This window comes from Cervus canadensis, chromosome 12 (assembly GCF_019320065.1).
Source record: "Cervus canadensis isolate Bull #8, Minnesota chromosome 12, ASM1932006v1, whole genome shotgun sequence".
NCBI classification, from domain to species: Eukaryota; Metazoa; Chordata; class Mammalia; order Artiodactyla; family Cervidae; genus Cervus; species Cervus canadensis.
The window spans coordinates 63960682-64249039 of record NC_057397.1 but is presented as its reverse complement, the minus strand read 5'-3'; the positions used below and the strand labels follow the sequence as shown (position 1 = coordinate 64249039).

General features: G+C 42.0%; 2 protein-coding genes and 2 long non-coding RNA genes across 7 annotated transcripts in view; 3 read left to right on the top strand and 1 right to left on the bottom strand.

Moving 5' to 3' along the window:
- Positions 1-53590: 53590 nt before the first annotated feature.
- On the bottom strand, positions 53591-68767 carry LOC122451252. Its single transcript, XR_006272351.1, has 3 exons — positions 68711-68767; positions 65305-65378; positions 53591-54082 (listed from the first exon to the last, which is right to left on the bottom strand). It is a non-coding gene; the product is annotated as an uncharacterized LOC122451252 (long non-coding RNA).
- A 29833-nt stretch (positions 68768-98600) lies between these two features.
- SDC2 (syndecan 2) lies at positions 98601-220322 on the top strand. The gene is made up of 5 exons (XM_043484177.1): positions 98601-99273; positions 201362-201473; positions 209527-209663; positions 216649-216784; positions 217909-220322. The coding sequence occupies exons 1-5, from the start codon at positions 99214-99216 to the stop codon at positions 218070-218072; spliced, it is 609 nt and encodes a 202-aa protein (XP_043340112.1). The 5' UTR covers positions 98601-99213; the 3' UTR covers positions 218073-220322.
- On the top strand, positions 99284-111063 carry LOC122451388. The gene is made up of 2 exons (XR_006272399.1): positions 99284-105064; positions 105308-111063. It is a non-coding gene; the product is annotated as an uncharacterized LOC122451388 (long non-coding RNA).
- A 32382-nt stretch (positions 220323-252704) lies between the features above and the next one.
- The window catches only part of CPQ (carboxypeptidase Q), a 515377-nt gene continuing 479723 nt past the window's right edge, over positions 252705-288358 (top strand). The window contains exon 1 of one of the 4 annotated variants that reach the window (XM_043483097.1): positions 252705-252925. The gene's annotated coding sequence lies outside the window, so the exon portion shown is untranslated. Of the gene's footprint in view, positions 252926-253023; positions 253234-288358 lie in introns of those variants that run through there. The other 3 variants (XM_043483098.1, XM_043483096.1, XM_043483094.1) reach the window with 3 other exon arrangements.

The following is a 288358-nucleotide window of genomic DNA, read 5'->3' as shown; positions in this document are numbered from 1 at the left end:
AAATGCTTTCAGCTTTTCATCATTATCTTGTTAGCAGTAGGTCTGTCATATATGGCCTTTATTATGTTGAGGTATGTTTTCTCCGTGTTGCTTTCTAGAGAGACTTTTTTTTTTTATCATACATGGATGTTGAATTTTATCAAAAGCTTTTTCTGCATCTATTCAGAGGACCATATGGTTTTTATTCTTTAGTTTGTTAATGTGGTATATCACTTTGATTGATTTGTGGGTTTTGAAAACTCCTTGCCCCACCAGGATAAACCCCACTAGATCATAGAGTGTGATCCTTTTAATATATTGCTGGACTCCATTTGCTAGTATTTTGTTGAGGATTTTTGCATCTATGTTCATTAGTGGTATTGGCCTGTAATCTTTTTTTGTGATATCTTTGTCTGGTTTTGATATCAGGGTGATGGTGGCCTCACAGAATGAGTTCAGAGGGGTTCATTCCCCTGAAATGTTTTAGAACAGTTTCAGAAAGACAGGTGTTAACTCTTCTCTAAATGTTTAATAGAATTCACTTGTGAAGTCATCTGGTCCTGGCTTTAAAAGCCCAATAGTTTATATGCTCAATTTTCTTTAAATCTTGTAAGAATGGGTAGCAAGCCTCCTTTTGGGGAAGGCAGGAGGAAGTCATGTGAAAATGAGTTGGTTCCTCAATACATGTCAGAGCCCTCTGCCAGTCTGGCAGTGTGTGACCTTGACATTGCAAGGGAAGGAGTGGAAAGTGGGGACTAAGGAGGAGCCGGATCCACCATACTTAGGGTTTGTCAGACAGCAACAGGGGTCTTGTGTTCAGCTCTGAAGGCCACATTTTAATCCAAGCACTTCAAAACCAGAGAGCCTCCAGAGAGACCCAAGGGCAGATTCCTGAGGTGCTGAGGCGTAAGAACTATTCATCTGATGTCCAGTGTGAAGCTGATGTCCAGTGTGAAGAGATTCCCCAGCAAGGGCAGAGGGGCTGCCTCAGTGCTTGAAGCTCTGTCACTGGTGAGGGGTAGCAAGGTCAGGTTTAGCATCCAACAGCAGCTCCATCAGAGTGGAAGATACAGAAAGGTGGTCTCAGATGGCTGGAGGAGGTCATGGAGAGGATGTGACCACTGGCTGATCCCCAAGCTGCACCCAGGAAGCAGAGGCTCCTCACTCCCTCACCTGTACTTGGGATGTACGTTCCCACAGTGGGAGCTCTTCCAAGGACCGGGCTTTGAGAGAGTACGGTGTTGCTGAGGCCATCTGGATGGGATATGTGACTGAGCCTGGTAAGTGCTCCGTATAAACTTTAAGATTCTAGCGGGCAAGTGCTGAGATCTATTCATCTTATAGCCGCCCTAGTACGTAGATGCCAACAAGCTTCCTTAGTAAGTTCCCTTGTTTATTAAACCAGCTACCTAGCTGTCTGAAGTAATCTGCTCGGTTTTTCCTCTCTCCCTGTATGTATGCGGGGGCCAGATTGTGAACTAACACACATCAAAATGAAGAAACCTGTTCTGACATGGAGAACTGCCCCAAAATGAGAGGACTGGTCTCATCTGAGGGTCTGGAGGTCATCCTAATAATGACTGATGGCTGTAAATCTCTTCAAAATCTACAACAAACTCTCATATGTATCATTTCAGTTGAGAGGTACAATCCTTGTTTACTAAGGAGAAAACAGAGATGCTGAGAAACAAAATGACTTTTAAAAAGTCATAGAATCATCTTAGAGCCTTCAAGTTAGGAGAGACAAAGAATGTTATTCAGACAGAAAAGGTATTTATTTGAGATGCAAAGACAGATTTGAGACTCAAATCAGTTCTCCTAGCCTCCTGGTCCATGCCTGTAGATTACATCCCATTTCCTTTCAGCTTGTTTTTTGTTTGTTTGTTTTCTGGGAATTTTCAAATTCTGTCTGGAGGGCTTGCTGTGTCATTCTTCACCCCTCTTTTCTCCACCCTCATCCACAGCTTAACAAGATGCTTAAACCTGAGTGAGTTTCTTAAGCTCTCCAAGTTTCATTGTTTACCCACCGGGGATGATGGTGGGATTCATCTCATAGGTCTCATGCTATGAGTTAAATGAGACAACACATGTACATCTCTGGACACAGAATTAACACCCAGTGGGCTGTCAGCTTGATTTTTACCTTTGCCACACCTAGTCCCTGGAGAAGGAAATGGAAACCCACTCCAGTATTCTTGCCTGGAAATCCCCATGGACAGAGGAGCCTCGAGAGCTACGGTCCATGGGGGTGGCGAAGAGTCTGACACAAAGATACAGAATTAACACCCGGGGGTTTTCAACTTGATTTTACCTCACCTCAGGGCCTAGAATGTTCTTCCACACCTTCAGGAAGCCCGATAGCCTCATGCCACCCTACATACTCTCAGAGCCCCATTTCCACCCCCTTGGTGGTGCTATGCCCACCACAGCTGTGTATTTGTGAATATTTCACTACAGTCTGTCACAGGGTGCCTTGAGGGTCTTGCTCAGCAGTGCTTCTCAACATCTAGTATGGGGCCTGTCATTTAGGAGATGCTCAAAGAACATTGAGCATGTAAGGTTGTGAGAGCTGGACCACAAAGGAGGCAGACTTCCAAAGAATTGATGCCTTCGAACCGTGATGCTGGAGAAGACTCTTGAAAGTCCCTTGGACGGCAAGGACATCAGACCAGTTAATCTTAAAGGAAATCAACCCTGAATACTCATTGGAAGGACTGATGCTGAAGCTGAAGCTCCAATGTTTTGGTCATCTGATGCAAACTGCTGACTCATTGGAAAAAACCTGATGCTGGGAAAGACTGAGGGTGGAAGAGGATGAGATGGCTGGATGGCATCACTGATGCAAAGGACATGAACTTGGGCAAACTCTGGAAGATGGTGAGGGAGAGGGAGACTGGCGTGCCACAGTCCATGGGGTTGCGAAGAATGGGACATGACTGGGTGACTGAACAGCAACACAAAGAACATGAATTGACTGAAGAAAGGCTTTGTAGGGGGCCCTTCCATATAGATTTCTGTGAGGCTTAAGCTAGAAGGTAGGACTCGATTTACTCCAAGAGCCCTTCCTTCTCTGGAATTGGATTATTCCATGCTACCTTGTACGTTTCCCTCCCTCCCCTCTCCAGACATTGTCACCTTTAGATGAGCTCACAGGAGTCTGTCAATAAATCCTTGCAAACTTATAAACAAATGACTCAGAGTAGTAGAAAACAAGCCTTGAACTGTACTCTGTGCAAATTCTCATCTTGACATTATTTTTACTCCCCCACAGAATGTGAAAAATGCCAACTCTTGTCATTGTTGGTGGGAGTGCCCATTGGTACCAACCATTTTTACAGTCCCTCTGGCAGTATCTTATGAAACTCAAGATGGTCAAACTCTATGACTCAGAAATTCTATTCCTTAGTAGACATCTGAGAAACTCTTGCACTTCTGCCCAGCACAAAGCCATGACTGGTATAGCAAACAAACAAGCATAATCACCTAATTTCCATCAACAGAAAGATGAACAAATAAATTGTAATATAGTCATACAGTGGGATACACTAGACCAATAAAAGAAATAAGTAAACCAGAACTTCATATGTTAGCATGGTATCTTTTTAAAAAAAAGTTTAATAATGAAAGCAAATCTCAGAAGGATATACATCAAATAATTCCATTTAAGGAAATTTAAATTTAAATAAGTGAAGCCACAAAATGTGTTGTGTAGGGATTCTTAATGATGTAATAAAAATATAAGGACCTCAGACAGAATGGTAAACAGTAGAGCCCACTGCCTCCAGAATGGAGAGAGTTGAAGGTGATCTGAACACGGATACCCAGGGGCTTCAACCAGCCTGCTACTATATTATATCTTAAGAGGGATAGTTGGTAAACTGCTCGTCATTATAATAGTATCTCTGCCATTTTGTATATCTGAACTATTTTATAATAAAAAACACTTTAATATATTTGAAGTTACTGATTCAACTTAAAACAAGAGCAGCCACTCTGGGTTTTATTGGGCTCCTATGCATGTGTCTGGCTGGTGGTAAAGGGTTCCTTCTTCCCTTCCTGGGATGAGAGATGCCAGGTGAATTCTAAGCTTTCTTGCTGTGACCCAGGACCCTCTCTCCCTGAGCATATTCTCAAAGGACCCTAGTGAGTATTCGGGCCAAAAATTTGAAAGATGTTTGCCTTTAGCCTGGGGACCAGGTACAAGATCCTTTCTGCCCCTTTCAGGACCTAGCAAGAGAAAGGGCTGAAAAGAAAGAAGGGCAAATAGAGCAGAATTTAGCTCTAAACTAGGTATTATTATGGACTTTCCCAGTGACTCAGTGTTAAACAATCCGCCTGCAATGGAGGAGATGCAGAAGACGTGGGTTCGATCCCTGGGTCGGGAATATACCCTGGAGGAGGGCATGGCAACCCACTCCAGTGATCTTGCACGGAGAATCCCAAGGACAGAGGAGCCTGGTGGGCTACAGTCCATAGGGTCGCAAAGAGCGGGACACGACTGAAGAGACTGAGCACAGATATTGTTATAGATGAATCTTTACTCTTCTGGCCAGAAGGAAGGCCAAGCCTTTTGGTATTTACATCAGCTGTGCAGATAAAAACAGTTTATTCCACCCAAGAAAGCCCATGCAAAAGCTGCATGGCCTCCTGTTCCCCTCCACACCACGTACTACACACCCATCTTTTAACTTTGCTCAGAGGTAGGGGGAAGGGGGATGTTATCCTACATTAACAGGGCATTTTATTTGTCTCCTGCTGATAAACTGTATAAAATGATGTCAACACAATATCTGCTTCTGAATCTACCATCTCACTGGCTCTTTGCTCCTTCTATGAAAGAGCGTAGGGAGATTATAGAGTCAACAGGGAAAGCCAGTTAGGGCCAATGATGAGAGCAGAAGGACTCTGAGCTATGACACTGGCCCTGGAAGGGTGCTTCTGTCCTCTTGAACTCCAGATCAAACCAACATTTCTTACCAAAAAGACCTTAGACACAGCCCTCTGTTTTCCCTACTGTCCTAACTCAACACCTAAAACAGGTCAAATCCACTACATTTTGGGCAAATGCGTCATAATTAACTGAGCCCAAGGCTTGGGAAAGACGCTGTTAGCGTGTCTGGTTTATCCTCCTGGCTAAGACTGCAGGAACCCCTTCTTTGACCTGCCTTCCTGCCTTGGATGACCTTGGTGGTTGTGGGATCCGCTTCACAGGCTTGCCTTCCACCCCGAGGTTACTGTAGCCTCTGAAAAATAGTACCTCACAGTGAAAACCGCTGCAAGTTTGTGTTGCTGTAAGCTTTCATCTTACTTTCTGTCTCAGAGCAGCCCTAAATCAAAGGCAGGTGGGTAGCAAAGGGTGAAGACTGGAAAGGGGATAGAGAAAGAATTGGGGGGTTGCAGGGGAGCAGGGAGGGAGTTGGGGGCTGCAGGACAGAGGGGCCGGGCCCAGCATTCAAAGTCACCCTGCCCCGCCACTCACTGTGTGAGGTGCCCCTGTGACTGGCTTGTAACCTGCCTCTCCTCTCCTTCTCTCCTGCTCTCTCTGTCACACACACACACACACACACACACACACACACACAGCTGATAAGGGCAGGCTCTGAGGCCACACTGCCTGGATTCAGATCCTGGCTATGCCACTCAGGAGCTTGATGACCTGGGCCACGTTATCAAGCCATCGGAGACCTCAGTTTCCTCCTTCTTTCCCAAAGAACATTAGTAGAAATAGTCTCTGCCTTGAACACATCGCCGGGGGGATGAAATGAGTTGATGTGAGTCACGTACTCAGTACTGGCACAGAGTAAGTCTGACACTGGTGTTTGGTCAATCAAACTAGAGGGTAAGGTAATGGCAAGGGAAGGGGTAAACTGAGAGACTGGGACTGCCACATACACGCTACTATAAATAAAACAGATAACTAATAAGGACCTGGTGTATAGCATAGTGAACCATACCCAGTACTCTGTAATGATCTATATGGGAAAAGAACCTAAAAAAAAGTGACTATTTATGTGTGTATAACTGATTCACTTTGCTGTATACCCGAAATTAACACAACATTGTAAATCAGCTATGTTGCGATACAAATGAAAAGAAAAAACAGCTGTGAAATGTCCCATTCCTCATCCTGTCCCCACTTGTCCAGCCTGAACTCGGCCCCTGTAAAACTCCTGAAGAGCCAGGCGCCTTCAGACTGCTGTCCCCAGCTCTCCCCTAAGCAGTGAGCAAGGTCGGGAGGCCAGGGACTCAACCACAAGGGTTCAGAATAACCGCTACTGTGCCAGAGGACAGCCCAAGGCCCCTCTTGCCTCAGCCCTGATTCAAAGGCAGGTGGGTAGCAAAGGGTGAAGACTGGCCAGGGGACAGAGAAAGAGTTTGGGGGTTGCAGGGAGTTTGGGGGTCACGTTTTCTGCGTCTTGCTCAGGCCCGCTGTGGAGGAGGGGACATATGGCAGCCTTTGGTTGGTGGTGGTGCCTCTGGTCCATCAGCCTGCCTTTGAGTGAGGCTGGTTAGACACTGTCCTGTTCTCCCTCTCTGCTGTTAGGTGGGGATTAGAGAAATGGCAGCGTCTCACACTCTTCCTTTCTCTGCCCTGCAGCCCTGATCGGGGCTCTTGCCACATGTGCCTGGAAATACTGCTAATGTTTGTGAAATGATTAACATGTGCCTGGTTGTGGGCTAAATAGGGCTTTTCAGGTGGCGCTAGTGGTAAAGAACCCACTTGCCAATGCAGGAGACATAAGAGAGGCAGGTTCAATCCCTGGGTCTGAAAGATCCCCTGGAGGGGGGCATGGAAATCCGCTTCGGCATTCTCTCCTGGAGAATCCCATGGACAGGGGAGTCTGGAGGGCTACAGTCCGTGGGGTCGCACTGAGTCAGACATGACTGAATCGATTTAGCATGCACACACGTGGGCTAAAGGCTAAACTTTAATCCTCCCAAGAAACCCTCAAGGCGGGTACTACTACCAAACTCATTTTCCAAGGAAGGTCAAACACGGGTCAGGGAGTTTAAGTGATTGACCAGGTCTTACCTTCCCTTAGACACTTCATATTCAGCCCGGAACTGGCTTGACCCTTGTACCTTATCTGTTCAGGGGCCTCTTAGATGTTGAGGGAGGGTGTGGCTCTGGTCCTCTTCTCTTCCGTCTGGGTTTCCTGAAAGCACATAAAGCGTCTAACTCAGGGCTGAGTATTGAGTAAGCTGTTAACAAAAGGTAGCTATTATTATTACATAATATTTATTGAATTCGCTGTATTAGGCCCAGGAAGTGGGCCAAGAAAATAGGACACAATTCCTGTCCTCCAGGTGTTTACGTTCTAGCGTGGGGTGGGTGAGTTGGGGAAAAGACACTGGCACCAGCGTAAACTGCAGATGCTTTCGGTAACTGCTGAAAGGCAGCCGAAGGAGAGATACGCCTGGACTGAGATCATTCAGGAGATGTCTTGGAGGAGGAGGAGGGATGGAGAAGATTTCAGAAAGAACAGAAGTTGTCTAGGTCAGGATGGAGAGCCTCCATTCTCAGAACCTCGGCAAGACAAGGGTCAGCGTGGGGAGGGTCTCACAGGTTAGGAACTCACCCCTGTGATCAGCATCACTGGGTGTCCGGGCCTGGCGATGACAGGACGCAACGTGTGACTGTGCCAGGAGCAGGACTGGAAGTCTGCCTGCGCAGTGGGGTCTAGTGACTGCATTTCATCATGCAGAGGTCTCAGATTTTTTTAACCATTCATTTTTTGTTAGGCTTTTATGTTGTTTCTCAATTTCCCACTATTATAAATAAGGCAGAGAGGCAAGATGGTAATAGACACGGAACTGATCATCAAAGAGGCCTGTGTTTGAATTCTTTCTCTGCTGCTTATAAGCAATGTGACCACAGGCAAGTTACCTAATAATCTCTTGAAGCCTCAGTGTCATTATCTATAATGTTAAAATGATAATGCTACCTAACTCACTGTGTTGCTATGAATCCAGGGAAACCACATTTAAGTGACAGATACTATCTCTATATATTTGGCTGCTTATCATGTGATTATTAGCTGCCTGACTCTGTTCTTAATAAGACAGTTGTGAGGATCCTTTGCCTTTTTAAGAAGGCCTTGTCACTAACATCCTGGTGCTCGATATAAGCGAAACCAACAGGGACTTGTCCAAGGTCACAAGGCAGAAGGAGGACAGTACTCAATGTTGATAATCATGTGCCAGGCGCTTTCCAGGGGCCACTGGTGGTAAAGAACCTTCCTGCCATTTCAGGAGACACAAGAGATGCAGGTTCGATCCTTGGCTCGGGAAGATCCCCTGGAGGAGGGCATGGCAACCCACTCCAATATTCTTGCCCGGTGGGCTCCTCTCCGTGGGGTTGCAAAGAGTCGGACACAACTGAAGCGACTTAGCATGCACGCACACACGCAATCATGTGGCAGAGCCCACTTCTTCACCACCCCTCTGCTCTCCTGCTCCGTAAGTGCTAGCTGGTACTGCGTTTATCATTGCCAGGCTGCTATTGGCATCGTGGCAGATTTGGGGGAGGCTGAGGGAGGCTCTCAGTCACTTTCAGGTTTTCAAGCTCCTGGTGGAAATGAGAAAATGCCCAAACAGGGCTTTTTAACATGTGGTATATTTTAGGTGTTTATGTTTCACACATTCACAGTAGTAAGTGTTTATTAAAAAAATGTAAAAATGCAACGTCTTCATAACAATAGACACAAGTGATAAGCCCTCGACTGAGTTTCCCCCCAAGGATGTTCCGAAGCTTCGGCATCCCTGACACCCACCCCAGAATTTCCCCCAGAGGAGCAGTGTTGGGGTCAGGAGCTGGGAGGACGGGGGTGCTTACCTTAGAGCTATGGGAGATGACCCTGCCATCGCTGCCACTGAACAGTCTTCTGCAAGGCTGGTTTGTGGCGAAGATGAACAGCAAAGTGACTGGCGGGGACTTGGCATGCAAAGTAAATGCTAAACGTTCGTTGTATAAATGTTAACATTTTAGGATCCTGGAAATAATGCCATCCATTTATTTACAAATACACACTTTTGTAGCTGGCAGTTATGTTAGATTCCAAGCAGGTTTTCTAAATTTTTTTAAGCAGTTGCCATCCTGTTTGTTCCTAGGGACCAATGCTGAAACCACTAACACCATCCCCCTCCTTCTTTCCAAATGAGAGTATAGACTAAAACTCAGTATTTATTAAACAAATGCTATTTGCAAAGTCCTGTGTTTGGAGTTGTAACAACAGCAGTGACATTAACCGCGGCATTTACTGAGCACATAGTCAGCTAGGGACCAGGCTCAGTGCTTCCCACACATGGTTTTTACTTAATCCTCAGGACAGCCTTATGAGGTCAGTGTGTTATTATCATCATTATTTTTCAGATGAGGAAAAGGAGCCTCAAAGAGGAGGTCTATCAGATTCTAAGTCTGTTGGCTTATTGTTGGGACTCTGCTCTTACTGAAAGGCCCAAGTGACAGGTCAGACTGTCCCTTTGCAATTAAGTTTTGACATCTGTAAAATTGGACTAGATTATTGCTAAGATCACTTCAAAATTCTAGCTTTCTGTCAGATAGTAGACATTTCATATAATCTGGACATTTTTCTTTCAAATTGTACTTTCCTGTGGATTTTTTCTTATTTTTCTAAGTTTTTTTTTAAAGCTTATAAGCTACAGAAAGAAAAATGTATACATCTTGATGAATGAAGAGAATGGACACCCACTTGTAACCAGCACCTAGAAAAGAATCATAGGCTTCTATTTCAGTTTCAGAGATCTTATGTCATTAATTCACTCATCTAGTTAATAGTCACTGAGCATCTACACTGTGCTAAAAAGGTGATGCAGAGTCAAGAGAATGAGAAGACATGCCACAAACTGGGAGAAAATATTTGCAAAAGACGCATCTGATCAAGCACTGGTGTCCAAAATATAAAAAGAACTCTTAAAACGCAATAAGAAAACAAACAACTTGACTAAAAGATGAGTCAAAGGACTTAAGAGCTACCTCATCAAAGAATAAATAAATATGTATAGCAAGTGAGCATGTGAAAAGATGCCCCACATCCTATGTCATCAGGGAAATAGAAACTAACACAACGAGTTATCACTACACACCTATTAGAATGGAGAAGATCCAGAACCCTATCAGTACCAGATGCTTGTGGGGATGTGGAATAATAGGAATTCTCACCCACTGCTGGTGGAAATGCAAAAAGGTACAGTCACTGTGTAAGACAATTTGGCAGTTTTAAAACTAAGTATATGCTCTTACCATATAAGCCAGCACCGCATTCCTAGATATTTACCCAAAGGAGCTGAAAACTTAGGTCTACATGAAAGCTTCCACACAGATATTTATAGCAGCTTTATTCATCATTTCCAAAATGGAAGAAACCAAGTTGTCCTTCAGTAGGTGAATGGATAAACTGAATTCAGACAATTCAGTGCTAAAAAGAAAGGAACAATAAAGCCATGAATAGACATGGAGGAACTTTAAATGCATAGTACTAAGTGAAAGAAGCCCATCTGAAAAGCTACATACTGTTTGATTTCAATTATGTGACATTCTGAAAAAAGGCAAAACTATGGAGACAGTAAAAAGAAATCTGTGGTTGTCAGGGAAGTGGATAAACAGGTGGAACACAAAGGTTTTGGGGGCAGTGAAACTATTCAGTATGATGCTGTAATGGAGAATGCATGTCACTATATTTTCCTTACAACACACAGAATAAACATAACCAAGATCGAATCTGAATACAAACTGTGGACTTTGGCTCCTAGTGATGTGTCAGGGTGGGCTCACGGATGGTAACGAATGTACCACTCTGCTGCTGGATGTTGGTAATGACGGGGGACTGGGGCCAGGGCATGTGGAACTCTCTCCACTCCTGGCTCTGTTTTGCTGTGAACCTGAAACTGCTCTACAAAATAAAGTCTAGTTTTAAAAACGATGCAGAGTGGAAGTTGTCATGAGGTGCCCCTAGTTTTAGCCTTGCCACTATAAAACCTGGGACAGACTACTCAATCCTTTCTGGAAAATAAAGAAACAAGACTTGATAAGATCAATGCCCCCCTTTAACTCTAGATCTTGTATCAGAAAAATTATATTCAGGAACTTAAATCATCCCACAAAGCATTTCTGTTTTGCTTGAGCTGAATCCCTCTTCATATTTAATTTTCTCCTGTGACTCTATCAAGAACAATTAATCAGAGTATGCTGTGTGCTGTGCTTAGTCGCTTGGTCATGTCTGACTCTTTGTGACCCCATGGACAATAGTCCTCCAGGCTCCTCCGTCCATGGGGATTCTCTGGGCAAGAATACTGGAGTGGGTTGCCATGCCCTTCTCCAGGGGATCTTCCCAACCCAGGGATCGAACCCAGGTCTCCCACATTGTGGGTGGATTCTTTGCCAGCTGAGCCACCAGGGAAACCCAAGAATACTGGAGCGGGTAGTCTATCCCTTCTCCAGGGGATCTTCCCGAGCCAGGAATCGAAAGATGGCCTCCTGCATTGCAGGCAGATTCTTTACCAGCTGAGCTACCAGGGAAGGTAATCATATCTAAAACCTTCCTACATTTGTTAATAGTACACAGAGCACAGATTCCAAAGAGATCTGTGAAGAAAGCAAGCCTCCTGTTGCTGCCCCCCACTCCCCTTCCCCTCTCTTCCATCTCCCTGGAGCCTAGGTTCCTTGGGCTCTTCTTCCCACCTTAAAGATACCTGCTGTCAGGAAGGGCCCTGTGCAGTTCTGTAGTTCTCCCTGACATGCTGGTTTCTCCTGGTCCATGAGGAATCACCGTGGCTCCTTCAGGTGTGCCCTGAGGCCTCAGGCCCAGCTCTGTGATGGTGTCAGAGGTGTGGGCCTCTGTTTCCATGCCCAGCTCCCTGACTGGACTCTAAACCTCATGACAATAAGAACCATCTCTTTCTTGGAGCACAGGCTCAGTTTATACATGTGAATAAAATCCCTTCCCATCAAACTTCACATTGCTGAGAAAGTCTGCTTTGTCCCCCTACTATGGGGATACATTTTCTCCTCATGATTCACGGATCCTGTGTTTTCAAATTTTCCCACTCACTGGAATGTGTTTGTAACCTCACTTGTGTTTCTGCAGTCATTTGAGGACAGGTGCAGAACAAAGACGCACACCTGTGTTGGATGGTCTTCATTCAGGAGTGAGTTTTAGTACTGTTGGCTGTGAGTTCAATGTTAATGAAGCAACACTATATGCTCAGTAAGGTGTCAACAGTTTATATCTATAAGGTTATGTATAGTCAGCTGACAAAAAGTGACCAGAGCCCACAGGAACCTAACCCTCCATTTCCCCTAGGAGCTCATATCAGTATTTGCTAATTCAGCACTTATGGTGACTTTATAGAATTACTTTATAGAACGACTATGGATAATGGCAATCAAATGTATTTGCTGTTTTTTACAGGAAGAAAAGTATTGACTCTCTTTATAGGAATCCCCTGACCATCACAAACAAGTGAGTTTATTTGGCCAACAAACAAGGTGGAGGGCATGACCAGTCTCCAGGTCCCTGAACTCATGGTCCTCCTCTGAGTACACACAGTTTACAACATTCTGTCCAGTTGTCCCTAGAACATTTTCCAGAAAAGTAAAAAGAACAACCAAACATCTTGCTGCTCCCTTTCCAGCACATGATTTCACTGTGGGAAATCTAGACTTTGCAGTAAAGGAAAAGCCAATTGTTTCCAACACTTAACTCTATTAGAAACATCATTAATAAATAATCAGCTTTTTAAACAACTTACCATGAGAAAAACAAAATATAAATTCTTACCCAGTCCTCAGATCTGCAACACTCTAAATTCAGATTCTTTATTAAAGATTAAAAGACAATTTAAGTATTAAAATATGAATTGTACTGAAGCTCTGCACTGAAGATTAATATTGAGCAAAACAACTTTTTACTGCTCAGTAAATGTGAAGAAAAAAGTATCAAAATTTGCCACTTAGAACTTGAATCTTGGGTCCACTAATTTCAAAAACTTTTTTTCCCCTCAAAAGACATAGTGAATGAAAGCAGTAACCTTAAAAACAAATAGGAAAAATAAAAATTATAAACACAGATATTGTAATAATTCAACCAAATAGTTAAGTTTCCAGGGGCCACTGTAAACACAACTTGGTGGCTTAAAATAACTTGGTAGAGAGAGACTTATTCTCTCCCAGTCCTAGAAGCCAGAAATCCAAACCAGACTCACTGGGCTGAAATCAGAGTGTCAGCAGGACCATGCTCCCTCTAGAGGAGAAATTGTTCTTTGTCTTTTCCAGCTTCTGATGACCAATGCATTCCTTGGCTTTCGACCTCATCACTCTGTGATCACCTTGTTTTCTTCTTTTATGTGTGTGTCAAATCTCATCCTATCTCTTTCTTATCAGGATTTATTGCATATTGGTCCACCCAGATAATCCAAGATTTTATCCCCATCTCAAATTCTTTAACTTAATCAAAACTACAAAGTTGTTTATTTTTTTTTTCTGTATAAAATGACATCTACACTTTCCAGGGATTAGGGGATTAGGACATACGTATCTTTTGGGGTGGGGCATTACTTAGGTTGCTGCAAGAGGTAAACCTAATAATTCTATCTATGTACTTGTAACATAACCTAATGAGAAAGAGACGTGCCCGTGAGAACACCTCCTCTGTTCCTGAGACCCCCATACTTCATAGTCAGTTGAGATTTTTTTTATGATAACAATGATGATAACTTTATCAAGCACCAGCCATGTGCCTACTCCTGTTTTAGGTACCCGAGCCTTGCCCCACAGAATCCTCACAATGACCCTACATGGTAGAACTGCCATGTTTTCACATTTTACAGGTGTGGAAATGGAGGAGGCTGTATCCATCAAAACAAGACCCAGTTTCCCCCTCAGTCAGTCTCTCCCATCAGGAAGCTTCCATAAGCCTCTTATTCTTATCAGTCAGAGGACAGACAGAATGAAAACCACAGTCACAGAAAACTAATAAAACTGATCACATGGACCACAGCCTTGTCTAACTCAACAGGGTGTTGTTTTTGCTTTGGCTCCATCTCCTTGTTCTTTCTAGAGTTTCTTCTCCACTGATCTCTAGTAGCATATTGGGCACCTACCGACCTGTGGAATTAATCTTTCAGTGTCCTATCTTTTTGCCTTTTCATATTGTTCATGGGATTCTCAAAGCAAGAACACTGAAGTGGTTTGCCATTCCCTTCTCCAGTGGACCATGTTTTGTCAGAGCTCTACACCATGACCCGTCCGTCTTGGGTGGCACTATACCTGTGTAGCAAAAACAACACCAAGTTGTGGATATGACTGGTGATAGAAGCAAGGTCTGATGCTGTAAAGGGCAATATTGCATAGGAACCTGGAATATTAGGTCCATGAATCAGGGCAAATTGGCAGTGGTCAAATAAGAGATGGCAAGAGTGAACATCGACATTTTAGGAATCAGCGAACTAAAATGGACTGGAATGGGTGAATTTAACTCAAATGACCATTATATCTACTACTGTGGGCAGGAATCTCTTAGAAGAAATGGAGTAGCCATCATAGGTAACAAAAACAAATTTGAATTTAACTCAAATGACCATTATATCTACTACTGTGGGCAGGAATCTCTTAGAAGAAATGGAGTAGCCATCATAGGTAACTTGTACTGAAATGCAGTACTTGAATGCAATCTCAAAAACGACAGAAAGATCTCTGTTCATTTCCAAGGCAAACCATTCAACATCACAGTAATCCAAGTCTGTGCCCCAACCAGTAATGCTGATGAAGCTGAAGTTGAATGGTTCTATGAAGACCTACAAGACCTTTTAGAATTAACACCCGAAAAAGATGTCCTTTTCATTATAGGGGATTGGAATGCAAAAGTAGGAAGTCAAGAAACACCTGGAGTAACAGGCAAATTTGGCCTTGGAGTACAGAATAAAGCAGGGCAAAGGCTAATGGAATTTTGAAAAAAGAATGCATTGGTCATAGCAAACACCCTCTTCCAACAACACAAGAGAAGACTCTACACATGGACATCACCAGATGGTCAACACTGAAATCAGATTGATTATATTCTTTGCAGCCAAAGATGGAGAAGCTCTATAAAGTCAGCAAAAAGAAGACCAGCAGCTGATTGTGGCTCAGATCATGAACTCCTTATTACCAAATTCAGACTTAAACTGGAGAAAGTAGGGAAAACCACTAGACCACTCAGGTATGACCTAAATCAAATCCCTTTTGATTATACAGTGTAAGTAGAAATAGATTTAAGGGACTAGATCTGATAGACAGAGTGCCTGATAAACTATGGATGGAGGTTCATGACATTGTATAGGAGACAGGGATCAAGACCATCCCCAATAAAAAGAAATGCAAAAAAGCAAAATGGCTGTCTGAAGAGGCCTTACAAATAGCTGTGAAAAGACAAGAAGTGAAAAGCAAAGAAGAAAAGGAAAGATATTGAATGCAGAGTTTGAATGCAGAGTTCCACAGAATAGCAAGGCAAGATAAGAAAGCCTTCCTCAGTGATCACTGCAAAGAAATAGAGGAAAACAACAGACTAGGAAAGACTAGAGATCTCTTCAAGAAAATTAGAGATACTGAGGGAAAATTTCATGCAAAGATGGGCTTAGTAAAGGACCGAAGTGGTACGAACCTAACAGAAGCAGAAGATATTAAGAAGAGGTGGCAAGAAAACACAGAAGAACTGTACAAAAAAGATCTTCACGACCCAGATAATCATGATGGTGTGATCACTCACCTAGAGCCAGACAACCTGGAATGTGAAGTCAAGTGGGTCTTAGAAAGCATCACTAAAAATAAAGCTAGTGGAGGTGATAGAATTCCAGTTGAGCTACTTCAAATCCTAAAAGATGATGCTGTGAAAATGCTACACTCAATATGCCAGCAAATTTGGCAAACTCAGCAGTGGCCACAGGACTGGAAAAGGTCAGTTTTCATTCCAATCCCTAAGAAGGGCAATGCCAAAGAATGTTCAAACTACCTCACAATTGCACTCATCTTACTTCCCCTCATAGCTCAGTTGGTAAACCATCTACCTGCAATGCAGCAGACCCAGGTTCAATCCCTGGGTCGGGAAGATCCCCTGGAGAAGGAAATGGCAATCCACTCCAGTATTCTTGCCTGGAGAATCCCATGGACAGAGAAGCCTGACAGGCTACAGTCCACGGGATCTCAAGAGTTGGACACAACTTAGCCACTAAACCACCACCGCCGCCACACGCTATTAAAGTAATGCTCAAAATTCTTCAAGCCAGGCTTTAACAATATATGAACCGTGAACTTCCAGATGTTCAAGCTGGTTTTAGAAAAGGCAGAGGAACCAGAGATCAAATAGCCAACATTCACTGGATCATCGAAAAAGCAAGAGAGTTCCAGAAAAGCATCTATTTCTGCTTTATTGACTATGCCAAAGCCTTTGACTATGTGGACACAATAAACTGTGGAAAATTCTTCAAGAAATGGGAATACCAGACCACCTGACCATCCACGTAAGAAATCTGTATGCAGGTCAGGAAGCAACAGTTAGAACTGGATGTGGAACAACAGACTGGTTCCAAACAGGAAAAGGAGTATGTCAAGGCTGTATATGGTCACCCAGCTTATTTAACTTCTATGCAGAGTACATCACGAGAAATGCGGGACTGGATGAAGCACAAGCTGAAATCAAGATTGCTGGGAGAAATATCAATAACCTCAGATATGCAGATGATGACACCCTTATGGCAGAAAACAAAGAAGAACTAAAGAATCTCTTGATGAAAGTGAAAGAGGAGAGTGAAAAAGTCGGCTTAAAGCCCAACATTCTGAAAATTAAGATCATGGCATCTGGTCCTATCACTTTATGGCAAATAAATGGGAAAATAGTGGAAACAGTGGCAGACTTTATTTCTTTGGGCTCTAGAATCACTGCAGATGGTGACTGCAGCCATGAAATTAAAAGACGCTTACTCCTTGGAAGGAAAGTTATGACTAACCTAGTCAGCATATTTAAAAGCAGAGACATTACTTTGCCAACAAATGTCCATCTAGTCAAAGCTATTGTTTTTCCAGTAATCATGTATGGATGTGAGAGTTGGACTATAAAGAAAGCTGAGCACCAAAGAATTGATGTTTTTGAATTGTGGTGTTGAAGAAGGCTCTTGGGAGTCCCTTGGACTGCAAGGAGATCCAACCAGTCCATCCTAAAGGAGATCAGTCCTGAATATTCATTGGAAGGACTGATGCTGAAGCTGAAACTCCAATACTTTGGCCACCTGATGCAAAGATTTGACTCATTTGAAAAGACCCTGATGCTGGGAAAGATTGAAGGCGGGAGGATAAGGTGATGACAGAGGATGAGATGGTTGGATGGCATCACCGACTCAATGGACATGAGTTTGAGTAAACTCTGGGAGTTGGTGATGGACAGGGAGGCCTGGCATACTGCAGTCCATGGGGTCGCAAAGAGTCGGACACGACTGAGTGACTGGACTGAACTGAACTGAAATCCATGTTAACTGAGAGGCACAACCAGACTTCAAAATTGAGACTGTCCACCTCCCTCACCGGTGTTGCTGGTTGATTGGGAGTGCACCACACCTGACTCCCTGAAGAAGAACGTCCCATGGGCAGGAGCCTGAGCTGCTGCTGCAGGTGTTCCAAGACTGCTCGGTGTTAGAAAACTGGCCTGTGGACTCCGGCTCCGTGAACTCCACAGTACCCTAAAATAAAACACTGTACTTGGAGAAGAAGAATATCCCTTTGTGTCATAATGATAGCGTAGCTATTCAGATCATTTTAAGTTTACAACAGCACGCAGGCAAATCTTCCTTTCCTGAAGGTGGGGCAGATCTCACACACTCACTCCCTTTGATTTTGGATCCTGTGCTGTGCTGAGTCGCTCAGTCATGTCTGACTCTTTGCGTCGCCATGGACTGTAGCCTGCCAGGCTCCTTTGTCCGTGGGGATTCTCCAGCAAAAATAGTGGAGTGGGTTGCCATGCCCTCCTCCAGGGGATCTTCCCCACCCAGGCATTGAACCCAGGTCTCCCGCACTGCAGGCAGATTCTTTGCTGTCCGAGCCGCTTGTCCTGGAGCACGCTGTCTCCTAGCTTGTGTTCATGCTGCTCTTCTCCTCTCAGTTCCCATGTCCTTTCTGGTCATCTGGCATCACATAGTGAGCACCTAGTATATGCAGGGTATTGGGCTAGGTGCTGCCCATATAAAGGCAATTAAACAGGAATCCTCCCAACAGCGGAATCTATAGTCAGTTTATTCCAACACTCTTAAAACTGGCTAGAGCTAGTCACTGGCTTATTCATTCCATTCAACAAATATTTATTGGGCATCAAAGAATTGTGCTGGGTGTGAAGGGAGTAAAAAATAAAAAAGGTATCTAACCAGCCTGAGAGAGGGTAACTAGTGCTTCCAGGAGGAACTACAAAGCTTAAAGATGGATAGGAATTGTCTAGATTCAGTTTGAAGAGGGTTTTCCATGGAGTAGGGTAACTCAGCAAGGCTGGGTGTGAGAGGACCAAGGAAAAAGTGGCAACGGATAAGGGTGAGGGGTTAGGGTCAGAACTTGGAGGGGCTTGAAGGCTATGTCAAGATTTCTAGACTTTATCCCAAGGGGGAAAATGAGCTCTTGAAGATGTTTTATTTTTTAATAAATAAAAAACTTATTTACATTACAAGAAGCACACAGACTCTGTACAATACATACCAACAGGAGTAAAAAGAGTACATTGTGTATCTTCCACTACAAGTTCCTGACACAAGAGTTAGTGCCCTTAAGTATATAATGCATATAAACAGAAGGAAAACAATAAAGACTTTTAAAAAATTGGCACAGATTATATCAATGTCAATCTCTTGGTTGTGATTCTATACAAAAATCATGTAAAATATTACCATTGGAAGACATTAAGTGAAGGGTATTATTATCACTATTATTTCTCACAACAGTATGTGAATCTACAAAGATCTCAGAACAAAAGTTTTTTTAAAGGCACACACATTTGAAAATAAAGTCAAAGAGATCTTCTTGGGAAGTAAAATACTGATACAGTAGAACAGCACAATGGAATCGCGGGTAGTTTCTGAACACCAATGAGAGCAACCCATTCAGTGGAGCTTTGGACGTGACTAAAGGTTCAGCTGCGGGTCTGTAACCCACATTTTCACTGCAAAAAACAAAAAAACCCTGAGAATGCTTAGAGCCTTGATACACAAAGGAGAAAATGGAATGACTCAGATGGCAATGAAAGTCTAAGAAAAGGAAGATTGTGTGGTCAGGGAAAGAGGTGGCTGCAGGACTATGATTCATAAGTGGGTTTAGATGTCCCTAACACCCAGCTGACCAGCAGATAAATTTATGTTCTTTCATTGGCTATTGTAGGATACAGAGCTCCCCAGTGGCTTCCTTGCCTGCAAGAGTTTCCGGTGATGTTTCTAGCAATGTTCCTTGGATTCTAATGAATACGTGATATACACTGCATAGCGAAATTAAACCCAAATATGGAGTAGGACATGCTCAGGTCCTGATACTCAACTCATAAGACGAAACATCCCATCACAAACAAGTTAGAACTTACCAGCCTCTTGAAAGGTTTTTAACAATAGGAGTAATGTAATCAAATGTGTCATCTAGAAGATCTCTTTGGCAGCAGGATAGACAATTTATTTGGGAGGGGGGTGAAAGTTCAAAGGAGAAACAGTAAGCACTTCCACTAAAGGGACAGTGGCAATAGAGAGGAGATAGATTCTAGAATTATTTAGGAAGCAAACACTAGCTATCTTAGTCATAAGAAATTCCCATTAGAAGTTGGCTCTTGAATCTGCTGGGATCAAATTTGGCTGTAAAACAGAATGTTGGATAGTAGTGGTTTTAACAAGATAGATGTTTATTTCTCTCATAAAAAGAAGTCCGGAGCCTTCAGTTCAGATGCTATCTGGTGGCTCCAGAGTCATCAGGGTGTCAAGTTCCTCCTGTTCTGATCTACATTGCTGGTACATAGCTTCTGTCTTTAAAGATACAGTTCCGTCCAAGATGGCTGCCAGAGCCCATCTAACTGGTCCACATCACTGCTGGTGGAAAGGAGAGGGGGAGAAAACTGAGCCATCAAAACTTCCACAGAGCCTTCCCAGGACTTCCACATACATCGATGTTTACATCTCATCGGCCAAAACCAATTACTATACCTGCAAAAGAGGATGATAGGGGAAATAATATATTCTAGCCCTGATATCATTACCGGAATATCTGGAATGGATATTTGATGAATACTTAGCAATCTGTCACAGCCATCAACTAACTGAGACACAGAGAAGGCAAGAATATCCTAGTCCTCCAGGGGATGAGTCACAGAGTTTGGTGGACACTGTGGTATGTCTCCCAGGTCTCCTTCCAAGAAGGACTTTTTGCCTCAACTGCAGGGAGCGTTGTTGACAGAGAGCATTCATCTGTCAGATCCTTCTGAGAGCCTTTGCACCCAAGGAGCCTAGCCAGCCTACATGTAATGACCATTGATACCGGAATATAAAGGCACGTCCACCTTCATCCAACTGAGGACAACTCAGAAGGACTATGCTAGCTCCACATCTTTCCTTGGAGTTGGCCAAGGCCATCGTTGAGTTACATGGTAACATGAATTTTCAAGCTAGAATCTAAACTCCCCAAAGAAATGACAAAGTTCCCTTTCCTTGCCACAAATTTCTCTCTTTTTTTCCCCCCAGCAGTGACTCCTACTTTCTTGCCCTCCCTTTCACAGCATGGAGGCCATGTTCACTCTTTAATAAACATCCTGGGTGCCAAACTTGATATCAGAGTCTGCTTCCCAGGCAAGTCAATGTGGCAAGGAGGGAGGGTATATCTACCCAAGGTGTCAGAAACTCTAGAAGGAGGTGAAACGTTCACATAAGAAAGCAGAATGGAAAAAAAAAAAAAGAAAGCAGAATGGGCTGGAAAGATGGAGATATGCTGCTGTGCACACACCCCTTTGTTCTGTATTCTGCTTGCCTCTCATGGCTGTCAACGCGCACGTCCTTAGCATCTTCTACATCCTTTCCAATGTGTAGCTATCCATCTAGGTTTGGATAAGCAGATTCTCAAACTTGTTAAAACTGTGCGTGAAGAAAGGAAAATGGCCATTGGGTGAGAGCTGAGTCTCCCTGGAAAGGAAATGTCTGAGTGTGCATGTGGTGGCACTTCCACCATCATTACTTACACTTAGAGCCTTCCCCCCGCTCCCCCCCCACCCGACCCCAACCCTTGGATCCTGGCTAGGCTCCAGAAAAGTGAGATGGGACTCAAAATGCAATAAATAAGAGAGGGAAAAATTACTCTAATTTTGAGGCATTTTCCTCTCTAACTCAGAAGCCCACTTTCCTTGCTCCATCTGGGGGTTTACAGAATCTGGCCTAAAACAGTCTGTCATTACAGACATCCTTTCCTCTGGGCTTCCCTGGTGGCTGAGATGGTAAAGAATCCACTTGCAAAGCAGGAGACCTGGGTTCGATCCCTGGGTTGGGAAGATCCCCTGTAGAAGGGAAAGGCTTACCCACTCTAGTATGCTTGCCTGGAGAATTCCATGGACAGAGGAGCCTGGTCATGGGGTCGCAGAGTTGGACACAACTGAGTGACTAACAGGTTCACTTTCCTCACTTCCTCTGGGGTTCCATCTGCCCATTTGTGAAAGCTGGTCTGCACAAATGTTCACTTAGGATAGGAAGAGGCCACCTGAGCACCCAGTCGTGTGTGAGGGGTGCTCATGACGCATAGAGAAAAATGTCACAGAAGGGCCAGAACCACGTCATCGCCCAGCTCTCAGGCAGGTGGTCCTTCCCGCAAAGCCCCGCCTCCTCACCGGTGAGTATGAGGACCTGCAAGCATTACATATGCACCTAAAACTCCGCGGTTAGAAATGCTTTTCCATTTTCATGACTCGGAGCAAACATTATTCACATCGTGCCTCTGAATACACCCACTTCTGGAAAAAAAGAGAAACTTGCGACAAGAAAAAGAAACTTTGCCAAGGTTTCTTCCTGAAGTTTAGATTCTGGGTTAGGAAGTAGCAGCTGCTAGCAACACAAGCCTGCGTACTATGTGGTTTGTGAGGTTTGCATACTCACAGATCTCTCTGTCTCTTCCCATTTGTCTCTGTCAACAACTGACACTGAAGTCTTTATTCAAAAATTGAATTTGAGATAGCACCTTTTCTCACAAAAGCCCTTCTCAGGACAGGGTGAGCAAGCAGTCCACAGCAGTTTTCTCCTGGTTTTTTATTTTATTTTAACATTTTTTTAAAAACACTGGGCTTTTTTGTTGTATTAATTTATTTATGGCTGCATTGGGTCTTAGTTGTGGCATGCAGACTTACTCGCCCCACGTCATAAGGAATCTTTGTTCCCAGACCAGGAATCGAACCCACATCCCCTGCATCGGAAGGCAGATTTTTAACCACTGGACCACCAGGGAAGTCCCTCTCGGGGTTTATTTTAGGGAAAAGTGCAAGGAAAAGATCCTCTCTGTTTGAAAAACCCTAACTAAGCTCACACAAATCTGTAAATAAAATTTCTTAGAAACTTTTATTCATTTTAAAATCTTCCAGGGCCTGCCACTTGGAGTATGGTAGATATTAATGTCTGTTGCATGAATACATGAAAGAGTGAATGAAAGAAGTGAGGAAATGAATGTCAATCACTGAGTGAATAAATGGACGTGAGCTCGGGTGAGATCCGTGATGCTCAGACTGGCTGTATCTGGCAGAGTCGCCAGGAGGGTTCACAAATCCCAGAGCCTAACCTGTTAAATCAGAGTCTTTGGGGGTGGACTCAGGCATTGTTGTTTTTAAAAGCTCCTAAGGAGACACCAATGTTCAGCCAGAATTGAGAACGCGGGGACAGGAGGACCAGAAAGGGATTCATCAAGGAAATGTTTCTGAAAACAACCTTTAAGGATGGATAGTTTTTTTTTTTAGCTTTTTATTTTATAGTGGGGTATAGCCAATGAGCAATGTTGTGATAGCTTCAGGTGAACGCCAAAAGGACCCAGCCATATATATGTATCCACAAGACCCCAACCCCAGCCATGCCTGTATCCGTTCTCCCCCAAACAGCCCTCCCATCCAGGCTGCCACATTGCATTGAGCAGAGTTCCATGTGCTATACGTTAGGTCCTTGTCGGTCATCCACTTTAAATACAGCAGTGTTTACATGTCCATCTCAAACTCCCTAGCTATCACTTCCCCAAGGATGGATGGAGTTTTGACTTGTAAAAGTGAGCAGGAACTGGGGAAGATGTTCTGACCTCCTTTCCCTCCCAACTGCAGTTTCAGACAGTCTAATTGAATTGTCTAATCCAGACAGATGTTGGCAACTGGTAAGGGTGCACCTGGGCAGTGAAATGGCTTTCTCCCCTCTGGACTATCTAAGAGCCTGATCACTAGGGTCTGAGGGACTCAGGGGAGGGTCTGAACACTGAGTATCCTGGCCTGAGGGATTGCCCACCCCAGGGAATGTCTGTATCCACTGGTATATCCCAACTCAAGAGCTGTATAGGGAGGTTGAGGCATTTCATCCTTGAGGTTTGTGTCTCATGAAAAGATAGGAAATGTAAAGTCTTCCTTCTTGAGGTGCCTTCACAGGGATGGGACAACCCACCATTGGTTCCACTGCCAGCTCCTGTGGCAGGGACCCAGAATGCCTGCCATCATTCTCAAAAGTGATGCTACAGAAGGTTCTTAGCAGCTACACCCAAGCCCCAAGGGGTAAACAAAGAAAAATGATACATTAATGCTAACAGCTAGGGAGAGAGAAAGAATAAACAAAGCAATCAGAACATAAAAAATAAAGACATAAAATGTTAGAGCTACTGGAGGAGATAGTGTACAAACTATACACAAATATAATAATAAGAGAAGTTGCAAAGACTTAAGAAAAACCTTCAGAAGACGGCCTGGCATGCAAACAGACAAATGTGATTTTTCAGATTAAAACAAACTGGAGGAAACAGCAGTTGAGATTCACCTCAGGGCCTGGAGGATCAAGTAGAAGAAAGAACCCAAACCACAGAAATGATGGCTTCTGTCAGGGAAAACAGCAACTCCAGCTGGAGAAGGAGGAACAGCTGGAGAAGAGGCAACAATTAAACAATGATGCAAGACAATTTCCTACAGACGAAGAAAGATCCATACCTGTCTTGCAAGTTTTCACCAGATTCTACACCCACATATATCTTGGTCAATTTTCAAATTCCAAAGGTAAAGCAATCAATCTTTCAGTTCACAGGGGAAAAGAATAAGAAAGGAGAATCACATTGGCGCTCAACTCTGCTGCACTAAAAACTAGGAGAAGAACATTTATAGACTTTGGATAAAAAAAGGATTGCAACCTAGGATTCCTATGCTGGCCAAGTTAGTCTTTATCAATCATCAAAAAAGAAAGATATTTGGGGTGTACAAGAATTCAGAGAACATATTATTCCCATAGCCTTTCTGGAGGAAATACTGAAGAAAGGGCTCTAATTAAAAAACAAATGAATCATAACAGAGAACTCGAGATCAGGAAAAAAGAATGAGTAAAAGGAAAGAGTAGTGAGCTATGATGCTTGCTATTTATATAAATATATGTAATATATCAATCTATCACTGTAGGTTGCCTGAGGATGTGTAATATAAATTCCAAATAAGGATTCTTGAAATAGGCAATGAATGTTCCAAGGAAATTCTAATAATAATAATAATCTGGAATGAAGAGTTCTTCTGTATCTTATCAAAACCTAGAAATGGGAGAAGCAGCAAAGCAAAAGCACTTATTATATCTCCTTTGGAGAGGGAAGGGGAGGGAGAGAGGAAGACTAAAGCCTTCTAAAGGAGAACCAGTAAACATGAAAGATGAGTGAACTAAATAGGAAAGAAAATCATATAAGATACTATTGATTATGGGGGAGGGGGAAGCTTCAGAGGCTTGGGATATATGTAGACATGTCTGATATATGTTGTACAGCCGAACTTAACATTGTAAAGCAATTATACTCCAATAAAAAAAATACTTTTAAAAAATTAAAAAAAAAAAAAAGATACTATTGATTAAATCCAAAGGCTTGTTCATACAAAGTTCAGTGGAACTGATAAACCCTTCCCTAGTCTCTTTAAAGAAAGACAGAACAAAGAAATAAACAAGAACACCTGAAACTCACATAATGGAATGTCAATTATACCTCAATAAAAAAACAGACAAAAATTGAGAGTCAAAAACAGTCATCATCACAGATACAGAAAAGATTAAAATAATTTTAAGAATGCATTATATGCTATTCTATAATAATAAATTGGAAGATCTAGAACAAATTACCAAAATTAATCCAAGTAAAAACTTGAATAACAATTTTGGTGGGAGAGAAGAGAAAGGTTGTTAAAGATCAGCCATTAGCGAGGGTGTCAGGACAGAAGGTTTAACAGCTCAGTTTTCTAATCTTCAAAGAATAGATAATATCAGTATTAATTAATTTATTCTAGACCATGGAAAAATTGAAAGCTTCTCTATTTTATGAAGCAAACATGATTTTAATGCTAAAATCTGATAAAGATAGTTCAAAAAAGGAAACTGTAGGCCAATCTTATTTCTAAAGAAATATTAACAAATAGAATTTTGCAATCTGGCAAAAAAAAGCACACTGTAACCAAGCAGATTTAGATTTACAAAGCACAACATCAAGAAATCTATCAACACGATTATTTTCATCAATGAATTAAAAATGAAAAACCATATCCTATCAATAGTTCCTGAAAAGGCATTTGATAAAACTGAGCAGCAATCCTTATTAAAACTTTAAGGAAAATAAGAATGAAATGGTAGTTGTTGGATATAATTGTCTCTTTATCAAAAATCAGTGGTCCATATCATTCTTATTGGCCAAATACAAAAGCGTTTCAAAAAATCAAAACCAGACAGAAATGCCCACTGTTGCCAATGGTAACTCAACATTTTCTTTGAGACTCAGAGATTCAAACAAAGTGTGATAAGGTAAGAAAATGAAGGACTGACGCTGAAGCTCCAATATTTTGACTACCTGATGCAAAGATCCAACTCATTGGAAAAGACTCTGATGCTGGGAAAGATTGAGGGCAGTAGGAGAAGGGCACAACAAAGGCTGAGATGGTTGGATGGCATCACCAATTCAATGGACATGAGTTGAGCAAACTCTGGGAGCTGGTGAAGGAATGGGAAACCTGGCAAGCTGCAGTTCTCAGGGTCATAAAGAGTCGGACATGACTTAGCGACTGAACAACAACAAAGAAAATGAAGAGGTTAGCCCAAGCATGTAAAAGAGGAAGTAAAGTATTGGAATCTTTCTTTTTGCTCACAATTCTATCTCTGCGTTTCAGATTTATGCCTGCTATTAGTGTTCCTGGAGAAGGAAATGGCAATCCACTCCAGTACTCTTGCCTGGAAAATTCCATGGATGGAGGAGCCTGGTAGGCTATAGTCCATGGGGTCGAAAAGAGTTGGACACAACTGAGCGACTTCACTTTCTTTCTTTGTATAGTTTCTTTTCTAGAAGGAAATGGCAACCCACTCCAGTATTCTTGCCTGGAGTATCCCATGGATGGAGGGGCCTGGTGGGCTGTGGTCTATGGGGCTGCAAAGAGTCGGACACGACTAAGCAACTAACACACACACACATTAGTGTTCCTGTTTAACACTGCCTTGAAGTTTTTTTAAAAATAAAACAAGAATATAAAATAATCATAACAACCAGCACCCCACAAGCCTCCCATCCTCCCCTCTCCTAATCTCCCCCAACACAAAGGTGAGGCCATCTATTATCTTGGCTAATACCATACTTTGCCTTCAACAGGTTTGGTTATTAGTTGAATAAAACATGCTTAGAACTTCCAAGGACAATAAATATTCAGAAGATAATAAAAATAGGGAAAAAACTAACAATAAGAGATGCCTAACCTTATGGGAAATCAGAGTACTCCAAAAAGCCATTATAATCAAACCATTGTGTACAGGAAGAGACCAACAATGAGAGGGACAGACTTTGGATGAAAAAATCAATCCTGGTACATATGAGCATCTAATACATGACAAAGTTGATAAGTCAGCAGGGAAAGAATAGATTATTTAATACATGATACTATTTAATACATGATATTAGTCCAGCTTGCTAGAACAAGTTAAATCCCATCTTATGCCATATCCATAAACAAATTTTATACATACACAGAACTTACTATATTTCTATGAAATAAAACAATAAATAGCTTAGAAGAAAATCTAGGTAAATACATGGGATGGGAAATCTTATCAGGACAGGAAACTCAGAACCTCTGAAAGAAAGACATATTTTACTTATTTAAATTGAAAACGCCGCTAAAATAATAGATTTGGAGGGGAAAAGTTTTACAGATAACTTGATAAATGATAAATAATGACACTATAAAAAGAGCTCCTACAAATTGCCCGATTTAAAAAATGGGCAAAGAGTATGAAAGATAATTCACAGAAAAGCAAATCCAAATTCTCAATAAACTTGAAAAGATTCTCAAGCTCACCAGTAGTCCACAGACTGCAAATTAAGTTTACAGTGAAATATCACTTTACAACGATCTGAATGGAAAACATTAAAACAAGAGTGATAGAGACTGTGGCTAGTAGGGGTGTGGGTATTCTCCATACTTTACTGTTGAAAATATGATGGGCCTTTTTGAAAGCAATCTGGAAATACATGATAAATTTTAAAATACACATGCTTTTCAAACCTGGAATCTATCTTGTAGAAGCAAGAACATCAGAACATAAAGATACCTGCATAATAATATTTATTGCTTCACTATTTGTAGGGACAGAAACTTAAAACAAAAATATCTTATCAAGAAAAAGATAAATAATGGATAAATTATGAAAGAGTATCATCAAGGATTATTACGTAGCCAATACAAAAAATGAATTAGAACCAGAGGACAGAGGGATGTCCACAAGGTATTTTTGAATGAGAATTGGAATATGTACAAAATCCTTGACCTGATTTTTCCAGAGAAAACAATGAACTACCCAAAACCCTACATAGAGATTCTATTCATTTATCATCCATCTATCTATCCATGTATTGTGTATATATGATCTTATATCACTATACAACAATGTAGAAAGTTAAAAGGTTATTAGCACCTGGTCATCTGGGGTTAGGGGATTGGGGCACAGAGTTGGTGGGGTGAATACTTGAGAGGACTAAGAGGTGGGACATTTCAGGGAATCCATGGATGGGAGTGAATAGTTGCACTCATCTCTCGAGGGGATTTCGAGGGTTCTGGGTATACCCAAAGCTCAAACTCCAAGGATGCTGGTGGGGGCTCTCTTGGGGGATACTACGGCCAGCCTCTCCTCGGAGCATGTGGGTGCAGGACGTATCCCAGAGCAGGTCCCCTATCCCTCCCAACACCTGACCTGGTGAGATCACAGCATGATGACCACCAGGCATGCCCCGGGGCACACCTGGTCTGGGGTGTGCGAGACCTCACGCTGTGTGTGGGGTGAATACGCCTGCAGGTCTCCTGCCCAGGGGCCCCCTGGTAACCACGGCATCACCGTGTGTGTGCACAGAGCCCAACAACCCCGGGGCCCTTAGGACCCAGTCTGGTTAGGTCAAAATCCTATCGAAGTCCACAACTACTTATTAAAAATAGACCCTAATTTTCACTTACATCTCATAAAAAAAAATTTGGGGATCCTATTCCATATCAACCATCTCAAACTATCCTATCTCCGGGTTTTACTTTGAGATGATAAAAATATTGCAAAGCTAGGTAAGGTGGTGGTTCCACAGCAGGGTGAATGTAACTAAATGCCACTTAATTTTTCACCTTAAAATCCTTAATTTTATCTTATGCAAATTTCACCTCAATAAATCATTTAAGGGGGAAAAATGCCCTTTCTCCCCCAGCTGAAAATTGCTTCTGTTATCTTACTCTCAGCTCTACCAAAAACATTCCTCAAAACCCAGTCCACAAACCCCTCCAATTTAGACCCTTCTCTCCTTCCCTCCTGTTTCGAGTTCTGTCTGCATTCATCCCCCACCCCCTACCTTAAAATCCCAGGAGACAAGCTGGAGAGCATGGACTTCTGCAGGCAGCTGAGAAAAGAGGGGAGCTGAGAGGGGAAAAGACACATTTTCTTTTAACAGGTGGTGGGAACAGCGAGGCGAGGGCTGGTATTCCTCATTAGCAAGTGTGCCTCTTTCCCATGTGGGAGCTTAAGGTAATTCGGGTAGCAGCCGCCCTCAGCAGTGTGTCTTCCCCACAACCTGAGTCACTGCCCCTGCCTGTCATGACAGTTGTTCTCAGCCCCCTCTGTAACTGGGTGCCCCCATCTAAAAGTTACTTTTGGAAGGGGATAGGGAACCTTCCTCCTTCCGTGGGAGGGAGTCAGGCTGGGAGAGCTCTGCTGAGTAGCACGCAGTCTTGCAAAACAGGTAGCTTTGTTTACTTTTCTCCATTTCATTTGCAAAATTGTACCCTTTACTAAAACAGCCCTGGGACTCAAGCACAACAGGGACAGGTGCAGTGAGACGGCATTTCATTAAAATACAGAAATATAAGCAGTCAACATCATGATGGAGTGGCAGAAATCGCCGCAAAACAAACATCCAAGCAGCCACTGCCATTTGGTTGCTCAGCCGCTGGGAGGAGAGGAGACGGGCGTGGCCGGCTCAGCCCTTCACCCTGCTCATCCGGGGCATGGTGGAAGGCAGTCACCCTGCTCATCCCGGGCAGGGTGGGGTAAAGGCAGGAACAGGCCAGTCTGCAGGGTCTGGGCCTCCAAGGCTCCAAAAGGAACCCCACCAGCCCGTGCCTCAAATGAAGGTGGGTTTCCTGTGCTTTTATGGGTTAACTGTGGTTTTAGGGAATCAATCTCTTCATATTACTAAATACCAAAAAACATTTTGAAAGTCATTACGGTACAGCAGAAAGAGCTTTCTACTCCCACCCCACCCTCCCCCACAGTATTTTATTTTTTTTAAGTCAAATCAAGTGTGAAGTGAAAGTCACTCTGTCATGTCCGACCCCACCGATCCCATGGTGTATATAGTCCATGGAATTCTCCAGGCCAGAATACTGGAGTGGGTAACCATTCCTTTCTCTGGGGGATCTTCCCAACCCAGGGATTTCAAATCCTGGCTCTGTCCCTTACCAGCTGTGTTGAACTTGTACAAATCACGTCAGTTCTGGAGGCTTCTGTTTGCTCATCTCTGGGGCAAGGTCAGAGTGATATCACTGGTCTACTAGGAGTCTCAGTTCAGTGGGGACATAAACATGAAACGGTTTGTTTTTCCTGAAATTGCTTCCAAACTCTCCACGCCAGCCCCACCACCCCTCCCGCCGCCATTTCTCAGTGGGTAGCAGCTCCTCTGAATGACGAGTCAGCCCAGTTCCGTGTGTTTCAGTCGCTTTTATTATTAAGTGGTTATATTCAGTCCTTAAGACTCTGCCTTGTTTGTTTTAAAATTTCAGTCTTCTATCCATTTCAAATACTTTCCTTTCTCTCTTAAAATTGCCAGATGAAATGCAGAATGCCCATGAAATTAAGAGTTTTAGATAAATAAGTTTTTAATATAAGTACTTCTCATTTTGCTTGTTAAATCTGGGAGCCCTCCCCCAAGCACAAACTTTAGGGAGGTGGTTCCCAACCCAGGCCATTCATTAAAAATTTCAATGCCTGTGTTCCATTCCAGATCAGTTAAGTCGGGCATACCAAGAGGGTTGTTTTTTTGTTTTTTGTTTTTAAATTTCCCTAGGGTTGAGACTATTTCAGGGTTTTGCAGGGTGGTCTGGCTTCCTCTGGCTCTACCAATATCTCCCACTTCCCAGTATGCTTTGCTTTGGTTTTTGGGTGTAGAGAAAGGTGAGGCCAGTCTCATTTTATTAGACTACCGATTGTAAACTAGCAACCCTTTCCACTGGTCACCACGGCGCTTCCATTTGACACCAGCAGGCTATTTGTTCCCAGTGCGTGGTGGGAGTCCAAATACGGGCTCTCCTGTGAAGTGCATTTTGTTGGTTCTCTGGAGGGCCTGTGTGTGTGTGGCGGGGGCCGCCTTCTGTGTGCCCCCTGGTGCAGTGGTGGAGGTGGTTTAGTGTCATCGTGCCAACTCTCTGGGAGCCCATGGACAGTAGCCCACAAGGCTCCTCTGTCCATGGGGTTTCCCAGGGAAGAATACTGGAGTGGGTCGCCATTTCCTTCTCCGCTTCCTGGTGTAGAGATCAGGCTTTATTTGCCTGTCCGATTCAGCTCTCTGCCGGAAGTAACTTCCACCCTCAACAATTTCTTGCTGCTCGCTGCCCTCCTCCTGGTAGGCACCTTTCTGAGGGGGGGATACTGGCAACATAGCTTAAGCCGCAGCACCTCTGGGGGGCCCAGACCACCCACAGGGCTCCTCTCAGCAAGCCTGCACTGGACTTTTGTGACTGACACGGGGCCGTAGGCACCTGCTGTTCTCAGCTGAGGGTCCTAGTTCCCAGCTCCAGCACTCCCTCCACACCCACCACCATGTTACACTCACAATAACTCAGGCTTGTTCAGGTTTTCTATGTGTCCATCCCTGCGCTCAGCTATTTCGAACGTTATCTTGCTTTAATCCTAGAAACAGGGTGGATTCCCCACTTTCCAGATAAGTCAATATTGACTAGGAGAGGTTAAGTAATTTGCTGAAGGTCATACAGCTAAGAAAAATCAGAGTTCAAACTTGGCTCCAAAATCTTGCCTTTACCACTATAATTTATAAATACTCCTAGTGTAATGTGATTTGTTAAACTTATCTTGCTGTCTAGGACACAGCAGGCCCTCAGTAGATATTAGTTCTCTTCCTAGATAACCTCATACTGGAAATCTATCATCATCGAGGACAATTTTATATCTTTCAGTCCAAGTTACTTGGAAACAATTTAAAGTTTTGTTTCATCATCCCCATATAGTAATCTATTAACTAATTTACCCTTTTAAAACATATAGTGTATGTCAGGTTCTGTGCTAGCACCAAGATAGAGAATTAGAAAACCTCAGTATTCGTTTCTTGTGGCTGCTGCTACAAATTACTGCAAACTTGATCACTTAAAAAAATTTATTCCCTTACAGTTCTGGAAGCTGGGAGACTGAAATCAAGGTGTCAGCAGGACCACACTCCCTCTGAAGATGCTAGGGGACCATCTCCTTGCCTCTTGCAGTTTATGCTGGCTCAGGGTATTCCTTGGATTGTGGCTTCTTCACCTAATCTCTACCTTGGTCTTCACTTGACCTTTTCCCTGTGTTTATGTCTACACTTGTCATTGATTCTGGGACCTACCCACATAATCCAGGATGATTTCACACACCCTATTGGCAGAAAGTGAAGAGGAATTAAAGTCCCTCTTAATTAAGGTGAAAGAGGACAGTTTAAAAAGCTGGCTTAAGACTCAGTGTTCAAAAAACTAAGATTCATGGCATCTGGTCCTATCCCCTAATGGCAAACAGATGGGGAAAAAATGGAAACAGTGGCAGATTTTATTTTCTTGTGCTCCAAAATCACTGTAGATGGTGACTGCAGCTATGAAATTAAAAGACTCTTGCTCCTTGGAAGAAAAGCTATGATAAACCTACACAGCATATTAAAAAGCAGAGACATCACTTTGCCAACAAAAGTCCATATAGTCAAAGCTATGGTTTTTCCAGTAGTCATGTACTGATGTGAGAGTTGGGCCATAAAGAAGGCTGTGTGCTAAAGAATTGATGCTTTTGAACTGTGGTGTTGGAGAAGACTCTTGAGAGTCCCTTGGACTGCAAAGAGATCAAACCAGTCCATCCTAAAGGAGATCAGTCCTGAATATTCACTGGAAGGACTGATGCTGAAGCTGAAACTCTGATACTTTGGCCACCTGATGACAAGAGCAGACTCCTTGGAAAAGTCCCTGATGCTGAGAAAGATTGAGGGCAGGAAGAGAAGGGTATGACAGAGAATGAGATGGTTGGATGGCATCACCGGCTCAATAAACATGAGTTCAAGCAAACTCTGGGAGATGGCGAAGGGCAGGGAAACCTGTTGTGCTGCAGAGGTTGTAAAGAGTCAGACAAGATTTAATGACTGACCAGCAACAACTCATCTCAAGGTCCTTAATTTAATTACATCTGCAAAGACTCTTTTTACAAAAAAGGTCACATTCACAGCTTCCATGAATTAGGATGTAGCCATATTTTTGGGCGGTACAAAATTATAATGGAGCTTCCTAAGTGATGCTAGTGATAAAGAACCTGCCTGCCAATGCAGGAGACTTAAGAGATTTGGGTTTGATCCCTGGTTCAGGAAGATCCCCTGGAGGAGGGCATGGCAATCCACACCAGTATTCTTGCCTGGAGAATCCCACAGACAGAGAAACCTGGAGGGCTACAGTCCACAGGGTTACAAAGAGTCGGACACAACTAAAGTGACTTAGCACACACAGCAGAAAATTATAATGTGGTGTGTTGGAAAGAACTTGAGTTTGGTCTTTGGAGTGAAAAATACATATTTCAAATTCCACACAAGGCATTAACTCAGGCAAATTATTCATATTTTCTAACATGCCAGTTCAGGTCTTCTGAGAAACAGTTGGAATTAGATGTGCAAGAGGCTTATTGGAGGACAACCCTACGGGATTCCTCAGGGATCCTTACTTGTAGTTTCACCAGATAGACTGTTCTGCATGATTATATCTAGCTGCAAGGGAGTCTAGGAAAAATATATTAACTTTCCCATCTTTATTGTACAGATAGGCAAGAGGGAAAGGGGATTTTGAGTATCTGATAAATAATAGCTAGATAATACAATGCCTGAATAATACAATATTGGTGTCCACAGTGCCTATGTCATGACATTTGGAAGCTTCAGTTCCCATCATGGAAGCAAAAGTGCCTAAATTGGCCTAAATCTTTGTTTGAGGAGGAGGGACGGGTCATCATGGTGATGTTTGGAAGTGTACTGGTTTGCCAGATGAATGAGGACATTTCAGGCAGAAGATGTGCATATGCAAAGATGCAGATCTGTGGGTCAGAAAGGCCTGCTGAAGAAACAGCCAGCTGTTTGGGAAAGTTAGACCATAGATAATGAGGTAGAAAGTGTTGAAAACTGATGAAAAGCACATGTCACATCAAGGCATTTGGATTTTATCCTGTAAAACAGGATCTCCAACATCTTTATTGTGTCATTTTTAGTCATTAAAAATCTTTTTGGAGTGTACATCCTTCATGCACTTTTATTTATTTACCTATAATTGCTATATACCCATACTATGCTAATATGCCAGGTGGGTTATAAGCTGTATACTAGAGTATAATCTCCCTGAGGGTGGGGATTTATTTTATTCACCACCTATCCCCAGAGCCTAGCTGGCCCCTAGCATGGAAAGATACTTAATAAATCCTTGTTAATGATGGAATGAAAATGTAAAAGAAGTGTAAGTGTAATTCTAGGTTTCTTCTTGCACCCCACAGATCATCTTGCTACACTTGGTATCGTGCAATCCTTCCCTGGATTTCACCAGCGTGGGTAATAAGAGTTTCTGAAGCGTTTGAAACAGTAAAGATAAGATGGTAAAGTAATGATAAGATCTCAGAAATACCACTCTGAGTGTATGGAGGAGACAGAGAGCAAGTCAGCAGGTAGACTAGAACAGTAGTTCTTGAGCTTGTAGGATTTCATGGACCAAAACAAAATTTACTGTCTTAACCATTTTTAAGTTTACAGTTCTGTGGCCTTAAGTATATTCACATTGTTCTGTGATATCAGCACCATCCACCTCCAGACCTTTGTCACCTTCCCCAACAGAAAAATCTATACTTTAAACACTGACTCTCCACTCTCCCAACCCTTTAGCTCCTGGCGACAGCCACTCTATTTTCTGTCTCTATGTTTGACTTTCCCAAGTACCCCATCCAAATGGAATCATATAACATTTGTCCTGTAGAGACTGGCTTACTTCATTCAGCACATAGTATCCTCAAAGTTCATCTATGTTGTAGCATGTATCAGAATTTCCTATCTTTTGTAAAGCTGGATAATATTTCATTTGTGCATATTCCACATTTTATTTATCCATTTTTCTGCCAATGGACAGGTCTTTCCCACTTTTGACTATTGTTAATAATGCTGCTATGAACATGAATTTACCAATATCTGTTTGAATCCTTGCTTTCAGTTCTTTGTGGTAGATACTTAGAAGTGAAATTGCTGGATCATATGATAGTTATATGTTTAGTTTGCTGAGGAACTGCTATACGTTCTCCACAGTGGCTGCACAGTTTCACATTCCTACTAACTGTGAACAAGGATACTTTTCTCATACCAGCATTTGATATTTTCTGGTTTTTTTTTTTATATATAATTGCCATTTGAATGAGTATGAAGTGATATCTCATTGTGGTTTTAATTTGAATTTCTCTCATGATTAGTGATGCTGAGAATCTTTTTATGCATTTATTGGCCACTTGTACATTTTCTTTGGAAAAATGTCTGTTCAAGTCCTTGCCCATTTTTTAATCTAGTTGTTTTGTTGTTGGATTGTAAGACTTCTTTATATATTCTGGATATTGATCTCTTATCAGATTGATAATTTGCAAATATTTTTTTTCCCATTCCATGGGTTGTCTTTTACTCTGCTGACACTGTCTTTTGATGCAAAAAAGTTTTATATTTTGATGAAGTCCAATTTTTCATTGCTTTTTCCCCTTGTTGCCTATGTGCTTAGCATCATACCCAAGAAATCATCACTAAATCTAATGTCATGAGATCTAAATCCCTATGTTTTCTTCAAAGAATTTTCTAGTTTTAGTTCTTATACTTAGGACCTTGATCCATTTTAAATTAATTTTTATATATGTTGTAAGATAAGAGCCCAACTTCATATTTTAAGACTGGGCTATCAAGTTTTGAGCACTTGATTTTAAATAAATTTAGATATATGGAGAAATTCACTGCAATGTCTTTAATTTACCTTTTCCCTGAAGATTGGTGCAAACTTCATCAGAGTCTGTGGGATGACATTTGGAAACTGTAGTCTAAAGGAGAGACAGTGATGGCCTGAACCGGAGCTGCAGAGTGGTGTTGATGGAGGGGCCCAGTGTGGGAGATGCAGAAACAACAAAGTATCATGCTCTTTGTTGATAATGTTTGGGCATTTTTCAAGCATCCTAATTTCCACATGTAAACTTCAATATATTCGTGGAAACAAGGTATAGTTGTTGTTCAAATTCCAGCTCTGCCCTTACTATATGACTCCTGATCCATAAAATGACATTAACAGTAATACCTCCTTATAAAATTGGCAGGAGGATTAAGTCACTGAATATTTGTAAAGCCCTTAGAAGAGTGCCTGATACATGGTAAGTGCTGCTTAAATAAAAAACTACAAACTAGAAGTTTCTGGGGTCCCTGATGGACCACTAAATTTTATCCCCTTTCCAGACACACATCTGCCTCCTTCCTCTCCCGACCCATGGCAGAGTCTACTGGGAAGGCAGTCAGTTGACTCTCCCTAACTTCTACAACATAGTTTCATTTCTGGGGACCAAGAATAAATCGTTGGCCTGTTATTGATTAGATCTTGAGGTCACTCTTTCCAGTGACTATTGATCTATTTAGAATGCTATGCAGTCACTGATTTACAGAACAGCGTCCTGAGCACGCAGAGGAAGACACCCTGCCTAGAATGGCAAAGTTAATGGAACATTGCTCTGGCTGGGCAGACTCCTTCAGGAGATGCCAGCATTTAAAATCACATGAGGATCTATCCTAAATGCTCAGTCATCATCTTCTTCTTAATCAGACATTCAGACAATGATTCAATGTACCATGATGTTTATTACATTGTAATTTATAGCAACGAAAAATTGGAAATGGCTTATATATCCAACATGAGGGGACTGGTAAATAAATTAAAGGCAGCCACACGACAAATCTCAACAGATAAGATCCACGTTCTCCAGTAGGATCCCTGAACTACCCTGGATTCTGTACACTCTGCATCCTGGTTGTCAAACTCTCCTTCAATTTTGTGTGATTACCTTGTCTCTATCCAGTAATTTCCCCCTTTTGCTTAAGAAGGAAGTTAGTTTCCATTACTTGTAAATAAAAGAACTTTAATTAATACCATGCCCTAACTGCTTTAGGGACATACATCTTATATCCTCAACTAAACATTAAGCTCTTCGATGCTAAGGACTGTCTTTGCTTTCTCTGGACCGCTCAGAGTTCTAGGAATAACAGGAATGCAAACACTGTGGATTTATTTCCCTCAAGCAGATGGGAGGCCTGAGGGTGAACCTAACAAACCATTCCTGGATGGTCAGCCCGGTCACCGGGAGACTTAAGGTGTGGGAAGATGACAGAAAATAAAGGGCACCTCCTGTCTAATCAGCATCGGACGAGGGCACTGCTAGTCCTTAACCCGCAGGCCCGGCTCACAGAGAGGGTGATCAGCCCCTGGGGCCCTGAGCTGAATTCCACACCATCTAATTAGAAAGGGTCCCGGGGACATTTCAAGGGGCCTTTCTGAAGTCAGGCTTAAATCTGCTTCCAAACTGAACCCTCCCAATCAGGTTTTCCTTCTCTCTTTTTTTAAATTTTTTGATGTGGACCATTTTAAAATACTTTACTGAATTTGTTATGATATTGTTTCTGTTTTATGTTTTGGTTTTTTGGCCTTGAGGCATGTAGGATCTTAGCTCCCCAACCAGGGATCCTCAACCACAGGCCCTGCATTGGAAGGCGAAGTCTTAACCATTGGACCACCAGGGAAGTCCCTTTTATCCTTCTTTTTTAGGAAGAAAACAATTTCATAGATGATGTCTACTGTGCAATGAAGTTTTTGTACAGTATCCATCCCTCCTCAAAAGAAGTACACTTAGACAGGGGTAAACCTCATAGCCGCTGGCCTGAGCTAGGAGGCCTGCCCCTCCTGTGTGCGTGTCTCTGTCTTTTTTGGTCCCTGATTTCCTCTCAGGTCTCGACTGTTTCCTTTGGCAGGAATGACAGTGCTCAAATTCCTTCCTGGCATCACTGGCCTAACACTCACGTGTTCTTCTGCTTAGATGCACGTCCCCCAGAAAGCCTTCCCGGATCCCACTCCAACCCCCACCTGCCTTCTCCCCTCCCCCATCTCTAAGCCCACCCCCCCACTCACTGGGTAACACACTGCCCCTGTTCACACTCTTCCCAGCACTCTCATACTGAAGAGCAGCAGTCTGCTTGTCTGTCTCCCCACTAAACTTCATGAAAAGTGCATGAGGCCAGGGACTGGGTCTTACCCCACGGCAGTCACCGCATTGGCGCTTGGTGTAGAGTTCACTCACTCGCTCAGCGGTGAAGACTGCATCCTGTGTGCCAAGCACTGGGAGCACAGGAGGAACAGAAACACCACGCCTGTGCTTAGGGAACTGACCTTCTAGCTCAGAAGACAGGCGAATCAAAGAGACGCAAGTAAATATGAAACATTTCTGAGGTGCTAAGCTCTGTGCTAGATACCGGGACACAACTCTGCACTGCGATAAGAGTGGAAAAATACATTTGTGGTACAATGGAGAAAGGCACAGTGCCATGGGGCTCATGACAGGGGACTTGGCCTTGTCCAGGTGGGCGGTCAGGAGGGCTCTCCTGAGGAAATGACCCTCTTAACTTCTTAGGCCTGTGCTTGGGACACAGTAAGAGGGATGTGTGTGTGCGTGTCTAGATCTACATGTCAATCTAGATATAAAACTAGAGCTAGAACTGGAGATGATAGAGAGATACCCTGAAATGGGAGGGTGAGCAGCAGGTAGCTCGGCAAAGAGGAAGGAGGCTTTGTGGAGTGTGAACAGCAGGTTCAAAGGCTCCGAGGTGGAAGGGATTGCGGGGTGTCTGAGGCCCTGGCCGGCATGTAGCCCACAATACAGACGTGGAGGCAGACGGGCCTCAGAGACCGGAAGTCAGTATGTCTGCATCGGACGACCAGAGCAGGAGCAGCGCTTACTGCTGGAGTGTGGCCTCCATGGACACCTGCCACACTGCTTGGGGTGGTTCCTCTCTCAAGCAGGTGTACACCTCCCTGCTCTCAGCCTTTGCTTCCCCTTCCAGCTTGCTGATTAGCTGCTGATTTATTCCAGTTGGTTCTTGGATGTGGCCTCTCAGGGTCCAGGCGCACCCACACGGTCTCATTGGTACTTCCTAGGCACACAGCTCTCCCCTCACACCCTGCTTTCGACTGCCTCCTGAATCCCCTTGTCACACAATCCGCTATGCAGAGTGACATCAGGCAGCCAGGCTCTGTTATAAAGCTGCTGTGAAAAGGCACGCAGGTGGCTTAAGCACACTCCTTAAGCAGCACACACAAAAAAAGAGGCTGAATCATCTTCTAATTTTGCTCTTAAAACTTCCTCACCTACCTGATGTAAAGCTGAAGAAATCTTTAGGATGATAAATTGAATTTCCTTGAAGGAGTTAATGTGAGGCTTCTAAACCTATCTGTGCTGTTGGAACAAATCAGGGAGATTCTCTTTAGTTTGCTTTTCTCTTTTCACATGTCTCTTTGACAGACCAAATAATATCCAGATGTTGGAGCGTGCTAAGTTGCTTCAGTTGTGTTTGACTCTTTGTGACTATATGGACCATAGCCCGCCAGGCTCCTCTGTCCATGGGGAATCTCCAGGCAAGAATACTGGAATGGGATGCCGTGCCCTCCTCCAGGGGATCTTCCCAACCCAAAGACGGAATCCATGTCTCTCATGTCTCCTGCATTGGCAGGCAGATTCTTTCCCGCTAGCACCACCTAATTGGCTCTAAATACTTCTTGCATTTCCTTTGCAACTCATGGTGCAACTCATGGGCTCCTGGGACAATTCATTAAGATTTTGTGTACGAGCCCACTCCCCACCCCTCATCACATAGGAAGCTCAGGAAGCGGCAGCACATGACAGGAAAGAACGAAAACAAAGGGTGAGAGACCTCCATGACCGAAGTTGTTCGTCAAAGGAATCTGGACAGTGAGAAAAGTGCCTGGGCCACTAGCCTCCGGGTGTGGGAAGGCTCACTTCCGCTCTAGGGCCCCCCACTGGGGGACAGTGACCAAGTGATGGCTGGCCAAAGATGAGATGGCTTCAGTCTAGGATGAGTTTGCAAGCAGAGAGAGGGGAACCATGGCCATCTTCAATCGAGGAATGAAGACACGGATGATGACAGGAGACAATGGGACTTCTCCAAGCTGGAGGCATAACTAAGCAGTTGGCCACCTAAGGATTTCTTGTAAGGTATCTTGGATCTTTAAGAAGATATTTTGTAATTAGAGGCCAGGCTAAATTGACGCCACAGAACAAACTGGTATCTTCAGTTTTCTTGGAGATGCATTTTTCTGTCATAAAAAGTGGCATATACAGAGGAAAAGCATAGACACAAATAATGTAATCCCATGACTCAGAGCCTATGGATCTTTCCCTAAAGTCTGTATTAATCTGTGCATGTAAAAGTACCCCCAAACTTTCCCCCCAAATTAGGAAATCTCATGGCATATTCTATGTTCTAACTTGCTTTTCCTTGCTTAAAAATGTATAATGATGTTGTCCCATATCAATACATTTGTATGATTTTTTATGACAAAATAGTACTCAATTATATAAATTTTGAGCAATTTAATTCCCTCCGGCTTAGAAATTTGTCTTTTTGTGTTTTTTAATCATTATAAGCAATGTTACAATGAAGTCTTTGCCAATGAAACTCAGTACATAGCCATGATGATTATCTCAGGGTAAATTCCTACAAGTAGAATTGCTGGAACAAATGGCATATTTTTAAAGAATTTGAATAGGATTACAGAGTACCCTTATAAAGATCATGCCAATTTATATTCCTGGGTCCTACTGGCAATGTAAAAGCATTCCCATTTTCTCCCATTCTCAGTAAAGTGTATCTTACAAGATGTTAATTCAGGAGAACGCTGGCAATACTAATTAGGCAGACTCGAAGAGAAGTAAGCATCAAAACTTTTTCATCCCAGTCTCTTTCCATCGTGAGCTTCCCTACACTCCTCTATTCTGTCTCCTTGTTTTCTCCTTGGCTTGATTTGGGTACCCATCTCTCTCCTGCATTAATTCTCAACAGGTTTTAAGGTAAGGAACATGACTGATTCAATTTATATTTTTCTGTACTCTTAGGGCCTAGCACAGATTTGTGCTAGGTAATAGATTTGTTAAATATTTGTTTAATAAGGTAGGTTAATTGAATTAAAATGTATGATTTCAATCCAAAATAGCTCAAGAGACCAAGTGACACAGTGTAGAAAAATAGCATTCGGTAAAATTATGAAAAGAGTGAAAATGAGTGTTTTATCTTGACATCCGAAAGCTGCTTAGCAAGAATCTGTACTCTTGGGTTCCTAAAAGAATCACTGCCAATGTCGCCCACAGTCAACAGGCTCATTTAGTTATTCATTCATTTATTCAGACAGTTACTAGGGGCCTGTCAAGCACCAAGTACATCAGTGAGATGAACCCAGTGGCTGCACCCAGGGATTTTGCTATGGAGCTGCAGAGGTGAAACATACACGCTGATTCCACAAGAGATGCTAAGTATCCGTGATGTGCCGGGCCCCAGGGATACAGGAATAAATAATATCTCAACCATGACCTCTAAGAGCTTATGATCCCGTAGAGCAGAGAAACTGTAGAGAAATAATTTCACCATGGTGTGATGAGGGATCTGCGTGTCGTAGCACTGCACCAGCAGAAGGCACTAGGATGTGGAAGGAAAAGAATGCGCTTCAGGATCAGGCAGGCCCACGTTTAAATTTATGATCTGCTTTCCAGTTCTGGGACCCTGGGCAAGCCACTTCCAGCTTCAGTTTCCTTATACCAGTTTACTAGGAAATAATGTGTGTGAAAGGCCTTCAGTATCTGCAGCTGGTAAGTGATTGGGTTAGCAGGATGAGGGGAGAGATTCACAGAGGAGCAGGTGCTGGGATTGGACCAGGGTAGGAGGGAAAAAGGGACATTACTGGGCACAAAACATGGAGGAGAACATGTCAAGGAAAGGGAACATCATGTGCAAAGTGGAAGCATAAAAACCACTTGTCAAAAAAAAAAAACAAAAAAAACCACTTGTCCATTTGGAAAATCATGGTTGTTTAGCGATGCTGTACCAAACAATACAGAACATGGAAGGGTAGGAAGTAAGGAGCAGTAACTGAGCAAAAGACAGATCATTGCATGGCTCTGTATGTCATGGTGAGAAGCATGGATGGTGTCTTCTATAGTTGATATGTCCAGTACGGCAGCCACTAGCCCATGTGACCGTGTAATGTACGTGAATGACAGACGTAGAAAGCAGACTTACGGTTACCAGAGGGAAAAGTGGGGGAGGGATAAATGAGCAGTTTGGGATTAGCAGATACAAACTACCACATATAAAATAGATAACCAACGGGGACATACTGTATAGCACAGGGAACTATACTAACTAACTTGTAGAACCTTATATGAAAGTATACGTAGTACCTTATCTGAAAAAGAATATAGTTTGTTCCAGAATACACACTGAAGCTCCCAGCTGGAGGTCTGAAACAAGCTAGGCAGCCACTGCAAGTGGGCTGGTGTTGGCAGACAGGATCACAGCAGCCCTGCCATAGCACGCGGGGTGGAGACTGGCACCAGCAGCTGCAGGGGAAAAAAAAAATAACAGCCTGGAAGAATATACGATCCACCCTGTGCAAGGACTCAAGATCCCAGAAGTTCTGTTCCTGAAAGTGTTTTCTGCACAGAATGGGCAAATTGCAATCACTGTTGATGAATAATTGAAGAAATAAAGCTTTTGACAGAGGATGAGATGGTTGGATGGTCGATGGACGTGAGTCTGTGCAAACTCCGGGAGATGGTGAAGGACAGGGAAGCCTGGGATGCTGCAGTCCATAGGGTCGCAAAGAGTCAGACATGACTGAGCGACTGAACAATAACAAAGTGTTTGACATTCAGAGTTTTTACAAAATTGCCAATATCTGACATGCAGAATTCTATATCTTTAAAGTTAGCAATACAGACAAAATAGAACTCTATATTTTTTTGTCTGTATTTTGTCAGGCAATATAGACAAAAAAAAAAAAGAAGAAGAAGAAGAACTCTAATCTTCCAATTAAAAAAAATTTCACATTGGGCTTCCCTGGTGGCTGAGTGATTAAAAAATTTTTTGCCTGCCAATGCAGGAGACATGGGTTTGGTCCCTGATCTAGGAAGATCCCACATGCTGCAGAGCATCTGAGCCTGTGAGCTGCAGTGACTGAACCTATGCTCTAGTGCCCAGGAGCCTCAACCACTGGGCCCATGTGCCACAATACTGAGGCCCGCATGCCCCAGAGCCCATACTCCACAACTAGAGAAGCCACCGAAATAAGCTTGTGCACCACAGCTAGAGAGTAGCCCCGCTCTGCAGCTAGAGAAAGCCCGCACGGCAACAAAGACTTAGCATGGCCAAAAATAAATAAAAAATTATTAAAAAAGAATATACATATATTTTATATATATGTATAACTGAATTCCTTTGCTGTGTACCCTAAACTAATACAACACTGTAAATCAACTATACTTCAGTTAGACTGTGAATCAACTATTCAGTTCGGTTTAGTTCAGTCGCTCAGTCGTGTCCGACTATTTGCGACCCCATGGACTGCAGCACGCCAGGCCTCCCTGTCCATCACCAACTCCTGGAGCTTACTCAAACTCATGTCCATTGAGTCAGTGATGCCATCCAACCATCTCATCCTCTGTTGTCCCCTTCTCCTCCCACCCTCAAAATTTCCCAGCATCAGGGTCTTTTCCAATGAGTTAGTTCTTCACAGCAGGTGGCCAAAGTATTGGCGTTTCAGCTTCAGCATGTCCTTCCAATCAATATTCAGGACTGATTTCCTTTAGGATGGACTGGGGTTGGATCCCCTTGCAGTCCAAGGGACTCGCAAGAGTCTTCTCTAACACCACAGTTCAAAAGCATCAATTCTTTGGCACTCAGCTTTCTTTATAGTCCAACTGTCACATCCATAAATTCAAAAAATGAACTGAAATAAATAAATGTAAGTGATTAAGAATGAAATAAAATGTAAAATTCAGTTCCTCAGTCACACAAATTACCTTTCAATATTCACACTTCACCCCAACATTCACAAGAAGCTAGTGGCTACTAGCTAGTTCAGTTAGAGAACAGATAGTTCAGTTAGAGAACATTTCCATCATCATAGACATTCACATTGGACAGTGCTTCTCTAGAACCCAAGTGGTCAGCAGACCAGAAGCATTGGTCTCATCTGGGAGCTTTTTAGAAATTCAGAGTCTCAGATCCCCACACCAAGTGAAGTGGAATCTGCATTTGACAAGATGCACCCCATCCCCCACCCCATCCCAGGTGATTCATATTGCACGTAGAAGTTTAAGACACACTTCTCTCTAAAACACAGAGCCACTGAATGGGTTAGGAAGAAACAACATGATCAAACTCACATTGCTTTTCTTTATACTTTCTACTCAACATCCCCCCATTTCCCCCACCCCCTACCCCTCTAGCAATCTCCATTCTACTCTCTACCTCTATGAGTAGAGACAGAATTCTCCTTCTGTGCCCGTCACATAGCAGGCTCATCCATGTTGTGGCAAATGGCAGGATCTTCTTCTTTTTAAAGGATTTTTAAAATGTATTTTCTTCTGGCTGTCTTCTTTTTTCTTCGTATATCTCTCTCACTTTTTCTTTATCCATTTACCCATCGAGGGACGCTTGGGTTGTTTCCATTCTTGTCTATTGTGAACAATGATATAGTGAATGTGGAAATGCAGGAACCTCTTTGAGATACTAATTTTATTCCCTTTGGATATATGATACTTAGAAGGGAGTTTCTGGATCATACAATAGCTATATTTTTAATTCTTTGAGGAAGGTGAATCAATGTACATTCCCACACATTGTACAAATGTTCCTGTTTCTCCACATCCTTTCCAGTATTTGTCTTTGGTGTTTTGATAACAATCATTCTAACAGGTCTGAGATGATATGTCATTGTGGTCTGAATTTGCATTTCCTTGATGACTAGTGATGTTGAGCATCTTTTCATATATCTGCTGGCCATTGGTATGTCATCTCTGGGAAATGTCTAGTCAGGTCCTTTGCTCATTTTTTTAATTGGGTATGTGTTTTCTTGCTATTGGTTATTCCTTGTATATTTTGGATATTAACCTTTTATCAGATATATGGTTGGCAAATATTTTTCCTATTTCCATAGGTTGTCTCTTCACTCTATTCATTGTTCCCTTTGCTATGCTGAAGCTTTTTTGTTTGATGAAATCCCATTTGTCTATTTTTGCTTTTGTTTTCTGTGCTTTTGGGGTCATCTTAAAAAAAAAAATTATTGTCCAGACCAATGTCAAGAAGTTTTCCCTCTGTTTTCTTCTAGCAGTTTTACAGTTTCAGGTCTTAATTTAAGTTTTTAACTCATTCTTGAGTTGACTTTTGTATATGGAGAGAGAGGAGAGTCCAATTTCATTTTTCTACATATTGATATCCGGTTTCCCCAGGACCATTTACTGAAGAGACTGTCCTTTCCACATTGTGTATTCTTGGCACCATCATTGAAGATTGTCTGGTCATACATATGAGGGTTTAATTTCCAGGTTCTCTTTTCCTGTTCCATTGGTCTATATGTCTTTTTTTATGTCAGAAACTATACTGTTTTGATTACTGTAGGTTTGTAATACAGTTTTAAACCAGGAGGTGTGATGCCTCCAGCTTTGTTCTACTTTCTCAAAATTGCTTCAGCTATTCAGGGTCTTTTGTGATTCTCTGAATTTTAGAATTGCTTTTTTTCTATTTCTGTGAAAAATAACACTGCAGTTTTGATAGGAATGCACTGAATCTGTAGATTACTTTGGGTAGTATGGGCAGTTTAACAATATTAATTCTTCCATTCATGAACACAGAATATCTTTCCAGTGATTTGTGTCTTCAGTTACTTTCATCAATGTTTTCAAACCTCCATTTTAGAAGTTTATTCTTGAATGAAGATAATGAAAAGAAGCCAAGACCAGCAGAAGAGAGACTGGTTAGGAGACACTAGCAGCAGAGCTGCTGTTGCCACTTTTGAGTAAATTTTTAAAAGGCAATTTTTCTTCATAGAAGCAGCCTAGACAGGCCTGTTGAGCAGAGTGCAGGCTACATTTAAGCCTTGCTTCAGCCCAGGCATCCTTGTGCAATGAGCCAAGTGCAGGATCATATGAGGAAGCAGCTTGGCAGTTTTCTGGGTGAGTGATGAGGGAGGCTGCAACTACATCGCTTTAGGATATTGATCAACAGCAACAAGCACCACTATATGTAGCATTGCTTTGTAACAAGCCGTGTGTATTTTGCACATACAAAAGCAAAAGCAGTGGCAGTCGTGAGAAAGTAAGAATCTGCACTACAAGGACCAGTGAGGAGGGCTGGCCTCTTCACATCATGTGCTAATGGGCAGTCCTGCCCCGTAGAGTGCCTCTTTCATTTCACATCAGGAAAGTGATTAAACTAATTTCCTTAGACCAATGCTGGTATTTCATGTGTATAATACCCATAATTTGAGGTTTGAACACAATTGTAGTAAATTATACTAATCACAGAAAAACTTCATTAAACTCATATAGGTTTATTCAAAAGAGTGTCGTTTTAAGCAATCAGTATCCTCAAGTTGAAATGTGCTTGCTTGTTTTATAATAAAGGAGATCATATACTTCAACACTTTGTTCATTGGAAGCCTGGCTTTTCTAAAATAATAGGAGTTTTTTTAGAAAATGTTAACTCATTTGGAGAATGGTCACCTTTTAAATTGTGGGACATAATGCTGAAAAAGATTTAAAAAAAAACAAACAAATCTACAAGTAGCCTTAAGTGGAAAAAATCTTTAAAACTCAGTTCTCTCTAGCCTGAATACTTCTGGATTTCTCAGACGAGGCAAAGTTTTCTTTGTGCACTTTTCAATGGCTTTATATAACATGAGTTGAGGCAGAGAAAATGCCTACCATTTGCGACAGAGTGTTGTACACACACGCAAATACACATAATTATATTGGTCAGAGTTCCTGCAGGCGTTTGATTGGCATACTCAGCCAGGTTATTGGAGGATTGTTGAATAAAAGGATCATTCACAGCTGTGTAGGTGGGCTGAAGGGAATCAGTGGGGACTGCAGCAGCGTGCTGGGTCTAGCAACAGCTGAGAGCTGTTACCAACCTAGGCTGGAAGGGGAAAAGGGAGAAGGTATTTTTTTTAACTCTGCCAGTGAAGGCTGACCATAAGGAGCCCTGGCCTTTGATAGAAAGATGCAACTAACTTACCCAACCTGGCAGGAAGGAAAATGAGGGAATAAATGTCCCAGCCTCACACTACTCCATCCCTCCCTTCTCCAGGCACTTCCTGTTGGCCAAACCTAAGAGGAAGCCAAATGGTAAAAGAGACTAATGCTGCAGTCCCTTCAAGAAAGCCTCCCCAAACAAAAAGCGATGTGGAGAAGGGTGAAGAGTGAACAATACCCAGCACTCACTTCAAAAACACAGACACAGTTAAACACTTATTTTACATGTTCATAATACCTTATGGTTAGCAAGGAATTTCAAATATCCTTCAAATATGCACCTCACAGCAAATACTTCATATGTATTTATTAAGTCAATGAGATATATTATTTTCAATTGATCTAATTTTTTTCTTATTCCCAATCATTAGGTTTTTTATATATTTTTATTATGGAAAAATATTAATAATTTAACATTTTAGCTATTTTAAGTGGCCCTATGTACATTCATGATGTTGTATAACCACCATTATTATCCAGTGCCAAAAGTTTTTCATTATCCCAAATGGAAACCCCACGCTACAAGTTTATTTTTAAAGTGACAGACTTCTGTGCAAAAATTTGTGGAAGATAATTTGTATATAAGAGCTATTAAATGCTGTGACAATTTTCCTGTTAGGAAAGGAAAAAGGATAAAAAAATAACCCAAATTTCAATATAACTCTGTTTATAGATATGTAGTGAAATACATGGAGTTATTACATTGGTACAGACATAACTACAGCTTTGGACCATGAATTTTAAATCATTATAACTCGACTCAAATATATCTTTATTAATCAAAATAGTAACCATTACAATAACACATTTTTGCCGATGAGAAATAAGTTTATTCCTGTAGCATGAAAATCCATGCTTTGGGATTCAACAACTCTTAGAAAGCATTTTCTGCCTCCTGCTGATTGTGGAAGCGTTTTCCCTACAGAAAGGTATCAAGATGCTTGAGGAAGTGGTAGTTGGTCGGTGAGAGGTCAGGTGAGTTTGTTGGATGAGGCAAAACTTCGTAGCCTGATTCCTTCAACTTTCAAAGTGTTGGTTGTGTGACGTGCAGTAGGGCGTTGTCGTGGAGAAGAATTGGGCCCTTTCTGTTGACCAAGGCTGGCTGTAGGCATTGAAGTTTACAGTGCATATCATTGATTTGCTGAGCATACTTTTCAGATGGAATAGTTTCACCGGAATTCAGAAAGCTGTAGTGGATCAGACCGGAAGCAGACCAATGACTGCTGACCTTTTCTTGGTGCAAGATTGGCTTTGCGAAGTGCTTTGGAGCTTTTTCTCAGTCCAACAACAGCTGGTCATTGCCGGTTATTGTATCAAATCCACTTTTTGTTGCATATCACAACCCGATCGAGAAATGGTTCATTGTTGTTGAACAGAGAGAAGAGGACTCGCCAAAATGATGTTTTTTTCTGATTTTGTCAGCTCATAAGGCACCCACTTATCAAGCTTGTTTCACCTTTCCAACCTGCTTCAAATGCCGAATGACCATAGAAAGGTTAAGGTTGAGTTCTTCGGTAACCTCTCGTGTAGTTGTAAGAGGATCTGTCTCGATGAGCCTCTCAATTGGTTGTTGTCAACTTCTGATGGCTGGCCACTGTGCTCCTCATCTTCAAGGCTCTCATCTCCTTTGCAAAACTTCTTGAACCACCACTGCACTGTACGTTCTTTAGCAGCTTCTGAGCCAAATGTGTTGTTGATGTTGCAAGTTGTCTCCACTGTTTCACAACCCATTTTGAACTCAAATAAGAAAATCACTCAAATTTGCTTTTTGTCTAACATTTCCCTCGTCTAAAATAAATACAAAATTAATAGCAAGTAATAAGTCATTAGCAAAAAAATTAAGTGAGAAACACACATTAAAATAATGTATAACATAACCACATTTATTTAAAAAACGTATTCAATGTCAAAGGCAAATTAAAACAATACAAAAACTGCAATTACTTTTGCACCAACCTAATACACAGAAATATTGGGCTTCTCTCATAGTTCAGCTGGTAAAGAATCTGCCTGTAACGCAGGAGACCTGAGTTTGATTCCTGGGTTGGGGAGATCCCCTGGAGAAGGACATGGCAACCCACTCCAGTATTCTTGCCTGGAGAATCCATGGACAGAGGAACCTGGCAGGCTATAGTCAAGGGGTCGCAAGAGTCGAACACAACTTAGTGACTAAACCACGACTGATACACAAAATTGACACATCAACTGTAGTTAATTCAAATAGAGGACCTGGATATTTAAGGAAATAACTTCCTGTTGACCAACTTTATGACCAAATTGATCAGAAAGTCGATCAGTGTGACTGTTCAGATGTTAATGGCCTGAGAGCGCAGCCTTCTTCCTTTTCCAATGAGGAAATAGCCATTTTCAATTCTCAGAACTTGCCAATGGAGCCAAAACAAATTCCCGAAGGAGTTATGAGCAAGCGTAATTTCACAGTCACAGCTGGCCTGTTACTGACAGGTGGGAGGTCCAGTCCTGCGTCGGCCGTGGACTAGCTGCGCGTTGCAGAGCTCGCCCACCTCGCCTCCCTCATCTGTAAAACAGCGGGGCTGGACTTTGAGCCCGAAAGCACTTTGTGACTCTAGCCTCTGTCCAAAAACTTCTGAAGCTTTCCCTGAAAAAGTCTCACAGTCAGAAGACAGCAAATATCTAAACACGCGGTATTTACCCTTGTGATGAAATAGCCGATGTGGAGTTTGACCCTCTGACAAATCATGGAGGTGAAAGTCAACATTCTGTGTGTGTAAAGCCAGTGGAGAAACAAGTAAGCCAGATTCACTGACTAACGTACTTTTTAATGGGTATTTTAATGACAAGGAGAAGCTAGTTCTGACCTTTTATCTGCAGCACAGTTCTCCCGATAGTGCTGGCAGACTGGCACTGATCCATCCCCACCTGGTCTCCTTGGTAACCAAGGGCCTAGATCTGTGAGATGCTTGCAGGACATCTGGCCAGGATTAAGGTGCAGACAACCATGATAAGAGATCAAGCCCGTAGCCCCGGCCTTTGAAGACCCCTTGCTAATTAGGGCTGGGATGTGGAGCAATGAACACTGCCGGCAGTCAGGTTGGTACATTGGTTGAGAAGGTAGGAATCAGAGTGCTCAGGACTAAGTACCAGCCTGTCTCTCACTAATGGTGGAACCTTGGGCTGGTTTTAATTTGCCTCTCTGGGCCTCCATTTTCTCACTTGTAAAAGGAGTTTACTCAAAGTACCTTCTTCACGTGGTTGTCAATATTAAATGCACTTAAATACTGAAAGTTCCTACAGCCGGGGCTCAACATGAATTAGCCAGCAGTAGTAACAGTGAGGAGCTTCCCTGGCGGCTCAGGCGGTAAAGAATCTGCCTGTAGTGCGAGAGGTCTGTGTTTGATCCTGGGTTGGGAAGAGCCCTTGGAGATGGTAACCCACTCCATTATTCATGCCTGGAGAATACCATGGACACAGGGGCCTGGCAAGCTACAGTCCGTGGGGTTGCAAAGAGTCAGACATGACTGAGAAACTAACACACTTAACAATGAGATGATTACATAACACCAATAAGAAAAACAGAGCTTTTTTGAGATGACCACATCCAGTATTGTTTCAGGGAGATCCTAGCAAAGGTGGTGAGGCTATAAAAAGACAGCTGGAAAAGCCTCTGGTCTGTTCCTTAACAAATATGCAAAGTTAGATTGGGCTTCCCAGGTGGTTCAGTGGTAAAGAATCCAGCTACCAAAGCAGGAGACATGAGTTCGATCTCTGGGTTGGGAAGATTCCCTGAAGGAGGAAATGACAACCCATTCTAGTATTCTTGTCTGGGAAATCCTCTGGACAGAGGAACCTGGTGGGCTACAGTTCATGGGGTCTCAAAGAATCAGATACGACTGAGCACACGCACATACACACACATACACACACACACACATGCACGCAAGGTTAGACTATCAGGGCAGGGTTATTTGAACAGCAGGAGAAGATTGCAAAAGTTGAACTCAATGGTTTTGGCAACAGACAGATCTGAGTTAGGATCCTAGCTCTGCAGATCACTAGCTGTGTAAATTTAACTTACTCTTACCCTTACTCTCCTCAAACATACAATGGGCAGAACCTACCTCAGAGGGTGTGTTGATGATGAAATGGATAAAGCATGAAAAGTGCTCAGCACCCTTCCTGGGACATAGCAAGTGGTCAATAAATATTAATGACTGTTATTACTAGGTCCCATCCTGCTCCATCTGGTCCAGTGGTCTTCCATATCCCTAAGGTCATACACTTATTCATTTCATCTGTCAAACATTTCCTAAGACTAGCTTTGTGTCTATTACCAAACCTGACCCAGGAATTCAAACATGATTCTGAGATGAGGTTCATGCTTCTGAATATCTAAACAGCATAAATATCCTCCTAAATATCCGAATGTCCCAATCTAGTCTGGAAATGAGTCACAGATCCGCCCAGTCACAGGAGAGCCACCTCAGAGCACCCCGTGATCTGGTGTGAGATTATAGAGGAGGAGCAGTCAGGTGAGGGGTGAGGGGGTCAGGACTAAAGGAGGCGTCTGGAAAGTCTTGAAGGCTGAGGAGAGGTAGTGTAGTCTTGGGGTGAGCGGTGCAGGCCCATTTCAGAGGCTGCCTTCAGCATCCCAGATGTCCTCCCATGAGCTCATACAACATAGGTTAAGCTGCTTCATCCCTCCCTGGTTCAGCTTCCTGGGCTGTAAAATGGTGGAATGAAGCTTCCTCAGCTGTAAAATGGTGAAGTGATAATACTTAAGAAAAGTGGCTCAGAGGGTAAAGAATCTGCCTGCAATGCAGGAGACCCAGGTTCAATCCCTGGGTCGGGAAGATCCCTTGGAGAAGAAAATGGCTACCCACTCCAGCATTCTTGTCTGGAGAATTCCTTGGACAGAAGAACCTGTGAGCTACAGTCTATGGGGTCTCCAAGAGTCAGACTAACACTTTCACTTTCAAGAATTAAATGAGTTGAAGCCTGATGAAGCATGCAGCTTGTATTAAAAATTATTGTTATGGTGTGGGTGACAGAAAGGGAGAATTTTTCAGGCAAATAAGGTATCAGAAGCTTTTCTTTGTTTGTTTTTTAAAACTAGACATTGTCCACATAATGCTGCCACCGCACTCCTTGAAGCTGAGAAAGGTGGATCCTCTTAGTTTATCCCCAAAGAACCCAGTCTTACTTGTGGCTTATCAGAAACAATGGGGCTCCTAAAGGCCTGGGTGCGTGTGTGAATGTAAGTTGCTTCAGTCGTGTCCAACTCTGTGCGGCCCTATAGACTGTATAGTCTGCCAGGCTCCTCTGTCCATGGAATTTTCCAGGCAGGTTGTCATGCCCTCCTCTAGGGGATCTTCCAGACCCAGGGATCAAACCTGCATCTCCCGCAGTTCCTGCATTGGCAGGTGAGTTCTTTACCACTAGCGCCACCTGGGAAGCCCAAAGGCCTGGGGTAGATACTTATTTACCTGCACTTGGGGCCACTTTGCAGTAAGAGCTGGCTCATTATTATGTGGGAACCTGGAAACCCCTTGTCTTTGGTCACCTACCCTCCCACAACCACTTTCATCTCCCTAGGGTCCCAGCTCCATCCTGTCATTGGCCCTGAGTGGCAGCTGCTGCTAAGTCACTTCAGTCGTGTCCGACTCTGTGCGACCCCATAGATGGCAGCCCACCAGTCTCCCCCTTCCCTGGGATTCTCCAGGCAAGAATACTGGAGTGGGTTGCCATTTCCTTCTCCAATGCATGAAAGTGAACAGCGAAAGTGAAGTCGCTCAGTCGTGTCCGACTCTTAGTGACCCCATGGACTGCAGCCCACCAGGCTCCTCCGTCCATGGGATTTTCCAGGCAAGAGTACTGGAGTGGGGTGCCATTGCCTTCTCTGAGTGGGAGCTAGTGAATGTCATCTCTCAGGGCTCCCCTCAGGTCCATGACTGAGGTCCTGTTTGCCCATGTTTTAAAATTCTTCAGGGAGGGCACCCACTACATAAGTCAGACTTTTTCTTTTTAAAAACTATATATTTTTATTATTTTTTTGGCTGTACCAAGTCTCAGTGGCAGCACACAGCATCTTCGATCTTCATTGCGGCATGCAGGGTCTTTAGCTGTGGCAGGCAGGATCTAGTTCCCTGACCAGGGACTGAACCCCAGACCCCCTGCACTGGGAGCATGGAGTCTTAGGCAAAGAACTGCCAGGGATGTACAAGTCAGACTCTTTCAAGCTAAAACCAATCTCTTCCCATAGGATAATTTATATTTTATACTAAAGACCCCTTCCCTGCTAAGGAGAACAGGGAGGGACAATGGGAGTGAAAGCATCGACCCGACATAAAATATTAAAGTCCCTACTTGATCCTCCACACTAAAGTCTGGCAGAGAGACTGTTTCGTGGCTTGGTTTAATTATAGGTTCACCCAATGCCAAGCTTAAGCCCCCAAGGTCTAATTTAGGAGGGTTAAGGGTTTAGTAGAGGCTTTGCATTGCTGAAGAGCAGCTGGAGAGGAGCATTGCCTTGTGCCCCAGCTAGGATTCTGATTTCCAGCAGCATCCGAAGACAGTCCCGTCGTCCCAGAGACTCAGTGGGCAGTGTGGGCTCGTGTGTCACCATGAAGATCATCAGCAGATGCGTTTGGCTTCTCCAGCCAAGTCTGGAAGAGCTCTCTTATCGTTTGATGGTCTGGAAACAACTAAGGCTGTCTTCACCTTCTGTGCTGCTGTCTCATTTCTGTTTGGGAAGAGCAGACACTGCTAGGGCTTCCCTTGCCCTTGACAGTGGTGAAGGAGCCCTGTGGACTGATCCTTCCCATCACAGACAGGTAAGGACCAGTAGTTTAGAAGCATTTAAACAGCAAGCAGCATTTCTTGAACAACTAACGCACACACTACAAATGGCTTGGTCCAGTGGGGGAGAGAGATGAGGAGAACGCCAATCACAGTAAAAGGAGAAAAGACCGGAGGGAAAAGGTATGTGGGAGGCCCTGGAGCTGAGAGACCCAGAAACAGCTTCCCCAAAACAGGCGCAAGTCGTCTCAGAAGTAAGGTATAATTCATAGAGCATCTGTTCTGGATATTGCACCTATTTCAATTAATTCTCTCACCAGAGTCGCAGAGCTAATAAGTACCGAAACTGGGGTTTGAATCTAGGTTGGTTTGAACTCAAACCCATTTCGCTGCATCCTGCTGTCAAGGAACCAGGGAGGCTTGGGCAGGTTGGCCTGGGCGATGGGACCTCAGGCCAAGAGAATCACCTCCCCAGCAGAGGGAAATCTCTGTGGGGTCGAAGTCAGACTGAAAAGGCCTGCATAGAAATCCCTTCCTAGGTCTGAGGCAGGCACAGGGCATTGCTTGTTGCTGGGCCCTGAAGGGGCCTTAGAATTTGTTCTCAGCAGCACAGAGCAGGACCACTGTGGATCAGATCTGAAACATGTTTGCCACATAGAATGGATCTGGAGGAGACAGAGAAGTTCTAAAGGAAGCTCACAGAGCCAGAGGCTCAGGAAGGATGACTTGAATTTTCTCCAGTTTCCAGTTGCCTTAGGGGGGAAAAGTTAATAAAATTCCACTGCTAAAAAGTTGAGGCTATTGCTTACCCAAGGAAAGGAACCAAGGTCAGGATGACTTCTTTTTTCTTTTTTTTTTTTCCTAGTCTCATGCTGAAATTTCACCAATACTGCTGATAAACACTTGTTGACTACCCCAAATTCAGACTCCAGAATGGTGCTGAAAGCTTAGGAAGGAGTGCCCCAAATTAGGCCCGGGCATAGAAAACTTAACAGCAGAACAGATTCATACCAGCTGCTTGTTTTGCCTTCTCTAATTAAAGCGCTCTCCAGTTAAGGAGAAACGTTAAAGGCTACCCAGCTTTGGTTGAAACATGTATGTTGGACTGAACTAAGTTGAGACATTACTCTGACTCAGCCAGATTTTGATTAAAAACCTGCATCATTTTCTGCCTCAAGTTTTTGAGCACTAGGTTGATGTCTGATACCCAAAAAAGGTTAATCTCCACACTCTATTAAGAGGAACAACGATTTCTCAGGTAGGTTGCTTTTCTTTTTTTTTTTTCTGCCTGCAATATCTTTGTAATATTCTTCCAAGGGCTCCTGTGGGCTTAATATATACGACATTCAAAAAATAATAGTAAATGAATTTCTATCCATTTCACCGAGGGAGTTTTCCCCTCCATTTGTAATCTATTTTTTATGATTGTCTTTGCCTTGCAGGAGACAGAAGTAGAGGTGGTTTGGGGCCATCTGTGTAACTCTGGGATCAGCTCTCTGTGATCAAAATGGAAACAAATCCCAGATGAGAGCCCCAACTGTTTCAGAAGAATATGGCAAAGCCCAGTGTTCCTGACCAAGTTGTCACACACAGAGCAGAACTATGGATGAGAGCCGTACAACATCTGTTGCCTGGGTAACCATCCATCCACTGAGCCAGCCCTGAGTCATAAGTGGTGTGGGGAGGAGGTCTGTGAGGACAGAGAGCAGTGCGAACCCTTCTCTTCCTTCCCCACCTCCATACGTGGCCTAAGGGCGCCTTACAAGGTTAATAGGAGCCTGTGTGTGTGTATGCTCAGCTGCTACGTCGTGTCTGACTCTGTGATCCCATGGACTGTAGCCTGCCAAGCTCCTCTGTCCATGGGATTTCCCATGGCAAGAATACTGGAGTGGGTTGCCATTCCCTTCTCCAGGGGGTCTTCCTGATGTATCTCCAGCATTTCCTGCATTGGCAGGCAGGTTCTTTACCACTGAGACATCTGGGAAGCCCCAATAGAAACGTACTAGATCTATATCCCTGAAGACCTAAAGACCTATCTTTCCCTAACCCTCATTCAAAGATTCATGGACCTCCATTAGTCTCATCACAAAAGCTCTCCAGATTCTTTTTTTAAGAATATATATATTTAAAATTTTATTTTTAACAGCAAAATATTTTGTATTGGGGTATAGTCAATCATCAATGTTGTGATAGTGTCAGGTGAGCAGTAAAGGGACTCAGCCATGCGTACACATGTATCCTTTTTCCCCCAGCCCCTCTTCCATCCAGGCTGGCATATAGCATTGAAAAGCTCCCCAGATTCTTACCAGTGCTAGTGCATTATCAATGCTGAGCAACATTGCTCAAAATGCCAGTCCTTGACTGGTGCTCCATCGATCACACACCAGCGTGTGGCTCCGGGCTGCATTCTGAGTAGCACTAGAGCCCTGACGTCTTAGGACCACTACGGCAGCCCACCAGAGCTCACACACTTACCTGCAGGGATGGGAAAACCTACCATGTGGTTTTCTTCTCATGTATTTCATCATATCCTTGATACTGCACACAAACTTAGAGGGGAAAATTAATAAATATGCCTTTGCTGAGTAATTAGTTCCACTTCTCTAAAAACACCCTTAAGTATATTCCCCAAAGAATTGAAAATAGGTATTCAAACAAAAACTTGTACACAAATGTTCATAGCAACACTATTCACCATAGCCAAAAGTTGGAAACAACTTAAATATCCATTGATAGATGAATGGATAAACAAATTGTGGTATATCCATATGATGGAATATTATTCATCCATAAAAGGAATGAAGTACTGATATATATTATGACATGGATGAACCGTGAAAGGGTTTCCCAGGTGGCTCAGTGGCAGAGAATCCACCAGCCAACGCAGGAGCTGGAGGAGACATGGGTTTGATCCCTGGGTCAAGAAGATCCCCTTGAGGAGGAAACGGCAACCCACTCCAGTATTCTTGCTGAGAAAATCCAAAGGACAGAGGAACCAGGCGGACTCCATGGGGTTGCAAAGAGTCATACATGACTTAACGACTGACCACACATGTACATACCTTGAAAACATTATACTGAGTGAAAACCTAGGTGCAGAAGGTCTTGTATTGTATGATTTCACTTAAATGAAATATCCAGAAAGGTAAATACATAGAGATAGAAAGTAGGTTAGTGGTTGCCAGAGACTGAGATGTCATGTGAATTTTACCTCAATTAAAAAAGAATATGCATAAAAGAAAGGCAGAAAGAAAATGTATTTAAAAAAAACACAGAAAGAAAAAGTATTCCCCAGAGTTGCACCACCCAAAATCAAATACTCTTCTCACTTTGTTCCAGTTTATGTTCCACAGTAATAATCCATATTGCATTTATAATTTACATTTTGTTTTCAAATTTAATGTTATTTTCAAAGTATTGCTTATGGTCTATATAAGCAATATAGAGCTTAAATACTGGGTAAAGCTCTTTGATACTTATTTTTAAATTGCTTCTTAATACTGTTGTATTAATTTACATATAGATATCTGCAGTATATGAAAATATATATTCATATACACCATTGCCAGCACTGACTAGTCTCCTAAAAGATAAAAAAAAGGGAATAGTGTATGGTTGTTTTAATACTATTTCATTTGCTTGTTAGTAAGGTTGTCATCTTACATTTTTCTTTTTCAAGTAATAAATGTTTAGTAGAGACTTCTTTGCTTTGTCAGAGTAGAGAACAACGAATTATTATTGTTTGGGGGAGAAGTTAATAGTAAAGACTTTAAAAGACTGGAGTAGACTAAACTAGACACAGTTGTCCCTAAAGAAGGAACTAAAGAATTAGAAGATTGATATGATCAGATAACCTGGAATGCAAGACTGAACAGAGAGAGAATATATGCAAGGTAAGAACATAGAAGATAAAAGTTTACAATCTTGGTGAAAATCAAGTAGGTTAGACCTGTGAAGGATCTGACCTTGCATGATTGAGGAAGCTGGTTAAACACTCTGTGAGACTATTGTCTTCCAGAATGATGCTGGAACAGCTATGTTCCAGCCCTAAGAGATGCTGACAGAGAGTCGCAGAAAGAACACAGATGAGCATCGGGACAGATCCTGAGATGCAGGCTGTTCAGTCTTACACGTCTTACCTGATTATACCTCAAGGTATGGAGTGGGGGACAGTGCCAACAAGAGCTGTGACTGTGGAAGTCACTCAGTCTGTCTTTTCCAGGAATTAATAGATACTAAATTTCCAGGTTTGAAACTAAGAAATAGCAGCAATATAAAAATTTTAATTTAATCTAGAGCTTTATAGTATTGAGATGCTGCTGCTACTGCTGCTAAGTCGCTTCAGTCGTGTCCGACTCTGTGTGACCCCATAGACGGCAGCCCACCAGGCTCCCCCGTCCCTGGGATTCTCCAGGCAAGAATACTGGAGTGGGTTGCCATTTCCTTCTCCAATGCATGAAAGTGAAAAGGGAAAGTGAAGTCACTCAGTCGTGTCTGACTCTTCACGACCTCATGGACTGCAGCCCACCAGGCTCCTCCATCTGTGGGATTTTCCAGGCAAGAGTACTGGACTCACATGGCAATGTGGCCAAAAGCCACCAGGGTCACACTAAATTACTGAGCCTTGTTAATGAGTAGTTGAGGATGGGACATAGGCCCACCATGTCACTAACTGGCTTTGGACCCTGGCCCAGAGCCTTGCTGATTCTCAGCTTGGTCTCCTTGCTAAGCATCCCTTTTCAGGAATGCAAAGAATAGCTGAAAAGAACAGAAATTTTAGCATTACAATGAACACTGCCCAACATTAGTCTTGTCTCTGCTATTCTTTAGTAAATCCAGGGGAGAATCTCACAAATTAAGGACTACTGAGGGTGGTGGTCTGTCAAGATGCAGAAAAAAATGACCCTCTCTTTTCCATTTTTGAGTAAAAACAACAGGAAAAATGGGTTCAACTTTAGTGTGCCCAAGGAGAAACTGTGATTGAACTTGACAAAATTTGTTGAAATAATGAATGCATGACAGAGGAACTTCACCTTTGGTGAGAAGAAGCTATATTCTCAGCGGTCATGTCTCAGTCCTTTGAGGCTGAATTGTGATACACAGCAGTAGTTTCTCACCTTCTGTCACTCAGAGCATGATATTCTGCAAGCCAACCCCGCGTTTCAACCAGAGCAGCTCTGCTCACAATCATTTATATATTGGAGTTGTATTAAGATACTGCTTGAAAACACAGTCCTACTTAAACTCAAAATCTTTTGCACAGCAAAGGAAATGACAAACAAAATGAAAAGACAATCCACAGATTGGGAGAAAATATGTGCAAATTATGTGACCAATAAGGGATTAGTCTCCAAAATTTACAAACAGCTTAGGACAATAACAGCATCAAACAGCCCACTCAAAAAGTGGGCAGAAGACCTGAACAGACATTTTTCCAAAGAGGACATACATATGGCCAACAGGCACATGAAAAGATGTTCAAAATCAGTAGTTATTAGAGAAGTACAAATCAAATCTACAATGAGATATCACCTCACACCAGTCAGAATGGCTATCATCAAAAAATCCACAAACAACAAATACTGCAGAGTGTGAGGAGAGAGGGGAATCACACTGTTGGAGGGAATGGAAATTGGTACAGCCACTGTGGAGAATGCTATGGAAGTTCCTTAAAAAACTAAAAATAGAGCTACCATATGACCCTGCAATCCTACTCCTGGGCATTTATCCGTAGAAAAACATGATCTGAAAGGATACATGCATCCCTGTGTTCACTGCAGGACCGTTTATAATAGCCAAGACATGGAAGTCACCTAAATGTCTATCAACAGAGGCATGGATAAAGAAGACATGGTATACATAGACAATGGCATATTACTCAACCGTTAAAAAGAATGAAATAATGCCATTTGCAGCAACATGGATGGGCCTAGAGAGGGTCATACGGAGTGAAGCAAGTCAGATAGAGGAGAAATATATGACATTCGTTATAGATGGAATCTAAAAAGAAATGACACAAATGAACTTACTTACAAAACAGAAAGAGACTAACAGACTTAGAAAACAAATTTATGGTTACTGGGCGGAGGGGAAGGGATAGTTGGGGAGTTTGGGAAGATCATGGACACACTGCTATGTTTAAAATGGATAACCAACAAAGACCTACTGTATAGCACATGGAACTCTACTCAATGTTATGTGCCAGCCTCATGGGAGGGAGATTTGGGGGAGGATGGATACATGTATATGTATGGCTGAGACCCTTTGTTGTTCATCTGAAACTACCATAACATTGTTAATTGGCTATACCCCAATACAAAATAAAAAGTTTAAGGTTTGGGAAAAAAATGATTCAGTCAGAAAAGTTAGTTAAGTAAATCTTGGGAAAGAAATAAATACAATGGTATAGGTAAGTTAAAAAAGATGGACAAGGTAGACCATACAAACACTAATGCAAAGAGAGCTAGAATGGCTACATTAATAACAGACAAAGTAAGTTTCGGAGCAATGAAAGTTACTAGGGATAAAGATAGACACCACACCACAATAAAAGTGTCAATTCACAAGGCAGACCCAAGCCTATGCATGCAACTAGCAACAGTTTCAAAACACATGAAAAAAAAAGCATATAGTACTAAAAGGAGAATTGGAAAAACCCACAGTTACAGCTTTAAGATTCCTCTCTCAGGAGTTGATAGAATAAATAGACAGAAAATCCACAAGGATATATGAATTGAACATACAATCAACCAACTACATCAAACTGATGTTACATCAATTTGATGTAGTTGGCTACCAACCACAAAAGCATGCAAATAGCTTTCAAGTAATTGAATATTCATCAAAACAGACCATATTTTGGGTTCTAATGCAAACCTTAACACATTTAAAAGAATTGAAATCATGTAAGTTCTCTGGCCACAATGGAATTAAATTAGATATTAATAACAAAAATATAACTGAAAATATTCATATAGTTGGAAATTCAAGAATATTCTACTAAATAATCCATGGATCAAAGAGCAAGTCTCAAGAGAAATTAGAAAATATTCTGAACTGAATGAAAATAAATCTACATTTCAAAATTTGTGAGATAAAAATACTAAATTGTGTCAATAAATCATGATTCTCAATTTTGATTCCCATTTGAACCACCTGGAGAGTTCTAAAAATTACTGATCCCTTGGCCCCACCCCAGACCAATGACATCAAAATCTCTAGAGGGTGAAGTCCTTGCAAGGATGTTTTTGCAAAGCAACCTCAGTGCTTTTGCTCTACAGCCACCATTGAGAACTACTCTTTGAAGTACTGAAAAAGTGATAGAAAATTATCTGGGGGCACAGATGAACTGCCAGGGCCATGGCCACAACGAGGGGGTCACTGGGTTTGAAGAATATGCTTGAATTTATCTCGTGGGAAAGGATTAGGAGGACAGGCCTTCAGGCATGGGAACAACATGCACCAAGCCACAGAGATATGAAAGGGTATTTAGGGAATGAAGTACAAAGCATATCTATTGTGCCACCTTACACACACACACACACACACAGTATATATACATAACATGTATAGTGTAATTCAAATGCTTATTCCTACTGTTAGGGTGAAACTTACAAATGACCTAAACTTTCACAAAGCTCTATATGGAGAAGGGATAGAAAATATTTGAAGATAGGTTCTCACTATGTAGGAGAAATTTGGGGAGTGAAAACTACTAAAAAGCATTTGTTTGTATGTCAATTTACATACAAGGATTTAAATACTGTATAAAATTGTGGCAGACGGAAACAGTCACTCAAAGTGAAAGTCGTTCAGTCATGTCCAACTCTTTGCAACCCTGTGGACTGTAGACTATCAGGAGCCTCTGTCCACAGAATTCTCCAGGCCAGGACACTAGAATGGGTAGCTGTCCCCTTCTCCAGGGGATCTTCCCAACCCAGGGATGGAACCCAGGTCTCCTGCATTGCAAGTGGATTCTTTACCCTCTGAGCCACCAAAAAGAAAGAAAGAAAGTGAAGTCGCTCAGTCGTGTCTGACTCTTTGCGACCCCATGGACTGTAGCCTACCAGGCTCCTTCGTCCATGGTATTTTCTAGGCAAGAGTACTTGAGTGGGTTGCCATTTCCCTTCCCCAGGAGATCTTCCTGACCCAGGGATTGAACTCGGGTCTCCCGAATTGTAGGCAGACTCTTTACCATCTAAGCCACCAGGGAAGTCTGAGCCAGCAGGGATGCCCTAAATCCATAAAGCCTACCGGAATAGAATGCTTTGTGTTTAGCCTGGGCGGGTTTGGTTTTTCCTTTTGTTCCCTCTCTAGTGTCACTTCTGGCTAGTCTTCCTCTGCCCCCTATACCACCTTGTAGTTTATTCTTTAACAGCAGAAAGAACACTGGACAGAGTCACCTCCATACTTCTTGCTTATGTCATGCTCCTTGCCAGGGTGGTCTCACTCTCCGCCCCCCAGCCCACCCTGTTAATCCTCTACTCTTCAACTCAGGTATCACCTCTTCCAGGAAGACCTCCCTGAATGGAAGTGCTTTGGTTGGGTCTTAAAGATCCTTTAAGATCCTTGTTTGTAAATTCAGAATGCTTTGCATTTTTCTGCATTGTCTTCAGATATGCAGTAAGGTTTTATAATTTTATTTCTTAATGTTGAAGCACAGATCTGAAGGAGGTTCAAAAAGCTTATGTCATTTCTGAGTCTCAGGAGAGCAGCTGGAATCCTCTATTGTGGTTATTTTGCAAGAAGCAGATTTGAAAGATTGTAGCAAACAGACACTTGTTTGTCTTGGGTATTCCAGAAAAACATTGAGGAGGGCCTTAGAAAACAAAACTCTAAGCTGTGGCAGGTGGTGTTATTTCAGAGAAGAAATTAGGCATTAATAAGGTTGGTAACACTAGACCCTGATGACTATCTCCTCTTCGCTTTGGGAAGTTGCTGGAAGGATGCGCGGGTGCTCCATGGACACACTCTAGGCTTTCTAAGAAATATAGAATTGAATCCCCAGAGGCCCTTTAATGTAGGGTGAGGTTTGTCAGCTGTAAAGTTTTTTAACCAGAAGTGAAAACCCCACATAAACATTCATTCTCCCTCCCCCTGTGGCAGGGGACAGAAAGAGGGAGCACAAAAGTCTTAACAGAGTAAGGAATGAACCTGGCAGTGGAACAGCCACGGTGATGAGAGTGTGATGGGACAGAACCGCCCACTGCCCTGCTTAAATGGTGTGACTGTGTAAGAACAAGACTACGCTTGATAGGATGTTACATGAAAATAAAAGTAAGCTACAGAATACTACACGAAGAGCCAACTCATTAGAAAAGACCCTAATGCTGGGAAAAGACTGAAGGCAGGAGGAGAAGGGGATGACAGAGGATGAGATGGTTAATTAGGGTTTCCCTTGTAGCTCAGCTGGTAAAGGATCTGCCTGCAGTGCAGGAGACCCGGGTTCAATCCCTGGGTCGGGAAGATCCCCTGGAGAAGGAAACGGCAACCCACTCCAGCATCCTTGTCTGGAAAATCTCACGGACAGAGAAGCCTGGTGGGCTGCAGTGCATGGGGTCACAAAAAGTCAGCCACAACTGAGCGACTAATACACACACAACTCAATGGACATGAGATTGAGCAAGCTCCGGGAGATGGTGAAGGACAGGGAAGTCTGGCCTTCTGCAGTCCATGGGGTCACAAAGAGTTGAACACGACTTAGTGAGTGAACAACAACAGACTACTAAGTTCTTCCTAGGTGACTCAGTGGTAAAGAATCCACCTGCCAGAGCAGGAGATGCGGGTTCAATCCCTGGGTTGGGAAGATCCCCTGGAGAAGGAAATGGCAACCCACTCCAGTATTCTTGCCTGGGAAATCCCACAGACAGAGGAGACTGGTGGGCTACAGTCCATGGGTCTAGAGTCGGACACAACTGAGCGACTAAACAACAGCAACAGATTATTATACTTTCTGTTGTCCTAACTCTATTCAAAAACAGGAACACAGGTGTCCTACAAAAACAATTGTGGGGAATGTCATCAACTTTTCAACAGTGATCGTCTATGGCTATTGAGACTACAGGTAATTTTAAAAAATTCTTTTCCATTATGGTTTATTATAAGATAATGAATACAGTTCTCTATACTATACAGTGGGACCTTATTGTGTGTCCCTTCTTTATGAAACAGCTTACATCTGCCAGCCCCAACTTCCCACTCCATCCCTCCGACAACCCCCTCCCCCAGGCAACCAAGAGTCTGTTCTATACAGGTAATTGTTTTTGCTTGCTTGCAGTTTTTGGTATTTTATCTATTTTCTGTACTGAGCCCATATTGTGTTTACAGTACAGAAGCAGTGAGCTTTATTCAATAATAGTAAATAAATAATAGTAAATTAAAATATGAGACTTTGTGCAGGAAGAGGGCACGAGATGGACCTAAGAATTAGATCAATCAAGTCATGAACTTGCAGAGTGAAGATGTGGACATGGTCATTGCTTATTCTTTGCCAATTTGACAAATGAAAAAGGTAATAACTCAGTGTTTTTACTTTTTCTTATTTTAACACCAGTATTATTGAACACTTCTCTTTTGGAAAAAACACTGAGAAAGTACTGTGGGAGTCTGCCACACGGTGTGATACCATCAAAGGGGCACCCACAGTATTCTCTGTATATACAAAATTCACATTTCTGTCATCAGGGAGTTTTCCTCTAAAACTGGCTGAGCTTCCAATGAGTGCATAAGTAAGGTTTGTAGAATTCTATGTTCCACCAGGGAATCTGTTAGCCTCATGTAGAAAACCCAAACTCAGAGTGGGCCCGCGGGTGGAAGGTGAGGTGGGTGGGCTCTGGAGAAAAACTGACAATAAAAGAGGAGAAGGCAGTCCAGTGGCTACACCTTTCATACACAACTTGAACCCAGGTACCTCCATGCCAGCCTTTATGTTCCGCCACTGGGCTAGGGCCAACCATCTGCCATCCGGAGGAACCTGGTAACAACACTGTCCACCTATCAGAAGCAGGGTCAGTCACTGAGAAAGAGTCAGGGCCTGATTAGAAAGTGACAGGCGAAAAAGAGGTGACTCAAACCTCACAGGTATTTCTGTGGCTTCTGCTCTCTGGGGCAGACCCACTGAGAGTTTGTCCAGGAAGCTGAAAGAATAATTTGGTTTCTCAGACTCACAGTGATGGGTCACTCTGGGGATTCCCCTGAAAGTCCTCGCCCCATTTTGAGCCGTGACTTGTTGACTTTCATGCCTATGGAAAGAGTTAATGTAAATATCTGTTAGGATCTCTCTACACAAATGAGCCATTGAGAAAATGTTCCTGAGCTTCGGGATGCTGTTATCATACCTGGTATCATCATTACTGTCATTACTAACTTCCACTAAATCGATGGTGTAATCTTCATAGCATTTGATGACTATCCTTTGCTGAATCAATTTTCTGAACAAAATCTTCCTAGTCTGACTGTGGAACTGAATAAGGTTTTAGAACACAACAAGCATGAGCTTGATGGCAGGTTTAGCAGGGTGTGGGAAATGAAAACCAGGATTACTTACAATTAGACAATGACCAGTGACAACTATTATTTACATAACAAACACTCCAATAGCATTGATGACTAATATTTGAATTAATTCTATATTTTAAATTCTCATGTAGTGAAATCAACTCTGTGTGTGTGTGTGTGTGTGTGTATACAGCGCTATGCATTTTAATATTTGTAGGGATTGCTCTATCCACCAGCACATCAGGGTTCAGAACGAATCCATCACCTCAGAAAAGGCCCTCACGTTGCTCCTTTGTAGTCACAGTCTCCCCATCCTTACCCCTGGACACTGATCTGTTCTGCATAACTACAGTATTGTCCTTTGCGCTAAGGTGCTTCAGTCGGTCTGACTCTGCAACGCTATGGACTGTAGCCTGCTGGGCTCCTCTGTCCATGGGACTTTCCAGGCAAGAAGACTGTGTGCTATGTCGCTCAGTTGTGTCTGATTTTGTGACCCCATAGACTGTAGCCTGCCAGGCTCCTCTGTTCATGGGATTCTCCAGGCAAGAATACTGGAGTGGGTTGCCATTTCCTTCTCCAAGAATACCATAGGGGGTTGCTATTTCCTCCTCCAGGGGATCTTCCGGACCCAGGGATGGAACCCACATCTCTTATGTCTCCTCCATTGGCAGGTGAGTTCTTTACCAGTAGCGTCACCTGGGAAGGTCTTATGGTCTTTTAGAGACTATCATATAAGTGGAATCATACAGTATATAACCTTTTGAGATTTTCTTTCATTCAGAATAATGCTTTTGAGATCCATGCAAATCATTGCATATATTAGTAGTTGGTTCGTTTTTGTTGTTAAGTAGTATTCCACTGCATGCCTGTATCACAGTTTATGGATCATTTGTAGAAGGACATTTGGGCTGTTTCCAGTTTGGGGAAATTAAGATTAGGGCTTCTCTAAATATTTGTGTTCAGATTTTTGTACGAGCACAAGTTTTTATTTCTCTAAGGTAAGTGCCCAGGAGTGAGATTGCTGGGTGATAGGGTCTGTATTTAAATTTATGGGAAAGCTGCAGAGTAGCTGTACTATTTTGCATTCCCATCAACTATGAGTGAGAGTTCCAGCTGTTCTGCATCCTTAGCAGTGCTCTGAGTTGTCAGTAATTAACCATTCTACTAGGCATCTACTGATATCTCATTGTGACCTCAATTTGCATTTCCCTGATGGATAATAATATTGAACATCATTCCTCATGCTTCCTTGCCATCCTTGTATCTTCTTTAACGAAGTATCTGTTCATCTTTTATCTGTGTTTTAATTGGTTTGTTTATTTTCTTACTGTTGAGTTTTGAGGGATTTTTTATATATTCTGGATATAAATCATTTGTAGAAAATTTAATTAGCCAATATTTACTCCCAGTTTGCTAGCTCCTCTTTTCATTCTCTTAACAGTATATCTAACAGACAAAAAGGTTTTAATTTTTATGAACTTTAACTTGTGGTTGTATTCTTTTACGGATCACACTTTTGTGTCATCTCTAAGAACTAACCCCAAGTTAAACAAATATTTTCTCCTGTGTTTTCTTCTAAAAGTTTTATAGATCTATGATCTATTTTGAGTTAAGTTTTGTATAAGGTGTGATGTTAGGTCAAGTTTCTCTTTTTTTTTGCCTATGGATGTCCAAATGTTTCAACATATTTGTTGAAAATACCATCCTTTCTTCATTGAACTGCTTTGGGGCCTTTGTCAAAAATCAATTGACTATATTTGTGTGGGTCTATTTCTGGGTTCTTTATTCTCTTCCATTGACCTATGTGTCTATCTATAGCCCTTTACCAATACCTCCACTGTCTTGATATCTATAGCTTTATAGTAAGTCTTAAAATCAAGTAGTGTGATTCCTCCAACTTTATTCTTCTTTCTCAAAATTTCGTCAGCCAGTTTTCAATGAGATTTCCTATGAATCCAACACCATGCCAAGCACCTTATGTGAATGATCTCATTTAAGCTTCACAAAAAACCTTTGAGGATCTGTGTCAGTTCAAGTCTGCCAAGAAGCAGATGTCAAGGTGGATTTAAAAGTTCAAAAGATTTATTGCGGGCAATTTCTATAGAGGATGAAGGGGTTAGGGAGCAGGGCCAATGGGGAAAGATTTCAGGTCATGATGCTGTGAAAGGTCTGACACTGTGAAAGGAACAGATCAGGAAGGAGGCTTAAGCAGGAGGAGGCTCAGACTGTAGCACAGCCTGGAGAAAATCTCAGCCAAGCTTACAGGGGACAATCTAGAACAAAACTTTCCCGCTAGAGGAGCCCCATGTTGAGCAGCAACCTCCAGGCCCTTGTACCCGACCCCTACCCCACAAGCTAGGCTGTAGGTTGGAAGCAGCCTGGGGAATGTCTGGCCTCTCTATAAATGCTCCAGAGGAGTTAAAACTCAGAAAGATCTGATTCTAACTCTTACTATTTCCCCAAATGCAAATTTCATCTCATGATTAAATTTAATTGTAATATTACAAACAAATAAAATAATTCGAAACCCTCCTCCCAACTCAAAAATGAAGTTCTCACTGTTAAAAGAGTTAGAAATTCTATGACATTTTTCTACTCTGGCAAGATCCAAATATTAGTAGAACTCAATATACTGCATTTCTAATGGCTTTTAGATCCATTTCCCTGGCCATAGACACAGAACTGGACCTAGAATCTATTTCTTGCCCTGGTTCCTCATTAACTGATGTTTTTTTTTCCTTAATAACATTACCCTTTCCTCTTTTTCCTTTCTTATCTCTCCGTGTAAATTTCTTCAAAGATCAATGTCAACATCCACTCATATCCTCCTATCTGGTCAACAGAAGCCAGCTGTCTTCTGTTTTATTAAAAACCACATTCAGAATCACTTTAATCAATGTGCTCATTTAACACTTGTAATAAAATGCTAAAAAATGAGAAAACTTCTGTACAATGTTTATCATTGACTGCCAAAACTTTCACTGCACTTTGATACTTTAGGGTACCCTGTTTAAGCATTCGAGATATTTCCATTTGTACAGGATATTTTTAGTGAGATTTAAACGTGTATACTGACCAGCAGCTGGCAAATCAAGACTTTTTCTCCACTGATTTTTCACCCATCTTTATATTCCTTAGGAAAAGAAACAGTTAGAAATGTAAAAGGTGTTTTTAGTAACAGCAATGATAACATCAATGTAACTCCCATTTTACAGATGAGCAAAGTGTGGATCAGAAAGTTAAAGTGACATCTAAAGCAGGGACTGTGATGAAAATCCAAGATTTATGACTCAAAACATGTGCTCTCTATCTATACATGAACGTCTGTATATAGCATCATAATTTATAAACATAGAAGACAAACAAACCTTTAAAAAGTAAATAGTTGACAGAAGGTTTGGAGTGTTTGTGAGCATGGAACATGCTAGGCATTGCATGTTTATGTAGGAGCTCAACCACTCACGCTAATGAAAGACTGACCTCGAGAAGTTTCAGAAACAGTTGGATGAATGAACGAATGAATGAGGGCCTGCCCCAAACCCAGGCAAAGCCGCCACTGCCAGCATTGGGGTCCAGAGGGCAACCATGAAGTCCCACCTGTTTCAGATCATCTCTTCTGTTCATGATGTCACATTTTCCTCCTATTTGCCTTAGAAGCCCTCCAGGCAGCCTCTGCTAAGAGGCAGTGAATGCAGAGGGTTTTCTCCCAGCCCTGGACAAAAAAAAGCACTGTCACCCTCTGGGAAGGCATGGAAATGAGGGGTCAGCCTTTCCAGAGAGTATATCTAGGTGAATTAAGTTCACCCAGAGCATCCTCCTTCTACCCTGCTCCCTGTGACCACCACGCCATCACTTAACTCACCACATTGTCTACATGTTTGTCTCCGTCATCACTGAGTGAGCAATGTGATTTCGGAAGCACACTCATCCATCTTTATACCCTACAGCACCCATCACAATGGGCTTCCCTGGTAGCTTAGCTGGTAAAGAATCTGCCTGCAATGCAAGGAGACCCTGGTTTGATCCCTGGGTGGAGAAGATTCCCCTGGAGAAGGGATAGGCTACCCACTCCAGTATTCTTGCCTGGAGAATCCCCATGGACAGAGGAGCCTGGCGGGCTACAGTCCATAAGGTTACAAACAGTCGGACACGACTGAGCAACTCAGCATAGCACACAGTGCCCATCACAGCTCCTGATATAGTTGACGCTTCTTAAAAAATGGTCCAAATGAAGGAATGAGAGCCTAGTACTCTGATGAGGAAGAGGAGGAAGATAAAATGATGATGGTGACAACAATGATATCAGTTAACATTTACCAGCACTTATATGCCAGGCACTCTGCCACATCTTTCACACACACAATCTAATCTAATTCATACATCAACCTTTACGAGGTAGCAATTTCCACTGATCACATACACATCCTAGGAAGCTGGGGCTTATTCGGGTTGAATAATCTGCTCAGGACCAAACACAATGAGGATGTGGCAGAATTATATCTGTTAGACTCCAGGGAGCATAGCCTTAACTTCTATGTTATTCTGCTGGTCATACTGTCCAATCCAGAAAATGAATGTATGGTCCAAACCATGGTCTTTCAAAGAGGACAGGAAAGATTACCCTGAAAGATCTGGGAACCAAGTCACCTTAGCAAAGGGGGGAAAAAAATTTAGTGGAAGTTAGGGCTCCATCTTCAAGGAGCTCACAGCCCTAATAAGGAGATGAGATCAACATACATATTATATTAATGAGATAGTGACCCAGACACGTGAAACTGACTGTCTAGATATCCACCCATTTATCTAGATAGCCATACCTCTACCAGTTGGTGCATGCATACTATATGCCCCACACTATGCTAAATGCTTTACATGCATGCTTGCATGCTTAGCCACTTCAGTTGTGTCTGACTCTTGTGACCCCATGAACCATGGCCTGCCAGGATCCTCTGTCTATGGGGATTCTCCAGGCAAGAACACTGGAGTGGGTTGCCATTTCCTTCTCCAAATCTTTACATCTACTTTTAAAACAATCCTTCCAACAACTTTTAGAAAGTAGATATTATCTTCAATTATAGAGGAAGACATTCTGGTTAGGAAAAGTAAGCAATTTGTGCTAGACCACAGAACTAAGAAAAGTGGTGGATTTGAGTTTCCAAGCCAGGTCACAGGACTGCAGACCCAAGATGACAAACCGCATCCTTCAAGTTCTCTGAACCAGGAGTGGTAGAGATCTGGCAGTTACGTCATTAAAGGAGAATGTGTTTCCAAAATGGGGACATCTTGATGAAAAATGAGGAAAGTCTCAGCAAAGACTTGTAGATCTGGTAGAAATAGTTCTTTTTCAGATTGGCTAATAACTCGGTCAGATTGTTATGTACGTAGAGAGCAGATAGATATTTTATCTTCTGCCCAAAGGTGATAGGTCTGTGTAAGGGCCACATGAGGCATCCTGAGTAATGGGGTGATGGAACATGAGGGGGATAGAAGTCCTATAGCCCAAGGACTCTGGAAGCCTGAAGAGCAGCAGGTCTGCAAAGTTAATGAGGGAATGATGAAGGCCAAGTCCACAATTTTACCAGGGACTGGCTCTGTTTAAGGATGTGGAAGAATCATATCTTGGAGACTTATTCTTGGAGGTTATTCTGCTTATTTTGTTATTCTGCTTACATAAGCAGAATATTGTCTAGTAAAAGAACTAACATTTTGGAGCACTTAATATATGTGCCAGTGTTCTAAGCAAGTTTTACATGATTTCTAATTAAGTTTTGCATGAATTATACCTCATTAAATTCTCACAACTAGCTATTAGGCAGTTGGCTCTCAAGAAAATAAAAAAGGATTGAATAAATGAATACTATATGTATTAATCTGTGCCTTGTGTTAATTTAACTTAACGATTTGTTTGGAGCTATTTCCAGAGGAGCATATAGTGATCTACTACATTCTTTTAAATGGATACATATTATTCTATAGTACTGATGTACTGTGATTTACAGAACGATTCTCTTATCGTTGGATGTTTACGACATTTCTATTCTCTTTATACAAACAACAATCCAATGAATGCTTTTGTTCATACAACCTCGTATACATTGCCAACGTTTCTGTGGGATAGACACCATCGTAGAGTGTCACTGTTCTTTTTTAAAAACTAAATACCCAAACTTTATTCATTGTTGAGTTGAAGAAACAACCCTAACTTCTGACCTAAATTGACTTTTGAAAGATTCTTTTTCTGTTTTAATATAAAGTTGAAAAACATTTTTTTAAAGATAGGAGGCATAAATTATAGGCCTTCTATTTTGGATAATAGACCAAAAAGCTACGCATAATCGTAAAAGAGCTCTAAAATTCTATTCTGTGCTTCAGCATGAGGCAAATAGAAATTTTCAGGATAATGAATATAATTTGGGGTGTTTTGATGTCAAGTTTCGGCTTTACATCTTATAGTAATGCTTTCCATTACTCCTATTTTCAAGCGTTTTTTTTTTTTTTTTTTTGTAGATTTGTTCTCTTATACACAGAATAACAAAACATGGGAAGAAATGTACTAGTGACTCCTCACGTATTTTTTTTTTAAAACATATTTTGCCTCTGTACATACTTTGATTCAGCTACCATTCCTAAATCCCCGAATTTGTCATTTCAGAATTAGAATGCCGTAGTAGCGGTAGTGGAATGGGAGGTATCAACTATTGGGTATAAGACAGGTCCGGAGATGTATTGCATGAAACAGGGAATATAACCACTGTTTTGTAATAACTGTACCTCGAACGTAACCTTTAAAAATTGTATACAAATAAAAAAATTAAATAAAGATGAGGCAAAGAAAAAGGAATGCAGTTGGTGGCTAGAATCTGTAGGAGGTGAAGAAATAAGCCAAACTACAATGTTGTCTGTGCGGTCCTCCTCCTGTAAAGATGGCTCCTACACCCTGAAAGAATTACAGATAAGCTACTCAAATGTGTATCAACAGATGAATGGATAAACAAAATGAAATATATACTTACAGTGGAATATCATTCAGTCTTAAATAGGAGGGAGAGTCTGACACATGCTGCAACTTGAATGAACCTGTAAGAAATTTTGTGAATTAAAATAAGCCAGTCACGAAAATACACCTTCACTAGGATTCCACTTATGTAAGGCATCTAGAGTAGTTAGAATCAGAATGTAGAATGGAGACTGCCAATGGTGGAGGGCGGAAGAAATGGAGAGCTCTTGTTTAATGGGTGTAGAGTTTCAGTTTTGTGAGATGAAAAAGTTCTGGAGATCTCTTTCACAACAATGTGAATATATTCAACACTGCTGAACTGTATGCACACTTAGAAATGATGAAGATGGTACACTTTATGTGTATTTTATCACAATTTAAAAAATTACAGACGGGGACCTCCCTGGTGGTCCAGTGGTTGGGAACCCGCCTTGCAGAGCAGCAGGTGCGGGTCTGAACCCTGGTCGGGAAACTGAGACCCCACATGCCGTGGAACAACCAACCTTGAGTGCTGCAACTGGAGAGTTTGTGCGCTGCAAGGAAGACCCTGCCTGACGCGGCGAAGATCCTCTGTGCCACGACTAAGACCCGAGACAGCCAAATAAACAAATATTTAAACTTTTAAAAATAAAGCACTTAAAAAAATTACAATCATTTAACCCAAATAACAAGGCATCTGCTAGACTCTGAGGTACCTATCCTCTAGTGTTCACATCTAAAGTTGCATTTTTAAACTTAGTTATAGCAGTTGGCGTAGCCTAGACTCCAAAACAAGTTGACCTCAAAAGTGTCAAGTGGCTAAAACATACTAAAAGATCATTTGTCTCATGTAACAGTCTCTGGCAGGTGGTACGTAAATGTTAGTTAAATGAATGAATGAATAAATGTGGCTTATAAGATGTGTACGAAAGTGAAAGTGGCTCGGTCGTGTCTGACTCTTTACAACCCCATGGACTATACAGTCCATGGAATTCTCCAGGAAAGAATACTGGAGTGGGTAGCCCTTCCCTTCTCCAGGGGATCTTCCCAACCCAGGAACTGAACCAGTCTCCTGCGTTGCAGGTGGATTCTTTACCAGCCAAGCTACCAGGGCTAAGATGTGTATACAAGCCCCAATACCAAGTACAAATCTCAGTTTATTAACTCAGATGTGAAAGAAATGAGAGCTTCTTCTTCCAGAGTTAAAATTGCTTGCATGCTTAATCAGTTGTGTCCAACTCTTCATGACCCTGTGGCTGTAGCCTGCCAAGCGGCTCTGTCCATAAGATTTCCCAGGCAAGAATACTGGAGTGGGCTACCATTTCCTCCTCGAGGGGATCTTCCTGACCCAGAGATAGAACTCGTGTCTCCTGCATTGGCAGACGAATTCTTTACTGCTGAGCCACCTATAAAATAAAATATATTAAATCTTCCTTCTGCCAGGCTAGGTGGCTAAAAATAAATCTGAGACTGCTCTTTGCCACACTGTGGTGGGCAGTATGCTTGTGCTCAGTCGCTAAAATGTGTCCGACAATTTTGTGACCTAGTGGACTGCAGCCCTCCATGCCCTTCTGTCCACAGGATTTTCCAGGCAAGAATATTGGAAGTTCCTTCTCCAGGGTTAGGCAGAATAGTGGCCCTCAAAGATGTATACACCCTAATCCCCAGAACGTATGAATATGCTACTTCAGCAAAAAGTACTTTGCAGATATGATGAAATAAGGGAAGATTATCCTAGATTATCTGGGTGGTCAAATATAGTCACTAAGGGTTCTTATAATTGAAAGAGGGAGGCTGGAGAGTCAGAGTGAGAGAGAGATGTACCAATGCCACTCTGATGGCTTGAAGAAAGAGGAAGGGGCCACGAACCAGGGGATGTAGGAGCCTCCTAGAAGCTGGAAAAGGCCAGGAAGCAGATTCTCCCTGGGTCCTCCAGGAGGAGCTTGGCCCAACTGATACCTTGAGTTTAGCCCCATGAAATCCATTTCAAACTTCTGATCTCCTGACTTTAAAATCATAAATGTGTGTTGTTTTAAGCCACTAAGTTTGTGATTATTTCTTTCAGCAGCAATAGGAAACTCATACACACCGTCCTCACTGGCATGGTAGCTAAATTCTGGAAAGGGGAGGCAATGGTATGCATAAAGGTCATATAGAGCACAAGGACTCAGAGTAGAAACCGTCTGGATTCAAAACTCAGGTCAGTCACCTGCTTGGTTTATAACCCGAGTGAAGTTACATAACTTCTCCAAGAATGGCTGCTTCCTCACCTGCAAATTGATATTCTCCTCTGTTAATTGGGAATAAGATCAGTACCTATTTCTTTGGGCTATTGCAAAGAATGAATGTGTTCATTTAGGTAGAGGACTTAGCATAGGGTCTGGCATGCAGTAAACACTTTATCACTATTAGCTGTTATTGTGATTACTTTTACTATTATCATTTGGTCTTGGGCCTTGATTGGTCCATGCTGGTTCCTGCCAAGTGAACCCTAGACCCAGGTCTGCTTGTGTTGCAGTTAATTCTCTTCCAGAATGTTCCCCCTATTCAGGAAACATGATGCTGATTCCCATACCAATTTGAAACAGGTAAGGGACCCTCTCCAGACCCCTCGGAGTCCCTTTCATCTGCTGGTTGGTGTGCTTGTCCCCCTTGCTTCTGCTTGGGCTCCGACTAAACCCTCTCCCCTGCAACCTTGTCCAGAGGATTGCCCTTGGGCAGTGGAAGCCACCGTGCCCAAAGGGAAGATGCCCTCATCCAAGGTCAGAGCTCAGGGGAAGGGTATAAAAGTCTCGCTCACCTGCTTGAAGGCCGGACAGACTCTGCAGTACACTTTACTCCAAAGCTTGAAGAGGACTGGATGGAACCCTCCTCCTTCCCCTTCCCGTCCCGCTGCACTCATCACCCTGCAGACGCCTCCCGCGAGAATGCCTTCAGTCTATCACTTGCACGTGAAGATTTGCCTTTGGTTCTGTTTCTAGGAAACTTCATCTGGAGTGTGGCCTAAGTTCTCGAGACACTTAGTAGGGGCTGTTTAGGGCACATGATAGGTGACCTGAGAGATGATAATAAGAGGCTGTGGGACTGCAGAGGAAGGAAAGATTTGGACTGGAGGAGCAAGGAAGGAGATCCAACCAGGCCATCCTAAAGGAAATCAGTCCTGAATATTCATTGAAAGGACTGATGCCGAAGCTCCAATACTTTGGCCACCTGATGCGAAGAACTGACTCATTTTGAAAAGACCCTGATGCTGGGCAAGATTGAAAGCAGAAGGGGAAGAGGATGACAGAGGACGAGATGGTTGGAAGGCATTACTGACTCAATGGACATGAGTTTGAGCAAGCTCTGGGAGTTGGTGATGGACAGGGGGGCCTGGCGTGCTGCAGTCCATAAGGTTGCAAAGAGTCAGACAGGACTGAGAGACTGAACTGAACTGAACTGAGCAAGGAAGGTGTCGCAGGTGGCCTGGGCTAACATTCCAGCTTTACGTACCTCATCAAAAAAGCATCCTTTTAGACCGGGCTTTGTTCTGTCAGCCATCTGCAGATGTCATTGTGTCCTATGCACACAGAATGTATAATGCAATTTTCAACTCAACCTTGGTTGTCACAAAGTCATTTTTTTTTTCTCAAAAGTAGTGATACTTCTACCCCTTAAGTTTCTCCTTAGGTCCTTTATGTTAAAGGTGAGACTTAAAAGGTCAAATATTTTTTGTACCTGGAAACCAAATACAAAGTTTCTAAGACAAGTAAAATTATGTTTGTAGTTTTTCCTGAATAGATTAAAAAAAGACCAAGTAAACCATTAAAATTTGAAACATCTCACCAATTCATACTATGATCTTGTTATTGTCCCTTTAGGTGACATACTTCTTAATATGTAAGCATGGATTGCCATTGTGTCTCAGAACTTCAGGATTTTCCTTCGTTACATTTTCTGAGGTTTGCATACTTCTGTTCCTTCCTGATATTCCCCACTACCCAAGACAACTCTTGCCCCCATTTCAACTCTTCTCTCTCACACCTGCCATACAAATGCTTCTCAAGTGGATGCTAAGTCACTTCAGTCATGTTCAACTCCTTGCGACCCTATGGACTGTAGCCTGCCAGGCTCCTCTGGCCAAGGGACTTTCCAGGCAAAAATACTGGAACGGTTTGCCATGCTCTCCTCCAGGGGATCTTTCAGACCCAGGGACTGAATGCACATCTCTTGTGTCTCCTGCATTGCCAGGTGGGTTCTTTACCACTAGTGCCATCTGGGAATCCCTTACATAAGCCTTTTTAAAATTTTTAAACAAAAGAACCATGGCCAATGGCAAGCCATTCTGGGAGTGATAAGAATATCATATGAATTCCCTGAAAAAGACACTGACTATATGTTCCATTGGCAGCACAGATAACAAACCTAAAGGAGAGTGAACAACAAGGTCCTACCATAGCACAGAGAACTATATTCAGTGTCTCATGATAAACCATAACTGAGAAGAATGTATATACATATACATGTATAACTGAATCATTTTGGTGTGCAACAGAAATTAACACAACATTGTAAACCAACCTTACTCAACAAAGAAATTTAAATTAAAAAGTCTGAAGGACAGCATCTTTCCCAACACGTAAAAGTGTTCAATGAAAGGAAAAATCAACAATGGCCAATCATCCGCCATTGAACAGGACAAGAAAGAGGGTAAACAGTGACTCTCCACCACCCATCTGCTTCTTTGTCCCTTTCTTTCTTATGCATCGGCACCTTATCTTTTCTGGACTGTTGCCAGGAACCAAACACGAACCAAACTGAATGGTGGGAACTGGCTCTGAGCTGATTCAGTTTGGGAACACAGCCCCTCCTCCAGTCCTGCTGGGGACCCCGTGGAGAGCCAGGCCCTGCCAGGGCAGCAGAAAGGCCACACGTCTTCCCCTGGACCAGACGTGTTGGCCCATGAAAGCGGGACTCAGAAGGGCCTCCTTACCCGCCTTCTCTGTCTACGTCCCACTCAGAAACACACTCACAGGTATGCTTGGACGCTTTCACATGGAGAGTCTCCAGTGAAATTCTTTGATCTTTGCTTGAATGACAAAAATGATGCTTTTACTTCTTCTCATTCCTTTCTTTAAAATATACATTAACGTATGCTTTGGGGCTTTTGTATAGTCTTTTTTTTTTTTAGTAGGTCTTTGCTTTTCCTGTTTTTAGTTCTAAACCAAGAATGGAGATAGACCAGGATCCAGATGCCTTCTGAATCACTTCAAGGGCAAATCAGGAATTGCACTTGTAAACATAGCATATAGTAGCTAATCATCCCGAAGTATTTTTATTTCTAACAAAAGCCTTGTAAAATGTCATCTCCATTTAACATAGTAACAAAAGCAGATGAAAAAAAGAGTGATTTGTTCAAAACTCATCAGATTATGGCAGAAGCAAAGCAAGAAACCAAGAACTCTTTGATCCGAACCCAAAGAGCTGGTGTAACTTCCAGTTTAATGGGGCAAATGTTGTGAGTACACATCTTTGAACATAAAACAAAAACAGAAATATAACTTCTAGCTCATTTACTAATTCTCAGAGAATGCAGCCTCCAGTTTTAGAGTTTTAAAGTCTATTTCAGCATTTGAATGGTTTTAGCACCAACCTCAATTAGGGCTTTCTTTAGATTGCTATTAGCGGCATTCCTTTATAAGAGACTTTTCTAAATAAAAGGAAATTAATGTTAATATATCATCCCCCATATCCCCACCCCTAAATGTGTATTGCTGTTTCCTATTGTCCATAAAAGCAATCAAGCTATCATCAACAACTTCCACCTTTATGACTCACTCCTTGGGCAACTGTCTTGAGAACACTAAAGCTGTGCAGAAGAACCATAACTCAAAGGGTCCCTTAGAAAGAAGTACTATCTTTCAGTCTATGACAAGGAATCTGCAGTGAGAATGTTAAACACAAGCAAATTGAGAGGGATTAAGAAGAAAACGTCACCAGGGAAGAACACGAGAAAATAGCAGAAAGAGATGAAATAATTTATGACGTTTCTCAAAATTATCAAGTTGGGGTAAGTTTTCTGGATTTTATCCATTTCCTTACAAATATGAAGATACTTATGACTTTTATTACTAGGTAAAATATCTATCCAAGAATATGATCTTGTATTTGAATTGTAAGAAGGGCTTTCTTACTCCATTTTCTGCCCATGATTGGCTAAAATGGAACTATCACCTACTTAATGATTTCTGCCCCTTGTCTCCCTGTTATTTAAAGAAGTTCCAATATTTGAGAATTAGCTTTAAACTCATAGTTTGCAATTCATTTTTTTGGCATTTGCTGGTGCTGTTATTGTGTAAAACAATTATTATTTCTAACTCTATTCATGTATTTATTCCCTCCCTTTGGAGGGCAAAAATAAATTGAGTTAGATTTAAATAAAATTAAATGGATGTAATATTTTTCAGGGTTTCCCTAGTGGCTCAGACAGTAAAGAATCTGCCTGCAATGCAGGAGACCCAGGTTCGGTCCATGGGTCTGGAAGATTCCCTGGAGAAGGGAATGGCAACCCACTCCATTATTCTTGCCTGGAGAATCCCATGGACAGAGGAGCCTGGAGGACTATAGTTCATGGGGTCACAAAGAGTCAGACATGACTGAGCAACTAACACTTTCACTACTTACTCAATATTTTTCAATTAAAAAAAGATAAATATTCTCTATGCTATTAATGATCCCTGCCATCACCACCTCAGTGCTCTGACTCTTTTATTGTCCAAAAGGGAAGCAAATGTTTTACAGGTCAGTGAAAGTTTTAATGGACAAGTGTTCAAAACCTTTATCTATAATTCTAATTTAAACTAATTTGAGTTTATGATCTTTAGGGAGATTTGTGATCCATGTGCAGATTATTATTACAATGAATTATTTTTCAGTAGGGTTCAATATAAAGGAAATGAGCATGATTCTATGACTAGGCAGAGGAGAAATTTTCTAAGAAAAACAGCCAAGGGTTGGAATGAGAAATCTTTTCCCAGAGATATCTTAAAATGTGAGTCAGATACTAATTTGTCCTGGGCGATTTAGTTGAAACATCTCTGGGGGCTGAGTGATGAATTATATGACTCTGAAGGCTCTTTCCATTCCTTCAATGTGATGATAAATCTGGGCATTGCATTAGATTTGTGTTCTTTCAAATGGGTGACATGGCTTTCTCCTCTTTGATTCCAATGAGAAAATATCTGCTGTGAGATTTTTCTTCTTAGGCCTTCTGTCACTTTTCCTATTTGAAAACAATGAAGACAGATACAATTATCTATAAAAGGAAACAAAGTGAAATTGAATCCCTACCTCATACCAAATACAAAAGTCAGTTATATGTGGATTAAAGATTCTTTGACAAATGCAAAACTTTAAAACGTTTTGAGTTTGCTAGGTGACTGACTACAGATCTTTTAAGTACATCAATCCGTAATGGCTGTCAAATAAAAGCTTGAGCTATTCAACTACATTAAAACAAAGAACTTTGGCTCATCAAAAAGACTTTTCAGAAGTGAAAAGATAAGACTGAGGGAAGGTATCTAAAACATGTATAATAGAGAATATTGTTATTAAGGTATACACAGAACTCCTTCAAGTTAATAAGAAGATGACAAATTATCCAATAGAAAAGCAGGAAAAAGAAATGAAGAGTCACCTCACAGAAGAGGTAACGTACATGGCCAATGCAAATCAAGACTATGAGATAGCATTTTATACCCATTTAATTGGCAAAAATCTGAAGATGCCAAATATTGTAAAGGATATGAATCAGCAGAATCACCTCTACATTGCAAACAGAAATGTAAACTGCTACATCCATTCTGGAAAACAGCTTGGCATCATCTTCTTAAGTCATGTCTTATGACCCTGCAACTCTACTCCTAGGCATATACTTGTGCAACTACCCAAACACTCATGTTTTGGGGAATTAAAAAAACGATACTCACAGTAGCCACATAGATAAATTATTCTGTGACATAGTCACCCAATAGAATGAATGAACTACACCCATGACAAGATGGGTGAATTTTAGTTACATAATATGGAGTGAGAAAAGTAAGTCTGAGATATTAAAAAGACAAAGCAAAATGAAACAACATAGTGTTTAAAAATAACATATAAAAAGTAATAAAGAAAATTTAGGATAATTGTTTCTGGAGTTGAGGAAGATAGCACATAGGCAGGTTTAACTTCGGGATCACTGTAGATCTTACATTGAATGGCAGGTTCTTAGATTTTCATTAAATAATTATTAATTAAAAAAATAACTGAAAAGAAAAGATAGTTATGCTCAGACCGAAGAAGAGAGTGTGAACCAAGTATTATGATTAACTAGGTTATATATATATATATATAAGGTCTCCCTAAGCTTCGAAAAGAAATAAAAGTAAGACTAATGTTTTCACAATTGGATTATTTGTGCTTTTTTGTACTTCAAGTATTATAAAATATCTATGAGCCTCCACTTATAGATCCTATACTACTTAACAACATGTACATCCACCTTCTCCCACTTTATCTCTTATTAGTGTTTCCTTTTGGGTTACAGTTGAAAAAATGGGCAAAAAAAAAAAAATGCTTAAATGTTTTCCTCAAAAATCGGTGAGCCTAGAAAAATGACTTTCTAGACTTTTATCTCTACACCCAACAGCACATGAGTGCACATCTCCCCTAATTAATAGCAGTGACTTCATAGTTCTCTGAGTTTTTCACTTTTGCCTATGGGGCCACTTTTTTTCTTAATCAATCTTGCTAGGGGGTAATACTTTTATCAATTTTTTCAAAGAACTGACTTTTTAATTTATTTTCTTTACTGTTTGTCTACTTTCATTTGAGTTTATTTTGCTTTTCCAAGTTGAAAATTTAGGGAGTTGATTTGAAAACCTTTCTTTGTTTCTAGTATAAGTATTTAAAGTTATACACTTCTTGGGACTTCCCTGGTGGTCCAGTGGTTATGAAACCACACTTCCACTGCAGAGGTCATGGGTTCAATCCCTGATATGGGAACTGAGGTCTCTGCCTGCCACATGGCACAGACAAAAAATAGGGGGAAAAAAATTAAGTTATGCATTTCTCTCTAAATGCTCTTTAGTTATATTTTACAAACTTTAATATTTTCATTCACTCAAAAAATCTTTCTACTGTATCTTATGATTTCTTTTTTGACCTATCAGTTATTTAAAATTACAGTTTAGTTTTCAAATGTTTGTGCCTTTTCTAAGCATCTTATTTTTATTACTTTTAAATTTGTTATTAGCTTCTAATTAGTTTCTACGGTGACCAGAGAACATATTCTGCATGATTTAAATTGCTTCTGAAACTTATAGATGCTTATTTTATGTGACAGATTATGGTGTACCTTGGTGGATATAGCTTGAAAAGAATGTACATTCTGCAGGGGTTGGGTATGGTGTTCTGTAAATGTTAATAAGGTTAAGTTGAGAGATAGGCTTGTTCATATCTTCCATGTCCTTATTGATTTTTAAAATCTATTTATCCTGTCAATTACTGAGAGCATTAAAATACCCAGCTATGATTGTCTTCCTTAGTTCTGTCAGTTTCACTTCATGCCTTTTGAAGCTCTGGTACTAGCTGCATACATATTCAGGATTATATGTTTCCTGATGAATTGATACTTTAACACTATGGAAAGCCTTTTTAAATCCTTTGTAATATTTTTTGTCTTGACATCTACTTTGTCTGGTATTAATACCGCTATGTTTGATTTCTTATGCTTACTGTTTACCAGTAATGTTTTTTCCATTTTTTAAATCACAACCTATTTGGGGCTATATCTATAAATGCATTTCTTATTAACTTCCCATAGTTGAACCTTACTTTATTTTTCATAAAGCAGTCTACTTTATTTATTTATGGCCATGCCATGGGGCATGTGGGATCTTACTTCCCGGACCAGGTATCAAACCTGTGCCATCTGCAGTGGAAGCAAGGAGCCTTAACCACTGCACCGCCAGGAAAGCCCCAAGTCTTACTTTTTCATCCAGGCTGATTTCTGCTCTTAAGTGATATGTGTAGTCAATCTGCATTTAGTACAGGTATTGCTACAGTTGGGTTTAAATGTACCATCTTGCCCATTTTATTTCATTTGCCTCAAATGTGAGTTAAGGTGACTAAACATTCTGGAAAACAACTCAGTTCCAGGCACACCATAAAAGTTTGGTTACCCTCAGGTCACAATATGGATCCTCACCTTATCAACATCTAATTCTAATTAATATTCTACCATTTCATATAAAAAGTCAGAGCCTTAGCACGCATGCCATTCTTTTTGCTATTTCTGTCACGGATTTTATTAACACTAACAACACATTATAAATTCTAGACTAAAATTGTAATTTTTTTTTACTGTAAACAATCAAATGTTTTTTAAAAAAAGTAAGAGAAAAAAAGGTTTAAAAATGTTTATAGTTGACCCTTGAGCAGCATGGATTTGAACAGCATGGGTCCACTTATACACGGAGTTTTTTTTTTTTCCAGTAACTATTATAGTTACACAATCTGTGGTTGATTGAATCTATGGATGCAGAACTACAGATTTGCAGTGTTGAATAAGGGGCTTGAGCATCCACAGTATTTGGTATATTTTGGTGGTGGTTTAGTCGCTAAATTGTGTCCGACTCTTGCAACCCCATGGACTCTAGCCTGACAGGCTCCTCTGTCCATGGAATTCTCCAGGCAAGAATACTGGAGTGGGTTTCCATTTCCTTCTTCAAGGGATCTTCCAGACCCAGGAATCGAACCCAGGTCTCCTGCCTTGCAGGCAGATTCTTTACCGACTGAGCTATGAGGGATGATCCTTGGTATATTTCGGTGGGTCCTAAGACCAGTTCTCCCACAGGTGCCGCAGGAGGACTGTACGTATATTTACCATTCCAGGTGTTCTTTCATTCCTGCCAGTGGATTTAGCTTCCATTTGGTACCATTTCCTTTCAACATGAAGAATTTCCTTTAATATTTCTTACAGTGCATATCTGCTGGCAATAAATCCTCTCAGCTTTTGCTTATTTGATCATGTCTATTTCATCGTCATTTTTCAAAGATACTTTTACTAGATAAAGAATTCTGGGTTGACAGTTATGTTTTCCCCTTCTAGCACTTTAAAGATAATTTTTCACTGTCTTCTGGCCACCAAAGTTGCAGAAAACTCAGTTGGTAATTTCTGTTGCTATTCCCCTGAGCCTAATGTGTCTTTTAATCTTGACTTCTTAAAGATTTTATCTTTATCATTGTTTTCCATCAGCTTGACTAGAATGTGCCTAGGTGTGGTTTGTTTTGTATTCATCTCACACACTATTTATTGAGCTTCTTGACTCTAATTTTGGGAAGATCTCAGCCACTGTTTCTTCAAATATGTTTTCTGGCCCGTTCTGTCTCTCTCTCGCTTCCTCTTTTCCCCCCTCTTCACTCCCCTCCCCTCCTGTTTCCCCTCTTCTGTCCTTTTCTCTTTTCAGACACTAATATATATATACATTGGACTACTTGATATTGTCCCACAAGTTAAAGAGACTGTTCATTTTATTTTTACTTTTCTGATATTTAATTTTCTGTTCTAGCATCTTCATCTAACTTTTCTTTTATAATTTCCATTTAAGTGCTAATATTCCTTATTTGTTTAATCCTTTCCTTAATGTATTTATTTTTAAATGGAGGATACTTGCTTTACAATATTGTGTTGGTTTCTACCAAACATCAACGTGAATCAGTCATAGGTTTATCCATGTTCCCTCCCATTGAACATTCCTCCCCCGTTTAATTTTTACATCCATCTTTTCCTTCAAGCCCTTGACATATTTACAGTAGTTATTTGATAGTCTTTATTGGCTAAATATAACATCTTGGCCACCTCAGGGTTAATTTTTATTGAGCACCTTTTTTCCCCCCCTTAATTACTGGTCACATTTTTCTGTTTCTTTGCATGTCGAATAATTATCAAAGGTATTCTGGATATTGTGAGGAACACCTTGTCGGAGTCTGGATTATTTTGCCTTTCATCAAAGAGTATTGAATTTTTTTCTGACAGGCAGTTACAGTAGTGGTAGATTTTCATGTCAGGCTTGGTTTTATGCCCTTAGGGTAGGTCTATGATATTATCTTTAGTCCTAAGGAATGGCTAGAACTTACTCTTAATATATGGTGTTACTCTGATATTTAACTGAATGCAGTGATGTTTGTCTACTCTGGCTAGTCCAGGCATCATCAGCCAGCACTGTGCAATCTCCCTTATCTCTATTCTGCTCTTAGCTTCACAATAGCTGTCTCCAACTAGGCTGCTAGCCCTCTCCAACGACATATGATGCATCCCCAACAGAGCTCCGGGGTCACCTTTGCCTAGCTACTTCCTTTCTAGGTCTCTGCTCACAAATTCAGCCTTCTGCAGCCCCATCCTTTCATCCCTCCTCCTCAACTCAGTCAGACTGCTGTTGGGCTTTCCCTTCCTGAACTACAGGCCAAAGATTTTCCCCAGGAAGAAAACTAGGGTAGCCATAGACATCCTTTGTGTATTTCCCTTCTCTCAAGAACCACTGTCCCGTGCTTCCCGTTAGCCAATGCTTTGAAACAGCAACCTCATTTGTTTTGCCCAAATTTATAGTTGTTTATGATGGAGGGGGAGGCAAACCCAGCAGCAGTGACTCCATTCTGGACAGAAGGAGAAGTGACATTACTTGATTCTTATAAGCTTTCATTCTGTTTTTATAAAACTTTGAATTTTTTATACTGTTGCAAAGGAAATTGAATTATGACTTATAGTCACAGCTCAGAGATCTAATTTCTCATGCTTTTGCAAAGCTGTCACATCCCAACTGCTCTAAGTTTTTTTTTTTTTTTCCCTCTCAGTTGTCAGGATATTTTTCTGGGACACTTGTGACCTTTCCTTCCACCCGATGTTTTCCTTCTCATGTCAAACTTAGGCTCACTACCCACAAAGTTTCTTATTGATATCTTCTGGAATATCTACCTCAAAATTTAAATTCTAAAAATCCTAAACCCTTTAAGAAAATCCAGCATTCAGTCATTATTTGTGCATTATAAAAATGATTCCAGAATCTGTTTCTATTTTCAGTCTAAGCCATATTTGGGCAAAAGATTTCTAATATGTGATTTTTCTTACTTTTATGTATGTTGAATTTTGTATAATAAAATGTTATAACAAAAACAAAAAGAAAATTCCAAAAGTTCATAATTAGTTCTCTCTCATCTGTCCTAAAACTATATTTCCTTCAAAACTAAGTGATGCTCTTAGTTCCAAGTCTAGGATTTGATGGGTGAGTATCTCTCCAAGATAATTCTCATTACTCTATAAGCATCAATCACTTTCCTGTTATCCTTAATCTTGTCTGAGCTTGACTATTTCATTTAATCTCTCCTAATTAGATAGCTCCTAAATCTGCAGGCATTTTTGCTACTTTTCTCTAGAACCTTCAAATGTCCTTTTATGTCTCTTTTTAAAGCACAATAACCCCAGCTGCATCTGGTTCTCCAGGAGAGCATCCACAATGCATCTAGACAAGAAGATAAACATCACCCAGTAAGAAGGTGCTGAGTCCACACCTTGCGTCCTCTTTAGCTTGATACACATAAAAATCTTCAAATTATGTTCTCTAGTGACAATACAAGTCATTTGACACTCGGTATTAAAAAATAGTTTACAAAATTTGCAAATAAGAAAACTAAAAAGTACAATAGAAAACAAAACTGGAAACTCCCTCAGTGAAATATTTATAAATTTTTGCTTAAGCCTTTAAAAAGCTAGCAAGTAACTAGTGCTTCCAATTCCTGACTAAGAAGAATTTATGGAAGAAATTTCAGAAGATTTAAAAAAAGTTGTAGACATGCTGGGCTGGGAATCCAGCTTCTAAAACTCAAAAGCTGAGTTGATTTGAGCAAATAAGGGAAACTCTCAGAGTCACAGTTTCTAGTCTGTTATATGAAGACATTTTATGGTTTGCATGAAGTTTTCCCTGAGATGTTCACCTTGCAAAGAACACTTGTTCTTTAAACCTTCTCTTTTCTCACTAAATGGTTTTCAAATCCTAGATCTGTCTGACTCCATAGCCCGTTCTAGCTACTCTGTCATAATTTCAGTAGTGTATTTCATTTCGGAAGATATAAGAGATAAGGCTTCCCAGGTGGCTCAGTGGTAAAAGAATCCTCATGCCAATGCAGGAGATGGAGTAGACGCAGGTTTGATACCTGGCTGGGGAAGATCCCCTGGAGTAGGAAATGGTAACCCATGCCAATATTTTGCCTGGAAAATCCATGGACAGAGGAGCCTGGTGGACTATAGCCCAGGGGTTGTAAAGAGTCAGACACGCCTGAGCCACTGTGCATGCACACAAAAATAAACAAAGTGGGACTTCCCTGGTGCTCCAACGGTTAAGAATTCACCTTGCAATGCAGGAGATGCAGGTTCTATCCCTGGTGAGGGAATTAAAATCCCACACGTGGTGGAGCAACTAAGGCCACATGCCACAACTAGACAATTTGTGCACTGCAACAGAAGATCCCGCACGACACGCAAAGATCCTGTGTGCCGCAACTGAGACCCGGGGGCAGACAAAGAAATAAATAGATAGGTAAATACTAAAAATAAAATACAACAGATCACCAGCCCAGGTTGGATGCATGAGACAAGTGTTCAGGGCTGGTGCACTGGGAAGACCCAGAGGGATGGGATGGAGAGGGAGGCGGGAGGGGGGATGGGGATGGGGAACACATGTAAATCCATGATTCATGTCAATGTATGGCAAAAACCACTACACTATTGCAAAGTAATTAGCCTCCAACTAATAAAAATAAATGGAAAAAAAATAAATAAAAATAAAATACAAGATAGCCGAGGAGGGTCCATCCACAGTGATTTTGGACCCCAAGAGAATAAAACCTTGGGCTTTTCTTTTCCCCTTCCACTTTTTCCCCTCCTATATGCCGTGAAGGGATGGGATAGGATGCCAGTGTCTTAGTTCTTTGAATGTTAAGTTTTAAGGCGGCTTTTTCACTTTCCTCTTTTACCTTCATCAAGAGGCTCTTCAGTTTTTCTTCACTTTCTGCCATTAGTGTGGTATCATCTGCATATCTGAAAGTTGTTGATATTTCTCCTGGCAGTCTTGATACCAGCCTGTGATTAATCCACCCTGGCATTTCACATGATACACTCTGCAAAGAAGTTAAATAAGCAGGGTGACAATATACAGCCTTGATGTACTCTTTCCCCAATTTTGAATAAGTCTGTCATTCCATGTCTGGTTCTAACCAATGCTTCTTAATCTGCATACAGATTTCTCAGGAGACAGGTCAGGTGGTCTGATATTCCTGTCTCTTTAAGAATTTTCCAGAGTTCGTTGTGACCCATACAGTCAAAGGTTTTAGCATAGTCAATGAAGCAGAAGTAGATGTTTTTCTGGAATTCCCTTGCTTTCTCCATGACCCAAAAAATGTTAGCAATTTGACCTCTGGTTCTTCTGCCTTTTCTAAATCCAGCTTGTACATCTGAAAGTTCTCAGTTCATGCACTGTTGAAGCCTAGTTTGAAGGATTTTGAGCATTACTCTGCTAGCATGTGAAATGAGTACAATTGTACGGTAGTTAGAGCATTCTTTGGCATTGCCTTTCTTTGGGATTGGAATGAAAACTGACATTTTCCAGTCCTGTGGCCATTGCCGAATTTTCCAAATTTGCTGACACAGTGAGTGCAGCACTTTAATAGCATCATCTTTTAGGATTTGAAATAGCTCAGCTGGAATTCTAGCACCTCTATTAACTTCATTTGTAGTAATGTTCCTAAGGCCCACTTGACTGCATACTCTTGGATGTCTGGTTCTGGGTGAGTGATCACACCATCATGGTTGTCTGGGTCATTAAAGACCTTTTTGCAGCCTGAGTGAGGAAAATACATTAGATCTCACACCTGAAAATAAAACTGAGAAGAAAATTCATCTGAGAAGACAGATGAAGATACAAGTTTAAAAAAATAAGTGCACTTAAAGAGCTCAAATGCATCTGCAAATAAATAATAAAAATTAATACTAAAAATAAAAATATAATAAAAAATTCAGAAGGTGAAAAATTATCACTGCTAAGATCTAAAATTTATTTATTTGTTATAAAATAGGCTTTGTGTTTAGATGATTTTGCCCAACTGTAGGCCAATGTAAGTGTTTGAGCACGCTTAAGGTAAACAAAGCTAAACTGTTATGTTCAGTAAGCTAAGTGTGTTAAATACCTTTTTGACTTATGACATTTTCAATTTACAATGGTTTTATCAGCACACAGCCCTGTCATAAGCTGAGGAAGATCTGTATTAGAAAATATTAGCAAGTTCTCAAAAACTGATAGACTAAGATCAAGTAAGTTTTGTTAAAGGAATGTGGAAATGGCTTGCTATAAAAAAAAAAATCACTCTCAGGGAACATCAGCACAATTTATTACATCAACTAGCTAAAGGACAGAACCCATAGAATCTTAGAAATAAATCTTGGAACAGAAGGGCTTTCAGCAAATTCAACAACTATTCCTAATAAAAACTCATAATAAGTAATGAAACATTTCATCTGCTAAAAACTACCCGCAAACCAACCACAACTATTATTGTAAATGCTAAGATACACTAAATTATTTTCCTTAAAATCAGGAGCTAGATTGGAATGCCTTGTTATCACCCTCATTGTTTATAACTTCTGTTGTTAAATAACTGGCATAAATATTAGAAAAGATAATAAAACCACACTTTTTGCTGATGATATAATTGTATGCCTAGAAATCCAAGAGACTCTATTAAAAAATATATGAGAGTAACTAAAGAATTTTAAAAGATGGTAGCATACAAAATGTAAGATAAAGCAGTTTTCCTCTAGCAATAACTTCCTAGATGAAATAGGAGAAACACTATAACAGTGCTAAAATATATATTAATATGGGACTATCTATAAAAAGAAGCTCACATGATCTATAAGGATCTATAGGAAACTATAAAATCTTATCAAAAATGGAAAGATCTGAACAAAGTTCAATATAACATTTTCTGGTTTGAAATAACTTAATGTCATAAAAACTTTAATTGTTTCAAAGCCAATAATAAATTTAGTTCAATCTCAAATGGAATTCTAAAATGGTTTATTTTAATTGTCTAAAATATTCTTAGAATTTATATGGATGAAAAAACACCCAAAGATATCTAAGAAAAGCATGGAAAAAAAAGAAAACAATGTGTAGTTAGAGAGTAGGAAGATTGGTTTTGGAAATATCAGAAGGCACTGTATTATCAAGGTAGTCAAATGTTTATGGTATGACATGGAAACAGACAAATAAATCAGTTGTTAGGATAGTTAATTGGAAATAGATTATAGTATATATAAAAATATATGTAAGATGGATTAATACCACAGTTGTAGATTGATGTATTTAGAGCAATTATACAAGAGCTCATATAAGAAAAAAGCATATTACCATGTAGAAAAATGGGAAAAGGATACAAACACATAATACACATAAGACCAACTCCAACTATAACAAATACAAACAATGCTTTAGCAACTTCCCTGGCGGTCAGTGGTTAAGACTTTTCCTTCCAATGCAGGGGGTACAAGTTTGATCCCTGGTCAGTGAGCTAAAATTCCACATGCCTTGAGGACAAAAAAAAGAAACAATATTGTAACAAGTTCAACAAAGACTTTAAAAATGGTCAACATCAAAAAAAACAAAACACACACACACACAAAAACAAAACCTTAAAAAAAAAAAGATGCCCTAAAGTACTAGTACTCAGGAAAACGCACATAACACTAGCAATGAGCTGTCATTTCATACTTATTAAATGGCTAAGAAGAAAGTTAACATCTATTGCTGGCTGCAACGTGTAGCAAGAAAAAGAATGCTCTCAAACATCCCTGGCAGAAATGTGAAAACTTTCTGTTGTTGTGAAACTGTCAAACAACATCTCATAAAATTAAAAATATTTATACTTTCCAACCCAACAGTCCCACTCTTAGGAATCTAGCCTCCAGAAAGAAAATCATCATGAATTAAGGAAATATATAAATGGTATTTCCTGTAAGATTGCTTTTAGGAAACCACTGGAAACAGACTGAATGCCTAATTACAGGGAAATGACTGAATCAAGTGTGAAATACCCATGCCAAAGGAAAATATGCAGCCATTTCAAAAAAATGAGGGAAAGTTCTGTCAAGTGACTTGGAGGAATTTCTACAAGATGAAGGAAGGGTTTAATGTGAACTTTTTTGCAAAACAAGTAACAACAAAATTAACCAAAAAACTTATGTGTGTGTCATGTATTTGTATATGTTTCTATACAGGGTTATATGAGTTGGGAGGGAAAGGAAGACATTCAGACTGGGCTGTTGACATAAGTCACCTTGGGCTGTTGGAGTGTGGGGGTGTGGTGAGTGAGCAGGTGGGAAAAGCTGCTTTCACAGTGCAACACTGGAGTGAAATCTGCAGAGAAGTTCTCTTCCTTTGTGATGGGGGCATTACTAACAGCTACAACAAAAAAGAGCAAACATTAGACATATTGAATTTTTTTTTTTGTTTTTGTTTTTGTTTTTTTTTTTTTTTTTTTATTAGTTGGAGGCTAATTACTTCACAACATTTCAGTGGGTTTTGTCATACATTGATATGAATCAGCCATAGATTTACACTTATTCCCCATCCCGATCCCCCCTCCCATCTCCCTCTCCACCCGATTCCTCTGGGTCTTCCCAGTGCACCAGGCCGGAGCACTTGTCTCATGCATCCCACCTGGGCTGGTGATCTGTTTCACCATAGATAGTATACATGCTGTTCTTTTGAAATATCCCACCCTCACCTTCTCCCACAGAGTTCAAAAGTCTGTTCTGTATTTCTGTGACTCTTTTTCTGTTTTGCATATAGGGTTATCGTTACCATCTTTCTAAATTCCATATATATGTGTTAGTATGCTGTAATGTTCTTTATCTTTCTGGCTTACTTCACTCTGTATAAGGGGCTCCAGTTTCATCCATCTCATTAGGACTGGTTCAAATGAATTCTTTTTGACGGCTGAGTAAAATTCCATGGTGTATATGTACCACAGCTTCCTTATCCATTCATCTGCTGATGGGCATCTAGGTTGCTTCCATGTCCTGGCTATTATAAACAGTGCTGCGATGAACATTGGGGTGCATGTATTTTGATATTATGATGCAGTGTATTTCTTCCTTCCCAGAAACATTTTCCTTATTTCTATCTGAATTCAAAAGAGTGAGGGTTTTTTGTTTAACAATTCAATTCTCTTTATTTCTCCTTTAGAATTTACAATTTTAGAGTTTTATACTCCCTCTCTAGGTTTTTATGTAGGTTTAAATTTGTTATGGTGCACATTTTTCTAAAGGTAGAATGCTGGATTGTCTTGTTTACTATGCCCTTACTGACACTATTCTTCTTCTTCTTTTTTTTTTTTTTTGTACTTTTAGACACAACAGAACATATTTCTATTAATTTATTAATATTCAAATATTCTATCCTAGGTTATAATTAATAGGTGAGAATTAAGTGTCTTAAAGGTCTCTTATTCAGTTGAGGGGGATCAGGGAAGGCTACCTGGAGCAGGTGTTGTGACACATAGTAGGCCTTCAAATGTTTGCCAATGAGGACACTTCTAAACTGACACTGAACGGTCAAGCAGGAATCAGCCAGAGAACTGGGAGAACAGATAGGTTATTTCAGAGAGGAAACACTAATAATGACAACTGGCATTTATTGGAAATTGACTATGTACAAAATAACTCAATAACTGCTTTGATGCATGAGCTCACAGATTCTACACATTAACCTGATTATTTCCAACCTATAGATGAGGAAACTGAGACTTAGAGTCAATGGGCTGTTGGGTGTCAAGGCCTCTTAAAGCACAATAAAGCGTGGAATTACGAATCAAACTCCAGTCTATGTGTTGCCAAATCCTGAGCTATTACCCATTGCAGTGAACTAACAGCAGGTGTAAAATGCAAGATTCTGTCACCTGAGTGTACTGAGTTAGTTAACAACTCACCCAGGCGAGACCATACTGCCTGTTTCACATTTCACTACCTGAAAGAATTTGGTAACATCGCACACCTGGATGTTTGTGCACTTTGCCACCTAGACCTTTTAGAAATATGCTCAATGAAGTAAACGCCAGTATTAACCTGCAGGTGGTCCCAATATTAATACTATTCTATTCAAAGAAGTATCTATGTATTCTATTCTGCTTTTAGAATAAGATACCTAATTCTACTGAGTGGGAAAAATATTTTCCCCAAGGTAATGCAATGATTTAAACACCTTTTTCTAATTTTTTTCCTGAAAATATAAATAACTTTTATGGTAGCTTGTCTTCATGAAAGCTGTTCTTTACTCACATATGCATAAAGCAGTAAATGGCAAGGATTCTATTCTATTCCAAGTGAAGGAAACATAGTCAAAACTCTACCTCATTTTCAGCTCTGTCTTTGTCTGGGATCATTTGTTTACCAGGAACAGAAATCCTCTAAAACTAGCTAAGGAAAAATGAGGACTTCACCTTAAAGACTTGACTTTACCAGAGTATTTTGTAGATCCCAAAGGAATGGAGTTGATTTGGATCTCAAAAGAGGCTGGGAAAGGAACTGGAAAAAAAATCAGCAATCGTCCATTATTCCGGAGTCGTGTGTTCTCTATTTCTGATTCTCTCTTCTCTGTCCACCTGCTTTATTCTTTCTCCTGCAGATCAGCCCCTTCTGTTTCAGCACATAAAAAGCCTTACTGGTTTTGGATAACTCCCAGGTCAGTGTACAATTGACTTAGACTCTAAGTTCCCTAGTTTAAATGATCTGAAGGGTGAATCTGGCCAGCTAATAAATTGCCTCCCCTAATATCCAGCCCCGGTCTGCATAATTGTGAGCAAGGGGATGTGGGCTTTCTAGTATATAGTATGTAGGGTTCCCCTCCAGGGTCTTAGAGAAGATGGATCTCTAAGAATAGTGGGGGGAGTGGGGTGGGAGGGCTTGCTGCCATTAAAGTAATAGTCTATGGAGACAGTAGTAACAAGAGGAATACCATTTTACATCAGATCAACCAAGATTAGATATTCCTGTCCAATTGGAATACAAGTGCCGTGCAAGTAATTTGAAGATACCTTAATGGAACCTTTCTAATTTCACATATATAGCTCTTAGGAAAATGTTGCTTGATGCCCAAGAATGATATATTCTATAAATAATGTTTTCTTCAAATTTTCATATCTGATTTTAGGATGAAATTTGACATTGACCTTAGTGACAGACTTGTGACTCAAGGACAACTCTTGGTTTAAAATGTGTTACTGTAACATATTTTGAGAAAATTCATGTGCCTACCCCACGAGGAACAGGCATGTGCAGGTGACCCACGTATATTTATCAAATGAATGGATGTCAAGTTCTGCCAGTCTTTCAAGAACCATGCCATTCTGTTAGGGAAGCCAAAAAGAGTGTTTTGCCTTCTGTGTTATTCAGGGATAATTTATGTACTCTATGATTTTGACTTTCCTGCCTGTGTCCTGCTGCCCAAAATGTGACAATTTTGCTCAACATTAGCACAGACTCAAATTATGAAACTCAAATCAGCCAACATCCCTGGCAAAGTCTTGACAGAGGTGAACGGCAAGAGCAATGTGAAGACTGAGGCTAAGAATAGATTTTCTTGGATGGCCTGTAGATTTTCATCATGGCCTCCACTCACTTGCCATTATTAGCACTGGTAATATCTGGCTGGCTAGATTTCGTCACAGTCTCAGGTTCTGAGTGAATTTAGTCAGGGCTGATGCTACTAAATGGATGTCTAACCCAGAGCCTTGGGAACATTCCAGGGGATGTTGAGTGGAAGAACAACCAGGTGGCATTTCTTTTTTCCCTCTGCAGTTTCCTGCTCTGACAGTTCACCCTGGAACATAGCACCTGCTAGTCCACAGTTATCATAGGATACGTAGATACAAAATAACTTCTCATTTTTATTTTTTATGTTTCTGAATCTTAGTCTCTACATTCTGTTCATTTGTTATATTTTCTTTCGAGATTCTTGAGAAAGGGCATTTATTTTTAGCAATCAGTGAAGCTATTTGAAAAGTGATTGGTTTTGCTATTGTATTTGCTGTGCCTCTCAAAGTACAGTCCTGAAATAAGGACTTGAAAACATAGGTTACAGAGGAGCCTCTGACTCTAGTAGCAAGCTAGACGTACTGTATTTGATACAGTCCACCAAATTCTACTGAATTTTAGTCCGTTATCAGTTTAAAAAAATTTCAACTAGGTAAAAGCACAGATAGGTGACTATCTGTAGTGATAGTCAAACTTAGAGATGGAGCGATCGACATGTCCCGCCATATGTGCTTCCCTGACGGCTCAGATGGCAAAGAATTTGCTTGCAATGCAGGAGACCCGTGTTCAATCCCTGGGTCAGGAAAATCCTCTGGAGAAGGGAATGGCTACCCGCTCCAGTATTCTTGCCTGGAAAATTCCATGGACAGAGAAGCCTGGCAAGCTACAGTCCATGGAGTCGCAAAGAGTTGGACTGAGCAAATTTCACTTTCAAAGAAATCCTTATCTCCAAGGTGATGGTACTAGGTGGTGGGGCTTTTGGGGAGGTGCTTGGGTAATGAGAGCATAGCTCGCATGGGTAGGACTTGCACCCTTACAAGAGGCTCCAGAAAAGTCTCACACCTCTGCTACTACATGAGGACTCAGTGAAAAGACAACTGTCTCTAAACCAGGAAGGCTCTTCTCACCAGACACCGCAGCTGCCAGCGCCTTGATCTTGGACTTCCAGCTTCCAGAACTGTGAGAAATAAATTTTTGTTGTCTATAAGCCTCCTAGTCTATGACATTTTTCTTACAGCAGCTCAAATAGACTAAGACACAGGTCTTCACCATTTTCAAGTTTAGACATGTGTCTAACACTGGGGACAACCCCACTCCCACTCAGCCGGGCTAATTTTTTTGTACCCAGCTCTTGTGTAAGTGCTTTCACAGTCTGCAATTTTCCCTTGATCGGATTATCCTTTTGGCCACACCTGTTCACGCACTTAAGCACCAAGTCTTGGGTATTTGTTATCATATACCTGATATTATGTGACTCTCAAAATAGTTGTTGTCTTTCAGTCACTACGTTGTGCCCGATTCTTTGCAACTCCATGGACTGCAGCGTGCCAGTCTTCCCTGTCCTGCACTATCTCCTGGAGTTTGCTCAAATTCATGTCCATTGAGTCAGTGATGCTATCTAACCATCTCATCCTCTGTCACCCCCTTCTCCTTTTAGCCTCAATCTTTCCCAGCATCAGGGTCTTTTCCAATGAGTCAGCTCTTTGCATCAGGTGGCCACAGTATTGGAGCTTCAGCCTCAGTCCTTCGAATGAATGTTCAGGGTTGACTTCCTTTAGGATGGACTGGTTTGATCTCCTTGCAGTCCAAGGGACTCTCAAGAGTCTTCTCCAGCACCACAATTTGAAAGCCTCAATTCTTTGGTGCTAAGCCTTCTTTATGGTCCAACTGTCACATCCGTACATGACTACTGGAAAAACCATAAAACAGTACCATCTCCTTATTACATAAATTCTCCTACAGACGATTTATTAAAAAAAATACCAAGTCACTGAGAGTCTCAAAAATGCCAAGAGATTTGGGGTATGTCATCAGGTGCATAGATGCATTCCTTTCACAGATGCATCTGCTAATTCATTTTTACCAGTCTGCCTAAGCTGAAACAGACAGCAGTCTCCATGCTCATTAGGTGGATGACCCAATAAACAGCAATAGCTGTGAAAGCCAGTGGAGAAGAGCTTTTTCCCCTTTCACTAAAATTCTAGTTTATTTGATGGGTTCTTAACTGTTGGGGAGATGGGGGGAGTGGCCTTGCCCAAAGCCTGGAGAGCAGACTGGGTCTCTTTTGGGAGTAGAGATGACATTTATATTGTTCATTGTCCTTTGGAAACTCATTTCAGAAGTCTCCCCATCTCAAGAAATTCTTCAACCTATGGATGAATTCTATGGAACCCACAGGTTCTGAAACCCAGAGACTGGGGTTTGACTCTCCCTACTTGGAAGCTGCTGACTCTGCATGTTTAGCCAGACCCTTTTCTGTGGGGGAGGGGGTTGGGGGGTGAGGGGGTGGTGGAAGTGGGGGTGGGAGGGGATGGGATAAGGGGCATTGGTGAGGGGAGCTAAGAATACTTTCATCCAGGTTACAGGATGACAGTGGCCCTTGGACTGGCAGCCCTGCAGAAGTAGGAATGGCCACATTCAGCCGTGTTCAAGCCACAAAGAATCCATCTTAAAAACACTGTCATAGTTCATTCTCTCCAAAACCAAACAAGACCCAGACCCACATTGATCCACAGGTACCAGCTCAATTTTTGTGGAATCAGAAACATCTGATGTTATAACTCCCAGTCTCCTGATATTTTTCTTTTCTGCCCACTCTTCCATTTTTCCAAATTACCTCTTGGCTGCCAACACCTTAGATTTGCCTGTTTGGAGCCTGGTAGTTTGGACTTTTAAACCAAAGAAGTGGACATCTCAGACTCAGTTCTCCCAATGTTTCCTCCAGTTCTCTAAATTTCTTTCTCTGAGATTTCTTACATGAAAGGTTACTAGGACATTGTAATTCTCACTTAGAGTATGAATCTAATTTATCCCAAGTTCAAAATTTTTCACGGTCTAGTATCTGTATGTGCTCAGTCGCGTCTGACTCTTTGTTACCCTTTGGATTGTAGCCTGCCAGGCTCCTCTGTCCACAGAATTTTTCAGGCAAGAATACTGGAGTGGGTTGCCATTTCCTCTTCCAAGGGATCTTCCCCACCCAGGGATGGAACACACATTTCTCATGTCTCCTGCACTGCAGGCAGATACTTTTGCAGTTTTAGATCAAAGTTTATCCAAGAAATATTTATTGTGTATTTTATGAAACAGGAATGAGAATACAGTGGTGAACAAAAGAGAAAGTTCCCTGGTTTCCTAGAGCAGGCATTCTAGGAGCAGAATGGCTCCATAATTCATTCACTTCAGAAGTCAGAGAGAAAAATAATGCTAGAAATAGGAATAGCCATGTTGTATAGTGTACCATAGACTCGGAATTGAAAAAAAGACTTAACAAAATATTTCAGATCGATTACTTCCATTCAGGAAATAACATCATTTTTTGCAAACTAGAAATTACTTAATCCCTCTTTCCTTTAAAGTTCTCTTAAATCGGTAATTATTCAAGGTCTCCATCCAATTCTCATCAAATTGCCCTATTTGTAGCTTCCTATTTCTGTGCTGAAATGGAGCCTATAAAATACCTTAGGGGCTTAAACTGTGTGAGGCAAAATGGTATTTAAGTCTTTAGTTGAAATTATAAGCTTTGAAAGTGTTGCATTTTTAATTTATGGGAGTATTCCTCCACTTCCTTTTTCGGGGGAGGGTGGTTAGGGAGAGTGGGAAATACTCAAAATACGTTTACTACATTGACTGTCTTCTCTTTTAAATACAATTTTCATGAACTGGAGACTTAGGAACACTTCACACTGCTTGCAGGCATCTGTAAACTTCGTGTCCCCCCCCCTCCCCCCAACTCTCAAAGCAGTTTCTTATCGCTAGTCCAATTCTCGCAGGCAGAAAAGCTATTAATAAATACCTATCTCGTTTTTCACCGATCTTTCTTCCAGAAAAGTGCAAGTGAAAAGGAAATAGAGAAGAAGGAGTACGGAGGAGAGAGGAAAAGGAGGGAGAGGCTAGCGGAGAAAGAAGCCGGAGAATGAAGGCGAGGCAGAGGGCTGGAGCACGGACTGAGGACGAGCCGACCCAGCGCAGCCGCGGCGCGGCGCCGCCTGTGGCCACTGGTCCCCGGAGCTGCCAATCCGGGCGTAATCCTGGAGGAATTTCTCCCGGGTTTCGCTGGGAGTCACACTGCCGCCTCCTCTCCTCGGGCGGCCCGGAGGAGTCAGGAGAAGCCGGCTGGGGAGGGAGGAGGGAGGGAGCGGGTGGAGGAGGGGGGGGGAGGAGGAGGAGGAGGAGGACCCGGGGAGGGAGGCGGCGGCGCGGGAGGAGGAGGAGGCGGAGGAGGGGCGCCGCGGCGGAGCCACTAGCCCGGCTCGGACGCGCTCCTCTCCAGATACTCCCGGAGCTCCAGCCGCGCAGATCGCGCGCCCCCGCCGCTCTGCCCCCAAACTTCAGCTGCAGCTACATTCCAAGCCATCTAATTTATTCCTCAAAAAAATCAGAAACGGAGCAGCGACACAGGGAAGGAGTCCGCGGAGGAGTAAAACCACAGCAGAGCAACAAGAGCCTCCGAGAGCCGCCTCCCGCCCCGGAGCCACAATCCGGCCTCGGGAGTGGAGGAGCCAACAAGTGAGAAGGCGCCGCGGTCCCGGGGCGCAGCCGGAGGAAGCGGGCGCTCCGGAGCCCCGAGCCCCCCGAGCCCCCCCGAGCCCCCCGAACCGCGGTCGCTGCGGCACCTCTGCTCCGGATCGTTCTGCGCGGGCAGCGCCGGGAGCTGGGCGAGAAGCTTCATTTTCTCCCTCGTTGCAAGCGGGCGGCTGGGAGCCACCGGTCCCGGAGGAATATGCGGCGCGCTTGGATCCTGCTCACCTGGGTCTTGGTGGCCTGCGTGTCCGCCGAATCGGTGAGTTGGGCCGGGCGGGGGGCGCGCGCGCCGTTTAGGGTGCGGAGGCCGAGTGGAGTCCGCAGACCCCGCGGGGAATCGGGGAGCGCCCCCTGGGGGATGCCCCCCTAACCCCCCGCTGCCAGACATATCTCTGGGGATCCCCCGGGGATCCAGGACAAATGCGACCCACGCTTTCTCCCCTTTCCCTTCCCGCAGAAAAGCGCCTCTCGCCGAAGTTACCCCGCGGTCCCCCGGGGTGAGAGCGAAGGTATTGCCCTTTTGTCGAACCGCAGAGGCCCCTGAAGACGTCCAACTTATTCGCCCTCCCGAGGGTCTTGCTGCGTGGCCGAGAAGGACCGATGGGGAAGGGGGGAGAGAGGAAGCGTGCATAGGGCTTCGAGGGAACTGGTCCCCTCCGCGCGCTCCCCGAGACCCGAGGACGGCCTGGAAACTTTGGGGGTCCCTTCCTCCGTGCACCCTCCCCCCGCGGCCCCCGCCCCCCGCGCCAGCTTCCCTACTGGATTGAATGCAGGTTCTGGGAAGATAGGGCTAAGCTTTTTAAGAAACCCGCGAAATGTCCGGAGAGGAAAGTTTGCGAAAAGTTCTTTTGTTTCATGTTCGCAGTGGCTGGGGCGAGGGAGCAGACACTACGGGGTAACGCGACCCGCGGAGGCGCGCAGTCCTGGGTCCTGCTGGCGGGGGGCGCGGGGAGTGCGTGGAAAATGCGCCCGAAAATGCCGGAGTGCGGACCCTGGACTCCCAGTCCCGGCGACCCGTCCTGCTTGAGGGTCGAGGGGGCTCGCTGGCCATCAGGGGCGGGAGGGCATCTCTGTATGGATCGCGTTCGAGCGCGGCAGCTGGGCTAGACCGGGGTGCGGGTGGCACTGCGCTCGGCCTCGGGTCGCCTGGCCGCTCGGAGCCCGAAGCTTCCAGCCTGCCGCGCTCGCCCTCGCGGACCCCGGCCGGGGTGCCCCCAGACCCGGGGGAGTCTCTTCTCCGGCCGGGACGGCCGCGGGCAACACAGCCTCCCTTCCCGGCCTCGGTGGTGGGAACTGGGTTTCCCCTTCTCTGGCTCGAGGGTTGGAGCTGGTTTCCCTGCGACGCCCAGTGAGCGCCCTCTACAGGGAAATGCCTCCTGGGCTTGCCCTTGTGCCTGGCGGCCCCTACCTGGGCGCCCCGAGCTTTGTCGGGCTGGGTGGGACCCCGACACCCGCGAGCGGGTCTGCAGCCTCAACGCGGTCCGGGGCCTCGGGTAGGGAGGACAGCTGTTTCTACCCCCATTTCGTTCCCTATACCTCCCCCCTTGGCTACTTAGGAACGTGTCCATTTCTGATAAACTGGACTGTCTCTTCCAAGACAAATCATGTCATCTTTAGGGGTGGTTTTGTGCGTGTCCCCCCCCACCCCCCCCCCGCCTTTGGCGTGTTATTCTTCCCTTCTCTCCCCCCTCCTCCTTTTTTTTTTTTTTTTTTACTTTTAAATTGATACGATTTAGGATTGGGAAACCTTTGGCACCGAGCAGCCCATGTGGCCTTGATCATCGGTGCGGAGGGGCTCTGGGTGTGCTAGCAGGCCCCCAAACGTTCCGCAAGACTGCAGAGCGTAGCCTGAACACATGAAAATTCGGGTGCTCCGGCTGGCTGTAGAACGCCGAGCCTTAATGGCATTTCTCTTTGGCAAACGATCGTTTTTATCCGTTGGGATTGGTAATCTCCCAGCCAGTTATGAACTTTGGCTCTTTGCACACCAAAAGAGACAGATTCTCTGTTTATTTCAGAAAAGCATATTGCTCATCTCGTTGCAAAACAGGGCAAAGGGAAAACTATCTAAAGGTTTTCTGGCGAAGCCTGCCTAAAAAGATGTGCTGGGCTAAGGAGGTCCCTTTTTGCTGAGTCCGGTTTGGGGATTTGCTAGAAAGTGTTACTATTCGAAGATTCTACAGGAAGAATGTCTCCTTGGGTTTTTTCTTAAATCCAACAGTGATTCATAAGGAAGCTTTTTGGCTGAACTATAGCTGTCTTCTCCCGTGACACCCTCCCCCCTGCCCCAACTCTATATCTTTGGGGTTCTAGTATTTCTCATTTCCAACCAGAATTGGATGCTTTCCAAATGAGGTGTTTCACTGTTGTAGATACCATTTTCAGGAATTGGAATATCATTCAAAAGGGTAATTAGAGATTTTTAAAATGTCAACTGTACCATGAATGAAGACTGTAGCAGAGAGTCTTTGTGAGGGAGGCAGTTTTTCTCAAAAGCAGCTGTTTCAAGGCCGAGGAAGGCCAGTAGTTCATTTAAATTGCTTTTCAGTCTCTATTTGTTGCAAGTGTAGCTGCATAAATGAAAGACTTCATTTTTCAACATTTTAGCCATTCTAGTACATTATTTCCACTACTTTGCATTTTAATGGGAGAACTGCAACTGCTTCCCAGGAGTCAGAAATAGTGATCATCTGAACTCAGAGCCTCTCTTTTTTTGTAATGAAAAGTGTCTGCAGTTAGTGCATCCTTGAGTTTTATACCAAGTTCAAGGGGGAAAAGAAAAGGAGATTCTCAGCAACTAAGGCTCAAGGCTATCTGTCTGTGGAAAGGAACCAGTGGCCCTTGGTTTCTGCATGCTGGAGACAGCCGGGAGAGCCTGGTCGTGGCCATGCATTTATACTTCCCACTGACCATGCGAGGGGAAAGACTGACGGAGTGTGGCAGTAGTGATATGCTGCTGTTTTTCTATCAATTTTTTACATGATTGTTTATCTTTAGAAATAATACATTGCAGACTGCTATAAACACATAATTTGAACTGGAGGTATGTTTAAGAAAAGGAAGTGTTTTGAACTAGTGGAATTTTATACCCATGCTTAGATGTGTGTAAATTAAAAGAAACTGTCAAATCATTTGGACCCTTGCATTACCTCTCATGTATTATGAAAGGCAGGCATTGGAAAGTTTGCATTCAAAGGAAAAATTAAATTGGAACCATATAACCTTTTGCAGTTCCTTGAAAAAATAAATTTTGGCTGCTCTAGTAATGTAGCCAATTATACTTGCTAGGGAATCTTAGAGGAACAAGGGCTCTTTCTCTGTTAGATGGAGTTTAGCAGTAGGTAGATGTCTCTTAGAAAGGAAAGATCTTATTAAGATCAGGCGTGTGGAAGAATGGGTGTCCAGAGGAATTTGAGTACACCCTCCAACTCCTACTTCTGGGACCTGGAACATGTAATTTTGATGGTGCTTGCCATTTGAGGGACTGCATAACATGATTACACACGTGGCATCTTGAATAATCACTAGTTTGGAAAGGATTTCAAAAGATCATCTAGTTTTTTTTTTCCTGGGTAGAACTAGTCCTCAAGTCTCCAGAAGCCCCCTCAGTGACCTCACTGGCCAACTTAAAGGACCAGGAGTCTACCTACGCAAGTTGGCAAAACCCAAAGTTGACCCAACCACACAGAGCCTGGCCAGCTCTGTCATTAAGGTTTATAGGGAGTCCGGTTAAGTCACTGTGCTATCGGCCTGTCTGCTGGCAGGGATCTTTGCTCACAAGAGGAATGTCATCTGAGTTTAGATTCTCATGAGATTGTCTCTCCTCCATTGCCAAAAATCAAACCAGAAGATCTTGCCCATCATTTTCTTCTTCCTAAGACAGAAGACCTGCTGTCCCTGCCACTGTTGAAGGTACATTCCTGTATTTCAAAACCACCTGATTGTTTCATGCACCAGAAGCCAAAGAAAGTTTTAGAGAAAAGCAAGAAGTAATGAAGAAGTAGCTTGTTTTTGTAGAAAACAAGCCACTCTTTTTTAGTCGCCTCTGCCAGTACCCTCATCTTAATTCTAGACTTTCAGATTGGAGTCTTGAAGTCAGGTCCCTGACGTATTCGTAGTTGCTGATTTTGTGACCAGTTGACCACTGCCGCAGCGACATGTTGTTCATTCCGTGATATTTATTCAGTGTCTACTAAGTGCTCAGCGTAAAGGCGTGAGCAAGCCAGGCAGCCTTTCTGTCTTCTTGGAGCTCATATTTTGGTGATTGAGGTAGCATTCCTTTTCACATCTTTCTTTGTTGGGGCCTTGCCAACATGTAAAGCTGATCTGGTGGCTCAGTGGTAAAGAATCTACCTGCCAGTGCAGGAGACTCCAGTTCAATCCCTGGGTCAGGAAGATCCCCTGGAGGAGGAAAGGACAACCCACTCCAGTATTCTTGCCTGGAGAATCCCATGGACAGAGGAGCCTGGCAGGCTACAGTCTGTGGGGTTGCAAAGAGTCAGACATGACTTAGCAACTGAACAAGCTAACGTGTTTCCCATGTTAGCAGCCATGTCGGCACCCTTCCTAGCCCAAACATTTATCCTGTTGGATTTATTTACAGGATAAACCAAACAACACCTGCTCTTTGATTTATCCTGTACCACTTTGTGTTTCCCTTTTTACCCTGGTGTGGAGTCTAAATACCTCTGCTTTTTCAGGTGGTGCTAGTGGTAAAGAATCTGCCTGCCAATGCAGGAGACATAAGAGACATGGGTTTGATCCCTGGGTTGGAAAGATCCCCTGGAGGAGGGCATAGCAACCTACTGTAGTATTCTTGCCTGGAACGTCCCATGGACAGAGGAGCCTGGTGGGCTACAGTCCATAGGGTCGCAAAGAGTCGGACGTGACTGAAGCCAGTTAGCAGATTGCAAGGCACAGTTAGCCACCTCCCGACCCCCATCACTCTCCATCATGTCTCCCCACCCTCACCCACTGGCTTCACTTTCATGAATGCTCCCTGGACATGGCCACCTCTTCAGTGTTTCTCCTTTTGAATTCTGTTGATTCATATCCACGCTCCCAGGGAACCTTTTATGATTGATCTAGCCCTGTTTTTCTCTTTCTGTAAATAGTACGGCAGACTCACAATCCAGATCACTAGAAGTATGTAAAAAATAAAGATTTCAGGGCCTTCTAACAATCAGAAGCCTAAAAGGGGGCGGGTAATCTGTATTTTTATGAAGCATCTCAAATGATGCTAATAAAGTAGCCACAGTTGGTAACCACAGGTCCAGTCATACACTTTACCCCTTCTTACATGCTGTTTTGTATTAGTCCTGAAACTCCCCCCAGGTGAGAACCTGTCACCCCGAGGACCAAGATAGACAAAGGACTTGGGGCAGGGAGATGTTGGCACTTTGCTGCTTACTTCCTGTTAGGACTTGGACAAGATACTAAATATTTGAGTCCTTAAAAAAATACATATGTATGTGTGCATATAAATTGCACTTGAGAATGCCTTTATAACAGGACTGTTGTGAGGGTAAAATGAGGGAGCATAGGAATCGTACCTAACGTACAGAAAATAATAGTTTTTTTTTTTTTCTTTTTTTTTCTTGGGCTCTGTTTTCTTGGCTATGAAATGAGAGAGCCATATATGATGTTCCTGAATCCCCTGAGCCCTCTGAGGCCATGGAGATTGGCCCCATCTGAGGGGAGGGCCTTTGTTTCCATACCTTTGACCGCTGCAGTAAACACCTGTTGATGCTCCATATTTAAGCACAGGTGCCCATGGTCTGGGAAGTTGGAGTCTATCAGACCTGCTGACGCTCAGCTTTGCTGTCTGGAGGCCACTGAAGATGGTGCTGTCTGGAATCAGCTGAATCCACCAGCCCGGGGGGAGGACCTGGGCTAGTTTGCTGCAAGTTTTGACACTGTCGACCTCAGTTTCATCAACACTGTAGTGTTGGTGTGAAGAATAAACGAGTCCAGTGCTTCCCATCCGTGTACATTCCTGCCTCCTTCCATGTCTGTGTCGGTGTCCTTCAGTTGGATCAAGATTCTAGCAGGTCAGAAAGAGAGTTAACAGTGGCATCGTGTGCTTGAGTGCCCCTGGGCGTCTAGAATGAGGTGGCATGGGAGGTGAGGTGTGTTGGGGAGCTGTGAGTAGAGAGAGGAGGCATTTTGATTCTTTAAGAGTAGAAATGCATGGAAGAATTTCTGAGCTGATTGCCTAGAGGGGTGATTGGCTCTGAGTAAGAAAGGATTCTTAAAATAGATGGTGTATATCTGTTTTTCTCTGGTGTTTCAAGGAGTTGATGGGACTGGGGGAAGCCTTAAAGTCATTGGAGAACTCTCCATTTGAATCAGCAGAGTGAGGCCAACTGGTATACCTGTCAGTGCTGTGAGAGCCAGGTCATGGTCTTGGACTCCAAGCTATAGAAAAAGTTATTAAAAATGAGATATGTTTTCACGTTTCTCTCCTCTGCTGTTGAATCTGTTCTGTGAGAAATGTCACAAAGATGCAGTAGTTGCGTCCTTTATAAAGTGTTTTGATGTTTATTGTCTTTTCTTATGATTATACAGATATATTAAATACAAATAGTACAGATGTTTAAGGAGAATGTACAATTAATAGAGTTCAGTCTCATGGTAACAATGACACATAGAACAAGATACCCAATGAAAAGAAAATTATTTTTTAAAAGTTTTTGTCAAAAAAGAGTAAGTTAAAAATGTACTTTTGTACAGTTTATTGTTAAGTATAAAGACAATAAAAGTAAATGTATAATGTTGAAGGCAAAAGTGATGTTTTGCACACACGTAATTAGCATCCCTGTGGGCCCTCAGCTTTCCCATCTATAAAATGATGAAGTGAACTAGAAGAACTTTCTGTCTTTAATGTTTATCTTTTTCTATGTGCTTCAGGGTATAATTGGAGCAATGTTAAGATTAACCTAATCAATAAGTAATTATTAAGCTCCTGCCAAATACTTACTATACTATTACTGGAGCAAGAAATTTACTCATGTTACAGAAAAGCAAGTCATTTCTACTAGCTGGTGGTAACCAGTTAACTTGAGCTAAGTATTCATCATGTACTGGGATTATGTACATCACTCTGAATATTCAGGATCTAATGTCTAGTGCTTTTCCATATATGTTCTCATATAAGCCAGTGTATTACAGCCTCAAGAGCAGTTAATGTGATAGAACTCACTTTCATTCTAGAGGGAAGACAGCATGACTTGATGTAATTTGGAGGGCTTCTTGAAGCATAAACCACTGAGGGGGGGTCTCAGGCTACTCTTTTGGTTTCTGGCCTTGACCTTCATTTGCAGAGACGGGCCTTTAACTGCCTTCCCTATGGGTTCTTTCTATAGCACTGGAGCCCAGTGCTGTGAAGACAAGAATCTAAATGAGCAGATAGTAGAGTGGCTCAGAGCCTGGGCATTGGAGTTAAGACATGCCTGGGTTAGAATCCACTTACTGTGTCACCTTGGGCAGGTTTCTTAACTTCTCTGTGCTTAGTTTCCCCATCCGTAAAGTGTAGTATCCTAAAATAGGGTCTTAGGACTATGAAAGACAGAATACATGGGAACTTTTAGCACAGTAGCGTATCTACACTCTATGTCACATGTTAGTCACTAGTATTGTAATTCCTGGTTTTCTGCCTCTAAAGTGTGGGGATTTGACGCACTATATGGGCTCATCTGATAAGTTCCAGTCCAAAGAGTGGCCCAGAATATGTATGATAGAATGTTTTTTCATAGCTGGGTTCTTTCTCTGACTTGGGGAGGCCTAGCTCTACCTTGAGATATTGGGGACATTTTTGTACTGATATACTCGAGATACTGTGGGTTTGGTTCTAGGCCACCACAATAAAGCAAGTATTGCAATAAAGCAAATATCACAATAAAGCAAACCACATGAATTCTTTGGCTTCCCAGTGCATATAAAAGTATGTTTATGCTATAGTATATTCTATAGTTATGTTAAAAAAATCAATGTACATTATCTTAATCAAAAGTACTTTACTGCTAAAAATGCTAACCATCATCTAAGGCTTCAGCAAACTGTAATCTTTTTGCTGGTGGAGGGTCTTGCCTTGATGTTGATGGCTGCTGACTGATCAGGGTGGTGGTTACCAAGGGCTGGGGTTGCTGTGGCAGTTTCTTAAATTAGACAATAGTCAAGTTTGCCACATAGATGAACTCTTCCTTTCATGATTTCTGCGTAGAATTTGGTGCTGTATGATAATTTTACTCACAGTAACACTTCTTTGAAAACTGGAGTCAGTCCTCTCATACCCTGGTGCTGCCTTATCAGCTTAGTTTATGTCATATCCTAATCTTTTGTTTTCATTTCAAAAAGCTCTTTGAAAGATCAAAAAGATCTATGAAGATATTCATAGCGTCTTCAGGAGTAGATTCCATCTCAAGAAACCACTTTCTTTGCTTATCCATGAGAAGCAACTCCTCATCCATTGAAGTTTTATCTTGAGAGTGTAGCAATTCACTTACATTGTCAGGCTGTACTTCTGATTCTAGTTCTCTTGCTATTTTCATCACATCTGCAGTTACTTCCTCCACTGAAGTCTTGAACCCCTCAAAGTCATCCCCTCAAAGGGTTGGAGTCAGTTTCTTCCAAATGCCTGTGAATGTTTATATTTTAATTCTTCCCATGAATCACAAATGTTCTTAATGGCATCTAGAATGGTTAATCTTTTCCAGAAGGTTTCCAGTTTACTTTGCCCAGATACATCAGAAGAATCACTATTGATAGCCTTACGAAACGTATTTCTTAAATAGTAAAAGTTGAAATGATCCACGGGCTACAAAATGAATGTTGTGGTTGCAGGCATGAAAACTGCATTCATCTCTTCTTTCAGCAACCACCAGGTGCATTGTCAATGAACAGTGATATTTTGAAAGGAATCTTTTTTTTTTTCTGAGCAGCACGTCTCAACAGTGGGCTTAAGATATTAAGTAAACCATGTTGTAAACAGATGTGCTGTCATCCAAGCTTTGTTGTTCCTTTGACAGAGCACAGGCAGAGTACATTTAGCATAATTCTTAAAGGTCCTAGGATTTTTGGAATGATAAATGAACACTGGCTTCAACTTCAAGTCACAAGCTTTATTAGCCCCTAACAAGAGAGTCCTTTGAACTTTGGAGTCAGGCATTGACTTCTCCTCTGTAGCTATGAAAGTCCTAGATGACATCTTCCAATAGAAGGCTGTCTCGTCTACACTAAAACATCTGTTTAGTGTAGTTATTTTCATGAATTAGCTAGATATTCTGAATAATTTGCTGGAGCTTCTACGTCAGCACTTGCTTCTCACCTTGCACTTTCGTGTTACAGAGATGGTTTCTTTCTTTAAACCTCAAGAGCCAATCTCTGCTAACCACAACCTTTTCTTCTGCAGCTTCCTCACTTCTCTCAATCTTTGCAGAATTGAAGAGAGTCAGGGCCTTGCTCTGAATTAAGCTTTGGCTTAAGGGAATGTTATATCTGGTTTGATCATTAAGCTTTTTCTATATCAGTGATGAAGCTGTTTTACTTTGTTCAAATTTGTCTGTTCACCTGAGTAGCACTTCATTTCCTTCAAGAACTTTTCCTTTGCATTCATAACTGCAACTGTTGGGCGCAAGACACCTGGCTTTTGGCTTCTCTTGGCTCTAGACATGCCGTCCTCACTAAACTTATTCATGTCTAGCTTTTGATTTAAAGTGAGAGGCTCTTCCTTTTACTTGAACAGGTAGAGGCCACCGTAAGGTTATTAATCGGCCTAATTTCAATATCATGTGTCTCAGGGTGTAGGGAGGCCAAAGGAGAGGGAGAGAGACAGGCAACGGCTGGCCAGTGGAGTGCTTAGAATACACACAGCATTTGTTAAGTTTGTTGTCTTGTATGGGCAAAGTTCATCCCCAAAACAATTATAATAGTAACGTCAAAGATCACTGATCACAGATCACTCTAACAAATACAATAATAATGAAAAAGTTTTCAAAATGTGAAACAAAGACACAAAGTGAGCAAATGCTGGTGGGAAAATGGCATAGATAGGCTTGCGAGATGCAGGGTTGCCTCAAACCCTTAATTTCTAAAAAACGCAGTAACTTTAAAGCACCATGAAATGAAGTATGCCTGTACTCAGCCTTTTCTCTAAATGTGGGCAATATGAGAGAATGTGTCATTGAGTATTTCTGGACCATGATCAGATTCTCCAGTAATTTCATCTCTACAAATCTCTCCAAGGGAAATAATTGTAGCTGGGTAAATATATTTATTGGAGCCTTACTTAACAATAGTTAAAAAACTAGAAACAAGCGAAATGTATAATACTAGAGGAATGGTTAAACAAAAGGTTCTAAATTACACATTAAATATCATACAGCCATTAAAAATGTATTTGAAGAATGTTTATAACTTGGAAACTGTTTATAATAGAAAAAACTCTGATATACAGCTGTATATAGATGACTTTGTAAATCAACTTCAATTAAAAAACTGTATAGTAAAACCCTGATTGTCTTGAATAAATTTGTATATATCTCTACATATATGTGGTGATAGTGGTGGCTTAGTTGCTAAGTTGCATCCGACTCATGCGACTCATGGACTGTAGCCTCCCAGGCTCCTCTGTCCGTGGGATTCTCCAGGCAAGGATCCTGGAATTGGTTGCCATTTGCTTCTCCAGGGTATATACTATGTATTTATGCACCCACAAATCTATGCATATAACGAAATTGCATAGAACTAAATGAACACAGACATAAACACAAATGAATGCAGGTAAAACTGGGGAAATCTAAATAGGAATGGTTGATTGTATCAATGTCAGTATCCTTGTTGTGATGTTTACTTTAATTTTATAAAATGTTACCATTGGGGAAAATTGCGTAAAGGGTACAAGAGAAGTTTCTATATTATTTCTTACAATTTCAGGTGAATCTACAATTATCTCAACAAAAAATTGCATTAAAAAAGTGGCACCAGATCAAGGTGACTTTACAAATAAGTTCTGCTGATCCTTCAAGGAACAGATAATTATTCCAAAGCTTGGTTGGTTGGTTTAGTTTCTAAGTCGTGTCCAACTCTTGCGACCCCATGGACTGCCAGGCTCCTCTGTCCATGAGATTTTCCACGCAAGAATACTGGAGTGGGTTGCCATTTCCTTCTCCATGGGATCGTCCCAACCCAGGAATCGAACCCGGGTCTCCTGCATTGCAGGCAGATTCTTTCCCAACTGAGCTACAAGGGAAGCCCATTCCAAAGCTTAGAGAATGACTACAGACTGTTCTTTCTCATTTCATGAGGTTAGCATTATGTCAAAAGCAGACAAGGTAAGCGCAGGAAAACAAGTGTTTGGGCCAGTTTCGATTGTGATCATAGTTGCCAAAATTTAAAATAGAATGTTATCAAATTGAGTACAGAAGCTTACTGAAAGAGTAATGAGTTCAAGTAGGGTTTATCCAAGGAATGCACAACATCAGAAAAGCAATGCAGTTATGGATAGTTTAAGGGAGATAACAATATGGTCATCTCAACAAATGCAGAAAAGCATCTGATAAAAGTTTATAAAAATGTTAATGTAAGGGTCTAATATCTGGCTAGGTGAAGACTTGCTGTAGAAGGCTTGGTACATCTGTGCTGAAGGCTCAATTCATTTGACATGTTTAGGAACCAGAAGGGCCACTGTTTACTGGGTTGTTAGGCAACAGTCTGTACTTGCATGGATGACAGGTGTGTGACACTGGTAAGTGTGGGTCATAACGTATATAGATCTAACTCACATGCAGTTGGACTTCTAGGGTTGTCACGTTTCACTTGTGTGCCTGCCCAAATGAAGATAACACAGGAGATGATACTGAAGGTTTTGGAATCGAGTATTCTGTGGTTCGCTTTCTGGTATTACCACCTAAAAGCCATATGACCTTGGGGCGCAGTTGCTTATCATCTCTGAGCTCGGTTTTTTTTTTTTTTTTTTCAGTGTAAAATTGGGAATTATAATATTTTGCTTTTGGGTGAATTTTCAAGACTTGCCCCTATAATGACTGAACACTTCTAACAAAGAAACTAACCCATAGTAGATGTTTTAAACACATTTGGTTCTCTTTCCTTTCAGCGTTAAGTTCTGTGATTCTGGAATGTATTATATATGCATCAATATGTATGCATGTTTCTTGTTTCTCACTTGCATTCTGACCCTCGGCACCAAGGGACATATATTTTCACACAATTTATGACCAGTTTGGTTTTCACTAAGCAGGGTGTGATGCTGCATTGTTCTTGTTTTTTTTTTTTCTTTCCTGCATCATCCATTTCCTGGATTATATTCAGGTGAAGTTCAAAATAGACTTGCATACAGGTTGGAAATTTAGTTAAGACTTGAAAAATCTGACCTAGTACCTGGGATTGTAACTGTAAAATGCTTCAAGGTGGTCAACATTGGAATCCTATTGTAAACACTGATTCATCTGTTAGGTATACTAATGAATTAAAATCTTAACTTCATTTATGTCTCACCTCTGAACTCATTTAACTAAGAGTAGGGAGTATTTTTTAAATTTTAATTTCATGGCTGCAGTCACCATCTGCAGTGATTTTGGAGCCCAGAAAAATAAAGTCAGCCACTGTTTCCACAGTTTCCCCATCTATTTGCCATGAAATTAAAAGATGCTTACTCCTTGGAAGGAAAGTTATAACCAACCAAGACAGCATATTGAAAAGCAGAGATATTACTTTGTCAACAAAGGTCTGTCTAGTCAAGGCTATGGTTTTTTCAGTGGTCATGTATGGATGTGAGAATTGGACTATAAAGAAAGCTGAGTGCTGAACAATTGATGCTTTTGAACCGTGGTGTTGGAGAAGACTTTTGAGAGTCCCTTGGACTGCAGGGAGATCCAACCAGTCCATCCTAAAGGAAATCAGTCCTGAATATTCATTGGAAGGACTGATGCTGAAGCTGAAACTCCAGTACTTTGGCCACCTAATGTGAAGAACTGACTCATTTGAAAAGACCCTGATGCTGGGAAAGATTGAGGGCAGGAGGAGAAGGGGACGACAGAGGATGAGATGGCCGGATGGCATCACTGACTCAACGGACATGCGTTTGGGTGGACTCCCGGAGTTGGTGATGGACAGGGAGGCCTGGCATGCTGCGGTTCATGGGGTCACAAAGAGCTGGACATGACTGACTGACTGAACTGAACTGAACTGAAGGGAGTATTTTAATTGTATTTGAGTTGATTAGATTTTGTAATTATCCTGATTAGTTATTGGATGAAGATTTATATTTGGTAAGGCAGTTGTTGTTGTTTAGTCATCTGACTCTTTTGTGACCGCATGGACTGTAGCCCACCAGGCTCCTCTGTCCATGGGATTTTTGAGGCAAGAATACTGGAGTGGGTTGCCATTTCCTTCTGCAGGATCTTCCCAGCCCAGGATTGAACCTGTGGCTTCTGCCCTGTCTCCTACTTTGTAGGCGGATTCTTTACCGCTGAACCACTGGGGAAGCTGCGGTAAGTTAATTCATGTTACTGCGTATCAACCAAGTGCAAAGCTCTTACTTGTCTCGTGAGTTAAAAAGAAATGACATGATACCTACCTTCAAGCCACTATTATCTATCTTTTGATTATTCAGCGTAATTCCAGATGGGTTGGGCCCATATTTAACATATGCATTCTCTGTAAACTGTGCATCCCTTTGTTTTTGTCTGAATCTAGTTTGGCATATCTAGCAATCACAATTGCCTGAGAACTACACTTGAGAAGGATAAGAAGAACCGCTTGTAGAAGAGAAGTCACTGCTTTCCCAGGCAAACAAAAAGCCTTCCCTGAAGTGGGACAGTGTCTTAGAGAGAAACCAGAATTAGACGCTGGGTTTTGATCCTTTTTTCTTTTCCTCCACCTGCTCTGCAAGGAAAGACTTCCGAATATTAAGATGTACAAAAGGCACAAAGAGCAGGAAATTGTTTAGGACCTGAGTAGTCTATTGATATTTATATCAGGGGAGAAAGAAATCTTATGTTTCTTACGTTTCATCCAGTTTAATTCTCCACACTCTGTAAGCTTTGGAATCTTAAAGATTAGAGCTGGATCTTATATTATGTTTGAACAGTTGATCAAAAGGTCTTAGCTGATGAATGAAAGTGATATAAAAGTGTTGGGATGATTTTCATTGTGTTCTTTTTGGATTCTGCCTTTTCAGTATGTGACAGTGGCTTTGGGGGCTGGAATTGACTTGTCCAAGATCACATAGTTAGCTACTGGTAGATGTATCAATTGGGCCCAGTCTGTCTGATTTATTGCTATTCTTTTTCTTACCATAACACATTTCCTATTTGGCTCCTTCTTCATTCCCTACACTAATGACTGGCACCTAATACACTTACTTCTGGCCATGTTTGATGAATAAATGAAGTTCCAAGTGGAATGTACATTATTTGTTATATACTCTGCATCAACGTGGTTCATGTGTTTTTGTGCAAAGTGAATATTTAAAGTGATGTTTAGATAATTTCTGAATTTCCAGCCGGAAATATGCTCCTGCTAACTCCTTTACTGTCTGTGAACCTTTTGGTTCATTCAAGGAGAAGGGCTGAGAGCACTGGGATCTGGAAGACCTACAGAGATCAGGGACTGAAATCAAGTTGATTTGTAAATCTTGGGAAGATCGTGGGCAGAAAAGGAGATAAAAGCTTCTTGGAGATTAGAATCAAAACTAGAAGCAAAATCCTCATGAATTAATACCACATTTTATGTGTATAGCAAACTGCTGTCTCAGGTTGAGGGGAACATTCTTTGGATTTTTAGACTAAAATTATGTCAGTGCCTTCAGGGAAAAGAGTCTGTGGAACTGAGGGCCCAAGTAGAAGTGCTTTTTCCAGTGTTGGGTGAAGGTTTATCTTCTGACATCTTTCTCTTGAATACTAATGTTGTACATCTTAGTGTAATAACATAAATACATTTGAGCCCTAGTTTTTCAGAAAATAAGTCTGTGGGATGATATTTTTAAGAAATGAATTTTGTTAAAAGACAATAACATGAGAAATTAACACACTGACCTACTCTGTGCTCAGAACTCTGATAGGCACTTCCCCTTTATTGCTTATAACTGGTGGTATTACTTGCCATGACTGTATTTTAGGTGACTGAGCAGAAGTCAGATCCTCAGTTTTTCTACCTTTAGCTAGTCCTGGTTTGATACTATAATCTTTCAAGAGAGCAGTGAGGGTTTAATCACTTTTTAATGCAGTCTCTGATGGGTGCAGCCCCCATTAGTGATGGGTCAGGCCCTTCATTTGCATTGTTGAGCTAATAGTCTAGGTCATCCATTTCCTAATTTCTTTACCAACATTCAGCATCTTACCTTGAAAACTTTTCTCCACAAGCTTCAGTCTGGTAATGGTAGAACTGAGTGTAGAATTAACAGGAAACTCTTTAAATGCCAGATCGGCTGGTTCTTGGCTGTAGGGCTTTCAGCAGGTTACTTAGTTTTCTCACCCAAGAAAAGGAGATGAGTCACAGTAGCCGTTCATCGAGATGCTGTGAGGATTAATGAGCACTTAGGAGAGGGCCTGGCGTAGACTTGGCGCTGGTCTCCGGCTGACGCGCATTGAAATGGATGGCTAATAAGATATGTTGATCAAAGAACCTTTTTTGAGGTTTTAAACCTGAGGCTGAGAAGGATGATGGTGCTGCTGACTAGATAGGAAGGACAAAAGGAGAGGCTGACTTTTTTTTTTCTTTTTTTGTGGCTGTTGTGTTTTGGTGATAAGAAGAGGTATCTTCCCTCTTCAGCTCCTAGTCTTCTGTGAAGAACAACTTCAGGATCAGTGATTCTCAGTCTTTCCTGGACATTAAACTCACCTAGGGAGCTTTTCAAAGCTTTCTATGCCTGGGCCCCACTCAGGACCAATTAAACCAGAATCCCAGCCAGCTGGGAAAGCTCCCCGGGTGATTCTCACTTATAGAAGATTTGAGAACTACAGTTCTAGATGCTTTTTTTGATCTCCCCCCAGCTTCTAGGAACGACTGAGGGCAAGAGGGGAAGGGGGCGACAGGGGATGAGATGGTTGGATAGCATCACTGATTCGGTGGACAGGAGTTTGAGCAAACTCAGGAGATAATGAAGGGCAGGGAAGCCTGGTGTGCTGCAGTCCATGGGGTTGCAGAGTCGGACACGACTTAGCAACTGAACAACAATAACAGCTTTGAAAGAAGTTTGGCACGCAAGATTTTGTCCTCTTAAACCACACTGTCCACTGCACGTGACCAGCTATGTGGAGTGCAGTGGCTTCCCAGGACAGATCTGCTGCTGGGCACAGTCTAAGCTGCATACAATTGGGAAATACTCACACCCTCCCAGGGCTTCCCTTGTGGCTCAGCTGGCAAAGAATCCGCCTGCAATGTGGGAGTCCTGGGTTCGATCCCAGGGTTGGGAGGATTGCCCTGGAGAAGGGAAAGTTTACCCACTCCAGTATTCTGGCCTGGAGAATTCCAAAGAGTCAGATACGGTGGAACAATTTTCACGCCCTCCCAGCCCTTTTCTTTTCTACCCTACTCTTCAACATCTCTTTCTGCTGGTTCACACTCTTCTGATAATTATGTTGGTGGATTAGGATACATTTGAGAACTTTTTAAACAAAAGATTTTACATGTATAAATTAAATTTGTCTGAGGACGTCTTTAAAAATTTGAAATGCATCCCTTGCCTTTTGAAAACTCTCCTCTGTGGAATGAAGGGTGCCTGTCTTCTTGGTCTGGTTGCAGAAAAACATGTTTGGTCAGCTTGTTAGATTTGCCTGAGTTCAGGCTTTGAGCAGAGAGATGGTGTGTTTGACTGATTGGAAGTGTATTCTAGGGCTTGTCTGAGTGTACTGCTCGTGTGTAAGCCGTCTACACGTGTCTTAATGATGGCCCTCTTATTCTAACTGCACTTCAATTCAGCTATTTGGACCTGGTTCAAGTCGAATTAATTCCATGGAACTAGAATGTTTCCGGTTGGAGCCGGGAAGAGAGACTGCTTTAGGCTGTCCTGTGAATAAGACATCCGAGCTGTCTTTAGTTCTTGCTTAAGTGAAAAAGCAGCAGCCCATTATCTAATCTATTCATAGTTTACTTTGTTCAGATAGCTAATTCGGGAGCATGTTTGCCCTCACTCAACTCTAAAACACAGTTTTCCATCCCTTGAATAAAAGGGGGTATCTTTAATTGACTCGGGGAAAAAAAAAAAACCCTTGTTTAAGAATTCTGGAGTTCTCAAAGCTTTTAAAAACTGCTCCGCAGGATAACATTAAAATGCTGACCCTTTAGAAACTGCCATTCAACATGGATCTGTCCTACAATACAGTTGGAAAGAAGTATTATTCTGAGCAAGCTGTTAAAGTGAGCTGTTTGCTATGATTCATAGGCTTTTAAACCTGATGAGTCTGTAATAGCCAGAATAAAATTCAACATTATTACTGTTTATTATTTTGGTGAGAACAGGGTTAAATGTGTCCTTAGAAAAATATTAAGCCTTCAGAGAGACTAGTCTTAGAAATTTAGGAAGCGGACATGTGAGTTCTTCTCCCCTCCCCCAGTGGAGGGCATGGCAGCCCACTCCAGGATTCTTGCCTGGAGAATCCCTTGGACAGAGGAGCCTGGCGGGTTACAGTCCACAGGATCACACAGTCGGACACGACTGAAGCGACTTAGCACACACACATGCACCCGCAGTGTATCCCTGATAGATGTTCCAGAGCACCGATAGAATAAAACTGGCAGGCAAAGGCATTGGCTCTTAGTGGAAATTTTGGTCTGTTGGAGGCATTTTAACGTTAACTCTAGCATTTGCTCAGGGGTTCTCAAAGTGGACAGATCTGAGCTTCTGTATCACCAAGGAACGTGTTAGACATGCGGGTTCTGGGCCTAACTCCGGCCAACCGAATCAAATCTGTGAGTGGGACCCAGCAATCTGAGTTTTTAAAAGCCCCTCAGGTGATGTCTGTGGCTCACTGGAGTTTGAGAACCACTGAAAAATGGTTCTCATCCCTAACAGTCCAGGCGCCACTAAAGGAGGGCTCCTGGGGGAGCCCATGTGTCAGTGGGCTTCTGTTTGGTTTTTCTGTTTGTTTTCAGCTGCCTGGGTGATTCTGCCGTGCAGCCAGGCTTGTAGACCACCACTTTAGGGCGTCACTACCAAAAATGTGGGCCCTGTTTTGGCAGCCTGAGCATCATCTGGGAGCTCGTTAGAAACCCAGCACCCCAAACCCCACCTGAGACTGCTGACTTCTAATTTGCATTTTAACAAGACTCCCAGTGACTCATAGGCACATTATAGTTGGTGAAACACTACTTTATAGAGATAGTGAGTTCCCTTTATAGAAGTCAGCCCCTAGAATGCCCTTAATTTACAGTTCTGTTGAGGAGACAGAATAGCTGCTTCGGCTTCTGTCTGGTGTTGACTCAGGGAAGCAGGCAGTGATCGGGAAGAAAGGGATGGCTTGGGAGACCCTCCTGGGGCTGTTAGGCTTAACGGTAGCCCGTAGTCATCGTCATTTAAGCAGTGAAGACATGGTCAGGTGCAAGTAACAAAAATCCCAACTCGGATTGGCATGCGCAATAAAAAGGAACTTTTCGGCTGAGATAATGCAGAAGCCCAGGAGTAGTTTTGTCTTCAGTCTGGGTTGCATCCAGAAGCTAAAGTATCAGGTCTCAGGTTTTACATGTCTCTCAGTACAACTTTCCTTTCTTAGGTTTATTCCCAGGACTTATACTAGTTAAGTAACAGCTCAGCTGTTGTTAAAAAGAAATCCCCAAATACAGTGTCTTAAAATAGCTGTTTTATTTCCCTTTGACATAACACGCCAAAGACAGGGCCGCTGGGACGGTTCTGCTGTGTTCACATGCAGCTCTCATCTGTGGCTCCAAGGTCCAAGGTGGCTGCTTCATCTTTACTGTCTCCCAGCCAGGAGAGAGGGTCAAGGAGAAGATAGGCCCATTCCTCTTTTTTTGGGCGGGGGGGTGGCTATACCCTACAGCATGTGGACCTTAATTCCCTAACCAGGGTTTGAACCGGCGCCCCCTGCATTGGAAGCTGGAGTCTTAACCATTGGACTGCCAGGGAAGTCCCCGTCCATTACTCTTAAGGCCATAGCCTGGAAGTGTATCCATCACTTCCACTTATTAATACACCCCATTGGTCAGAGTGTACAATATGCAATGCAGGTTGGGAAATGTAGTTTCTCCATGGGCAGCCACATGCCTGGTAAAAATCGGGAGGTTGTATTACTAAAGACAGGAATATTTTAGATATCGATGACAACTAGAAGAGACCACTCCCCTTGCGGTGGCGAGATGGGTCTGGCAGCTCCAGGTTAGCAAGCAGCCTGTCTTCTCAGCAGTTGTGGTAGAGAGAGCTTCAAGAGAAGCTCTTTTATTATTCTACTAAGAATCCAAGAAGAGCTTGTCATCGACTATTGATTGACTTGACCTGACTGTCTGGCCTGGGTCACAAGCATCATCCCTGGAACTACAAGTGGAGGAAGAGGCTGAATCCCTTAGACGGTGCTGGGAAAGGCTTGGCTCCTCAGATGAAAATGGGAGGACTGTTGCCTGAGGGGGGAGAATGAACCCTGTCAGAGTGGGACACCTGGTCTTCCCTTCACCTGCACTCCGGCTCTTACTATAATCACTTTTCTTTCCTCTTTCAAGCCTGATCTTCACCTTACTTGATTTTTCCAGAGTAAGATGTTTGGCACACACAACATTTGGCCTTGGGGCTTACACTCCTGAGGACCATGTCTTGGAAGTGGGCTCATATCTTGCAGGGGGAGAGGGGGTCATAACTGGGAAGGTGTCCTAACTGGGAAGTGGAGTCATAACTTGGATGTAGGTTCAGGCATTGCCCTCTATCCACATGAAAACTCCTGTATCCATCTATTTAGTGACCAGTTAAATAGCAGAGGTAGTACAGAGTAAACTTACTCTTTTAACTGGCATTTGGACCTAGACAGGCAAGGGAAGTGGAGAACTTGGGGGTGCTAAAGCCAGGGGTGGGGGAGTGTTTACTGTCAACTTAGTTGTGTATGAAATATTTGAAGATTATTGGCACGCTAGATAAAAGACATTTTAAGAGCAAATGTATTTGATGAGTTTAATAAACATAGACTGCAGCAATGTATTTTTGATGTCTTATTTTAGTGATTGGTAAATATTAATAAAGGAGAGGTTAATTTGTTTATCTTTGACTGGTGAATGCTTTTTTAAAAACATTCTAAATAGTTTGCATCTTTAACGGCAAAAGATTGTATAAATAGAGCTCTCTAGTACATCAAACAGTGATGAATGTTATAAAAATGATGAATTGTGCTGTTTACCTCTCATTCTCAAGGTTTTGTTTCCTTTAATATGTACATTTTAGTAAGTTATTCATTGCACAAAACATCTGAGGTGGTTTCCAAGACCGCAAACTTTCCCACAAACTTGAAAAGAAATGGTATAAGTGGTTGAATTATATGCAACAGGAGCATTTTTAAAGCATACTATGTTTAAAAACATACTATGTTTAAATAATAGAAAAATAATGCATAATATTCAAAATAACATGCAGTTTCCAAGCCTCTCAACTGAATGCTTATTGTCCTTTTTAATAAAAATATGGATTGCAGGCATATCTGATATAAATGAATTAAAATTTCATTTGCCCAGAACTTGGTGTATTACGTTAATAAGATTTACCCAAAACGCTATTGTTGGTTTAATAAATATTAAGAGATGCCTCCTAGTGTTCGCTGTTTCCTAGTGTTCCCTGGGCATTAAGTGCTCTTGTGAGCCTTTACCAGACTGCTTTTGTTGTTTTGTGCCTTAAGGTATAAATAGAGACAGAAAACCCAAAAGATTCAAACAAGTTCCATACCATAAACTATTTGCAGATGTGTTTAGTATTCATTCAGAAAAGCCTTTTAGTTAATTTCATATAAAACTACTCTCCTTTAGCCTCTCCATGTGTGAGAGCTTGTATTTATTTTACTGGAAAATTTAAAAACAATAATAAAAACATTTTTCTGAAAAGCATCATCATCTTACAAGCACCAGGAAGACATAATGTGATGACTTAACATCTGACCCTTTGCCTTCTTAGATCTTTCATTGTTTTGGACAGTTAGGAATAAAAAGGGTGGTTGCTTCCAAGGAGACAGATTTTGATTGAATAAAAGGAAGCCCTTTCTGAAAGGCAAGCAGGGTGGAATAGGCCACTTCAGAAGTAGTGAGGCCCCAGCCTGGAAGTGAGTGAGCATGTGCTTGGATGGCCATTTGTTTGGGATCTTTAGAAGGATTCAGAGCATCAGCTGGCTGGGAGATTAGTTGACCTTTATTGCTTCCTTCTAACCTAAGATTCTATTGTTCTTATAATATTTTGAAGTTAGACGCTGAGCAACTTAAAATAGATTTCATTTCCTTTCCTGATAACTTGGTTTTAGACTACGCATCGTTTCCTTAGTTGAACCAATTTTCTGTCCAACTGAAAATTGGACAGATTTCGATTGGCCAACTTTAGGGGACAGGGAAACTATTGAAATATGACATTGCCTCAAACTTCAAGGGACCTTGACAGGTACTTGAAACAGGCAGAATAGCCAGCTTGATTGCCTAATGTGAGCCAGAGAGGTGTGTACCTGGGAGATGAGCAAACTCACATCACAGTGAGGAGCCAGGATTTGAGGGCGAAGGAAGAGTCTTCCAAGGATGAGAAGCAGCTGGTCTCCAAGCCAGCATGGAGGGTGTCGGGGAAAGCAGCCACCGTCCCAGTGTGTCCCCGCTGTGGGAGGCTGGCTTAGCTGCCCGACCATTCACTCCTCCGTCCTTTGTGACACACAGCCAAGGTCCTCTGCTTCGACTGGATGAGATAGTCATGCTGTGTCATGATCACCCATGACTCATGGGTTGTGAAAGTCGCTCAGTCGTGTCCGACTCTTTGTGACCCCATGGACTGTAGACCATGGAATTCTCCAGACCAGAAGACTGGAGTGGGTATCCTTTTCCTTCTTCAGGGGTGTCTTCCCAACCCAGGGATCAAACCCAGGTCTCCCGCCTTGCAGGCGGATTCTTTACCAGCTGAGCCACCAAGGGAAGCCCTTACGCCTTTCCTTATGAGACTAAAGCTGCCTTTGTGAAAAACACCACCAAAACAAATGATAGGCTATAGGTTAGGAACTAACAGGAAGACTGTAGGTTGGGAACCATTTCTCTACCTCTTCACTGTTGTCCACATAGCACCTGCTTCATGTTTTCTTGTTTATTCTGCACGAAGCAAGAGACTGCTGGCCAGGTAGCCACAAGACTTGGGTTCCTCCAAGCTGGCCTTTCTCTGCCAGTAACCAGCAGTGACCTCTGGCACATCTCTCAGCCTCTTCTGTCTCATATTTCTAAAATCCATGATCTCCGCCACTGAACGTGCTATAGCTCTGTAATGGCTGCACTTTTTCTTTTTTTTTAAAGGAAATAATTATTTTTTTTCCCTCCTTTCTACCTACTGCTTCGGAATAAAGTTTTTCAAAATCCCAGTCCACATTGTAACATGGCGCTCTGTTCTCTTCTCCTTTGTCAGCTGAGTACATTGGTTCCAGTTGTCATTTAGAATGCTATAATCTTCATGACTAACCATTTCCTCTCTCGGAGACGCCACTCCATCTAGCTGCTGTCGCTCAGATTTCTTCCTCCCAGATAGGAGGATGGAGGTTGCTTCTGAATATGGGAAATAGAAATTTTTTGGAGTAGGAGGTGAAATTCTCACAGTAGGGGGAATGTGGTCCACCTGCTGGAGGCAGGAAACAGCTGCAGTGTGAAGGCCAGCTGTCCTTCTTCTGTGGATCAGAGTTCCCAGCAGATTTCTTTCCTCATTTTTCAGCTCTGAGTATTACACACTACATGTACAGTTTCATTGTCCTGGAACCTAATAGTTCTGTTGAAAACTGGCAAGCAAATGCACTCTAGGTAGTTCCTGAGGCTTCGAGTAGCTCAAATATGGTATTTTGGGGAGGGGGGGGTCCCGAAGACTGACTGAATATCCTCTTCCAAAGGTGGACATTTCACTCAGCACAATTCAGCCACAGATTTTCAAATTTGAATATATCCCAAATGCCTGTGAAGTTGATGGCCAGAATTATTATGAAAAATGCTGCCTAACAGTGATCAGGACACACCCACTGACTTACAGCTCATTAGCCCCAGGACTGCCCAGAGATGCCTTTCCAGGTGGATGGGTCTCCTTGCTCAAGTACTGTCCTCACACTGCCTGGATTAGAATCATCTTGGGGGAGGGAAGGGGTGGTTTATTGAAAGTGTGCATTCTTGGCTCCCACCGTCGACTCTGCATTTTAACGTCTAAATACTGAAGTTATAGAATAACTGCCCTAGGCTGGAGAACTAAAAAGCTTGGAAGGACTTTCTATGGACTCCACCTCTCTACTAATAACCTTTTCGGTGTTTTTATTTCTGGTCTGAGTGGTTTAGTCGTTAAGTCGTGTCTGACTCTTGTGATCCCATGGACTGCAGACTGCCAGGCTCCTCTGTCCGTAGGATTTTCCAGGCAAGAATACTGTGGTGGGTTGCCATTTCCATCTCCGGGGGATCTTCCTGACCCAGGGATCAAACCCAGGTTCCCTGCACTGCAGGCAGATTCTTCACCGACTGAGCTACCAGGGAAGCTGGTAGCTTCCTGATCTGAGGTCCTCTATTAAATACAAAATTTGACACTGAACTCAGGATCAAAACATACCTTGCATTATCTGAAAACAATTTATGGATTAAAAAAATCGTTTGCTTGGCCATGCATCACTGGCAAACAGTCTTTCTTTTTGCTCTTTGTAGTTGATGTACATGTATTTGTATATAATGTATATATGTATACATATACATAGTGTATATAGCTTTCTTAAGATATAACTCATACACCACAAAGTCACCCATTTAATGTGTACAGTCTAGTGATTTTGGTATTTTCACAATTGTGCAACATTTGCCACAATTTGATTTTAGAACATTTTTCATCACCGCAAAAGGAAACCCTCTCATTCCATCAACAGTCAACTCTCATTCCGCCCCCACTAAGTCCTATGTAACCACTAATCTGCCTGCTGTTTTTATAGATTGTCTCTATAATTTTGTCTGTTCTGGACGTTTTGTGTAAGTGAAGTCATATAATATGTGGTCTTTTGTGACAAGTTTCTTTCACTTAGCATAATATTTTCAAGGTACATAGATTTGTACCTTGTACATAGATTTGTACAAAATACATATGTATTTTTGGTACATAGATGAGTACTGAATTTCTCTTTATTGCCAAATAATATTTTGTCATATGGATGTACCAAATATTGTTTACCCATTCATCAGTTGATGGACGTATGGGTTGTTTCAACTTTGGGGCAATTATGAACAATACTACGGGGCTTCCCTAGTGGCTCAGACAGTAAAGAATCGGCCTGCAGTGTGGGAGACCTGGGTTCGATCCCTGGGCCAGGAAGATCCCCTGGAGAAGGAAATGGCAGCCCACTCCAGTGTTCTTGCCTGGAGAATCCCATGGACAGAGGGGCCGGGTGGTCTACAGTCCTTGGGGTCACACAGAGTCGAACATGACTGAAGTGAATGAACAGATGAACAATACTGTTCTGAAAATTCCTCTACAGGTTTGTGTGTGGACATATGGTTTTGTTCTCTTGGCTATATCCATAGGAGTGGAATTGCTGGGTCATATGGTAACTCTATGTTTAACATTTTGAGAAACTGCCAAACTGCTTTCCAAAGTAATTGGAATATTTTATATTTTCACCAGCAGTGCACGAGGGTTCTCTGCATCCTTGCTAACACTTGTTATTATCTGGCCTTTGATCATAGTCCTTCCAGTGAGGGTGTCATGGTACCTCATTGTGGTTTTTCGTTTACCTAATGACAAATGATATTGAACATCTTTTTGGGTTCCTATTAACCACTTGTATTTCCCTTTGGAATAATGTCGATTTAAATCTTTGCCCACTTTAAAATTGGGTTATTTCTCTTAGTACTGAGATTTGAGTGTTCTTTACCTGTGACTCAGCTGGGCTTCCCTGGTGGCTCAGAGGGTAAAGCATCTGCCTGCAATGTCGGGAGACCCAGGTTTGATTCCTGGGTCAGGAAGATCCCCTGGAGAAGAAAATGGCCAACCCACTCCAGTGCCCTTGCCTGGAAAATCCCATGGATGGAGGAGCCTGGTAGGCTACAGTCCATGGAGTCGCAAAGAGTCGGACACAACTGGGCGACTTCACTTTCTTTCTTTCTTTCTTTCCATGTTCTAACTGCAGGTCACTTATCAGATATTCAGTTTGTAAGCATTTTCTCCCATTCTGTGGATTGTCTTTTCATTCTCTTGGTAGTGTACTTCAAAGCACAGAAGTTATAATTTTTATTAAGTCCTGTTTATTTTTCTTTTGCTGCCATTTGTGAGGAACCCTTTCCTCACTTTATTGCTATATGTTTTAAGAATTTTATGTTTTTAGGTCTTACATTTAGGTTTGTAATCCATTTTAAGTTAATTATTAATTTTTGCATGTGTTATGAAGTAGAGGTACAGCTTTTTTTTGGCATGTAGTTACTAGGTGTCCCAACATTTTTTGTTAAAAAGAATATTCTTTCCTCCATTGACTTGTCTTGGCACGCTTGTCACAAATGACCATAATGACCAGTAGACCATAAATGTAAGGATTTATTTCCAAACTCTTGATTTTACTCCCTTTATCTGTATGATCTATATGCAGTACTACATGGACAAATTTATCTATATAAATTTATATATATTTATCTGTTAAATATATTTAATATCTATTAAATATATCTATTCAGTTCAGTTGCTCAGTCGTGTCTGACTCTTTGTGACCCCATGGACTGCAGCACGCCAGGCCTCCCTGTCCATCATCAGGAGTTTACTCCAGGAGTTTACTCAGACCCATGTCCATTGAGTCGGTGATGCCATCTAACCAGCTCATCCTCTGTTGTCCCCTTCTTGTCCTGCCTTCACTCTTTCCCAGCATCAGGATCTTTTCAAATGAGTTGGTTCTTCGCATCAGGTGGCCAAAGTATTGGAGTTTCAGCTTCAGCATCAGTCCTTCCAATGAATATTCAGGACTGATTTCCTTTCGGATGGACTGGTTGGATCTCCTTGCAGTCCAAGCGATTCTCAAGAGTCTTCTCCAACACCATGGTTCAAAAGCATCAATCCTTCAGCGCTCAGCTTTCTTTATAGTCCAACTCTCACATCCATATGTGACTATTGGAAAAACCATAGCTTTGACTAGACAGACCTTTGTTGAATGTATCTATTAATATATATTTATTATCTATTAAATTTTATTTATATGAATATGTGTGTCTCTTTATATAGACACACATATAGAAGAGAATCCTCAGACAGACTTGGTTGTGACTGATGTCTTTCCTTTGGCTTTAACTTATGTGGCTGGGAAATGGGATGAATTAAAAAGTAGGAATGTAAGACAGTAACTTGTATCAGGAGACCTGGCCATGGGGTTCCTCAAGTCTCATTGAGCCCATTTGCGAGGAAATGCAGAGTGGCTGGATTGCTTTTAGTTTATATTCTGTTTTTCTCCCTTCTGAAATGGAATACATTTCTGAATGTCTGGAGTGGAGCGCATTTTAGATCTCTGGTCCCTGGCTTAGCCCTGCCAGTAAAAACTTGGTTAAGTGACCTTCCTGAGCTCTGACTGCCCTCCACCCTGCATACCAAGTCTCTGGGCCTGGGTTCCTGTAGCCGTGAAATGTAGGAGCTTTACTGGATTCTAATACTTCCCTCCCAAGTCAGCTTGATTCTGTGATTTGTGTGCCTGAAAGTATTGCTCAATCGTGTCCGACTCTTTGCGATCCCATGGATTGTAGCCTACCAGGCTTCTCTCTCCACGGAATTCTCTAGGCAAGAGTACTGGAATGGGTTGCCATTTCCTTCTCCAGGGGATCTTCCCGCCTGAGGGATCAAACTTGGGTCTCCTGCATTGCAGAAGGATTCTTTATTCTCTGAGCCTCCAAACCTGGTGGCTCCCGGTGTATGCCCGGCCACCCCTTAAACAATGGTATGTTTTATCATTGTTGCCTACTAACTATAAGAATAAAGGTATATCCGAAAAAAAAAAAAAAAGAATAAAGGTATATCCTACTATTGATCTCATATTTTATTGGTAATTCTGGTGAGAATAGGCTAGGAAGCATGTAAGAAGGGGGATTGAAGTGACCAGTGCTCTTAGTTTAATAGTATGAAAAGCCTAGTCACATGCTCTCAGGATATTTCTTGGTTATTTTAATGTTTAATGATAAAAATATGTGACATAGAAAGAGTAAGAAACAAAAATTTGCTGTGACAGTGTGCGCTTCTGCCTTGTGGTAATAGTTAGGAAGAGGGCCTTACCTTGAGAGCAGTTACTTTATAGATAAATAGCTGAAACTTCTTTCAGAAATGTCTTACTTTTGTTCTTGGGTTCATGGGAATTTTAGAGATACAGGCTTTTAATTGTTCACAGCTGGTGCATGAATATAGCGGTAATAATAATTAGGAACAATACGGTTCACCTCTTAAGTTGTTAGTTTTAATCCACTAAAGTTTTTTGATCTGAAGTCTGGCAGCGTCTTCCAGGGGGAACATTTGGAGGGGTTCCATCCTAGTTTTCAGTCAGGAAGTATGCGTGTCTGCCTTGTCTTGCTAATTTGTTACAATGATTTCCATGGTTTGATTTTCATGTCTTCCACCTAAAAGCACACACAGAAAACCAGCCCACGCTCAACAAAACCCATCCAGACATCCTTACTGCAGGGCCCTTGAGCAGGTGCAGTAGGCACCATGATCCTGGATCAAGCACATCTGGGGAGTTTGCGGCCTCGGATGTGACCCCTTACCTGATGGGGGCCTTGTTAGGAGAGGAAAAGTGAATTTGAATTATGTGCTTGTGAGTGTCAACCCCAGTGTGGTTGACACTCATGACTTCCTTGGGATGAAAAGAATGCTTCCGATTCCCTAGATAGTAGAAGCAATCATAAAGCTGATTTTGTAAGGTATTTATTCCTCCCACCTTGCTTTTTGTCAAGTCTTCAAATTCCAGAGTATTAAGACAAGTTTCTGAAGGCATTCACTCTCCATGACTCCTCTTAGGGAAACTTTTCTAAGTAATGAATATTTATTAGTAAGTATGGACTTCCCTGGCTGTCCAGTGGTCTATTCTCCCTTTCCCCTGCAGAGACTGTGGGTTCGATCCCTGGTCAGGGAACTAAGATCCCACATGCTGCATGCACAGCTGAAAAAAAGAAGAGGGGAAAGAGAGAATAAGTATTTAAAAAAAACGTATATTCTTGAACAGTGACTTCAATGGAAGTAATATTCTGAGAAACTTTCAAGCAACAGCAAAACAGATTTCATATGAGAACGTGTAATTATATCAAATTGTTAAAAGATATCTCTTTTACCTTGGATACCTCAGGGAGAAAAAAATCTTAAATTGACACTGCATATGTGAAAGAAATGTAAATCCTAATTTTAGTTATTTTTAGAAGTTAGTAGTAGAACATTAATTACATGACCAAATTTATAGCTTCTCATAATTCACGCTGACCCCTGGTTTGGCCAAGGCGACCCACTCTTGTGTTCTGGAAGTGATTTCTCCTAGCACATCCTCTTTGCTTTTCCCACAAGGCTTCCTGGAACAAGACAGTGTTTGCCAGGTAGAGTTGATACAAGAATCCTGCCAAGATAACTTTGTGATGACAACCTTTTTGCTTTTAAAAGTACACATTGTAAAAAAGCTCCCTTGAATCTACAAATAAAACCCATTTCATGAAGTTAGGTTGTTATTCACATTGTATTTCCAGGAAAGCAAATTGGAATTAGTTTTCATTTCAGAGGACTGTGAAAGTGAAGTGGAGCAAGTCAGAGAGCCGTGGAAGAGGTTGTGACCTTGTGGAAACACCAGGTCAGTATTGGGAATCAGTGTGAGATCCCTAAATGCAGCAATTTCTAAGCGGGTGATTTTTGTCATTTTATTCACTTTTGCTAGCTCATGAAAAAGTGTCAAAAAGTGTCAGAGTGAATAGAGGGACAGCAATAATCCCCTGAATAAGGAGCCCTTACATCCCTGCCCCTCAAAGACTCTTTTTTTCATATCCCAACCTGTTTATAGGTGATCAGCGTGCGGACGCTGTATGTGCTTATGTCTTCTAAGTATTTGCTTCTCGAGAGCCAGCTTGAAAAAGCAAAACAGAAAAATCCATTGGCATTTTGAGAGTTGAATCCACAGAAGATGTTGTTTGCAATGTGCTGAAAACATAAGGTTCAAACAGCCGGAACAGGCCTGGTGCCAGGCAGTTTTACTGTGAGAGAAAGAGGAGGTCTGAAGCAGTCCTTTTAGGATTGTCTCCAACTCAGCAGCTGCTGTCTGAGTTTGATTATGCACATCCTGCTCCGGGAGACCTGCGTTAACCCTCAGGCCCCTGGGGAACCTCAGGCCGCTCTTTTAAACAAAGGCTCTTCCCCTGGACACCCGAGGGCAAAAGCCAAAACAATATGGAGGTTAAAAGAAAGTGGAGCTTTTGAAGACTGGATTTGAGAGAACAGTCTAGGAAGGAAACTTGAGTGCCGAAGTTTGGAACTTCCAAGTGCCTTTTAAGACCCTCTGATTTTACAGATGAAGGAGCAGAGGCTTGGGGAAGTTAAGTGACTTGCCCAGCGACAACCAACTGGTAAGAACCGAAATGCAGGTCTCCTCCTCGCCCTCCTACCCCTCAACACTTTGCCACCCCCTCCCCCCCGCCCTGGGTTATAGCTGTTTTGTATAGGATCTCAGGCTTTAAAGATGGGATTCTCACATCCATATAAATAACGCATTGTTTATTTTTGAAAATGGAGCTGAAAGAGAAGAAATGTTGAAAGAGCATTTGGAGTTATGAGCTGACCAGGTGTATTCAGATTTTTCTTTCAAGCAGCAGAGTTTCCTCAGTGTGTAAATAAGTGGACCAGTAAATAGATTATTCCAATAAACTCTGAGTAAGATTTTTAAAGGTCAGTTCAGTCGCTCAGTCATGTCCGACTCCTTGCGACCCTATGAACTGCAGCACGCCAGGCCTCCCTGTCCATCACCAGCTCCCAGAGTTCACCCAAACTCATGTCCATTGAGTCGGTGATGCCATTCAACCATCTCATCCTCTGTCACCCCCTTCTCCTCCTGCCTTCAATCTTTCGCAGCATCAGGGTCTTTTCAAATGAGTCTGTTTTTAAAGGTAGAACCAAGCGTATTGGAGAGGTGTTGGGAGGGAAAAGTTGAATCTAGGAAGATGGTTCTGAAAACTAGGAAGGATGTTTGTGTAAGGAACTCTTTTATTCAATGATTGTGGTATCTGGAGCTGTGCTACAGCCTCTGAGGACTTATGACCTCCAGTCTGGAGAAGGTAGGTGGGCTTCCATTATCTGTGTTGAAGAATGTGTGTGGGATCCTTGAGCCTAAGGCTGTCCAGGTAGCAAAAGGCTTTGTCAGAGAAGATGGCTGCCTAGAGTTCTTGGAGAGGAATGTGTGGTTGGTTGTTTTCCATTTGTGTTGGGAAGTGAGAATTTTCCCCTGCTCTGTGGTTGAAATAAGATGAAGTTTTCTTCCTTTTGAAGTTTGGGAAGCTAATTTCTTACAGAAAATAATACTGAAATCCAGGGATATTACTAAAGTGTGGATCCTTTCTCTCTTGCCTGGTTAAAGGGTTGAGCTGGTAGTTTTGTTTGCTATAATGGCACTGGGTAACATTGTTGACCTAAAAGGGTTTTGATTAAACGAGAGAGAAAAATCAGAACGATCTTATTCACTAATATGCCAAGCGGATTTGCAGCCTATTTTTATACTTTTTAATAGTGGAATTTTTATTCTCCTTTTAAGGTTATATTGAATGTGAGCTGAGTATCCTTTTCTACACCCCACCATCCTTTCTGCAAAACCTAAAAGAAAAAGACTACATTTAGGATACCCTGAGTTACACGGGGATGTCTTTCTTTGCACTTAATTCTCTTTCTAGGATTTTGGTGACATCTGCTTCTGAAAATAAAAGGAGCAATGGGTGATCCGGAGCCTATCTCAAACAAGCAAATGTGAGAGTCTTCTTTCAGAGCTATGCCTTAGGAATGTCTGTTACTTAGTGGCCTAATTAGGACAGGCCTGTGTCCGTTTATTGATTGACAAGCTTTTGAAGTACCTGTTGCCTGCAAGTGTGAATTTTTAAAGCAGTTACCTGATTTTCTTTTTTTTCCCTCTGACTGGAGAAAAGTTAGGGCACAAGAAGACACTGTATATTACTTTCCTTTTTCTTCACCAAAGACAAAGTTTTGGGTTCTTTGGAAAAAGAAGTTTATCCGAAGGTCATGAATCCTTTCCTCCTTTGTTTCCCTTAATTGATAGTAGTGGTTTTTTGTCCCATTGGGATACGTTGTCTTAATGCTATTCTTATGCTGTAATGATATCAAAGGAGGCAACTAAAGTGATTTTCAGTTTATGATATATTGTAAAACTTTTTGAAGAGCTTTTTATACTCATAAGAGAGGGGAAGTGGCTTAAGAATCTATGATCTTTATTTGAGATAGTTGCTAATCTGTCTAATTGGATCTTTAGAGCAAAATGGGCAGTTTGTGGATGTGTAATATAAGATGAATTCTGTGTACGTACCATGTCTGAATGGTCAGCTCGCCCAGAAGTGACATTCCTCAGCTGGGAACTTTCTCTGGGTGGTGGTTGTTCAGTCGCTAAGTCATGTCTGATGATTTGTGACCGCACGCCAGCCTTCCTTGTCCTTTACTATCCCCGGCAGTTTGCTCAAACCCATGTCCATTGAGTCTGTGATGCCATCCAACCGTCTTATCCCCTGTCGCCCTCTTCACCTCCTTTCTCTGGGAAGGGAATATATATATTTCTGGATTAGTTTCACACAAATGAAGTGTTTTTCCCACCTGCTGCTCTTTGCCTGGGGTTGGGATTTTTCCCTTTTACTGCTTTTCACTTGGCCTTTGAATGGAAATATGCCCTCCCTTTCAGAGTCAGGAGATTCTGTAATTCATCAGGAGAAATTTCTCCGAAGACATTAATTTGGTTGCTCCGTAGCAAACTCCGCACACTACAATGATAAACCTCTGAATTTGAAATCTCTTAAAAATTCTTTTCTTCCCAAAATGTGTACAATGAATTTCTGAGCTGCTAAAAATCCCACATTGTATTGCACTGTCATTCTCTGTAATCTCTTTTTAGAGGATTTGGTGTTTGGCTGCTCCAGCTAAACCACATTAACATGAAATTCAGGCTTGAAGTGTAGAAGTAGTGCAGGAAGAATAACGGGAGATCCTAGGTTTGTCCCTTCACTGGGGCCTCGGATGGTAAAGAATCCGCCTGCAATGTGGGAGACCTGGGTTTGATCCCTGGGTTGGGAAGATCCTCTGAAGAAGGAACTGGCTACCCACTCCAGTATTCTTGCCTGGGAAATCCCATGGACAGAGGAGCCTGGTGGGCTACAGTCCACGGGGTCACAAAGAGGCGGACACAACTGAGTAACACATAGGCACACTCAACCATGTTTGAAAATGTGACTTAATAATTTTGGTTGGGAGTTAAGCTTGTTCCCCGGTGCCTTGGGCCTCTTCCAGGAGTGGCACTTGGAGTCCTAGGTACTGTTGGAGAGGAGCCTTTCATTCTTGGCGTTCTGGGGGAGATTTACATCTGTAAGCCGGATAAAAATATGTGGCAAGGTGATTAGTTTAATTGGCCCACTAGTGTAATCATTCAGTAGGAGGTGACTGTGGGATGGCTATTCTAGCCCAAAATGCCTGGTAGGAAGGGGGAGGAGACTCACTGAAAACAGCAGCAATGTTATAAAACGTTGGTTTAAATGTGCATTTAATAGCAAATTATCCTGTCACTTTAAGAAGGATGGAGGGATTCTTAACTAAGTGGGATTAGAATACAACCCCGCCCCCCCCCCAAAAAAAAAAGAGGTGGGCTTTTTTTGCAAGGATAATTGTGGGGAATTCTGCACATGATCTCTCTCCCTTTAAGTAGTACCCAGGAGTAACAGGATTTAGTGGATGTAAACTCGCCCCAACCCTCAGCTAGTCATCCTTCCCCCAGGTGTTGAGACCGGCTGGGTGGCCGCCAGCCGGTGTGGCCCCAAGAGTGGGGGTGTCTTGGCTTCTTTCAGAAAAAGCCCAGTGGAAGGGAATGTGGTAAAGCGGCGTATTTTTCTTTCACATCAAAGGGCAGGGAATGTTGTGCAGACTGTGAGCTAAGGAGGAGGGAGCAGCCCTTTCGGTGCGCGCTTTGGGAAAGTATGTGTGGAACGCGGTGGTTCGGGGACCAGGGCCCCCCCACCGCCCAGAGGGTCCAGGTGCCTGCCCCCGTTGCCGTGTTCCTGGAGCCCAGTGACCGGAGGCTGAAATTGCAGCCAGATGAACCGAAAATAAAATTGATGGCTTTATTGAACATTCTTTTCGTGAAATTTAACTTTCCAATGTGCACATTTATCACTCTGGGGATGGCATTATCCGTGGCTGACCTTTCGTTTGGGGGAGCTGCCGCTCGCTGTCTGCTGCTCCCTTCAGCTTTGCTTTGATTCCTCTTCACATCTGTTGAACATGTGAGATACATATATATGTATGCATGTATATACTTTTTCCTCTGAAGCACTCTGACAACTGGCTAAAAAGATTTAATGAAAACCAGTCAGAACTAATTTTAGCTAGCTATTCCAGTTTAGGGTCCCGGCTCTCCTGGTTTCTCTTCTGATGTAGACATTCCTACAAGTTGCTGGGGGGAGCATGGGGCAGCATGGGGAAGGCTCCTTGGGCAAGGGGCTGGGGGTCTTTGGCTTATTTCCACCCCTCCCCGCCCGTTGATGATTTAGGGGTGGCTGGGAATAATAAGCCTGCAAGGCTTGTTATCAACGTGCTCAGTAATATTTAAAAATCTTCCTTCCTTCCCTTCCTCCTTTCCAGTAGGCATCAGAGCATGGCTGTGATTACACCTAATAAACCTCAAAGACTTCCCTGGACTCTTTAATGGGACCTCATGGAATGACAACCCACTCCAGTGTTCTTGCCTGGAGAATCCCCATGGACAGGGAAGCCTGGTGGGCTGCAGTCCGTGGGGTCGCAGAGAGTGGGACACGACTGAGCGACTACGCACGCACGCGGTGGAGTGTCATTCGCCCTTCCGTGGGTGGTGGGTGGTTCTTATTTTGAAAAGATGTGAGGACTGAGGACTTTCCAATTATTACAGTCTTTGATGGGATCAGAACTTGAGGGAGACAAGACTTAGGCCGTTATTTAACAGGTCATCGGCGCTTCCATGTGAGCGTTGAGGGTGCAGGAGGCATTGGGTCACGAACATAAAATTGCAATCTATGTCTCCGCTTGCTCCAGAGAAGTGGCTGGAGCGCCTGCTCTCGCGTCTTCAGGAGAATCCCAGCCAGGATGTCACTGACTCCCCAGGTGTGCCTGAGTGTTCGTGGTTGCCCTCTCCCTCTCCCCACGACTTCCTCTGTCTCATCTTTGGCCAATCTGGAGGCAGGAAGTAGCGGGACTTCCGGTTTGGGTGTGAGGTCACTAGGGCAGGAGGTGGCCTTGTCTTGGACGTGGTCATCCTCTCACCTTGGGGTTGATGGAGCCTCTTTTCCGCAGCAGCTCCATGCTCAGCCTCCCACCTGTGCATGGTGAATACTGCTGGCCTTGTTGCTGCAGCGCTGGACGGTTGACTTAGGTCCCTGGACAGGTTCCTTGTCAGAGGACCCTTCCCAGTAGAGGGAGGCTGCACCCTCCTGCCCCTGTGTCCTGGTGGGACTGCATTATCTGGGAGTCGCTTAGGCGGTAGGGACAAGGTTCTTGTCCTGGGAGCTAAAAGTCAGGCCCTGTTGCTCTAGTCTTTGCCTTCTCCTTAAAGCTTCCTTATGACAAAATATTCTGCTGGTAAACCCTCCAGGCAAGTTTGCTGAACTCAAACAGAAGGTAGTGCTTAGAAGCGTTGAGACTCTCCTCCTCCAAGATCATGCCTTACGACAAACTGGATTCCCAGGTCTTTATTGATTTCTGGGGGTTTCCCTTGATGGTTGCATTACCCCCCCGCCCCCTGGAAAAAAGCATTATTTGGCCTTACTTTGGCCATAGATAGAATCAGAATGAGACAAGGAACTCATGTAACTGAAAGGGTGGTCATCACAGTGCCTCCAGAGGGGAGGATTCAGGATGTTTGCATATCTCTTATCGATTTACAGAGCTTTTTAAAGTTTTACAAATTATCGAGATCACTCTTCACAGTCTGTGGGGTGGGTGTCATTGACCTTGTTTCACAGGGAAGGAAAGTAGTCACCCCTTGAGGTTGGAAGAGAGACTTAGCAAAACTAAACATTTGATCCAAAGTAAAGCATCCAGTCAATAAAGCAGAAATAGGTGTTTTTCTGGAACTCTCTTGCTTTTTGGATGATCCAGCGGATATTGGCAATTTGATCTCTGGTTCCTCTGCCTTTTCTAAAACCAGCTTGAACATCTGGAAGTTCTCAGTTCACGTATTGCTGAAGCCTGGCGTGGAGAATTTTGAGCATTACTTTACTAGCGTGTGAGATGAGTGCAATTGTGCGGTAGTTTGAGCATTCTTTGGGATTGCCTGAGAAACCTGTATGCAGGTCAGGAAGCAACAGTTAGAACTGGACATGGAACAACAGACTGGTTCCAAATAGGAAAAGGAGTACGTCAAGGCTGTATATTGTCACCCTGCTTATTTAACTTATATGCAGAGTACATCATGAGAAACGCTGGGCTGGAAGAAGCACAAGCTGGAATCAAGATTGCTGGGAGAAATATCAATAACCTCAGATATGCAGATGACACCACCCTTATGGCAGAGAGTGAAGAGGAACTAAAAAGCCTCTTGATGAAAGTGAAAGAGGAGAGTGAAAAAGTTGGCTTAAAACTTAACATTCAGAAAACTAAGATCATGGCATCTGGTCCCATCACCTCATGGGAAATAAATGGGGAGACAGTGGAAACAGTGTCAGACTTTATTTTTTGGGGGCTCCAGAATCACTGCAGATGGTGATTGCAGCCATGAAATTAAAAGACGCTTACTCCTTGGAAGGAAAGTTATGACCAACCTAGACAGCATATTAAAAAGCAGAGACATTACTTTGCCAACAAAGGTCCATCTAGTCAAGGCTATGGTTTTTCCAGTAGTCATGTATGGATGTGAGAGTTGGACTGTGAAGAAAGCTGAGTGCCGAAGAATTGATGCTTTTGAACTGTGGTGTTGGAGAAGACTCTTGAGAGTCCCTTGGACTGCAAGGAGATCTAACCAGTCCATCATAAAGGAAATCAGTCCTGGGTGTCATTGGAAGGACTGATGCTGAAGCTGAAACTCCAATACTTTGGCCACCTCATGCGAAGAGTTGACTCATTGGAAAAGACCCTGATGCTGGGAGGGATTGGGGGCAGGAGGAGAAGGGGACGACAGAGGATGAGATGGCCGGATGGCATCACTGACTCGATGGGCATGAGTTTGAGTAAATTCCAGGAGTTGGTGATGGACAGGGAGGCCTGGCGTGCTGCGGTTCATGGGGTCGCAAAGAGTCGGACACGACTGAGCAACTGAACTGAACTGAACTGAACTGAACTGAAAGCATCCAGTGGTAGAGATAGCCTTGGCTCTTGGACTTGACTGGTAGTGTTTTGCCTTGGAGTATTTCTCCGTGATTTGGGCCTGGCCAAAGTGGCTTTGTACCGATTTCTAAATTGATTAGATTTCAGTAAATACGTACTGATCATCTGTGATTCAAGATTTAAACATAGGAATCTTTAAAGAGATGGCAGACTTGAAGTTTTGTAGAGAATGAAGCATCAATAATCATTTTACAAAAGCAAAAGAAAAAAGTTGGACTGAAACCACCCTGTTATTACATAACAGTATGTGTTTCTCGTTTTGCCTCGCTGGCCAATAAATGCAGAAATTTCTTCACTCCCTTCTTTGCATTAAAAAGGTGGAGCAAGTGTCTCTAGCCTGTTTTCAATGCTATGAGGGAGAGAGAGGAACTTCTTTCTAGATTATAGGAGTGCCAAGGGAATGGTCTCCTATTAACAGTGGGTAGATTGTGCCTAGAGTCTGTGGAAATCCCATCCCCATTGAGGACAGGAAAGTAAACAGTTGAGCAAAAAGTGAGGAAAGGTCTTTCCCATTTCTTTTTGAGTATGAAGGGCCTTTGTAAGAACTTGGGGTATATCACAAAGACAAAATGATCAAGCCAAGGAATCCAGAATTGGATTCTATATTGATTCCCCTGCATGTCACCGTGGGTTCACTTGGCTCTGTTCACCCATCCGTAAAACCGGGATGGTAATACAGCTTCGAGGAAGGCTTGAAAGGTACTCACAGGGCTCCTGGGTCTGCAGGGGGTGGAGGTTGGGAGCTGACCACCGGCCTGGAGGAGAGAGGCAGGTGTCCTCTGGAAGGTGATGGCTTCATGAAACAGTCTTTCTGATGTCTGCGTGGCTCCAGTTCCTGATACTTGGCTCTGTGTCCGCGTGTCAGAGTCACACTCTTTGTTTTCCATGACTCCTGTTGATTTTTGGCATGGATGCACCCAGGATTTATTTCTATAGCTAGCACGGTGATTGACCCATAATGGGTGCTCAGTAAATACTGGATGAGCGAATGTACCCCAAGGGGAAGTGGGACAATGTGCCTATTCACAGGCAGGGAGTGACCATGCCTGGGGACAAGTTTGGAGCTTCTTTATTTCTGCCTCTGGAGTGTTTGAATGCATGCTTCACAGCAACGGCGGCAGTGCTGCCACGCCATAAATAACACCAGAATCAGTCTTTGTTTCCCACTGCGTTGTCCAGGTAACTGCTTATCGAGAACAGGTACCGAGGGGGGTTCCCGCCCTTCTTCCCCTCTGCTGGATGCTTTCTGCCTAAGCTAGCCACCCATTCTCACGGTTATATTTGTCCTTCTCAAAGAGAAATCTGATCAGGGCACCCTCAGTGACTCCCTGTCGCCCCCGTAAAGTCCATACTCCTTGCTCTCGGGGCGCAGGGCCCTCTGACCGGGTCCCTCTTCTGTGTTGGATATCAGGATTCCCTTGGGCAGCCCTGCAGGCTGTTTGGGGTTGGAAGGCGGTGGGGGTGGGGGTGGGGGCGTTGATCTACCAGATGGAGTTAGATCTGCTGGGTTTAACCGGAGAATTTTAAAACCTGCTCTGAGTTTGGTCTCCAAATGAGCTGAAAATCAGCATATTTGGGACTCATCAGTACAGTACACTAAGAAAAAGGCATTGGATGTTTGGAATAGGAGTGCAGTAGTTCATGTTAAGGGACAGAGAAAATCACAATGCTAAAGGATCTTTGTATATAGTCTTCAAAGACCTATTCCATAAAAAGTGTTTTCAACTGACCCTGTAGTTTATTTGGAAGAATACATATATGTTTGTATAGGTGCACATGTATCTACACTTGCATATATCTTTTTAATTTGGAAAATAAATGAGACAGAGACTTGTATTACTGGAGATTGAAAATTACTGTAAAGCTATAATAATAAACGAGGATGACGTGGGTGTAAAAATGTACAAACAACCAAACAAAATAGCACCTCTCAAAAATTTTCAGTGTGTGGAATAACAATTATATGATAAGTCCTTGGGAGAAGGTACTGGTTATCTGGTAAAGGAGGTTGTGAAATTGGATACTTAAAAAAAAACCCACACCACCTATTTAGATCTTTGCCTCAGGTCATCACCAAAATACCATTCTTGTGCATTGGGTTATGTATTTTTAAAACCCTAAACCAAAAAAATACTGAAGTAAATTTGATCTCTGAGTAAGGGTGTCTTTTTGAGGCTGAAAGCAAGAAGCAGTGGTTGCTCAACTTGGGTACATAAAATTACTACTTTTACCGAGGAATTAACAAATGACCAATAATGATTACTAGTACCAAAAATGCAAGCCCAAACAAGTATTCATTCTTCTAGCATCATATTAGGCAAGATTTAGAAAATGCAAATACTCAGTACTCATTAGGATACGCTTAGACATCCTTTTCAGGAAAGAAATGTAGTTTTAAAAAGTCTAGATATTTTTAAGTGGTTTAGATTTTATATATACTGGGGGAATAGTTCTATTTAAAAACTAATGTAAATTATTTAAACATGAAAATCTCTAGCTTTATAACCTTGGTTTTTCATCTTAGTTTTGTGGTTGCTTTTTAAATAACAAAGGCCCTTTGGCCTTTGAGTTGTCCAAAAGAGAGATACCTATAATTTAATGCTTTTAATCATGTACTATTCCATATAAAATATGGCAAAGAGATAAACCATCAGGGAAAACATGACTTATACAGGGGTTTTGTGACCCTTAATATTCTAGAAGACCATAATAATATTAGAAGACCATAATGAGGCATCATATGTAAAAGACAAGTCAGCCTAGACTCCAGTTTTGAACTGTTCACGTTGTAAGTCACAGGGTGACTTGGACACACTGCTTTAGCTCTCTGGGTCTCAACTCCTCATCTGGAAAATGAGAGAGTTGAGTTAATTCACAGTTTCCTAGCTAGGATGCTGTGGCATAGCTCTGCTGAGATTTTGATGTGTCTGAGCCCTTGTGGCCACTGAACAGAGCCTGTGGTAGAGGCCATAGGTCCGTCACCTCCAGCCAAGAATAGCCACTTCTTTCTCTCAGTGGGTTGTGCAAATACTACCCCAAATCACACTTAACTGCGTCAAACCTGGATGAAGCAAGTTGTTCTACTATTAGATTCAAGAGGTGAAAGCTTAGTGGGGAAGGAGATAATTTCAGATATCACGGTGAGCCACTCATGCTTTTGACTCTATATTCAGTAGCGTGTTAAAAAAATGCATGGAGGAAAATACATCGGAATGTTATCAGTGATTGTTTCTGGTGGTGGGCTTAAGGGTAATTTTTTTCTCTTATTTATAATATTCTATATCTTTCACATTTGCTGTGTTAGGAATGGGTTAAGTTTAAAATAAGAAGAGTCAACTAAAAACAAATTCTCCCTGTAGACATAGTTATATTCTAAAACTCCGTGAGTACAGGTGGCCACTGTGGCTGTCAGTGTTATGGTCCTGACAAAGATAAAATGCCAAACCTGGGACCCTTTTCTCTTTATGTAAATGTCCTGGGGAATTTTCATCCCAGGGTTTCTGGCTTGGGCCAGTTTATGCTGTGAGGAGTAACCTTTGAGCAGAAGGCCTGGTGTTGAGGGAGTTAGAAGCCATGTCTTTACTCAAGGGTCGCCTACCCCAAAAGTCATCTTCTTCCCCAAATGCTTTCTGCCCTTTCCCCCTTCCCTGAGATCCCTGGCGTTACTGAGTGATTCTTTCTTTGTTCTTCTTGATCCCCAGTGTGTATGTAGTTAGATGTCCCTTGTGCCCGCTCAGCTAAGCGATGGAAATTCTGTTTTTAACTTGTCCTCTCTATGGCAGCCCTCTAGGTCCTTTGTCATTATTATTTTTTCCTCTCCCAGCTCCCTCCTGCTTATTTACATCTTTCTGATAATGAGTTGCCTGGAACTTTCCGACCTAACAGTTTAAACCAGACCAGAGATTGTGGGCTTTTTTTTTTTTTCACCTCTTGTTGGTTTTGCTTTACTTTGAGGAAAAAACAGTATAGACATTAAAGGTGTTTAAACCCTATTTTCTCTGGCTTCTTAAAAGAGCATTTTTGAGTGACCCCAAACATTTTAGTTCTCTGAAAAGTGTGATTGTTTTGTCTAAATGTTGGAGGTGGCAGGCCCATGGGTCATGAGAAGTGCCATTATAATTCTTCAGCAAAATTTTAGAATGATTAATAGGAAGGCTACTGGGGCATATAGTAATGACTCATAAAAGTCAGAATATGCTATAATACTGTATGTATTAAAACTGTGCTAAATATTGATTCCTTCCTTTTATGTAACACTTTAATGTCTTACAGGGTGCCTTGACTTTCTGAACAGAGATGATAAACTAAGGTATTAAGTAATAGAAATTTCCAATTGGTGGAACGCTAGTAAAGGACGTTGTAATTATATATTTAATTTTTATACTAATGTAGTTTTCATGGAGTGATGATGCCACTGCAGTCTGAGCCATTGTAACAGATGTGTTGGGTGTTTCCTGATTATGCAGCACCATGCTATTCGTTGCAGGTGACAGCATCACTCGGTCGCTGGCCATGGGCCGTAGCTCAGACTTACAGGATGTCAGACTTAGTGGGGACCTTGAGGTCATCTAATCCAGTGCTTCCCAGTCATTTTCACTTCATAGAACACATTGAAAAGGTTTATACACTCACTACGGGGAGACAAATGGCCGCTTTTGGCTGGAGGTGATGGTTCTGGGGCCTCCAGCGTGGGATCTGTACAGGTGCCCCGAGGGCCCGGGGGCATCAGAAGCCTGGCACAGCTGGGCCAGCACATGCCAGTTGGGGAACTGCGATCTAATCCAACCCTCCCATTTTACAAATGAGACATCTGTGTTTACACATTGAGACCTAGAGAGGTAAAACAGCTGGTTCAAGGTCACACAGTGAATTAGTGATGTTACAGTAGATAGAATTGGAGCATTTTGGAGTCTGAAATGGCTTCTCTTTTACACAGAATGATCTTTTTCAGGATTGTTAAGGACCATAAAGACCTTTTAAGGGGCATGTTTTCCCAAAAGGTTTATTATCTCTTTGCCCTATTATATAAAAGAGAAGTATATGCTAAAGGGTAGTAAATTATACATATATTTCTTTTCAACAATCCAAAGAATAAAAGGTTGTTTAAAAAAAAACAGTAAAATGAAAGTTATGAGACCGGAAACAGTACTGTGTATATATAAAAACCACCAGAACCATTTTAAAATATTTTATTTACACAAATCAAAAATGTACTCAGTGTTTAAAAACTCTAAGTTTGGAATTGTCTTGCTTTTGAAATTCAAGAGATAAAAGTACGATGGAAAAGGAGATGAAGAATGTTAATAATCACAATGAACTGTTGTCACTTCCATCCTTACATTTACTGACCGACTATTTAAGACCTTTAAGAATACTAAGTAGCTGTGGTTATCTGGGGTAGTTTTATGATTCAGCACTGGTAGCTTCTGAGTTCTCCTTCCACCCCATGGTCTGACTCACTGGTTCTAGTATCATCATGGCTTAGTTCAGACTTACATACATCCATGTGTGTGCCAATGAGGATGGTACTAGGACAGGGCATCTCGTTTCAGTTCTATGACTGAACCACAAACTTTGTGTGCCAGTTTAGGACAGTTATGGCATGCCAGAGTTGTGACATCAGACGGATTTGCTCCGTCATTACCTCAAGATATGTAAGTCTAGACTAGCATCACCTACCATTTACAGCTATGTCTGAATCTCTGTCTCCTTTTTCTCATCCATACAGTGGGGGAATCATAGTACCTGTCTGCTAAACTTTTGGCATAGGTTAAATACTTTTTATAAATGCAAGGACTCAAGAATAACATCTGGCACATAGTAGACTCACAATAAATGTTAGCTACTGTTATTATTTGCCACCATGATTGTCTTGGAGTAGGGGGCAGGTGAGGCCTTCAGGTGTGAGTAAGAGCTATCCTACCTTGTCAGTTTCAGATTAACACATTTTATAAAAATAGCAGTCACCTAACTGCGTTCTTGCAGCACCAGGGAGTGTGAATCTTGCCAGGTACCTCCAACGGGCTCCTTTTGAGGGGGCTTTTTGTTGGACTTTCTTCTTTGGAAGAAGGATAAAGAAAGCCTGCCTCCTGGGACATGGGGAAAATATATTTTCCCCCATATTTAACATTAAATTCTGGTCATTATTTTGCAGACTGTCATGGAATAAGGAGAGATAAAGATCTGAGCTTTTGAGTTTCCTAAGACTAGCAGCTAACCAGTATCTTCAGCGTGGTACTTTCTGAGTCATGCGCTCCTCCAGACGGTGTCGGGGGAAGGGCCGGAGCTTTGAATTCAGACAAGCTGGCTTTGGCTTCTGGTCACGTGTGACTGAGCACATCCCAGCTGTGCCTTCACCTTCTCTGACAGTCCTCCAGGTGGGAGCCAACTGCAACAGGTGTCCGAGACATCAGGGATGCGGAGGAAGAGGCTAGCGAGGTACCTGGAACGTAGCCTGTTTGCCATGAATGTGCCTTCTCTCTTCTGAGTTCATTGTTGCCAGAATTGTGGTTTCATTTTTTGATTTTTTTTACCTGCATCTTTGGGCCGTCTTGTGGTAGCCCAAGGCTGTTTCTCATCTTGTGAGAAACAGTGGCCCAGTGTGAGAAAAGCCCAGTGGCCTTTCCATGGTGACTTTTCAGTTAATGGTTCTCAAGCTCCTTGTCCTCTGCCCTCTTCCCCCACCAACTTTTAAGCATCATTCTGAGCTTCTTCACCCTCTTTAGTTTTTTCACCCAAGTTGTCAGTCCCTTCCCCACAGTCTCTGGCCTCACTGTGCTTCTTGCTGTCTCACTGTCCTACCCCCTCACCCATAGGATTGCCAGATAAAATACAGGATGCTCAGTTAAAATACAATTCTGGATAAACACCTAATTTTTTTTAACATGAGTACACCCCTTGCACTATATGGGACATACTTATACTAAAAAGTATTCATTATGCGAAATTCAAATTTGACTGAGCATCTCTTATTTATGACTCTGACAACCCTATGAATATCTGTTACCAGTTACACTGCTGTGGCATATTTTGGCTTTAAGAATGCCAACAGGAAAAAGAGAGGCTTCCCAGGTACCTCCTGAGGCCGCGTTTTGACTGCCTTGAAAAGAAAATGCTCGACGGTTAAGAGGAGAATCTGACAGTTGGTAGGAAGCTCTGTGATGTCAGGGCAGGAGATACATATCCACTTTGATTTGGGAGATTGACGTGATATTAAAAAAATGGTCATTTAGCAGTTCAGCATTACATTAGGCAGTTTTATGAAACGTAGAAATGGCTTTTTCATGCAGCTCGAAGGCATGATGTTGAAATGGAAAACCCAAACGGGAATGATTTGTGTTCATCAACTGTGAACACTTATGGAAATGTCCGTGGGGAATACCGCGTAATCAGATGACATGGACTTACCCTACAAAGAATCTAATTTATGGGTGAGAAATTTGAAAACAGAATGGCTTACGCCAACTTTTCTTTTTCTTCTTTTTGTTTCTTCCCTTTCACTTCCCTCCTGAGAGACAGAACTAGAGCTGCCACAGCTAGGGATGAGAATAATCATGTGGAGGTTGGTTATGGCCTGAATGCTCCCAGGTCGGGCTTTCACTGATGGCTCTGTGATACTTGCTGAGTGTCCTCTGGGTGTGGGTGGTCATCATGTTTCTTGAGTGCCTTGTGTGTGCCTGGCAGGGCTGTTGGTGCCAGGGTTGCAGCAGCAAGTGGCCTAGGCACAGTGCCAGCTTCATGGAGCTTGTGCTCCATCAGTGGGGGCACTTTGAGAAATACAAAGATGTACCAGGTCGGGAGGAAATCCTGGCCTCCAGGAGCCCGATTAGGATTGGTTCCTGTGTGCTTTTCCTCTGTTCAGTTAGAGAAAGGGTGCATCGTTGGCCAGAGCACTGGAAACCTATCTGGGCACTGTTGTTCGGAAAGCTCATCAAGCCTCAGGTCCCTCATCGGGGAGTTTTATACCAGAATCTTCAGTCCAACCTGACAGTGGCAGACTGTAATAAAATAGCTAGTCAACCATCCAGTCAATCTGTCTTCACAAAATAACAAAGGTATCTTCCATGTTATGTCATATAGCATGCCTGCTAACATTGGCGCATTAGCGGTACCTTTGTAGGCGTCTGCTGTTATGAAAAATGGTGGAACTTGGTTCATTCTAATGACATTATGAGAAATTAGAGGGGACTGAAAAGATTGTACTGTGATAGTTAGGTCTTTCTTCCTTCAGGAGAATTTAGAAATGGTGCAGAGTAAGAGAGAAGACTGGTGATTCTGGAAGTTCTCAATTTTTTTTAAGATAAGAGAAAAAGTAAGCCCGATTTTAAACCCCTTGAAGTCTGAACTCTTGCCTGTATTCTAGAAGCTTCTTGGGCTGCTTGAGATCCCCAGCCTGAAGTTTTTACTGGACGTCACAGTGTCCAGATATTTCAGAGTTGTCACAAAGTTCTCCAAAAATTCTGGAAGCAATATACTTAAGGAATAAATGCATGCAGTGGAGTACTCTTTAGGGCTTATTTCTCTGTGACAGTAATGAGGTGGTTATCAGAAAGACTGCCTAGAAATCAGTGGTCTTAGGTGTTCAGGGAAGTCAATCTAATAACTTTTCTTCTGAAAGATTTTTGCAATGGGATATTTTGTTTATTTTGTACTGGTTTCAAATGCTGTTTTAATGAGCCTAGTATTTTATAGTAGGCCTATAACTTAGCCATGAATTTTAAGGATAATTTAGGGGGAAAAAGTTCATTCTTCTATTCCTTAAGGGCTAATATACTTAAAAATATCTGTCAGCTTTGTCTTTAAAATCTTTTTATTTATAAGTGACCCCTGACTTCAAGCCTAATTGGTTTCCGAACGTTTAGTCTTGAGGCCTGGCCATAACACAAACTCTTGTTTCCTGTAGGCTGTGTTGAATGTAAAGCTTGTGTGATGTATTGGGCTTCCCCCTGGACATCTGCTTTATAGTGTTAAAAATAACAAAATGGATATGAAAATGTATCAGAAATTAAATTGTCCTTTTTAAAAGACAAGTGTTTATTAAATATTTTAAATGAAAGATAGTAAAAAAAAAAAAAAACTTTGCTGTAAATAAATGTTACTTTGGGGAAATTTTCCTGCTTAGGTTGGATTGATTGAAGTTGTTACTTCCATTTCCCTTAAGTAAAATTTTTTGCCATTGCTTCAAGTCCCTTAAAATTGTATTATATAATAGGATGGTCTGCCTCAGATTCTCTTGTGCATGAAAATTGATAGAAATGCCACCAAGTTTCTTAATTGCTGAAAACTGAAGAAGGGGCAGTTGCCACGGCAACTTCCGTAGCCACCCATGCTCTGATATTTCAGAAGGATCTTCTTTGCTGAGCTGTGAATGAAATATTAAGAATTCATTCAAGTCTTCAGAATGAGCAATTGCTGGAGAAATTCATTGCCCTAAGTACAGTTAGAGCAGACAGTTAGCTGGATGTGTGCCGTCCCCAGGAGCATCAGCCATGCCAGTCCACTGACCGAGGTGTTGACTTTCGGGTTTTGTCATCCCTGTGAGGATCTTATAAGAGGAGAGGCAGTTGCAAATTGAGCTGTCTTTGGGGTTTGTTGCCTGACCATTATTAGGATGTTCTCCTTTAATCTGTGTGTGTTTGTGTCTCAAAAAAGTGAGGAAAACCAAAGTTTTGGCTAAGAGAACAAATTTATGCTGTAATCATTTGTTGGTTTTTCTTTTCAATAAGATAACAAAGCAGGGCTTGGCGTTACTTGTAAATAACCAGCCCCGACCATAGAATTTCATGCTGGAGTTCTTTCAGAAGTGACATTAAAGGAAGATCTTTTATCTCCCATGTTGTCAGAGATGAAACACATCTAAGTGTGAATGAGATGATATTAAAGTATTTTCTTCAAACATCTTGGGTGCTTCTTTTTTTCTTACAGATCATCTCATTTGGTTTTGTGCTTTGTAGAGTTACATACATGGTAATTACTTAAGAATGTGTGGATGTGTTGACTCTCACTTTCTGGCTGAATTTTGTTTTTAAAAAATTACTGAATTATGTTAAGAAAGGAAGAAAACCAATCCTCTTGCATGATTGCTCATGGTCAAGGAAACATCAATCTATAAATCAACATGTGTTAACTGTGGTAGGTATTTGCCTAGCACCCAGACCACAGGGATCAAAAGAAACCGTGAGGAATGACCTCTACTCCCCTTAAAGTCTCCTGACCACTTATTAGTGATTAAAAAGCAATAAGACATGAGTTTAATGAATTTTTCACTACCAGCGCATTCTACTCCCTTTTTTTCCATTCATCCTGTTTGCTTGTGTTAGATAACATTTCTGGTCTTCTTAGTCTTGTGGGTTATGCCCCTCCTCAGATTTTCCAGTTTTCTAAGATGTCCTTTTTGGATCAGGGTCTATTTTAACAGTTTCCTACCCTTTGGGAGGGCTTCCTGGGGAGCTCAACTGGTAAAGAATCTGCCTGCAATGCCGGAGACCTCAGTTCAATGGCTGGGGCGGGAAGTTCCCCTAGAGAAGGGTTAGGCTGCCCACTCCAGTTTTCTTGGGCTTCCCTGGCAGCTCAACTGGTAGACTCCACCTGCAATGCGGGAGACCTGGGTTTGATCCCTGGGTGGGGAAGATTCCCTGGAGGAAGGCATGGCAACCCATTCTGGTATTCTTGCCTGGAGAATCCCCATGGACAGAGGAGCCTGGTGGGCTACAGTTCATGGGGTGGCAAAGATTCAGACACGACGGAGTGACTAAGCATGCACAGCACCCTTTGGGACGTCATATGAGAGGAACAAACAGAAGCAGTTCGGACCAATTAACATGGTTGGTAGAATAGGGCCATATTGACAGGAAGTGTTCCAGAAGAAATGCTTCTAAAACAAGTCATTATATTTAGCTTCATGGAGATAATTCGATCAGGCTTCCAGGAAGTGCCAAGGAGTAGGAAGAGAAGTGTCATGTTCATTATGAACAGCATCTCTGTCTACGTGTGTCTGATGTCTGTTTAGAATCTCAGGATGGTGGAGGAAGGAAACGAGAAGCCCCTCTAGGTGCAGCGGTGAATGCCTCAACGACTCAGAAGTCTGCTGCTCCCGGCAGGCCCCCAGAGCTCACCTTGGAGGTCACCCTTGTGGAGACAGTGGCTGCCCAGAACCTCCCCCCACCCCCCACCACACACACACAGCTTTATTTAAGCTTCTGTGGTTTGTAGAAGTCAGGATCTGAAAAGCTTTATCAGTTGTTTATTCATTCTGTAGTGGCTTTCTCTTTGCAGATGAAGAGGCTACCCTCTTGGCCTTCATGAAAATAGGTTTTCCTCCTGCCCTGAAACAGAAGCTTTAATATATAAACTGATAAAAGCAAGGCGGTTTACCAGGCAAATCTCAGTTCGCACAGGCCCAGTGAGTTATTAAGTCCCATGCTCTACTTGAGTAGTAGCACATAGAAGAGAGCCTTGGGAAGCATTTTCTTACCTGTTTGTTTTTCTTTTTTTTTTTTTAATTGCAAGTTCATCTCTGTTTCTCTGAAAAATGAAAGTGAAAGTCGCTCAATCACGTTCAACTCTTTGTGACCCCATGGGCTATATAGTCCATGGAATTCTCCAGCAGAATACTGGAGTGGGTAGCCTTTCCCTTCTCTGGGGGATCTTCCCAACCCAGGGATCGAACCCAGGTCTCCCACATTGCAGGCAGATTCTTTACCAGCTAAGCCACCAGGGAAACCCTTAAGATAGAGACTTAAAACTTACATTTGAGGAGACTGTGTTCCAGTCTCTGAGGTATTTTGATTCAAAAGGTATTTATTGTAGAAAAAAAGCACATATGTACAATGGGTTATTACTCAATTTTAAATAGAGGAAATTCTGAGACCTGCTCCATGGATGAACTTTGACGAGACTGTGCTGAGTGAAATAAGCCAGTTGCGAAAGACAAGTGTTCGGGGTTGTACGATTCCACTTTCATTTATGCAAGGCACCTAGAGCAGCCAGATTTCTGGAGACAGAAAGAAGGTAGAAGGGTGGTGGCCAGCGACTGAGGGCAGGAGAAATGGGGAGTTGTTTAATGGGTACAGAGTTTCAGTTTTGCAAGATGAAGAGAGTGGATGGTAGTGATGGTTGTAGAACATAGTGAATGTAAACACTACTGAACTGTACAGTTGAAAATGGCTAACATGATATATTTTATGTTTTGCATATTTTCCTGTGATTTTTAAAGATATTTATTGAGCGTCTGATTTTTGGATGCCAGTTATACTCCAGTGACTGACACAAGTGTCCCCAGGTTTAGGGGAGCTTTACAGGTCAGTGAGAGGTGAGGGTGTGATGCTGCTGGACTGGGGGGTGCACTTGCATCGTGGTAAAGGATGCTTTGGTCCTAACCTCAGATGGATCTGCACGGAGCCATGGAAAAGGGCCACACCTGCCTCTCTGGGATTCCCATTTCTGCCTGGCTTCGCCTCCCAGCACGTGGTCCTGCCTTGCCGTGTCCCCAAAGCCCGGGCCTTCAGGGTCACTTGAACCAGTTTTCTCCTTTAACTGGTTTGCTTTCTGCTCCATTCTGAAATCCAGCTCTGCCCTTCCTCCTTGGCCTCCGTTTTTGAATCACCTGTTTGGTGTGTGAGGATCTCCAGTTTTGCAGCCCAATTTTACATCTCCATTTTATATCATTTTCCTCCTTTGGACTGTCCATTCAGGGAGGACATGGGCTCTGTAGCCCTCTGACCTTGGCAGCACCCAGCACAGTAAAATGCACTTAATGAATGTTTTGGATGAGGATGAGCCTCTGAAGTTGGAAGCTGATGTTGTTGATGCCTATTTAATTGAAGGTTATTAATGCCTCTGTAACAGTGAAGGATAGTCTTTTGTCTGTTTCTACCAGAGACCAACAAGCCCTCGGGTTTTTCCAGTGGTCCCATAGGGTCGCAGAGTCGGACACCATGGAAGCGACTTAGCATGCACGCGGGCTTAGCATATGTCCTGGGTTTTTATACCTGATTTTCTGGCTTAATTATTAATAGCTCTCCTCTTTCCCTCTCCAAAGTGCCCTGGTTGAAAGATAAATTTTATTGCTACTGTGGTTAAAAGGAGGAAGTTGTCAAGAAAATCAGTTATTAAAGAAAAATGGTGAGCAGAGGAAGGCAACTTGAAACTGCTAGGTATTCAGGAGGTGAGGAATTTAAGAAATAGCGCTGCATAGTCTGGCGTGTTAGGGGTTCTTTGGATGGAAAAAAATTGACTCTTAAATTATAAGCATGCTGGTTAAATTATAAAGCATATGCTAGTCTAATGTGTTAGAATTTGAAAGTCTTGAGGGCTGTATGGGATCAAAGGAGGATTTATTTTAATTAGTCACATTATAGAATCCTTTAGTGCAGGTTAACAGGTTAACATGTTTACTTAGCTTCAAACATTTGTATGGCTAATGGCAAAAGAGTTCAATGTAAGGTACAGATGTGTGTCTGTGTCTTGCATTTGTTTCTTTAACTATGAAAATGAATTTCAGTCTGTTAAAATTCTGTTTTTTATGTGCATATGTATTTAACTTAGATAATTGTGTAGTGGATATTCATTATTGATTGACCCTAGCTATTTAAAAAAGCCGAGATGATAATGAAGGAAACTAGGTAGGACCATAGTAGTATCTTTATAATTATTGAGGGAGCATAATGTAATCTGAAGAAAATAAGTGTTTTTTTTTAATTGAATATCATTTAGGATTTTTTTATGTTGCAGTTTTTAATTTAAACAAATTTGAGCTGATTTTCTGTTAAGGAGGTGTCTTTGTTTATTAAACAGAAAGACTAGCTGTAAGGAGCTTTCAGGATTGGTTTTCTAGCAGCCCAACAATTTTAGCATCATCTTGTTTATTTCTATTTTTCTGCTCTGGCAATCTGCTTCTGCCTGAGCCTCGCGCTCCCCATGCTGTGGACAGTCATATTATTTGAGGATTTTGTTTTGTTTTTTTTTAATTGAGACAACGTATACTTTAAAATATATTTTAAAACTTTTCAAAACTTACCCAGTAATATTGCCTTACATTTTGAAAAGCTTTATAATGTTACAAAGGACGTTCACGTCCATGTGTTGGAATAGCACTTTTACTGGGTGGGGAAATTATCATTTGCATTATATTTTGCATACGACGAAACGGAGTGTGAGTGACTTGCTCAAGGTGTTATAGCAGAAGAAATGAACGTGACCCAGGTCTCCTGACTTGGTGTCCCTTGCTCTGCCAAAGTGCTCCCTCTCACTTCTTCTTGTCTAGTGTGCTGCCGAACATAGTTTTCCCCCAATTTTATTTCCATGGAGGCTTAATTTGAGGTTGGGCCACACTGTTGTTAGGAAAGAAGGAACCTGTGGGCCTTTGGACTGATTGGACATGGTTTACCCATCAGCAGAGTGACTTGACTGATGTAAAGTCATCCCTGTCCTATGGGTGTACCCAAGAAAGGCCAAGGAGCGTCAGTTCAATTATCCTTTCAACAGCTCTGCCTCAGTTGCTGTCCCATCCCATTCCGATCATAAGGATTTTTCGTCTGTGTTCCTAAGCTCTTGCCCTTCCAGTTTGCTCACTGTCCTCTCAGTTCTAACCTCAAGAACCAGGTCAACAACTGCTGCTGTTTTGTCTATTTATCCTGGTAATCACTGCCTCTTGCCTTTAGTACCTTGACTTTCTCTCATAGCACTTACCACACACTGCTTTGCACTCTAGCTATTTGTCTTTATTATATCCCCTCCTACAAGACTGTGCTGAGTCCTCAAGGGCAATAACCGTTTCTCGTTCATCTTGGTGTCCCCTCCGCCCTTAGCATGGTGCCACATATCTGGGAAGCTTTGCGGTTAATATTTTTGAGTAAATGAGTGGATTTAGCAAAATGGCAACCCACTCCAGTACTGTTGCCTGGAAGACCCCATGGACTGAGAAGCCTGGTAGAGTACACTCCATGGGGTGTCGGACACGACTGAGCGACTTCACTCACATGCCCACTCATGGGCTTCCCCCGTGGCTCAGCGGTTAAGAATCTGCCTGCAATGCAGAATACACAGGTTCGATCCCTGGGTGAGGAAGATCTCCTGGAGGAGGGCATGGCAACCCACTCCTGTATTGTTGCCTGGAGAATCCCGTGGACAGAGGAGCCTGGCGGGCTGCAGTCCATGGGGTCGCAGAGAGTCAGACACAACTGAAATCACTTAGCACACTTGCACACATGCCTACTCATAAGGTTTGAGGATTGAAGTTTTTTGAAACACATGCATATTCTAGGGCACTTTATTATTGGTATAATTATCACCCGATTTGTGCATAACTTAAAAAAGTAATTGTATATTTTTATGCAACAGGTTATCATGTGGAGTTTTAAGCCTGCACTACTTTTTATGGACCTGTTGTTTAAATAAATGGCACTGGGGTTTTTGAGACGCTGCTGGGAGGAGGGAGAGGGGCAGAGTTGAGGTCTTTCCCAGAAGCTCAGTGAGCTGTCTCTTCGCACTGTCTGTATATCCTGTTAGGCTAAGCCCTGGCACAGCTGTCTCCACCTGACTAGCTTTGCTCTGGGAGCTGGCATCCATTGCATTAGCTGAGAGAGCAGGTTTAAAGACTTTAACTCTTCTCTGCCTGGACTCTGTCTCAGAAATATATTGGAGGTGTTTCGGAAAGTAGAAACTCAACAGACAAGATTTTGGTGGTTTTGAGAGTTCTTTCTTTTAAAGTTTACATATTTACATTCATTCCACGTTCTTCCATTTCTGTAGAACCAGGACTGGGCTAATCACTAGTATTTTAAGGACTAAGTGTTAGTCGCTCAGTTGTGTCTGACTCTTTGAGACCCCATGCACTATAGCCTGCCAGGCTCCTCTGTCCATGGGATTCTCTGGGCAAGAATCCTGGAGTGGGTTGCCATTTCCTCCTTCAGGGGATCTTCCTGACCCAGGGATGAAACCCAGGTCTCCCGCATTGCAGGCAGATTCTTTACTGTCTGAGGCACCAGGGAAGCCCATTTAAGGACTAGGTAGTTCAGATGTGTGAAGTTAGAGAAAAAATTCACTTTGAGAGAGATCAGAATAGATTAGTCCGTGTTGGAGAAGGAAGGGCTTTGAGGTAGACCTCTTGAAATAGGTAATGTTTAAGTAGGTGGAGAATATTCTCATGTAGAGATAAGAAACAGAACAAAGTCTTAGGTGAGAATAAACACGTAAATTAACATTAGGAAGGAGGCAGGCAAGGAGAATCTCACCCAGGCTTCAGTGAAATAACTTGTGAGCAATGGTTCACAAACTGTGGGTGCATGAGAAACATCCATGAGCTCTGTAAACACGCACATTCCTGCACCCTACTCTGAAATTCGGTCAGTTCAGCGTGTTCTGAGGTTTGGGGTGTGGCCTGGGCATCTGCATTTCTGACAAACATCCTGCTGACCATAAACTCCCCAGAGTGCTGGGACCCCCTGCTTTGCACAGTAAACAGGATACGCTGACGGGGTAGCAGGGATGACATTTTGGCATCCCTTCCATTTTTGGATGGGGTTTTGGGACTTAAGGTGGGGAGACCAGAGCTCTGGCTGGGGGATCAGTTCCGGGGCTGCTGAGTTATCCTGGTGAGATGGTACAAGCTGCAAGGGGACAGGGAGAGGGGAAGATCAGGAATTAAAGGGCAGAGATTTTCCTGCAAAGAAAGTATTAGCTGAAAAAGGAGTTTGCCCATCTGTAGACTGCTCAGAAATTGCAGAGGAATTTTCCACTTACGTAATCTATTGCAATTTTTCAGAAAGGGAACCCTTTACATCCACCCCTTGAAAGGCCCAACAGCGGCCCCTCACAGAATCCAAAACAGCCTACGGTCAGAGAGTGATCCAGTTTGACTCGGAATCCATGAATCCTGGATGGAACCTAAGGATTTCATGAATGAACTGCCAGAAACTATAGAATTTGTGTGGACACACCAGTTTCAGGGTGTGGGGAGGGTCCACAGTCTTTCCTACATTCTCAGAAGAACTCCTACTAGCATTTAGGGTAAGATAATTTAGTAGAAGGAAATGGCAACCCACTCCAATATTCTTGCCTGGAGAATTCCATGGACAAAGGAGCCTGGCAGGCTACAGTCCATGGGGTCACAAAGAGTCAGACACGACTGAGCGACACACGCAATGACACGGATTTAGTCCTTGGGCTTCCCCGGTGGCACTAGTGGTAAAGAACCTGCCTGCCAAAGCAAGAGACATTAGAGACACAGGTTTGATCCCCTCGAGGTGGGCATGGCAACCCACTCCAGTGTTCTGGCCTGGGGAGTTCCGTGGACAGAGGAACCTGGCAGGCTACGGTTCATAGGGTTGCAAAGAGTTGGACACGACTGAAGTGACTCAGCACAGCAATTTAGTACTTATGTGACTGGCTGGCCTGCTGTCTCTCTCTTCTCTGTTTTAAAAATCTGAAACAAATTCCTGTTAGTGAAAAAATCAGCCAATTAAAGAACACAGAAGGCTCCAGTCCAGAGAGTGGAGTGACGGAGGAGACACGGACTTCCCTACAGAAGACCCTGTCTTTCTTTTGTGTGATGGGAATGCCATCCTCATAGTAAACTGGAGGAAAGGGGGAATGGGGAAATTTCTGTAGAACGTGCGATGGAGTTTTCTATTCCTCAGTGGTCTCAGTTAAAAGTACAAAGAAAGGGAGGTGAAATATTAGTTATTGCTATCAAGTTTGGAGCTGAGAAAAAAGGCTGGTGTGTGAAACAGCACTATGTGTGAATGGATTTCTCAAGTGTTTCATTAAAGATTTGTCAGAATGGTTAGTCCTGTAACCATCTAGAGTCCCTCACCTCTGATTCCTTATGTGGGATTACAAAATGCTTTTGGGAAGAGAGTTTGCACACATCTTTTGTTTGAATTTCCATATATTGATTAATGGGCCCAGCAGTGCATCCTGCTGTGAATTCCCTCCGTTGATGGGAGCCCTCACAAAGAGCAGAGCTCTTCTGAACCAGCACTTTCCACGCAGACCACAGGCTGCTATATTGGGTGTGACCCTTTTTTTAAAAAGCCACTGTGCTAGAATGAAAACGGACCATTTCTAAATGGCCTATTGATTCGCAAAACCTTTTTGTGTCAGATTGAATGGTCTCATATCCGAGTTGAGTGGAAAGCGCGGGCTATTTTCAATTTATTATTGTGTCTCAAAGGTTTGAGTTGATGGCGTTTAGGCGGTGATGTACTGTCCCCTGCCCCCCACCAACCCCCCGTTGAGAGTTCCACTCACATCCGATACCTCGGATGTACATAGGAAAATCTGGTTCAGTAGCTTATGTTTTAAAAGGCTCCCACAGCCTCACTTACAGTGTGAGTCACAGTCAGTAAATATGGATCCAGGAGGCCTAATTATGACTCAGGCTCACCCATAAACTTGAGGACCACCTCCCCACCAACGCTTTCCACCCATCATTTAGAGAAGAAGCTGCCAGCAGTCGTAAGGGTCTGCCTTCATTCACTGCATCCCAGTATTTAATTGTGAGGCTAGTCTGGACTCTTCATAAAATTTGCACATGGTAATAAATGGTATCAGGGTGTACCTAGATAGAGGATTTTTTTTTTTTTTGCCTGCTGATACAGGATATTGAAGTGGCTCTTATGTAAAACTGTGGGGTCTGAATTTAAAGGATACTTTGTCGTGATGGCTGACCTGACTTGGGTGGTTCCTGGTTTGGCTTTTTATGCAAAGTTTTAGGCAGGTTTCATAGATGTGTGTTACAATAGCAGCAACAACAATACTAAAGGTAGTTGAGATGTCCACGCTTTATCTTTCCCCAAACATGAAAGGTCAAGGAGGAAGAAAGTTCTAAGGATCACAGATGCTTTTTGCTGCAGACTGCAGTGCGATCCATCTTGATAGAAGGATTCTGCTTGCCTTCAGGCAATCTTCCCTGCAGGGAGCGAGCTGCCATCCTTGTCTCTGTTCTTAACCTATATTTTACCCCATCATCTCAGTGTTTCCTTTTTTTCCCTTCTTGAAGCGACAGGAATATTCATGAAAGGTGAGGAACTGCTGAAAGTAGCCATGACCTGAAATGGACCAGTGAAATTGCTGGTCTGAGCCCTCTGTTTAAACTGTCAGTTTTAACAGGTGAGAATCTGCTTTGCAATGAACGCAAAACAGGGAATTTGCAGCTTTGAGGGCATGCGCTACACTCATCTTGATGTTGATTTTGGTGGTAAGGAGGAACACAGTAACAAAAAGCTCTGATCCCCAACTTTAGAGCATCCTAGACAAGAGTACGCACATAGAGTAGACATCATGTCATGCATTTTTGCAGCGTATTATGTGTTGGGTGAAATTTCTTCTTATCACTGTTCAGCAAATTGAACTCAAATGTGTCTTTGTACCTTTTATCTTTGTCAGAAGCATTTCTTGGGTAGTCTGAGTGTAGGAATCTAAAAATGGAGTGTTAAAAGAACACTCATACTGAAATTGAGATTCTTAGTTCTTCAGGTAAACTTAGGGAAGAGTGTTATATGAAAACAGATTGGTGTGGCAGTGTTTCTGAAGTGTTCTCCTATTTGTCTCCTTTGCATTCATTTTCCTCCCATGCTGAGGTCTTGATACTGGAAAAAGCAAACAAATTTCCCCTCCAGTGTTTACATATGTTTCCTGCTCTTGAATCACAATCCCCCTAAACAGCTGGGAGGCTTGAGGCTCTCCTGCCGGTGTGGGACAGCTGAATAACAAAAGTCATAGCTGTTAGTCTTATCTAACTCAGAAAATGGAGCTGAAGTGTATATGAGAGCTGTCCAGCAACTGCTGTGAACTGAGTGGCCTTTTTAGAAATGAGTGGCTTATGAGATGTTGGGAAAGAGGGGGGTTCAACCCTAATAACAGTAACTCTAGGAAGCGTTAATACAGCTTGTAGGTAGAACCAGTTGTCCTTCACAAGTAGGCCCATTGGAACCAGTAATTCATGGAATGTTTATTAGTTGGCCTTTTGTTTTTCCTTATTTGGCGTGTTTTCAGGGACAATGTGGTTTTAAAAGACGTTAAATCAGTTTTTCTTAGGGCTATAGTGATAACTTCTATATGTTTGCACTCTGAAATGCCTTAGTATAGGGATTCGGTAAGTACTGAATATTACTCAAGTAAGTATTCAAAAATTATTGAATTTCATATTTTAAAATTTAATGAACATTGTTTAAAACAAAACTTATTTCTTTAGGTTGAACCAGAGCCTAAAAACTGCTGTAGTGATTAACTGTCCTAAGTCTTTTAGCTCAAAGAATAGAGTTAGAAGAACTTTTCTGATTCATCAGTTTTGAAATCCAGCTCCCTTTCGAGACTTCTCTCTTGCATTTTGGTTTGAAATTTTACACTTGGGCCTTTGGGGTTTCTGTAGTGGTGTATAGTCCCTGCAAATATGGGCAGCTTAGATAGGCTGGGGCCTCTTGGCTCACGTGAAAATTTGAACCCCCAATGCTTGTCAGTGATCTCATATTTACAAGTGTGTATAATGTAAAATGTAAGAATTAAAATCAAAGTGGAAGATGGGATAGTTGCCCCAGTCTAAGTGTAAGATTTTTGATAGAATCTAGTGATAATTCAGTTCAGGCAGTTGATGGAGAATGCTAACAGTCATTCCCAGAGAGAGAAAAGTTCTACTGAAGAAGAAAGCTTAATGGCCATTGATGCCATCATTATAGGCAACTTGTGTCAGCCGTGCAATGAGGAGGGAGTTTTGATACCACCCCCCCCCACTGTGCACGTGTAGCACCTCCACTAACGTGGGCCGATTCCCAACCAACAAACAGACCCCTAGAACCCTAGGGAAATAACTTAGACAGCCCCAAACAAGACCCCTGACCTCCCTTCTCCAGGCATGTCTCATTAAAAACTAAAGCGCTCCACTGAAGTATATTACAATGATTCTTACTTAAACTGGCCAATCATAACAATACCAGTAGTCATGTACGGATGTGAGAGTTGAACTATAAAGAAAGCTGAGCGCTGAAGAATTGATGCTTTTTGAACTGTGGTGTTGGAGAAGACTCTTGAGAGACCCTTGGTCTGCAAGGAGATCCAACCAGTCCATTCTAAAGGAAATCAGTCCTGAATATTCATTGGAAGGACTGATGTTGAAGCTGAAACTCCAATACTTTGGCCATCTGATGCGAAGAACTGACTCATTGGAAAAGACCCTGATGGTGGGAAGGATTGAAGGCAGGAGGAGAAGGGGACGACAGAGGATGAGATGGTTGGATGGCATCACTGACTTGATGAACGTGAGTTTGAGCAAACTCTGGGAGATAGTGAAGGACAGGGAGGCCTGGCATGCTGCAGTCCATGGGGTCACAAAGAGTAGGACACCACTGAGTGACTGAACTGAACTGAATTGAACTGAATCATAACAATCCATTGCCCTTTTCTAAATATTCCTCATCAGCGTTTGGAGCCCGCAGGAACCTCTTGTGTGGGTCCTGCTTCTGGAGTTGCAGGAGTCAAATAGCTTCTCGTCGATGAGTGACCTGATCATTTTTCTAGTCTAGTATCATCAGCTCCTGGTTCCTACCCACCATCTCCTTGCTCATCGGTCTGGAGAGGTTCCTGGGTTGCACATAACTCACAGGTTACTATTGAGGAGGACTTGAAACTTGTCTCCTGCCCAGCCAAGTCCCACCTGAGCAGGGCTGCTGGCAATAGGAGGTGACTGTCGCCTGGGAGCTCCAACTTTCTTCTAGCCACTGGCCCATTAACTCGTCCCCTGGGGGAGGCATTCTCCAGGCCACGCCTTGCCCAGGCAGGTGGTGTAGGTGCAGAGAAGATACCTGTCGCTTGCTGTGGGTTCCTACAAACCCCCAGAAATTCAGCTCTCACCCACTAAATGGGATTAAGAGAAAATCTGCTTAAGAGATAAGAATCTTATTTCTTGATAAGAATAATTTTTCTTCTCAAACCCATCTCTACATAGGACATTAGAAAAGTCACTTCATCAGTAAAAAATTACTAGTAACTAATGCCGTGCACTGCTTATTTGGGTCCCAAGCAGCTGTCCTAAGCTCTCTGTGTCTGTGCAGTTGTGGAATCCTCCCTGCCTTCTATGAGGCGGGTATACTGTTACCCAGCCCAGGTTACAGGTGAGTTAACCAGAGAGCCCCGGGGCAGGTAAGTCACTTGCCCAAAGTCACTGACCTGTGGAACCCGAAGTAACCTAACCTATCCAGCCCCAAGCTTTGTCCTTAAGCTCTTCCACTGCTCATCACCAGTGCAAGCTAGTTTTGGGGTGGGTCATTTTGGATTCTAATGGGCTTTTCAGGTGGTTGACTCTGCTTATTTATGAGAGCAGGCAGATCGTTTTGAGACTCTATGGAGGGAGAGATACCGAGGAAGAAACCAGTAATAGAAAAAGTTCTTAACTAGCTCAGCGAGCTTGCCAGGCCCTCTGCTCTGAGACTTCAATTCTGCTCTGATTCCACCCCCGCCCCTACCATGAACTCAGGTGCCAGAGTCTCTTGTGCCCATTTCCTTTTTCTTAGAATAGATTTTCTCAGATATCTCCATTTCCTTCAGTTCCCCTCTTCCTCCTTCCTCTTCCTTGAACAAGATCAGCCTGTGTTCACTCTTGGGGGACAGGGTGAGTGCCCCATGAATCAGGGATCGGCAGTGTGAGGGACCAGTTCTTGCCGCCTTCTTGGAGGACTTGATGGGTCCTGATTTGGGGAAAGGAACAAACTTCAGCATTCTTCAGCAGAAGCCTTGAAACACTGGTGTGTATTTGACTTGCCCCTGACTTCATGGTGTTCTTCTCCAGCTGGGCTTGGCTTAAAGCCTTACTTCACCCAGACTTTGTTCAAGCTGGTGTCTCAGCCTCCACGTGAAATAAGGAATGAAATACAGATTCTCGTGTCTGATATTAAACTCTAACTTGTTTTTACTCATGAGTTCCATCTTGAGACTCTGTTCTACCCAGAGGTCCCCAGGACCTTCTTTCCCTCTTTTGTTTTGATATATTAAAGTTCTTAGATTATATCCCATGTTATTGATCTTGGCATATATGGGTTTCAAAACTGAAAGGGAAGTAAATGGTGTGGTGTCAAACCATGCATTTGTTTGAATTCTATTCAGCATCTAAAAGGAAGGCATTCTATCCAGCCACTGTTTTTTGACTTAAAATCAGTTTGCACTTTGCCTTTTAAAAAATGGATTGTTTCAATCAATACATTTGGTGTTTTTGTACCTAGGCGTTTATTCTAACTCAATATCATTGTCAAGTCCTAATTTTTACTTAGGACAGCATTTTCTAATATTCTTACTTATAGGCACTCTTAATCTGCTTTCAACGCTAAAAGGGACAAAAGAGTTTTAGGTTTTTGTTCCTAACTTTGACCATACAATTAAAAGTATTTTTATACTGTTTTGAAGGCTGTCTATTTTTTTCTGTGGTTCTGTTGTTCTGTAGAAGGGATACTTACAATCCTTCAGTGTGTACTTAGTTAGCTTTTCCTAGCGTGGTCTCCCCTCCCCCATCCCACGTTGGAAGATGGAATGATGAAATTCCTGTGGCTTCTTGCTTTTGTTAGCTGGTAATGCTTCTCCAATTCATTAAGCTAATAAGAGTTTTCTGGTATTGAAGGAAAAAAATCTTGTAGATATTTCAGTAATGTCAGAATAGCTATTTTATAATCAGACTGATGAAGAGAAAAAAGCAATTTTAGGCTTGAAGTTAATATGTAATGAAAATTTCACATTTTAAAAATGATGCAAAAATCTGACACCTTTATTTTACAAATTTTACACCTTTATTTTACATTGAGGGAGATATTGCTAAAAGGCATAAAATAAAGTTTCATTTGATAAATATTTGTAAGAAAAAAATGTGTTTTACAAGCCATACTTTTTAAGTAGACTCAATCCCTATAAAACCAGTATTAATTTTGGAAAATATTAATTACAGGCATTCAATTTTGATAACAAATCTGTAAGTATGCTATACTCATGGGTTGTTTGAGAATGTACTTTTGTAAAATTTTATACTATTTTATTATTTTGATTTTTAAAAAATAATTTTTTGAAGATTCCTGTTGCAGTTTTAGCTATAAATGACCTAGAAGTTACACTGTATAATATGAAAATAGCCTAAACACTGTGTGTGCATGTATGTGTGTGTATGTGTGTGTGTGTGTGTGTCTACTGAGTCACTCCTCTTGCTAAATTTGATTGCTTTAATATCTTCCTTTTAGGAAGTGATAAGGGTCATGGGAAGTTGTACAGATAAGCAAACCTTACACCAACATCAGTTTTAGAGCACCCTGCTTTTTTTTTTTTTTCTTGCTTGCTATTTTTTGGCAGCAAGAACTGCACACACCAAGAACGGAGTAGATGATACAGTCATTTATCCATTGTAAAGAACCACAAATGTATTTTCTTCTTTATGCTTTATTGCTCTACTTTAGAATATTGCCTTCAAACCATGAAAGCCACTTGTACTTACTTATGTCTAATTATATACAAGGATTGGTAAGCTTTCTGTCTAGTTTGGCTCCAAGCTCTCTGTGTAATAAGATAATTGATTGATGACATACAATTATGGGCTTATAACAGAGATTTTTTTTCTAAGGAAGTTTACATGGTGATTATTTAAGATTCTGGTATATTGAAATATAATATATGGTGTATTGAAGTATATGAATATCTGAAGAGTAGGCCATCCATCCATAAAAGATCATAGTGTAGGTTAACATCTGAATTTTAATTAGGTCTTAAGTTTTGTAACAGAGAAGGCAGTGGCACCCCACTCCAGTACTCTTGGCCTGGAAAATCTCATGGATGGAGGAGCCTGGTGGGCTGCAGTCCATGGGGTCGTGAAGAGTCGGACACGACTGAGCGACTTCACTTTCACTTTTCACTTTCCTTCATTGGAGAAGGAAATGGCAACCCACTCCAGTGTTCTTGCCTGGAGAACCCCAGGGACGGTGGAGCCTGGTGGGCTGCCGTCTATGGGGTCGCACAGAGTCAGATACAACTGAAGCGACTTAGCAGCAGCAGCAGCAAGTTTTGTAAATATCATTTCCTTCAGTGAAGCACAAATATGAGGATATTACCCTTAAAACAGGTATATCCACCTGGGAAGCCCCCACCTTTGGGCACATGTTTCTAATTTGATGTTAAAAGGAGAAAATAGAATTTATGCAAATCATGGTTCATGTTCCGACATTTAATTTAAAATAACCTGTAATCTTATAATGCCAATGATTTGCTAAACACTTTACAAAGTGACTTCACCTCTTTTACCTAAGGCCTTCCTCACCGGGTGCTGGGAGGTAGGCCTTGGTATCTTCGTCTGACACGCTGACTGAGGCAGAGGTTGGCACCCACTTGGTTTTGATCTGGAACTTGGGATTAGGAATCACTCGTCTGATTTGGGATCTAGCCCACTTTCTGTTGTTGCTACATGAAGATTTTTGGGTTTTTGTTATTTCCTCTTGTTTAATGTTATGGTGTGAACACATCCTTACCTACATGCTGCACGTCTGGCCTCTGCCTGCTTCTCCGCCCCGTCGCCTCGTATTGCCCGCCCTCCTGTCACCCAGCAGCATGGGCAGATTTCAGCTTCTCCTGTGGGCCACTTCCTCGCTCCAGGGACTTTAGCATAAGCTGCTCTTTCTTTTATTCTTTTTACGTTTTGGCCACACCGAGCAGCATATGGGATCTTAGTTCCCCGACCAGGGATTGAACCCTTGCCCCCCGCCCCCCCGCAGTGGAAGCACAGTGTCTTAACTGCTGGACCACCAGGGTTGTTTGTTGTTGTTCACTCAGTCGTGTCCAACTCTTTGCAACCCCATGGACTGCAGCACGCCAGGCTTCCCTGTCCATCACCAACTCCCGGAGCTTACTCAACCTCATGTCCCTTGAGTCAGTGATGCCATCCAACCATCTCATCCTCTGTCGGCCCCTCTCCTCCTGCCCTCAGTCTTTCCCAGCATCAGGATCTTTTCTAATGAGTCAGTTCTTTGCATCAGATGGCCAAAGTATTGGACGGCCAGGGAGGTCCCAGAAACTGTATTTCTGTGTTCTTCCTCTCTGTTTCTCTTTTCTTTTCTTCCTTACTTTGGTTAAGGCCTGTCCGCCTTCAGGCCTCGGAGCAGTCTCCTTTGACCACTCCTCTTCACCCCTAACGCACACTCACAGGCATACACACACCCTCTCATGGCTCTGCTCACCTCTCCTGGGAACACTTATTTCTCCGATCTGTTTTCATGGCAGTTGATTAACTCTCATTAGACCAAGCTCCAGAGGGATGGGGACTCTGTTCAGTTCCGTACCTTGTGTTATAAACGGGGGTGTACGACCTCCTTGTGGGGTCTTTAGGGATCATCACAGATGGCCTCAGAGGTTACCCCCCCAGAGAGGCATATGAAATTAAAGGTGTTATCACACTCACAGGTCCTGGAAGAGGAAGGCCTAGCGTGCGGCGCGGGGGGCTGTGTGCGAGGAGCTCTGGGGGGCATACTCAGCCCGGCAGGTGGGGGCGGGGAGGACCCTGGTCAGGCGCCTTCGCTGGGTTCGGATGGAGAGCACCAGCGCAGGAGGTGAACTCACTGGTGTGTTTGGCTGTCACAAGCTCACAGCTGGGGGAGGGCAGGAAGGGGGACGCGTGATAGGGCCACCTTTATTGCACTGGTGCAGCTGGTCATCTGCATAAGGTGTTGACAGTCTATTTGTGGGGATATTGAGGCAAAGGAAAATAAGAAGTTGGAAAAATTTACACACATTATATTCTCAGCCTTTAGTATGGTGCCTGGCGCTTTAGAGGTTTCATATTCCTGGATCGGTAGATGGATGGATGGTTAATACAGACTTTGTTTTGTCTCCTTTCTTAGGCCACTGGAATCATGGGGCGCTCATGGAATTCAGTTAGCATTCATTAAGAGTAGCTGGTGTGGGAATTCCCTGACAGTCCTGTGATTAGGACTCGGCCCTTCCACTGCGGTGGCCTGGGTTCAATCCCTTTTCAAGGAACTAAGATTCTGCAAGCTATAAATCAGGTCAAAAAAAAAAAAAAGAGTATCTGTTATGGCACTCAGCTAGGTTTGAATAACTTAGAAATGTTTTGTTTAGTTCAGAGTCCAATCAGTTAACCAGTGTCTATTGAGTATGAGCCAGGGTGTGAAGTGTTGTAGCTTTCTGGTCTTCTTTATGTCTCCATTGTAGCATTTACTCATGTTTATAGAGCAATGAGAATGATTCAGATAGTTGAAAGAAGCCACCAGGTAAACGTGCCCAGCTAATAAATACTGATATTTATCTAAGGGAGCTGCGTAAACATTTAAACGCAAAATGTATGTCACTGGAGGAATTTAATAAAGTGGAGTAGATTAAAATTTTTTCCCTCTGGTGTATAATACTTCATGGTCTTGAAAGTTTTCAGAAAATGCGGCTACTTCTCAGTTACTCCTGACAACACTTACTCTTCGGATTTAATAGCATTTTCTGCACCAGTGTCCTTCCTTTGTTCATCTCTCAAACTCCCTTTATTGACCCTGCAAGTTGAGGCATCCATACAAATCCACAGGCTTAACTTATTTGCCTGCTGTAGAGAAGGTTTGAGTTAGTATAAATTTTCTCTTGGTCTAAGAATAGTATATTTCCAGCTTGAGCTGTAATAAATTGTAAAACTTTTAGTGAAGCTGGACCTCTCAACTTCCTCTTGAGCTTGGTTGTTAAAACATAGTTTGTTTGGAGTGAATTCTCAGAATATCACACAAACACATATGTTCAAATATGATTAAGTACTTGGAAGTCCAAGTATGAATTAGAAAATTTATGGTTTGAATTATTTTTGTAATGTAAGTTCAGATTTTTCATCATTCTATTTCCCTCTTTGGGGATGATCATTTGAGAAGTTAACTACATTACAAGCCAGCTTTAAGAAATTTTATTATGTTTAAAAGAGAAAAAACTAAACATGGAAATGATTCTTCCTCTTTGGCCACAGTACTGCTCTCATGCTCTGGATTTTAACTTTTAACCAGTTTTAAGATTGGATAAATTGAACATTTTGTCCTATGTGTGGTCACTCCATACCTTTATATTACGATGGTGTTGTTTCTTGCTAAACAATATTTCTATCTCTTTGATACTAGCCCCAAGCCCAAGAACACAATACCTCTGTTGTATAGTAGGAAGGTCCTAGAATGCCAGGCTGGGAATTTTTTTTGGGTGGGGGGCAACTAAGAATGTTTTTTTAAAGAAGATACACAAGTGCAAGAGGAAGGTAAGTATGTTAAACTGATCCTGAGGATAGATGTCAGGGCGTGTCCGAACCGTGTCTACACGCAGTGTACTTTGTAAATAAAGCCCATAATTGGTACGCATGAGTAGTTAGCAGTTCTAATTGCATGAAACCCATCTGAGAAGGATCCATTCTGTTCTTGGTGGTTGAGGAGATTGTAAGTGTAGGGTAGAGCTGTGTGTCATTTAGAAATGGTTTGCTAGGGTTCAGACATGCTGTTTTTCTGGTGGGTGGAGATGGGAAGAGAGGAAAATAGCTGGATGTGTCTTGATTCTTGGGAAAGAGGAGGATTTATGATTCAGGCTCAAGGCTTTGGTAACTAGGAACAGTGCCCAAGCAAAAGGTATAGCCAATGGTGGCTTCATGGCAAGAAGCTGAAAGACCTTCATTTATAAGGATATTGCCTGTTTAGGCGCCTGTGTTGGTTGTCTTCAATTGATACCTTGATGTGTATGGAGGAAATCTTTTGAAAGTGAACCCAATGACAACGTATTTCTGAATGTTAACTTTTAAAATAGGCTTTGAGTTCTGATGACTAACTTCCTGACACCTAGTGGGTGCTATAAAATATTTATTGAATGGAAGTATGAATGTGATTTTTAAATGGAGTAAGTCCATATGCAGCATATTAAAAAGCAGAGACCTTACTTTGCCCACAAAGATCCATCTAGTCAAGACTATGGTTTTCCCAGTAGTCATGTATGGATGTGAGAGTTGGGCTATAAAGAAATCTGAGTGCCGAAGAACTGATGCTTTTGAACTGTGGTGTTGGAGAAGACTCTTGAGAGTCCCTTGGACTGCTAGAAGATCCAACCAGTCCACCCTAAAGGAAATCAGTCCTGAATATTCATTGAAAGGACTGATGCTGAAGCTGAAACTCCAATACTTTGGCCACCTGATGTGAAGAACTGACTCATTGGAAAAGACCCTGATGGTGGGAAAGATTGAAGGCGGGAGGAGAAGGGGACGACAGAGGATGAGATGGTTGGATGGCATCACCGACTCAATGGACATGAGTTTGAGTGAACTCCAGGAGTTGGTGATGGACAGGGAAGCCTGGTGTGTTGCACCAGGGGTGCAAGTCCATGGGGTCACAAAGAGTCGGACACAACTGAGTGATTGAACTGAACTGAACTGAAGTCCATATAAATCAAATATCCATTTTTGCAGCATTTCCATAAATCATGTGAAATTTTTTATTATTACTGTGTAATAAACTGACACATAGTTAAACACCTCAATAGAAAACACTTAAATCATACATTGTCTTAAATCTCACCTATAAAGATAATTTCCGGTTATTTCATGGGTTGCTAGTGAAGGAACTGGTTTATTTTTCGACTGTTTTACATGACTTGTTGGAGTTGGGGAGTAAGTCTACTCATGGTAGTTTAACGACTAAGTTATCTCCTTTATACACAGTTCTGATTTATGTGCTTGTCACATGGGGACTCTTCCCCAAAGAATGATGATGGAAACAAGCTTACTGTATTTGGTACAAGGTTCAGCGGTGACTGGATGGGATGTGATGTGAGAGAGGAGAGTCAAGGCTGAATGGTCAAGAAGAAGGTGAGATTTGAGGTAGGATTAAAAGATATAGGAGTTTGAAGGCTAGTGGAAGTGAGTCGCTCAGTCGTGTCCACCTCTTTGCAACCCCACGGACTATACAGTCCGTGGAATTCTCCAGGCCAGAATACTGGAGTGGGTAGCCTTTCCCTTCTCCAGGGGATCATCCCAACCCAGGGATGGAACCCAGGTTTCCCACATTGCAGGCAGATTCTTTACCAGCTGAGCCAAGGGAGAAGAAGGGACGGGATTGCTGGAGAATCTCCCCTAACTTGGAGATGAAATTGAGTGTGAAAGAGTGAGGAGGGCAACCGACTAGAAGCTTTTATAGTAGATGGGAGATGAGAGCGGCTGCGGTGCCAGGCAGAGAATTTGGAATTTAATAAGATAAATAATAAGGGACCATTGAACATTTCTGAAAAGGCAAGTGGAGGAATGAAACTGTGGTTTAAAGATAAGCTTGACTTGCTATGTTTATGAGTACTTCTCATGACATTAGTATAATTTGCTATTTCTATAGCCCTAATGACCAGTTGGATCTCCAACCAGTCCATCCTAAAGGAGCTAAGTCCTGGGTGTTCATTGGAGGGACTGATGCTGAAGCTGAAACTCCATTACTTTGGCCACCTGATGTGAAGAGTTGACTCATTGGAAAAGACCCTGATGCTGGGAGGGATTGGGGGCAGGAGGAGAAGGGGACGACAGAGGATGAGATGGTTGGATGGCATCATTGACTCGATGGGCATGAGTTTGAGTAGACTCCAGGAGTTTGTGATGGACAGGGAGGCCTGGCGAGCTGCGATTCATGGGGTCGCAAAGAGTCAGACACGACTGAGCGACTGAACTGAACTGAATGACCGGTAATAATTTAGTGATTAAACCTTTCTGAGTATTAGGTTTTTGTCTCCAGTTTTGTCTCTCTAAGTCAGAGTACAGATAAGTAAGTTCAGTTCAGATCCTGCAGGAGGAGGGGTAGAGGAAACTCAAGAGGTCTTCAGCCAGATTCTAGCCAAGCTGGAATTAATCCAGGAATAATAAGTCAACTTTTCTCTTCTAGCTACTACTGACCTTCCTAATGTGAACTGAATTGTAAACACTTGGGGAAACAAAAGCACCTATGTCATGAGTTTTTGAGTTATATTCATCTTGATCTTAAAGATGACAAAATATTGAAAATTGGTACTGTCCTTTAGTCCTCATTTGATGTTGTAACAGCTTTATTGGGATATAATTCACATGCTGTATGGTTCATCCATCTAAAAAGTACACCGCTAAGGATTTTTTAGTGTATTCAGAGTTGTGCAGCCATCACCACACTCTAATTTTAGAGCTTTTTCATCAAGCCCCTGAATGAAAACCAGTATCCATTAGCAGTCACTTCCCTGCTGCTCCTCAGCCCCCCAACATTCTCACCTCAGCTCTCACTCCTCCCAACTCTAGGCAACCACTGATCAACCTTCTGTCTCTATAGTCCAGTTGATATTTATTTAAACTAGTAGTTTACAGAATGTTACCACAGATTTTGGCATCAGAAGACCTGGGTTCAAACCCCAGCTTTCTAGTACAATGACCTTCAGAACAAAATTAGCTTTGTAAGTCTGTTTTCATACTTTTAAAACATGAAAGCTACTTCACAGCTTTTTGTGAAGATTAAAGGACGTTTATATAAAAGTATTAAGTGAGGTATGCTTTCCACAGGAGGTATGTAACTGAATTATTGAAGGGTTTCAAATATTGATCCTTTAAAATAGTTGGTGAAACACAATACAATGCGTAACAAATGTCTGGATACAAAAGGACAGAGTTTATGTTTTTAAGGCTGTAGTTTTATTGTCGGTGTGACTTTAAGGTTTGACTTTTAAGATGGAAGAGTGCTTCTGGATTTCCCTGTAGAACCAAGTATAGTGCTACTTAAAGCTATTTTTGGATCACAGACTCCTTGGAGAATTTGATGAAGGCCGTACACAAACACTTGATTTCATTTCTTTTAAAAATCAGGAGGCTGATGGATCCTTTAAAACTATCCATATACTCCCTACATAGTATATTAAGAGCCCTTAGTCTTTTAAAAGAGAGAGAAAATAGCTCTTCAAAGCTAGAGTGAACAGTCCCACATGCTGGCAGGAAAACAGAACCTTTAACTTGAAGGGTATTTGTTGATCTTCTAGTTTTTAATACCCAAGTCAAAGTGTGCCCAGTATGTGTTTGGCCCAGCAAAGTGGACTTTCTTCTAGGCACAGAAATGTACACACATCTCACGTAGAGAAGAAATGGAGGGTAGTGTCCCTGAAAGACATTGCTGGAGAGAGGAAGGAAAAACAACCAGAGCATCTGTCATATTGTAAGCAGTGCCCCCTCACCCACCCCCTGTGCCTGCCCATTTTAGAACCCTTGTATAAACAAGCACTGGATTCCCACAGGTCTGCGGGGAAGCGGGAATTCACAGCAGCCTTACTGTATGTGAGCGGGATGGCCTTGATTGAATTTATTCTCCAGATAGCCGCTGCTTGATACCGTTCCACTCTTGTTTGTTTCATCGTGGTTCTGTGGCCCCATGGTGTGGCATCCTTCAGTAGATTTAACAAAGTTCTTATCATATCAAAACAGCAGATTTCTTCCTTATTGTATCTATTTTCCCAGTTCCTTCCCTTAGCTGGAAATGTTTATTATTGTGGGAAAATATGTGGGTACCAGCAGTGAAAGGATCTGACAAAGAACAAAGCCCAGAGGGTTGTGATGGGGAGAAAAGATGAGCTGAAAGCGAAATGAATACTGGTGAACACAGAATGGCCAGGTGGCCCTGACAAATAAGAAGACCACTTGCTGTCCAACCTTTGGATGATAGTCCTCTATCAGACATGTTTTCCATAAATCTTTTCTTCATCTGTGGCTTCTCTTCTCATTTTCTTGACTGTGTAATTTGCAGGGTAGAAGTCTTTGATTTTAATGAATTATTATCAATTATGCCTTCCATGGATTATGCTTCTGGTATTGTCTCTAAATAGTCATTCTCATACCCAAAGTCATTTAGATTTTCTCCCATGTTATCTTCCAGGAGTTTTGTGTTTGACATGTAGGTCTATCATCCATTCTGGGTTAATTTCTCTGAAGGATGTAAGGTCTGTGTCTAGACTTTTTTTTTTTTTTTGGCATGTGGAGTTTCCCAGGTGGCACTAGTGGTAAAGAATCCACCTGACAATGCAGGAGACCTAAGAGACGTGGGTTTGATCCCTGGGTCAGGAAGATCCGCTGGAGGAGGTTATGGCAGCCCACTCCAGTTTTCTTGCCTGGAGAATTCCATGGACAGGGAGCCTGGTGGGCTACAGTCCAAAGGGTCATAAAGAGTTGGGCACGAGTGAAGTGACCTAGCACTCATCCAATAGCTCTAGCGCCATTTGTCAAAAAGACTGCTTTCTCTCCATTGTACTGCCTTTGCCTCTTTGTTAAAAACCAGTTGACTACACAGTTGACCCTTAAACAATATGGGTTTGAATTGTGCTGGTTCACCTGTATGTGGGATTTTTTTTTTCAGTAGTAAATATTACAGTCCTACACAATCCCTGGTAGGTTGAATGGCTAGCGTGATAGACAGATGGGGAGGATACAGGCAACAGTGGATACAGAGAACAAACTATAAGTTGTGTGTGGATGTTCAACTGCAAGGGAGGTGGTCACCCCTAAACCCCTGCGCTGTTCCGGGGTCAGCTGTACTTCTGCATCTGTTTCTGGGCCACAACCTGTTAGTGACCTAGTGACAGAGGTGGTACGGTTACTGAACTGCCCTGCCTCCCTTGCTTGCTCTTGGCAGGACCTCTGCAGGCGATGGTCAGCCAGAGGAGCCAGAGGGCAGGGGGCTGACATGGCAGGGCCCCCCGCCACCCCTAGTCATCTTAGGAGCTCTGAGAGTTTCTGAGGAAAAAACTCATTGTTGCCTGAGTAAACGGGAAAGGTTCTGTAATAGAAAAACAATGAGTCTAATGCTTGCTTCCTGCTGTTCGTCAGGTTCCCCATTCATAACACTCTCATTCTTACTGATAAGATAATTAGAGCAAAATTCTCTGTAACTACTAGAACCAGGGATTCCTTTGAAACAAATATAATTGGTAATCCTCACCTTCAATTCTTCGGGTTCTAGGGCAACCTAAAATACAATTAGGGCTGTTTTCAAGCAGAGCTGTTGTGCTTTAATTATCCCACTTCTCTCGCTCTCTGTATCTGCAGGCTGATCTCAATTCCACATTTCCCACTTGGGGACTTGGATGGTTCTCATATTTGGTGATAGGTTAGTAAATGTAAGAATGAAACTCACTGTGGAATTCCATTCTTTTTTTTTTCTTTTCATTTGCCCCGCCAATATCACCTAACTCCGTGGCTTCAGACCATCATTTTCACATGCCCACATCATTTCTAATCTATTTTTCTGGCTCTGTGCTCTTTTCTTTTTCACTGTTCTGATCACCTGGTAGACATTTTCCTTGGATGCTCTGTTGGTATCCCAAACACCAAAAACAACACCGTTTGGTCTTCTTCCACATGTACCTTTTTCATTGCCTTTTCTATAAATGGTGTCAGCAAGATATCTCTGCTGCCAAGCCTTACTGAAATTTCCAGTCTTGAGACCTTATAAACCCTTCCATTGTCCCTATTTCATTATCTTGCTCAAGAGTAATCTTCCTGATAGCCTTCCATCAAGGCTTCCCAGCTCTTCCTAATCCACCCTTCTAAGGATCTCACTTCCTGCCCCCAAACTTTCAAGTATGCCAGCATCTTGGTTGTTCTTTCACAATTCCCAGTTCAGAGTTTGGACATCCTGGGCTGGCATTCAATATCTTCAGTTTCGTGGTCTTTAAACCTAACTTTCCTCTTATTTCTACTACATTTCCTCATGCTCTTTTCTACCTAACTGAGTATTCTTTCTCTGTCCCACCCCATTTCATATAAATATCTTGTACTTTTTTGCTTTTGTGTCTTCATTCTCTTCTAAGCTAGTGGTCCTCAGACTTCAGTGGATGTTAGAGCCACCTGATAGTCTGGTTACAACACAAATCACCAAGTCCCACCCCTGGAGTTTCTGTTTCAATAGGTCTGGGGTGCAGTCTAAGAATTTATGGTTCTAACAAATAACATCATGCTAAGTGCTGGGCTGGATGAAGCACAAGCTGGAATCAAGATTGCCGGGAGAAATATCAACAACCTCAGATATGCAGGTGACACCACCCTTATGGCAGAAAGCAAAGTAGAACTAAAGAGCCTTTTGATGAAAGTAAAAGAGGAGAATGAAAAAGTTGGCTTAAAACTCAACATTCAGAAAACTAAGATCATGGCATCTGGTCCCATCACTTCATGGCAAATAGATGGGGAAACAATGGAAACAGTGAAAGACTTTATATTTTTGGGCTCCAAAATCACTGCAGATGGTGACTGCAGCCATGAAATTAAAAGATGCTTGCTCTTTGGAAGAAAAACTATGACCAACCTAGACAGCGTATTAAAAAGCAGAGACATTACTTTGCCAACAAAGGTCTATCTAGTCAAAGCTATGGTTTTTCCAGTAGTCATGTATGGATGTGAGAGTTGGACTATAAAGAAGGTTGAGTGCCAAAGAGTTGATGCTTTTGAACTGTGGTGTTGGAGAAGACTCTTGAGAGTCCTTTGGACTGCAAGGAGATCAAACTAGTCAATCCTAAAGGAAGTCAGGCCTGAATATTCATTGGCAGGACTGATGCTGAAGCTGAAACTCCAATACTTTGGCCACCTCATGCAAAGAACTGACTCATTTGAAAAGAACCTGATGCTGGGAAAGATTAAAGGCAGGAGGAGAAGGGGACAACAGAGGATGAGGTGGTTGGATGGCATCACCGACTCGATGGACATGAGTTTGAGTAAGCTCCGAGAGTTGGTGATGGACAGGGAGCCTGGCGTGCTGCAGTCAATGGGGTCACAAAGAGTTAGACACAACTGAGCGACTGAACTGATGAACTGAACAAATAACCAGGTGATGTTGATAGTACAAAACTCCACCTTGTACCTTGAGTACTGCTCTTCAAAGCAATTTTCAAAGCTGACACGGAATTATTACAGTCCATATTTAATACATTTAGGTTAAATTTAGCTCATAAGAAGGTTGTCCGTTATCCACATCTGTGCACTGGAGTTCGTGTACAGCAGTGCTAAAATGGAGTTTTGAACTTTAAAATGTGTATAATTTAAGCTCTTACTCTGTGCCAACTGACAGGCCCTTTGCCTGTAAAAGCACTGTTGAATTAAGGGTTATACTTCTGTTTCCTCTCTACATGCTACATGAGGATACTTGTCATCTTGACTCGTGGGCTACAGATGGCCTTGCTCTGTCATTACAGACCAACAGGCTCTACAGCCAGTCAACTGCCAATTACCAAACTACAGGGCTGTACTCTGAAAGTAATGCCAGCATCTTGGTCGTTCTTCTGTTCTCGGGCCTAGGTACAGTCTTGTAGCTTGGTGGCTTGGTAATTACACCCTTTTAAAGACTCAGGTGTCCCCATTTGTCCTGATGAGAAGGCTTTACATTTTAGTCTTATTTTTAAATGTAGGGATCTATCCTTGTCCCATTGAAAATGGATGTGTAAGCCGCCTGTACCATCAGCAGCGGGGTAGGAAAAGAGCAGATAGGAAGGCAGTGTGGCCTCCAGCTTGTTAGAGCCACTTCTGTGCTTTTCACTTTGCAAGGGCAAGTCCAAGGGTGCATGTGTTTGAGGAGGGTGTCTGGAAGATAACCAGAACCTAAAAGAAGACTTTTCACTCGTCTTCTCATTACAGTTACGTTCTTTGGGTTTAGCCTTCAGTCCTTTAAACTTCGAGCCTGTGGTGTGGCCTCATGCAGGGAGGTAAAGGACTTCTCATTTCATGGAACTTTTGTAAAGTATTCCAAAGGGAAAGCCTGAAGAGTGCTTGCTGCTGAGTGAATGTGCCTAAGATGTACTTACCTCTGGACTTTTGATATCTAACCCCAAACAAAACATTCTGAGGAAATGTCCTCGGATTCTAGATATTTTTTCCTTTGGTTCATCTTAGAAGTTTTCTCATTTCTGTGTAGGTTGGTGATGAGGCTGGCCTTGCTGGTGCTTTGGCAAAGTGCCTTGCCCATTGCTTTGGTAGTTGAACTTTGTGATCCTTTAAAAAACTGACTTCATGCCTTTATTGCATTTTAGCCATTGTGTGTCCATTCTTTACTTCACGAATTTTGATAAACTAGCAAGCAATGGGATATGTGTCTTTTTCTGCCCAGGTATATTTATTTATTCTTTAAAGTTGTACATTGAGGAAAAGAAAGTAGTTTTTAGGAAAATTGTAATGCATTAAACATGTACAATAAAGGCATAAAGCATATCAAGTATTTTAATTACAGTTTTTTATAGATGAATATTGTATGAATGAATAGTGTACCTTAAAACACTGAGGCCTTATTTCTGAAGTTTGTTTTTAGAAATAAGATTACTGTTTAATAATAGGCTGGTTAAGTGTATACATTTGCTGTCTGTAAGTTCAATTTTTTAAAAAATTCTCAGCATTTTTTTCTAGAGGTGAAAGTTTTATTAGAGATGCCCAATCTCTTATTTTATAGGTAAGTGCAGTGAGGTCCTTTGTTTCTTGTTAGACAAGAAATGGAATCTCTTTGGGCTTCCCCGATGGCTCAGCAGTAAAGCATCTGCCTACAATGCAGGAGATGCGGGTTCAGTCTCTGGGTTGGGAAGATCCCCTGGAGGAGGGCATGGCAACCCACTCTAGTATTCTTGCCTGAAGAAGCCCATGGCCAGAGAAGCATGGCCGGCTACAGTCCATAGGGTTGCAAGGAGTTGGACACGACTGAAGTGACTTAGCACACACATGCACACACGCAGTGAGGCCCTGAGAAATCACACTGGTTTCTGAAACCACCCTGAGTGCGACTTAATCTTTTATTCAGATGATATCTCAGGGTCCTGTGGGATTGTCATACTGAAAAGAATCTTCCGTGTTTCTTTGTGTGAAAGAAATAAATTTAGGTTGAGTCTTAGTTTAATAGAGTTTTGGATAAACAGAGCATAACACATGTAAACCCTAGCACTGTGTTTTTTTGTTTTTTCTTTTTTTTTTCATTTATTTTTATTAGTTGGAGGCTAATTACTTTACAATATTGAGGTGGGTTTTGTCATACATTGACATGAATCAGCCATGGAGTTACATGTATTCCCCATCCTGATCCCCCCTCCCACCTCCCTCTCCACCCGATTCCTCTGGGTCTTCCCAGTGCACCAGGCCCGAGCACTTGTCTCATGCATCCAACCCAGAAAGATAAAGAACATTACAGCATACTAACACATATATATAGCACTGTGTTCTTACGTGGTCTTGTTAGTCGCGGTAGGGACAGGGCAGGCAGTGGTCTGTGACGCCAGCATCAGCAACACTCCTCTCACTGTGGTGTTGAGGGGGTCGCCTTGTGGCTGTGTCTCAGGCTTCCTGACTCCCATTGTACCCCTGTCACACATCCCACAAGGGCTGGGAAAAGCTACCTTTCCTTCCACAAGCCCTGCCCTAGTGGTGTCTGATCAAAAAGGCCTCATAGATAATGGTCGTGAAGAAACTGAAGACATTTGGAATGTAATGGTGTTTCCCTTGGGGGTGGGAAGGGGAGGGCCCAGGGGTGGAAGGCTGAGGGATCAATGACCCAGAGTGTTGTGGAGTTGAAGTTCTGCAGCCCGCTGAAACACCTGAGTTGTCACTCCCTGGAAGACTTGTGCTGTGAGTGAAGAGTGCCATATGCATGATGCTCTGGAGATCTGGGAGCTCTTGAGTCTGCCTTCTTTTCTGCCCCTTACGTCACTTATTAGCTGTGTGATCTTGAGTAGGATTCTAGACTCACTTTTTTTTTTTTTTTTTTACTTTTTAAAAAACTTTTTATTTTATATTATAGTTGATTAACAATATTGTGATATTTTTAGGTGGACAGCAGAGTGGTTCAGTTGTATACACATGCATCTATTCTTTTTCAAATTCTTTTCCCATTTAGATTGTTACATAAAATTGAGCAGAGTTCCCAGTGCCATATAGTAGGATATTGCACCTCTTTTTTTTAATTTTTAAAATTTATGTAATTTTAATTGAAGGATAATTGCTTTACAGTGTTGTGTTGATTTCTGCCAAACATCAACATCAATCAGCCATAGGTATATGTATGTCCCCTCCCTCTTGAACCTGCCTCCCACCTCCCTCCCTATCCCATCCCTTTAGGTTGTTACAGAGCCCGGGTTTGAGTTCCCTGTAGAGTCACTTCTTTTTTTTCAAACAAAAGATCTTATGTATTTATTACCAAGCCAGCTCACTAATACAGAAACAGTGAAACAAAGAGACAAATCATTTCCCCAGTAAAGCACGTTCGGCTGTCCAGACAGTAGTGATGTTTTCACAGCGATACAGTAAGATGCAGGTGACCTTGATGCAGCATAAATATGTGTGCCAGCTTAGATGCATGATTCCTTACAGACCCAGTCTGGTTCTTCTCCGGTGTCTCCTCTTGGAGTTGTACCTGATTTTGTTACGCGTTTTCATCCAGTCCGTTGGGGTGTTGGGACAGTTCTGCTTTTGTTTCTTGGCCACGAATCGCTTGATCCTGAAAGTCTTGTGAGACTTGGTGAGAACAGAGAGAAGTGAGAGCATCTCATGATGGAGGAAAGGAGAGAGCACCCCTTTTGCTGCTGATGGTGCCCACTGCCTGGTCTCCCTCATCTGGGTGCCAGGAGCATTAAATGCCTCACCTGGCTGTGGGAAGCCATCATTGGATGGCATGGAGGTATGGCATAACGCAGCCAAATGAAATACCTGGTGTTTTATCATGATAATTATCCTGGTTATAGTGTTTATTATATTGGTTGACTTTATTGTGGGTTTCTTAGATGCTTTCTCTTAAAGAAATTGGGAATTTTAATTTGAAAGCACAGTTCATGTAAAAGCGTTAGAGTTGACTTTGGTAAATTCATGAACTTAAACACTTAAACTCTCTCCCAGCCTTTAATTATTTCTTGATTGTTTAAGAGCATTTAATTCGTCCTAATGCAATGGCATTATAAAACCATTAATAGTGTTATGGCTTTGGAAGCAAAGGCTGCAGCTAATTCCTTAGAATGATAAGAAATATTGTGAAAGGGTTTTGAGTTATTATATTCACAATATTTCTGGGAAAATAATGGAGTATGAACTATTACAGGTTTTATTTGGGCATGTTTTACATGTCTAAAGAAGCTTTTATAATAACTGTTGTAGTTATTTGGTTCATGTGAAAGACAGCTGATAAGCATATGTAACATAACAGAAAATATTTTTACTGATCTTAGTTTCCCTAAGATGTTAAGATTTTGTTTTAAGTCATTCTGACCTTGCAATTTGAGAAGCTTGGGCATTATTATCATACATTAATACCTTGGTAAGCATTTATATTTAAGGAGGGGTGTGTGTATGTGTTTGTGTATGTATGCTCAAGTATATCTTTATTCCTGTCTATATAGTGAAAATGTTATAGTAAGTTGTCATGGCTATAACAGTTTCTATCAAATGTCGTCAAAGTCTGACTTCAAGAATTCTGGTAGCAAAAAGATAGGGAGAATTCTCATTTCTCAGTTGCAGTTTGAAGAGAAAATGGTTTCATAATGACTTCTTGTGAAAGTCTTAAGTTTTGGCCTGTTCTGCCATCTTTATTTTGATCAAGTGTTCACAAGGATAATTTAGTAGTCATAGATATTTTTTCCCTAAACTTATTTTTTCCATAAAAGCCTCATTACCTAACTATATTCTGAGAAGTGGAACGAGAGTAACATTTCTTGAGTACTGACTATGTGCCAGGCACTGTTACACATGCAGGTGACATTGTACCATTGCAGAGGTATAATCTTCACTTTTTAGGAGGGAAAACGCCTGTGAACTCTTGCTCTGCTTCAAACCTAGGTCTGCACATCTGTATTTTTCCCACTGCTTCCTTTTGTGCATGTTCAGTCATGTCCAACTTTTTGCCGCCCCATGGACTACAAAGGCTACCAGACTCCTCTGTCCATGGAATTTTCCTGGCAAGGTTACTGGAGTGGGTTGCCCCCCTACTCCAGGGGATCTTCCTGACTCAGGGATCGGACCTACATCTCTTGCGTTTCCTGCATTGGCAGGCAGATTCTTTACCACTGCGCCACTATTCCCCACTCTTTGTCTAATACTCTAGTAAAGGTGCTTCTAAACTTGAAGGAGTTTTCTTTGTCAACTTTTCCTTGAAGGAGTTTTCTGACCATAGCTCAGGCTGCCATTTTGGAAAAGTGGGTCTCTTCTGAGTTTTCTCAGTTTTCTTTGCTTTGTCTTAAAAGTTACATGAGGAAGGGGCTAGGTAAACCTGATCTGCAGCAAACCCTGTGGGTTTTTCATCTCTTACTCAGAAGTACTTAATTACTCTTGGCACATCCTATAGTGAAAGAATACATCTTGTGGGGGTGGAAAAAGAAATGGTAACTATAATGAATAAAATTGTTGGCCAGTCCAACAGGTTGGTTTAAGCAAAAGTGGGGAGGAAGCAGCTCAAATGAATTTGCTTTTCATAATGTACCTTTAAAACATAATCAGAATTTGTTGAAGATACTAAGCAATCATCCAGTTGCTAAAATGGTTGGATGAGTACTTGGTGATAAAGCCCTGAAGCTCTGTCTGTATTAGCTAGTCAGGCAAGGTGGCTCTAGAGGTGATGTATGTGGGTCAGACAGGCTCAGTGACTTGCCTGAGGGAAAACCTGGAGGTGGAACTCTCACTTGGTGTTCTTGATTCGTAGGTGGGAGATAAATACCACAGAGATTGAGTTAGAGGCATCTTTTCTTGTACCTGCAGGTTTGAAGAATGTGAACTGGTTTGATACTGTAAATTGAGCACGAGTCTGTTGAAGCCAGGAGCTGGTTGGTGTAGCCCAGGTGGAGAACCATGGCTCAGGCAGCCATTTGGAAAAGTGGGTCTTCACTCCTAAGGAAAAAATAGGGGGAAAGTTAATTCATTCAATAAACATGTCCTGAATGTTTTCTGTGCTTAGTAGGAAAGCAGGTGATGAGGGAAACTCTTCATCTGTGGGGATAGGAAGACATAAGTCAGAGTATAATACAAATGAGAGTCACGAGGAGTAGTGAAAAGTCATTATGTGATCAGCGAAGGGTAAGGAGTTAAGTGTGACTGGTGCTTAGGTGGAATGTTCTTTCATGTTCACTCTCCCTTCTTCCTTCTTATTAACTAAGCCTAGAGATCCTTTCCTCCATGAAGGTCTTTCCTGACCCCCTATCCCAAGACTGGGTTAGATTTCCTTGTTGTGGGGACCTAAAATTCAGTATGCCACCCCTAGCAGATATCTGCCCCCTGGATGTTAGCTGACTCTTATCTGACTTTAAGCTTCTGTGATAGAAAGGGCCATGTAGACACAGCACCCTTCAGTAGGTTCTTAAGTATTTGCTAAATGAAGCTATAAATGTTGGAATATAGTTGGGGAGTCCCCTGTAATAATAATAGATATTTGTTGAATGCTCATTATGTGCCAGGCAAGGCTGAGTCCAGGCTCTTAACCAGCGTCCCATGCTGCCCTGAGCCTTTTTGTGAAAGGGAACATCTGATTACTGGTGGTCTCCAGGGATGTTGCCATTCCAGATAATAGAGGATCTCAGTGATATTTTGGAGATGGAGTCTTCCATTTGTAAAAACATCTGCTCTAAAAACATCTGTCTAGAAATATTTAAATGATTCTGTGCTACTTAATATATGCTTGGCTTAGAGCAGAAAACAAAACAAACAAACAAAAAACAGAAGACACAGGCCCTGCCTTGAGGAGCGGATATTCTGCTGAGCATAGACATAAAAGTAAAAATAATTTTGGCTAGAGAAAAGTAAGTGAAAAACGTTAAGAAGGTGATGTGATAGACCTGTGCTATCCACTGTGGCGGCTACACACCACGTGAACGTTGAGTAGGTGAATCACGGCCACTCCCCACTGTAAACAGCTGTAAGTGGAAGATGTACACTGCAATTTAGAGACTTAGTGTGAAAAGAAATTATCAATATCCCAATTTTTACATTGATTACATCTTGGAGTTTATGTTTTTAGTCCAACTCTTCTATGACCCCATGGACTGTAGCCTGCCAGGTGCCTCTGTCCATGGGATTCTCCAGGCCAGAATACTGGAGTGGGTTGCCATTTCCTTCTCCAGGGGATCTTCCCGACTTGGAAATTGAACCTGTGTCTCCTGAATTGCAAGCAGATTCTTTACCGCTGAGCTGCCAGGGAAGCCAATTGTTTATGTATTGGGTTAAATAAAATATAATTAAATGACAGGTGAAATATGCTAGACACCAAAGGACAAATATTGTATCTTCCACTTATAGGAGGAATAATCAGATTCCAAAGACAGAAAGTAGAATGGTGTTACCAGGGGCTGGAGGGGCAGGAAATGGGGAATTATTGTTTGACGGCTACAGAATTTCCATTTGGGATGATGAAAAGGGTCTGGAGATGGAAGGTAGTCATAGTTACTTGACAGTGTGAATGTACTTATGCCACTGAACTATACACTCCCTACATGGTTAAAATGGTGAAATTTATGTCTGTTTTTAACCACAGTTTTAAAAAAGCCAAACAGATGAATTTAATTGGAAAAATGTCACTGCTAAAAATTTAAAATTACACATGTGGTTTGCATGATAGTCTCTTCGGAGTGTGTTGGGATAGAGAGTGGTGGGTAAGATGGTCATGAAAGGCCTTTTTGAAGAGATTTTCTACAAGAAAGATGAGTCCTCTGAAATGAGAAGGAATTGACCACACAGAAGCCTGAGGGAGAGTTTCAGGCAGACAAAGATCTGGTGCAAAGATCCTGTGGTGGAAACAAGTGGGAATGCTTGTTGTGGGGGACGGCGAGGGGGATGAGGTGGGAGTAGATCCTGCAGTCTTCCAGGCCATGGTGAAGAGTTCATATGCTACTTCTGCTCAACTTGAGAACAGAAACAAAGCAATTAAGAAATGCAAATTCTGTATAGATGAAACCGTACAAAGTTGCTGATGTTTCTGACCTACAAAATGGTAATTTCCTCTGATCAGACCTCATAGTGGGATTTGTTTCACCCGTGATATGCCCTTTCTGCAAGCAAAGAATGCACTTTGATTGTTTCTAGTTACTCATTCTTTGGTGCCTTCCTCAGAGGACAGCGCCCCATTCCTGTTGGCTTGCAGAGCACAATGCCTGACAACACGTCTCTGTGGAAACGGAAGAAAACCTAGCTGATCACAAACTGACACCGTCACAAGTAATAAAAAAAAAAATCCTGAAGGCAGTCTCTGGAATGTTTCCTATTTTGTAAACCTTTGTCTTGGTCAGCTTGGTGATTTTTGGAACCTGGAAGAAGAGATAATAGTATCATTAGTACCTTTGCATCTCTTGTCTCTATCAAGTCACCGGGGGCATTTATTAGTATTGCACAGGGGGACTTTTCCTTCTGGAAAGGCCTTGGCTCAGGACAGGTAAATTGAAGGGTTGGCCTTCCCTGTAGCTGGGGAAGGTTGTTGGGGAAGCAAGTTGGGGTGCTTTAACCTCGTATTAAAGGCCATCAGCGCCGGCTCAGGTCGTATCTCAGCTGTGCTCTGCTTCCCGAGGCCACCTAGGTGGTCTGTGGTATGTTATTACCACCTCTCCTCTCGCAGGGACCCCGGGACAAGGAGAGGTGAGCCCACCGGAGGTGCTGCAGACCAAATCTTCTTCTTAATCGTCTTTGGTTCCAGAGCCCCTGGTGGAAAATGTCTGTTCATATTAAAGAGGAGGATGGTTAATACCTAAAATCTTTCATTTTGTGAAAACAGTCTCTGGGCTTGGAAACCTCTCTGGCCACCTGCTGGGGACCACTGAGCCCAGCCCGGGATAAAGATTACTGCCTTGGGCCTTGGGGCATCTCAGGTGGTGGAGGTGGAGGAGGTGAGTGCAGATTCCTCGGGCTGTGTCGGATGTTAAAAGTTGTCTGTACTTTGCCTTCTGAGCCCCTGCTTTTTTGCATAGCTCTTTGAGGTTCCGCAACTCCCCCTTGCTGCTGCCTGTGAGGGGATTTCCTCGTGTGTGAAACCTTTTCCTCCTTCAGGACTCCCTCCCTCCCATGGGGCAGAAGCTCAAGGCCTGGGGAGCGGAAGGAGAGGGTGAGATGAATGGAGAGAATAGCATGGAAGCATATACACTAACACATATTAAATAGATAGCCGGTGGAAATTGGCTGCATGACACAGGGAACTCAACCTGGGCCTCTGTAACAACCTAGAGGGGTGGGAGGGAGGTTCAAGAGGGAGGAGACATTTGTACCCTTATGTCTGATTCATGCTGATGTACAGCGGAAGTCAAACCAGTGTTGTAAAGCAATCACCAATCAACTAAAAATAAATAAATATATGTATCTTAAAAAGCTGGCTGGATGTGTTGTGCCCTCCTGGGATGACTAGACATCTTTTCCTGGTAGCCTAGGTGCTGTGCAAGCTAATTTTCTAAACACAGTAGAGGCGTGTGATGTATTTTTTGATGTCTGAGCCACAAAGCAGGAATCTGTCCCGTAATTTCCAGAAGACCTCTCAGCTCTGCATATGGTGATCTGTTTCTGTGGGTCACTGTTGTGTCATCTTCGCTTACTGTCAAATGGTCAAATAATAGAAGTCATGAGCTGCCTTCATTCACCACTTTCTAACCACACGAGGAACTCCATATTTGGGTAGCTCATATGAAGGTGGAGTTGGGTTTAGGTTAGTTACAGAGCCTTTCCTTTATTTTTCAGTCCTGATAAGCTTGTTTGGTTTATTTTGTATAAAGGTTAGCCAGATCATTGTGACCCCCTGGCTTCATAATGACACAGACTAAGAAAGTTGTATGACTCCTCAGAGTGGCCTGAGTTTGAGGAACAGTCATTTTTTTTTTTTTTAATCAATATCATGATCGCTGATCTACCTAAAAGAACAAATCTACACAATTATAAATAATCATCCATTGGGTTTTTATTTTCCAGTTTACAGTGCTGGTTCACAGGTTGTCTCTCTTTAATTTTCCCATGAAATCTGGGAGACAGGCATTGTTATTTTCTCATCTTACCCAAAAGGAGATGGACTAAGCCTCTGAGTTTCTGTCTGGGTGCACTGATTTCAGGTTGGAGTCTCTTAAGCCCCTTCTAACTCCTGTGTTGCCTGTCTGGCTCGTGGCCTAATGGACTATAAAAATCCATTCATTCAATATAAGGAGAGGAATCTGTCACCCATCATGTTTCATTTCTGATTCTCTCCCTAAAAGTGTCACTGGCACATCCTGCTTGCTCCATCTCCAAGCTCATCAAATCTCAAACCACCTTCTGTGGAACCCCATGCCTGTTTCTGCCTGTATTTCTGAGTCAGTGAAGGACTCTACCCCTCATTCCAATCCTGGGTGTTAGGGTTGTATGTGAGTGATGGTGGGCATACCATGTGATCACTAAAGCTCAGGATTCTCCAGCTATAAAATGGGGCTAATTAATACCAGCCCTATACTGTGAATATTTTGAGGTCTCATCCATTTATATTTGGTACACAAATGCACTATAAGGATAGCAACCACTATTGTCATTTTAAAAAGTCCTTATATCCTCTTACCCCTCATGTGATCTGTTGGCAGGTCCTACAGATTCTAACCACATTAATGTCATCCAGTCTGTCTGCCTGAGACTTCTTACATAATTGTTGCCATAATTTGACTCATCAACTGTGGCTCCAGTCCAGCCCCTCTAATCCATCATCTGCACTATATCCAACCTGATATTTCCAAAAGCACAAATTTGAACTTCTCCTTTAAGCCCCTCATTTACTTACAGAATAAAAATTCTTTAGTTTCTCCCCAAAGGCCCTTCATGACCTGCCCCTTTACACAGCCTCCTCTCACTATCATTCCTATTCCTGGACACACACACTACCCTCCACAGTGTAGAACTGAGGCTCCTCTGAATAACCTCCCATCCGATCTTGGTTCCCTAAAAGCTGGCATTCTCTGCCTCCAGTTTCCCTTCTTCCCTCCCGCACCTCAAACCTCCCCCACCCCCACCCCATGCCTAGCTGGTGTCATCTCATCTTCAGTTTCATGGTCTCAGTACTTCACACAGCATCCTGCATTCAGTAGGTGCTCAAGAAGTGAACACATTAACTTGGTTTCAGTGCACACAGGTTGGCCAGGCGCCTTTAGCCCTGGGTCTTCTCAACTTTCTGGCATCTCTGAGGAGTTGGCAAGGCTGGACCACGGACTGGATCTTTAGGAAAGACCCTGGATGGGTAGCTGAGCCATGAGGAGACCTGGAGTCTGCCCTTGGGAACTTGAGGTGAAGAGAAATGAGGTCACTGTCACCACAGTTCATCCACTTTATCACTGTAAGAAAGCCTACATACAATTCACATATATGTAGCAGCGGGCTTCCCTGGTCGCTCAACTGGTAAAGAATCCACCTGCAATGCAGCAGACCCTGGTTCAATTCCTGGGTCGGGAAGATCTGCTGAAGAAGGGATAGGCTACCCACTCCAGTATTCTTGGGCTCCCCTGGTGGCTCGAATGGTAAAGAATCTGCCTGCAAAGCAGGAGACCTGGATTCAACCCCCGGGTTGGGAAGATTCCCCTGGAGGAGGGCATGGAAACCTGCCCCAGTATTCTTGCCTGGACAATCCCCATGGACAGAGGAGTCTGGTGGGCTGCGGTCCACAGGGTCGCCAAGAGTCGGACACCACTGAGCGACCAAGCACAGCATAGCACGTGTGTAGCAGCAGCCATCTCACCAGGAATTTATCCAGAGTTGTCACTTGACTACTCAGAATTTACTCCAGAATTGTCCCTAAATATTCCTGGCAGAAGCAGCCGTCCTCATCCTCCCCCTACCCTCAGCAACAACCAGCTGGGAGCCATCAGCCATGGTTACCATGTCCATTAGCCGAAAAGTAACAAAGCCGGGCCTGCTGGCCCTGCAGGCTGTAGGCTCTTACCTTGTTGTGACTGAGATCACACCTGTCCAGAGTCATCTGACAGCTTTCCACAGAAGATTGTGAGGTGTTAGTCTTATTGTTTTGTGAGAAAGACATTGAACACTTCTGTCCATATGTAATGCTCTGGAAAACTCGAGAACCATCTAGAACTTACTGCATTACATGTTATGTTCAAAACCTCTAGAAATCCAAGCCTCTCTCCTTCATGAGAACTGTGGGGATTTGCTTTGTCCCTTTCCTAAAAAAGATGCAAAGCCTGCTGAATGTGTTCCTGAGTGGGTTCTGACATCTCTGAGTTTCATTGTTGTTGTTCGGTTGCTCAGTTGTGTCTGACTCTGTGACCCTGTGAACTGTAGCATGCCAGATTTCCCTATCCTTCACTATCTCCCAAAGTTTGCATGCTCAGATATATAGAAGTGCCTGAAGAACCCCATGATCTACCTGCTGTGGGTCTTAGAAATGCAAGCCTGTTTTGAGAGAAAAGTCTATGACCAGGGGAAAGGATTTATTCTCTGAGACTCCGGTTGCTGTCTTTATTGGTTGGTTTGTTTTAGTTGACTTTTTACTGAAGCCTAGTGCCTTCAGGAAAGGACACAAACCAGAAGTGTACAGCTTGAATTTGCAAATCACCCTTTTCATATATTAATATATAATAATTTCTAGGACTCAAGTGCCACCACCAATTTATTGAATTAAATGGAGAGAAGGTGAGGATGGAAGTGGGAAGTTCTGAATCCTTTTCCCTTGACATAGCTGTTTGATAACCTTCCTGTTACTTATGTGCTCAAGGAGGTAGTTTTGTTTTCCTGGTGCTAATATTTGAACCACTCACAACCTGTAATTTTTGCCTCCAATTTTGTTTCTTTTGCCTTTTAAATGATGAATCCCATGAAGCCCCCCACCCCATGTAGGAAAATGGCCTGCTCCCATCTATGTGTGTCAGATACTTGTTTGTCCAAAGAAAGGACACCCAAGAGTTTATCTGCACACTTGGTTCTGATAAGGGAGTTCCTATCCAAGGTGGATTTTTCCCCCCTTATTCTGAAGATGCCTCTCTCATCCCCATGTCTTTCCCTTTTCTGTCTTCAGAGGTGGAAATTCTTTAGGGCTGTAGTTTATCTCTCAAATTCATGACCTTCTTTTCTTCTGGAAGATTTGTCTGATCACCTCCACTCTTCCCATGTGGTCCTTTGTGGGTCCAGTTAGTTGAAGCAACTTAACACAGGCTGTTATACTTTTCAGTGAAGTTCAATCTACTCTTCCTTCTGGTTAGGAAAACATTACTTTCTTGACCCATTAGTGATGAGCTGTTTACCTTATAATCAGCCTCAGTGTCACATGAAATGTTTTCAACTGTAATTGGCTCCCCCATTACCCTGAAACTTTTTAATTATGAAAATTCTTAAATATACATAAAAGTTGAAAAACTGTCCTCCACCTGAATTCAGTAATTGGTAGTCATATTTGCTTTCTTTATGTATAGATTTTGGAGGGTTGTACTATTGATAGTAAAATTAGTCCATTAGGATATTTTATCCCTGAGTACTTCAGCACACACCCGCTGTGAGTAAGGACAGTATTTTATATGAACACGGTCTTACCCAAGAGAGTTAATTGCAGGTCCATGCTATCTTCTAATATCTAGTCCACATTCAGATTTCCCCAGTTGTCTTAAGAGCGTCTTTTGTAATTTTTTCAAAACCAGGCTATGCCAGAGTTTTTATTTCCTGTGGTTTATTAGTGCATCAGAGACTATCTGGGTGATGGTGACAGGTCAGGGGGCAGAACAGTGGTGCACTCGTGTAGACAGTTCCCCAGGAGAAGGCTGCATTTACCTATCTGTTGTTGGCACTTTCCTTACTTGCTTGATGCCGCAGTGAAGGCAACAGTGAATGAATGAGCCTGAATGCAGACATCCATCACCACTATGAATGGGCCGCTTATCACTCCTAGAAGTCCGGAAGGTCTCATTTATTTCATGCAGCTAATTGTATCTGCTGTTGCTTTGATGCAGCCATGTACATATGTTTTTAGCACCTAGGAACCATCTCGTGTGTGCTGGTTTGCCAAAAAGTTGTGTTGTTATTCTGGAAGGGAGCATAGCTCAGGAGAGATATATGGGCAAGAATTCTCCAGAGATTTGGATTTCACGATAATTAATAGAGTTTATTTGGGGGGAGTACATGTTAAGATGTACAGAATAATTGAATAGATAGTATGTAGTTTCATTCTCTCTCCCAGCACCTCATTTCCCTTACTGTTGCACACACTGGTTGTAAGTAATGAGCCAATATTGATACATTATCATTACCTATAGTCCACAGTTTGCATTAAGGCTCACACTTCGTGTTGTGTATTTCTGTGGGTTTTCAAAAATGCTCATGTGTTGACTTGGCTGTACTAGGTCTTCGTTGCAGTACGCAGGATCTTTAGTTGTGGTGTGTGAACTCTTAGTTGTTCCATGTGGGGTTTAGTTCCCTGACCAGGGATTGAACCCAGGCCCCTTGCATTGGGAGTGCAGTCTTAGCCACTGGACCACCAGGGAAGTCCTCATTCTATGGGTTTTGACAAACGCATCATATCAAGTATTAACAATTACACTTTTCCACAGGATAGTTTCACTGCCCTGAAAACGCCCAGTGTTCCACCTGTTCATCCGTTCCTCCTTCTCCCTGAACATCTGACCTTTTTATTCTCTCCAGTTTTGCCTCTTCCAGAATGTCATAGTTGAAGTCATACACTGTGTAGCCTTTTCAGACTGACTTTTGTCACTTAGTAATATGCATATATGTTTTCTCCATGTCTTTTAGTGGCTTGCTAGCTCATTTTAGCTTATCACTGAATATTATTCCATTGTTTGGCTGTATCACACTTTGTTTATCCATTCACAAACCTTACTGTTATTTTTAAACAGATGATAGAACTTTTCGGCACATAGTAGGTGTTTGGTTAATCAATAGTTATTAAATGGCTTAGATTGAATCCTTACTTTTTTCTGACAGGTGTGTAGTGCAACGCGAGTGTTGTAATAGAAAAGGCAATTCTGTGTTAGGAACTGATTTCTGCTAATGCTGCTTAGCCCAGCAGCTGCAGACAACTTTGATATGCCCAGGCTTCCAACAACAGTTTAAACATTCTCCCTAGCATTGCAGTGTCCAATATAGTAGCCACTAGCCACATGTGGCTATTTCCATTTAAATTGATTAAAAATAAAATAAAAAATTCATTGCCTCTGTTGCACCAGCCATATTTCAACCACTTGATAACTATATGTGTCTAGTGGCTTCCATGTTGGACAGAGCACGTCTAGAATATTGTCATCATCACAGATAGTTTTGTCGAATGGCCCTGATCTAGAGCATTCAAATAGGAGGATGGGATTGAAGTGAGTTGACCAGGCCGATTCTGGTTTCTTTTTAAGGCTTAGCTGTTTTGAGCTGCAGCAGTTTTACAATGGAAGAGAGGAAGGCCAGAGATTTATCTGCTGGAGCAAAGTTGCTTAAAATAACTTACTAGGGATAAAAAGGCTGCTCAGGGCAGTGAAGCTGTGAAATCCTCCTTGTGTGACAACCCCAGGAGGCCCAGCTTGACAAAGGTTTAGGCCCTTGATCAGCTAGTGTTAAGGACTTTTACAGAACTCTGAGTTCTTGCTTATTTAGCTTGGTGAAAAAGCAGGGGCCTTCTCTAATTTGAGGGGTTGGGGTGGGTGTGGAAAGGGAGTTAAACTTCTCAACTAATAAGTTTGCAAATTGTACACACATCCCTGAGTAAAATCCTGTGGTCCTTGGATTCCAGGAATGTGAATCTTGAACGAATATCAGATATTTGCCACAGAAATTGTAGCTCTCTCCCTTGAAATCGAAATTACTCTTATTTGGGAGCAAAAGCAAATGGCAGTTAAGTTTTCTTGTGTGTGTTTGTGTGTGTGTGTGTTCCTTCTTTTTTTCCTAGCTCTTGGATTTGATCAGATCTGATTTCATTCACATGGTAAGTGCCATGCTGACACAAAGTATTATGGGTTGTCAGTCTGCTTAGATCTCAGTTCTGTATTCATTTTATGTATGGCATTTTACTGAAGTCTTCAGGTTTTTTTCTTCTACATTGATGTCCAGATAACAGACATTATATGAAATTGTGCTTTTCCTTAATGCCTAATCCCGAAATTGGATGTTGATGTTGGTGAGGGTTTTTAAAATAATTTTCAACTGAAAGCACCAAATTGCTCTGTTTGCACACTGCAGCTTTAAATATTGACTTTTCACCTTTTGGCATGCTCAGGCTTCTAAGGGGCCTCATGTGGAAAGGCAAATTTGACAGAATAATATATCAACCAGAATTCCTGTGAAAAGGCTTAAAATATTCTGGTATTTGGACATCCAGTCAGGATGTGACCACTTGGAATCATGACTGTCTATAAACACAGGCTTAGAATTGATAGTTTCTCTAAGAATAGGCACAGAGAAAATAGTATATTATCTTGCAAATGAAGAACTGGAAATGCCAGACCTCAAATGAAGACAGATTTCCCTTTAATCTTTCAGCTAGTGTCACCTGCTAAACAACTCTCGGAAGAGTTGCTGAAATTTAATCAGTATTTAATAATTATTGCATTTGTTCAATTGACTTTGCTTTAAAAACTAACACGTCGGCCTTCGAATAAAAGGCAGGATAATGGATGGATTTCTTATATTTACTATGATTTTCATTTAATTTTAAAAAGTATATTTTTAATTTAGACACTGTTTCATGTTAGCAAAGTCTTGAGAAATTGATTATGGTTTCTTCACATGGGGTTGTTTTCTTAAAAGCCATGCAAGGGGAAAGAATCAGTATTAGAGCTTTCCGAGTGGCAGCTTTATACGGAGCCCCCCAGCACGATTGATTACAGCTGTTTTTGTAAAGGATTTAAAAAGAACAATCTGTATTAAAAACCTCCTTCTTTGCTATGAGCTTGGACAGTTCCAAGCGGGTTTCCATGGGGGCTGCGCTGCAGTGTGACCACTTGAAGAGCTTGTGGCCACACCAGCGAGCCAGGGCGGTCGGATGGGAAAAGGCTATTAGGTCAGGGGGTGTCGGGGTGCATGCCAAAGAGGTTACCGTGGCAGCTGCAGTCATTCAGCCAAATTCCTCAGCCTCCAAAGCAGGAGAGGCAAGAAGCAAGTGACTTCTACCAGTGGTGTGTAAAGCAGCCGGAAAAGAGAGATGAAAAGTCAGCCTCTGTTCCAAAGCATTGGCCAAAGGCAGGGATGTTCAGGCCAAGTAAGGAGGCATGGAAACAGATGGCCCACAGCTTCCACATCCCCATCTGCTACCTGGAGGCTGGTGAGGAGTGGACGCGTCTTCCGTGGGCCTCTTACACCGAGCCCCAGGAGCGAGCTCTAATCAGGCTGCCCGCTGATGTCGTCCCAGTTAAATAATAAACTCCACTCTGTGGGCAGAGACGCTGTGTGGCGGCAGGGTGCCTGGAGCAGTCACATCTGTCCAAAACGGGTCCCATCTTGAACGGCTGTGACAGGACCAAAGTGAGAGACCAGGAATGTGGGCTGGGCTCCCCGGGCTTTACTTCTCAGTAAGACCTGTGCGCTTTAGGAAATGAAGATGTAACAAGCAGCCCCGGGTGGCTGTCATCTGAAAAGGTGGGGCGTGTTACATAGACCTTGCCATGGGTTGCTTTGCAGAAGACATTTATTTGCAGGCCTGGGGTGGCCCGTTAATTTGGGAAGAAGTCAAAATCCTGGGGAATGTGGGAACTTTTAGAAAATATTGTTAGATTTAGTACCCATGAGTGCTAAATCACCCCATAGGCCTTTGGTATGGCTTGCTTTAGAACTGATGGAATCAGTTGGTAAGCAGCTTTTGTTACTGGATTTACTTGGGGGAAAAAATTCCTTGAGATGATCTGATATGTTTTTGACTCCCAACAATTAATATTTGCTTTTCTTTATCTCCTGTATTTTTAGAAAATGAAGTGCTATTTCTCTTATGATATGTGCTTATGAATGTGTGTTCCAACTGAGATTTTTAATTATCACTAGGGAATTACCATGAATCAGCCTCACTTGGGTGCAAAAAAATAATAATGATAGGCTTTTTTCAAAAAAACATATTCTCGAAAGCATTTCTTAAATATCATTTTTTAATTGAGCATGTAATTTTACCATCTTGCAGGCTCCTCTTTTCCCTTCATCTTCCATACCCTTGTATCGTAAGAGTGTAGGAGTCTATCAGCAGGATGTTGGAATGTCTCCATAGACGCTGATGGAGGTAGACCAGAAGGACAGAAGGCAGCGCTGGGTGGTGGGGATTAGGTTACCTTTAGGGTTTTTGAGGTTTTTTTCCCACATGTTAGTTTGAACAGCCAATGAAGTGTTTATCATTGTTTGGAAAAAATATGACTATCCACACGGCTTCCTTCCTCTTCCTTTGGTATGATTGTAAATGTTATCTTCAGATAAATAACTCATAAACAACACTCAACAACACCAACATGAGTGCTTTCTCAAATCCATTCACATAAGAGATGGCACAGGTCACATGACTATAAACGTACTCCCTGTGAAACAGGTGTTTTTGTCTGAGAGCTCAGGTTTCATTTCTTGTGGAATTTCATGCAGGGTCCACAGTGGATTTCGTAATCAGTGTCTAATACCTTTAAATCTTTGCCTGCTTCCTTTGTTAAGGAAATCATTTCTTAAAGGCTGCGTGGCCTTCATTGTTAATTGGTTGAAGAGTTTGGTCAGGAACAATTCCTTTCTACAACAAAAAGAAATACAAGGCCAGGGGCTATGAGTCTTGGGCAGAATCAGGATGTTTTTCTGAGAGATAATCAAGAATGTGATTACCTTCAGCTCCCAATATAGCCACCTCTGTGACTTGACACTTGGTATTAAAAATCCACCCTTCAGAACAGTTTGACTTCAGTTTTGAAATCTGTGGTCTCATCATCTTTGGAGGTATCTCCTTCTGTCTAGCTTTGTTCCTTTTATTTAGATAAGCACTGTCACATTTTCAGTCTTCCAGGGTAAGGAAGTAGTCACATGTCATTTTCTTCGTTGAAAAAGTCTCCTAGATCAGGTAGTCACCTTGGCAACCCAAGGCTTTCTAGAATCAGCAAAAGGAGAGATAGAACAAGAGGCTCCCCTTACAGACAGACAACATTGATGTAACAGAGTGAAGTGAAGTGAAACTCGCTCCATCGTTTCCAACTTTTTGCGACCCCATGGACCGTGCATTCCATGGAATTCTCCAGACCAGAATACTGGAGTGGGTAGCCTTTCCCTTCTCCAGGGGATCTTCCCAACCCAGGAATCGAACCCAGGTCTCCTGCATTGCAAGCGGAATCTTTACCAGCTGAGCCACCAGGGAAGCCCAAGAATAGTGAAGTGGGTAGCCTATCCTTTCTCCAGTGGATCTTCCTGACCCAGGAATTGAACCGGGGTCTCCTGCATTGCAGGCAAATTCTTTACCAACTGAGTTATCAGGAAATGTAACAGAATGGCCCCTGAAAACCAGGAGCAACTCAAAACGTCTTCAGGGCTCACTGGCACATCAGCCCTGGAGTGTGTCCAGGGCACAGTGCTTCCAGGTCAGATAGTGGCCACTGCCGGTGGGGACTAGACTGGAAGGGAGCTTGTTGACTGGGGCACCGACAGCCACACCTTGACGTGGAGTGTCTTCCCTGCTTCAAATAACCCAGAAGCAAAGAGTAACTACTGAGATGGGTAATGAGACCCAGGGCCTTTTAGAACCTAGAATCTTGTGATTAAATATCCATTTTAATAGACCTTTTGCCTTTATGGCTTCAGATAAACTGGATCAGGAGTGACCAAATCACTGTGGTGTGATTCTGTGGCACTTTCCTCAAGTGTGCTCTTTTTTTGTGTGTGTGTTTGTCACTTATACACCTGTGTACTTCCATGATGCTTTCTTTAGGCTCTTTATACATGTGTGTATCTGTCTGTTTAAATACATTAGCTGTTAAAAGTCCTGTTGATGTTTGGAAGCTGGTTCCTGGAGATTTCCATCATTTGTGTCTTTAGCAGCATATATATGTTGGGAAAATATAACAGTATTTGGGAACAAGATCATTCACAAGCCACCACCCTCACCAATTGAGTCTCTTCATTTTTCTACTGATTTGAAATTTTTAGAGTTGTAATATTAGAAAATATTAAAGCAGTATATACTTTTTAAATATAGTGTGTTGTCCAAACATGTTTCCTCATTTTTCTGTGGGATATGATTTTTAATGGCTAGGTTGAAAAAATTAATGTGTGATACATAATTGACATAGCTATCCTTCTGTAGTTGCATTTACATTGTCTCAGTGGTTTTGCCTTAATTCAGTAGTAAACATTCCACCTCGCCTTCTTTTTAGAATATTTCCTTAGGATAATTCCTGAGAGTAGAAATATCTGATCAGATGGTAGAAAAGATTTTGTATCTTCTTAAAACACATTGCCAGGGTGCTTCCCAAAGGGCTCATGCCCATTTCTGTAAGTTGGCATCTTTTACATAGAGCTCCTCTTTACAGGCATGCAGTAAAGTGTCCGTATCAACGTTCAATCTCAGTGCTATCTTAGACCTGAAATAGGCTCAGTTGGAAATTCCATCCACCAACCGCCCCGCATCTCTTGAGAGCAGGTTTATTCTCCAGCATTAGTTGGAGCCTGGCAGGGCGTGGTCTGCTCTTTGGACCTGAGGTCTTTCCCATTTTCCTGTCCCATAGGCATCCTGGGGCATGCGGTCAGCTCCCGTATAGGGTGGAGAATATATGTGGCTGTGCCTTAGGGCTTAAAATTGTAGCAGTTGAAAAGCCTTTAGAGTGAATTATTAAATCTAAACCAGAGCCTCTTGGCTTCCTGTGCTTGACTTGGAGTCTGTTCCATTATGGTAGTTTTTACAAAACACTTCTGAATGAGAAATACATTCCAAATCTCTTTTTTTGCCCCCCTCTCCTGCCAAACACCAACCAGGAAACAGAATCTGGTTATTTCAGTTAGAATATATTAATCCTGACCCTCTCCAGCCCTTGGGGCTTTTCAGGTTAGGCCCACACAGCTTCTATTTTTACTCTAGTCTAAACTGTGGTCATATGGATGGCAAAATAAATACTAGAATATTTTAGTTCAGGAGGGAGAGAGGCAGCAGTGCTTATAATAACATGGCAGCAAACCTCTCTCTTCCCTCTGATATTCCAAAAAAGGAAGAAAGCGCCACTCAGAGCACATCTGTAAGTCATGAACATTTTCCTTTTGTGTGTCATGCATATTCAACATAACCCCCCTCCCCGCGCCGCCCAGGCGTTGCTTTAATATCCATTGCTCCATAAGAGCCCTAGTTTTGGTGCCGACAAATTTAATTCAAGACCAAGGTAACTTACCTTCTCTCTTTGGACCAAGAATCTGAACCCTTTCTCGCAAACAGAAGTGTGAAGTTGTGGTGTGTTCTGCCCTTATCCCCCACTGCCCACCCCTCACCCCCTACCTCCTTTTTGACATCCATGACCCCCGAAGAGGAAGACTGGTTTTGTTTACATTTGAAAAGACCCTGCCTGATGCTGGGAAAGATTGAAGGCGGGAGGAGAAGGGGACGTCAGGTATGAGATGGTTGGATGGCATCACCAACTCGATGGACATGAGTGTGAGTAAGCTCCAGGAGTTGGTGATGGACAGGAAGGCCTGGCGTGCTGCAGTCTATGGGGTCGCAAAGAGTCGGACACAACTGAGCGACTGAACTGAATTGAACTGAATCCTAGGAAGAAAATTTTTTTTAAAAAATAGATTGAATTTCACAATATAGATGTTTCGAAACTCAAAAGTTACAAAAGGACATAAAGTGAAAACACTCTTCAGGTGAGAGATTTTGCATTTAATTAGTTGACCCTGTAATTTTCTCTAGGTGACAAAGCATAAAGTATGTCAAGAATTTAGGTGCAAGGTTTAGATTTCTTTCTGCTCAGCTTAGCTGACGGCTTTTCTTTGTGAAATGGTGGCCTGTAGAGACTGAGGACTGTGGAACAGGGGGCTTTGTAGAGTGATATGGCAGTGATACGATTATTGGCAAGGGAGCCTAGTCTTGCATATTGGCAAGGGAGTGTCCGTAATCAGGGCCCTTTGTTGTTACCAAGGTCTAGTTTAAAGAGAAATGGGACCGAGGCCCTGAATCCTGCCTGTTCTATGTCGTAATGCTTGTGGGTGGGGGTGGGGCTGCAGAGGAGAATTGCATCCTTCAGTTAGGTTAGCATACAGGGGCTTCTGGGTCCTCCTATTTGAGATGTTGGTTTAAATTTACCCACCAAGCCACTTACTGAGCCAGGACCATACTGTAGACTCAATAGACAAACCCTGTTGGAAGAAAAATAATTTTGAAGCAGCTACACCAACATGCCTATGGTGAGACATCTTTTGTGACAATGACACGAATTCTATTGAATCATAAATAATACATTGAGTTGAACCAAGTAATCCTTTGGTCAGAATTTTTTGCTGTTGTTTTTCTTAACATGATGATTATTGGGCTGAGCGTTTTATTAGAGAAAGATTTTGTTTGAGCTTTGTTGGCTAGAAAATCGAAGTGCTTTGACCCACATTCTGTTCTTTTTTTTAAACAAAGAAGAAAATTTCTACTGTGAAGTACACTAACTCAGTGTTACTTTTTAAAACACTTTTCGGCCATTCCGATGTACTCCAGAGACTAGTGTTGTGCCCGGCTCGTTGGAGGCATTCTTAGTGAGTTGGTGAATTCTTCTAAAGTCATCCTTATCTTTCTGTTAGTCCTCCTCACAATATAAGGCTAAATTCCATTGCCCTTTACATAAGGAGAACTTGTAAAATTCATGGATTGCGTTTTCCCTGATGTGTGGTAACCGGGTAACTTGTTTAAAATATGTGGTCATTTTCTTTCACCCAATGGCTTTAAGCTTGCTTTCAGCCTTTCAGAAAAATGTGACCTCTGCGACTCTTTGTTGAACCTTTACCCATATGCTGGCTCTCAGCAGTGGGAGATACAGAAAACACCAGACCTGCTCCTCATTCCTCAGCCTCTTCAGGGAATGTACATTCTAAGGGTTGAGGTAAGATTACCACATCCAACAGGAAAATCTGCCATGACTAGTAAATTCTGAATGAGTGGTTCAGACCTGCAGGCTTGTAAGTAGTTACTTGTAGGAATTCTATCATCTCCCATGCTTTGGTTTGTTTCAAAAGGTTCATGGAACTAGTTGCATTTTTTGACAGTTGCTGATGTTTTGACTCTCTTAAAGTTTATTTTTTGATGTGACATTTTTCTGAGCAGCCCAGCCATCTTTTTGCTTCATACTTCACACCCAAATGTGATTCTGCCTTCATAAACCTGATTTTTTTCTTTCCAGAATTGGGTTTATTTTCCTAATAGACACAAGTAAATAATTTAAACTAAATTTCCCCTTAATGGAAGGCATGCTGAAGTGTTTCTTAAAGTTAGAGACTAGCTTTTTATGTAATTAAGGACCTTTTTGAAGCAGGTCTGAGCTAAAGATCTTTCTTAAGGATTTCTTAAGTAGGAATTTAAGAATCTGCTTTCATGTGTGACCTCAGCTTTTGTACGAGTTACGCACAGGATGGTAGAATAAGTCTAGGCCATTGTTAGATAGCAGAGCATTTTCTGTAAACAAGTCCTTAGAATAAGTGCTTGGTAAATACGGTAGCACTTGCCTGTAAATATATAATGCAGTCACATCTCACACATGTTCAGGGACCACAGTATGTTTCCCAACAGTAAACAGAGGTTTCTTTCCTTCCATTACATCTTTGATTTGGATGGGACACCTAATAGAGATGAAGGTGTTACTAAAAATGAATGAGTGACAGTTGGCTTCCTTCAAAGGGGCAGTGTACAGGGTGTTAGGCAGAGAAGAAATTGTTAAGCTAGAATTCTAACTCTTCACGCAGATTTTTCCCCATCTATAATGCCAAAAACACTAGTTCTGAAAGATGTTAAATAGATTTTCGGGGCAGGTGGGGAGAATTTCCATGGCCAAAGTTTGAAAGTGTTGGATCAAGCAGAGTTCAACAGGACTCTTTTATTACAGTTCTTCTCAGGGCCTTTATTATGATTACGTGTGAATTACAAGGCGGGGTGGGGGGCAGGGGTAGTGGGCAGGCCCAGCAAGGCCAGCACTCTCAATGAGCGCACACTTTGAAGCCTTGACTTGGACATGAATCCTTGTTCCCCACTTCTGAGCTGTCTGTCTTTGGACAAGCCTCAGTTCCTTGGTCTGCAGTGGAGATTGTTGAGATGATTAAATGTGCCAGTGCTTATAAAACACTTAGCACAGAATGCCTGGCACATAATAAACACTTAGCAGTTAGCTACAGTTAATCCTTTTGAACCCCAGGCTGACTAGCTCTGATAGCAGTACAGTTCAATAGCAAGAGCCCAGAATTAGGCGGCAAACGTTTTGGGCTCCAGTTTGGCCACCAAGTAGACCAGATGATTTTTAAGTGACTTTATCACTGTGGTGTTCTGTGTCTTCACTTTTGAAATAAATAGGTCATCCGGATGCCTATAATGTCCAGTCAAGCTCTAAGATTATATGTTTCCATGGGCTCTACCTAAGCCAGAGTTGGCAAGTTCATCTTAAGGGCAAGTGTATCATCTCTGTGGGAATATGTAGGGGAAAATTTTAATTATTATTTCATTTACAGTGTGTGTTAACTAGTAATAAAATAGTTTATTAAGTCATCTCTGGAAAAATAAGCTAGAGTTACAGCCAGTTTGGTGCTTTGTAGTCACTATAAAAGTAAATAAACATTTGAGTCTTTGAGTCCAAGTCAGGACTGAATGTGCCTTTATGCTAAAACTAAGAAACATCATCCAGGTGCTTGTTTTCTATTATGTGATTCAGAGTGTCATACCAGGCCACACAAATATTTAACTTTTATGTCTGAAGGCTAATTTTCTGAAGGTTGGGTTTGGGGTGGTGGTATCCATAAATAGGCTTTCTACTTTCTGACTTTGCTATCAGCCTAAGTTTCCACTACGTATGTGTGCATGCTCAATCACTGCAGTTGTGTCCAACTCTTTGCAACCCTATGCACTATAGCCTGCCTGGTTCTTCTGTCCATGGGATTCTCCAGGCAAGAATACTGGAGTGGGTTGCCATGCCCTGCTCCAAGGGATCTTCTCGAACCAGGGATCGAACCCACATCTCCTTCAGCTCCTGCATTGCAGGTGGATTCTTTACCACTGAGCCACCAGGGAAGCCCAAGTTTCCACCATAAGGTGAATTTAACACCTGCTGCTTTGAGCTTTAATTATCTTGACCACTGTTTATCACTTGCGCTAGTTTAAGGCACTTAGAGGACATCCATCTAGTAGATAAGGCAGTGTATCTTTTAAGGAAGACCTTAATTTCTAAATAGCAGATTTCCACCCTGGCAGTTTGAAACATGATATTTGCCGGATGTAAGCTTTACCTCATAATAAAAAAAACCAGCAAGTAGATTTATTCAGTTGCCATCTCACAAATTTTCTTTGCTGAGACAATGGGAAGATTTGTGATATTTCTTATTTTGAGATTAGTGCACTTGTGGTCTTCTATGCACCAAACCAGCATTTTCTCTGTTCATGTTTATTACAAATATCATATATGTTTGGGCTGAACTGTTTTGTCAGAATATTGGTTTTCATCATCCTCAGGTACGCAAGCCCCTCAATTTTCTGTCCTTGGAGGAGTTTATTTCCTCTTAGGGGTTTTGTATAAAGTAAATTGATGTCACTAGGTCTGAGTGGAGATTTTTTGTTGTTTTTGATTTTTGTGTGTATGTGTCATGGAACCTGGGGTTTGGGTGGAGGAAGTGGCAATAACTGACTGGAAATGCAGGTGAGGTCGTGTGGTAGAAGAATGTCTTTCAAGGCCAAGGAGTTTTTATTTTATCCAGTGGAAGATAGGGAGCCAAGAGAGGGTTTTTATCAGCAGGGGAGCATTGTGGTCATGTTTAAGAATGGTCCCTCAGCAGATGATGGATTCGAAGACAAAGCCCTGAGGGTGGCTGGGGGAGGCCTTTGTAACAGTCGCGGCGGTTGCTGCAGTTTGAAGGGTAGGGAGGGAGCGATAGAGTTGGGAGACGAAGGTAGATTTTGCCGGCCGTCAGGCATCACCTCCTCTGGAGGTGACTCAGGGCTCGGGGTCGTGGCTGAACCTCCTGCGGTCGTTCTTCCTTCTCGTTGTACCTCGTTGCTTCCCACATCTTCCCTCTGCTTTCCTGCAGCATGTCTCACGTCAGCTGAGGGGAGACAGGTCTGAAAGACCAGCTTTGTTTTTCTTCCAGCTTGTACTCTGAGCCCTGTTAGCCAACAGGATTGACGCTGCCCCTTGGTCACGGGCTGTCCCGAATGAAACCAACTCGAGAGGAAATCCTGCCGTCGGGCTGGGCCTCTGCACGTTTCCTCCCCGTTGCTTTCTTTCATGCAGCGGCTCTGTCTCATCGAACACAAGAGTGTTCCGTGTGTCTTGGGGTTTTCTGCTCAGTGAGGCAAATCACAGTTGGCTGGTGGAGAAGCCGTAGTCTTGAGTCACCCCTTTCCTTGGCTTTTGAAAGATGCGTGCCTCGCCCCCAGGGAATGTGAGTGCAGAATTCATTTCCCTTTCTGGGCATGTTAACTGCAGCAATCCTCTCTGCACAGAGAGTGGAGTCTTCACCAAAGGAATTGTCATGTTTGCAAAGATTTTTTTTTTGTTTAGAAGAAAAGACAGTGGAGGTTTTCTTCGAGCGTTATCTGCTACAGTGGGAAAAGAAGACTGCTTATTTGAGATCAGACTATGGAAAGTTGTGTGTGTGTGTGTGCGTGCGTGCGCATCTGCTAAGCTGCTTCAGTTGTATCTGACTCTTTGCAACCCTATGGACTGTACCCACCAGGCTTCTCTGTCCATGGGATTCTCCAGGCAAGGATACCGGAATGGGTTGCCGTGCCCTCCTCCAGGGGATCTTCTCAACCCAGGGATCGAATGTGCAGCTCCTGCGACTCCTGCATTGGATTTTTTTTACTGCTGAGCCACCAGTGAAGCTCTCTATGGAAGGATGGATATTGGCAATTCCTCTTAGGCGCTTGGTGCCCCTGACGTCAGAGCAGGAGATAATGTTTAGTGTGATGTCATAATTATTTGTACCACAACAGACAGTGGAGGAACAAATCCTTTTAGCTGCCCTCGAGCACATTAAATGTTCCCTCAGCCCTAGGACTGCCCTGGAGCCTCGCAGAGCCCGAGGGGCTGAGGGGGTGCCAGCTTCTTTAGATGCATCCAGAGTCCAAGTCTTGTAGCAATTCAGGTCCCACAGCCTTCTCCTAAGGAGCTGGCTGTCGTAGAAAAGTGAGTTGCTTGTCAAGCCAGTCTGTGTGGTTGAGTCGTGAGGTGGCCACAGTCCTCTGGGAGACGTGTTTTGGCCCATCAGCCTGTGCATGAGACAGACGTGCCCGTCTAGCAACTGGGTCACCTAATGAATACACTTGCAGTTTATAAGTAGGGATTAAATATTTCGTGTGGCCCATGCCACCTCCAACTTTGACAGAGCCAAGAGGAAAAAATCATTCAGTGTTGAGAAAAGGCAAACAGGTTTCTGCTTTTAAGCTCAAGGTTGCGCAAATAGGTCCCTGTCCACGTGTATCGTTTGGGACCGATGATCTCCGAGGCTTCGGATGGAAAGATGTCAACTGTAGAAGTCCTGAGGATCTTGTGACATGTGTTAACTCTGAAGCCTGAGTCAAAGTCCAGTTTGTTTTAGGTAATCTCAGTCAGCAAATATTTATTGAATCCCCATGCCTTCCGAGAGGGCCAGAGAACTCAGGTCACTGAGGCCCTGCCTTCTCCAAGTGTGCTCTGCTGTGGGGCCTCAGAAAAGTGCTCACCAGACAATTAACAATAACACCGAGCCTTTGTCTTAAATTGTTCACAGGCTACAAAATCCAAAATAGTAGTTTCTAACAAGCGGACATGGAAAGTCTGAAAAAAACAGAGCCTGTTTTGTAGACTGGACTTGAGAGAAAGAATAAGAGGGTCCTGCCGATGGAATTCATAGGGCAAAGTTTAGTACACGCAGGACAGCAAACAGCCCACGTGGTGTTTGCTGAGCACCTTCTGCCCACCAGATACTGTGATTGTGGGGGGTTGGGTGAACTGAGGATGTGTGAAGCACAGTTCTTGCCCTCATAGGAGCTAAGAGACTGCCAGGGTCAGTGACGCCGATGGTGGGGCTGTGGAACCCACGGCTCCTGATCCTGTAGGTTCACGAGCTTTGGGAAACCCAGCCAGACTAGTAAGAGCCTTGGAGACTGCTATCATGCAGCATGGCCTCGGAGGGCAGAGTTAAGCTCTGACTGTTCTAGGAAAATTCCAGCACACTCTTGTCTCAGGGTGGTCACTCCGTGCCTGCCAGCCAGGCCACTGGGAAACCTGTCCCTGATTAAGGTCCCAGTTCTCAGAATGTGCTGGCATGGCCGCTTAAGCAAAGTGGGCATCCGTGCCTTCACGGTAGTTGTCACTGAGGCCTGGAGGACACCGGCTTGGGTTTAGGACACTTCAGTCTCTCCAATTAGCTGTCGAAACCCGAGAGAAGAAAGTGGTGCTGTGGTGGGGTGGCCCTGGCGTCCTCTTTGGAAGGTTCCAGCCCAGTGACAGCTGGAGCAGAAGAAGGCTTTATTTTATCAATAAAAGGATATCTGATGAAAGCCACTGTAATGAGGGAAACATTTTTTTGTCATTCCTATTAAGAACAAACATTCCATTTGATTTTTTAAAAAATAGGACAATAATGAGTGCTGCCTTTTTCCAAACACAAGTGTTTTTTAGAGGCTGACAGGCTGCTGTGTTTGTTTTCTGGGCTTTCATGAGATACTGGTGGTAAAATATCAATTTACTGAAACCATTTAAGAAAAATTATACGTCTACTCAGCCTCCACTTCATGTGAGTGACTCTCTTGGCAGGATTAGGTTGAATTTTAATACTAAAACTCTTACTGAAGAGCTAAGAAGCTGTGGAACTGGTCGACTTAGTGAATGATCCCTTTCCCTATTCAGCGTGTGATTTGCTGTTACCCAGTGCCAGGAATATAAAAAGAATGCGCTTGTGTGGGTTTATCTGCATTTGTCATTAAGGCTCCACTAAGCCTGTGGGCCCCAGATGTGGCTCGCGGTGGGCTGTTGCCCCGGTCCACAGCCTCGTGGGCTCTGATCCTGGCGGGGTGTGGTGCTGGCCTCTGCATGGCCCCTGAGAGCTCCTGGCCATGATGGTGCCTCTCTGAGTGTGGCCTGGCCTGTAAATGTCCAAGGGACCTTGATGCATCCCTGGGAGGTGATTTTGCCCAAGAACCCTAATACATCCCCAAGGAAGTCTTAAATGAGTTAACTGTCTTGTAGCTTTTCCAATCAAGGAGCCTCACGGTGACTTTGGGAAAGCAGATGGCTCCAGCTAGCACTGGGCCCACTGGAACTCAGACAGCTTTAGTGGGAAGTGAGGAAGTAAGCCTGTGGGTAGGTGCTTCTGAGGCATCTTGGGTCCACTGGGTTAGACTCCGTAAGCTTCCCTCAGGAGCATTCTCTGTGGTCAGCCCTTGACATCATGCGACTTGTCAGGGTGTGCCGAGGAAAGGAAGGGACAAAATTGTCTGTTTAGAGGAACAGGAAAGAGGGACAGGTAATCACTGAGGTATAAGCCTGAACAGTGAGATGAATGAATAAACTCATTTCCTAATTTCTCACCATCCTAAACCCCTTCTCTTTCCTTTCTCAGCGGGCAGAGCTGACATCTGATAAAGACATGTACCTTGACAACAGCTCCATTGAAGAAGCTTCAGGAGTGTATCCTATTGATGATGATGACTATGCTTCTGCGTCAGGCTCGGGTAAGGCCAGCTACCTCCACATCATCTCTGTTCTCCGTGTTTGTGTATGCACGCGTGCACACACACACACTCTTACACACACATACACTCACACTCTACTGGAACGTGCTTCAGGGCAACAGGCAGGAGGCATAATTGTTAAGGGCACACTCTGTGGAGTCACAGTGCCTGGGTGTGAATTCTAGCTCCCAGCTACTTGAGCTGTGAAATCTTGGGAATATATTTAATTTGGCTGAACCTCAGTTTCCTCATTTATAGAATGGAAGATAATAATAATCCCTCCCACATAGGGTTGTCATGAATCTTAAGGGGTTGATGCATCTGTAGCTCTTAGAGCTTGCTACTTGGCGTGTAGTCAGTGTTCTGTCAACATTATCAGGGTGATGTCATGAAAACCACCCTTCAATACAAGTTTCATAGAACCGCCAACCTTACCTTAAAGCTTATAGGTGAGACCAAGAAGAGTTACATTTTCTTACTACTAGTGTATTGCTCAAAAGTAGGAGGGAGAATGTAGCAGCCAAGTAAAATGATTGTACACTGATATCTTCAACTCCTGTGGTGGATCAGTTACCTGTTACTTCAGTAATGCCTCGTAACAAGCCATCCCAAAGTGTAGTGGCTAAAACAACAGTCATTTTGTTTCGCTCCTTAGTCTTCAGGGTGGCAGTTTAGGTGGCCTGACTGGGCTCTTTTCCGTGTTATTGGTCAGCTGCAGGTTGAGTTTGCTGATCTTGCTGGGCTCTGTCATATCTGTGGGGTAGCCAGGCAGACGTGGCTCTGGTCATTGTGGGCTCTCATTCTCCAGAAGGCCAGCCATTTGTCCACAGGGAGGAGACAGAGATCCCAAGATAGCAAGTAGGAGTGTGCAAAGGCTCTTGAAGTCAAGACTTAGAATGGGCACAATTTCACTGCCATGTTTGATAGGTCAAAGCCAGTCATAGGCCCAGCCCAGACTCTGCTTCCTAGTGAAGGGAGCTGTAGGGTTGTCACAGTGCAGAGGAAAACACTACAAGGAAGATAAAGGATTTGATCATTTTGCAATCAATTTCTTATACCTGGGACATGTTTCACCTGTGCCAGGATTGGCTCCCAGGAAACTAAGAGGAGGAGCTTGTGCATGTATTAATGATCAGATCAGGAAGGTAAGGTCAGCAGCATGCTAGGGAAGTCTTATCCAGGATCTTCCTTGATTTGAATTTCATTTTACATTCAACATTTGGTAAAAGTCCGTATAGTCAAAGCTATGGTTTTTCCAATCGTCATGTACAGATGAGAGTTAGACCATAAAGAAGGCTGAGCATCAAGGAATTGATGCTTTCAAGCTGTGGTGCTAAAGACTCTTGGGAGTCCCTTGGACAGCAAGGAGATCAAACAAGTCAATCATAAAGAAAATCAATCCTGAATATTGATCCTGAAGCTGAAGCTCCAATACTTTGGCCACCTGATGTGAAGAGCCAACTCATTGGAAGAGACCCTGATGCTGGGAAAGACTGAGAGCAGGAGAAGAGGATGACAGAGGATGAGATGGTTGGGTCGGTCCATTGGACCGACTCAATGGACACAACTTTGAGCAAACTCTGGGAGATAGTGAAGGATGGGGAAGCCTGGCGTGCTGCTGTGCCTGGGGTTGCAAAGAGTCAGACATGAGTTAGCAACTGAACAAATGCTGAATGTAGATGTCTCACAATCAGATCAGCATGGGCTTTAGAATAAGCCAGAGCAAATTAAAATTGTGTCTTTGGGAGAGATCTAGCTATATAAGAATGAGTATCTTAGGTTGGAAAATGGCAAGTCTGAGAGAGACAAGAAGGGTTGTGGCCGACCTAGTTGACAGTGAGCTTACAATGCAGTCCTCATGTAAAAATAGCCCTAGTTATTCTGGGGAGAGTGATATATATCACACACGCAGGATGAGTGTGAAAAGTTGTTCTCTGTAGCCCACAACTCTATTAATATTGTTCACTCATGGCACCTCTTTTTTTTTTTGTTAACACCTCAAAAGTGCTTTGTAACTGTCTTCTTCAAAATGTCTCAGGAAATATACCTATACATACATTTTGGTCCTCATTTCACAGATCTTAGAATCTGAGAGTTGTCAGAGACTTGTAGAGGTTGTCCAAGTCATTTTTCTGATTTCTGCTAAGATTGTCCTTAAGTTTAACATAAAGAATGCAGATTCAGTCCTGCTCCTCTGGAAGCCCCCCATGTCCCCCATCCGGGTGGAAGGGGATTGAAGTGGTTGTTTGAAATCCTGAACCACTCATCAGACAGATCGAGCTCAGACTTAAATGTGGGCCCACATTGCTTCTGCCTTGGCTGCAACCTTGGGCAGATCATTGCTGCAAAGTGTATTGTTCTGGATTTTGGAAACCTCCTTGCACTATACTGGGGGTGTTGATTTTCAGCTTAAAGGTAGCAGAAGCTATAACTAAAATTTGTAAAGCCCTTTACTTATTACTTATTTACTGCATGTCAAACTCTGTTCGTAGTCTTATAACATCTCTATAAAGACAGATTCTGTTACCTCTGTTTTTCACAGGAGAAAATCTGAGGCCTGAGGAGATTGAATAGCTTGCCTCAGATCACACTGTTGGAAGGAAGTGGAGCTGGGCTGGAGAGTGTTCTCTTCACTGCTTCGCTCTACTGCCTCCTTGTGTCCTGAAAGCCCACTCTAGAATGAGGAGACCCTGCCTCGCTGACGCACAGCCCCCGGTGGAGACGGGGATCTCCTGGGTTTTGGCCAGCGTTCCCTCTGTTCTCGCTGTCACACCGTTCCGCAGACGAGCACAGGGACTGCAGGCATGGCCCGAGACCCAGAGGGTACCTCCCAGGGGAGAAGATAGATCATCCTCATACTATATAAGTTGAAAATTTCAACCATCCACTTAAACGTTTCGTGGACATTCACTGTGTGCCAGATGCTTGACCATATTCTTTGGACACAGAGATGAAAGACTAGGTCTTTGTCCTCAAAGAACCAAGAGTCAGATGAGAAAAATGTAGAAATGAGAAAAAAAAGTTAATTGTTACACCATGTCATGGATGATCTAACATAAGAAGGTACTGTACAACAAAAGTGTAAGAGTTAAATGCAGAGTTCCGGATAAAGGTGGCGGATTGAAGGTATATACCTCCCAATACCCAACCAAACTGACCATAAACGAATTGGGCCTAAACTCATGAGGACAAATGGAACAGTGTAGGAGCCAAAGGCCACAATGTTTTGAAAGCTGGGAGGCAGATGGGCTTGTAGTAACAGACTTGGCAGATGTGAGAAAGCTGAGTTAGCCAGCTGTGGGGTGCGGATGGGGGCAGGGGTGGGAAGAGCAAAGAAGCAAACTAATTTACACCACAGAGTCCCCACGGGGCCCTAGAATTCATGCCACTAGATGGAGGGTGAAGATGGTACTAAACTCAGGATGACTGACTGAAAGTTTAAGAAGTAAGGAGATTTCCCACCTGAAACTATCACAACATTGTTAACCAACTATACTCCAATACACAATAAAAAGTTAAAAAAAAAAAAATAAGTAGATTCCCTAATTCCTTCCCATCAGAATGCAGCAAAAAGATTGATGCTCCTGACCTGAGAAGAAAACTGGAGGTTTGTTACCTGGAGAGGAAAAACAGAGGGTCTTTGGACTGGAAATGTACCAGGCACATTTGGGGATGGGGGCCCCACGTTGAAAACAGGGAGAACAAGTTCTGAGATTAATGCTTAGGTTAATGCAGAGATTTTCCAAGTTATATTCTCCCAGTCGGTTCCCAGAACTTGGCCTTCTCCCTCTCTAGGGACTTGAACCAACTCAAAGGAAATAACTCTAAAATACTGATGTTGGCATTTAACAGACTTCTGTGTGCTCAGAGCTTCTAGTCAGCTGCTCAACCTCTCCCTCTTAAGTATGAGAAGACAACCAAGGCTCCCTGGACATTTACAGGAGGACTTCTGAAAGACAGAGACCTTCCTATAGCCCCAAATTGGAAGAGAACAGAAAAACTTACTAAATTTGGAGAGATAAGGTGCTTTAATGTTGAAACAAGAAGAGGATACTATAAAAAAGGAACATTGTAAGAGTGCAAGAGTCCTTGGAGAGTGAAACGGTCATGTCAGAAATGAACAACTCATTAGGAGATGAGATAATAGGCAGATATTTACTCAATTCATTCAACAAGTATTTAACAATGACCCATAACATGGGGGAATAGACACCATTCTAGGTGCTAGGGACACTTTAGTAAATAAAATCTAATGATGCTTTCTCTGATGGTAGAATAATTTTATTTATTCCTTCCTATATTCTCTATTTCCCAATTTCATCTGTGAAAAAACTGCATTATTTTTTTTAAAAGATGTATTTCTTCATTAAGTAGAAGAAAATGTTATTTTTTTTGAAAGAAGAAACTCAGTGAACAATGGAAGCAGATAAAAATGGTTCCATGATGGAGAAAGAGAGGATGACACTGATTTTAAGAAGGAGAGTTTAAGCAGGAGAGTTTCCAAGGTGGAAACAGGCTTTGGACTCAAGTCTAAGCTGTCTCAGGCAAAGAGGACAGTGAGAGCTGAAAGTCAGGGGTGAGGAAGATGTGATCAGTGGGGTCCCCAGATTTCTGGTTTGGGTAAGAGAGTCAATATTTTTAATAAAGATGATAAATGCAGTGGAAGAGCCACCTGAGGTGGGTCACTCATCTAATTTAAGAAGTGCTAACTTGAGAGAATTTTCTATTTTACAAAATCTCTTCTTTCACAACGAATTCTCCAAACTCCTAACTTGGTGATTCATATTTGTAACTGTTGTAAGCCAAGAGAGTCTCGAAAACCTTTAATTGAAAATTTTTCTTTTCTCATTGAATTTTTTTCCTAAGATGCAAATCAGTCATATTATGTATAAAATTTTGATGGAAAATCAGGGAAGCTGATATGAGAGAGCAGTGTATTTGGACCCATCATTATTAATGATTTACATTTATGTAGGACTTCCCTGGTGGCTCAGACGGTAAAGCATCTGCCTACAATGCGGGAGACCCGGGTTCGATCCCTGGGTGGGGAAGATCCTCTGGAGAAGGAAATGGCAACCCACTCCAATACTCTTGGCTGGAAAATCCTATGGATGGAGGAGGGTGGTAGGCTACAGTCCATGGGGTCGCAAAGAGTCGGACACAACCGAGCGATTTCACTTCACTTCACAGTTATGTAACATTTTGTGTACACAGAATGCTTTCAAATATATATATATATCATGTTTGCACCTCTGAGAATTAGTGGTTGTTATCCCCATTTTACTGATGAAGAAACTAACTCAAGCATTATTTGTCCAAGAACACAAAGATAATAAATGCCAGAACAAGTACTAAGTTTGTTTAATGCCAAATCCCATATTTATTTCAATATACCCTTCACCATTTTTTTTTTCTGAATAATGAGTGTACATGCTGGAGGAAATCAATATATTAAAATATTTAAAATGAGTCATATTCATAGCTTTGCACTTTTCCTAGTATCTTACCTCATATTTTTTGAACTGCTTGTTATTTTAACATGATTCCATGCGGAGTCTGGGGCTATTCATCATTTTTTCCTGTCTGAGGAAGCAGGTTAGTTTGAGTTACAGACTTTGAATTTTTTGAGTTGTTATAAGTCTGACAAATGATCAACTTAAAAAGAATGTTGTATTTGAATGTGAACAATTCTCAAATGTTATTTTTGTAAAAAGGCAAAATGAACAAACAAAAAGACATAGTGCCCAGTTGGAAGTCAGTGGTTAGTCCTTACTGTCGGCTCCTGGAGGTGTTGGGATTTTGTTAGACATTCTGTTGGAGAGCCAATCAGATCCAATCCCTCAGCCATAGGAAGCTTCGGTCCCTTGTCCCTCAGGGGAAACTTTAGTCAGTCATCACACAAACAAATGTATTGTTACAAACTTGTGATAAATGCAGTCTTAGGGTAAGAAGGTGGTACTAAATAAGCAGGTGATGAAGACTCTAATGTGGAAGGGAGGCCTTCTCCAAGGAATGACATTTGTGCTGAAATCTAGAGGTGAGGTTTAGAAATTAACTAGGCAAAGACTTCTGGCCGAAGATCAGGGGACCACAGCTGGAGTCTAGGGGATAACAGGATAAATGATGCTGAAGGCAACTGGAAAGGAAGGCCAGGACTGGACTACACAAGAAGAGGCGGCGGCGTTTTATATTCACCTCGAGAGCCGTGGAGTGCCGCTGTGACAGTTTTAAAGAGGAGAACGATGGGGTTGCAGCCCATCTGTGCACAGTGGGCTGGAAGGAAATGAGGAAGAAGGGAGGCCCGGTGATTGATGGGAAGATTGGGTGAGGGTGGTAGCCCTGGAACTATAGAAAGATGTTAAGAGTGGAGACATAAAAAGAAGGTAAAATCCATAGAACTGGGTGATGGATTCAATGTGGTGGTGAGGAAGAGGGGAGGGAGCCAGAGCTGTGAGTTACAGGAATGAAGGGTTCCACTCACTGCCAGATAACATGAGGAGAAAAGACTGCGTTTGTAGAGGGGACGCAGGGAAATCATGAGTTCTAGTTTTTTAAAATTTTATTGAAGTATAGTAGATTTACAATATTGTGTTAATTTCTGCTGTACGACAGTTATTCAGTTGGGTATATTTTTTCAATATTCTTTTCCGTTATGGTTTATCACAGGATATTGAATATAGTCCCCTGTGCTATACAATATGACTTTGTTGTTTATCCATTCTATGTATGATAATTTGCATCTGTTAATCCCAAACTTCCAGTCCTTCCCTCCTTACCTCCTCTCCCCTGGCAACCACAGGTCTGTTCCACGAGTTCTATTTTGAACGTGACCGAGATGTATATACTACCTTTGAGTCATTCAAGTGAAAATGCCAAGTAGGCTGGTGGATATGTAGGTCTAAATTTTGGAGGAGTGACAGAAGGGAACCACTTGGGTTAGCTTGGGTTTCATTTGTATTTAGATGTAACAGAAGCCATGGGTGAGAGAGAAAGTGTAGAGTAAGGTGCAGCCTAGGGCTCAGCCTTAAGGAACCTTTCATATTTTGTGTGCAGGTGGAAGACAATGAATCTGCAAAGGAGACTTAGAAATAGCCAGAGAGGTGAGGGGAAAGTCAGGAAGTCAAAGTCATAGAAACCCAAAGGTAGTGTATCAGAAAGGAGGTGGGAGTTGACAAGTGTCCAGTGATACTAGGAGGTTCAATTAGATGAGGACCACTCTGGAAAATGCCACTGGATATGGTATGTGGAGGGGAATGGTGACCTTAACAAAACAGTTAAGTCACCAGCAGTGTGGTGACAGGGGACATTTGACTAGGGGGAGTAGAGCAGAGAGTGGGATAGATGGTGTGGGAGGAGCTGGTGAGTCTGCACAACACCGCTGAGACTAAGTCTGACTATGAACAGGGGAAGTGCAGCAGCTCACTCAGATAAAGTTGGTGTTCCCTTTTCATGTTGTTGTGATGGAAAATGGAAAATATAGCATGTTTCAGCATAGAAGTGAAGCAGTCTCTTGAGGGGGAGAGACTGAACACACAAGTAAAAGAACAGCTACTTGAGGGTCTTCCCTGGTGGTCCAGTAGTTAAGAATCCACCTTGCAACGCAAAGGACATCAGTTTGATCCCTGTGGGGAGCTAAAACCCCACGTGCCATGGAGCTGCTAAACCCAGGCACTGCAACCAGAGAGCCCGGGTGCGGCAACTACTGAGCCCACAGGCCACTACTGGAGAGTCTGTGTGCCACAATGAAACATCCCTCATGCCGCAGCTAAGACCTGATGCAGCCAAATAAATAAATTATTTTTAAAAGAGTTACTTGAGAACATTTGGGATAATAATAATATAGAAAAAAAAATGCCAGGCTCCCCACAGATCCACTTTGAAGTCACTTCTTTATTGCTCTGAAGACTGCAGGAAGGTTTATGCTGAGTTCCTGAGGAGCAGGTATTGTGAAAAAACGTGACTCTGTCATGGTCAACTTGAGACCACATAGCCTGATACTGTAGAATTCTGTGTTGTGACTCATGTGCTTAGTCGTCTTTGCTTATTCTTCCAGGAGCTGATGAGGATGGAGAGAGTCCAGAGCTGACCACGTCTCGGCCCATTCCAAAGATACCGTTCACTAGTAGTGCTCCGAGAGTGGAAACCACAACGCTGAGCAAGATACAGGACAAGATCGCTGCTCAGACAAAGGTGTGTTTTATTTCGCATCGCGTCATCAGGTTATTGTCAATGTTCCTTTTAAAAAAATTGTACAGAATGTTCCTTTTAAGAGGCACCTTTTAAAACTGTGTAAGGACAACTGGTCTTTTCATTATATTGTAAATGGCTCCTCCTTACTCTTCATGATCGTTTTGACATTTGCCACCTACTGCTTTTTTGTTGTTGTTGTTAAACAGGCTTTGCTTTTCAAAGCAGTTTTAGGTTCACAGCAGAATTGAGTGGGAAGCACAGAGAGTTCCTGTATACCACCTGCCCCCACACATGCTCAACAACTCCCCCCCCTACTGTCAATATCCTGTGACAGAGAGGTACACTTGTTACAACTGATGAATCCACATTCAGTTCAGTTCAGTGGCTCAGTTGTGTCCAACTCTTTGTGACCCCGTTGACTGCAGCACGCCAGGCTTCCCTGTCCATCACCAACTCCTGGAGTTTACTCAAACTCATGTCTATCATGTCAGTGATGCCATCCAACCACCTCTGTTGACCCCTTCTCCTCCCGCCTTCAATCTTTCCCAGCATCAGGGTCTTTTCCAGTGAGTCGTTTCTTCGCATCAGGTGGCCAAAGTAATGGAGTTTCAGCTTCAGCATCAGTCCTTCCAATGAACATTCAGGACTGACTTCCTTTAGGATGGACTGGTTGGATCTCCTTGCTGTCCAAGGGACTCTCAAGAGGCTTCTCCAATACCACAGTTCAAAAGCATCAATTCTTTGGTGTTCAGCTTTCTTTATAGTCCAACTCTCACATCCATACATGACTATTGGAAAAACCATAGCTTTGACTAGACGGACCTTTGTTGGTAAAATAATATCTCTGCTTTTTAATATGCTGTCTAGGTTTGTCATAGCTTTTCTTCCAAGGAGCAAGAATCTACATTGGCAGGTCATAATCTCCTAGAGTCCAGAGTTTAACTTAGGGTTTGCTCACCATGATGTATTACATTGTATGGGTTCTGACACATTTCTAATGGGCGTGTATCCACCATTAGTGTAGCCTACAGAATAAATGCATTGTCCTAAAAGTCCTCTATCCCCCTACATGTTTGTTCCTCCTCCCCTCCCAGCCCCTAGAAACCACTGATTTCTTTTACTATCTCCATAGTTTGTGCCTTTCCAAAATGATGCATAGTTAGAATCATGTAGTATGTAGTCATTTCAGATTGGCTTCTTTCACTTAGTAATATGCATTTACAGTTCTGCCATGTCTTTTCATAGCCTAATGGCTAATTCTATTATTTTTATCACCCAGGCCTAGCTTATAAACAAATCTTTTTTACAGGGTTCTTCTTCTTAAGGAACTCACAGCCCAGTTAAGAAGCAAAACCTTTTCAGTTTATGTGACGTACATTAAGAAAATTTGTTTTTATTTCATAAAGAATTGGTTGTGAGTTAAAACCATTGTAAACTTTACATCTGCTGAAATAGGTTATGGACTAAGAAGACTCTAGGTACTAATCTCAATAAGTGTTTTCCCAAAGTCTTTTCATATCACCAGTGGTATGTAAACTTCAACTCTTCCAATGATAATGATGGGTGTTGGTACATCTCTATATTCATTTTGAGAGCTGTCTTATTAAGAAAAGCCAAAGAAAGGTCTTTGGCCTTAGAACAGAGCCAAAGTTTCTAATGGAAACTAGGGGACTGGTGATTTTGGCTTTATTAGCATTGTATTGCATTCAGCTGACCAGCTACTACTAGGTAAGCTACTTAAGTTGGAAAATACATGCTACAGTCTGAAGAAGGCTGAAGTTTCAAATCCTGTTGTTGTTCAGTTGCTCAGTCATGTGTGACTCTTTGCGATCCCATGGACTGCAGCATGCCAGGCTTCCCTGTCCCTACACCATCTCCCAGAGCTTGCTCAGACTCATGTCCATTGAATTGGTAATGCCATCCAACCACCTCATCCTCTGTCATCCCTTTCTTTTCCTGCCTTCAATCTTTCCCAGCATCAGGGTCTTTTCTAATGAGTCTGCTCTTTGCATCAGATGGCCAAAGGATTGGAGTTTCAGCTTCAGCATCAGTCCTTCAAATGAATATCCAGGACTGATTTGCTTTAGGGTTGGTTTGATCTCCTTGCAGTCCAAGGGACTCTCAAGAGTCTTCTCCAACACCACAGTTTGAAAGTATCAATTCTTCAGCCCTCAGCCTTTTTTATGGTCCAACTCTCACATCCATACATGACTACTGGAAAAACCATAGCTTTGAATAGACAGACCTTTGCTGGCAAAGTGATGTCTCAAGTCCTAGATCTGGTCAAGTGTCTTAGTTTCTCTGACCCATTTCTCTTGGGTCCTTGGGAAGATTAAATGTGAGGGCATGCAGCATGGCACCTGAGACCCAGCAAGCACTCTGTAAATAGGCCTTCATGGAAGTCGGTTAGAGCAGTAGAGACTGAGGCAGTTCACCAAGGGAAACTGTGGAGTAACAGCGCAGGAGACTTCAGACAGTGGAGGATAGCATGCTCCTTAGGAGAACTTGGAATCACAAGTGTCCCTGTTTGGTGCTCACCCATCTGTTGGTTAGAAATGAGATGCTGCCAAAGTTTAACAGCAGCCAGGATGTGGAAGACTGTGTCATGAAGGTAGAGACAGGCTGTCTCCGGAGTGAGAAGTGCCCCCTCTGCAGGTAGGACTGCACATGGGCTTCCAGCCCGATGACGCCCCTCCCTTTCCCACAGTGCACTTGTTCTTCCCCTCCCCTTCCCACAGTGCACTTGTTCTTCCCCTCCCCTTCCCACAGAGCTGTTGTTCTTCCCCTCCCCTTCCCACAGTACTCTTGTTCTTCACTTTCCTCACTAACCTCCTACCCACCCCACTCCCCACACAAGTGCATAGGGTGGTGAGGAACAGAGCTGGGTAGGTTTCTTCAGATGTGGAGCAGCCAGGACAGTCCTCTCCAGACCGGAGTGCTGTCTGTTGGATGGAGAAGGGCTTGTTACCGTTAGCGGTAGACCGACTTCACAGGCCAGGCGCTAGGAGAAGGAGGAGCTGTGAGCCATGAGGCAGACCCATCTGGCTTCCTGCGTGGTAGCTGCTCCAGAAATGGATTCTATTGAATGAATGAAAAGAAAAAGGGAAAAGAGGAGAAGTGCAAAGCAACAAGTGCAGCTGAGGGTAGACCATCCAGGGTGGCCGCTGAAAGACTCATCTGACTCTACTGCACGTATTATATGACCACTTGTCATGACTGAATCCCCTGAGGTCAGGAACCATTAGGACTCACTAGCATGAGACAAGAAACTCAGTTTTGGCTTTTTGTGGTAGTTTTTATCCTCAGCAAAACCTAATTTGACATAGAGCTGTCTGGTCAGTTGACAACAATGGATTGAAAATTGATGTAAGTTTTTAAAAATTGACTTTAAGGGAGCAATTGTGTTGGATTAAAATAAAGAAGATAGATGTTTGGCAGGTGAGTTCAGAAATGAAGGACCTCAAAACATTTTAACATATTCTTGGTATCGTTTGTTTTTGATGTAGTAATAATAAAAGTTCATCCATTTGTGGGAGATTTATTGAGTGCTACTCATTGTGTCAAACACTTTTTGCAGTACTTATCATGATAATATTAGTGATTAAATTTTCTATTTTGTAATTACCTGGCACAGCTAAATTAAACATTGCCTTTCGGATACCATTAATACAGATTTTGCTTTTGAGTGGGCATCACAGTGGCATTGATGTCACTGTTATAGATATTCTGTCTAGTTTGTTGTAAATTTATGTGACTAAAATAAAAAGAATACAGGTATTTGTTCAAGCAGAGCATTGCTCGTAACCTTTTACTCCATTACATTTTCATGGTATCTAAAGAACCAGACATGGATATGACAGATCTTTAATTGGCTTCATCTAATCATCTGTGCTGCCTTTTCATAATTTCACTTTGCACACGTATATGAGAGTCCAGGCATTTCAGATTAGTTCTGTACTATAGAAAGTACAGAATCATTAGTCAAACTATTCCTTTCATAAAATAAAACTTGTAAACTTAAAGAGTGATTGTTCCATCCAGAGCACTTAGAAGCTTGTGCACTCATTCCTGTGAGTACGTGGTAGCCCCATTTCTGTGGAGACCTCCTGTCTCCCAACCCGCAGACCGCCTGAAATGCAGGCTCATTCCTGGCTGTTGGATCAGAAGCTGAGTAAAATGGAAATGTTAACTGTCTCAAAGGATTTTAGGGACTGAAAAGCCCTGAGGGGAACTCATGTGATCTGTCATAAAAATGAGACAAAGATGACATGGATGAATTAAATTCCATCACTAATATCACAGTAGCTATTTACCTTCACTTCATTCACCACCAGAACTCACTTCCTCTTTCCTTCATCACAAACCTGGGTATCAGCCTACTTGAGCTTTCTCTTCCCTTTCCTAGCACTCCCTTAACTGCTAATGAGCAGTGAAAAGTCTCCTAGATTAGAATCCAGATAATTCGTTTTCTCATCTGTTGAGTTGTCTGTCCTTCTACCAGGCATCCAGTTAACGATGGGCTTTCCATGAGAAGAATGGAGGAATTGAGGCAAAATACTGTCAATGAGCTTTTCTCTTTGCTTTCCCTTGGTACAGGAAAGCCAGGGGAGACCTTTATTTTCTTCTCTCACAATAATGTAGAGAATAGTGAAATTTGGAGTGCATGTTGTATGGCAGTGAAATGATCATTTTCCTGTAGCCTCTGATTTTTGTAAGTCATGGCGGGTTGAGGGTTAAGTCAATACAAGATTTTTGTGTGGCTTGGGAAAGTAAGACAGGCATTCTTTATCATGCTTTATTATCCATCATCTTGAGTGGAAACCAGTCTAGTGCTCTGTCCACTGAGGCAAGGCCTGCTGACCTGGAACTCAGATAGATACACCTAGTGATCCTTCTTGGAAACATTGATGACCTTAAGGCACCCCAGAAAGGTGAGGTCTCTATGCTTTTTAACCCTCTAAGCTAAGTAGCTAGTGGCCATATTGGATGAATGCTGGCCTTCAAAAAGCCATCAGGCATTTAACTGGGCCACAGCTTAGAATCCTAATGAAGGTGGTTGGCTGCTCTTAGGAAGAGTAGTAAAGCTAAAAAATACTTTTGTCTACAGTGAGAGACCAGTGGAATTGACAATGTTTTTCGTCAGTAGTGTTGGCCAACAAAAACTTGAGCCTGATAGAGAAGAACCAACTCATTTGAACTGAGCTTCTCTAATTGAGTGGTTCTCAAACTGTAGAATTATCTGGAGAGCTTTAAATAAGTACCAACAATAAGCAGTGCCAGTTTTACCCAGTCCAGAACAATGAAACAGTCTCTGGTGGTGGTCTTTTTATATATATATATATTTAACTTTTCAGATACTTTCAGATTTCAGTGTAATCTTAGGTCATTGGTACATGATGGCCAACATTGGTGCTGAAGGTTAGAAAGCCAACAGATGATTTATGTGACGGTATAATGGGCTATAAAGTGTTCTGGGGTTTTTGAGAGGTGGAAGATCAGGGCTTCATGAAGGACAAATAGACAGTGAAAGAAGTGAAAATTTTGTATTGGAATTAGAGGAACTGTATGAACCGAAGCACAGATGTCAGGAATCAGTTTTGGTAAGAAAGTGGTAGTAGAGATGGCGTTTCAGGGCTTCCTACTGGAGATTAAGCAGTGGCCTTGGGAGATGGATCAGAAGTCACCCAACACATGCAGTTGGGTATGATGTGGTAAAGACCTAGATAAGGCCTCAGGAATGAGAATCCATGGAAGATACTGAATTTGAAGGAATGGTGAAAGGCAAATTGAAAAGACTATATGTGTGTGTGTGTGTGTGTGTGTGTGTGTGTGTGTGTGTGTCTTTTCTATATATATATATGTGTGTGTGTGTGTGTATACACACACATATATATATATGTTTGCTATATGAGGTATCACTTAGTCATGTCCACCTCTTTGTGACCCTGTGGACTCCTCTGTCCATGGAATTCTTCAGGCAGGAATACTGGAGTGCATTGCCATGCCCTCTTTCAGATCTTCCCAACCCAGGGATTGAACCCAGGTCTCCCACATGGCAGGTAGATTTTTTAACATCTGAGCCACCACCAGGCAATCCCATTGAAAGGACTGTGACATACCAAAACATATAACTTGAAATGTGCCAAAATAACTTTGGGGGCCCAAGAGAATAGTAGTTACTACTGATGAAAATGGGGAGAGGGTCGATGTGTTATGATGGTGCAGCCAAGGATGAGGGTCCTGTAGGGTGCTGGTAGGTAGGAATAATGCTGCCTGGAGGTGAGATGGTGAGAGTTGTAGAGTACTCAAGAAGCTGAGAGTGCCCTTCACTGGACAGATAGAAAAAGTGAGGTCCAGAAAAATAGTGGATCAGGGCCACAAGGAGCTCCTTACAGAACCAGCGCCTCCTGAAGTCTAAATTCTAATCCAGGGCGTGGTGAAGGTGTAAGAGTGAATAAATAGTGGGGATCATTACAGATGAAGCCTGTTGGCTGTGCCCCACAGAGTGGTAGCAGGCAGAGCCCTGGGAGAACACTCAGAGAGAATGCCTGCAGGGAGGCTGCCATCACAGTAGCCCATGTAGCAGAAAGGTGATGGAGTGAGTTGAACTGTGTAATGTTGTTAGGTTGGAGCACCCAGAAGGGGATGGTGGCCTAAAAACTGAAGAGTGGTAAGGAAGCTAGAGATCCTTGTGAAATGTCAACTTAGGGATTCTAACCATGCCATTAGGATTATTACAAACTCAATAAATTGTCCATCTTGCCTGTACATGTGATGGGTGTTATATAAAACCATGAACAATGCGGGCCCACCATAGGACTCACCCATTGGAATACACATCACACAAAGTGATTATTTCATTTATTTTCTAAACCCAGTGTTTGAAAGAAAAAAAAAAAAAAACTTGGGAAAGTACTTACTGTTTCTTTCTTCCAGCACATTAAAAGATTTTTCTAATCTTTCTTTTTTGTTTTGCCTATACCAGTCACCTGAAGAAATTGATAAGGAAAAAGTTCACCTCCCTGACTCAGAAAGGAAAATGGACCCAGCTGAAGAGGATACAAATGTATACACTGAGAAGCACTCAGACAATCTGTTTAAACGAACAGAAGTCCTGGCAGGTCAGTAGCTGGGTGGAGGGTCCTTCAATAGGCTTCTGTTTGTCTGATGTTCAGAAGTATCAGCAGGGTTTGCCGGATGTTACCTTACTACTGAAAACTATCTTGAGCACCTGTCTCATTCAGAGCGAGTGAGGCAAGAGTTAGGCAAAGGTTGTCTCTATTTTCTGTCAGCTCCCTCAGCCTACCTTTTGGCCCGCCATTTGGGTTGGGGTTGGGAGAGGCAAGAAGAAAGTCAAGGCCTGAATTGGTCTAGAACAACTGGGTGTCAGGTATGGCAGAATGTGAAGCTCAGTCAGGCTTAATCCAAGTCCTCCTGATCTCAAGATAAATTTAAGAGAAGAGAAGATTCTTTATGGAGAGGACCTTTGATACAGTGCCCACGGCACAGAAGGATGTTATCTCTAATCATAATTTACCTGATGAAAGTATTAACCTTTGATTTTAAAGGGGAAAATTTGCAAGATTTTAGAACACAGTCCTTTTAAAAAATTTTTATTTTTATTGAAGTATATTTGATTTACAACGTTGTGTTAGTTTCTGATGTACAACAAAGTGATTCCATTATACATATAATAGTTTGCATATGCTAATCCCAAACTCCCAATCCAGCCCTCCCCTACCCCCGACCCCTCCCTTAGCAACCACAGATCTGACCTCTACTTTTGTAGAACACTTGATCCTTGAGAGGAAAGTCCCAAATTCAAGATGACAAAGGAAATTTGCATGCTTTTTTCACAGTTCCCTTTACAAAATTTAAGTCAGTTATATCATGTTTTGTGTTTTCATTGAAAAAGCAATTAGAAGATTAGATTACAAAAATGTGAATGCTGAAAAGACATAAGAGTTTTAATGTATGGAACTAGTTGAGGTCACAGCCAGATTTTTTCTTATTGAGGCTTTTGGGTGATATTATTAATACTAATCAAAGGAAGTATTATACCTCTTGAAGAATGTCAGCTTTGCTTAATTACCTGGTTGCTTCATTGAATCCAGTTTTTTTTTTTAGTTTTGGGGTTTTCAAATTAAGCTTTTTATGAAAGTGTTGATAGATTGGCCTTAACAAAGCTAATTTCTGCCATCCTTGAATCTCTTCTAAAAGTAATCTTCGTTTTGGTGTGTTTCAGCTGTCATTGCTGGCGGAGTTATCGGCTTTCTCTTCGCAATTTTCCTTATCCTGCTGTTGGTGTATCGCATGAGAAAGAAGGATGAAGGAAGTTATGACCTTGGAGAACGCAAACCATCCAGTGCTGCTTATCAGAAGGCACCTACTAAGGAGTTTTATGCGTGAAAACTCCCATTTAGTGTCTCTATTTATGAGATCACTGAACTTTTAAAAATAAAGCTTTTGCATAGAATAATGAAGATCTTTGTTTTTTGTTTGTTTTTTTCATTAAAGAGCCATTCTGGCACTTTAATGATAAAAATCCCATTGTATTTAAATCTTTTCATGTATTTCTTTAGAACAACAACATAAAATTCAAACTTAACATCTGCAGTGTTCTGTGAATAGCAGTGGCAAAATATTATGTTTTAAAAATGCTCAATGTACATGGAATCGGTTTAAATTTCTATGCGCAAATATGAAAAGAGTGTTTTTATCCGATGGTTCGAAGATGAAAGCTATTTCATTTGTGTCAGCATGTCTCAGAGTGACCTTATCAAGTTGGTCTTACTTTGTTAATTTATCTGTTGTTCCCCTCTCCTCTGCTCGCCCTTGAAAACAAAACAAAACTCTATGCCTTTTGTAGCTGTTATGGTGCAATTTGTCTTTGGGTAATTCAGATAATGGTAATTTAGTGTATATGTGATTTTCAAATATGTAAACTTTAACCTCCACTTTGTATAAATTTTTAAGTGTCAGACTATCCATTTTACACTTGCTTTATTTTTCATTACCTGTAGCTTCAGGCAGATTTGCAACAGCAAATTAATGTGTAAAATTGGATTATCACCACAAAACTGTTTAGTCATGTCTATCCATTCAGATCTTCTTTTGAGAGGATTTGATGTGAGTTACTGACAAGCCTCAGCAAACCCAAAGATGCTAACAGTATTTTGAGAAGTTGCTGCAGATTCCTTTGGCCACTGTATTTGCTAATTTCTTGCAATTTGAAGGTACGAGTAGGGACTTAAGGAAAAAATCAGTTTTTGTTCTTACAAATGCATTTAAGTTGTAAACGTCTTTTTAAGCCTTTGAAGTGCCTATGATTCTATGTAACTCGTTGCAGACTGGTGTTAATGAGTATATATAACAGTTAAAAAAAAAGTTGGTATTTTATAAGCACAGACAATTCTAATGGTAACTTTTGTAGTCTTACGAATAGACGTAAATTGTAATTTGGGAATATAAAAACTACTGAATAAATCATGTGGCCTAATATTGAAAATGTCACTGTTATAAATTTTGTACATTTTCGATCAAATGTACACCTCCCCTTTGCTAACGACCGTCTGCTCTCAAGGATGTTGTGGGTTTGATTTCTGAGTGTTCCACGGTGTCTGTAAATCAAAACCAAAGAGCTCATTTGATGAGGCTGTTTATTATCAGATTCGCTTCTGAATTGGCCAGAGGAAATCTGAATGTATCATCCTGTGTGTGTGTTTGGATGTAGATATTGGAAGGCTGCCAGGGAGGGAATTGTGAGTTTCACAACCTTTATAGAGATAGCTGATGGCAATATTGAGATGGATACCTGCTCTGGCGAATAACTTTTAGGACTATAAATTCCAAAGAACTAAAGAGGGCTTTCCTGATGTCGATATCTATGGTTTAGTCCTCTAGATTGGTTTACCTTTGAAACTTCCGAATCTCTCCTGAAGTTTAACCGAAGAAGTAATAGATGGAATACCGTAGTTCACACTGTGGGGAAGAAGAGTCACTCAGGGAGGTTCTAGGCATTAAAAGGAGAGCTTCACTGCTTAGGAATGAGATTGCCAGAAAGCAGTGATGTCTGAGGAAGAGATGGAAATGTGAGGGTTCCCTGGCGCCCTGGCTGGGGACTTCCTTCTAACTGAACATTTCCTTTTTCTGTTTTACCACCAATTTTGTTTTAAAGTGTGAGCTGCCAAAGTAGGAAGAAGACAGCAAAAACAGCAACCTTTCCAACATATAATTTGCTTTTAATGAAGTATGAATACTTACTTCATTTAGAGAACGTTCCCTGGAATTGCCACAGAACTCAATTAAAAAAAATTTTTTTTTTGATGCAGCACTCAGAACAGTGTTTACTTAAATTCTTAATGGCCTTAATTCTCAAAGTCCTGTCCCATCACTTACAGAATCAGTCTACTGCGGAGTGATTAAAAGGAAGTGATAGCACTTTCTAAAGCTGCACAATGTCCCTCGGTTATGGAGGTTATGAGTATAGTGGGTATACCTCTAACTGTGCAAAGCAAAGTTCAGTTCGTAGAATATTAACTGCTTGGAATATTCATGCCAGGAAAAGGAAATTTCTGGCAAATATTTTGTCACTGCTGTAAAGCAAAATATTTGTTAAAGTGCCAAAATAAAGTCTGTCATGCTGAAAGTAAAAAATCATTGTATAGACTGACATCCAGTTTTCTTCAACTTAACGTTTTCTGCTCAATTTTTTTTTTTTTTTTAAGATTCAGTAAATACTACTACAAAAAGTGTTAGTAATGATTACTAAGTTCAGGGAAATTTTGGTAAAATATAAATACTAAAGCCAATGTGAAAATTTCCTGTTTCCTTAACCACATCTAAATGGTTGTGAATCTAAATGTGTGTGAATATGGCTTTCTTTGAGAAGCTTGCAGTATTCAAACTGTCCCATTTTGAGCGTATGTGGGTAATGGTATGAGCTCATTTTTTAAAAAAGTTTCACCTGCAAGTGCCTAGTACCCGAACTTCAGGATTAGGACATGGTTAATAAAGTTGAATTTAGGTTAGACAAGATTGCATAAATTACCATCTATTAACATTAAACATAATACTTTCAGATCAGATGTTTAGGGAATTATATTTTGGTAACTTTTTTTTTTTTTTTTGAAAATAAAAGACAATATACACTTGCTTATTAAGGATAGAGCCTGTTTGTCTAGGGTCTGGGAGACAGCTAAATGAGGAGAACAAAATTAATTTACCTTGGTTGCCCTAAAGAACCAAAGGGTACAGTAACTTTGTAGTTTTTAAGAATTTATTTCTTCAATATCTCAAACATTTTGAAGCCATAGGAAAATTTTTAAGTGAGGAGCAAAAATATAAAACAAAAAATATCGCAGGATTAATTTTATAATCCTATATGCATGCTCAGTCATGTCTGACTCTGCGACCCTTTGGATTGTAGCCTGCCAGGCTCCTCGGTCCATGGGGATTTTTCAGGCAAAAACACTGGAGTGGATTGCCATTTCCTTCTCCAGGGGATCTTCCCAACCCAGGGATGGAACCCACATCTCCTGCATTGCAGGCAGATTCTTTACCGTTGAGCCATCAAGGAAGCCCTAATTTTATAATAAGGATATTCTTTACAGCTTTATTATAATTACATAATTAAATGCTAGAAAAGGTGTATTAAAATGTATTTGGTTTAAAAAGGTAATGACTAAGCAAAATGACCTCTGAGTTTTTAAGTTCTAAGCCTCTAGCAGACAACAGCAAGACCTTGAGAGGTTTCCAATTAAAATAAATCTAGCCAGCTGATAAATGGATTTATCTAAATTAAGTAATCACTAAGGTTTTCTTCAATGCCAATATTTTATGACCATAGTGAAATCCGAGGTTTGTTCATTTCTGGGGAATTAGATTTAGTTGGCATTGAAAACTTGAGATGGGATAAAACAGCTATCTGCCATATCGGTTCAGTCACTCAGTCGTGTCTGACTCTTTGCGACCCCATGGACTGCAGCACACCAGGCTTCTCTGTCTTTTACCAACTTTCAGAGCTTGCTCAAACTCATGTCCATTGAGTCAGTGATGCCATCCAACCATCTCATCCTCTGCCATCCCCTTCTCCTCCTGCCTTCAATCTTTCCCAGCCTCAGGGTCTTTTCCAATGAGTCAGTTCTTCAAATCAGGTGGCCAAAGAATTGGAAGTTTCAGCTTCAGCATTAGTCCTTCCAATGAATATTCAGAATTTATTTCCTTAAAGATTGACTGGTTTGATCTCCTTGCAGTCCAAGGGACTTTCAAGAGTCTTCTCCAACATCACAGTTCAAAAACATCAATTCTTCAGCATTCAACTTTCTTTATAGTCTAACCCTCACATCCATACATGACTACTGGAAAAACAATAGCTTTAACTAAGACGGACCTCTGTTGGCAAAGTAATGTCTCTGCCATTTAGAATTGGTAAAACAGTATCAAAATGAATTTTGTTCCACTCTGTCTCCTAACTCTGGGCAACTTCACTCTTATGATTTATGGCTCTAGGATTTCATTCCTTTTTGTTTATCTGCTGCATATGGTCTTTAGCAGAGCTTTTTCTGACCAAAAAAATCGTGGTGACTTTGGGAAAATTGGTTTCCTGTGAATTAGCTGGAAGGGTGTAACCTGAGCAACTGTCCTAACCCATAAATAGCAGAGTAAAGCTTTAGATTTTGATGCTTTAGATGTGCTGAGTGCAAGACTCATTCATTCCAATTGCCTCAACAAAATAGCACACATAAGCCACAAATGCTATGTGCAAGGCATTGGAGGTTTAATCAACAGATATTTGCCTAGTGACTTGTCCTGGGCTCCCTCCTAGAAGCTGGGGGTATAGTGGTGAACTAGGTAAACAGAAATCCTTCTCTCATGGAGCTTGGAGAGGGCTGCATAAGGGAAACAAAATTCATGGATAAAATCAACAAGTAAAAATTATCCCTTAGTGGTAGTATTTCCACAATGGACCTGACACAGGCTGATCTAAGGGTCTAAGGGGTTATTTCAGTCCAGGTGGACTAGGTATGCTGTGGTCACCATCTCAAAGTCTCAGCAGCTTAAAACAGGAAATGTGTTGCTCATGCCACGAGTCCATGGGTTGGCAGAGAGTGTGGCTCTGAATAATCATCATCTTCACTCCAGGTCTCAGGCCAATGGAGGAGCCATGATCCGGAACACTGCCAGTCCCGTGGCAGAAAAAAAATCATGGTGAAACACACAGTGACTCTTAGGCATCCCCTTGGTAGCGATGTATATCACTTCACCCATGTTTCATTGGGCAAAACAAATCACATGGCCACAACCAACTCCCCAGGTGCAAAGAAGTACAATCCCACTCTATGCCCCTAAGGACAGAGGTGGGATATTTGTGAACAGCTGTAATTACTACCACCTGGTCAGGAAAGCTCTCCAAGAGAGTAGGGCCTGAATGATGTGGAGTCAAGTGTGCTCACATTAGGATGGACATCCAGGCTGTGGGATGCCTTTCGGAGGGAAGGGGCTTGGAATGTTGGAGACACAGTGAGAAGGCCAGTGGTGGCTGAGCAAGTGCACAGGTGTAGAAGAGGTAGGATAAGAGTGCTGAGATGAGTAACTGCCTCCTGATAAGTCTTCCTTCTTCCACCTTTGGTCCCTTCTATTTTAGTTCCTGTGAAGAATCTAGGCTGGTCTCTTTATGATATTAATTATTTATGACACTTCCTTCAGTGGCTCCTATGTTACTGAGAATAACTTCCTGACTCCTTATACTTGCCCTCCAGATCTTTAGGAACTGAACCCTGGACAGTGGATGTAAGGAGATGGGGCAGAGGCTGGGTGGGTGGGTAACCATGGCCAGTTTGGAGGTCATGATTGTTACCTGGCAGAGAAATGATGATGGCTTGGCCTAAGGTGGTAATAGTGGAGACACAGAAGACTGGAGACGGACTGTTGTTAGGTGGAATCAATGGTTCTTGCTGAAAGATTGGAAGGAACAGAGAGAAAGAGAGGAATAAGAGGTCACTCATATTTTTGACTGAGTTGGGTGATCCACATTTTGAGAAGGAGACTATCGGGAGAGTTGGCTGTTAAAACAAGATCTCTTTGGACCAGGTTAAGTTAGAATGGTTAGACACCCACATGGAAGTGTCTGGTGAATAACTGAATGTAGGAATCTGGAGCCCAGAGAAGGGGTCTGAGCTGGAGATGTAAATTTAGCAACAGTGTTCATCATTGCCTGTTTGCACTCTGACTCACTTCCTTCTCTTCCTAGCTCTGCTCTGCATGGAAGTTGGGGTGGGGGTGACCCATGCAAGCTATGTTCCCCAAATTTCCCTGCCAAGTGACTTCTGAGAAAGTCTGACCAGTGCTGGCAGAAGGCTAAAGGTCAAGAGGAAGGGAAAAGCCAGAGTACTTTCCCCTATCCCTGCTTTGAGCAGCATCTCCAGCTTGAATGCATCTCCTCTATGGTTTGTATCCCATTGGTCCGACTCTCCTCCGAGTCCCCCTCTCCCCCACACTGTTCCCAAACTCTCTTAAACCCCACTTTGCCCTCCTTGTCTCTGCAGCCTCAGGGAGGGTCACAGCTTCCTGCTGTTGCTCTTCTCTGGGTTATCTGACTCCCCAGTTTGTCCGCACGGCTTTTCCAATGTCTTTGTCAGTATTCCCTGGATTAAATTCCCTCTGTTTTGTTACCCAGTGGGGGTTCTATTTTCCTTCCTGGCCCCCCAACTGATGACACAGGAGTGGACAGCATGCAGACGGCATTAAAGCCATGGGACTAGATGAGATCATTGGGGAGGTGGATGGGGAGCTGGAGGAAGGCCCCAGCCGGCCGACTCACACAGTCCTTCTTTGCAGATGAACCACAATCAGATTCGCTCTTTAGCGCTGGTCACAGGACTGGATTTTCATTTTGGCAGATGCTTAGCAGGAAACAATTTTTAATGGCCGGAGGGGAAGAAATCCCCATAATGCTTGATAGGGTGCTCATTTTTGAGCATGTTAATAAGCATGTTAAAGTATCTACTTCTACCAGGTCATTAATGACATACACGATGGACTGTTGTTAAAATTGAAAAAAGTCTTTGGGAGGTAGTAAGAACTATCTGAATATTCAGGAAATATCTCTGTCTTCTGTGTTTACAATAGGAAAATACTGGTACACTAAACAGTAATTCTCCTACTTGTTACCTTGGCCTGGGATCATTGAAAGCAGAGCTTTATTTGTTCCTTAATTACATTCTGCTTAGGTAAATACCAGAGTAATCTGGCATTTCCTCTGCCCAGACCAATTGCAACAAAAACTGGTAAAGATGGTACAAAATGTAGTTGGGTTTGGCTCCCTGTCAGACCCAGAACTTGGAGATTAGGAAAGATTTCCTTTTCTGATCACCCCATATCTCCATCCTCTCTTTTTTTTTGTTTTTAAAAGCATCTATTGCTCTTCTTTTTCTCATTCAGTTCACTTTTTCACATGTAAACTAAAGATGATAACATACACTGCATGACCTGTTGTGGGAATTCCGTGAGGCACAGTCGGTGAGGTAATGCACTTAATATGCTTTCTGGTATGGCTCTGGTAGAACCTCGTTTCAGGATCGTTTATTCGTTCTTTCACCAACTATTTCCTGGGCACTCACTATGTACCAGGTACACAGGTCCAGCCCTGGGAATACAGGAGCCAATGAAACAAAGTTCTTGCTCTCAAGTAACTTACATTTTAGTGGGAAGAGACAGACTGTAAATATGTAATGTGTCAAAAAGAAAGTGACATTTGAGCAGAGAAGAAGGTGGAGAGGGACTGAGCTATGGTGGGTGTGGTAGAAGGCCTGGGACTCTGGGGAACATTCTAGGCAGATGGAGCAGTAAATGCCAAGACCCAGTGTATGGCCAAGGAGCAAGAGGGTTAGAGACAAGTGATGGGCTGTCAGTGAAGTGTCCACATGCCAGATGATATGTGGATGACACTGTAGCTGAACCAAGGAGTGACTTACCACTCCTATGCTTACAATTCATTCTCAAAACTTAAGAGGCATCAGAATCAGCAGGAGGGCTTGTTGAAACAGATTTCTGGATCCTGCCTCCAGACCTTCTGATTCTATAGGTGAGGAGAACTCAAGAACTCTCATTCCCAACAACTTCCCAGCTGCAGCTGCTGCTGCTAGTCCCAAGGACCCCAGTTTGAGAAACACTGCTTCAAAAGGATTGCTTTGATTATGGTGTTGAGAACAGAATGGTTGTGGATGGTGGATATGGGCAAAAACACAAGTGGGAAGACTAGTGAGGCCATTTCAGTTCTCCAGAAGAAGAAATGACCATCACGGATGGCAGTGGCGAGAAGTGGTGGATTTTGGAAAACCAAAAAAATGTTTTAGTCACATCTGACTCTTTTATGACCCCATGGACTGTAGCCCGCCAGGCTCCTCTGTCCATGGAATTCTCCAGGCAAGAATACTGGAGTAGGTTGTCATTCCCTTCTCCAGGGAATCTTCCCAACCCAGGGATTGAACCCAGGTTTCCCACATTGTAGGCAGAGCCTTTACCGTCTGAGCCACAGGCTGTTGTGGTCATTGACAACCATAGAGAAACAACCATATTGGAAGGCAGTGGCGAGAAGTGATGGCCAGATGTTACATGCCTGCTTTGGTTTCAGTTTTCATTGTATTGAGGAATTAGATCAGGTGTGATTCATTTTGCTGCTTGCTACCCTGAGCACACCTAGGCCAGTTCTGGAGAGCCATGGTGGCCAAGTCTGAAAATCCAGATGAACACATAATAAGTGGTTTATTGACATTATATTTTAATACATGATTACATTCTACAATTCACATTTCCAAACTTTATGGCCACCCCGTATTTTGAAAGCGTAGCCAACAACAGTTACTGACAAGCCCTGGGTGACACTCTTCTCCCAGATGGCTGCAAGTTCCTGACTTTTCCCTTTTTCTTAAGATATCAGGAACCACTGTCATGATCCAGTCCCCAATCAACCCACTCCTCCCTCTTCACTCCTACAACTCTCAACATGTACCTTCGTCAAGCCTCATGTTACATGCCTGCTTTCGCTTCAGTTCTCATTATATTGAGGGGCTAGATCAGGTTTGATTCATTTTGCTGCTTCCCACCCTGAGTACCTAGGCTAGTTCCTAGCCTTGGGTAATGGACACACGCCCGTATCACCAGCTCTTTTACTAGCTCTTACAAAATTCCTCCCTGAGATGTCGTAGGGCACCATATGTCTGGGACATTCAGCCAAGCCAAACCAAACCAAACAATCTATATCATGTCAAAAATCTAAACAGAATCCAAGCAAGTAGGTGTTCATAGATATTTTTTAAGACCTTGGACTTGAATATCCCCCACTTAAAACACAGAATGTGCTCTGGAGGGGTTAATGGTATTCTTGCAGATACACTTCATCATTTTGTAGATAAATATTTAGCATTTATACAGGGAGCTGATTTGTGTTTTCATCCTTTGTTCTCTCAATATTTCCGTTATGGTGCCACATAATCACCAAGCTGAATCCATGCTGTCCTGAGATCAAAAACTACCCTTTTTATGACCTCCCCTCCCATTTATGTGAAGGAGGCTGGGCTGTAAGCACGGTATGAAAAAAATTCTTATATGCCATCTTGATTGCTAACATCTGTTCAAATTTCCATTCATAAATTTAAAATTCAGGCTTCTGCAGCCATCTGTTTTCTTGCAACAATCTGAAAAGAAGAAAAGCCCAAGGCAGATGTGCAGGTGGGAGAGACGCTTTCGCCTGGCCTGGCCAACTTCGCTGTTTCAGCTTTGCTTTCTTTCACCTCCTCAGCAGAGGCAAGTGTGACCGTCATTCCTGCTGGGAGGCATTTCAGCCCCTGTGTCACAGTTTCCTGTCGTTCTGGGACAAGGGATTAGGAAATGAGTAAGGTGTTCTTTTTTTCCACATTTCTCTTTTTAGTTCATTTGATCATGTTAACCCCATATTCTGGACAACTTGTAAAAAAAAATGCATTTATTTGTTTATTTTGGCCTCAAGGTTTGTGGGATCTTAGTTACCTAACCAGGACTTAATCAAACCCACGCCTTGGTGGTGAAATCCCAGAACCCCAATCACTGGACTCCATCCCCCCAAAAATGTTTTTTTTTCATTTTATCATTGCTTTCCTGTGCCCTCTCTGTCACTCCTTGTCTCTCTCTCTTACACATGCACAAAAACACTATGGGTGGAGTGCCCATTTTACGAATAAGAGGACAGGAACTGAACTCTTCCTACTGATCTGCTTTGATCAAGTTTGCCTGGCAGAAGCTAGAGAACTGGAACCCATTGCTTGCCCAGATCCTGGGCGATTTTGTAGCTTGCTGGGCCACTGGGCCTCTCATGAGGAATTTCTCCGAGGATGACTTTGGCATGGCTAATGGATATGATTTGGCAGCTGTAGGACCCAGATGTCAAGCTAGGCAATGGTCCTTTCTGATTTTGCTCTTGGCATTGTTATCGATGTCTAGGGGACGGGGCTGCTTCTAACGCCGCTTGGCTTTATTCCATCAGTGCTGTTGCAGCAACTGTGAAATGCCTTTGAAAGCTGACATGACATTTTGGAGGCCTGCTGGGCTACAGTACACTTTTAAATGCAACCTAGCCTGGGACTCACTTTTAGCTTTATCTATTTTTTTTTTTCTAGTTTATCTTGAGAAATAAGCTGTCAGCAAACCACATGCAAAGTCTATTTCACATTCTTCTGTGCCTCTCTGAAAACCTCAGCAGTATGAGCAAGGATCCACCCATCCCAAACCCTAGTTTAACAGTCCTGTACGTAAGCTGGTGGTTTGTGGGATCTTCTTGCTGGGCTCTATGTACTTATTTTCATTCTACTCTGACATTGCTTTTATATATAACTCATGACTGATCTCATTGTGTGACCTTGGATGAATCATTTAACCATTGTGACAACTTCTTGAAATAAATGCCATGAGAGTAGACAGAAACGCCTTCCTTAAGCTTGCTGGTGGAGATGTTGGGGAGATGTTTGCTTGTGTGGGGAAGGGCTAGGCCAGCATGACCGACACACAGATTCTCAACTTGCAAGTTACCGTGATTCTGAACAGCTGTTGTCACCCCATCAGAGGAGTCCTGGCCACTAATCTCACCCTCCACCCCTGCTGTCAGGGGAAGCCTCGAGCAGTTTCTGCCTCCCCCTTTGGTTCCCAGAATCCCTGCCATGTCCCTTCCTTCCACTCCCTGGACTCCTCAGGACTCAACAGTGAGACTCATCCAGAGACAGGGTTGCAAGCCTCAGTTTACAGCTTCGTGTCAGAGTGAAATGAGTCCAGAGTGGAGACAGCAAACACCCAGCTTCAGGGTCTCTCTTCCTACATCTCTGTTCATGGAAGACATTATTAACTGATTCTGGTCTGCTAGGGACAATTTCAGAATTCTTCCCAAGATAGCACTCACTGCCTTGTCCAGCAGCTAGTCATTGATTAGAATTGCGTTGGGAGATAAAACCTCATCACCATCCTTTGCCCAGGGGGACACTGGTCTTAAGGCCAAATTTGTTATCAGTCAGCTGTGTTGTTAAATAAGGTTGAAATATTTTAAAAAGTTGGCCTAGGAACCAAACAATTTGCAGTACTGTTTTGGTGAGAAATATATTAGAACTTAAAATATTAGCTTGCAAGTGAACTTTGAGAAAGCAACTGGCACTTATGTGTGCTTCACTGGTGACTCAGTGGTGAAGAATCCACCTGCAATCTCGAGATGCGGGCTCCAACCCTGGGTCAGGAAGACCCCCTGGAGAAGGAAATGGCAACCCACTCCAGTATTCATGCCTGGGAAATCCAATGGACAGAAGAGCTTGGTGGGCTACAGTCCATGGGGTCGCAAAGAGTTGGACACAATTTAGCGACTAAACCACCACCAGCACATGAATACACCAGCCCAACTCCTGTACTTTGGTTATGTGGTGGTAAGAGCGGCCACGTGGGTTGAAGTTAAGAACTTGGACTGCCTCGTTCTGATCCTGTCCCTGCCTCTGGCTGTATGACTTTATACAGCTTAACCTCTTTGAGGCTCAATTCTTTCAACTCTAAAATGGGGAAGGTAATAGGATTATCCTTCTTATAGGATTATTATGATGATGAAAAATGTTTTCTTTGGGACTTCCTTGGTGGTACAACGGATGAGAATCTGCCTGCCAGTGCAAGGGACACAGGTTCAATCCCTGGTCCAGGAAAATTCCACATGGGCAATTAGACCCATGTACCATAACTACTGGAGCCCGAACACCTAGAGCCTGTGCTCTGCAACAAGAAAAGCCGCCACAGTGAGAAGCCCACACACCGCAATGAAGAGTAACTCCCATCCACTGCAACGGGAGGAGGCCACGTGCAGCAACAAAGACCCAGCACAACCAAAAATAAGTCAATAAACCATTTTTTAATGTATTAAAAATGTATTATTTGTAAAGCCCTTAGAATAGTGCCTAGCATATAGAAGGTACAATAGAAAAGCTCATGAGTTAAAATAAATGCCATGTTCCAATCTAAACCGGGAGGCTCTAACTGTTTCTTTTCTGCTTAGGGGTTGTCTGGCTGTATCAGTCCATTTTAATACCATATAGAAGCATTTCAGTTACTCCACCTGTAAAATTGTAACTAACGCCCAGCTGCAGAAGGATATTGGAAGTACTAAATGAGTTAATACATTTGTAAAGTGTTAAATGGGCTTCTCAGGTGGCTCAGTGGTAAAGAATCCGATGGCCAGGCAGAAGACTCAGGTTCTCCTATAACCCGAGAACTTGGGTTTTATTCTCTCTAGGAAACAAAAAATGAGATGGTTGCAAATTTTGTAGTTGTATAAATGAGGTGCTACGTGTACCTACTAACAATTTATTTAACACTGTTTTTGTTGCTAGTTGCTAAGTAGTGTCCAATTCTCACAACCCCCTAGACTATAGTCCACCAGGTTCCTCTGTCTATGGGATTTCCCAGACAAGAGTACTGGAGTGAGTGGCCATTTCCTTCTCCAGGTGATCTTCCTGACCCAGGGATCTAACCTGACTCTCCTGCTTGGCAGGTGGATTCTTTACCACTGAGCCAACTGGGAAGCCCATTTAACACTTTACAAATGTATTAACTCATTTGGTAGACTCAACATCCTTCTGCAGCTAGGCATAAGTTCCAATTTTACAGGTGATTTAAGTGAAATGCTTCTAAATAGTGTTAAAATGGACTGATACAGCCAGATACCCTTAGGCACCTCTCAGACACATGGAACAGAGGTGATCACCCCATTCCAGAGACAAGCAGATGCTTCAAGGACTTTTCCCAATGTATTCTGTAACATCAACACATCCCAGCTGATAAAAATGTGAGTTATTCAAGGTTGTGTACACTGATCCCATTGATTCTTTCCAGCTTATTCTTTTATTTAAATTTTACTTAAAAATTATCTTTTACTATCACAGAAAGAGGGCATGGACATTGTTGTATATTAGAAAATAAAGACAAACAAAAATAAGAGAATAAAATGTCACTCAGTGAGTACCAGTACTAAGGTTAGTATTTATCTTTCTAGAACTTTACTTGTATTTCTTTTTTGTGTGTGAAAGGAGATCACATGATGAGTACTACTTGTTCTGTGTAACCTGCTTTTTTTTTTTCCTGGTCAACGATATCCATTTTTCCATTTCAGCATGTTTCATCTCATCTAATAACAAACCATATTTACATTACCCAGTCATCTCCAAAGTGTGCTTTGTTGCTGTTTATCCAAATTTGAATCTCATCCAAGACCATGTTTGCATCTGCTTGTCATATCCCATAAGACTCTTTTAATCCATCCTTGTTTTCATGACACAGATTCTTTGAAGAGACTGGCCCAGTTGTGCTGCATCCTTGACCTTTTTCTTTCTTAAATTTGGGAATGATCCTAAATTTACAGAAACATTACAGTACAAATAATTTGTATTTTTTTTCTGAAGCATGTGAGAATGAGTTGCTAACATGATGCCCCATCACATCCAGACGTTTAAGTATTTCTTATTTAAAAAAAAAAAAGATATTCCCCTACATGATCACAATGCCACTAGCAAATCAGGAAATCAACATGGATACATCACTACCAGCTAATCTTCAGACCCTCTTCAAGTTTCTTTAATTACTCCAGTAAAGCCCTTCAGAAGAGGGATTCAGTCTGGAATAATATGTGAAGTTTTGGTGTCATTTTAGTCTCCTTTGATACAGAACATTTTCCCATCTTTCCTTGACTTTCATGACCTTGACATTTGCAGAGATTTGAGGCTTTCATAGAACATCCCTCCACACAGATTGGCCTGATGTGTCTTCCTGATTAAATTCAGGCTGTGCGTCTTTGACAGAAATATCATAGAACTGATGCTGCCTCCCATCAGGTGTCAAAAGACTTAGATTTGCCCCATTACTGATGATGCCAGGGCTCAGTGGTAAAGAATCCACCTGCAATGCAGGAGATGCAAGAGACACAGTTTCGATCCCTGGGTCAGGAAGATCCCCTGCGAGAGAAAATGGCAACCCACTCCAGTATTACTGCCTGCAGGATCCCATGGACAGAGGAGCGTGGCGGGCTGCAGTCCCTGGGGTTGCAAAGAGTCAGACAAAACTGAATGACGAAGCACGATGCAGCCTGATGGTGAGGCTAACACTGACCATTAAACTGGTATCTGCCTCCCAGGCATCTGTCCCTTTTAATCTGTCAGTGCCTTATGGGGAGTTATTTTGAGACTAGGGAAATATCTCATTATGCTATTTCTTTTTTTAAATACTTGTTTATTTGACTGCACCAGGTCTTAGCTGCGGCATATGGAATCTAGTTCCTCAACCAGGGATCGAACCCAGGCCCCCTGCACTGATAGCACAAACCTCAATGAGAGCACGGACCACCGGGGAAGTCCCTATTCTATTTCTTATCATGCTTTAAATTTATTTATTTATATCAGTATTGATTCATGAATTCCTACTTTAATGGGTCATAATCTGTAACTACCTTTATTTATTTTTATGTTTAGTGTTATTCCATATTTGGCTAGGGGGAGTCCCTTTAAACCGGCTTCTATGTCTTTTTGATGTGACATGTCTCTAAATTCTTTGATCACTTTTCAACTTTCTAGAACAAAAAGAGGTTTCAGGGTGATCTTGTACTTTTTGTAGCCCAGTTCTGGAATCAGCCATTTATCCAAGGATCCCTGATGTTTGTTAAGTGCAGAATAGTGTTTAGAAATCACAACCTAGACACTTAGGATGTTCACTGATATTGGGGTATCACTACTCCCCGATCCTCTCGTCCTCTCAGCACACGGAACTAAGGGATGTGTATTTGTGTGCATACATGTTTACATTTTTAAAATCTATTTATCATCTCTCTGTTTATTCTCTATATATCTGTATTGAAAACTGTGTGTTCACACCATCATCTTCAACTCTAATCCAACACACAGGGTTCATACTAGTTTTCCTTTTTCTGTATTTGCAATTTCCTTCTCCAACCATGAGACATCTACTTTCCTTGCCCTTAATATATCTTTTTATTTAATCAACGCACTTCTATGTAACCAATCTTTCATTTGTCCTCCTTATACCACTCGGGCTCCAGTACCCCACACTGGGCTGACCTCCCACATGGATGCCCTACTCACCCAGCTCAAGCCCTGTCACTTCACACTACCACCCCCCCTTCTCTCTGGGCATCCTCCTCACCCCACTGGGGCTCCCACTCCATACAACATCTCCCCCCAACACCCAGTGCGGACATCTTCCTCACTCTGCTCAGGCTTTACTGTCTTTCGCTGAGTAGCACCCCTGTGAGGAAGAGACATCCTCCTCACTTTGTCTGGCCATGACACCCCGTACTGGGTCGCCTCTCCCCACTCAGCCTTCAACTCCTCACTCAGGCAGCTTAACCACATAAACGCCCTCTTCACGCTTCTCAGGCCAAGCTACCTCGTGCCAGGCTTAGCCCTGTGTGGATACCCTTCTCCTCCCACACAGACACTAGCATCCTCCCCTGGGCCACCGCAGCTCACCAACCCCCTAGGCCCCCAATGCACATGCATACACACTTTACTTGCTCAGCTCCATCTAATGGATTTTGCACAAGTTGTTCAGGAAGAAGAAAGAAAGGGAAAGAAGAGGAGGAAAAGAGGCCGCAATTGACTCAGGTGGAAGAGATTGTTATCATCCTCTCCCACCAGTGATCAAGACCCTGGATCCACGCCTACTGGATGATAAGAAAATGTTCAGCAGTAATTCCACAAATACCATGAATTTCTTTTCTGTGGGTTGTTTTTTTTTTTTTTTTTTTTTTGAGAGTGAGAGAGAGAGAAAGAGAGAGAGTAAGCCAGGAAGAGATTCCTATTGGTCTTTCCCAATGGATTTGGTGAAGAGAAATGTCAGTTTGCTAATAATTAGTAGAGAACTGATTAGTTTGCAAAGGAAACCATAACAAAGTAGCTCAGACTGATTGACTTAATAGACATTATTTTCTCACTGTTCTGAAGACTAGGAGTTCAAGATCAGTGTGTCCACAAGGTTGGTTTCTTCCAAAGCCTCTTTCTTTGGCTGAGAGATGGCCATGTCCTAATCACTTCTTCCAATAAGGACACCAATCCTATTGGATTAGGGCCCACTCTAATGACTGCCTTTTAACTTAATTACCTCTTTGAAGATTCTGTCTCCAAATACAGTTACATTCTGAGGCACTAGAGATTAGGACTTCAATAAGAATTTTGAGGAGACACAATTGAGTACACAATAAGGACATACTCCCATAAGGCTAAAAGTCTTATGTAAGGCTAAAAGTGACCAGAGTGCCTTATGCAATATGGATTTTTAAGACTTCCATATTTTTATAATTATTAAACTTTTTATTTTGTATTGGGGCATAGCCAATTAATAATGTTTTCACAGCTTCAGGTGGACAGCAAAGGGACTCAGCCATACATATACATGTATCTGTCTTCCCCCAAACTTCCTCCCATTGAGGCTTCCACATAACATTGAGCAGAGTTCCCTGTGCTATACAATAGGTCTTTGTTAGTTATGCATTTTACATATAACAGTGTACTTGCCCATCCCAAACTCCTTAACTATCCCTCCCCCCATCCTTCCCTCCAGCAACTGTTATTTTGTGCTCTAGGTCTGTGAGTCTGTTTCTATTTTGTAAATAATTTCATTCGTATAATGTCTTTTTAGATTTGCATATAAAGGATGCCTTGCTATGTTTCTGTTTCCCTGTCTGACTTACTTCACTCAGTATGACATTCTCTAGGTCCATTCATGTTGCTGCAAATGACATTATTTCATTCTTTTACATGGCTGTGTAATATTCCATTGTATATAAGTATCACATCTTCTTTATCCATTCTTTTGTAGATGGACATTTAGGTTATTTCCATAAGACTTCCTTATTTGAATGACTAACCTCTTTATAAAAGTTTATTCTTTCTTCTCTTTTCCCATCAAAAATTCCTATTAACAAATCTGGGGGAAATAGTCTGAATAACTTTGGTGGACTACAGAGGAAGCTTTTGTTGTTGCTGCTGTTGTTTGAATTTTGGCAGGAGTTGCACCACGTAGCACGTGGGGTCTTATTTCCCTGACCAGGGATCAAACCCATCCCCCCTGCTGTGGAAGCTTGTAGTCTTAACCACTGGACCACCAGAGAGTCCCTAGAGAAAGTTTTGACTTCTGGGTTTCCTCAATAATATAAATTAAAGCCAAGGGCAACAACGTGAAAAGAAGGGGAACATATATTAAGGGGACCTGGAGGCTTTGCGCCAGGGCCCATGGAAAGAAACAAAATGACAACGTGGCTCTTGCTTATGGAGACATGTCATGCTCAGGGGTCCTGGGCCAGGCACAGAGGTTGGAGATACAGGTCCACAGGATATGAAGGGTGCAGCTCAGGGTGTTTGGAGGAACTGCTTTCAGGGTGAGACTGAAACAGAAGGCCAGGCTCAATGGACCGTAAAGTGTCAATCCAAAGAGATCTGGGTACCAGACCACAGGACATAAGTAGAGATAATCAACCAGAGAAGAGGTTTAGAGTGGAGAGTACACAGTGGAACCTGGAGCAATTTTCTGAACCCCTGGGGCATAACTAGGAACTGTCTTTGGCTCCCCAGCAGTCTTAGCTGTGGTGAACTTAGCCCTTTTGCCTCTTAAGAGCATCCAACCAAATCATGTACTTTATGAATTAGGACTCTCTGGGAAGCAAAGGGCAAAAACACTAACTAAATTAAGCTTAAATGTTAATAAAAAGAAGGGAATTATTGGTGCATATAGCTGAAAGGGGCAAATCTACTTTCAGAAACAACTACATCTTGGGGTTCACATGGTATCAGGACTTTCTGCCTGATTTTTACTCAACTCTGCTTCCCTCTTTGGTTTGACTGCATTTTTTTAACTGCATGAAAAGGGCTAGGAAAGGTGTTTTCAAATAGATCATCTTCCACTTTCCTTTATCTGTCCAGAAGAATCCACCCTCTTTCTTCCAGTGTCTGCAGTACATTTTAAGGAAGACTCTAGTTCAGTTTGAGTCATATATCCATTAACAAACCAGTCACATGGTCAGGAAGATGGCATACTCTGAGTGGTCATTCTGGGTGTGGTGGGAGTGGGCACAAACGTACCAGAATCACGTGGAATGAGAGAGCAATGGATCTCTAGAAGGGCAGCAGTGCTGCTACCAGAGGAACAGAGGATGGATGCATGGAGGGGTGGGGGGAACCATACAACCATTCCAGGCTGCTCCACCGACACCAAGGGGGGTACATTGTACAAATTCCAGTCATCTCCTGTCCTGAGTATTCTGTGGCTAGAATTATCTCTATCATGTCCAGGAATGACCTTGGAAGACTAGGTCTGAGGACTCTTAACACTCTTGCTATGGCACTGGCTTCCTTCTGAGTCAGGCCCTTTCTCTACATGCTAAACTAGTGTCTACTCTCATCCTTTTTAAAAAATTAATTAATTAATTGGCTGTGCTGGGTCTTCATTGCCAATCTCAGCCACTTTTGTTTGTCATTTAAGTGTCCACAAAGAGATCGGTTAAGAATTACATTGACTCAAGTACATGTAGTGGGCAAAGTGCGTCCAGGCTTGGCCAAGCAAAGAAATGAAGCTTCAGGTCTCTGGTGAGATATTCCTTGCCAGGGCAACCTACTGACAGTTTCTGCCTCTAGGAGAAAATGTTATAATATACTCACAGAGAAGGCAGGCAGCGTTGACTTGTTTCTCATCGCACTTGCTTCATTCTATCTATCTATCTATCAGTTACCTTCTGTCACCTGTTACACTTGTATACATTTGCCATGTGCCAGGTATCATTTTACACACTTTTTTTTTTTTTTACAAACACCAGCTTCTTTATTCCACATAATCTTCATATCCTAAAATTTTGTGTCAGAGTTGAGGAAAGAATTTTTCTTCTGCAGGTTTATGAAAATCCTCAGATTGATCCTAAACATTTGAAAGTATTCAATAATTAAAATGAACAATGAGAAACTTGTTCAGTCACTAAGCAATGTCTGATTCTTTGTGACCCCAGGGACTGCAGCACACCAAGCTTCCCTGTCCTTCACCATCTCCCAGAGTTTGTTCAAACTCATGTCCATTGAGTCAGTGATGACATCCAACCATCTCATCCTCTGTTGCCCCCTTCTATTCCCACCCTCAATCTTTCCTAGCACCAGAAACTTACCTCAGAGCAAATCAAGGTTACCTCCCTCCTCCACCAAAAAAAGAAAAGAAGAAGAAGAAGAAGAAAATGTTAAATAAGTAAAGAAGCAACAGTGAGAACTGGACATGGAACAACAGACTGTTTCCAAATTGGGAAAGGAGTGCAACAAGGCTCTATATTGTCACCCTGCAGAGAACATCATGCGAAATGCTGGGTTGGATGAAGCACAAGTTGGAATCAAGATTGCCAGGAGAAATATCAACAACCTCAGATATGCAGATGACACCACCCTTATGGCAGAAAGCGAAGAAGAATTAAATAGCCTCTTGATGAAAGTGAAAGAGGAGAGTGAAAAAGCTGGCTTAAAACTCAACATTCAGAAAACTAAGATCATGGCATCCAGTCCCATCACTTCATGGCAAACAGATGGGGAAACAATGGAAACAGTGACAGACTTTATTTTGGGGGGCTCCAAAATCACTGCAGATGGTGACTGCAGCCGTGAAATTAAAAGACGCTTGTTCCTTGGAAGAAAAGCTATGACCAACCTAGACAGTAAATCAAAAAGCAGAGACATTACTTTACCAACAAAGGTCTGTCTAGTCAAAGCTATGTTTTTTCCAGTGGTCATGTATGGATGTGAGAGTTGGACTATAAAGAAAGCTGAGTGCCGAAGAATTGATGCTTTTGAACTGTGGTGTTGGAAAAGACTCCTGAGAGTTCCCTGGACTGCAAGGAGATCCAACCAGTCCATCCTTAAGGAAATCAGTCCTGAATATTCATTGGAAGGACTGATACTGAAGCTGAAGCTCCAATACTTTGGCCACCTGATGCAAAGAACTGACTCATTGGAAAAGACCCTGATGCTGGGAAAGATTGAAGATGGGAGGAGAAAGGGATGACAGAGGATGAGATGGTTGGATGGCATCACCGACTCAATGGACATGAGTTTGAGTAAACTCTGGGAGTTGGTGATGGACAGAGAAGCCTGGTGTGCTGCAGTCCATGGGGTTACAAAGAGCTGGATACGACTGAGTGAACTGAACTGAAATATTTAGTCCTTGGGGTCTTCTGAAAATTATAATTTCAGACAGTCCTCTGAACTATCTTAATGTGATATAAATAAATGGAATTCAATCTTCTAGGTACTAGATACTATGGTAAAAAATAACAAAAAACCTGTGTGCTTCATTGTTTGGTGGTGTCTGACTCTTTGTGACCCCAGGGACTGTAGCCTGCCAGTCTCCTCTGCCCATGGGATTCTCTAGGCAAGAATACTAGAGTGGGTTGCTAGGCCCTCCTCCAGGAGATCCTCCCAACCCAGGGATCATTTGAACCCAGGTCTCCTGCACTGGATTCTTTACTGTCTCAGCCACCAGGGAAGTCCTTGTAAAAAAAATATACTTACTTATTTGTTCTTAGTGAATGAGTCACAGTTCCTGCTCTCATGAAACTTACTCTCTAGTGAATAATAGTGAAATGTGGCAGAGTCTGATAACTGTCTCCCTGTTTACTTCATCCTTCTTCACATTAGTAACAGAATCCCTAGAAGTCTTAGCTGTGCTTGTGGTGGGCAGTGAGAAACTACTTTCCCTAGCACCTGCGTAACTAAATGAGGCTATGAAATTATATTTTGGGTAATTAGATGTGAGCAGAAGTAATGCGTGCAAAACCCAGGTCAGTTGATTGAAGAATCTCCTTTCTCTCACTTCTTTTGTCTCCCTTCCCATGGAGGGAAAAGTGCAGATATGGTGCTGGGGTCTACCTTCAACCATGGGTAAGAACCACACTCCAGCAGCCTATCTCAAAATTAGATCCCTGTAAGAGAAATAAATCTTAGAGAAAATGACTTAAGTAACTCTGATCTCCATTATTCCAAGGTTGGTACAAAGCTATACTATTCTAGATACATAAGAGAAAGGTTAATTCATTACCACCATGGATGCTTTATAGCATTAAACCTTAATTCTCTTGATTGGGAAGGGCTGCTTGAGGATGTTGAAGAAAACATTAAAAGAAACCTGCATTCCTGGGTGTCCACATGGACCTCAGCCTCCAAACTATTTTGACTGCCTGCTCATTTTGAACAATATGAGAGAGAACTGAATATCATTATTGTTTGAGTTTCTATGTTTTGTGCTGTCTCATATTCAGCAGCTTAGCCTTTTGCCTATCTAATTTATGCCAACAGGAGAATGAGCTCATGGGACTCAAGAGAGCTGGGTTCAAAGAGGTTTTTGATGTTGGGCCAATTGGTCTCAATCTGAGAAGATAAATAAGAATAGCTTGGGGGTTGTTCTTGTCGCAGTGCTTTGGCCAAGGGAGCCCATCTGGACAGAACAGTGGTTACACACTCAGGGAGAATGTCTGTACACCAATGCCAGGAGCTGCTTTCCCCACTTGCCTCCTGCCCTGCTTTGTCCTAGATCCTTGTGGGGCAAATACCGCTCTTATTTATGAACCAAAAATTCGAACTGCCAAGGAGTAAAGTGAACATGTAAAAGAGCTGTCAGACCAAACACATATCATTCAGCTGACTTTCTCTGGAAGACACATCTTTCTCAAAGATAGAAAGTTGTAGTTGCCGGCAGAGAGGGTGTTAGGGGTCATCTTAGGGGAATGCTGTATTCTGGGTTCTACTCAATTTTTGTTTCTCTCCAATATGTTGACTTGGCAGTACCAAACTGATCTCCCTTCTCATACTTCTTATCAATAGCCAGGGCACATTGTAGATAGCTAGCATTGGTGCCCCAAATGCAAAGCCCATGGAGAATATCACGTGCAAGTCTTGCAATCACAAGGTGGGGGAGATATCAATCTATATTTTATGGATGAGAGAGCTGATGTCTAGAGAATTTTAAATAACTTAAAAAAGGCAACAAAGATACTAAGTGATTGGCTTCACAACTGAAGTTCTTTCTATAGACCATGTAGTCTCTAAATATTGAGTAAAAATGTCCTCTATGGTAGATTGAACTGGTTTTTAAAATGCTTTGAGACTGTGCCAGTATCAAACTCTTAAATTTAGTTTATTTACTTGACTGTGCCAGGTGTTAGCTGTGGCATGTGGGAGTCCAGTTTCCTGACCAGGAATCAAACCTGGACTCCAGGCATTGGGAGCACAGAGTCTTAGTGTCTGGACCAGCAGGGAAGTCCCCTGGATTGAACTATTGACCCCAGTTTTCACTTCTCCTTGTATCTACATTATTTACAAGTGAGTTGATTGTTTGTCTCACTAGAGGCACAGTGTACTGCCCTGCCTCTTTATTGGGTGGACATCACCAGGCCCCTGTTCTGAGCCTCAGCCTTCAGAGACATCACAGTTTCTGCCTTCCCTCTGGGGCTTCTGTCATTGCCATGGAAAGAAGATGCCCTGGATGGTCAACTGTATCAAGGAGGATAAGAAGCCCCCATAGGCAGTGCTCCCCCAGGGCCCAGAATTAACACACCTGATCAGATGTGGAGGCCAACCTACAGCAAGGGACTGAGCCCAGACAGATTTGCTGAGCAGAGCAGCCAGCTGAGCCTAGCCTAGAATGGGCCTGGTCAGCTTGAAGACATGAGCAAAAATAAATGAGTTGTTTTAGACACTGAGATTTGTTATACATCAATAGCTGGCTGAGACAATCTCATAGAACACTTTTTATCCACTGTAGAAATTTTTGCACTGTCCTGAAATTGGGATGAGAGAGGTAATTACTCTGCTTGTAAAAGTTCCCTGTAGCTTCTAGGATAAAGTCCACACTCTAACTGATCTCCAGTCTTGGTTCTTATCCTTGCCTGACTGTCCACTTTATCACCTCTACACACTCACCATGTTGGATCCCCACGTCAATCACTATGTTTCACACCTTCATGTCTTTGTGTATTCAGCAGCCTCTCCCTGGAATGTCCTGACTCCTCTGCCTAATTAATTCCAATCATTTTTTCAAGATGAAGCAAAACATCACCTCATTCTTGGCCCTCTGGTACAATTTCGATGCCTCCTTAGGTGTGTTCACCTTTCGTCTAGCCCTTGTCTCACCGTCTCGAAACCAGCTTTTCACATGCTTGCCTCTTCCACCTGCCTCTAATCTCTTTGAGAGCAGAGGCACTGTTCCATTTGTCTGATTCCTGGAATCCATCACAATGCTAGGCCGAGGACAACCCCCACAGGGAATGAGCGCTAAGAAAAAACATAAATATCAAGCAATCACTTAAAACATTCCCAAACTAAGAAATCCTTCTGTATTTAAGAGGAGTCTCTTTTTCCTCAATAGGAGAAGGATTTTAACTGTACATGATCCCCCAGGCCCCCTACGAGGTACTTAAGGGCTGCCACTATGTTTTTTAAAAAATTTAATTGTCAAGAAATGCACATACCATAACACAAAATTTGCCATCTTAACCATTTTTAGGTGTACAGTTCAGTAGCACTAAACACATTCACATTGTTTTGCTACCATCATCATTGTTTATCTACAGAACTCTCTTCCTCTTGCAAATCTGAAATTCTCTACCCCATAAACAATAACACCTCATTCTCCCTTAACTCCAGTCCCTAGCAACTACCAGCTACTTTCTGTCTCTATGAGTCTGACTACTCCAGATACTTCTTACAAGTGGAATTATCAGTCATTGTCCTTTTATGGCTAGTTTACTCGGCATAATGTCCTTGAGGTTTATCCTTAAGGTTTATCCTTAAAGCATACATCAAATTTTCCTTGTTTCTGAGCCTGAATAATATTTCAGATTTAGTATTTGTGGCTAGTATTTTAGAAAAATCTTAATCTATTAATATGTTTTAAAGGTAGAGTAACATCTCATGAACAATGAGACCAAGAAAAAAAAAACCCAACTGGATTTGGTCCTGCAATTCTGGGAAAACTAAATTGTTAATCAGATAATTGCAGAATAGCACATTCAAAATAAATATCAAGCAATTCCTTTGAAACTCTGGTGTTGGAAAACAGGGCCACCACCTGGTATATTCTATATTTATTTGGTTTTGGGGAGTGTAATTTGGCTGCAGTTCACTATAATTAAGAACAGTATTATAACGGAGTTTAGCTCAACTCATATATTGGCTTTGACTTATGTGACACATGTTATCATTTGGGTTTGTTACGTGAGCCAGAAGCTTTATTTCAAACATGGTTTCTACCATAGTGCTGTTCTCTGCTGGGAATGGAGGAATGGTTTCAAAATATAATCCATTCCCTTATATTTAATTTCTTTCTTTTTCTGGCCATGCCACACGGCATGGGGGATATTCGTTCCTGACTAGGGATTGAACCTGTGCCCCCTGCAGGGGGAGCATGGAGTCTTAACCACTGGACGGCCAGGGAAGTTCCTATACTTAATTTTACCTCTCAGTTCTTAAATGGCTCTGCAAGTCAATTTAATTTACTCTCATGGTTATCCTGGCCAGCTCAGTCTTAGCTATTACTAGTACTTACAACAGGATTATTTATTGAGTGCCTACGATGTGTCAGACAGTGTTCTAGATACTGGAAATACAGTGGGTAAAAAGGAAAACTCCCTGCCCTTGAGAAATTTTCAGACATCACATAATAAACATGATAAATAAATACTACATGGTATGTTGGAAAATCTCATGCATGGGGAAAAAATACAGAGCAGGTTAAGGGTGGTTGGGGCTGGTTACAGTACTAAATAGGTGAAAGTGAAGTGAAAGTGAAAGTCGCTCAATCGCGTCAGACTGCTACCCCATGGGCTATATAGTCCATGGAATTCTCCAGGCCAGAATATTGGAGTCGGTAGCCCTTCCTTTCTCCAGGGAATCTTCCCAACCCAGGCCTCCCACATTGCAGGCGGATTCTTTACCAGCCAAGCCATACAAGGGAAGCCCAAGAATACTGGAGCAGGCAGCCTATCCCTTCTCCAGGGGATCTTCTCGACCCAAGAATCGAACCGGGGTCTCCTGCATTGCAAGCAGATTCTTTACCAACTGAGCTATCAGGGAATTCCATACAGTAGATAGTCAGGGTTAACCTTAGAGAGAAGATGAGAAGTGATCCAAAACCTGAAGGACATGGCTGAGGAAGAGTTGGTTAAGTCTAGGAAGAGGAGCAGCTAGTGCAAAATTCCTAATGCACAGTGTTTAAGGAGTGGCAACAAAGAAAGCAGTTTGGTTGGAGAAGACTCACCCTGGGGAAAAGAAGTGAGGATGGAGGCTACATCATGCAGCATCTTGTAGGCTGTTATTAGCACCTTGACTCTCTGGATACAACGGGAAGTTACTGGAGAGTTTTGAACAGAGTGATATTATCTGACTTCCACTGTTAAAAGTTCTATTCCAATATTTAAATTTAAAATGCTTTAATTATGGTAAAAAACATGGAACATAAAATATATGACATATACATTTTAAGCATACAGTTCAGTAGTGTTGGGTGCATTTGCAACATTGTGCAAATCTCCAGATCTTTTGCACACTACAAAACTGAAAACTATATCCATTAAACAACTCTCCATTTCCCCTTTCTGCTAGTCCCAGGCAACCATCATTCTACTTTCTGTTTCTATGAATTTGACTACTTTAGTTACCTCATATAAGTGGAATCTTATGAATATTTGTCTTCTTGTGAGTGGCTTGGGCTTCCCTGGTGGCTCAGAGGTAAAGGATCTGCCTGCCAATGCAGGAGATGTGGGTTCAATCCCTGGGCCGAGAAGATCCCCTGAAGGAAGAAATGGCAACCCATTCCAGTATTCTTGCCTGGAAAATTCCATGGACAGAGGAGCCTGGTGAGCTGCAGTCCATGGGGCTGCAAACTTAGCATAATGTCCTCAAGATTTATCCACATTGTAACATTTAATAGGATTTCTTTCCTTTTTAAGACTGAATAATACCCATTAGATCTACATACTGAATTTTGTTTATTCATTCATCCACTGATGAAAATTTGGATTGTTTCCACTTCTTGGCTCTTGTGAACAATGCTGCTATGAACATGGATGAGCAAATGTCTCTTTGAGACTTTACTTTCAGTTCTTTTGGATATATACCCAGAGTAGGATACCTGGAACCTATGATAATCCTATTTTTACAGTTTTGAGCATTTTTCTTTTTCTTTTAATTTAATTTTTTGCCACTTTTTAAAATTTTTAATTGAAGGATAATTGTTTACAGAATTTTGTGGTTTTCTGTCAAACATCGACAAGAATCAGTCATAGGTACACCCATCTCCCTCCCTCCCATCTCCCTCCCCATCCCACCCTTCTAGATTATCAGAGTCCTTCTATAGTGACTGCACCATTTTACTTTCCAACTAACAGGGTGCTACTGTTCCAATTTCTTCATAACCTTGCCAACACTTTTTATTTTCTATTTTTGGTTTTGTTGTTGGCTGTACTGTGTGGCATTTGGGATCTTAGTTCTCTGAGGGATCGAATCTATGACCCTGCAGTGGGAGCTTGGAGTTTTAACCACTGAACCTCCATTGAAGTTACTGTTTTTTTTTAAACAGTAGCCATCCTAATGGGTATGAGGTGGTATCTCATTGTGGTTTTGATTTGTATTTCTCTAATGATTAGTGAGCAACTTTTTATGTGCTTATTGGCTATTGTATGTTATCTTTGAAGAAATGTCTATTCAAGTTCTTTGCCCATTTTTAATTCAGCTATCTGGGGGATTTTTGTTGTCGAGTTATAGGAGTTCTTTAGATATTTTGAGTATAAGCCTCTTATCAGATACATGATTTGCAAATATTTTCTCCTGTTTTTAGGGGGAAATTTTCACTCTGTTGATTGTGTCCTTCAAAGCACAGAAGTTTTAAAGTTTGGTGAAGTCCAGTTAACACATTTTTACTGTTTTTGCCTGTGCTTTTGGTGTCATATCCAAGAAATCACTGCCAAACCCAATGTCATGGAATTTCTTTCCAAGGTCCTCTTCTAAGAGTTTCATAGTTTTAGGTCTTATGTTTTAGGACTTCAATCCATTTTGAGTTAATTTTTGTATATGGTATAAGGTAAGAGCGGAATTTTATTCATTTGCATGTGGATGTTCAGGTTCCCAGTACCATTTGTTGAAGAGACTATCCTTTCTTTATTGAGTAGTCTTGGCATCTTTGGCAAAGAACATTTGGCCATATACATGAGGATTTATTTCTGGGGTCTCTGTACTAAGCCATTGGTCTATATGTCTGTGTCCATACCATCAAATGTAAAGGAGTCAGATAGAAAATAATATAAATTGTATGATTCCATTTATATAAAATTCCAAAATGATTTAATCTATTGTGTTAGAAGTAAGGGGGTATCCTTGTGGGTGGGTAACAACTGTAAGGGGCATGAAGGGGGTTTTGGTGGTACTGGTAATATTATTTATTGATCTTCATGTTGATTATACAGGTATGTTCACATGAAAAGTCACTGAGCTATATACAGGTATTTAGCATTCATAATTATCAGACTCTTTATACTATTTAATATAATCTTAATTAAAAGTGGTTGCCTAGAGACAGAGAAATATGATCAAAATCCATTGATTCTATACTGCTTTTAATTATAATGACACTCATTTTCCCCCACTGGATTTACAGTAGACAAGTTAAAGGAATAGATATACATTTCAGCCTTTCATGTTCAGGGAGACGTCTTTTTCACATACCTGGGAGAGCTGTTAGAAGTGAGTGATGAAAGGGAATAAGTAATGCTTCTTATTGCATTCTTTGAAGAATCAATATAACATCGAATTTTGTTAGCTGACATATAGCATTCAATTATAACACCTTCTCTAATTGCAATATTTTGAAGATGTCAACTTTGACAAAAGACACCTTTTTTTTTTCATAATGCCAAGTTCATCAGGACCCATCAAAATAAGGACCCACAGTTATTCCTGCAAACCCACATCAAGGGAAAAAGAAGGTGTAGACCTCTCTTCAGTAGTATGCATATTAGAACTTCCCAATCTGTGTGCCTTGGTACACTGTGTGCTGGGAATGAATTACATGTGTATGGAGGCTGGATTCTACTCAACCTTCAAGAGTGGTTAAGCCAGGCCTGAAGAGGAAGAAATTACTGGGCTGGTCATTCCTACAATGAGATACCTTGTTCTTCAAATCCATTGTTTCCTATAGATATTTTCCCTGTGTGCAGTAATGTACAAAGGGTTGGAAAGTCAGTTATGAGAAAAATAATAAGAGACTCCTAGCACAGTGAGGCAATGGCAACCCACTCCAGTACCCTTGCCTGGAAAACCCCGTGGTTGGAGGAGCCTGGCAGGCTTCAGCCCATGGGGTCACGAAGACCTGGACATGAGTGAGCAACTTCACTTTCACTTTTCACTTTCGTGCACTGGAGAAGGAAATGGCAACCCACTCCAGTGTTCTTGCCTGGAGAATCCCAGGGACAGGGGAGCCTGATGGGCTGCTGTCTATGGGGTCGCACAGATTTGGACACGACTGACGCGACTTAGCAGCAGCAGCCGCAGCAGCACAGTGAAGAATTCCATTTATAAACAGAGAATTATTTCTAAATTCTGATAGTAACTGAGCTTTCTGGGTGGGCCAGAGGAGTCTCTAGGGAAGAAAAACAAGGTACAGTGGTTTCCAGGGAAAGTTCTACAGTCCAAGTACTTGTTTTTGAATGATGGCTCTATCATTAACCAATTGCTTTGAAAAGTACTTGAAAAACAAGATGACACTGCCCTGTGCCTCATTTTCTTCATCTATGATTCATAGAAACCTACTTCAGAGAGTTGTATGAAAATTAAATTCCATTAGCTCAGTGCTTAGCTATATGCTAAGTGATCAAGAAATATTAGCTATTGTTAACACTGACTACCACTGTGTACCACTTATTGAGTACCAGGCTTGAATGCCAGACTTGCAAGAAATTTTTATAAAGTTTATTCAATCTAATCCTCAAAGTAGGCTTATTATTTCCTATTTTATAGATAAGAAAATTAATGCAGAGAGAGGCTAAATGACTTGTCACTATGGCTAACAGCTAACAAATGGCAGAGCCAGACTTAAACTTCTAGGTCACGTAAACTCATGGTCTTTCAATGTTTTTGCTAATATACTCCTTGGGACATTAAAAAAATTACCTCTATAATTTTCATTATAATTATAATAGTTACAAAGAATATAATTTCCAGCATTGTGAATACTGACATTTCAAAATAAAACTGTTATATCGCTCTTCGTATCCAATGGCATTTAAATTTCACAGTGATTGGCACCATAGTCCATTTAAAAATACATGAAAAAATTTATAATAGTTATAAATTTTACACAGTTCCTTTCCTTCCATGAACTTATTTTTCCATCTCAATGCCCTTATTCCAGGATTTTACCTCCCAGTTTTTATGATTCAAAGTATTTTTTGGCTTCCCTACCTGTCATAATTCTTTACATTAATAAATACACATAAATTTCCTGTGACCATAAGGTCTTATGTTAAAAGTTTTTTCTGAATTGAATTATCATTATATTTACCAATAGTTCAAAATTCATTAAAACATATTATGAATTCACTAACTATTGAATATGGGCTTCCCTGAGCACTCAGTTGGTGAAGAATCCACCTGCAATGCAGGTGGCCCTTGTTCAATTCCTTGGTCGGAAAGATCCCCTGGAGAAGGGATAGACTACCTGCTCCAGTATTCTTGTGCTTCCCTTGTGGCTCATCTGGTAGAGAATCCACCTGCAGAGCAGAAGACCTGGGATCGATCCCTGGGTTGGGAAGATCCCCTGGAGAAGGGAGTCTATTCACTCCAGTATTCTGGTCTGGAGAATTCCATGAACTGTATAGTCCATGGGGTCGCAAATAATCGGACACCACTGAGCAACTTTCACTTCACAACTATTGAATATAACTGTAAGATACCGGAATGAGATAGAAGGGGGTCATGTAGATCTGTAGAACTCTGATTGAGGGCAGTATCAAAATGTCCCTTAGCTTGTCCTCAGGGACATCTCTTCCCTCAGGACAATGCACTTTAGGGAGATGAAGGATACGTGAGAGGAATTCTTTCTTGAGCTTCTGGATCTTCAGCCTCTTCACACCTGTCTGCCTCTTGGAAAGTCTTTCATCACTAAGATGACTACACATTCCAGTTTATGCCTGTTATTCTGGTGTAAGTATTAACAGAACCCCTGTCACTCTCTTAAGTATCTCCGTTTGGAGGATAGTATTGACCGTCCCATCAAGTACCCCTTGTGGTTCCCCAAGTGAACATTATTCAGATCTGAAGACCTCTCTTGTAAACCAAGGTGCCTGACTTACTTTTCTTCTGTTAAATTGTAAAAATATTCATTGTACACTTATGTTCCCTGTACTATATTAGTTACTCTGACATATCTTGTCATCAGAATATACCCCATTTTTCTACCCCTCTTTTTTAACAGAAAAGAAAACTGCAAACCCAGAGAGCTTAAATGACCTGTCACAGGTAGTAAGTGACTAAACCAGAACTCAACTCTTGCTCCCTGTTTCTAAACCTGGGCTTATAATCAGGAGCCTTGTGTTGATTTCCTTCCCTCAGGCACGGGGGTCCTACCTTGTTGAAACTTAGGTTGTAGTTTAGGTCTGCCAAACTGCCCTTTTGCCTGAATCTCCACATCAAACACTTCCTACCAGGCTCCCTTTTACAGTTCTCAGCACTTTCTCTTCATCCCTATCCTGGTTCTGTTCACCAGCATCTCTTCTCTAGGTGACCGCACAGTGTCCAGTCTGTTTAGCAAAGGCAGACAGAGCAATCTCTCCAAATGTTAGCATTCTGCTCACCTTCCTAAGCCAATGTGGTGCTTCCCATAAAGATGAAGTCTGAACCTCTTAAGATTTACCAGGCCTTTCTTCTCAAATGTACATGTCAGCCCTACTGAACTTTCTCCTTTTTCTCCTCCAACCTCACCCACTTTGCCTGTATTTGTCCCACACATATACCCACCTCCCAAACCCATCTTCTATTTATACTTGGGGCTTCCCTGGTGGCTTAGATGGTAAAGAATCTGCCTGCAATGGAGGGGACCTGAGTTCAATCTGTTAGTGGGGAAGATCCCCTGGGAAGGGAATGGCAACCCACTTCAGTATTCTTGCCTGGGAAATCCCATGGACAGAGGAGGCTGGTGGGCCATAGTTCATGGGGTCACAGAGAGTCAGACATGACTGAGCAACTAACATTCATACTTGAGATCTTAGTTAGATCTCCAGGCAGCTTGGTTGGACTTTGGGGGCCACTCTCTGTCCCACTAACTTGGTGTCCTTCCAGTGGTGTGTTGGAGCCAACTGGAACAAGTCTCTCAAAGCCGGTTATTCACATCGTTTCCCAAGTTCAGTGTTGCATGACATCAGGTTGGCATCTTGAAACTGGCCACAGTGGAAGTATTCACACAAGGGAAACTGACAAATGGTGCAAATCAGGGTCTTTTTTTTTTTTCAACTGATTAGTCAACATTTATCAGAACAACACTGTGACCCTCCTGTATTTTCATAACGCGTAGAACACCCTTTATTTTATTCATTCAATGAATGTTTACCTACTTCCTACTACATGTCAGATATTGTTCTTATTGATGAGGCTATAAAGGTGGGTAAATAAGATAATCCTTGCCATCATGGAGCTGACAATGCTGAAAGGCGGAGATTGACCTTAGTCAGATATCCACATAAATTAAATTAAAAATGACAATTATGTTAAGACTGAAAAATTCTTTAAAAATCTACAATGGGTAGGGCTTCTCTGGTGGTCCAGTGGTTAAGAATCCACCTCCAATGCAGGGGACATGGATTCTATTGCTGGTTGGGGAACTAAGATCCCACATGCCCTGGGGCAACTAAGCCTACATGTGACAACTAGAGAGTCCATGTGTCACAACAAGACAGAAGCCCGTGTACTGCAATGAAGACCTGGCACAGCGAAAACATAAATAAGTAAAATAAAATGGAAAGAACATACATGAAAGAAACAATCTGTAACAGGATATTTGACCTAGTCTAGGATGGTTTTCCTGAGCTAAAGTCAGATGAAGGATAAGTGTAGGTTTAGAAAGGAGCAAGATGAAGGAGCATTCCAGGTCCAGGAAACAACATGTGCTACAGTTGGAGGGAGCATGACCCCCAGGATCAAGGCAAAGAGGACAAGTGTGGCAAGTGGGAGCTTGGTGGGAGATGCACCTGCAGAGTTAAGGCTACACAGGGCTTTGCAAGCCCTGCCAAAGAGTGTTGTCTTTATCCTAAGAGCAATGGAAAGTCACTGAAGTGTTTTGAGCAGGTAAAGCACATCGAACAAGTGGAAAATCAGTACAGTGTGGCAGTTCAGAAATCAACTCTGGAGCCAGGTTGCCTAGCTCGTCGAAAGGCTGACTCTGTGACTTACTAGCATTTTACTAGTAACTTCTATGTGCCTCGGTTTCCTCATGGGTTAAATGGTGATAAAACCTACTCTGCAGACTGTTTATCAGGTTGTAAAGCTCTTAGAACAGTGCATAGCTCATCATAAATGCTAACGAAAGGGCTTGTTCAATTAAATAAACAAAAATATCTTTGGTAAGACAACCGAATGTTATGGGTGGGCTGTGGTCTAGTAGGGGATGCAGATAAAAACAAATCATTATAAAATAGCATGGAGTAAGCCCAAAACATAGTGGTAACACAAAGATGAAGATGAACTTGGTTTCCAGTTATTAGGAGCAGAGTCAAGAGCATAAAGGATGTTCCATTTGGAGAGAGTAGCACTAAGACGGGTAGAGATTCACAAATGTCACTGAATCTGATGCGATGCTTAAAGCTTAAAGCCAGACATCAATAAAAACCAATGAGGGGGATGGGGGTGCAACGGTGGGGGTTGAAATTCCTGGTGGTCCAGTGGTTAGTGCTCTAATGGTGGGGCCAGGTTCCATCCCTGGCCAAGGAACTAAAATCCTGCAAGCTGCCTATAAACAACAACAATAAAAACACCCCCCTCCCCAAACAACAATGAGGGGAGAAATGTGGTAGAGGGACTAAGGTGTGATTAATTTCAACTCCAAAGCAAATGCGGAGGCTTTATGGAGGAGGGCTCCCATTAAGATTGACTGCATAGGCCTTAACAGGTCATAGTGCTAACTCTGCACCTCACTAGTTTTGTGATTTGACTTCTCTAATTCTTAATGTCCTCATCTGTAAAGTGGGAATAATAATTATAATAATAATAATATAATAACTCATAGAGTTGTTAAGAAGTCACAGTTAATGCATTAAAGTCTTAGCATAAAGTACCCAATAAATGTGAAGCTATTATTATTATATTATGAGTTGAAACTTGAGTGAGAAGAACTTTGGCACTAAAGGAATAAAAGGTCCCAAAGTCAAAAAGCATGTGACACATCTGAAGAATAGCAAGTCAAAAGGCACTTTAAAGTATGGTCATCAGGGCCAATCTATGAACAGTTTTTACTGGTCCATGATGAGATAAATATAGAAATTGAGAGCAAACACTTAGAAATTAAAAGAACACAAAAATAAATTGACTAATTTTATATTTGTATACCTGCTAAATACCTGTAATGAAAATTGGGGTTTGTAGTTTTTTTCCCCACTTTTCTAGCAAGTTTTAAATTGTATCTTACAAAAATGACAGTTCATGACTTATTGGAAATAATAAATAAATAATAATAAATAATAAATAAACTATCTTTACCTCAGATAATTTGAGAAAAAGTAATACCGCAGAGCTGGAGATAGCAACATAGAGATGATCCTGGTGGGCCAGGGTCACCTTTGAGGACCTATTTTGAAAGTCTGAGTTCACACTTTATTCAGTGGGCAACGGGGTTACTAAAAGTTTAGAGAGATTGTTAACTGAGGGTTAAGTGTACGGAGGTAAATCGACATTGCAAATTTCGTACTTTTTAAAGTTCCCAGGGAGCATGTGTTTTTTTGTTGTTATTGTTGTTAAAGAGGAGACCTGAAATGCTCCGTGTCTCACAAATATAACTGTTTGTATTTGATAAGAGTGTGGTTATTCAAAGGAATTCAAATTTATCAAAACAGAAAACGTTGAAAATACGTGAGCACACATTGTGTGACCAACGATGCGAGTGGCTTGTTGATACATAAAGTTACGCCAGGTAGCCAGACGAATCTCCTTTATTCTCCTGCACCCTCATATAATTAACGCATCAACCTGCCGGATCTCTCCCAGCTCGGGTCTTCACGTCCACCTTCATCACCGTCGGCTCTCCAACAACCCTGAGGCGTAGGATGGGACAATAACGCTCTTATCACCCGGTAGCCCTGGGCGGCGTTGGACAGCTCACCTAATCCCGGGGTTTCCAGACTCTGCCCTCATCCAGGTGCTGAGACAGCAAAACCTTGAGCATTTTCCTTTCAGCGCCTCAACCACTTCCTTCGCTACCTGCCCGGGCACTCCTGCGAGCACACGACACCTCGGGTGAGCCCTTTGGCCACCTGAGGTCACATCTCAGGTAGGCCCTTCGGTCACCTGAGCTCTTCAAACCCCTCGTGGCTCCGAGGTCCAAGACCATGGGCACCCGCGAGGCCTGAGGGCGACGTTCTGGCTGGAGGACTCCAAATAAAGAAGCAAGACTGCGAGGGGCTCAGGACACTGTGGAGCCAGATCCAGAAGGTGAGGTGACAGCCGGTAGCCCGCGGCCCTCGGGTCGCTTGAGTCGCAGCGAGGCCGTCGTCTGGCGTCGTGGAGGCGGCGCTTGGCTCCCCCGCCCGCTCGCGGGCGCCCGGAGTCCCTGGCCGCTGCGACCCGCCTTCTCGCCGCAGAAACCCGGCAGCTGCCAGGACCAGGTCGGGGGGCGGGCCGCGTCGCGGGTGTGGCCGCCGCCATCTGAAGGCTGGGCCTTGAACCTGGTCCTGAGGACGGCCACCCCCGCCGCCGCCGCCGCTGCCGCCGCCGCCGCCATAGCTCCAGCGGCCGACCAGGTGCGTGCGCCGCCTGCCCGCCCCTGTCAGCCAACGGCTGGGCCTGGCTCCTTCGGGCGGGCGAGCCGAGGCGGGTGGCCGACCCCAGAGTGAGGGGAACTTTACGAGTAACTCGCTCGTGGGAGCGACTGACAGACGGGGGTGGGGAAGCCGCCGGGAGGCCGGCCTGGCCTGTGGCTTCCGCAGCAAAGGGCCAGAAATGAGGACCTCGAATGAGGGCGCCGGGATGGAGGAGGATGCTGGGCTCAGGCATCATGGCTCCGTTTCCCTCTCGTCCTGGGACGTGGGAGGGGAGCTCCGGCCCCAAGCTGCCAAATGCTTCCCTCGCCCGCATCTGGAAGCAATTCCTAGTCCCCCCTTTATCGGGAGCTCCTTTGTGGTTCTTTTCACCTTTTATCTTGTACTTTCATTTTTGGTGTGCAAGTCCAGGCTCCACGCCGGCCCTTAAGTTGCGCGGGACAGAGCCCCTGTTGGACTTGTCAGGGCCTCAGTGTGGTTCAGACGGTAAAGCGGCTGCCTGCAATGCGGGAGACTCAGGTTCGATTCCTGGGTTGGGAAGATCACCCGGAGAAGGAAATGGCAACCCACTCCAGTATTCTTGCCTGGAAAATCCCATGGACGGAGGAGACTGGTAGGCTGCAGTCCATGGGGTCGCAAAGAATGGGACTGAGCAACTTCACTTTCTTTTTCTTTCAGTAGTACTGAGGAGTTGCGAGAATAAGTGAGTTCCTATGGAGGAGAACTGGTGAATTAATGTCAGTGAATGAATACACTTGAAATAGAGCTGAATGAAGGAATACATGAATGGATATAAATACACACAACGTGGAGGCAGTGGAGACAGAGGCTTACAACCCTTATCTTCTGGTAGTTTTCCAAAAGCTGTATAGATGTGGCACTCATAAACACAGTCATTCTGACTGTGGCTATTTAAAAGTTCAATGCTGTATTAAAATAATCCACAGAAGCACCCCTTCATATTTTCATTTTAGGTAGATTTTCCTTTATGTATTGCTTAAAGTGAAGTACGTCTAGGCTGCTGCTTCTTCTTTTTCTTTTGCTTGTATTTTGTTTTCTGACTTTGCAGAATCAGTGTCACTATAATATCATTTAATGCATTTATGAAAGATAAGAATGAATCTGAAGGCAGTACCACGTGACTCTGCTTTTAGTAATTTGTAAAACCAGACATTTCTTTGAATTCAGGATTGTGGAGGGTCTTGTTTGCTTTCCCGAGACAGGTGCTGGCTGGTTTGTGGGTGACTGAAGAAGGCTGACTATAGTTCAGAGAGGAAAAGAGAGACATTTATCTGTGTGCAGACACTTTGGAAGTGACACAGGTGGAGACTGCTTTAATTCAGTTGGTCACTGCTTCAGTTCCAGGTTTCCAGGCCCGGGTTTCAGAAAACCTGGGTGACTTTAGACTTGTTCCTTGATCTCTTTAGGTCTGTTTCTTAATCTTCGAAATGCAAGAGGTTGGATAGGGCCCCTTCCTGAGGTAGACTCCCAGGATTCTCTTTTATTAGGTAAAAGGTGAAATTGCAGGTGATTTTATGAAAGCTTAACTCACTTCAACTGCTCTGCTTGGGATTCTGTAGAATCTTGGCCCCACTGTCTTATCTGCAAATTACAACTCATTCCTCATCTTCTTCACATCTGCTACAGGAAGACCTGGGAGTTTAAAATGAGAATTATAGATTCTGGGCAGGAGGGGAGAAGGGAGGGCAAGAATGTTTTGTGCATTGCCACAGGCTCCCCATCCTGGGTCTAACTTGTTTTCAATGCAACCAGCCTGACAATGCCATATATTTTCAGTATATCTAGGGAATTATCACTATTAATTTGCCTGCATTTGAGATTAGTTATCATAGATCACAACATTTTGGAAATGGAAGGACCTTAGAGATTTTTAAAAGGCACTTAAAAAATCATTTTACATACATATTAAAATATTTCTTGCATGCTACATTTCACGAAGTCCCAAACGTGTTAAGTAAAATAAAATTAATGTTACCCACTTCAGTTCTTTCCAGTCTCTTGGGAGAAGTGAAGTCAGATGTGGTGCTTGGTGGAAAAAAAAAACAACAACTTTTTGTGACTCTGTTCTCAAAGATCCAGTTGTTGGGTCACATGTGGTTCCGACATGGAATGTAACAGAGATGATATTTATGGGGCAATGACCACTCACCAAGCACTGTTACATTTAACCTTTTTACTTGTTTTGCCCCATTTCATCCTTGCTGTAAACTTCAGTGCTGCATACCTTGTAATCCCTATTCTACCTTCCAAAAATAGAAACAGTGCTTGGAAAATGGGAAGGTCAGGTATTCAAAACACAGATAATCCCTGCGAGGAAAATCTGTGTAACATTGGCGAATGTGGTCTCTGTGTGTGTTCCAGGATATATATTAAACTCTGGGGCATTGTGGATAAGTGCATTTAGAATGGGAGCTCAGAAGGGGGATAATTAAGACTGAATTACAGAGAATTGGTATAGCATTTTGAAAATTATTGAGTTCCATTGGTACTCTGGAAGGCTCTGACATTTTTGCATAGGTGCAGATGCATCCTAATGTTAAATGTGCTCAGATTTAACAATCCAGGGAGTATAAAAAGGATCAATCACATCAAGAGATATATGGGTGAGTGCACGTTTGGACATCGAACTGAGTACAATGTTGTTTCTTGGGTTAGCTTCCGATCCTTGATAAGTTGCTACCTCCCAACCTCCTTCTTTATAAGAGTGACAACTCCTAATGCAAAATACAATGCCTACCTTGCTGTAATCTAGGGGCAGGAATGCAGGATGAGTTTCAGAACTCTTATAATTAATTGACAAGAGCAAAAGAGGAAAAGAGAGGCCCATGAAGTAAGTGGTAAATTATTTTGTTTCTTCTTTGTCAGTCAAGTTGAGTTTCATAGAAGGCAGAGACCAGTTGCAGCTGCTTGAGAAACTGAGAGTGATGCCAGTTTGATTTAGCTCAGGAGGCTGAAACTTTCCGCCCTGAAGGCTGGTGTGATGGAATAGACCTTCCCATTGCTCACAATATTATGAAAAAAACATTAAAGCAACAATTTTTATTACTTGCCCTGGAGCTAGAGCTTTAAAATGTACTTTCTTCTCCCCCTGCCCTCCCTAAACCACTTAGGTTTTTTAAAACAAACAACCCATTCATGTGTTTGCCGCATCAGATTATTAGTCCTTTCCTTTATTCTCGGGCCCTGTCTCTTTAGTGTGGCTAAGATGAAGGACTGGTGTGCTCCTGTGGAATTTTTCTTTAGTTATTATTTTCTTCTGTGCGTGTTAATTTCAGTAACTGTTTATTGAGTGCCTACTGTTTGCCAGATAAAGATGCACGAGATGCCGAGTTTGTGGAGGGAAGTGATCCATCTGCAAACAACTGCAGCACAGGGTCATGTGGAAGTAGTAGCCACTCATTCTCCCAGGAGAGAGGTTTGGTCAGAATTTAGGAAGATTTCATAGAGCAGGTGAATTTTGACCTGGATTTCGAAGCCTAAAGGCCAAAAGAAGGGAGAAGAGTGTTCTGAGCACAGAGAACAGGATGGGCAAAGAAAAGGAGGCAGTTGGAGCACGGTGCTGCCAGGGAGAGACCCGGATTGGGTGGGTCTTGTGAGGTTGGGGCCAGAGAGAGAAGGTCCTTGAATGTCATGTTATTTCATCTTTATCACAGCCTAGAAAATTTTACTTAAGAGTTTTAAAGCTAATTTTTTAATAGGAGGAGTGCTATAATTGGACTTTCTCTAGAAAATAGCTCCAGCAATAACATTTTGGGGAAACTAGAGACGGAAAGCTGGGAGGCCAGAGGAAAATGAGGATGCTGGTGCTATAGTCCAAAGGAAATAGGGTAAGGGCCTAAACTAGCATAGGTTTGAGAGAGAGTCAGAAGATAGGGAGAGCAGGGTTTAATGACTAACTGGATATGGTAAGTAAGGTTGACAATAATTCTGAGGTTTTGGTATTGCTTACCTAGGTAGATGGAGATGCCACTAATGAGGGTAATAAACATCAGATGAGGAAGAGGTTTGGGGAGGAAGACAGTGAGTAGAGACAACTGTGGAACGTCCACGGGAGATCCTTGATGTATACCCTTGACTAGTGACTATAGTTGTACTGTGACATCATATAGCCAAGACGGGTCAAATTTTATGACAGATCTGCAGTCTAAATAGACAAATCAATTCAATAAATCATGTAAAAAGAAGGAAGAAATCACACTAGATTTTACTAATGACCATTATATTTCAGGTGAGTTTTTCTTAGAACTCTAATTCTTATGTAAGTTCTACTGAAAAAAATAAAAGATACTCAAACAATGAGGGGTTATTAAAAATCATCAAGAAAACCAGAGTGACACAGAGGGGAGTGGTTGAAATGAACAAAGATAAGCAAATGGTAGGACTGTAGCAGAGAGGACTGATTGCTCAAGACACAGGTATGGGCAGATTTGGAATACAGAGATGGTATTTGAGCTGGCTCTTCCAAATAATGTGTTTCTTTAGTGGTAAGAATATCACAAGCTTTGGTTTCTCATCTAATTCAACTTGTTCAGTTCAGTCGCTCAGTCCTGTCTGACTCTTTGCAACCCCATGGACTGCAGTGCACCAGGCTTCCCTGTCCTTCACCAACTCCCAGAGCTTGCTCAAACTCATGTCCGTCGAGTCGGTGATGCCATCCAGCCATCTCATCCTCTTGTCCCCTTCTCCCCCCACCTGCAATCTTTCTCAGCATCAGGGTCTTTTCCAAGGAGTCAATTCTTTGCGTCAGGTGGCCAAAGTATTGGAGTTTCAACTTCAACATCAATCCTTACAGTGAATACTCAGGACTGATTTCCTTTAGGATGGACTGGTTGGATCTCCTTGCAGTCCAAGGGACTCTCAAGAGTCTTCTCCAATACCACAGTTCAAAAGCATCAATTTTTTCAATGCTCATTTCTTTATAGTACCACACTCTCACATCCATTTACATGCACTGAAAAACCATACTTTGACTAGATGGAACCTTTGTTGGCAAAAGTAACATCTCTGGCTTTTTAATAGCTTCTAGGTTGATCATAGCTTTTTCTTCCAGGGAGCAAGCATCTTTTAATTAAACTTATTAGGGAGAGACAAACAGGTGATTGTTTAGAAGTACTGTGCAGAGGGTTTGTTCTTATTTTGCAGATAAAGTGTTGGAAGACCTTGAACTAAGAGAAGAATAACAGAGTAAGATAAAATGAAAGGGTAATAATTAGGAGGAATTTTCAGAACATTTAATGAATTCTATGAGAAATAGTTGCTAACAAAGAAAAAGTTAGATTGATGTATTGTTCTCTTAGGGTCATGGCATTAGACTTGCTTGGAAAAAGGATATATTAGCATAGAACCTTATATATTAAAAAGAATTTTTACATTTGATTGTTACATGAACCCTCAGAAGCATGTGCAGTCAGGCACTATTATCTTGCTTTTATAAAATAAAAATCTTGATATGAAAGAGGCTGTAGTTTGTCTCAGATCCTGTAACTGGCAAGCACTCCAGGCCTTCTGAATTTCAGCCCACTGCTCTATCCATTGTTTTGGAATCTTGCTTGCCTGGGAAGCTTGATGTGTTACAGTGTATCCCCTCCACTCCTACCATGTCCATCATGTAAAAATAAGAATAAAGCAGATGATATTTGAAGGTCAAGAAAACCAAGACTGGGGAGAGAGGCAGTGATGGAAAGGCTCCTTACCACCAGCTGTGCTACATGCAGTAGGGATAGTCATGAAGTCTCTAGAGAATATCTGTGGAAATCAAACAATACTTAAAATGTAACAGGAGAGTCTACAATATAAAACAACTTTATGATTAAATCTTCCAAGAGGCAAATAACCCTTTAATTAAGTGGCATGTTAATGGCCACCAGGATCTGGTAAAGGCAAAGATCCTTCCCTAGAGCCCCCCAGAAGAAATGCAGCCCTGCCAACACGTTGATTTTAGCTGGTAAGTCCAGTGTTGGATTTCTGACCTACAGAACTATAAGCATTTGTTTTGTTTAAGCCACCAAGTTTTGTGGTCATGTGTTACAGCCAGCAGTAGAAAACCAATGCATTATCCTATAGATTTGCTGTAGGGTTAAGAAATGTAAGCATTTAGGAAAGGCCTTCCCAGTCATTATTAGCTACTGTCATTATTATTTCTTTCATTGGTACTTTCTCTTCTGTCTTTGCCTTTTCGTAACAGCTGTCCTGTGGTTACCCCAGATAGTTGGAAATCACTCCCCTCCTTCCCTGAGACTGTGACCTTCGGAGATCCTCACTCCCAGGGTAGCCAGTATTCAGTCTTCAGCAATTTGTTAGAATTACCGTTTAGGAATTCCTACGTTTTATGGATTCAGTGGTGTCTGCTCCAGATAAGCCAGATCTGGGCTGTGACTCTCTGGATTTACCTGTCTCTCTAGATTTTAGAGTGGTGGTTTGCTTTTTACCCTCGCTTCCCTGCTCTAAGGAGAGTGGTTGTCAGCTTGTTCAGTGTTGTTTCTTTCTATAAGGACAGGAGTACTGACGGAAGTGAAAACAGTGCTCTCAGTACCCTATAGCTATAATGAGCTCCTCTGTTCTTAAGAATCTCCATCTCTACACTGGATCTATTTCCTTTCTTTGGTTTTCAACTCAATTTCATTCCAAAGAATGCTTTCTGGGTTTTCTTGTAGATTGAGATGCCATTAACCAAAATAGAAAACCCAGAAAGCATTCTGTGATGTGTCTGAAATACAGGGCACAAACAGGCTCAAAACTTGGGGAGGTTAGCCTTAACTCTTCCCTATTCCTCATCCTCCCAGATTTTAAGTCACCAAAAGCTGTTGTGTCTACCTTTGACAGCACCTGAAATTTTCTGCTTTTTAATCGTCCCTGTCCTTTCTATCCCCTTCATGGATCACAGCCTTGTTGGGGTGAAGGGATTAGGTAAACTCACTGAAGCTATGTGCTGTGCCATGCAGGGCCACCCAGGACAGATGGAGTCATAGTGAAAAGTTCTGACAAAACGCGGTACACAGGAGAAGGAAATGGCAGCCTACTCCAGTATTCTTGCCTGGAGAACCCCATGAACAGTATGAAAAGGCAAAAAGCTATGACACTGGAAGATAAGCCCACCAGGTCAGAAGGTGTCTAGTGTGCTGCTGGGGAAGAGCAGAGGGCAATTACTAACAGCTCCAGAAAGGATGAATGGCTGAGCGAAAGCAGAAATGATGGTGAGCTGTAGATGTGGTGATGTGGTGGTAAAGGTAAAGTCCGATGCTCTAAAGAATAATATTGCATAGGAACCTGGAATGAATTAAGGTAAATTGGATGTGATCAAGCAGGAGATGGCAAGATTGAATATTGACATTTTAGGAATCAGTGAACTAAAATGGACAGAATGGGCAAATTTAATTCAGATGATCATTATATATATATATCTATATCATATATCATTATATATATATATATATATATATATACATGTATAAGATGATCCTTATATATATATAAGGGCAAGAATCCCTTGGAAGAAAGGAGTATGCCTCATAGTCAACAGAAGAATCTGAAAGGCAGTACTTGGGTGCAACCTCAAAAACAACGGAATGATCTCGGTTTGTTTCCAAGGCAAACCATTCAGTATCACAGTAATCCAAGTCTATATCCCAGTCACTGATGCTGAAGAAGATGGAGTTGACCAGTTCTGTGAAGACCTACAATACCTTCTAGAACTAATAACAAAAAGAAAAGAGTTTTTTGATGCTTTTGAATTGTGGTCCCAGAGACTTTTGAGAGACCCTTGGACTTCAAGGAGATCAAACTAGTCCATCCTAAAGGAAATCAACCCTGAATATTCATTGGAAGGACTGATGCTGAAGCTGAAGCGCCTATACTTTGGCCACCTGATGCTAAGAACTGACTCATTGTCAGGAGGAAAATGAGCAGAGGGCTCTGACGCCCACAGAACAGAGAGACTTGCTTCTGTTCCAAGAGGGAGGCCCCAGGGGCTGCACAAAGATAGGGCAGAAGCAATGAAGGGGCCAATTGATGTGCAGGATTTTGAGGGAGAAAGAAGGGAAGGCTGCCTACCAAGTTCTGAGAATTTATATGTGGAAGGATAGTGTGTTCTATCACGAATGGGAATCTAGAAAAGAAAGATGTTAAGGGGAAGGGGTTATGAATTTAGTTAGGCTTTGAAGGTATCCACAAGTTGAGATGCCTCCCAGGTGCGTTTGAGAATGTAGGTCTGGTCCAAGAAAACAAACACAGGGTTTGGTTAAGTTGGGTGAGAAAAGTATTTGGGTAGGAGAATAATAGCAGAAAACTCAGTAGATCTTAGAGGGATCTAATGTCAGCACAAAAGGAACATTTAGAAAACAAATACCAGTGATAGATGCGTGTCTGAGTTCATATCTTTTAATTGCAAGGAGAAGCTCTTCTTCCTCCCTCCCTCCCTTCCTTCCTTTCTTTTTATACTTAAAAAAATTGTTCACCCTTTTCTCCCAGCCTTAAACCCTTTCCTGTGGCAGCCACCAGTCTGTTCTCTATATCTACGAGCTTGTTTTCTTTTTAGTTTAATTTTTTAAGATTCCACTTAAAAAATTAAAAAAATAAGTGGAATGCCATTTATCTTTGTCTGACTTATTTCACTTGGCATAATGCCCTCATTTTTGTCTAAATTTCTATTTGTATTTTTCTGTTATGTTTCTCACCCTGGAGAAGTGGCTGTCTGTAGGGGATGTCCTATGTGTTCTAGCAGTATACTCCTCTCTCAACCCAAAGGCCAGGGACCAACTGGTCCCAGGGTAGGTTTTTATCTGTGTTTGTGAATTCGGTTCTCCAGCATGCTGAATTGTAGCTTTCTTGCTTCTGGTGTCTGGCTTCCTGGTGGGAGGGGCCAGTCCTTGCCCACTTGTGGGAAGACCTGGGCCTGGGTGCTCTGGTGGACAGGGCCACATCAAGGGGTGTGTCTAGAGGTGACTGTGAGTTCAGAAAGTCTTTTGTTTGCCTGTCTGCTGATGAATGGGTCTGTGTTCCAGCTCTGTTGGTTGTTTGGCCTGAGGCATCCCAGCCCTGGAACCTACAGGTATTCATTGGGGCCAGGTCTTGGCGCCAAAATGCTGGCCTCCTGATACCTCCACCACCAGTGTTCTTGTCCACAAGTGAGTCATAGCCATCCCCTGCCTCCCCAGGAGACCTACTAAGACCAGCAGGTAGGTCTGGCCTAGGCTTGTATGAAGTCCTGGGTCCTGGTGCACATGAGACCTTGTGTGCACCCTCCAAGAGTGGAGTCTCTATTTCCCCCAGTCCTGTGGATCTCTTGTACTCACTCCCTGCTGGCCTTCAACACCAAATGGTTTGGGGGCTCCTCCTTCTGATGCCAGACCCCCTGACAGGGGTGCCTGTCATGGGACTCAGAGCTCACACTCCCGTGGGAGAACTTCTGTGATATAATTATTCTCCAGTTTATGGGTCTGCCCTGGGGGGATGGGGGGATGGAATTTGATTGTATCAATAGTGCATTGCTCTATGGAGAAGGAAATGGCAACCCACTCCAGTATTCTTGCCTGGAAAATCCCATGGATGGAGGAGCCTGGTATGCTACAGTCCATGGGGTCTCGAAGAGTTGGACACGACTAAGTGACTGAACTGAACTGATGATGGATAATGTAGAGCATCTTTTTGTGCTATAAGCATCTATAGGCTTCCTGTATGTCTTATTTGGAAAATATTTATTAGATCTTATGCCTATTTTTTAATTGGAATCTTTTTTTTGTTATTAGGTTATATGAGTTATTTATATATTTTGGATATTTAGCCCTATGATTTGCAGATATTTTCTCCTATTCAGTAGATAGCCTTTTCATTTTGTTGATGATAGCTCTAGTTTTCATTTTTTGAGGAGACTGTTTTCCATAGTGGATGCACCAATGTGCATCTGTACTTTGCTGTATAGAAGCGTTTCAGTTTGATATAGTCCCACTTGTTCATTTTTGCTTTGGTGTCAGAGTCGAAAAATCATTGCTAAGACTTATGCCTAGGAGCTTACTGTTTATGTTTTCCTTTAGGATTTTATGGCTTCAAATATTATATACAAGTTTTTAATTTATTTTGTGTTATTTTTTGTGTGTGGTGAAGATAGTGGTTCAGTTTCATTCTTTTGCATGTGGCTGTCCTATTTTCCCAATACCATTTATTGAAGAGACTGTCCTTTCCTCATTGTATATTTTTGACTCTGTTATAAATTAATGATCATGTATGCCTGGGTTGATTTCTGAGCTCTCTATTCTGTTCCATTGATCTATGTGCCTGTTTTTATGCAAATGCCACACTGTTTTAATTACTATAGTTTTATAGTATGGTTTGAAATCAAAGAGCATGATGCCAGCTTTGTTCTTTATTCTCAAGATTTCTGTGGCTATTTGGCATCTTTTTTGGTTCTGTACAAATTTTAGGATCATTTGTTCTATTTCCGTGAAAGACACTATTGAAATTTTGGTAGGGATTGCATTGAATCTGTTTATTGCTTTCGGTAGCATGAACATTCTAATAGAATTAATTCTTCGATTGCATGAACACAGAATATCTTTCTATTTATTTGTATCTTTCTTGGTTTCTTTCATTTATGTCTTATATTTTCAGTGCTCATATCTTTCATCTCCTTGGTTAGATTTGTTCCTAGTAAGTAGGACCCCCAGTAATAATTTTTTATTTGCAACATCTGTATGTTTTAAAATCTGTTTTATTGTTATTCAGGTGTGGTGAGGCCAACAGATTAGGAAATGATTGCCAGTGAATCATGTTGCTCACAGTTCCCAGGAGGGAATCTGTCAATGCTGCTTACAATTTCCAGGAGGAAGGGCATGCCATGCCATGCAGGGTCACATAGGGAAGCATCAGGATTGGTTAAGAGATAAAAGGAATGATGGGGAAACATGGGCAAAAGACTTTATTGTGCTTTTGGCAGGAAAGAATGTGTTAGACTGGGTAAGCAGGCTTAGTGTTGGCTAATATGAATAATTTCAATGGACTATATATGAAAGGGATGTTCATTAAGAATTTCAATGGACTGTATATGAAAGGGATGTTCATTAAGAATTCACTTACCCTGGGAGGGGTAGTTCTCCCAGTCTGTGAGGTCCAAGATGCCAGAGCTTCAAGAATATAGACAATAAGAAAATATAGTTGTTATTTTACAATATCAATATCAATGAAGGTTCTGATTGGCATTGCTTGGGTCATTCTATCTCTGTAGTTTGGGTATGGATTGTGGATAAGAATGGTACTGTGATTGACAGCCAGTCTAGACTAGAGGATAAACTTAGAGCAAAAGGAAACAGAAAGGAGGAAGCTCTATTGGGAAGCCAAAAACTATAGTTACTGTAGTACCCTACAAGGTGCCTGTAGCCACTGTGGTTGAGCTGAGCAGGTTGTAGTTCAAATATGGCTCTGGGCTTCCAGACTTCAGACAGCTTAGGGGTTTGTCTTTGTCTCAGCAGCTCTCATTGCACAACATGCACTGTTCCCAGGCTTGAGGCCTTTCCTTTATCTTGCGCTTCTAGAAGTCTATAGAGTTCCTGAAACTCAGTGAGTATATGTAAGTTTTCCAGTCCCTTTGACTAGGTACCAGTGTTCTCCTCAATGCTTACAACAGAATCTTAGCTTTTTCTCCTTGACACCTTTCATTTCCCCTCTCTCAAGTCATCTATCTCCTTCTGAATCTCTCCTAGATTTATCCCTTTCTTATGCATATTTTGCTGCCGACTTTCTAGTTAGGGTCTTCATCAGTTTTCTAGTCTCTTCTTTTTAGCCCATCTTTCTTCATATTGTCAGATTTATCTCACTGGGGGAAAATCAGCTCCTACTCCTGAGGATAATCCACCCCCAGCCCCAGCAAGTTACTTGAACATTATATAGAGAGAATGGTGTGAACACAGCACAAGGGTGAATGTCTAAAGACTGAAATTCAAGTCACCTTCTCTGCATTTCATCAAAGATATTTTATGGCTTAAATGAGAAAATGCTTGCTTGAAAAATCTTTATAAACTGTAACGTTCAGATGATAGTGGTTTCTTTCTTTCTCTTTCTGTGCTGTATGAATTCTAAGTCTTTTCCAAACTCTAATTTTCAGCCTTTTCTCCTCTTTTTAAGTGAATTCCTCTCTGTCTCCACATTTAGCCCACATTTGGTTCTATCTTTCTATACTGTTGCTAAACCTGAAATGCTCTTCTCTTTGCTCTTCTGACAACTAAGTCTTAACCATTTTTTTTTTTAAAGACCTGGCTAAAGTCCTGCCTCTTTTATGAAGTCCTTTTTAATATTCAGGTCACCCATATTCTCTTTTTTTTTCTTATACTTCATTTTTCACTATTGATCATTTACTCTTTAATTTTTGCTTATCTTTTAGTCTATATAATGTGTTTTATACTTCTGAGGGCAGGAATCCTAACTTTAACTACTTTGGTACCATGCATAGCTCTGGTCATATATTTAAATAAATGACTGATAATTAATTGTTAATTGGGAGAAAGTGCTAATCTGCAATAATTGCACTTTGGATATGCTTAGTGAGCTTCTCTTTTCCCCATAGGAAGAAATAATTGTGGATTGATTAGACTGACAGATGCAGAAACAGCTTAGTCCAACTTAACAAGCCCTTATTGAGTTCTGGAACATATGGCAAGTGCTGAATAAATGTTCATTTGTTCACTTATTCAGTCAACAAATATTTGTTGAGTATCTACTATTTCCCCACACTGTGTGAGTTATTGTAATACATGTAAACTACTAGACATTCAGACATTGAGAATCCAAGCATGAATCTGACATGGTCCTCATCGTCAATTTGCTTTACTTCAGTGACCAATGATGACACTGTTGGATGATTGTAATTCATTTTAGAAAAGTAAATAATATGCTATGGACACAAAAAGAAGGGAGCAACTCATTCTGACTTGAATAGTTCAGGAAAGGATTCACAGAGGAGAAAACATTCAGGAAAAAAATGAAGTGGGCAGGGAGGTAGCTTTGATTTGCTTTGTGACAGTTTTGTATTTGACACAGTGTGTTGTTAAAAATTAGCATGCTGGGAGTTTCCACTTCCGGGAAGATGGAGTAGATGTACTTTTTTCTATTTATCCCACTAACTACCACTAAAAAACCTATCTGTCTGTCTGTCTATCTACCTACCTACTCCAACATAATAAGACTCTGAAAGGTGGACAGACGATAGACCAGCTGCAGATGTTGGGACCTGAGTTCCTCGGGTTTTCTTTTTGTCTCATGTATCTCAGACTTGGAGCTGGAAAAGCTGGCAACTTGTAAATGCCAGTGAGTACAGAAAACAAACTAACAGAAAAAAACCCCCACAAAACTGCTCTCTCTAGTTGAAGAATCAGGAAAAGGAGAATCTAATGAGACAGAAAGCTTTTAGAAAGTAGTCGCTCTATCCTAGTCAAACATCACAGGAACAAAATGTAGCCCACTGGGAGCCATGCCAACAAAGCCCGAGTGGATAGCTTAGACTTCTGCCCTCCTAAGACTGTTACGGGATATCCCAACATACCTACCAGGTGGTGTCATGGAAAACCAACCAGGGAACCAGGACTTTCATGCCCACCAGCGACTAGTGCGCCTCCCCACCCTCAACTCCATCTGTAGAGTAAGTAGAGACCATGTGGGGAGCCAGGGCTGGGACCCATTTGGCAATAATGTACTCCTCCCCTTCTCTGCTGGCATGGTATCAGAGGAGATATTCTGAAGGGTCAGTGCTTTCACCGTTGCCAGCAGTAATGAGACCATCTCACTATGTAGTGAAGACTATGTGGAAAATCTGAAACGCCCATCCTCATTCTGAATTTGTAAGGAGACCCCTCTCTGACTGTCAGTGGAGGCCAAGTGGGAAACCTGGACTGCTATCTCCAATGGCATTACTGGGCTGCATCATCTCCAATCCCCTTCTACTGATGTAGTATCAGGAAAAAAAAACACAAAAAACCAGTTAAAATAAAAGGTTTAAAAAATATCCAGCCCTGGTGGCTCAAATGGTAAAGAATTTGCCTGTAATGCAGGAGACCTGTGTTCGATCACTGAGTCAGTAAGATCCCCTGGAGAAGGAAAAGGCAGCCCACTCCAGTATTCTTGCCTGAAGAACTCCATGGACAGAGGAGCCTGGCAGGCTAAAGTCCACGAGGTTGCAAAGAGTTGGACATGACTGAGCGACAGACTTTCACTTTCAAGGAATAGCCAGCCTGGTTCCAACAGTCTTGACAGCCACCTCACCTCTAAAGGGAGATTATTATTATTATTTTGTCATTTGGATGATATGGGATGGAAAATAAAACAATATTTCAGGAGCTTCCAGGGTAAGGAGATGCCAGGGAAAAAACAAACGGCACATGTGGGAGGATACACCCAAACTGTGGAGACAGGAGGGCCCAAGTGAGGCCAGTCAGACACAGTGTTACTCAGACACGCTGGACTGTGTGTCTAGTTGCTCAGTACCGAATGGCAGAAACAGTCTAAAAAAAAGAGAACTACAGACAAATGTCCCTCCTGCATATAGACACAAAATCCTTAACACAGCATTAGCGATTAGAATTCAGCAACACAGAAAAAGAACTTTACTCCAAGGATGCAAGGCTGATTTCAGTATTTGAAACTCAATCAGCACTGTGATGACTGGAACTATTAGGAATACAATTATAGAAGCATACAATTTACAGTATGTGCAAACCTAAAGTGTGAGTGTGTTGGTGAAAAGCATATGCAAGAATGTTTTAGCAGAGTAGACGGAATTCTTCTTTTTCAGTATTTCTAATGTTTTGTTATAAATTGTGAGAGCTATACAGTAGTGTTAATGTGGCATTTGTAATATTTTTAGCCCTTAAATTGCCAAGAAGAATATCCTCTCTCAGGATATATAGCTTCACTATACTACTAACCACTGTTTTGTCATATCCATGTGAATTATGCAAAACAAAAGATAAACAAATGGTCTAGCTAAGGTTTGGCAGCTGTGGCAAGGAACCTATCAATTTGAAGTTTGTTGTAATGGATTGCATTTAAAAGTAATTCTAAGTGCTTGAAATGAATGAAAAATCTACAACTCATTTCCAAAAACTGGAAGAATAAAGAAAATAAAGGTCTTGCCAACTTTCCTTGATTTGTCTTTATGGAGTATATGGAAGTTTAGCATTTTATATGCTCTCCTAATTATCAGTTAATTTGTCTGATCTAGTTAAAACAACTAAGTTTTAACTAGAGTGGTAATTCACTACTATAATATTTAGGAATCTGGCAGAAAAATAGATTCAATCACATCTTATGGTTTAGAGGAATTCTTACAGATTTAGGTGTAATAGATTTTTGCTTTAATAGAACCAGATAATTGGCTTTCTATTCAGTGTCCAATTGTTGTTGATCAGTTGCTAAGTTGTGTCCAACTCTTTGCGACCTTGTGGACTGTAGCATGCCAGCCTCCTCTGTCCTCCACTGTCTCCCGGAGTTTGCTCAATATCCAACATCAGCTTACTATGTAATAAAAATGAAACCAAAAGTCAAAAATGAGGCAAAATAAAGCTTCATGTACATCTGAAACCATTTGTGAAAGCTGCTATATTAAATATCACAAAGCAGCTAGTTAACAAACTCTGGATGCCTTGTCAGGACTACACCACTGTGTCACTCCTAGACCTTGTGATGATGTCCTCTGGGGTCACGTATTACACAATCAGCTCAGTTCTGTGTAGCAGCCCTAACACCTACCATGTGCCTGATACTCTTCTAGGTAGTGGGGATACAGCAGTGAACTAAACAGGTGAAATCTCTGCCCTCAAAGAGTTTCCATTCTAGACTGGGAATATGGACCATAAGCTAAATGGATAAGTTAATTTTATACTATGTTTAGAAGTGACATGTTCTATGCAGAAAATAAAATTGAGGGAGGAAGAGAAGGACTGGTAGGGTCGGGGAGGCATTGGAATTTTGAATCTGGTGGTCAAGGAAAAAGTGAATTTTGAGCACAGCCTGGAAGGTACTGTGTTCCTTCTGGGTAAGAGTGTTCCAAACAGTGAGAACAGTTAGTACAGAAGTTCTGAGGTGTGGACTTTGTATTTTAGCAAGGAGACCAGAGGGATTGGAGCTGGGGAGGGAGTGGGAGAGAGGAGGTCTGAAAGTAGCAGGGGCCTGTGGGTATCTGAGCGATATGGGGAGCAATTTGAGGGCTTTAAGCAGGGGAACATCCTGTTTGACAGCTAGCCTTGGCTTGAGTACCATATTGCCTTGCTAGTAAGGAAGCCGCTCAAATACCACAGTGAAGCAATTTAGCCATAAAATGCTGTTAGGGCTGCAACTGGGGAAAAGGGTGGTTAGACTGATAAAAAGGAAAACCCCTTTTTCCTTTTAATAGAAGACAAGACTTTTCTATTACTCTTAAGATAGTGGAGGTGAGGAATTGGAGATAGCCTTGTGATAAAAACAATCTTGTATCTCAAATAATTTTTGGGCTAGAAACAATGAAACTGATCACAGATCTATTTTAGTAGGTGAAGTGAAGTGAAGTTGCTCAGTCAGGTCCGACTCTTTGCGACCCCATGGACTGTGGTCCACCAGGCTCCTCGGTCCATGGGATGTTCCAGGCATGAATACTGGAGTGGGTTGCCATTTCCTTCTCCAGGGGATCTTCCCAACCCAGGGATCGAACCCAGGTCTCCCACATTGTAGGCAGACACTTTACTGTCTGAGTTACCAGGGAAGCCCTAATTTAGTAGGTAGTGCAATAGTATGCAAACCATTACCACAGTATCTTTAAATTTTCAACATTGCAAAATACCCCAAATACCTATTACAGCTTGGATTCCTCCCACTGGAAAAACCTGTTGAAAACAGAAAAGGTTTTGAAGAGGAAGGAGCCTGAGAAGTAGAAGGGCCCAAAATGCATGAATTTTCTGAACTTTTTGTCCTTTCTTTAATGATGTTATCTTTAATACACTTTTGTGGTTTTATGTTTATTGTTTAATCAACTTACTCCTTTATACCTCATTAAATTCAGATCTACATGGCTGGGACTTCCCTGGTGGTCCACTGGATAAGACTCCAAGCTCCCAATGCAGGGGACCTGGGTTTGATCCCTGGTCTGGGAAATAGATCCCACATGCCACAGTTGAGAGTTTGCATGCTGCAACTAAAAATCCTGCATGCTGCAAAAATCGAGATCCCACCTGCCACAACTAAGACACGGTGCAGCCAAGTTAAAAAAAAAAGATCTAAGTGGCTGAATAGTATTGTTTTGTAGTCTCTGACGTGTAAGACTTCATGACCTAAGTAAATTTTTATATTACCCTAAATTAGTGGTACTAAGGCTGTAAGTTTCCTGAAGAAATATTTGTGGAGACTAAGATAATGAAAAACTACCTGTCTTACTTGGCTAAGAATTATTGCTTTGGATTCACATTTCTCTAGATAAAAATCTGTCAGCATGTCCATGACAGGCACATATTTTCGGGTTGAAACTTGGCACGGCAGTTATAAAGGAGAAAGAGATTCAAACAAAACGCAAACAAAATCTTACTTTTGTTTGAAGAGGAGACATTCCCTTTGTACCCTGATATAACTACATCCCACAAAAGTGGGAATCTTGATTTTTATTTTGTTTCTAGTAAAATAAGGAGTGCCTTTGAACACAGTTTATCTTCAGATGCAAAGGTGGAGAAACACCTTTTGATGTTTGGCAACAGATTTGCTTAAGAACAGAAATGGTTTAGAGGGCTTTTTAAAAAGAAGCAGTATTGTCTACTTTTTTTTTCCTCCTGGTTATCATAATCAGATTGAAAATTGAAACAGTGATACCCTTAAGGGTGCAATTTATCTGGCCTGTCCCTGGAACAAAGCAAGAATACCCACAAAGGTGACACCCTCTTTAGAAGAATAGACAGACACTAAGTGCATATTTGTTGAGAATTTGAGAAGAGACATGACAGATAAAAGAAAGCATATAAGAAAGGCTTTAAATTTTTATAGTGTTTGAGGCAATATGTGCAAGTGGAACACCACTCAAAAAGGGTATGTAGTGAAATGTCAGTTTCCCTCTTCCTTCTGCCCTGAGTTACTGGATTACTCTTCACAGAGGCAACCCCTGCTCTCAGAGGAACCCCTTGTCATCATGTCTTGTGTATTCTTCAGGAGACAGCACGTTCTCTCTGTCTTTTTTTTTTTTTTTTTTTGGTAGTTAAATAGTAGTTTATTATGCATTTTATTCTGTGCCTTATTTTGTTTTTCTGACATTTCATCTTCAGGCTGATCAATGTCTGTTCAGAGAGAGCACTTCATTCTTTTTAATAGTTTCATGTTTTACCTGAACAGATGTACCATAATGTACTTAGTCTCCTATACACAGGCATTTAGGCTTTTCTACACTTTTACTATTATAAACGATATAACAGTAAATATCCTTGTGGACTTGCCTGGTGGCTCAGATGGTAAAGAATCTCCTTCAATGCAGGAGACCCAAGTTCGATCCCTGAGTCTGGAAGATTCCTTGGAGAAGGAAATGGCAACCCACTCCAGTATTCTTGCCTAGAGAACTCCACGGACGTAGGAGCCCATAGGGTCGCAAAGAATCGGACACGACTGAGTGACTAACACACACACACACAGACATCCTTGTGTGATAGATCTTTTTGCTTGAGTATGCCTGTAGGATAACTTCTAGTAGAGGAATTCTTATGTTAAAAAGTGCATGCTCTCTGTAGAAATTGTACACTCCCAGCAGCAATAGGTAACTGTGCCTGTTTCCCTATTCCCTTGTCACCACCATGTATAAACCTTAAGATATTTGGCAGTCTGATGAAGGGAAATTGTGTACTGTTTTGGTTTTTATCTCATTGTGAATGATGTTGAGCATTTTCTCCTAAATTTAAGAGCGATTTGTATTTTCTGTGACCTGTCCATTCATGTCTTTTAATTCTTTTTAAAAGCATTATTATAAACAAAATGAAAAGACAGTCCACAGAATGAGAGACAATATTTGCAAATAGTGTGACTGTCAAAGGATGAATCTCCAAAATATTCAAACAGCTCATACAACTCAGTGTCAAAAAGAGCGAACAATCCAGTAAAAAAACAGGCAGAAGATCTGAATAGACATTTCTCCAAAGAAGATATGTACATGGCCAAAAAGCAGATGAAAAAATACTCAGCATCACTATGTATTAGAGAAATGCAAGTCACAATGACAGTGGGGTATCACCTCACACTGGTCTGAATGGCCATCATCAAAAAATCTACAAACAGTAAATGCTGGAGAGGGTGTGGAGAAAAGGGAACCTTCCTTTATTTTTAGTAGGAATGAAAATTGGCACAACCATTGTGGAGAATAGAATGGTTCCTTAAAAAGGAACAGAATTTCCTTAAAAAACTAAAAACAGAACTACCATATGATCCAGTAACCCTATTCCTGGGTATTTATCTGGAGAAAGCCATGATCCAAAAGAATACATGAACCCCAGTGTTTATTGCAGCACTATTTACAATAGCCAAGACATGAAAGCAGTCTAAATGTCTGTCATCAGAGGGATAGATAAAAAAAGATGTGGTACACATTTCTCAGCCATAAAAAAGAATGAAATAATGCCATTTATAGCAACATGGATGGACCTAAAGATCATACTAAGTGAAGTAAGTCAGAGAAAGACAAATACCATATGATATCACTCATATATGGAATCTAATTAAAGAAAAAAGATACAAATGAACTTATTTACAAAACAGAAACAGACTTGCAGATACTGAAAATAAACTTAGCGGTTATCAAAGGGGAAAAGTGGAGGGGAGGGATAAATCAGGAGCTTGGGACGAACACACACATACTACTGTATATAAGATAAATAATCTACAAGGACCTGCTATATAGTGCAGAACTCTACTCATTATTCTGTATATGAGAAAAGAATCTAAAAAAGTGAATATATGTATATGTATAACTGAATCACTTTGCTACACATCTGAAACTAACACAGTATTGCAAATCAACTGTACTCCAATAAAGTTAAATATCTTGAAAAAGCTTTATTGGCCTTTTCTTATTGACTTGTGACAATCCTTAATGAATTTATGAAGTTAGCCCAATGTTTTATGGTGTATAAATATTTTCCTTAGTTTCTTAGTAAATTGTCTTTTGACTTTTTGCTCTTTTGAAAAACTGTGTTTTAATTTCCATTTTTATTAGTCAAACATAAATTATCTATGGACTCTGAATTCTGTGACATAATTAGAAAATCTTTCACCAGTCTGAGCATATTTTTTAATCCTCTTGTTTTCTTATAATACTTTAATGGTTTTTATGCTCCAATATTTGATCTATCTGGGATTTATCCTTCTAAAAAATTTATTTATTTTTAATTGATCATGCAGTTGAGTTGCTTTCCAATATTATGTTGGTTTCTGCCAAACATGGACATGAATCAGTCGTAGTATACACAGGTCTCCTCCCCTTGGACCCCCTTCCCCATCACGCCCTATCCCTCTCTAGGTCGGCACAGAGCGCCCTGAGTCACATAGCAAACTCCCCCTGGCTGTCTATTTTACATATTGTCGTGTATGTGTTTCCACACTATTCTGTCCATTCACCGCACCCTCTCCTTACCCCTCCATGTCGACAAGTCTGTTATCAATGTCTGCATCTCCATTGCTGCCCTACAAATAGGTTCATCAGTACTGTCTTTCTAGAGTCCATATGTATGTACTAATATATGATATTTGTTTTGTTTTTCTGACTTACTTCACTTTGTACAATAGGCTCTAGATTCATCCACCTCTTACGAACCAACTCAAATGCATTCCTTTTTATAGCTGAGTAATATTCCATTGTCTATATGTACTACAACTTCTTTATCCATTCATCTATTGATGGACACCTAGGTTGCTTCCATGTCCTAGCTATTGTAAAAAGTGCTGCAGTGAACACTGGGATACGTGTGTCTTTTTCAATTATGGTTTCCTCAGGTTATATGCCCAGTAGTGGGTTTTGGTCCTAGTTTTTAAAGGAATCTCCATACTGTTCTCCACAGTGGCTGTATCAATTTGCATTTCCACCAACAATGCAAGAGGGTTCCCTTTTCTCCACACCACTCTCCAGCCTTTACTGTTTGTAGACTTTTTGATAATGGCTGTTCTGACTGGTGTGAAATGATAGCTCACTGTAATTTTGAGTTGCATTTCTCTAATAATGAGTGATGCTGAACATTTTTTCATGTGTTTATTAGTCATCTGTATGTCTTTGGAGAAATGTATGTTTAGGTCTTCTGCCTACTTTTTGACTGTCTTCTGCCCGCTTTTTGATTGGGCTGTTTGTTTTTCTGGTATTGAGTTGCCTGAGCTGCTTGTATATTTTGGAAATTAATCCTATGTCAGTTATTTCATTTGCTATTATTTTTTCCCATTCTGAGGGTTGCCTTTTCACCTTGTTTATAGTTTCCTTTGCTGTGCAAAAACTTTTAAGTTTAATTAGGTCCCATATGTTTATTTTTGTTTTATTTCCATTACTCTCAGAGATTAGTCAAAGGATCTTTCCTCTATGACTAGGTTTTCTCTAAGAGTTTTATAGTTTCTGGTCTTACATTTAGGTCTTTAATCCATTTTGAGTTTATCCTTGTGTATGGTGTTAGAAAGTGTTTTAATTTCATTCTTTTACATGTAGCTATCCAGTTTTCCCAGCACCACTCATTGAAGAGACTATCTTTTCTCCATTGTATATTATTTCTTCCTTTGTCAAAGATAACATGCCCGTAGGTGCATGGGTTTAACCCTGGGCTTTCTATCTTGTTTTATCACTTGTCTGAAAAGCTTTTGATTTCTCAATCAATTTTGAATGAGATCCTTGCCAGGTAGAGTAATCTTGGTTTTAGATTTTTCCCTTTCAGAAGTTTAAATATATCCTTCCATTCCATTTTGGCCTGCAGGGTTTCTGCCGAAAGATCAGCTATTAATCTTAGGGGGTTTCCCTTGTATGTTGCTTGTTGTTTTTCCTTGCTGATTTTAATATTCTTTCTTTGTATTTAATCTTTGTTAGTATGTCTCAGCATGTTTCTTCTTGGATTTATCCTGTATGGGACTCTCTGCATTTCTTGGACTTGATTGACTATTTCCTTTCCCTTACTGGGGAAGTTTTCAACTATAATTTCTTCAAAAATTTTCCCAAACCCTTTCTTTTTCTCTTCTTCTGGGGTTCAAATGTTGGTGAGTTTAATATTGTCCAGAGGTCTCTGAGAATGTCCTCAGTTCTTCTCATTCTTTTTCCTTTATTCTGCTCTTCAGCTGTTATTTCCACCATTCTATCTATCAGCAGACTTATCATTCTTCTTCCTCAGTTATTTTGCTATTGATTCCTTGTAGAGTATATTTAATTTCAGTAATTATGTTGTTCGTCTCAGTTTGTTTATTCTTTATTTCTTCTATGTCCTTGTTAAATGTGTTAATTGATTCTTCTGTTTTCTCAATTCTGTCTTTGAGGTTTTAGTCATCTTTACTATCATTACTCTGAATAATTTTCAGATAGTTTTGCTTATTTCCTCTTCATTTATTTGGTCTTGTAAGTTTTTACCCCGTTCCTTCATTTGTTCAGTATTTCTCTGTTTTTTCAACTTTTTCTGTGTTTGTGGTCTCCTTTTCTCAGGCTGTTGTATCGTATTCCTTCTTCCTTTTGGTTTCTGCCCTCAGTGGCTGAGATTGCTCTGGTGAATTGTGTAAGCTTCGTGTGGGGGGGACTTGTGCCTGTGCTCCCGGTGGGAGGAGGTAAGGGTTTTTTCCCTCTGAGGGACAGTGCTGTGTCAGTTCGTATGTTTTGGTGTGTCTGTGGGAAGCCTGTCTGCTGATGACTGGGTTTCTGTTTTTGTCTTGCTTGTTGTTTGGTTGAGGCATTCTGCAGTGGGTGTTGCTGACAGTTGGGTGATGCCTGGTCTTGGGTACAGGTGGAGGCCTTCGTGGGAGTTCTCACTAATTAATACTCCCTGGGATCAGGCGTTCTCTGGCAGTCTAGTGTCCTAGACTCGGCATTCCCACTCCAAAGGCTCAGGCCAGTCTGTGGCAGAGGAACCAAGATTCCACAAGCTGTTTGTTATGGCAATAAAGGGGTTTAAAGCAAATACACAAAAATAAAAAATAAAACAAGAAAGAAAAAATGAACCCCAGACAAATGATAAATACAAAATCAGATAAATAATAACAAAAACAAAGGAACACACACACACACAGAAACAAAATCAAAATAATCGAAAGAAAGGAAAGTGCAAGAGAGTGACCTGGTGAGCAAAGGAAAGCAAAAACTTTATCGACCAGTTAAAATCAAAACAAACTAAAACATAAACCAGAAAACAAGGCCAAAGCAGAGTGCCAACTGGGGAGTAAAGCAAGGAAAACAAAACAAACTAACAAACATGGCGAGATAAAGACAGAAAAAGGAGGAAAAAAATATAGAAAAGCAAAGTTAAGTAGAAGTATATAAAAAAGATGTATATATATTAAAGAATACGTACAGCAGGAAAAGAGCAACAAGAAAAACAAGCAAAAATAATAATAAAGATAAAAAACTGCACAGAACTTCAAAAATCCAACTTAGAGGTAGAAGTATATAAAGGAAATAAAAACTTAAATAAAGTTAAGAATAATAATAAAGTCAACAACTACAGCAACAGAGGGAAAAAAAAAGAGGAACAAGAATCCAGAAACAACTACAGAATGAATCAAAAGACAATAATAATAATAAATGTTCTTCTCGGATCTCAGCTCTCAGCTTCCTTTCCCTCAGTGTTGAGTCACAGTCTACCTTCACCTCCCTAGATTGCCCTCCAGCACTGGGCTGGTCTCTATACCTGCTGTGGGGACAGCTCAGACTCTAATCTGGCCCGTCCCCTGCATGTTCTTGCCTGCAGTGTCCACTGCTGCCAGAGCTAGGGTATTTTCTTCTGTGGTAACTCTCATTGTCCTTTTATATGTTCCATGGACACCTAGTTGATTGCATGGATTTAATCTGCTGCTCGCACAGCTGTTAAAAAGGTTTTTGATCCTCTTCCTCAACCTCCCTGACCCTGGAGTCCAATTGTGGTTTTACCCCCACCTCTGCAGTAAGAAAAGGAAAGATATTCCCACTTGAATGCAGAGTACTGAAGAATAGCAAGGAGAGATAAGAAAGCCTTCCTCAGTGATCAATGCAAAGAAATAGAGGAAGACAACACAATGGGAAATACTAGAGATCTCTTCAAGAAAATTAAAGATACCAAGGGACATTTCATGCAAAGATGGGCTCGATAAAAGACAGAAATGGTATGGACCTAGCAGAAGCCTAAGATATTAAGCAGAGGTGGCAAGAATACACAGAAGAACTGTACAAAAAAGATCTTCACGACCCAGATAGTCATGATGGTGTGATCACTCACCTAGAGCCAGACATCTTGGAATGTGAAGTCAAGTGGGCCTTAGAAAGCATCGCTATGAACAAAGCTAGTGGAGGTGACAGAATTCTAGTTGAGCTATTTCAAATCCTGAAAGATGATGCTGTGAAAGTGCTGCACTCAATATGCCAGCAAATTTGGAAAACTCAGCAGTGGCCACAGGACTGGAAAAGGTCAGTTTTCATTCCAATCCCAAAGAAAGGCAATCCCAAAGAATGCTCAAACTGCTGCACAGTTGTGCTCATCTCACATGCTAGTGAAGTAATGCTCAAAATTCTCCAAGCCCGGCTTCAGCAATACGTGAACCATGAACTTCCAGGTGTTCAAGCTGGTTTTAGAAAAGGCAGAGGAACCAGAGATCAAATTGCCGACATTCGTTGGATCATCAAAAAAGCAAGAGAGTTCCAGAAAAACATCTATTTCTGCCTTATTGACTATGCCAAAGCCTTTCACTGTGTGGATCACAATAAACTGTGGAAAATTCTGAAAAAGAGTCAAGGCTATGATTTTTCCAGTGGTCATGTATGGATGTGACAGTTGTACTGTGGAGAAAGCTGAGTGCTGAAGAATTGATGCTTTTGAACTGTGATGTTGGAGAAGACTTTTGAGAGTCCCTTGGACTGCAAGGAGATCCAACCAGTCCATCCTAAAGGAGATAAGTCCTGGGTGTTCATTGGAAGGACTGATGCTGAAGCAGAAACTCCAATACTTTGGCCACCTCATTCGAAGAGTTGACTCATTGGAAAAGACCCTGATGCTGGGAGGGATTGGGGGCAGGAGGAGAAGGGGACGACAGAGGATGAGATGGCTGGATGGCATCACTGACTCGATGGGCATGAGTTTGAGTAAACTCTGGAAGTTGGTGATGGACAGGGAGGCCTGGTGTGCTGCGATTCATGGGGTTGCAAAGAGTTGGACACGACTGAGCGACTGAACTGAACCTGAACTGAACTGCGGTAAAGAACCTGCCTGCAATGCAGGAGACCGGGATTTGATCCCTGGGTTGGGAAGATCCCCTGGGGGAGGAAATGTCAACCTGCTCCAGTATTCTTACCTGGAGAATCCCATGGACAGAGGAGCCTGGTGGGTTGCGGTCCATGGGGTCACTAAAAGTCAGACATGACTGAACCGACTTAGCATGCAGGCATGCATTGGAGAAGGAAATGGCAACCCACTCCAGTGTTCTTGCCTGGAGAAGCTCGTGGACGGAGGAGCTTGGTGGGCTGCTGTCCATGGGGTCACACAGAGTCGGACACGACTGAAGCGACTTAGCATGCATGCTTGTAAGCGACTAACACTTTCACTTTCTGCAAGTGAGTTATCCACAGGAGTTTGCTCCCAAGGCTGCCCGGGAGGAGGGCAGGGGACCAGGTGTGGGCGTGGTGCAGCTTCTTGGATCATGGGGACCCTGGCACTGCCGGGTACACAGGGGACCTGGTAGCCATGGGCACAGGAGATTTGGCCCTCTTAGAATTTTCTCTAGCCTCTGGCACCTCTGTCCCAGTGAGGATTGAGTATGGAGGTGACACAGCTGCTTGGATAGTGGGGACACTGGCGGCTCCACGTGTGCAGGGACACCAGCGGCCTCGGGTGCAGGAGCTGTGGCACCACTAGGGTCTTTTTCTAGCTTCTGACAGCAGGTGTTGCAGGGCCGCCTTGGTTCAGTAGCCCTACAAACTGGTGAGAAAACTGTGATCTCAAAAGGGTTCTCACTGTACCATTCCTGTGTTTCTTATTGTCCTGAATGCCACCAATTGGAGGAGGAAATGGCAGCCCACTCCAATATTCTTGTCTGGAGAATTCCACGGACAGAGGAGCCTGGTGGGCTGCAGTCCATGGGGACCCAAAGAGTCAGACATGACTGAGTGATGAACACACACACTGCCACCAATTCTGATTGACTACACCAAACTTTCTTGTCTTGGAGTTCCTGCCAAGGATCTGGCTCAAGCCATTCTGCCTTTGTGCCACCATTTGAATGAACTGCAGCCCCTAAGTAAAAACTTTCTGTAGTCTATAGAGGTGGTCATTTAATTTTCTTTATTATATTATTAATATGCAAAATTATTTAATCAATTTTAATTATAAAATTACTCTTTTATTTTGGGAAAAAACTCTCTTTGGTAATGGCGTAATATATTTTAATGTGATCCTGGATTCTGTTTGCAATATTTGTCTAACATTTTCATCAATATTCATAAAATGAATTTGAACTGTAGTTTTTTTTTTCTACACTATCTTTATTAGAGTTTTATATCTTCATAAACATAATTTTGAGGCTTTTCTTCTTTTTCTATGCTCTGAAACACTTTAAATGGCATGGACTTATCTGCTTCTCAAGGATTTGGCAGAATTTCTCTTGTGAAACAAACTGTGTGTTGAGCTATTTTTGTAGGAGTGAATGTTTGACAATTTGTCCTACTTTTTCTATGGACATTAATCTGTTAAATTTTCATTTCTATCTGGGGTAGATTTCTTAGTAAATATCTGTTTCATCTTAGTTCTCAAATTTACTCACATTGAGTGACTAAAATGATATTTTAGGATTTTAATTTCTTATGCTTTGTTATTTTCTCATCATTGTTTCTTTCCTTCTAACTAAAAAAAAAAAGAAAATTAGGCAAATTAAAGGTTTTCTTTTGTATTCGCCACTCCCTCTTCACCCAAGAAACCGTTCTTGGATTTCCTTATTAATTCTATCATGTTTTGTTTTTCTAATTTATTAATTTCAACGTTTATTTTTATTAATTTCTTCCTGCTGTCTTATCTTTTCTTTTCTTTTGCCTTCTTGGGTGCTTAAATCATCTTTTTCATTCATCCTTGTTTCTTAATATTTTGGCTGTATTGTCTAGATAATCTAGTTACCCTGTTTTTCTAAACAGTGTTTTCAGTGCACATAGTTCTTTCTTTATCATTATTTTCTAGATATCCTACATCTTCTGTTTTTTAAAAATTACTCGCTTTATTTGTTTGGCTGCATCGGGTCTTAGCTGCAGCATGCGGGAATCTTCGCTGAGTCACGCTGGATCTTTCGCTGCAGTGTGTGGACTCTCGTTGTGTCACGTGCCTCACTAGCTGTGGCTCGCTGGCTCCGGAACACACAGGCCTCAGCAGCTGTGGGGCCAGGCTTCGTTGCTCCGAGGCACTGGGACTGTAATTCCTCAACCGCTTGCATCCCCTGCAATGCAAGGCAGATTCTGAACCACTGGACCACCGGGGAAGTCCCTCAACAGCTTCAATTTTGGTATCATCTTTGAAATATGATATGAGTTACATCATATTTGGAAGCAAAGAAACTTCAGCAATAAAATTATATTTATTTATATTGAAGTATAATTGACTTACAATGTTGTACCAATATCTGCTGTATAGCAAGATGACTCACTTATACACATATATACACTTTTTAATATTTTTTCCCATTATGATTTATCACAGGATGTTGAATGTAGTTCCCTGTGCTATGCATTAGAACCTTGTTGCTTACGCATTCTGACTGTGATAGTTTGTGTCTACAACCCCAGACTCCCAATCCATCCCCCACCCCTCCCTTCCCCTTGGCACCACAAGTCTGTTCTCTATGAGTCTATTTCTCTGTAAGTCTATTTGTAGATAGATTCATTCATACCATAGTTCAGATTCCACATATAACTGATATCATATGATATTTGTCTTTTTCTGACTTACTTCACTTAGTATGATAATCTCTAGTTTCATCCATGTTGCTGCAGACGGCATTATTATTATTTTTTTTGTGGCTAAGTAGTATTCCATTGAATATATGTACCACATCTTCTTTATCTGTTTATATGTAGATGGACATTTAGTTGTTTTCATGTTTGTGAACAGTGCTGCTATGAACATTGGGACGCATGTATCTTTTTGAATTATAGTTTATCTAGGTATATTCCCAGTAATTGGAGTGCTGAATCATATGGTAATTCTATTTTTATTGTTCTGAGAAACTTTCAATCTGTTTTCCATAGTGGCTATACAAACTTACGTTCCCACCTACAGTATAAGAGGGTTCTAAAAGTTAACAGAATTTTAAGATATCTCATGGTAGAATATTTTTTTTGTTCTAGTTTTGTTATTTTAAAGTTTTATTGCATTGTGATCACAGATATCTATACTGTTTCTACTTTTTTGGGAATTTGCTAAAGTTTTCTTTGTTTCCAGATAGTCTGTTTTGTAAATGTGTCTTGGGAACTTGAAAGAAGGTGTGTTCTCTATTTTCTGAGCATATCACTTAGCAGTACATCATTTTATTTATGTTTTCTAAATTCTGAGATATATTTTGTCTGTTCTGTCATGTACTGAAAGAAAAAGAATCAAAGTTTCCTGTTGCTGAGATTATATTTTCTAGTTTAAAACTTGTATTTTTTTTAATAGATTTTTCTTTATGGATAGCAATGCTATGTTGATGGATACTTAGATATTTGTGGCAATTAATCTTCATTTTGGATTGTACTGTGTAACATTATAAAGCTTTTTTCTTGTTAAGCATTTTACTTTGCGTTCAAACTCGTCTGATATTAGTATCATGAACCTGTTTTCTTTTTATTTCCTATTTTGCTTCTTAGAGCCTTTGCTCTTCCTTTTATCTTCAATCTTTTTTCACTGAATCCAAAACTCTCCTCTTATTTGCAGCAGATAGTTGGCTTTTGCTTTGAGATTCAGTCTAACAGTCTCTTTTTTCTTTTAATAGTTATGTTTAAGTTATATGTATTTATGGAAACAAATGTTTGCTTTTAGTTCTATCATCTTTTTGTTTGTTTTTAAATTTACAGTATGAATTAAATGCAGTTTAGTGGGGTGAACTGCTTTGTTGGGTTGTGTGTGTGCTTTATGATAATTTGGAAGATTTGTATTTTTGTTCTAGTAGTTACCCTTATGATCATCTTTACATAGTTCTCACTCTTCTCCCTATGAACATGGATGAACTTGGCTATTTCCACTTCTTTCCACTACCTTCACTGCCAAATTCATAGTGTTATATTTCTTTGTGTCTCTTTAAATATAATTCTACATTTAAATATGTTATATACATTGAAAACATTTAATTCTAAAGCTTGGTTTGTCAGTTTTAAAAGATATCTTTTGACCTCTAGTATATCAGAATATTTTCATCTGTGAATAACTGAAAACTGTCAGCAAACCTAATGATTACTTAATCAATAAAGACATGTTATCTCAATAACAAATGTCCAGAGATAGGATAGTTGTAGTATCTCAGTAGTGTCTTTAGGACCTTGGGTTTTTGCATCTTTCCACTTTGCATTCCTTAGCATGTAGGCTTTACCTTCATGGTTATCTCTTTCTGGTCCTATTACCGGGATGGAGTAGCTACAAAGCTGAGCCAAGAGACAGAGAAACAGTGCTGTTTTGCCTTCTCACATTTCTTCATAAGAGCAAAGAAACAAATGTTTCCTCATTCGTGATTGGCCAGAACGGAACCATGTGTTCATGCTAAGGCATTACTGTTAGGGCAAACAGACTTACAAAGCCTGGCTTAGACCATTCCTCAAAACTGAGGAGAGCCCCTCCTAGCTCTGCTGAAGAAGCAGCTGGGGAGAACAGATTGTGCAGGTAGGACCTACACACTGGTGTCAGCTTCCTTGGTATCCTGCTTCCTTAAGATGAGGAAACCAGCAGAAATAGATTATCACTAGTTTTCTTGTTGCTTTTCTGCTTTACTTGTTAATATACTTTTCTACATGTTATGGCTTATAACGTATTAATTCTATCCTATCATCATAACCTCTATATTTGTTTTGTTCTTAGTTACAGTGAATTCAGTACTGTTGTTAGTCATTTTTTGCCAGAATTTTTTCCATTTATTTCTTGATTAGCTGAAGTTAATATACACTAGCAATTTCTTCTAGGGATGGTGAAGAGGAGGGAGAGAATCAATTTGGGTCCTTCCATGCTCAAAACATGTTTGTCAACTGTCATTATACTTCAGCAACAGTTCTTTTGGATACAAAATACTTGGTCTTGATGTATTTCCTTGAGAATTTTTCTCCAGATCAGGAAATAAATATGGATTGAATCCTGTCTGTTTCATTGTTTTGATTATGTGCTTTGGAGACACTATCTATGCACATGTTTAATTCCATTTTTTGAATTCCACATATTTCATTTTTGCTGTAATCATTTGAAAATTTTTATTTTGTTGTAAATATTGTAAACTTGCATTTGCATTTCATTCTGATCACTGTTCTCATTTGCGTCCTTCCTGATCCTTACTTTTTTTAGCAGTCTCTTTGGGCTGTCTCTAAAATGATTTTCATTTCCCTGATGATTTTATTTTTCTCTTCTGTTTATTAATTCCATATCAATACATAATTAATCTCTTTCTATTGACTTGGTTTATTTAACTTAAGCTCTTGTATATTTACATTGAGTTTTTGTTTTATAGAGGCATTTTCTTAATTTTGATTTTGTGAAATTATATCTGGCCACAATTTTTATCTGTTTTGTGGCAATATTTTTTTATGTCACTTTTTTTCTCCTTTGTGACTTTTATGTAAATTTTTTTTTTTTTTTATGTTGCTGTGCTGCATGGCTTGCTGGGTATTAGGTTTCCTGACCAGGATCGAACCTGTACCCTGGCAGTGAAAGCTCTGAGTCCTAACCCCTGGACCAGCAGAGGTTTCCCTTCCCTCATTTTTTATAGCCATCTTTAAATGAGGCATGTTCTTTCCGTATCAGTTATTTGTGTAAGGTTTATAAGGGAGAGGGACTACTGCTGTGTTCCAGGCTAACAGCAGATGTCCCTGTGACATGGGATTTTATTGGACAGTATGGTTTTTTAGCTTTTACTTTCTTCCTCAATCCTTCATCGTCAGCTTTCTGAAAATATGGCTTGTACATTTGATTTGTTGTCTCTTCCCAGCTACCTGCTTTCTTCTGTGCTAACTTGGGTCCAGAAAATCTGCTGCTACTTCATGTCTCTACTATCATCATTTCAAACAAGGGGTTGTTCCTCTTTTCCTTCAGGTTGGGCAGTCTGGAAAACCGTCCTCTGCTGGTGTTGTCTCAGATCAGTAGCCACCAGTGCTCTCTTCTGACAGCTTCGTGCAGCCCTGTTTGAGCTGTGACACAGATTTATGTATCTAACGCAAGGGAAATGCAAATGCTATAGTTGTTGACTTGTTCAGACTCTCGAGGTCTCTCCTGATAATGGCGGGGATTAGGAAAAGCTGACCTAGAGTACTCTTCCTACATACCTTTTAAGAGTCATGTTATGACTTCCCATTCTCTTGACATAAACATATGACTGCACCTGTGGTCTTTTATGAAACACAAAGTAACATGTCCTACTGGTAACTGACTCCCTAAACTCAAGAGGTAATGATAACTGCTTTAGGAATATAAATTTTCCCAAGGCAAGATCCACGTGTAAGACATCTTTATGTATATAAAATTCTAGTGCAGTATCTATTTTGTATGTAACAACCTCTTGAGTATTTTTCTTTTTTTTCATTTATTTTTATTAGTTGGAGGCTAATTACTTTACAATATTGTAATGGTTTTTGCCATACACTGACATGAACCAGCCATGGATTTACATGTGTTCCCCATCCCAATCCCCCCTCCTGCCTCCCTCTCCATCCATCCCTCTGGGTCATCCCAGTGCACCAGCCCTGAGCACTTGACTCATGCATCCAACCTGGGCTGGTGATCTGTTTCACCCTTGATAATATACTTGTTTCAATGCTATTCTCTAGAAGCTGGTTGTATTAGTTTCCTGAAGCTGCTGAATTAGCACAGAGTCAGTAACTCAAAAGAACAGGAATTCTGCCTTCACAGTTCTGGAGGGCAGAAATTTCAGGTCAAGGTGTGGGCAGGACTGTGCTCCCTCTCGAGATTCTAGAGGAGAATCCTCCTGCATTTACCCGCTTCTGGTGGCTCCAGGCATTCCTTAGCTTGTGGCCACGCAATTCTCCACCTCGACATCCATCTTCACGTAGCCTTATGCTTTGTGTTCTGCATCTTCTCTTATCCTATTTTTTTTTTTTTTGAGAACACTTGTCATTAAATCTAAGGCCCACCAAGTAATTCAGGATGATTTCGTCTCAGGATCCTTAACTTTATATTTACAAAGAGCCTTTTTCCAAGTCAGGTCCCAGTTAAGTTCTGGGTGTTCAGGTATGTACATAGATATATGTAGCTTCCTGGAGACCACCACCATTCAGTCCACTACACTGGTGTTTCTTTTTGTATCATTTTCCTTCTTGCTTTCAGCAGACCTTTACAGAACACTGCCTTTGTGAATAACTCTGTTCTAGGGTTAGGGTTAGGGGTTCAGAGGTTCTAGGAGTTCTAGGGGTTTCAGAGTGTTTACTATTATTAATAGTATCATTAGTATAGCACTACTGCTAGTTACCAGGGCTTCCCTTGTAGCTCAGCCGGTAGAGAATCTGCCTGCAGTGTAGGAGACCCGGGTTCAATCCCTGGGTTGGGAAGATCCCCTGGAGAAGGAAATGGCAACCACTCTAGTATCCTTGCCTGGAAAATCTCATGGACAGAGGAGCCTGGAGGGCTGCAGTCCATGGGGTCGCAAAGAGTCGGGCACAACTGAGCGACTAACCCTTACTTACTTACTGCTAGTTACCAGCATTCCTCAAAATGTTTATAATTTGATTGAGGACTTAAGAACTACATTTGAACAATAATACAAGTTTTAAAAGTTAATTTAAAAAGTGGAACATTTTGGTAACTAGTATAAGAATTACTTTACTTGGAGAAATGCCTTTTTTGAGATGATGCTTCGATAAGTTTGGGCAAGAGTTAGGCTCCAAGGCCTGACAAGTCCTCAAGTTTCTGCAAGAACGAATTTAGAAGCAGGAGGATCAAGAGGGCCATCGATGGTGATATGAAAGATGGCTTTAGGGAGAGAAAAGCCAAAAGGGGATTTTTTTCATGTGAAATTCTCTGTTTTCTGAAATGTGATCCTTTCTCATTCTCTACATACATCAGTAATAACCATAAAAATCACAATAAAAGTTTGTTGAGTGCATTTCCTTTGGAAACCAGTAAAGGAGCTGGGATTTATAAAAACACACACTTGCATATGATTAAATTCAAGACAGTGATGCTCTTAATAAGTCCTGTAGTTTTGGAGAAGGGCAAGGACTCTGTGGTTTGAGTTGTCTCTGGGAAATGGATCCTGAAGTGAATCTGAAAGGCTGGGTGCAATGTGACCGACAAGGAGAGCATTCCGTCGGCGACTGTGACATTGGTAAAGGCAGGGGTGTACCTAGGACAGGCTTGAAACAACACACGAATGGTCTGGTCTGGCTGGATTCCTTCAGGCTTTCAGTGGGAGTGCAAGATTGCAGATTTGCGTGTGAATGAATATAAGGACTGTCCTGAATAAAGCTGTATTTTTCCCTTTTTTTTTGCCTCTCTATGCCCTGTGGGATCCTAGTTCCTCCACCAGGGATCAAGCCCACACCCCCTGCAGTGGAAGCATGGAGTCCTAACCCCTGGACCACCAAGGAAGTGCTAAAGTTGTAGTTCTTAGTAAAGGGTGAGCCTTCCATAGCCTGTGAGGTTTTTTTTTTTTTTTTTTACTGTACTTCACGGTGAGAGCCACCATTCATTTTGTTGTGAGACTTGGCCTTAATAGGTTCAAAAGGGTGGACTGAGGGAAGGAAGGAGACAGAGAGAGGAGTCTGTTAAAAATACAGAGAGGGAGCCACTAGAGATGGGAAAACCAGGATAGGTTGGTGTCACTGGGGCTCAAGTAGGAAAAAATTTTGAGAAGCATGACTTGACCTACAAAATCCCACAGCCGAGAGAGGTCAAGGAGAAGAGCCTTTTGGCAATTTGGAGTTCCTGCTGTGTAATAACACATCTCAGCAGTGTGGGCGTGCGGCTGGATAGAGGGCGTTGAGAGGCATGTGGCAGAGAGTTAGGAGGAGGGGGGTGGTGAGGAAATGGAGCCATACTGGTAATGAACGGAAGGAACAGAATGAGTGGCAATCCAAGCAGGTGGTCCAGTCAGATAACTCTGTTACCAGGCAGAGAGGACTTTAGCACCAGGTAGGAGATTGGAAGGAAAGAGCTTAGAGACAGGGACTAGAAATGTAAGAGTGAGCGGCCCCATGAAATTGGCCAAGGTGGACAGAATCTGGACAAGTAGGGCTAAGTGTAATTGACAGGAAGAGGGACATTCTGCCTCTGGGTGTCTCCTTCAGGGGGTGCTTCTGTTAGTGAGAATTCCAGAGAAGGGAGAGCAGAGCCCTGACCTCCAGAATCAGTGAAGTACGGGGTCAGGGTCTTCTGGGCTCCACTGTATGGAAGGGGTTTAATTTTTGTGAGCTGTGGTTCTGGTAGAGAATAGGAGCCAGGGAAGAGACTAAGGGAAAATATGGGGTGAATTTATTTGATTACTAAAGTTTTGATGCAAGATTAATTGAGTTAAAAAAAAAAAAGAGCATTTGCAGAGGGAACAGGCAGAAGAGGCAGGCCATGACGTATAAACAAGCATCTCTGGGGGCCAGGAAGGCACGAGTGACTGAAGGCGGCAGGTCGTGGACTCGAGAGCTCCTGCCCAGGCTCCGGGGGAGAGGGGACCGCTGCCCAGCCTCTGCAGCTGTCACTGTGTGGGGTACATGGCCGGCATTGCCCGTCTTGGGCGACCTGGAGTTTACGTGAGACCTCTGGATGAA

Excerpts from the sequence above, each read along its gene's own strand:
- SDC2 (XM_043484177.1), top strand. The coding sequence starts at position 99,214 with ATGCGGCGCGCTTGGATCCTGCTCACCTGGGTCTTGGTGGCCTGCGTG. Across the intron at positions 99,274-201,361 it reads CCTGCGTGTCCGCCGAATCG|CGGGCAGAGCTGACATCTGA; the intron begins GTGAGTTGGGCC and ends TTCCTTTCTCAG. Across the intron at positions 216,785-217,908 it reads ACGAACAGAAGTCCTGGCAG|CTGTCATTGCTGGCGGAGTT; the intron begins GTCAGTAGCTGG and ends GGTGTGTTTCAG.